The sequence below is a fragment of the Aedes albopictus genome, chromosome 2 (genome assembly GCF_035046485.1).
Source record: "Aedes albopictus strain Foshan chromosome 2, AalbF5, whole genome shotgun sequence".
Taxonomy (NCBI): Eukaryota; Metazoa; Arthropoda; class Insecta; order Diptera; family Culicidae; genus Aedes; species Aedes albopictus.
This window is the reverse complement of record NC_085137.1, coordinates 482,044,115-482,332,472: the sequence shown is the minus strand read 5'-3', so window position 1 is coordinate 482,332,472 and position 288,358 is coordinate 482,044,115. Positions and strand designations below refer to the sequence as shown.

At 40.1% G+C, this 288,358-nt stretch overlaps 9 protein-coding genes across 14 annotated transcripts; 4 read left to right on the top strand and 5 right to left on the bottom strand.

The window, feature by feature from the left end:
• Positions 1-44,820: 44,820 nt before the first annotated feature.
• Positions 44,821-46,652, bottom strand: LOC109429055 (nuclear receptor coactivator 5). Its single transcript, XM_019704891.3, has 2 exons — positions 45,981-46,652; positions 44,821-45,919 (listed from the first exon to the last, which is right to left on the bottom strand). The coding sequence occupies exons 1-2, from the start codon at positions 46,481-46,483 to the stop codon at positions 45,052-45,054; spliced, it is 1,371 nt and encodes a 456-aa protein (XP_019560436.2). The 5' UTR covers positions 46,484-46,652; the 3' UTR covers positions 44,821-45,051.
• Positions 46,653-49,544: 2,892 nt separating this feature from the next.
• LOC109429053 (DNA methyltransferase 1-associated protein 1) lies at positions 49,545-51,097 on the top strand. The gene is made up of 2 exons (XM_019704890.3): positions 49,545-49,772; positions 49,830-51,097. The coding sequence occupies exons 1-2, from the start codon at positions 49,675-49,677 to the stop codon at positions 51,028-51,030; spliced, it is 1,299 nt and encodes a 432-aa protein (XP_019560435.3). The 5' UTR covers positions 49,545-49,674; the 3' UTR covers positions 51,031-51,097.
• Positions 51,098-51,179: 82 nt separating this feature from the next.
• LOC109399223 (lectin subunit alpha) lies at positions 51,180-53,092 on the top strand. The gene is made up of 2 exons (XM_019671657.3): positions 51,180-51,481; positions 51,544-53,092. Exons 1-2 carry the CDS (start codon positions 51,377-51,379, stop codon positions 51,925-51,927), a joined length of 489 nt encoding a protein of 162 aa, XP_019527202.3. The 5' UTR covers positions 51,180-51,376; the 3' UTR covers positions 51,928-53,092.
• A 16,902-nt stretch (positions 53,093-69,994) lies between these two features.
• On the top strand, positions 69,995-198,218 carry LOC109399235 (chaoptin). 4 transcript variants are annotated; one of them, XM_019671671.3, is made up of 5 exons: positions 69,995-70,231; positions 70,666-71,121; positions 195,361-197,212; positions 197,274-197,368; positions 197,608-198,218. In XM_019671671.3, the coding sequence occupies exons 2-5, from the start codon at positions 70,928-70,930 to the stop codon at positions 198,182-198,184; spliced, it is 2,718 nt and encodes a 905-aa protein (XP_019527216.3). In that variant the 5' UTR covers positions 69,995-70,231; positions 70,666-70,927; the 3' UTR covers positions 198,185-198,218. The 4 variants fall into 4 exon arrangements, with proteins under 4 accessions (XP_019527216.3, XP_062710112.1, XP_062710113.1 ...); XM_062854128.1 differs by having other exon boundaries at positions 69,995-71,121; XM_062854129.1 differs by lacking the exons at positions 69,995-70,231; positions 70,666-71,121 and adding an exon at positions 167,167-167,207.
• Positions 128,701-136,544, top strand: LOC109429050 (GDNF-inducible zinc finger protein 1-like). The gene is made up of 2 exons (XM_019704885.3): positions 128,701-136,001; positions 136,059-136,544. Exons 1-2 carry the CDS (start codon positions 135,645-135,647, stop codon positions 136,536-136,538), a joined length of 837 nt encoding a protein of 278 aa, XP_019560430.3. The 5' UTR covers positions 128,701-135,644; the 3' UTR covers positions 136,539-136,544.
• Positions 166,427-177,511, bottom strand: LOC109429051 (lysozyme c-1). 2 transcript variants are annotated; one of them, XM_019704886.3, is made up of 3 exons: positions 177,197-177,511; positions 166,796-167,119; positions 166,427-166,728 (listed from the first exon to the last, which is right to left on the bottom strand). In XM_019704886.3, exons 2-3 carry the CDS (start codon positions 167,094-167,096, stop codon positions 166,589-166,591), a joined length of 441 nt encoding a protein of 146 aa, XP_019560431.3. In that variant the 5' UTR covers positions 167,097-167,119; positions 177,197-177,511; the 3' UTR covers positions 166,427-166,588. The 2 variants fall into 2 exon arrangements, with proteins under 2 accessions (XP_019560431.3, XP_029726541.2); XM_029870681.2 differs by lacking the exon at positions 177,197-177,511 and adding an exon at positions 176,859-177,175.
• LOC109427478 (uncharacterized) lies at positions 172,099-176,850 on the bottom strand. Of its 2 annotated transcripts, none has more exons than XM_062854131.1 (2): positions 172,630-176,850; positions 172,099-172,563 (listed from the first exon to the last, which is right to left on the bottom strand). In XM_062854131.1, the coding sequence occupies exon 1, from the start codon at positions 175,068-175,070 to the stop codon at positions 174,378-174,380; it is 693 nt and encodes a 230-aa protein (XP_062710115.1). In that variant the 5' UTR covers positions 175,071-176,850; the 3' UTR covers positions 172,099-172,563; positions 172,630-174,377. The 2 variants fall into 2 exon arrangements, with proteins under 2 accessions (XP_062710115.1, XP_062710116.1); XM_062854132.1 differs by having other exon boundaries at positions 172,099-172,754; positions 172,814-176,850.
• Positions 188,093-189,089, bottom strand: LOC109399239 (lysozyme c-1). Its single transcript, XM_019671677.3, has 4 exons — positions 188,811-189,089; positions 188,658-188,746; positions 188,526-188,589; positions 188,093-188,370 (listed from the first exon to the last, which is right to left on the bottom strand). Exons 1-4 carry the CDS (start codon positions 188,944-188,946, stop codon positions 188,231-188,233), a joined length of 429 nt encoding a protein of 142 aa, XP_019527222.3. The 5' UTR covers positions 188,947-189,089; the 3' UTR covers positions 188,093-188,230.
• Positions 198,219-211,563: 13,345 nt separating the features above from the next.
• LOC109429048 (uncharacterized) lies at positions 211,564-261,753 on the bottom strand. The gene is made up of 3 exons (XM_019704883.3): positions 260,728-261,753; positions 212,073-212,418; positions 211,564-211,984 (listed from the first exon to the last, which is right to left on the bottom strand). The coding sequence occupies exons 2-3, from the start codon at positions 212,407-212,409 to the stop codon at positions 211,731-211,733; spliced, it is 591 nt and encodes a 196-aa protein (XP_019560428.3). The 5' UTR covers positions 212,410-212,418; positions 260,728-261,753; the 3' UTR covers positions 211,564-211,730.
• Between the last annotated feature and the right edge of the window lie 26,605 nt (positions 261,754-288,358).

Below are 288,358 nucleotides of genomic sequence, written 5' to 3'. Positions count from 1 at the left end.
CATTCTATCAGAAGCCATTCATTGTGTCCTCTTAGGATCCTATTATGAACTATGTCCGGGATTCCTTTCTCCATGACTTCCTTCGGGGATTCCTCCTGGAATTGCTTTACTGATGCCTCTGAGGATTTCTTCATTGATTTCCCCCAAGTTTCCTTTGAAGATTCCTCCAGAAATTCATTCGGTGATTCTTTCAAGAGGTTCTAGTAGGTATTTCTTCATTGAATTTCCCAGGAACTCCTTCGCCGGTTCCTTCCGGGATTTCATCATTGATTTCCTCTTGACTTTTTCTAGGGATTTCTCTCGGATTTCCTTCCGCAATTCTTCCATCAGGATCCAGGATTATGCCTGGGTTTTCTGCCGGAATTCGGTCTGGAATTTCGTCCGGGATTCTTTAAGGAATTCCTTCCCGAATTTCTTTATTAATACCTCTCGGAAATTCGTCATTTATTTTCCAGGTTATTTTACGGATTACTCTATTAAGGGATTCTTTCCAGGAATCTTCCGGGGATTGCTTTAGTAATTTCTGCTGGGATGCATTCTGATATTCCTTCATTAGTTTCTACTGGAATTCCTTTAAGGATTTTCCCGGGATCCGGAATGTTTTCAGGTATTCCTTCTGAAATTCAAATATTTCTTCCGGTATTTCCTAATTATTTTTCATATGACTCATTTGGGGATCTCTCCCGGGACATATTTAAAAATGCCTACCACGTTTCTATCAAATATTCTATCAGAGATTTCCTCACTGATTTCTCCCGAGATTCTTCTGTGGTTTTTGGCATTTTTTCCGGGATTCCTTTAGGGGTTCTTTCCAGAGTTCATTCATTTATCTTTATTGGGTTTCCTTTAGCGCTTTTTATTAAGATTCTATCAGGGATTTCTCCAAGATTCTGTCAAGGGTTCCTCCAGGAATTTAAACTAGTATTCCGTTAGCAATTCCTTCATCGATTCCTTACGGGTTTCCCCCAAGGATTCCTTTGGGGATATTTCCCAAAATCCCATCAAGAATTCCTCCTGGAAATTCTTTGGGGGTTTCTTCCAGGATTCCTTCCGTATCTCTTTCACGGATTGCCATAGCTGGATCAGAGATTCTTTCAGGATTTTTCCTGAGATGTTTCCCAAAATTCTTTAGGTATTTCTCCAGAGCGCTATTCAGAGATTCCTTCAGGGACTCCTTTCGAGGTGTTTTAATTTCATCATAGTTTTTCCCAGGTGTTATTTTGCATATCCCTGCCGAGATTCATTCAGAGTTTCTCCAAGAATTCAAGGATTCCTTTCTTCTGGAATATTTTAATTGATTCCTCACTGGGTTTCGTTTGGCATTCTTTCAGATATTCCTTCTAGGGATTCATGTGGAGATTCCTCCTACATCCTTTCAGGGATTCCTTCCGAAATTTATCACGGATTCTTCCTAGGTTTTCTTTAGGAATTCCCAGATTCATTTAATTATTCCGAGGTGATTATTTGGTAGTGTAAACAGCCATGTAACCATGGATGGGAAAATATGCTACAAGAAGCAGGAAAATGTCATAAATATATTTAAAAATGCATAGTAATTTACAGATTCTCCATTAAGAAAATATCCTGGACCAATCCAGCCTAGATATGCCGTTTGGCCGAAAACGGAATGATGTATTCGTGTGACTATGCCACTGTAATGTATATCAGTATAAATCGAAAGAACGCTATAATTTAAAGAAGGAAAATTTTCTGACAAAAGAAGAAACAAATAGCGTATGAATAAAAGAAGACTCGGATACTTTTTCAAAACGACGTATAATACACGCAAATCCTATGTCCTACGTCGTTTTGAAAAAGTATCCGAGAAGAATATATTTCAGGTGATCAATTTGGCAGGTAGAATGTTACCCAGATATTGTCCTCACCGCTGAATTGATTTAATCATAATTCGGCCAAACGGCATTCGGCCAAACGACCCTTTCGGCCAGATGGCGTTCGGCCAAATGGCGTTCAGCCAAATGGTCGGACATCATCACTTTAATACTGACTACTAGTGGATATATTTATACAAGAATTGCATTTTCCAGTACTGGTTGACAGTGCTTTCATTTAACCTGAGGCATGCATTGAATTACAAAACTTTGGCTTGTGCTATACTTTGAGTCTAGTGAAGATCGATCTCGTGCATTGTGCATAAATCGATACATAAATTTACGGCAAGGCGTCACAGAAACTCTGTCTATTTTCAATTATGTGAATATAAGTTACATGATATTATGAGGTGAGGTATGTGAAAATTTCTATTAAAACCTTCATTCAGTATTCAACCTGTTATTTATTCAACAGTAAGTATCTGCTAGAAACTCGCATTACCAGAACATAGACATGGCAAACAACCAATCTAATGACCTTGCATTTTCGGCTACCTCGCTTTTTTCCGGTTCCTGCTGCAAGGATTCGTCATCACAACCACAACAGTGGGGAAAACAGACTGCACAAGTACACAGGTTTTCTTCCTGATGGGGAGCTGCGTGAATACTAACAACGGCGAATACAAGGCCAATCAGAACCACCATCATCAGCCGGCTCAAAACGAGGACCGTGAATTTCATGACGATTTTCAGTATAGAAAAAGCAGAGACTATTTTGAACAACAACTGGCAAAGCAATGATCCAATTGCAGACCATAAATTCACACATTTACTTAACATATGTTCCGGTCATTTCACAAACCGGCGTAAATTAGTTTTTATAATTATGGTACACACAATATCTGCGTTTAGTCGCATACACAGAACCACGAGCTGGTATGGAAAATAGTCGTTGAAATCTACAATCATGTTTGGCTTACATTTTTATATACGGCATTACAACAGGGTGTAGGCATATTTTGTCAAAAACTTGAAATTTTCTACAATTAATAGGGCTACAATTCATTTAAAAAAAATGTGGGGTCGATAAAAATAATATGATACATCTTATTGATTATCACTTTTTCCAGAGCTGGTTGTTAGTGCTTTATGAACCTGAGCCAAATTGACGAGTGGGTAGTATCTTGGTTTTGATTACACAAATTTGGTTTAAGCTAAACTTCACAAACACTGTGAGATAGAGTTTCGTGCATTGTAGTTGTGTTTCATTTCATGACACAACATCGCAGAAACTCATGGACATGGATTAAAAGTAGCATGTAGCTTCCTAATGAAACCTTTATTCAGTATGCCATTTGAAAGTCAGTATATGATGGGGAACCACATTACCAAAAGGGCAAGGTCAATAAAAAGAACCAATCAAATGTCCTCGCATTTTCGGCAGTTTCACTTTTCTCTGGTTGCTGCTGCAGGGAATCGTCATCGCAACAACACTGGGAAAAACAGTACACTGGGCAAGTACACAGGCATTCTTCCGGTAGAGATGCGTGAATACCAACAGCGGTGACTAGAACGCCAATCACAACCACCATCAAAGTGAGGGTAGAGAATTTCATGACAGTTTTCAGTTTTAAATTTACACTCAGAGACTCTGAACGGTCCTAAACAAAGACGGTATTAAACGACAACTGGCACAATAGAGATCTAACTGGTATACATGTACGAAACATGTTCCAGTTATTTCACAAGCCAGTGCAAATCCCTTTTTATTATTATGGTGCTTACAATATCAGCGTTTATATGCTAGTGCCGAATCATGGACAGGTATGGAAAGCAGTCGTGGAAACCTAAAAAATCGTTTATGACAGATATTGTCACTCACAGCTTTACATACCAAAAGAAGGGAGGTTTATTTGAAAATTTCTGCTAACTGTAGTCCTACGTCAACAAATTTTGGGGCAGTATTTACTTGATCGACAACTTGATATGTTATCTGCTTTAGTTGAAGCACATACATAAATCCACCCTATTTTAACAGCTAATAATAAATCACCGTGTAATTCAAACGACTATTACCATTTTTTTCATATAATAAATTGTGAGGTAGTTCTTCATAGAGTAATTGTAATGCTAAATATTTCAAATGAGTTGAATATCAGATTTTTTTAATAGGGTAATTTGCCAATTGTTGCACGGCTAAAAACTCGCCTATTGTTGCACACTCTATCCTTTTCTTATGAGGTGTGCAACAATTGGCGATTTACCCTACTTAGGTACAAAGTTTAATATTTCACACCTGTTCGTAACTATTTATGGCTTCCCAATCAGTACGTTCGTGTACTGTGGAACAACATCTTTCATCAGTTCCCATCTAACAGCGACACACGTGAGAGATATTATCAATCAATACATTCAGCTAAGACTGGCGATGAGGCTTCCCATTCCAACACTACTCACAATAGTTATGATTCCACTTATGTTCATCGTACTGTTAGCACAAGCCGCCCCGCAGGCTGGATGCCAAAGTGTGTGCATTCCCCAGTGTTGTTGCTGCAATAGCGCTGATGAAAATAATCCAGAATCAGAAGAAGCTAGTGTCCGATTTTTGAGCTGGTTGTTCGGCTCTTCTCGGCGTCGTAGAAGATACTACGAATCATACGAGTATGATTCGTGGTGGTGATGGAGCCATAAAATTAACCTTTCAGAACGCACGCCATCAAGGAACCGAAACTGCACCGCGCTCGCGCTGTATACAACGAGCGAGGTTTTTTGGGAGTGTTGTTTTTTTTTTACAACGGTGCGCGTCCTGAAGGGTTAAGTAAGACCAAAGAAGATAATTTTATGTGAATAAAGTAGTGTTGCAATAATATCAAGTACATCAACTTTTGCAAGTGATTATTTATGTTATGTATTTTGTACAGAATCTTCACGGAGACGAGACTCCGTCAATTGTATGCCACAAAGCTCGGCAAGCAACTTTCTCCAAACCTCAAAAACGTCCTACAATTGCCGAGAACACTGTCGACCTAGTCTATGATCCTTGTTTGTTATGATCCACATAATCTTGTTCCACCAAATAAAACTTTAAGTTGGCTATTTTTAAGCAAACGAAAATTGAGATAAATACTGTTCCGTTTAAAATTTCAAGTACGTGTTTGCATCTTATGGCTACGTATCTGCCGACCTAAACTGTAAGGTCGTCTTCAGTGTCTCGTACTTGACAGATTCTGCATAAAGTTTTCAGTTATATTCATAATGCATGCGGTTTTTCTTTCCAAAAATTAAAAAAAAAATCATTACCAATTTCCAGTAATAAAATAATAAACTGTCGCTTTGGAGTTACGGTCGCCATGTAAGGTGTGCAGTGCATTCACCACCATAATTACTGTTCCTTTCAATTCCACTAAGAATTTGCATCCTTCGACAGATATGTATTTTGACCTCAACTGTGAGGTCGTCTTCAGTGTCTCGTACCAGCCGAGTCAAGTAGGAGACACTGAAGACGATCTTACAGTTGAGGTCAAAAAACGTATCTATCAAAAGATGCAAATTCTTAATGGAATTGAAAGGAACAGTACTTAACCCGGTGTTCTGTTTACTTATATTTTCATGTTATATTGCGTGAAAGAAATTATATGTATGCAGATAATTTTACAAAACGAGGATGACGAAATTTTATTCGCAAAAGTTTGTTTTTGAATCGAGTTTAGCATTATTTTGGAAATAGTTTAGGAATTATGCCGTCCATTATGAATTCCTTTGGGCTTTTTTCGACAAATTCTTTTAAAATTCATTTGGGCAATGCTCTGGTAACGGATTTTTTTAAGGAATTGATTTGGTTCCTATGTAAATTGCCTTAACGGTTGCTTTTGGAAATTCCTTCAGTAATTTATTTTGGAATTTCTTTGTCAATTGCTTTGTGAGTTACTTCAGTAATGCCGTTGACATTTGTTCGACAATTTTTAATTTTTTTTTTAATTCTTGGAGAAATTTTTTTCTGAAGGCTCTCTCGAACTCCTTTCCTTAATTTGTTTGATAATTTTGTAATTCAGAATTTCTTCATTCGTATTTTATTGCGCATACATTTATTCGTCCGGAATCCGTTAGGGATTCCTTAGAATAATTCTTTGGAAATTTCTTCGGCATTTTTTTGAGAATTCGTTCAGCAATCCCTTTGTTAATTCTTTTAAAACTTATTCAGAAATTCGTTTGGGAATACCGTTGGCAATTTTTTAGGAAATCCTCAGTAAATCCTTCAAAAAAATTAGAATAAAAAATAGAAATAAAGCTTTTTCCGCAATTCCTCTGGAAATCCCTTCGGCCTTTTTTCAATGGAAATTTTTCAGACAACTCCTTCGGAAATTCATAAGTTTACAATTGGAACATCTGAGGGAATTTGAATTAGAGAAGAAATTTATAAAGGAATTTAAAAAACATTCACAACATTTAAAAAGAATGGCGAAAATAAAATTTCCTGTGTTTTTTTAATTTTTTTTTTTTGAAATTGTTTGTCAGTTATAAGGAAACAAAAAGGTAGATTTTTTTTAATTTATGAAATTCATTGAGATGTTGGTGAAATTCTTCAGAAATTTATGATGGCATGAAATGATAAAGTCTTGAAGAAACATGTTATGGGAATTTGTATCTTGTTGACATTATTGAAAACAAAATCCTGAAAAAAGTGTAAATTTGAAAAATATTATACAAGGAATTTCTTCCAATGATACGCTTCAAATATTCAAAATTCTATCGATCAATATTTTGAAAACATTTACTACAACAAAAACTTCTAAACTATTATTTAAAACTTTCTCTGTGATTTATATAGATCCAATTCAAACTAGATAGTTAAAACTAGTTTCCATAAGAGATTTCCTAAAATTGCCTGATTGACCTCAGATTTTCCTGATAATTTTTTCAAAGAAGTTCCCGAAAAGAATCTCAAAGAAACTTGCTGAAGCCATCCCCGAAAGAATTTACAAAACATTGCACCGTTGAAAGAAAATGCTTTGACATCCATGTTCACAACAGAAACATGTGCTCGATCCATGTGCTGTCGTGCACATGGATGTCAAAGCATTTTGAACAGTGTAATTTCCACATGACTTGGTCAGCTAAAGCAAAATCAAGAAATTGACATTGCGGAAAAAAAAATTAAAAAAAAATACCGAACGAATTTCCGTTGATGTTCCCAAATTTGGGTTAAGTAACAACCGAAGAAATTTTCAAAAAAATGGCCTGGGAAATTTGCAAAGGCATTGTTGATGAAAATCCTAAATAATTGATTTACATTAACAAGTAACTACCAAACGAATTGTCTCAGGAATTCCTAAAAGCATTGCTAGAGAATCCTCAGAGGAGTTACAGAAGAAATTTATGAGGGATTTTTTTACGTAATTGTCAAAAGATTCCTAAAATTAATTGCCAGAAAGAAATTCACAAAATTATTACAGAAAACATGCCGGAAAAGTTGCTGAGGAAACTCCAGAAGGATTTCCGAAGAAATTTCCAAAAAGAAAATTGCAAAGTAATTTCCAGAGACATTGCCGAATCATTTACTTGGCATTACCCAAAGAACGAACGCTGGCACGAACTTACCAAATTGTTGGCGACTAAATTTATGACTTCCATAAGCAAAAAAATAAACTCATACTATCGCGGATTCCTGATTCATGCCAAAATTCTTGAAGTCTTCCCGTGATTATTTTCTGTAGAAATGACTAGATGAGTTCCCGTATAAATTCATTGAGAAATTTCTGAAGGAATCCCTATTGCAAGCTCCAAAAAAAATCCTAGAGGCAATCCAAGAGGAATTCCAGAAAAATACCCTGGTGAAATTCCGATACAATTCCGTTCTGGTACATACGATTCCAGCTGAATTTCTGGAGAAGTCCACAAGAAGTTCATGAAAAAAAAGATCTGGAGAATATCTGGGAATTTCAGAAGAATTTCTAGCAAGAAATTCTAGAAGAATCTATGCAGGAATTGCTGAAGAAATCACAAGAGAAACTCCTTAGGCAATGCCAAGAAATATTCGTTTAGTACTAGTACGAGGAATTCCTGGATGAATCCGAAGAGAACCTCCTGGAAAAACATAGAAGAAACCCTATAGGGTAATCTATAGTAGAATAATTTTGGAGAAAACCTCAAGGGAAATTCTGGAGAAGTTGTTAAAATAACTTCAAAGTATCCTGTGTAATAGAGGTAATCACGTTCAAATGTATGCGTGCCGTTTTAGTAGATGTAGTTGTGAAACTGCGACGAAAATATGTGCACTCTTGCCCCGGACGTTAGTTTTATCATTATTTACCCGTTTTACCCAATTCGATTGGGTAATATTTGCATAAGCAATCTGAATAGCCTTTCAATCGGCGTGCACTTTTGTGTGAGGAAAAATTTGCGCTAGTGTTCGTGTGTTGAAATGTCACTTATCTCTATAGAACTTGAACGCTGGTTGTTTGTATTAGTGAATATCGTCTCCCTTTTCATGACAGCTGACAGAAGTTTTTAAACTGTTATTGGGCTATATTTTGATGATTACTTGTAAGGGCTTGCCATTTACCATTGCGTGAAATCTCCTCATATCGATCCGATTCATAATTTATTGCGAATCACGATCAAACCCTCTTCCTAATTCACACTTTTATAAACGCAATCTAAAAATATTCGTCACTTTTTAAGAAACTACGGAACGTGAAAGGTCACTTAAGGAAGTCGGATAACTAAGTAGCTTCTGATGGAGCTTTCTCAAAATAAATGCAAAAAAAAAACTTTTCAGATTCAGATAAATCAATTGAAATCATCCTATCCGGTTTGTTATTTGTGTAAGACACTAGTTAAAGTAGACACATTTTTTTGTTTTCCAAACAGCACCATAATGTTAAAAATACTCCATCAAAAATTAGTCTCCTCACCTTGAATGTCATGATTGATAGACATGCCTTGACATGCCTACTCAATTTACTCAACTTTTACAGCCACCAAAGAAAAAAACTTCCAGCACCCGGAACAAAAGAAAAACAACAAACTTCCTTACCCCTCCTGAATGAACGTCGACCTCGTTAAATTTTCCATAATTTATTTTTGTCACCTTCTATGCGCATCACTACGCCCAGAGAAGAAAAGCACTCCCCCATGTGACATAAACACAAAGACTTGCCATGAACTTGACAAAATTGAATCCGACGCCTCTTGTTTTCCGAGAGCAGTGTGCTACTTTAGAAAAGTAAATTGTAGCGAATTCTTTTAAAGAGTCCGGAGCAGCAGCGATGGAACTTTCACGCTGTTTGCATTCTTGGAATAAACGAAACCAAAAGTTGAATACGCAAATTCTTTCTCAAGAAGAAAAGACAAATGCTTATCCTAAGGAAGACGCAGAGAGTAACGATAATGGAAAGCTTCTACAACGATTGATTGCACCGAAATCCGTCTCTTGTGAGTTGTGATAATATTGAAGTTTGTGTTTGTCTTATAGTATATTATTCATCAATGTGCTAAAATGTAAATACAAACCGTAGAAGCGAAAAGATTGAATTGATCACATTGCACCGTAGTAAGTCAAGATAATTTCCATTCCAATTTGCGGCTACCAAAGCAAGCATTCGCTAAAGAATCATGTTGCAAACAAGAATTGTTGAACACAATAAGTTTTAAATTCGAATACAACAAAAGTAGACAAAAAAGAAGTGAAAAACAAAAAAATATGGTCCTCTACATTGCCTTATGATGCCTCGAATAATTTGATAGATAAATAAAACCGCGTTAAGTGTAGATAAGTAAACAAAACGAGGACGTAATCAAACATTGCGGATGCTACATTACAGCTTAATATTGCACCATTAAGACTTAAAGTTAAGCTAGAAGAAATAAAAAAAAATGAAACAACGTTCCAATCAAACAATGATACATCTTATGGTTTTGATTAGTGTTAGGAGTAAAAACTACCATACGCGCAAACATTATGTAGAAATAAATGTCAAATTACACACATAAAAGGAATCAAACAATGCAGTGAATGGAATACAAGTTTATAAAGCTAGATTTTATTAATACATATTGTTATTGCCTGATGAGATTTTATACCGTATAGTTTTGTTTTATAGCTTCAATGTTACGGTGTTTTCCAAAATTGTACAAAAATATGTGCTTTGTTTTGTTTCGCCATTTTGTATCTTATGAATCAGACAACTGAAGCGCTTTTTTACGAAATGTATTTTAGCCTAAATTTAAAAGAAAATGTAAAAACAGCATTACAGGAGCGATAGAGAACTATGGTTTACTTGAATGATAGACAACTGGGGAAAGGGATGCAATCACAAAGCAAGACAACCATGTGAATATAAATCTTTTGAAGTATTAAACACGAAAAAGAAAATAAGTACTGTTGTAATGATAATAAAAGTTTATAATGAAAACGTAACTTCCATTACAAACACACACAGACAAACATGCAAAGTAAGAATGGCAATCCAAAATTAAAACAACAGCAACACACAGAACAATGAAAATCTCACACCAGGTGGCAAACTGTTTCACAATAATTGAAGAGCATAAAGGCAGTCAGCGTAATGGCACGCAAACCTGACAGGCCAGCAGGACACAAAGCCTTCGTGCTACGTGTGAGGTTGTGAAAAAAAGAGGAAAAAGTAAATATGAAATCACGGTGAAACATCGAAACAACGCGACGATGGAACGAACGACATCTAACACAAAGTGTTGATGGTGATGAGAACGATATTCATACAGGTGACGCGTGTGTGCCATAGTAATAAAGTTATGACAAGGTTAAATAATTGAAACGAGCCGTGGTTTTCGTTGGACGTGAGTGACATATCACTGTCTTGAAATGGGATGATTGTTTGAGGAAGATCTAGATTTTAAAGATCTGAAGTATTTAATATCATCACTCTATCACTAATATATGTATCATAATATCATTACAATGATATCATCAGAGGAAATCGTATCACCAATAATATCTGTATTATCATCAATATTTTGCTACGGTTCAATGCCACCACTGTTGCAAATGTAAATTATCATCACTGATTTTCTACTATGTAGTGTAGATAAAATGATCCCTTTTATCACAACCACAATTCACTATAGACAACAGCACTATGATTGGTCATGACCGTCACATGATGGTGCCAAATATGACCCTTTCATTCGAATCGAGCATTCGCAAGCATCATCATGTCACTTGACGTGGAGCGCAGCGAGCTAGGTGGGTCGACCAAGTGGAGGACGATCTGCGGACCCTACGCAGAGTGCGGAACTGGAGACAAACAGCCATGGACCGAGTGGAATGGAGGCGGCTACTATGTACAGCGTACAGCAGAGGCCACCCCGGCCTTAGCCTGACCGGTAAGGTAAGTATCATGTCACTTCACAAGGATCAAGCATCAAGACGAAACTTCCATTATTCCATCCAGAGTTTTACGAGACTGTCTCTGTCAGCATCTCCCGATTCGATGGCATTGAGAATGGGCTTCTGCAAAAATCACGTTACTACTCGTATTGACATTGACGCATGTCAATACTGAATCTCATCTACCAATTGCTATCAGCACTTACTTGCACAATTTATTAAAGTTCACTAATTATCAACACATCCATTCCTTTTTCACAACTACACGATAGCTTTTAATTTTTTCAACTTTCATTTTGACGATCTAGCAATTTTTTACAGCTATTTCAGCAACTTCCTAATTTACAAACAAATTTCCCTAAATTTGCATTTGTAACCGCCCAGAGACCGCACTACGCACGACATTTCCCGCCTCCCCGAGGTGAAATTATTTTGCAACCACCCTCCAGGACGAAGGACAAAACAGTTAACATACAAATTCTCGAACGACGTCCTCGCCGTACCCTAAGTCGTACCGAACAGAAAAAAAATACTCAACGAAGCTGGTCGCCAACTCTACAGTAGTAATGTTTAACATTCAAATCGAATTGCAATCGTCGACACACATGCAATACTGGATAGGTATGGTCGAATGCAATAGTGGTTCGAAAGCGTTATAAATTACGGGTTGGACTGCGGTTGGAATGTTTTCTAATACACCCCATTTCTAGTAGGTAGAATCTATTTGCCCTTTACACCACATCTCTATATTGAATGGACATAGGACCTCTAGTGGAAGCAGGGTGCAATGAGGACTACCTCAAACCGAAGGAAATGCACCAGCCCAACAGCGTCAACGAATTAGCACCAGGCACGTAAAAGTGTATGCTCTCCATCCAGAATTCTTGTGCACTGTTAAAAATTTATGAAGATTTTCACATTATCCATTTCGAAGACGTTTGGTATACTATGAAAAGAATTCATAAAGGGAATCCTTGCATAATTTTTTTTTACCTGTATTAATGAGATTTTTAGCCCTAGGCTAGTTCGTCTCGGGACCCACACTTAACTTCCCTTCCGAAGGAAGAACTCACATTTTGCGAGTTTGTCGGGAGTGGGATTCGATCCCAGGTCCTCGGCGTGATATTCAAATGTTCTAACCCTCACACCAGGTCCGCTCCACTTGCATGAATTTAATTATGAACTCATACGAATATTTCAGCATAAAATTCCAGCGAAATTTCATGGAACAAATTTTGCGACCGCATTTTCGAATCGAAGAACTTTATGAAATTCAGTTTACCGATTCCATGAAGTTTTTTTCTGATAGGAATTCGAGAGAATCTCAGATTTTTTTCCACAATTCCATTGAAAAATTTTACAGGTACCCGCCAATAATTCATGCGTGTGATATAGCATACTATAGTATAGCATGAACACTTGCACAAATCGTGGATGGATTTGCAAAGAAGAGAATATTCATTGTCACTGCAGATTGCACTAACCGAGCAAAGGCGGATAACAAAATCATAACAATTTCTGTTACCTGGTTATCGTTTGATAATTGAGTTTGTTATCATTGAGGTTGAATTAAGAGCCAACATAACAAAAATTATAACTTAAATTTACTTCTCGAATACCAAAATAATAAGAAGTTAAGATATCATTGAGTTCAAGTTGATAACTAATTGTGTTATACAATATTTTGTTCAACATTACATTTAGTTATCAACATGAAAAAAATACAGCTGATTGATAACTGGTTTTGTTAACATTTAGTTATCATTCAGAGCTATTCTATCGACCAAAATAGTAAAAATCTACTTTACCGACGTCTTCAACAATTGAAAAACTATTGCGCCCAGGCAGGTCTCGAACCCTGATCGAGCGATTGTCGGTCGCCGCCGATAGCCCCTCAGTGAGAGTGAGATTAATTGAAGGCTATGCTTTCGTACTACAGTCGCATTGAAGGTGGAAAGAGGAATCTATTTTTAGATTCGAGGTTCATCAGACTCTCAGTTTTGGGAAAGCTTTGAAATAAGCGTTTGTAAACAGATAACATATTGTGTTATCATGTTATCGCGAGAGACCAAAATCAGCGATAACTAAATTTGTTATCATCTGGTAATCATTAATTTGAAAAGATGATAACAAAAATAACAATATGATAACACCGAAAATACAGTTTATCATCAAAGTGATATCACTTTGTTATTCGCCTTTGCTCGGGTACTGTCAACTACAGCATAGACACCCTTATCTCCACACACCAGGTCGAGTACTTTCAATAATTTATTTGATAAGTCCTATCAGCAACTTAGTGAGACATGGAACAGCTTCCGTTTCCGATGGTAGGATGGTACAAATAGCTAAAATTCAAAATATGTATGATACTTACTACTTTCAGTCTTGAGCACCCACGGTAATGCAGAGGGCCGAATTGAAAGCTCCATCCTGGGGATTGCCAGCCATCACCTCGACATGTGGCCAGGTCAAATTCCTGTCGACTTGCTGTATTTCGTTGTTGAGGCTGCGCCGTTATGAGCCTCTGGGTCGGCCTCTACTGCGATGTCCTTCCGGGTTCCAATCTAATGCTTGCTTGCATATTTCGTTCCCGCCCCTTCGTAGAGTGTGGCCGACCCAGCTCCACTTTCGCTCCCGAATTTCTGTCACTATCGGCTTTTGATAACATCGTCGATGGCGCTTAACGTTGGAATCCAATTGTGAGGCCACCATGCACGAATTATATACCACAGGCATCTATTGATTAAGACCTAAAACCGTTGAGTGTATAAGACCTCTATTCTACCCGAAATCTTCTAGTCCAGCTCCAGACGGGAATTGACGTCAAAACCCAGGCTGATGGTATTGGGTCTACTGCGCCCACCCCGCGCTCAAAGCCTCTTGTAGATTCCGGGTCTTAGGGCGTTCCAGTAACAGGAGAACTTTCGGATAGTCTAACTTCAATGGCCGGATTTACCTGTATACTTTTTATTGCTAACGGGTGCGTGGTGTGATGTATTCGTTACACGCGGCCCGTTGGTTAGAGGGCGTCCAATCCTGACTCGTAGTACGGTCCTCAACAATGGCCGCCAATGCAGCGTGAGTAGGCCGGGCTACAACACAGGCCTCCGAGGACGGAGGGGGAGACGGGCCGGTAAGGCACGACGATCGCAACTCGTGGTGGTGCTTTTCGCCGGGACTGGTTCGTTGTAAGCTGGTAATGACCGGCGGACTTCAACCGTACGAGTTCGGCAAGAACGAGCCGGAATGGTCATGGGCCGGAGCACGTGACTCCAACCAAGCCCGCACGTGGCCAGCGAATGCTGTATACCAGGGGTCCAAATGATCTTCTGAATCGATTTGGTCTTCCGATCCGATCGATCTGAACTCGGACGATCTAGTAGCAGCACTTCAACAGCTATCGTTACGAATCCAAATTGCAGTCACTACGGATGGTCTGCACACTCGAACTCGGATCACAACAATGAATAATGGGTCTTTTGGGCAGTCTTGTTCGATGACGATGGGTAAATCAACTACCCGCCGCTTCGCAATCGCGTCGTCATCCCACTCCCATTTTCCTTTGCTCCCTTTTGCTTCCGCCTCCCGATACTGACCAACTTCACGCCGCTCGATTACGCCACCCACCATCAAACGCAAAGTTCGAGGGTAAGTTGATATGCAGGAGTTTGAAACGACCGTTTCTAAACTTACAATAATGTCCCTACCAGTCCACATATCCATTGCGAGAATACAAACAATGTTACTTGTTAGTAACAAGTGTTCCCCACTGATACACACCAAGTTTCAATGGCGTATAGCACCATAGATTTCACGTTCGAGTTGAAAATTCGGATTTTGGTGCGTCGACTAATCTGGATGTTTTTTCATACATTTCTTAAACTCGCATAAGCAGCCCTCGCCTTCTTGATCCGTGCGCCTATGTCGATCTTGGTGCCGCCATCGCCCGCCATTTGGCTACCAAGATATTGAAAGCTTTCAACATTCTCCACTGATTGCCCAACCACCGTAAAGCTGGAAGGGTTGACCGTGTTTACATCGCACCAACCAGGATCTCGTCAATTACGATGAGGAACAGTAGCGGATAGGATAAATCGTTGCCTCACTCTAGCAACGACCCGGTTGAGATCGGACAAAACACCGTTGTGCAGTACTCTGCGCGAAAATGCCATGTATGTACTGTGCTTCAATTAGGCCGATGATTTTCGCAGGGACACCCTAGTGTCTGAGGGCTTTCCACATGTTTTCGTGATTGAGACGGTCGAAAGTTTTTTCGTAATCAATGAATACCAGGTAGCGAGACTCTTGGAATTCATTGATTTGCTCCAGAATTATACTGAGTGTGACTATATGGTCCACACAGGATCGATCGGCACGGAATCCTGCTTACTGCCGTCGGAGAGTTGCGTCAATCTATTCCTGTATCCGGTTAAGGATGACTTTGCAGAGTACTTTTTTTTTCTTTTTTTTTACAGCCAGGGTACCCTTTTTGGGCACCTTTACTAAGACGCCTTGCATCCAGTCGACCGGAAATGTCGTGGTGTCCCATATATTGCAGAATAATTGATGCAGTAGTTGTGCGGATACTACGGGGTCAGCTTTGAGCATCTCAGCTGATATGCGATCGACCCCTGGGGCCCTGTGTGATTTCATGCTACGGATGTCTCTATCTCCTGCACCGATGGAGCTTCGGTGTTGACACGGGTAATGCGTCGAACGTCGAACGGATCATGTTTAGGTGTTGATGGCGTGGCTGACACTGGAAAAATGTTTCCAAAGTGCTCGAATCAGCGTTTCAACTGGTTAGCCGGGTCAGTACAGACGTGTCTTTCACGGGCATCGTAGCATTCATCTTAGTCCCACTAAGGCGACGTGAGACATCGTAGAGGAGACGGATGTCGTCAGTGTTTGCGCCTTCGTCGGCTAGGGAACCCGCACACGCTCCGTCTACATGAGCGTTCTCAAGAGCCGAATAGCGCTGACGGGCTACGGCTTTGGCTCCTCGTGTTTTCGCTCGCTCTATCGTGACTTTGGCGTTCCTTCGCTCCTCTATATTCCTCCAGGTATCATCTGTGATCCACTGCATTCTCCGGGTGCGTAGCTCACCTAAATTATTCTCGCCGGTGGCGATGAAGGCGTTCTTGATGGTGCTCCATTGATATTCTACGCTTCCATCTTATGGAATATCCGCAGCACAGTTCTCTAGCATCTCGACGAAGGAATTTTTCACCGCAGCGTCTTCCAGTCGGCGTGCGTTGAACCGGCGCCCGATTTTCTCCTCCTGTCGATAAATCCTAGCAATGCGCAGTCGAGACCATACCCAAGTAACACACATGTTATATAAAAGTTACGACAGCGCAAGTTTTGGTTGTATAGAAGTTTATTTTACGTTATTTCAACACTATGCTAGAATTACGTAAAATAAACTTCTATACAACCAAAACTTGCGCTGTCGTAACTTTATTATAACATGTGTGTTGCTTGGGTATCGTCCCATGACATGCTCATAGTCCGAGTTGTCGGAACAAACCTTTGCGTTAAAGTCGCCCATGAGGATCTTGATATCACCTTTTGGAATCTTATCCACGACAGCATTCAGTTGGCTTTAAAAGTTCTCTTTGTCTTGCAATTTGGCAGCATCGGTTGGGACATAACATGGTAAGGTTTCGAACCCTTTCATTTGCGATTCTGCATCGGTTTTTGGGTTTCGGGAACAGTAGTTGACCTAAGGTCCCCTATCCACCATGGTGGGGCTGTCATCTTAGGTATAGCATCTGGAGTATTTCATACTCAGCCGCTGGATGCCAGAACAGACGCTGTTTGAGCCGCACCTCCTTGGTTAACAGACGCTCGGGACGTACTTCCTCAATCTAGCTGAAGTCAGAAGGACAACAGTGCACAGACTGCACTTCGATCAGCCTAGATAGCTGTGTAGTGTCGGTGGCGATTGTCTCAATTGGTTAAGAATAACACTACGGACCGCCTGTTCCGGTGGTAAGAATCCACCAACAGGTGACCCCTAATTCATGGTGTGATGCGGCTTTATGCTTACCGTGCCTAGGAATGAATGGCTAGGGGGGTCTAATAAAAACCTAACCGCTAACGGAGCCTGTGGAGTACCAGGGCGCCCTCCACAGTATGTAGCCCTTACTGCGCTAACCGGAGCAATGGTGCAGTGGACCTTGTGTTTCTCCGAGACAATCAGCTGCCCTTCTTTAGTCTCACTTGAGGCTAAATAAGGGCGGGATTATGAAGATGTTGTTAATTAGTTTAAAATTTTCACCTATATGGTTTCGCATTATGCGATTTACAGTGTATTCTGTGTATCCTCGCCTTTGGCGTTTTCCAATCGATACCGATTTGGTTTATTGTTGCTGTTCTTTGTTGTGCTGTTGTTGCGAAGAGTTTAATCTTGCCTAGTTTGGGTAGTGGCTACGGTTAGGATAGCTCAGATCAATCTTCAGCATAAAAGAACAGCAACGATCAATCTTTGCAGACTTATGCAAAATGGTACAGCCCAAGTGGCCTTGGTACAAGAACCTTACTTTTGTAAGGGAAATTTCTATCTAGGAAACCTTGTGAACCCGGTGTTTGCCACTTTCAGTAAGCACAACGCAATAGTTGCTACACTCATCTCTGAACTAACCACCAGAGATGTATGTGCTATCACAATTGATGTATCTGTTGGAAACCTCAACAGGAAATACGTCTATTGTTCTGTGTATTTACCGCATGATGAACCATCCCCTACGGATGCTTTCAAACAAGTCATCGCATACTGCACTTCAAAAGGCCTTCCGCTAATTGTTGGCAGTGATGCTAATGCTCACCATATCATCTGGGGCAGCTCAGACATTAACTTGAGAGGCTCCAGTTTGATGGAGTACTTAAGTAGTACAGATCTTGCATTACTTAATATAGGCAACCGCCCAACCTTCTTGGTATCTGCTAGAGAGGAAGTGTTAGATATAACGCTTTGCTCTAGCAGAATTAGTCACGAGCTGACCAATTGGCATGTGTCAGATGAAGAATCTTTATCTGACCATCGCTATATCTATTTTGAACATTTAAATGTTACTTCGCAAACATTGCGTTTCAGGAATCCTCGGTCAACAAACTGGGATCTTTATACTGATTTGGTTGCAGCCAAATTTCATGGATATTCACCATCCATTGACACTCCAAGTGATTTAGATGATGCCGTTGATACTACAACGACCTTCATCATGGAAGCTTTTGAAGAAGCATGCCCTCTACGGTCTGTGAAGATCACAAGAGGAACTCTGATCTGGCGAAACTCAGGAAACGATGTAGAAAGAGTTGGAACAGACGACGTTCGGCTGGTTCGGAGGCTTTCAGGTCGGCTCGTAAGGCCTACCAGAAAGCTCTCCGGTCTGCTGAACGATCTGGCTGGAAAAACCTTTGTACAAATGTTTCCAGCTTGAGTTAAGTCAGTCGGTTAAACAAAATCCTTGCGAAATCTAAGGATTTCCGGAATGCTTATTCAGCACACACTTCCCTGGATGTGTGTATATTACATCTTCGGATGATCCTGATGTCTTTTCTTGTAGTTATGATTCTTTAGCTTCGGCTCGGAGTATTGTAACTATAGAATCGATTGAGTGGGCTCTTAATAGCTTTGCTCCTTTCAAATCTCCTGGGGCAGATGGGATTTATCCTATTTTGCTTCAGAAGGGAATTGATTATTTCAAACATGTTTTGAAAAAACTACTTGTTTGCAGTTTTGCTACAGGGTATATTCCCAAATCCTGGAGGGATATTACTGTAAAGTTTATTCCGAAAGTGGGTCGTGCGTCGTATGAAGAAGCAAAGAGTTTCAGACCTATCAGTTTGACCTCTTTTCTTCTGAAATGCTTAGAACGCATTGTGGATCATCACATCCGTGATGTTCATCTGGCCAACGTGCCTCTTCATGTGAACCAACATGCCTACCAATCTAGTAAGTCCACTGTGACTCTTTTACACAAGGTTGTTTACGATATCGAGAAAGCATTCGCTCAAAAGCAATCTTGTTTGGGTGTTTTCTTAGATATCGAGGGTGCCTTTGACAACGTGCCTTTCGATGCCATATTGGAAGCCGCACGGAGTCATGGTATATCTCCAATGATTTCCAATTGGATTCACCAAATGCTCAAAAACCGATATCTCTTCTCGACATTGCGTCTAGCAGGGATTAGGAAATTGAGTGTTTGTGGATGCCCTCAAGGGGGAGTCTTATCACCGCTTTTGTGGAATCTCGTAGCAGATACGCTATTGAGGCAACTCAATAATAGCGGTTTTCCTACTTATGGTTTTGCCGACGACTACCTAACATTGTTAGTTGGTATGTGCATCAGCACCCTTTTCGACCTGATGCAAAACGCCCTTCAGGTAGTTGAGGGTTGGTGTCGCCAATATGACCTTTCGGTTAATCCGAGTAAAACATCTATTGTTCTTTTCTCGGAAAGGCGAAACCGTAATGGCGTTCGACCTTTGCGTCTCTTTGATTCTGAAATCGATGTGACTGAACAGGTAAAGTACGTTGGAGTCATTCTTGATTCCAAGCTTTTCTGGACACCTCACATTGAGTTCAGAATCAAGAAAGCTTGTATGGCCTTCGGGCAATGCCAGCGTACTTTTGGTACAACTTGGGGTCTAAAACCCAAGTATATCAAATGGATTTACACAACTGTGGTTCGGCCAATATTGGCTTATGGATGTCTTGTGTGGTGGCAAAAGGGTGAAGTGAGAACGGTCCAATCAAAATTAGGCCATCTCCAAAGGATGTGCTTAATGGCGATGTCTGGAGCGTTCTCTTCAACTCCCATGCCAGCGCTCGAAGTTCTCTTTGACGTTGCCCCACTACACATTCATCTCAAACAAGAACCACTTTCTTGCACTTACCGGTTACGGGTACTCGGTCTACTAGAGGAAACTCCTGTGAACCGCACATCAACACACACCTCGTTGTTTTCACTTTTGGTGAATTGGGACAAAATTGTCCTTGCTCCAAGTGATCTTACAATTGCTTGTAATTTTCCATATAGGGCATTTTCCACGAAATTCCCTTCCCGGGAAGAGTGGACATCTGGTTATCTGGAAAGAAGTATTTCAGACGGCATCGTATGTTACACTGATGGCTCCCTTCTCGAAGGTCGAGCAGGTGCTGGTGTTTATTCTCGTGAGCTAAGGCTGTATCAGTCTTACTCACTTGGTAGACACTGCACCGTTTTTCAGGCCGAAATCTTTGCTCTTATGTGCGGAGTGCAGTCAGCACTTCAGCAGCACGTAATGGGCAAAGTAATATACTTCTGTTCAGATAGCCAGGCTGCTATTAAAGCACTTGCTTCGGCCAACTCCAGGTCGAAGATAGCTATCGCTTGTCGAACTCAAATCGAGGATCTGAATTCAGCAAACGCTGTTCACCTTCTATGGGTACCTGGTCATTCTTCCATCGCTGGAAATGAGTTGGCTGATGAGTTAGCTCGCTCTGGAGCATCACATGACTTCATTGGCCCTGAGCCAGCTATTCTAATATCGAAGTGTTGGATTAAGCTTCAGACTCACACCTGGGCTGTCACTCAACACAGACAATATTGGAATAGTTTGGAGTCATGTCGTCAAACCAAATTGTATAGTGCTGAGCCATCTCTACGGGTGGCGAAGTATCTAACTAATCTGTCTAAGCAGAATTGCAGCATTCTGGTCAAAGCATTGACTGGCCACTGCCGACTCAGCTATCACATGGCGAATATTCAGCAAGCTGATTCATTTGCCTGTGATAGTTGTGAATCCGAGTATGGAACTTCGTATCATTTGATATGTAACTGTCCAGTTTTCGCGCAACTGCGTTTCCGAGTATTCGGTAAACACTTATTAAGTGAAACTGACTTCAGAAACCTGAATCTTCAGGATATTCTGTTGTTCATAACCCGCTGTGGTAAAGAGCTATAGGCTCTGTTTCGCTTTATGCGTTATTACAGTGCCCTTTTCAGGGCGCTCTTTGAACCCATTGTGGTACGTTTGTGCGTTAGTACCCTCTTCCAGGGTATTTTTCCTATTTCCCTACCTGTCCCTATCCCCATCCAAATCCTTTTTCCTTCCTTTTCCCTCAGGTAGATGATGAAATAGGCTGTTACTTTGGCGATGGCACAAATGTCCCAAATGGAGGATAACGTGCCTCTGGAGCCGGCCTTCTGATACCTTCTGATACCACTACCAGCTAAGCACACAACTCTTAGCTGGCGGTCTTCGTCATCGCTTGACCCGTGGAAGCATGAGGTAGGAACTTGTGAGGACCAGAGCTATGTTGGACGCTCTCTTTATCGACTCACCGTTTTGTAACCCATAGAAATCATGGCATTCTACTTATGTAGCGAACGTATGACTACTGCACCACGGGCTTCAACGATCTTGCGAGCTTGACATCAAAGAATTAATAAGTTGCTTAAGTATGTTATGGCAAAATAATAATTTCTTAAGCATCTCGTTGTAGGAACATTGAAAAAACTATCCGAATGATTCAAACTGAATCTGCAAAATTACACACCTTTTTCGAACAGTGTTCACTTTACTGAACCAGAACTTCACAACAGTTCAATTTCCATTTCATTTGAAGTTCAACCCCACCACATGCAGTGCATCGTTGACGATGTTGGTGGCGGCGGCGACAAGCAAGACGTGAAATATTTACACTAAATTTATTATTCATTCCATTTTCCTTTGCGGTCGGTGGGGTGATGGCGTGCCCCGATCACGCCCGCATGTCGAGTACTAGGTATAAAAAGTGCACGCTAGGTGGGGCAGAAAATTTGCTCAAAGTTTTCCAAATCCCTTTTTTGTCGAGCGCGAACGGTTCGGGTACAACAAGCCCCTTCCGGGAAGCGGCCACCAGCCAAACCCTCAATGCTGGGTGATGATAGAGTTGTAAAGTTAGAATTGCTCTGTCGCCACTTCCTGTGACTCTCGGGACGCGGTTCGCCTGCTGCAGACTGTTCCTTCCAAGGACTTTTGTCGAGTTTCGGTCGGTTGGCTTTGCTGGAGATAACGTGGTAAAGTTCTACAAACGCGCCTTCGAATTCGAGTTAGAAAATGCAGGTTTGCCGTGGAAAGGGACTTTTGGCAGTGCTACTGTTACTACAACAGTGTCTAACCAGCAGTAGAATGATGGCGAACGCATGGCCAGCGAGGAACGATTCAAGTGTGAACTTAATTCTATGGCCAGCGCAGTCCTCGACGAGAGACAGTGTTGATTTTGGAGCAAGTCCAGATAACAACGAAGTGCGGGCTCTGCCTATTGAAGCTATTGGCAAGGCGGTCGGAAACGGTATTTCGTACGTCGGTAACTTGTGGGATGCAGGCATGCAGCTGGGACTGGAGGTCGCGAGGCGGATTTTTACGGGGCTCCAAGTAGGATGAAAGTTTTGTGTTCAATGCGATTTAGATTTAAATGTTGTTCAGTAGTGTTATAAGTAAAAATAAAAATTAAGAACACACAAGGAAACAGATTAATGAGACTTAAGACTTAACTCAGAATATGCACTTCCAAGAATTCAACATCAACATTGTTAACAACTCAATCTCATCTGAAAAGACAGCATTACGGAGCAACCTTAGAATTATCTTACTTGAGTTGATAGTAGTGAGCACGCTGGCAAAGTCAGAGATTATACAGATTGGGCACCCGGTTATGGTTGTGATAGTGAAGAGTATTGCGGCTGCCTCGAATGGAAAAACGGAGCACTGATCACTTTCTGAGCAGTTCGCTGACATGTTAGCGCCGTTAGCGCATGGCAATAGAGTTGTCTCCTGCGTGAAACCGTTTCAGGATATACAGATCAACATGGAGAGGAGATCAGTAGGATCCCACCTTCTGGTTCCAAGCCAGTGAACCTGGTCAACCTGGCTAGATTGATCAGGGCTCTGTTCGCCTCCCTGAGCAGAAAGACCATTTGATTACCTATGCTACGGAAACGGCTAAACAGTCTCGAGGAAATCAAACAATATTATTTGAGTTTATCCAACGTTTCGACCACTTTTTTGGTCTTCTTCAGCGGTTAATCGCTATTATCGTTTTTCGTGAAATTTTCTGCATAGAACTGTCGTGGTTGTGCCTGAAAGAAGTGGAAGAATTAGTGACGAGTAATCAAAAATTAGCCACGAGAATCTCTAATTCACCACCTCGATGTACACAATAGTTTACCAAACCCCGACAGTTCTATGCAGAAAAATTTACGAAAAACGATAATAGCGATTAACCCCTGAAGAAGACTAAAAAAGTGGTCGAAACGTTGGGTAAAATCAAATAATATCGTTTGATTTTCTCGAGACTGCTTACCCGTATCCGAGGCATAACTATCCCAATCAGTCGAACCCTCCCAATCCTTTTGATTACCGGTTGTTTTTTCTAGCTATTCAATGACCTGATAGCGGAAAGGAAACACTCCAAGTTCTATGCAGGCCGCATCTGCAGGGATGGATGGGAGTAGCCCGGCGATTATCAGAATAGCTTGGTTGTATGTAGGGGCATGAGACTAACTGAGGCTTACCGATCGCTCAATCTGCTCAGCGGCTAGACCAAGACTCCCGGATCAACTAGCTCAGTAGCATGAGACCCCTCGAGCTGGGTCTCAGGGCCGGCATGCTACTGGGTAATTCGGACGGGTACGCGGATCAAGGTTTGCGGAAACTATGGAATTTCTTTGGTTATTGAAAAGTATATGTTTGGAGAAAAGAGTAAATTTTTTAAAAAGCTACTGTGTTGTCTATAGTGGTCTATTAGTTTATTGGGCTATGGAAGGTTGTGGTTCTTCATGGTTGTTGGGTACGTACCGGTGTGGTGATGTGCTGGCGAGCGCTCGCTGATGGCTGCTGACGGCGTCGGTTCAGATTACTGTGCAGTACAGCTAACTGGAATGGCGGATATGTCAGTCTTGGCTAGGCAAGTGAGATAGCGTCACCACTGTTGTAGGGCCACTTTCGTTACCTGGACTTGGCTACGGCATCTTCCTTCGTTGGCTAGATCGACGGACCACGGACGAAACCGTATTGGCCTCGTCGAGAAGGATCCCCCTTGGCGCTTGAAACTTACAGTCCTAGAAACTCTCACACGGCCGGCTGCGGTGTCCAGAGAGTTAGATCTTTGACGTTACGTCTTTAAACCGACCGTTAAACCTAGGCCGAATCGTGTGGACAGTAAGAAAGCGCTTCAGTGACGTACCAAAAGGTAGGTTAAACATAGATCCTGTTAATCAGTCATAAATTGAGAGCTGAGACTTAACTGGCTAATAGTCTAGATCTGGGAAATCGAACAACTACCGGAGGAGCGGAAGGAAGGGGTTATCTACTCCATCTACAAGAAAGTTGACAAGTTGCAGTATGAGAGCTTCCGAGCGATCACAATTCTGAATACCGTCTACAAAGTGCAATCCCAGATCAACTTCCGTCGTCTTTCACCCTAAAGTAAGTATGCGGCAACTTGTCAAGCCGGCTTCGTTGACGGTTGCTCGACAGCGGAACAGATCTTCATCGTGCGGTGAATCGTTATGGAAAGTCATCGACGAGAACGGCATCTCCGGGAAGCTCACTAGACTGATCCAAGCGACGATGGACGGTGTAAAAAACTACGTAAGGGTTTTAGGGGGATTTTGCAGCGTTCCATAGGTTTTCCAGGATGTCTCAGGGTGTTCCATCAGGTTTCAGTGGGTTTCAGGAGCGTTCCAGGGATTTCAAAAGAATTTCCAGAGCGTTTCTTGGGGTGTCAGGCAAGTTCCAAGGCATTTCATTGGGTTTGACGGGATTCCAGAAGCGTTGCAAGAGTTTCAAAGGCGTTCCAGTGGGTTTCATGAATGTTCCAAGAGGTTAAAAAAGACACGGACACGTTTAATGCTTCCAGTGAGCTATTTGCTCTTTGAAGGAAGCACGACACTAGACAACGGACTAGCATGCAACGCCCAGTGGCACAGCCGAAAACTTTTCCTGACAGCTGCGGCGGGAATCGAACCCGCGCTCCTTAGCACGATGCGACTAAAGGCTTGGTGACCTTAGCCGCACGACCACGAACCGCACGTTCAGGGGGTCCCTGGGATGTTCCGGGGAGGGGGATGTTCAGGGGCGTTCTTGGGTGCTTCAACGGGTTTCAGAGGGTTTCATGAGCGTGTCAGGGGTTTTCAGAGGTGTTGCGGTATCAGAAACGTTCACACAGTGGGAGGAGGATTCAGGAGCGTTCCAGCGGTTTTTATGGGGTTTCAAAGGTTTAACAGGGGGCAGATCCCTGATATAACTTGAAACTCTGAACAACTTTGAAACCTCTCTGAAAAACCGTGAAGCTGTCTTAAAAGCTCCCTAATTTTTCTGGAGACCCCTGAGTCCTTCTCAAACCCCTTGGAAATCTTTAAAACTTCTCTGAAACATTCCTGAACCCCCCTTAGAAGCTATAAAGAACCACCAAAAACCCCGAGAACCTCTCTTCTGCAACTCCAATGAAACTTGAAATTGAAAATCTGAATCGTTCAACAATTAGCGACAATCGATCAATATTGAGATAAGCCAGCTCAAATTCAAACACAAGTAATGACTGAATCTAAACCACAGACAAACAGACATAGTACTCAAACCTCAATCATCGCACGATTTAACGGACACTTTGAAAACACCTCTCAATTTAGGAGACTCAATCATGAACCGTCATTCATATTTTATGAACGAATGACCCCACGGGGTAGTCGTCATCTGCTAAATTGTTACATCGATCCGAGGGAAACAACACCTGCAAATTAATGCTTCAGATTGAGCATTATAGAGGGTGCTTGTGAGATGCCAAACGATGGTTCTGGAACAAATTTCTCTCAAGTATTATGGGCCCCTTCACATTGCTCGATATCAGGCAATGAGAAAGCGGATGCTTTGGCTAAGGCGGAGGTTCAAATTGATAGATGGCTACAGATGAACATCTAACAAGTATGGAAGAAACCATGGTTCACATACCTTCCGAATTTGGCTATCGGATAGCAATATCACGATAAACATCGTGAGGTCAGATCTGATTTGAATGAATCACTTCTGGCCCGAGGAAATTGTCAGAATCTTATGAGGTTTTTGGAGCGCATAGATATTAGAGTTTGATTGGAGAACATTTCTTAGTTTTCTTCTTCATTCCCTGGCTATTGTTGTTCCTCCTTTTATTTATCTTCTTCTTCCCGTTGTCTACCAATAAAATCTTTGTTTAGTTCCGTTACAGATCAGGATACTTTGTTCCATAAATGCTCATAGTAATAGTTCTTGGTTCTTTGTACAAATGATTTTGGTTACAGTATACCAATGTTGCGCTCGAACCTGCTAAATAAACAAATACCCAAGTAAAATATTTTTTGTAGCTTTTTCTATTTATTCAAATACCTCAGAAATTAAGTAATATTCTGCAATCACAGAGGTCACAGTATTGCAGGTAAGGAGTGCAAAAAACCAATTCCCTAATGCAATTACGTAAGAGCCCTTTTCCCTTCTGATAGCGGACAGAAACTCATGTGGTCGCCGAAGGTACGTATGTCAGTGTGTTCGGTATCCCATGTATCGTCCATCTTCAGAAACCTGCTTGTGTTTTTTGCCACCCATCTGACCGAAACAGAACCAGCCACGTGTGAATACGTGTCATCAACCACATACACAAAATAAAACAACTCAACTCGACTCGACCAAACACATAAAAACCGACCATCAAAAGCAGACGAAAACGAGCGCCAAGAAGGTATTAAGCTAGCAATCACATTTTTGCCACATATAGGTAACAGCAAATGTGATAAGGTCAACTCGGAACTAAACCATGTACGCCACATGCTGGGATGGTCAAGGGACTGGCAGCTGTGGGTCAGCCAGCGCAATACCAGCTGGTCGGTAGGTACAAGCTACTGGTCGTGTACGTGATATTATAAAGAAGGTACACTCGGTTACCTCTTACCGCTACCGTTATTTATATGTGGAGTAAGATATTTCATATGACATTCTGCGGCACGTGTGCGGAGCTGATCGCCATGATGTATGGTATCTGCAATGTTTTATTGTTTGTTTCGGTGGCGGTTGGAGAAATTGAGATCTCGGGTAGACTACCCAACCAGAAAGATTTGTTTTTCTGAAATAGAATTTGAGATCGTATGTTATAAATCTTAGGTATACTACAGTGATAGCCATTCGTTTAGCCAAGATCAAAAATGTTTCTAAAAAGTGTCAGGAAACTTATGCAAAAGATTTTATGATAAAACTTTTTTATCGTAGTGATAGTATATCTAGTACTGTTATATAAAAATGTGATACATCACACTTACATATGCACTGAAACAAAAACAATGGTAAAAATCCTTCAAATGTCATTTTTTGCCTAGACATTCGTTTAGCCGAGGTAAATTTAAAATTGGTTTTCCATATTTGCAATTTCGTGAGTATATTTCGAGGATATACCCCAAGGCATTTAGTTTACGACGTGCTAGCAAGATAATTGACCTTAAAAGTTTACTTATTTGTGAAATTCAGAGAAATATTATAAAAAATATGTCCCCGATTAGGAGAAGATGATAAACAAATTTATTAAAAAAAAAAAGATTTCTGTAAACACTCACACGTAAGCTAGATTAGCTGTTTTGAAAATACGGCACAGAATTATTGTTAGAAATGTTCAAATTATTGCATAAAATGTCATGAAAAAATCAAGTATTGGTTTTTGGTTGGTTAAACCTTAAAATGGGATTGATAAAAGCTAAAATAAATAGTTCTGTGTTGAAATAAAGACGTACCCTAATGCCTATGAAGTATACCTGTTTGATACTAGCAAAACTAAATGAGTTAGAAGACTACTAAGTTAAAGAACTGCAAGAAATGTCGGAATTTTTGTACTCTGTTTATTTAAAAGTGGATGCTCATACAAAAATGCAAGAAATGGTCAAACAATTGGCTTATTTCATTCAATCTGAAGAAAGATAAGGACTGTATCGGAAATTAACTATAAACATTCAAAATGCTCTATTTCGAAGCACGGTTGGTCTTTTTATTCCGGCTCTTCTATGAAATCTTCAGAATATAGTTAAGTTTAGAACAACTTGAAGAAATTTGGAAAATATTTAGTATTATTGAATATATGGTTCTATGAGTGTACCACACAAAATAACAATCTGTACAAACTGCATTTTTTTGAATTTTTTTTAACGTTTCAATCATTTGTAGCGAAAAAAAATTGTACGGGGAAAAATCTGAAAAATAATGATTATTACTAGCAGTCATGTACACATAACATATCACTTAAAACCGACTTTTAAAATTCTTATTTTGGATAGAAAAACCTCCAACATTAAAAGTACGGTCTATCCCAAAAAACACCTACTTTTTGGTCGAACTTTGACGCTCTGTTTTAAATATCTTCAGAGGTTGTAAAATTCCGTTCTCTGGTAAAGCTACCTCTTCAATAGATTTAAATACATACCCAATCGAAAAAAATGCCAATTTTCAACTTTATGTATTTTTTTATTTGCGTAATCGTCCTTTGAAGACGCTTAAAAAAATCGTTCCTCGAAAAATGGCCTTTTTTTTCATTTCTAAGAATTGCCCTAAACTGTGGAGGGATTTTTTCTTGATAAAAATAATTTTCCTATATCATGAGCATTCTGGAAAAGAATATATTTGCGCAAAAATGAGAGAAAAAAATGAATATTTTCCCACAGTTTTCGTAATTTTAAATTTTTAGGAGGTGTCCAAAATTTTAAAAACATATGTGCAATCTTTGAGATAAAAGTCCAAGTTAAATTATTATTTTTTGAAAATCAGAACTGCCATTCTTTATTTAAGAGATTTATATAGATTCTCCAAAAATAAAGTTACGTTTATTTCGAACAGAATATTTTTCAGGCAATTGTAAACGTTTATAGTTAATTTCCGATACAGTCCTTATTGTAAATAAGTCTTAGTTTTGAACCACATTCATTTTTAACATGATTTATTTGAAAAGAACGTCTAAATTATAAAACAAGTAGTTCATGCTAGAAATTTGAATACTTTCGGTGCCATTTCTCGAAGTGTGAGATGTCCAATGTATGTTATTTCAGCCGGAATACAGTCTAGAATATATTGGGAGCTATTAGAAGACGTAATAGTAGTGAAACCATCATATTTCATCAAAACAATACTTAAATACGTGTTGTTTTAATGGTTTGCGTTATTTTTTTCTGTTAAAAACATTGTTTTTTGTAAATTTTCAACCTGCACTCGTTCATGAAACTTTCATTAGATTCTTTTGAAACACTTCCGATAAAAAAACTACATCAAATCTCAATTTGTAAACATTTACAATATTATGACATATTTATATGAGATGCATGTAAAATTAATACGGCAACTCTTCCGAAAACGATCAAATCATTTCAGTGTATGTGGAAGTGTAATGTATCACATTTTTATAAAACAGTATTAGATATACTATCACTACGATAAAAAAGTTTTATCATAAAATCTTTTGGCCTCGGCTAAACGAATGTCTATCACTGTAGCTAACGTTTTTGATATTAAACTGCGTCAATCATAAAAGTTACTAGTTTTTCCAGGTAATTTAAAACAATCCGAGATATACTTAGAAATCACTTTATACATTGAAGTGCTGCTTAGTTTTTGATGAGAACTTTGAACAACTATGTATTGTCCAAATTGTCCAAGAGGGGAATTCGTGTACCATACTAGATTCAAATCACATAAAACGAGATAACTGTTCAAAATACTAGTCATGAATGTTGAAATGTAACTTCAATCGGTTCACACTTAATTTAAGCTGCCGAGGCCGGCAAAATGATTCGCCGAGAATCCAACAGCTGAGAGTTCGGTAAAAATCTCGGTAAAAGTTCAAATTGCCGACTAGTCTGCAAACTTGACAAAGATCAACTGTCAAACTTTGACGAGTGGTTCGGTAATGCATTACCGAGAACTTCGGTATAATTGTTTACCGAAATTCAGTAAATGTTTGTTATCTTTCATGCTTATTGATAAAACGAAATAATAATAAATAAATAAATAAATAAATAAAACGAAAATGATGATGAGGTTAACCATTTTAATCATGCTGGATTTTGTTCTATCGTTTCTTTAACTGTACATCAATGGTAAAACATAATATGTAGCACTTCCACGCACCCCCCCCCCGCCAAGTCACTTCTGCCTACTCCTCCTCCATGGATACGCCGGGCCAGCTGGATGTCCGTCGACATGATGGTGACGCGCTCGGCGTAGATCGCACACAGATGGTGTCCGCGAACAATCCATCAGGTTTCCTGCAGGGCAGTAACGGCGGCACTTTGGAAACGCATATCTGTCTTTCAAAAGCTGCACAATTTCACGCTCCAAGCGCTGGAACGGCAACTTGCGGAGGGAACAGCAACTCAGTGGACTTTTGTTAGCGACGGATTAAGAAAGGGATCCATTAATTAATTAATTAATTAATTTAATTGCTTTACTTACGAGAAAATCGCTGAATCAAAGAAGTGACTCGCTTCAAAGAATCCTTTTTTGGAGATGGCACCCGGCAACGTGCTTCGTTTTCATTTTTGACAGATGCGGTTTACCGAAACTCAGCAACATGATTAGATTGCCGATTGCTGTGGCAAAAAAGTTTGCCGAGATTCAGTAATGAACGTAAATTACTGAATTTCGTCATTTTTGACAAGTTATTTTTGGCGAACTGTCAAATTTTAACGACATTTCAGTTAAAATGTTCTTTACCGATTGAGTTCGTTATTCGTTTTTACCGAGATCAAATTTGGAGATTAAGTGTGTTCATTAAATGCAGAGAAATTACAAGTTGAAACTGACTGTCAGGCAGGCTTGTCCGCACTGAGTGCATGAAAATTCTGCTCTTTGGATTTACACCATCAAGTACATCATAAATTAGAAATCTTTTCAACTTATCAGATAGAAGGATGTTGAAATATTCTAAATGTCATTTCGAACTGTCAAAAAACCGCACCGCAGCGCCGCACGGGCCGTTCAAAGTGAAATTCACTGAAGTGTTTTCACACGGGTGAAAATCTCTTTGCGCGCTCCGTGTGGCTCTGCGGTACGGTTTTTTGACAGTTCGAAATGACATTTAGAATATTTCAACATCCTTCTAATCCAAAGAGCAGAATTTTCATGCGCTCAGTGCGGACAAGCCTGCTGTCAGGTAATCAATCGTTTTACTAGTAACTCTAAACTAAACATAAGGAAGATTCCACACATCTGATTTATATGCTCCTATGACAAATCCTCAACTGGCAAGAAAAACAACCTCGGATCCAAGAAGTTATGCCATAAGCGAGTTTTGTAAATTGATTCTTCTAAACTTGTTGGCATCAAGTTGAAGAGAAACCACATTTCTTTTCGGTTCCGTATCGTCCAATGTCGCATAGTGCTCCCGGAAAATAATTCAATTTCGATTGCATAATGTGTGGTGGTGGGTATACACATCCATTGCAATCGGTTCCGGTGTGGTTGGTCGGTCAGTGGTGGATAATGCGGTTGGACCAATTTTATGGTTCTTTCGAGTTGATTTATAGTTTTTCCCTACAGGACCGTGCATTCTCACATGGATGGATATATAGTTGCTCCGTGCTGGCTGGTTGGTTTGGAAGCGAAGAGTAGAAGGGATAAACGAGTATTCCAGGAAGCGCTAAGAGATTGGTGGAAAACTTTGCTATTTGATGAATATTTATGTAGTGAAAAGTTTGAACAGTCGGTAATGAATGACTGCACTGAGATGTTTTTGTTTTGGCATTCAATATTAAGGAATTGTAAGTGAAAATACGATTCCGTTCAATACCAACGATGTGTTTGCGAACCCTTAAACAACGTCTGTACGATACACTCCAAGTACGAGTAGATCAGCCTCTAAAAATAAAAAACTTTTGTGTGTGTTGAGTGGAAGTGCTTGATATGATCAAACGAAATATAACAGAAAACTATAATAGAAAAAATGTTGGGTGGATAGTGAGTGCGGAAAACAGTCCCGGCACAAGATTTGCGACTAGTTCTGGCTTAAGTGGACTAAGCACTAAGGAGTTCACACCGGTATCTTGCCGGACCAAACTGTTTGCGGATCTGGTTCTCGTTGTTGGTGGAACAGCGCGTTGGGTTCGTGGACGTGTAGAAAAGGTTATCTCTGGGAGTGAGTCAAGCGCCATTACGCACAGCATCAAGAGCTATCAGGAATACTCAGAAGACATCGTGGCGAGCGAAGAACCTGAAGTCGATCATGATGGTGGCTCCAAAGAGGAACCCTAGGATAGTCAAACTATTTCGCACCGTATCGTCAACTATAATTGCCAGGATACCTTTCTGAAGCGGGTGAACATCCATAAATTAGGTACTCCTAGCTTTTGTTGAGAGATACGACTTGATCAAGACATTCCATAAGACATTGACATAAGAGGTGCACCATAACTCCCCAATTCACACGCAATGAAACTATGGTCGATGGGAATTCGTGCGAGATTGGTATTTCCGCTCCAGCTCATCAGGACGAAGCTATTTGGCGTGAGCACCTCCTGTTCGGGACGTTCTAGCGGCACGAAGGTGAGTGGTCTATCATTGACACCTCCGAAAGAAACGTCAAAAGCCCTCCATCATCTAGTTTTTCACGATGTACTACATAGAACTTTAAAGGCTTCCCACGCCGAGCACACTTTCTACTTCCACACACCTCCCATGTGGGAAGCAGTGAGTGGGTTGAATTGCCACTCCGTTTTGGTATTGATGAAGGTACCAGCTTAACCTTTTGGAGCCGGATTTTTTCAAGCGTTATTATAGTTTTTTCTACTTATTTCTGTGGTTTTGGTGCTCAACAGCATAGAAAGGGTGAATTTGATGCAGAATATTTTTTCTGGATATACTAGGTCATCTAAACTGTTCATGAGTTCAGACTTTGAAGACGATTTTTTTATTGTATTAACGACCTTTCAACCCTAGGTCGGAAGCCACGATTTGTTTTCTAGCATGTCCAAAAAGCCTTCTGATTGTTCAATAGACAGTAACAGATCAGTCGCGATATCTTTGGTCATCAGAACTGTTCTTGAGTTTAGATAGATCTCAGTGGCGTAGCAAGGGGGGGGGGGGTGCGGGGGTGCGGTCCGCACCGGGCCCCCGAATTCAGGGGGCTTCCAAATCAGAGAAGGTTTGAATAAAGTTCTTTAAATAGTGAAAGATTGCTACAAGTATTGAACTTATTTATATACTTGCAGATTTGTTGATAGGTATGTCGAGGCCCCTTCGTGATTATCAAAAGATTTTGGAATGGGTACACAAATGACTAATTTGAAATCCTATTATTAACAATTATAAATATGGAAACTTTATTCATGTAATTTAGTTAGTTTAATTTTGATCAATTCCAAAGGACCAAACATAGCTGTTGGCTTAGCTTAACCCTTTGGAGCCGGAGGGGTCATATATGACCCCGGCGATGAAACCAAGCATAACAAACGTGTTCGACACCAGCGAGGTTGCGTCGACAGCGGCGAAAAAATTCGGCTCCAAAAGGTTAAGGTAGCAGCTGAAATTCAGGGGTCCCATTTATGAAAATTAAGATCTGAACACATGTCACGTCAAAACCGTAATAGCAATAGTTAGTCAATTATTTTTGCTCTCGTATAAAAAATAAGTGCAATCAACGAACTCCAACTATTGCATCAAGTATTTCTATCCAAGTATTCTTGAATGGTTTCTGCGGGAATTTCTTCAGGTAAGGTAAATACTTACATTGCCTTCAGGGATATCTTTTACGATTTATCAGGAGTTACTTCAAAAAATTTTAACAAAAATTCTTCTAAGATTACCTTAAAACTTTTTTCAGAGATTACTTCAAAAATTCTTTTAAGCATTGATTTAGGAATGCTTACAATGATTCCTTCAGGAACTCCTCCAAGCATTTCTGCAGGAACTTTTCAAGAAATCCTTGAGGAATTCTTGCAAGTTTTTTTTTTAATTTCTTCAACCATTTGTTCAGGAATACCTCTTCGGATTCCTTCATTAAATCCTACAAGGATTATGTCTTGAAGTCCTTCAAGGAATCCCTCAGATGAACCTTAAGGAATTTCTTCTAAGATTTCTTTAGAGATTTATCCAAGAAATAATCTTGCAGGAGTTCCTCATGGAAAATATTTTTAATGAATTTCGGAAATCATGCTTGGAGCCATACCTGAATGGATCATTGGAAAATTTTCTAAAGGAATTGTGGAGGAATTCTCGAAGGAATTCTTGTAGAAATGTTTGCAAGAATTTTTGGAGGAATTTCTAAAAAAAATCTTTGTAGAATCGTCTTCATGAATCCCAAGATGTATTCGGAAAGAACCATTGGGTTGATTTTGGAGGTATCTTTGATGACATTCTTGAAGGATTACTACAGTACTATGAAGCTAGTACTACAAGGAGTACATTGGGGATTTAGGTAAAGAAATCCTAAAAAAAAAATTGAAAACAAAGATATTTTTGGAAGAGCTAATGATTAAATGCATAAATTATTTCTCAAAGAATTCCCCTCAAAATCTTTGGAGCAAATCGAAAAATAATCTTTAAAAGAATACCTATATAGAAAGAAAATCTGAAGGAAAACTTTTAGAAATCCCTGAACGAATCTTTGTAATGTAGCTTGAAAAAAAATTCTTGAAGAAAAAGATTTAATCTTCACTGGACTTTCTTAAAGGCATTGCAAAAAGAAAATCTTGGAGAAATTTCTTTTAAAAATCATGAAGGAATTCCAAAAGGATTCTTCTGGAAAGTTGCTGAAGTGATTATGTGAGGTAGCCCCAAAAGAATCATTAGTGAAAATCTGTGAGATACTTTTTATGGAATTCTTGGGAATACATATAATTGAAGAAATTGCTTCAGAAACACATTGAGGAGTTTCCGAAGCAATCACTGATGCGCGCTGTAGCAACTTTCGCAGGAAATCTTGAAGGAATTTGTAAAGAAGCCCTAGAAGTAATTCCTAGATAAATCGTAAGAGATATCCAATAAAGAGTTCTTGGGGTTTCTCACTTGAAACAAATGCTTGATGAAATCGTAAGAAACATTTTTAGAAGTTTCGCGAAGTGAATCCGGACGAAACAGGTGTTATCGTTTGAAAAATATTTAAAGGTATCAATAGAAAAATTCCTAATGCAAACCTTGTAAGAATTCCTAAGTGATTCATTGAAAGAATATCAGTAGAATTTCCTGGAGGAATTTTTGTGAGATTTCTTGAAGGATGTTTTTTTTTTATTAGATTTTCTGAAGTATTTCTTCGTTTTTTTTTTTTATTTTTTCAGATGTAACTTTGGAAATCAGTGCAGCAATTAATTAAAGAATATCTAATCCTGAAATTACTCAAAAAAATTTCTTCGGAAATTCCTTTGGGAATTCCCAGAGCATTTTTTCTGATTTCATTCTGCATTATTTTTAGAAATTTTTTGTGGCAATTCCTTTATAACTTGATGATTTTGTGGCTATATCGGTCTCTTTCTACTCATAGTATAAGGGAGTAGAGATCAAAGTGGATAATGAAATGATAGATATGATAGAATTCGCTAGGTAGCGAACAAGTGTGAAAATTTTATAGAAGGTAAAATTAGGCAAGTAGGCCATGTATTGAACGAATACATCGAATGCGTGAAACTTCTGCCGTGCGACCTGTGCTTTTAAACAGATCGGCTTGGTTGGTAGTTCATACCACCTTACCAAGACTGGCAAAAGTTTCAGGCACCCGACTGCCTATGTATTGTTCTGTTTTCATCACAAATTCTATCGATCGGTAGCTTTTTCGGAATTCGCACTCCGTTCATAGGGGTATGCCTATATCGCGGCGTGTTCTTCCTATTAGCTTTTTTTCGATCTTATAGGATAGAACACTTTTCTTTTTAAGCCTGGTAACTCTTTTGAAATTTCTCGGCAATAATATTCGAAATTGATTTTGATTATTATTTTTGAAAATCATTACTTTTCGAAATTCTTTGGGCAATTGCTTTGAAAATTTATCAAGAAACTTCTACGGGGTTTTACCGGCATTCCCTTTGCTGAGTGTTGAATTAGCATCTAAGTTAAAATACACATAAATAAAAACAAAAAAAAAATTCCCTTTGCTTATATATTTAAAAATTACTTTTGTTTGTCTTTCAATAGTTCCTTAAGAAATTCATTCGACAGGTACTTTGAAAATTCCTTAGTCAAATCGTTTGTAGATTTAAGAGGCAATATTTTGAAAACATCTCCGGTAATTCCTCAGAAATTCCTCTGAGTTTTTTTTTAAATTACTTTTGGAATTCCGTATATTATGCAGTTTCCGTCTGGTTTTGCAGTTCTATGAGATACACTCTTGTTAATTTAAAAAAAAATCCAAGAATTTGAAACGGAATGGCCGAAGAAAATCTCAAAGGAATTACCTAAGGAAGTTACAAAAAATAAGGTGATTACCAAAGATGTTCACAAACAATTTCCTAAAAAAAATCACAAAGCCAATCCCAAAAAATGTTTTTTTTTATTTCTTGAAAAAAAATCTTATATTTTTTTTAAATTTCTAAGAAGGAGTTCCTGAATCCTTGAATACATAATTGGAGGATTTTTTTAAGCATTTCTAAAAAAACACTCAAATACTCTGCAGGAATGCCTATAGAATTTTTTAGAGGAATTTCTGTAAAACTCTTCGAAAAAAATCTTGCAGAAGCAATTATACAAATACATGGAGAAATCTTTGCATAAATGAATTCCCAAAAGTTATCTTGTACAAAATCATTTGTAAAATACTTAGGGAAATCAGTTTAACACTTCAGGACGCGCGCCGTTGTAAAAAGGTACAACTATGTCAAAAACCTCGCTCGTCGTATACAGCGCGAGCCCGTTGTATTTTTAGGCTCAAACAGGCACGCGTCCTGAAAGTTTAAGAATGAATGAATAAAATCAATTTAGGAAATTCTTAGAGAATACTTTAATAAATTTTGAACGAATGTTTGGAGAAATCGCAAGAGCATTTATTGGATGAACTACTAAAGAAATCTTCAGAAAAAATCCTGAAAAAAGATTGGGAGGAATTTCTAAAGGCCTCTTTGAAGGAATTCCTTTAAAATTTTGACAAAAACGATGGAAGAATTCCTAAAGTGAGCCCTGGAAAAATCTCAAAAGTAACCCTCGGTTGAATCCCTAGAAAATTTATTAAATAAATTAAACAAGGAATGCTTTATTCGATTGATGAAACCTTTGCATTAGTTTCTTACAAGATCCTTGAAGGAATTCTGAAAGAATCTTTTGATAATTGAGGGGCCCAGAATCAAAGAGGTGTAAGTGACCATTCTGACGATTTTGAGTTGAGCATACCAAAACAATTTTCCGGTTTCAAGCTTTCAGCAACTTTTTAAGATTATTTTTACGATGATTATAAAAATAACAATAAATTGTAGAAAATTGGGTCGATTTTGAAACTCCATACATTTTGTATGAGATGAAAAATTGGTGAAAAACTTTAAACCTCATTTACTTGAAAGTGGGTTTTTGTCACTTACTCTTCTTTGCTTTTAACCCGCTCAATTTTCAAGAGTTTTTTTTTGGAAAAATATTTAAGAAATTCTTGGAAAAAATCCCGCAGGAATTCTTGAAGCGATTCCTGAAGAATTACCTAATCATCGGTGCCATAATCGCTTTTTTTTCGAATAGGATTAATTTGGGATTGTAAGATTACTAAAAGCATGTTGACCCTACCAGGAATTCTCAGAGATTTTTTAAACAATTTTTTCGGAGAAATTTTTAGAGGAATGATTAATAAAACCTGAAATTCTTGACTGAGATGCTTGATGGAAACTAAGAATGATTTTTTAGAAGAGTTCCAGAGAAATGCCAGCAAAAATTCGTGAAGGAATCCTTGGGAAATGTCCTAGAGTTGATGGATAGTAAAATAACTCCTACAGGTTCCTCTGACAATTTTGTTAGAGGAACTTATGTAGGAAACCTTGGAGGTAAACAATATTATCCAATGGATTCTTTGGCGCTGTCAATAAACTACGTAGACTCATTTTTGGTCATCTCAGACCCTCCCTCTCCCCTCGTAGACTTTTGTCCATACAAATTTTGCCAAACCCCCCCACCCCCCATCTACGTAGTTTATGTACAGGCCCTTTGCAAATTTCCTGTACGAATTCTAGAATGAACTTCTTAGTAAAACCTTAGAGAAACTCCTTACAGAATCCTAGCAGATTTTTTTTTTAGAAAAAAAAAACGCTGCAGTATTTTTTTAAGGAATCATTGGAGGAAATTCTGAAGGAATCCTTGGAAAAAATATATCCTTAAGGACAAGGTATTTGGAGTACATAGCTCCAATGTTCTCGAGCACAAATCTAGAGAACCGTCAAACGTATCTGGATGAAATTGTAACTTGATTACTTGATCCTTGCTTTCGCACAGTAAACATTGAGTTACATTTTAAGCCGGATTCGTTTAGGTACCAGGAAACTTCAAATACTTTTGTCGTAACGAAAGATGGTCCTAAAATCACATCTACACGCTACCACAATAGTAACCAGAATGATCCTCGATTTCATTCGAACTCACGCTTCCCTTCTTTTTCACTGACTCGGTTCCGATCGGAGCTAGCTTTTCCGAGCCACCCAGCTATCGTCCCCGTTCCGGCATAGAGTTCGGCTTGATGTTCTATCTCGCTCATGGTCGCGCTTCAGACGGGTTGCAGCAAACCTTCGTTAAGTTTAGCTGTTTTATGCCGTCTCCACGCTGATTCGCAAAGGGATGTCCAAAATAGCGTGTATTTTACTTTTTTCGATACACACATAAGTAAATTCAACAAATTGATTTAATATGCTAACTATACCCACTACAACTTTGTCCTTAAAAGAATGCCAAGCATGCTTGAGGAGATGCCAAGACAAAATCTCGGAGAAATCTCTGAAAGAGTTATGTGAGGTAATAATTGAAAGCCTTGAATAATCTGTGGAGGAATACTTAACTTCTGTGGAAAAATCATCAAAGGAATTTTGCAGGATCTCCTGAATAAATCATGGAGGAATGTTTGAAGAAATTTTAGAAGGACTTCTTTTTATCTGGAGGAATTCAAATGTAATTTCTTGGTAGTAGTTTTGCTTCTAAAAGAATCGTTGTAGATTTTTTGTGGTATTTTTTTCTGGAATTTCTCAAGAGTTCTTTGGATTCTCAGAGATATTATTGATAGAATCCCTGGTGGACTTCCTGAACAAATGTTTCGAGAAACACTCGATGAAGCTTGCTCAAGAATCTTTTGAAGTACTCCGAAGTACTTTTAAAAACATCCTCAGAGACAACACTGTAGGAATTCCTGTAGGAATGGTTAGAGAAATACTTAATGACATTCATGCATTAATCAATTAAAATATTCATGAAGACAAATTATTCTTCAAGAAAGATTTTTATAAAGAAAACGGTAAAGTAATTTCTACTTAATTCCTGAAGGATTGACGCAATTCTTAAAAAAAATGTTAAAACAAAAAAATTCGACATAATTCTTCGGGATGTATCCTTGCAGAAATCCCCGAAGAAATACATAAAGGAATACAGAAAATATGTTTTTACCTTTCGTCAGTTAGTTGACCACTACTGCCAGTATCACGCTAATACTGAGTACGAAAATCGCGATTTTTTCAACGTGTTGTACAAAATATAACAGCGCGATCACTCGAGAGTTAAATGTATAGAATTATCATTGTAAAATATGTACATCTGTAATTTTCATGTGGGCCCTCAAATTTGCTCCCGCACCGGGCCCCCAAATTCCTAGCTACGCCACTGACAGATCTTAAAGTCGACGCGTGTAACGGTAACTTCTTCCATCTTCACCCAACTTTTTGTTATTGTAAATAGTAGCTCTATCTTTCCTCTTTTCAACAGCAATTCGTTTTGCCAAGGAATGCCAAGGAATTGGCATCCCTATCCCACCAATGCAATGTTTTCGTAGCCAGCATAACAGCGGCTCAAGCGTAGGGCTCAAGCTGACAACCTATCTTTCAACACAGCAGCATAATTTTAATGCGGGGTAAGAAAACAAGAAGAGCATGACAGTCCCCTGGTTATATCGGTTTAAATGAGTTACCATTTGACCAAAATCGAGGGGTCTGCAAATATTGTTATGGCTCTAACAAACGGGGGGTCCATCAATTTGAGTAACCAAATGCATTTTCCTTACTTTTTAGCGAGGACTCTCAGAAAATCGACACTTTAAACATTTTTGAAGACAAGGTGTAAATATTGGGCCGGTCTCAGCGAGAGTTACCCACATGCATTCAACGATGAATTTGAATTTCATTTAATTTCCGCGATCCTTCCACCAGAGGCACTAGTTTTCGAGCGCTTTGACATTTGCAAGTGAACACGTTGCTGAATGATGAAAACGAAAATCATAGGTGATTTTTGTAGTAGTGTGCGTGTTAGACAAATGTCAAATCTCTGAAGTTAGATAGCTATAGTGTCTTCAGCAAATTTAATGGTCATCACACAAGGAACATATTGGCCGAAGACACCATAGTGATTTGACTTCAGCATTTTAGGCTACATAATTTTTTGTCTTGGTGCATTTTTATTGTCAAAATTCAACCTATCTGTAACTTTTGTATCAATAGTTATCACTGAACTTTTTCAATAGTTTTTGAAAATTGAAATGTTTTGTAGTTCGTCACAGAAAAATGAAAACAATCGGTTGAGACATAACTGAGATATGGCAATCCAAAGTTGACTAGTTTGTATGGGAAAACGGCTTTGGTGCATTTTTATTGTCCGATACTGTATATGATATGTGAAATCAATATCGTGAAAACCAAACACAACTAATCTGGATTAAATATTCACAAATATTTAATGAACAAAATACTGAAATTAATGGGCACAGATAAAAATACGTATACTAGTTTGCAGTGCTGTCATAGAGTGAATATGATTCAAAATATACACAACCACAGATTAATGAATTCCGGTACATCCGAAACAAAACCAAAAATTCCATCTGCATCCCCAGGATGATTTGTAACGGCACATGATAGTACACATAGTGAAACACAAGATTTAGGTCTATATACACTTATCACTTCCAGTAATCTTAAAACTATTCGTACTATTCGTCAACCTCCTCATTGAACACTGGTATTCACTACAGGATCCCCCGAAACAGTTTCCAATTCAGCAAACCGGCCACGCGTAAACTCATCGAAACGAATATTCGACCCAAGACCCCAAGACCTTTCAAAACTCTCTTCTTTCATTCCAATACTTGATATTCGGGTGGCGTAGGGCCAACCGGATCATCAGCCGAATCACAAAAAATATTACGAAAAAAATGCTGTCAAGAGCAAAAACACTACTACTCGCAGCCACTGCTTACTTCGATCGTCTCTATTTTTGAAAATATTTTCTAATGTAAGCAAAAATGTTTTGAAGTAAGCTAGTAAAGTTGGCTAATAATCAGATTATGGCAAAAACGAAATTTTCTGGACAAAAGCTTATTTTGTTCTGTTCATTTCTTGTAAGAAAATGCTGAAAATTCTCACTGTCGACTAATTTGATGATATTTTTCAATTCATTCGTTATGAAGTATCTTTTATCAAGTATACAAATTGAATGAACTTTATGTTAACGGGTTATGAAGGGGTGCTCATCTTGCTCCGTCCTACCCTACTTGTTCTAACGCGACTGCTGGGAGAGGTTCACAAAACCCTGAAATCAACAAGGACATTCTAATAGAAAATCATGAAGAAATTGTGGTGTAAATCTACGCTAAATCCCTGAAGAAATGTTTGACTTACTTTTCAATAGAATTTCCTATTAAATTTATAGAACATGTTCAGTGGAAAACCCGGACAAACGTTTAACCAATTTTTACATAAATTTATTCTGAAATTTTCTCAAGGAATCTCTGGCTTTTATCAGGAGTTCGCCATGTATTCAGCCTTATTTCAGTAAGCTAATTTCTTAATTAAAAAAACTGAATCAAAATAATCTGCCTTTAATTCATGCTAGCCTTCCACAATAAAAAAAAACTTTCAACAGTTTCGGTGTTCTCCGATTTGAGTAAGTATTAAGCTGCCTGCCTAAGTAAAATCAAACTCAAGAGCTCCATAAATACTTCTAAATTTCTAAAAAAAATCCTTTAATTCTTTCAAGGGTTCTAAAGAAAACCATTCAAAAGGTTTTCAAAAACTCAAAAACAGAAAAAAAAAACAAATTACGGGGGATTTTGTTCACTCTGCAGCTTATAGAGTTCCTCTAGAATTCAGTCGAAGATTTTTTTCAGGATTTCCGGTATTTTTTCTAAAGTAATAGCACAAGAAAAGTTTCGGAGGCAAAATTTAATTTTTTTTTTTTGAATAGCTGGACAAGTAATTGCAGTCTGTCTAATCACAACATATCACATACATCTTGCCAGTAGACAGTCGTTTGAAGTTCTTATGATAAAAATCAAATCAAGAGAAGTTTCTTGTACTTTTCTTTTTTTGCTTCACATTTTTTTGTGAAGTGAAATTTTGTGGGAGCTCCTGAAATGTGGGGGCCCGTGGCCCTGGCCCCCTCTTAAATTCGGCACTGCATCTATCCGAAATACGTTAGACCAATTGGGTAATTAGACCGAAAGAGTTTGTAGTCAGGCCTATTTGTAGGTTTGTAGGGCCATTTGAATGTTTTGATTATGATATGAGAGATGTGGTATAGGAAAAAAACAGTCTACTTTCAATAGAAGGAAAAATCTCCGATGAGATCGAAATGTGACAGAGAAATTCAGAGACGCATTGTGGTAGGAAATCCGCAGAACTCTACAATCGAACAAAGTTCGCAGTCACACCAAGTTACCCGAGCAAAGTCCAACAACAAAGCTACAGCAAATCAAAAACATGATTTTTATTCAGCAACAAATTGATCACATTTTGATATCAGTTTATCTTTAGGGGTATTAGGGGAATAATGGACACCCGGGGCGAAATGGACACACCTGTTTTTGCCGAAACTGTTGACTTTTATGCAAAACTTTTAATGCATAAGCGTAAAGGAACAAATCATTGTTCTATTTTTCAATTTTTCATTTATATTCATTCAAATGAAATTGAATTATTTTTTTTATATGGTGGATTTCTTATAATTTTGAAGCAGCAGCAAATAAGGTATAACGAGTGTTTGAGTGTGTCCACCATAAAACAAATGAATTGTTAGCTTATCTATATGTATATGCAGATTTAGCAATGGATGAAGTATTATTTTTTTGATCAAAATAGCAATTTCAATGTTGTTGTCGATTCGGGGTGAAATGAACACTGGCAATTACGAATGAATGTACGCGCATTGCATACTGTTAGGCGTTTTAGTGAGTTTGGAAAAAACAAGCCTAAGATTTATTTAATTAACTTTGATGTTATGTAAACTCGTCTAAAATGGAGTATTATATCTGTGATATTGATCTCCGTAGGCAAATTACTTAACTGGTCGATGTTATCAAAGATACAGCATAAAATATGCAGGGGTGTCCATTATGTCCCGATGGGTGTCCATTTCGCCCCGTACCTTTCCTGCCAGTCCCAAAAAACACACGGTTTACAATTCATTATTTCTTCACAATAATGACATTCTACCTGCTGTAAATGATTGAAATACGTAGGAAACAAGTTAAAGTTGCAAGCCAACTGATAATATGTTAAGTTTTTGTCTGTTATACAGGCCTAACATACTCATTTGCTTAGGGTGTCCATTATGCTCCTAATCCGCCTACTTAATTTGATATCAAATTTAGTTTTCGGTTTGCTATTATTTTAAATTAATGTAAATAATAAGTGTAGGAATAGTTTTAAATCTTTTAGCAAACTATGTAAAGTAATTCTAGAGATATGTCATATAGTGCAATTAAAGTATTGCATTTATGATTTGCCATCAACCGAAAAACGCTACATTCAAGGATTTTTCATTTTTCTTGAGCTGATAACAAAAACAGTTATCAATTTGGTATCATCGATAGCAGGAATTGTTTGCAATTTGCTGTCACAGAAACATTTTTCTACTCTCATTTTTGATGTTTTAACCGTTAAAACGACCATAACGACAACAACCTGCCATATCACAACATCAAAATTAGTTTTCAATTTGCTATCAGACTTTGCTCGGGTAACCAAGTACTGAAAGCTCCTGATTAGACCGGCAGTCTTCTATGGGCACGAAGCATGAACTATATGTACGTGCAAAGGACCAGATTACCAGATGCTGCGTACGATCTACGGCGGAGTACAAATGGAAGACGGGACTTGGAAAAGGCGAATGAACCACGAGCTGCATCAGCTGTTGAGAGAACCAAACATCTTCCACACCGCGGAAATCAGGAGGCTACGGTGGACGGGTCACGTCATCAGGATGTCGGATAGCAACCCGATAAAAAATAGTTATCGAGAGAAATCCGACCGGAATAAAAAGACCTGATGCGCAGCGAGCTAAGACCTTTCGCAGAGAGCGTGACTAGAGACGTACAGCCTTGGACCGAGTCGAATGAAGACGATTTCTACGTACAGCAGAAGACACACAAGCTTTTGTCTGACCGGTAAGGTAAATCTGGCAATATTTCTCAAAACTTGAAGCAAGTATCATTACCAAACATTCTGTCTCTCAATACTTGTTCATTTAGTTTATTTTTCCATCATCTTAAAGACCTATGGATTCATACATTTAAAACTACAATTACTCCAGTACACGCAGGCAGCTGGATCCTCCTCCGGCTGAGAATGATTGAGTTGCGAACCAACCAAATCGGGTTCATAGTTCACAATTAAGAAAAGACTTACCTTGCCTTCAATCGTCATCTTCATCATCGTCATCGTGGATTGGATCTCAAAATTTGAGGCTTCCTCCCAGACCGGATAGTAGCAGAGAATCCAGCGCTTTCTGGACCTTGGGATCGTGCAGGAGTTTGGGTGCCGCGTTGGCAATCGGGGCGCTGCTGCCAGTGGCGGGTCCGGAAGGTGCCGGTTTACTGGCCGAGGAACTTCCGCCGGAAGCCGCAGCAGCCGCAATGGTCATATTTCCAAATGATGAGAATCCACCCGGACGGGGGGAATCCTTTTCCGGTTCGGGAAGCATTTTCTTCGGTGGAACTATCGAAGGCTTGTTCAAAATGTCCATAATCTTTTTCTGTAGCTCCTTCTCGCTTTCCGCCTTGGATTTGGCCGCAAGTAGACTACTGGCCGAAATGGAATCAGTGTCCTCGCCCAGTTCGAACTTGATCTGCATCTCCTTTCGCTCTGTTAGATATTTGATCAACCGCTCGTACTGGAGAACGGTCAACTGTCGATTGTTGGCCAACAGGTTGAGCATGTTCTGAATCGCCTCCGGGTGATTATCACGCAGTGAATGCTTGTTGTACATCATGTGAGGATTACCGGGACCACCGGCCATGGACGACCTGAATTGTGCTGCCTTTTCCTGATCGCTGCGCACTTTGTCCTGGAAGTCCTTGCAGATGAACATCAACGCATCCTCTGAAGGCATATTCCGATGTTCCGCCGGAACTCCGTACAATACGTTCACCGTGATGCTGTTCCGTTCCATGTTTTCCGGTGTAATTAGGATTGCGTAGTAGCTACCCCGAGAGGCAATGTTCGACAGTACTTTCCCAATCGGAACGTCGTCATTCGGGAAAAGAAGATCAACGGACAATCCGTTGCGCTTTAGTCGTGCTTCAATGTTTTCGGCGTACGTCCTGAAATAATTATAACATTTATCAAAAGTATTTGGAAGTCACACGAAATCCTTCTGCTCACGTCAAATCCCGGGACACGACGATAATCTCGCAATCGTTACGATCCGGCTGGTTTACCGGAGGTGCTTGCATTCCACCGCCCATCATCGGATCCGAATAGCCTCCCATGGGGTACATATTGCTGTAGATACTCCTCTGCGGGTGGTATCCTTCGGCGTACCGGTTCCCATCGATTGGTGATCGATCCCTACCCGGCACTGTCCCCTGTGCACCCGGCGGTCCCCCACCAGTCCGCTGCAGCAATCCCTTCTTTGCGCGGTTATCGTTCGCAATTTTCACCGTCAGTTTGCGGCCATTGTGCAGCGTACCGTGTAAACCCTCGATCGCTTTGCGGGCACCTTCCTCCGAAGGAAACTGAACGAATCCATAACCCCGCAGTAGGTTCAAATCCTGGTACGGTTCGTAGTCCTTGAACAGCTCGTCCATGTCCTGGAGGGTCGCCTGCTCTCCAAGGCCGCCAATGTACACACGAGAGTTTACCGGTTCCGGCACGGAAAGTTCCATCGCTAGATAGGGTTATTTAACGCACTGAATCACCAACAATATAAGGAAATAAATACGGTTAACTTTAAAGTTTTGTTTCAATAGTTTTGTTGTAAAAATTGCAGAAAGAACACCGCCATCCGCTTGATAACTTTTTTTGATGCCTATTTTGACGTTTCACCTCAGCGCTTTCGTGTTCGGCCGTAGCCAAGCGTTTATTACGTACACGCTAACCTGAAACTACCCATCGCCTGGGTCGATTCTACCCGGATTTTCATGTTGTTAGCAGTTGTCAGAATCCGGGTAATCCGAAAACCCAGATTGGTTGAATCTGGGTAAAGATCTGGGTAATCGGCACTTTGTCACTTTCCGGCTTGATAATATGGCAGCGATCAGGCGAACGCAGGCAATTATGGATGTTTCCACGGAAAATATGAGGATAAATGACGGGAAAACAGTGAAATTCTTCCAGGGAACTGTTTTCCTGCTCAGGAAAGTGAAAAGCACATGGGAATTAGGAGCTTTTTGTCAAAAATCTAAATTGGAAATAAATTAACAAAATCAAGGTCCCGGAGGAGCTGGGTACCGGTTACCCAGATTTTGCAACCAACATCGGTAACCCAGATTTGAGTAAAGGTGCCTTTACTCAGATTAGAGTAACTGCAGTTTTGCTCAATCTGGGTCGCTTTGACACTAATCTGGGTAACCGAGGGTTAGCGTGTAACGCATCGAGGCGGGTTTGGTACGATTGGCATAGAGGGCGTTAGGCATAACGACATAAAAATCCAAATTGGTATACATTAGAGTGATTAGAAGGCCCCCCTGATTTTGGGAGAGTGGCGTCAATGTCAAAATTAGAGCAGCGATCATCTGTCAAATCCATACAAATTCCTGTTCCAAACGAGCAGGAGACCAGTCAAAATTGGAACATGACACCACTCTCCCTTCCAATCACTCTACTATACATCTGTTGGTATAATATTTTTCTTTCTGACGCTTCTATCCATGCCAAATCCATGTAGTTGAAAATTGGTAGTTTTGACAGTTCGAAAGTTATTTTTAATTTGTAATGATTTGGCTGTGGGCTTTATTTTGTTCTAAAATAACTACCCGTCTGTCAAATTTCAAATGGGCCAACTTCGTACCGTCTTACCCCTCTGGTTCGACACGTTTTAATACGACACTTTTTAATTCGTACCCCGCTTATACGACACATGTCGAATTAAAAAGTGTTTAAATGTCACAGCGATGTACACTGTAAATGCAAAACAGTTTGATATTGCGCTTATACTCGCACCCGCAGCCACTCCTCTTGCAGCCGCAAGTTTCGGAAGTTCTGAGTTGGTGCTATTCAACACCCAAACCGCCTGGAGGCCAACCGGAATGAACTAAGGATGGCAACAATCGTAGAAAGAACGAGCTTTTCATTCGCGCTACTGCAATATTTGATAAAATTATGTTTCATAACAAATCCGGAAATCAAAACAAAAACAAAAATAGAGTTGCCAAATTTCAATGAGCATGGTGGTGTAGGGTGACCAGTTTGTCGAATTAAAAGTTTACCCCGGTTATACGACAACAGTCGGTGTCGTATTAGCGGGGTAATACGGTAGTCATTTTTTTACCCATTTGATGGGACATGACATGAGTGTCAAATTTTAACTGAATAAAAGCAAATAACAGACAAATAATATAATAAACCATCACCATACACGGATCTTAATGTAGACCGCATACTAATCGAACTGTATCCCGATTCCCAAACAAGTGGTTCATCGCTTATGATTGATTCAAATAAGGGTTCATTCAAATATTACGTAACGCAAAATTTGACAATTTCGGACCCACTCCTTCCCCCACGTAACAACTTTTGTATGGGAATTTATGAAATTTTGTATGAAGCGCAACACTGCGCTAGACCCTTTCCCTCCTCGTAATATTACTTATACATAATGCAAAATTTGACAGTTTTAGACCTCCTCTCTCCCCCACGTAACAACTTTTGTGTGAGAAATTTTAAACTTTCGTATGAAGCGTAATACCACAGACAAACAGACGTAACACTTCGAACATTTTTCGATTCAAATCATAGTCACGGAAACATATTCGCCCAATGCTAAAATGACTAAGTTTGGCCAACCATCAACTAGGTGGCGGTAGTGAGCAAACGTCAAACTCGAACAAAAACGATGTGAGCGCCACAGGTGGGTAGTTGGCCAACTATCAAATTTTGAAAAAGATCGTTAAATCGAAGTACGATGGGAATTATCAGAGTGTTACGTCTGTTTGTCTGTGGTAATACAGTGCTAGCAGGCCTCTGACACGGCCTATATCAATGCATTGGAATCATGGTAGGATGTCCTGGGCGCTAGTAAATAGCGTCCACTGTCAAATGCGAAAACACCAACAATTTTTTGTCTAACGTTTATTTTGGTTTGTTGATCAGTTTTTGAAATCATTTTTTTCACCTCTTATGATCACAAAACACTTCAAACTCGCTTTAATATTTTTGTACGGTAAGAGGAGCATGCGATTAGTTGAATAAAGCAACCCAACAAACACGCATTGTGAATGTGATTTCGTGTGTGGCCCACAACATCAAACAAAAGCTGCGTTTGTTGATTACACGCTCGTTTCAATTTGCACGAATGTGAGTATAAGGCAGTTAGATGTTGGCTACGATAAATTTCATTGATGCCAGGGGCCTGAGTGCTAGACCCCCTCCCATCACCCCTCCCACACCCCTTTATGTTACGTAATATTTGACCAAACCCTTATGCGGGTGGTTCTGGCTAAAATATATAACTTTTTAACTTTTTAATATATACATATATTACACTGCATTGTTTAGATTTTGTATGCGATTTTGACGTTTCTTGTCCTTGTTGTTTACAAAATTGCTGTAAGAGTGAAAAAGAAGGAGAGATTTTCATGCAGTTCCCTAGACTATAAACATGTTAAAATTTACAAGCGTGCATGTGCAGCAAACGTTAGTAACCACCAACTAACGTTTCTCGCACTTCTTTATCGAAGCGTTCGTCAATGTTTATAAACTTTCAACTACTGTCTAAGTTAGATTTACATCCAAAAACTGGTGGTGCATTGCAAAAATAATTTGGGTTTTTTTTTCAATAGTTTTCCTGCAAAAACGAGTTAAATGTGAGAAAACTTGAGTGAAATAGTTAGATTATAGTTCCATCTGCATCGCCCCAATGGCCGATGTTCGCGATATCCTCGACCTGGAACGCCCGGCCACGCCGGAGCTGACCAAGGAATCGCTACTGGCGAAGAACAAGAAAATTTATGAAAAGTAAGTTTGAATGTTTTTTTAAATGCTGGAATTTTGCTGAATCTAGTGTATTTTCAGAAAGCTCGCCGTAAAACGCCCCGAGGGCATGCACCGGGAGGTGTTTGCCCTGCTGTACAATGACAACAAAGATGCGCCGCCGCTGCTGCCCACCGACACCGGAACCGGTTACAAACAAACCAAAGCCCGACTGGGTATGAAAAAGGTTCGCCGCTGGCAGTGGGCTCCGTTTTCGAATCCGGCCCGGTCGGATGGAGCGGTATTTCATCACTGGAAGCGTTGCTCGGATGAGCCGAAGGAGTATCCCTTTGCCAAGTTTAACAAGCAGTTGGAGATTCCCAGCTACAATATGACTGAGTACAACACGCACCTGAAGACAAATCCGACAAAGTGGTCGAAGCCCCAGACGGACCACTTGTTTGATCTGGCCAAACGGTTTGATGTGAGGTTCATTATCATGGCAGATAGATGGGACCGAGCGAATTACGGCAGTAAAACGGTAGAAGATCTGAAGGAACGGTATTACGAGGTGATTGGCCTTTTGAACAAGGTTCGAGGAACACCGGAAAAGAAGATTTACGTGTTTGATGCGGAACACGAGCGCAGGAGAAAGGAGCAGCTAAAGAAGCTGTTCGATCGTAACGCGAAGCAGATCGAGGAAGAACAGTCGCTTCTGAATGAGCTGAAGAAGATCGAAGCTCGCAAGAAGGAACGCGAGCGAAAGACGCAGGACTTGCAAAAGTTAATTTCCCAAGCGGATCAACAGCAGGCAGAACTTCAGCAACAGCATGCCACCAGTTCCCATAAGAAACACGACAAGAAGCTCAAAAAGAAGATCCAACAACAGCCGCGTCCTTCGAAGGTTGATTCAGTCGTCAATGCCGTTGAATCCGCCGGAATCAAGTTCACGGATCTGCGAGGAACTGGCGTTTCCCTCCGCTCTCAAAAGATGAAACTCCCGGCCAACGTGGGTCAAAAGAAGGCCAAAGCCCTGGAGCAGGCCCTGCAAGAGTTCAAAGTGGATCCCAGTCCGCCGCCGATCGAGGAAATATGTGTCGCCTTCAATGAGCTCCGATCGGACATGGTTCTGCTGTGTGAGCTGAGGACGGCACTGGCCACCTGCAACTTTGAGTTGGAGAGTCTGAAGCACCAGTACGAGGCTCTGTGTCCGGGAAAAACCCTGAATATTCCGGCTGCGTTGGTGAGTCCTCCGCTGGACGATTCTGGGACGGGTGAGCTCGATGTGTCTGGATTAGTTTAAGGTAAGCCTATGGAAGTTTTCTTTACATGCTTAAAAAATAAGTCGACTGCTTGTATGTGTCAAAGAATGTGTGTTTTTAATCATTCTAGAATTGGAAGAAATGCACAAGCACATAATAATATAATCATTTCATTTCATATGGATCCTTAAATTTCGAGGAAAAATATTTTATGGGGAGGGAAGATTAGAAAATTAATACGACGTAGTCTGTCCCCTACATTTGGATAATTTGCATGGAATGTGCTATGCTGTTATCATCATACTTCAATGATTACGCCCCTTTCTTGGTGAAGCGCTTATAGCAGACGGCAGAAAATATCCGCATTTTGTAGTCAGTTTTGTTACGATGAAGAGGACGGTGTTAATATTGATTGCCTCTGTGGCTGTGTTATGCTTCGCCCAACAAATCAAGTGCAGATCACCGACCCGCTTTTTAATTCCAGTCTTCAAGGTAGATTTTGTCGATTTTAAAACTGTGATTTTTGTGACAAATTTTCAAATTTACTAAACTAGGCAAACTGGTTCAAAGCCACCGAGTACTGTTTCTCGCTGGGGATGCAACTGGCCATTACAAATTCGAAAGAAGACCACGATCGAATTGTAGAAGCAGTAAAATCTTCACCGATCTACAACGCAAACAGCACGATTGTGTGGTTGGGCGGAAGCGATCTTGGCGAAGAGGGAGCCTTCTATTGGCATTCGACGGGCGTGCGTTTGGCCTACGCTTACTGGGGACCAAATCAGCCCGATAATTGGCAGAACCAGGAGGACTGTATGTCGCTAGTATATGTTACATCGATTAACTGGTTGTGGATCGCCAATGATGGCAATTGCGAAGGGCTGCACTATTTCGTGTGTGAAAACGTTGAATGGATCCACAATATTGGTGTTTTCTGAAGATTCGTTAATTCTAGGTATTAAAAGCATCCCAGGTCAAATTTAAATAAAATAGCAATGTCAAAGCACTCTAGGCTTTGACGTGTATGTCAAGTAACAATAAATGTTTCACAGAAGTTTCAAGATCTTGTACATCAGTTTATAACGTATAGCCTTCTTTCCAGGAGGTAATTCCGTCAGAACCTGTTGTGGGGGTTCGTCCAAATCTTGAATAGCAAACCAATTTTGAGGATTGGCAAGCTTAAAGCTAGAAAGGAGTTTTATTAGCATAATATTTTAAAGTTATTCAAGCGACTTACAAATTTTGGTGATACAACTGATCGGAAAGGTATCCTATGACGACAACAGGTATGAGCTTTGATTCACTACAAACTTAAATTATAATCTTTATAAACTGCATGTATGAATAATTTGATGTTTTACTCACGGCTTAGCTTTACTAGATCAATCTAATTCACGTTATTCTTATTGATTGTGGATCGAATCGCTAGGTCCTATAAGAAACATTTAGTTTAAGGTTAAACAAATCAAAAGAATTCATTGAAAACTTCGTTTACCTTTTTAGTATTAAGAATATCAGATTTGATCACTAGATTGTAAGAACTTCGCCTTCGATATGTAGTGCGAATAATATAGTCTTAATTTCAATAGTTTTAAGCCTAATCTAGATAAATTCTGTAGTTTAATAATCAATTTCAACGTTCGCTAATAATTGCATGCTAGGATAAGTTTGTGGAACAATTCACCTCGTCACTGTTTTGACAAATCATCTCATTCCTCTTTCCTTCAGTTTGCGCTGTACCCGGAGCTGCGGTCATTGTATACGATGAAGCAATCGAAAACTGTGATGTCCACAGTATTAATCGTCCACAGTTGAACTGTTGCAGGGGGGTGACGTGACAAGAACCTATGTGCAATTCTGATGCAACGCTAGAAATTCACGTTACATCGCCTCAATCCAAAGCTGGTCTGGCGTTCCTGTTGATTGAAAGTCTCAGTGTTACTCTTTGGATCGTCGTCATCAACAGTTTCATTGTCATCATCATCGTGGTCGAACTGTTCGGGGAAATACGGTACAGCAGGTGAACTTAAGCAAACAAAAACAGAATACTTTCCTACCGCTGCGCGTCGACTTGTAAGTTGCGGTAAGAGCGCTAGAGCAGATACTAAGCAGTGATGCCACATACACAGATTTACCTAGAATTACACAGATTTTTTTCCCATTTTCGCCTACAGATATCTGTGATCACAGATCAAAGATTTTTAAGATAAAAAAGATTTTTAAGATTTTTAAAACAATGACAATGACTTTCGTGAAAAAAAGCTTTATTATAATTTTCAGGTACTCAAATTTAAATAATAGAAATTAAATCTTCTAGTTAGATGGCCTAGGCCAAGCCTCAGGCGCATTGTTTTCGACGTTCTTGTGGTTTCTGATGATCTTCAGATGCAACCTGGGAGTGTTTTGGTCGCCGTTATTCTAAGAATATATTTTTTCGTTTTTTTTTAACAAATTGTTCAAAAATATTCGATTTTGGAGACAAATTGTTCAAAAATATTCGATTTTGGAGACGTTAACCTATCACAGATTTTTACTGAGATTTTCTGAAATTTCCTACAGATGAAAAAGATTTTTTTGACCAAAATCACAGATGAAAACCGAAAAAAATGTGGCAACACTGATACTAAGTTGTTCGTTGTCAATCTGGACTCTATTGAATATTGATTTGATTCGCTGTGTCTTCGCTGGGTTGTGCATTTTCTGGAGCTCCGGATGAACTACCGGACTGTACATTTTTGTCGATGATCACATACCAATTGTAGAGTTCCTTGAATTCTACAATGTTTGGTTGCTTCTTCAACAGATTCACTGGTCGTCCTACATCCAAGATCACGACGTCTTGCTTTTTCAACTAACATGCAGTTCATCTGCTCAGCCCCTTTTTTGCTCTGTTGTGTAGGGGCTACTATTTTGATGAACAATGCTCCTCCGCATTCTTGAATTGATGTAGTTCCATTATCCATGAGTGGTTTCGCATGAGCCGGAGACAAATACGGCAGAAAAGAAAATGAAGAGTAGTGTTTCCAAAACTCAAGAATCAAGTAATCTGAATTACCAGGTTCGATTACTTGGGAACCAAAAAAAAATCAATGTCGACTTAATCTACGCAGACTCTCGGTATTCACCATTTTCTCGGACATTCAATTCAGTTCACATATCAATCCCCTAATTATTCACGCACGCGATCCTTACTAATTCTATGTATTCACACAATTACACACTAAGCTCAAATATACGATACTATACACGCCTAAAACTGTTTCTCGCTTATTCCGGAATCAAATCTTGTGCTGCAATTAACATTACCATTAGCATTAGCATTAAGCGAGTCGCACAAATTCGTAGGTGGTACAGTCCTAGACCGCTGTTATGAGGGTTGCCTCCTTCCCGTCCGAACCAAAACACAAAGATTTGGGACTAATCTCTGACTCTTAGACAAGACTGACGCAATCCTTCAATGGTCGAGCACTGTCCTGGCCACGTCCTTGCGACTGCTGAGGAATGGGAAAGGATGGTTAGTTTTGGACACCTATGAAAAATGTAGACAGCTCTCCGATCTCTCAGGCCTAGGTGTCACGGGAATTTGGGTGTTGTTAGTGGAAGGGTAAACTCCAAAAGATACGCTTGGTTAACGTTCAGGCACACCATTGTTAGACTGCTTCGAATCAGTTGTCTGCCCAACTCATCCTGGTTTCCTCGTCATCTTGTTGGCATTTGGTTGAATTACTAGATTCTTCGGTTGATAATCTGAAATATAAAATAATATTAACATCTTACGTCAAATAAGCTCAAGGATGGAAGAAAATCACTTCTAACGATAAATGATACACGATACGAACAATCAAAGATAGCCGTTGCTCTTGGGGTAGCATGATGCGATCCCCTCGCACTGTGCTCGTATCACAGAGCAATCAAAGCATCTGAGTTATACGCTCGCCACAGTTACATATTTTTAAAATATTATTTATATCGTACGATACATATACTTGAATCCTGCTGAAATAAAATGTTAATTAGCAGTACATTGCAACACAAATACTACAAAACACAAGGAAAAGAGCATCAAACTTTGATCTTGGAATATTAAAAAATACGGTAAATATCAAGATCAAAATTTGATTTGGTAGATCTTACACCGCAACGCACCATTCTAAGGTGATCTACCCACGTTACGGGGTGGAATCAAATCTTATACTGCAATTATTGCTAAATTCCTTCCTTTCTCATCTTCTAATTCATATGATGTTGCTCCTCTTCTAGCTATTATTTTACAGGGAATATAGACCAAGGTAAGTTTGCGGTAGCAATTATTATTGTGCTTTAAGACGTCCATCCAGTTGAATACATAGGACCCCCAGCAGAGTAAACAGAACAACGGATTAGGAATCTGTCCTCGGATTGCTGCCCAGTGAGAGCAGTGGAATACACACATTACAAGAAAAACTAATAGCATTCTTAAGCAATTATGCTCTGGGTGGTAGGAACTGTGTCTAATTAATCAGGATTTTCCATTGTTTAGAGAAATCAGTACTTTTTCTAGGAATATCTGTGTTTTATTCATCACCGTTCGCCCTTGCTTTTCACGAAAGTTTTCATACCATCCCCCGTGAAATTCTGTCAGATTTTTAATCATGGCTTGCTACATTTAAGCTAGTCCCAAGCCAAAACAAACTTGCCAGCTGTCGTTCACTTTTCCAATATGGCGGATTGTACAATATGGCAGATTGGATTACCTTCCTTATACTTACCTTGATATAGACACTAGGGCCAAGTTTAGCTGAATAGTGTTCAGCTAGTAGAATAATAGAAATACACTAGAACTCCAATGTCGCTGTAATCACTTTTACTATTTAATTGTATTGATGACTTTAATTGCAATACTTGATTATTTTAACGTGTCCATCTTGAAGAGGATCTTTTGTTTTGGTAAACAAAATTTATTTGACACTTCTAGTACCGCTACTGACGCTTTAAGATCGTGGCAAACTAGATGTTGGACACACGAACAGTCGCGACATTGAACTTCTGTGGCTAGTTATTTTAATGTTCAGCTGCACTTGAAATTTTAAAGTTCTTTTTATAAACTTTTTTAAAATATATTGAAGGTGGTAACCCTTTGTACTTGCTATCATAGTTCTTCTTGTACGTTTCGAATCGTTTTTTTGTTTTTTGTCTTCGAAAACAGAAACCCAAAGCATCTCTCCTGCGTTGGATAAACTCATCAGTTGATGGATCAGAAATGTACATATGTTGCAGATAATCCCTTCCATCAACTATCGATTCATATCCATGTAACATGAAAACGGAGTGAATCCCGTAGACGAATGGTGTTATTAATGGCAAACTCAATTTGTGGTATTTGAGAGTTCCAGATACGAACTTTCCACCTTTTGACCCTTTGATCTTTTGATCCTTTGACCTTTTGACCTTCGACCTTTCGTCCTTTCGACCTTATGACCTTCGACCTTTTGTTATAGAACCGGAAATGGGTTCTATAACAAAAGGTCGATGGTAAAATGATCGAAAGGACGAAAGGTCGAAGGTCAAAGGGTCAAAAGGTCGAAAGTTCGAATGAAAAAGAAAATGTTCGATAATAAAGTTAAAATCTTTTTATCGTTTTCTTTCTTACTTGATGTTATCATTGCAACTTGATCTGAATCTTTTAGTGTTCTTTTAGCACTTCCACAGTTATTAAATGAAGGCCTTTCTTTGTCTGCAATTGTGTTAACCTTCCGTAGCTCGCATGGTTGGCCACCACCGCGGTTGGCGCACCACGCTAATGCTGAGTACAAAGTGCGAGATTTTTCCAACGTGTTGTACAGAATACAACTGCGCGTTCGCTCGAGGATTAACTTGTATATTGTATAACAAGCACAATGTTACACTATACCCAAGAATTCGACAAAATTGCTCGTCCGGAACGGGAATCGAGCCCAAGCCCAAACTAAGAGCTTTGTACAGTAGTTTCCCTGGTATTAGTTTATTGTAGAACATATCATCCTTTTGAACAACGGCAGTTCTTTGGACTAACATTCACGGCTATAGGCGTGATTACCATTACTGTTTCCTATATAATTTTGCCTTCTTTTAACATAGGCTGTTCTTTCTAGTAATGCTTTTTGTCAATTTTTGGCGTACCTACAAATAATATAAATGTTAATAATATTTTGCTGCTTTTAAAAATAGGTCGTTATTTTGTTCTATACTCCCAACTAACATTTTCAGCGCTATAAGCTTCAGTAGTTTGCTTTCTGTTGTGTAACGTCCGAATTGAAGTAGTTAACGTTGTATAAAAAGGTAGCTAGTCAAATATAAATCATAAGCTGATACAATGCTTCAAAACAAGCTCCACACAACTACCAAACTCGGTTATCAGAAATCAACCACTTGTCACTGGGGCTGCCTTTACTGCACTCTATTCCAACTCCAGGAGATTACACTTTAACCCATCTCCGGAAGATGTGCAAATCGTATAAGAGTTCCAACCAATGCAACAGCTGCTTTTATACAATACGTTTTGTAATGTTGCCAAATACACACACACAACCGCAGCGCTTCGTAGCTGTTTAAAGAACATTCTTTCAGCTAGAAGCTATGACGAAGAACCTGCTGGTGCAACCATACAGCTTGTTCAATGTAAACATTATTACGGTTGCCGTTTCACTAGCTTTTGCAGCTAGATGAAGTTGGGTAAGGTTTCTTGTGACACGATTATGAAGCCTTGTCTGGAGTAAAACAAAACGGGCTATTTTTTATACTATTTATATATAGCAGTGTGGCAGCGAGGACATCATCGGGACCAGTGGATACGAAGATCGGGAGTTCAATTCCAAATAGCGGCAAGTACTTTAATTATTCAATTTAAAAAGTGATTTCCACATGTAAGCCGACGGTGTTTGCTACTTTTCTGTGATGCTTCAAGACTTAAAAAAAAACAATACCAACAGCTGATTTAATTTGCCATAAGAATTTTCGGTAGAGGTTCGATTGCCACCCAGATTTTTTAGAGTGCAAACAAAAATGAGTTTGTGCATTTATTCATAAATAACCATTTCCATTATCATATGCGTTGATACCTCGTCTTATTTTCTCGGCCTTAACCCATAAAAGATGTGGACAACTTTTTTTGCATAGTTATACTTATAGCTTTTGACCCAGTGGGTGGATTTTCAAAACCAAAACCCCTAGACATAGATGATGAGTTCAACAATTTATCATATAACTTAAAGCTGTTCTAGATCATCCAAACCATTCTGAAGCTGAAATATACGGTTTTCATTTGTAATGACATATCAATAAAAGTCGGGGGATACAAATTTCCAGTACATCAGCAATATTTTTTTTATATTTATGTTTTTTTTTTTATATTTATGGTTAAGGCCTTCAGATCTACACTCGTAACGAAGCATCGGCTACACGTCAAACTTACTATAACGCGTTTTGGAAGTGATACTTGAATGTATATCTTAGAAGCTTCCCGGATCATCCAATCTATTCTGAAAATGTGATATATGGTTGACATAGTTTCTTTTTTCTGTAAATGTTGCAACTTAGGATTAGAAACAATTAAAAGAATCTTGTAGATCCTGTCTAAAGTATCTTAGACTGCACGCAAAAAAATCCGTTCTGATAAACGTGAACAAACAAATATACACCGTGAACTGGAACTAGTTCCAGCTGTCAATATGGGCGTTCTAGAGAACGTGACATCTAGTTCACGGTGTACGTTTCTTATTGTTGTTATGGTTGCTATGCATAGTTCCCGTTGCCGTGACTGAAAGTGCACGTATATCGGAACGGATTTTTTTGCGTGTGTATTATGACAAAATGTCTGCCTATACCACTGGAATAATCTGAAAAGTGGGATGTACTGTTGTTAATGATCAGTCATTCTCCTATATGATGGGCCAAAAAGGGGTGCGCGGACCCGCAAGCAGAGATACTTGCGTGAAACCCGCGTCAGGGGATAAGCATCTCCTCTCTGAAGAAAGTTCTCACGAACAACTACAAAATAAAGTTCAACGTTTGCATATTAAAAAAAAAACAAACCTTGTTTTGTCTGGACGATGGTGCCACATTGAAAGCAAAATCTTTTTCCGTGTATGGACAATTTGCTGCTGGTTTATACTTTTTTCGCTTTGCATCCTGTCTTCCTTCAGGATTTATTTCAGTAACAGGTAAATTATTACAACATCAAACGTCATGTTGCATGTCAACATGCGCTCGTAAACTTCGAGTACCTTTGTGCAGGATACTCCACCGTACGGGGTCGGATCACAACGTCCGAGGCCATACTGTCCCGGTCGTTAAGTCTCGTTTATATTTTTACGAAAAAAAAAACCATCATAGAGGAGAATGCCTGATCACTAACAACAGTACATCCCGCTTTTCAGATTATTCCAGCGGTATAGGTAGACACTTTGCTACAATACAGTCTAAGATAGTTTAGACATGATTTACAAGTTTTTTTTAATTGTTTCTAATCCTAAGTTGCAACATTTACAGAAAAAAAAAACTATGTCAACCATATGTCACATTTTCAAAATAGTTTGGATGATCCGGGAAGCTTCTAAGATGTACATTTTTTTTTGGTTTTTTTTTTATCTGTATTAACGAGATTATTAGCCCTAGGCTAGTTCATCTCGGGACCCACGTTTTACTTCCCTTCCGAAGGAAGAACTCACATTTTTGTGAGTTTGTCGGGAGTGGGATTCGATCCCAGGTCCTCGGCGTGATAGTCAAGTGTTCTAGATGTACATTCAAGTATCACTTCCAAAACGCGTTATAATAAGTTTGACGTGTACCCCATGCTTGGTTACGAATGTAGATCTGGAGGCCTTAATCATAAATATAAAATAACCATAAATATAAAAAAATATTGCTGATGTACTGGAAATTTGTCTCCCCCGACATGTATTATATGTTTGAATCAAATGAGATAAATGCTGCTATTAGTGCACTTTTATTGATGGGGCTGTCCATAAACCACGTGGTCATTGGGGGGGGTTCGGCCAATGACCATTTTGTATGGACAAATAAAAAAATTTGTATGGACTGATGACCACGCGGGGGGGGGGGGGGGGTTGAAAAGTCCCAAAAAAATGACCACGTGGTTTATGGACAGCCCCTATGTCATTACAAATGAAAACCGTATTGCAGCTTCAGAATGGTTTAGATGATCTAGAACAGCTTTAAATTATATGATAAATTGTTGAACTCATCATCTATGCCTACTAAAACACACTACACTAAGTTTAGAACGTGCAGGATGCTTTGTTACGAGTATAGATCTGAAGGCCTTAACCACATAATACTGAGAGGTGACCTCAGATATCCCTGATGATCTGGAAACTTCTCTCCCATGGCTTGCACTAAGGGCCGATTTCTTCACCCTGGCTTAAGCGTTAAACCAGGTTTAACTATATGGGTAAGCCTGGCTTACCGGTTAAGCCGAGGTGAAGAAATCGACCCTAAGTGTATAAATCAAATAGGCAAAATCTTATGTTTGTGCACTTCTGTTGGTACATTATTTCAAATTCAAACCATATATCTAGACTTCAGAATAGTTCGAATGATCCAGGATGCCTCTATGATGTGTATACAAGTATCATATGATTCAACTGATCTTCTATGACTACCAAAACGAACTATACTAAATTTGAAATGCAACGGATGCGTTATTACCGGTGTAGATATAAAGGCCTTAACTCCAGAATGTTTTGGATGGCCTGAGGTATCGCCATTGATGTGCAGTTAGTCTTTCATACTCTGATTTACATGTATGGATCTAATGAAATCAGTTGTGACATGCATACATTAGTTTGATATACTGTTACTGTTACTGTTACTGTTGATATACTGTTATCACAACTTCAGAGCTTTTTTAAGTTGCCTAGAACATCACCAGGTCATGACTACCATCATTTAATGTTTTAAAATGTATAATTCAAATTCAAGTGATTTAAAAAGTAAACATAATTATCTGTATTCAGTAGACAGAGTTCAAAACTTCTGGACGTTTTGGATAACCTGGAGATCTATGTAACAGCTGTATAAGGACATAGCTCATTTCTATCTAACAGTTACAACCCAAACAAGGAGTTTTGGGCAATTTTCACTAAAATATATCACATTTGCATAGAAATATTACCCGAAATTGAGCGAATAACAAGTGGTATACACTACAATGGCAGCTATATCTCCAAAACGTTCTAGCATAACATAATATCCATATATGCATATGATAGCACAACTAATCCCCTTGATAAAAACATTTTGGTTTTGAAAATCCACCCACTGGGTCAAAAGCTATAAGTATAACTATGCAAAAAAGTTGTCCACATTTTTTAAGGGTTAAAAGAGCAAAACGAGTGTGGTACATCAATTGTGTCTGATACTGTATAAAATCCCATGCATCAACCCATCTTAGTCTGTTGCTGCTCTTGTTAACCGGCGCTGCCAGACGTCGCGACGTTCCACTAACGCCGGAACGTGCTCGTTCGCGGCTTGGTAATGCGCGGAGAGTAGGTACGTATCCAACTCTCAATATTCTCATATGGAAGTCAACGTCCACGGCAGAGTAAGCATGGCAAGCTGTTGGAAGTTGAGTTGAGTCGTTTTGTCCAACCTGTGTTGTGTCATTCGAGCGGAGGCGGTTTGCTGTAACGTAAGCGTATAAAGGAGTATGTTGCTTTGAGGGGTTATAGCATTTTCGAGGTAAAAGCCTAGCACGAAATCGTTCTCTCTGAACGCAAAATTTATACTTATTTACTTACTAACAATTTGGATGGAAGAATGGCCAAGGAAAAGAGGATATGGCAACCTCTCTGTATCGGTCCATAATCAAAATCTGGCAAACCAAACAGCTTCCGAAAAAGTGAAAAAAAAGCGGTTATTTGCTCCATCCACAAGAAATGAAGAAATGTGACCTTATGAAATGTGACCCCTTCTGAGCGACTTCCTTCAAAGTGCAATCTCAGACCATCTTTCATTGTTTGTCGTCTAAAGCGAATGAGTTCATGGGAAGCTATAAAACCGGCTTCATCGACGGCCGGGTCTACAACATACTAGATCTTCGCCGTGCGGTGAATGCTCCAGGCTTCAGTAATGCCAGCAATACCTGGTCCAATCGCATCACATGTTCATCAACTCTTAGCCGGCTTACGACAGTATCGACTGTTCAGAACTTTAGAAAATTGCGATGAGCCGAGCTCCACAGCCGGGGTACGATATTCCAGTGGCGTAGCTAGGAATTTGGGGGCCCGGTGCGGAAGCAAATTGGTAGGCCCCCATGAAAATTACATAATATGTACATATTTTACAATGATAAATCAATACATTTAACTGTCGAATAATCTCACTGTTATGTTTTGTACAAAACTTTGAAAAAATCTTGCCTTTTGTACTCAGTATTCTAGTGATGCTGGCAGTGATGGCCAACGGAAGGTTAAAAATTATCTATCTTATCTTATTTTCTGTTTTCCTTTATGATTTTTTTCGGGAGCGCGAGATTTTTTTATAAGAATTATGCTGAAAATGTTTTAACAATTTATCTAGATGTTGCACCAAATAATCATTTATAAACGCTTTCAAAGATTGCTTTACTTTTTTATTTAAGAAATTTTTCTTGAAGAAAAAGCACTCCTTCAGGAATGATATTATTATAATTAGCCTTATTAATGAGGCTTTCAGTCCCTTGGCTGATTCACCTCAGACATGCAGGAATGTTTTCAAAATACTACAGAGTAATTCAAAAGATTCTTGCAAAGGCTTCATCGAGTATTTCTCGAAATATTAGTTCAAGAATATATCAATTATGTTCTGAGGATTCATCTTGAAGATCATCTAAAGAATTCTTTCAAAATTCCAGAAAAAAAATACTACAAAAAATCATCAATGATTCATTTAGAACCAGATGTTTTTCCAGAGGAAGAGAAGCCCTTCTAGGGTTTCTTTAAACATTCTTCCGTTTCTTTCAGAGAATCCTCTTAATATTCCTTTGGTGATTTTCTATAGATTCTTCAAGTATTTCTCAAATTTTCCCTCAAATAACTCTTTTAGATATTTCTCCAATAATTAAACTTGGAATTTCCTCAAGCATTCATCACTAATCTTAGTGTCCTTTTAAAGATTTCTTAAGAATTACTTCCTAAGATTACTTCAGAAATCCCACCAAAAATTCCCTTTTCCAAAAAAATCTTCAAGGATTCTTCAAGAAGTTTCTCTAAGGTTTTACTAAGAATTCATCATAGGATTTCTCCATTAATTAAACACAATCTGCAAGGATTCCTACTGAAGAAATTGAAATAATTAAATTAAAATAATCAAATTAAATTTTTAGATGGATTTCTGTAGGAATTCTTTCGAAAAATCCTTCTGGTCTTCCTCTAACGAATTTTTCAACATCCATCAACTCTAGGAGTTTTCTCAAGAGTTTCTTCAGGAATTTTTGCTAGTATTCCTCTGGTCACTTTTCAAAAAAAATCTATTTCTCCAGAATTTATGATTGATTCCTCCAGAATTATTACGTTATTTTTTATATAATCCGTGCTCACTTCTAACAAATATACAAAAATAAGAAACAGAACAAAAACGCTTCATTCCATTGTTTTGAGTGGGATAAAAATGGCAGCGTAAATGGCTAAATAGTAAAGAAACAGATATCCTATCTTATCAAAACAAATAACTTCTCCAGAAGTCTCTCCAAGGATTTAGGAAATGTTCTAAGGTTATTCAAAATTCTAAAGGATTTCCTTTAAGGCAGCCTTTAGAAATTGCTCCCAAAATTCCTTCAGGATTTTATCCAGACATTTCTTTAGTAATTCTCTTGCGATTTGCCCGAAGATTCGTTCAGATTTTATTCAAGTATTCTCTTAGAGTTTCTTCAATTGATTTCATTCATTCATTCCTAAACTGATTTTTCCAGGTATTTTACAAATAATTTTGTACAAGAAATCTTTTGGGGTCTTTTTATGCAAGGATTTCTTCATGTATTTATTTAATTACTAATGCAAGGGTTTTCCGGAGATTCTTACACAAATTCCTCCAAGAAATTCCATAGGAATTCCTCCAGGGGATGCATTGAGTGTTTTTGCTAGATTTTTTTTTAGAAATTCCTCTTATAAGCCCATTTAAGGATTCATAAATTCCTCCAATGAATACTTTAGAAACTCAAAAAAAAAAGGATTCTTTCAATTCTCACAGAAATTCCTCCTAGAAATTCAATAGAAATTTCTTCATACATTTTTAGGAAATTGTTTGTGATCTCTTCTGGTAATCATCTTATTTTTTTGGAAATTCTTTTGGTAATTCTCTTGAGATTTTTCTCGGTCGTTCCGTTGTAAATTCGTGGATTTATTTTAATTTGCAAAGATGTATCTCATAGAACATCAAAAGTAATAACAGACGGAATTTAATAAAGAATTATCAGAAGAAATTTACAGAGGAATTACCAAAGAAGCTTTTAAAAGTTGCCACTTAAATTTACAAACGAATCGACTAATTATTTTTCAAAGTACCTGTATGTGTCTCTGACAGGTTTTGGGCCGCTGAATCCGAATCTAGGCTCAGATTTGTTTCAGGACGCCACAATTTTAAGCTATACCTCAATTTATAGGGCAAAATATGCGATTTTGGGCTTTTTTGACTGCAAGCCGTTAAGCATGGAAATATTTTTTTTAAGCAATTAAAAGGTAAAATGGTCAATTGACATCTAAATTTACGACTCACGCAAAATATTTCGTTTTATCAAATCGAATTTGAAAGATTTAAGCATTTTATGTTAACATGTAAACTTGCATGCAATTTTTGGAGGGTGGTTTGTATCGTACCTAACATAATCGCGGCCCAAAATCTGTCAGAGACACATTAGTTTGCTCTTGAGACAGACCAAAAGTTAATTTTTGTTACGCTGTGCTATTGAAAGAATTACAATAGTAATTGTCAGGTATATGAGCAAAGGGACTGCTGGTAGAACTTTTAGAGAAATTGCTGAATCCCGTAATAAATTTCCAAACCCAAAGAATTTCAAAAAGTTCTGTCAAAGATATTTTCAAAAATAATGACCTAATTCAACTTTGAATATTATTGCCGAGAAATTCCAAAACAGTTATGCCGAAATAGTTTTCAAAAACATTTGCAGAGAAAATTCCAAGAATACTCTTATACGAACTTTCGGATCAAATCCAATCAAAGCATTTCTCAAGAATTTGCCGAAAAAAAACCGCCAAAAGATATTTGAAAGTTTTTTTAGGTAACTCACAGAAAACTCGCCGAATAAATTACCAAAAAAAATGCCAAATGAATTACCCAATCAATTCCCATAGAGATTGGCATAGAAGTTTCCAGAAAAGTGTTAAAGTTATTCCGAAAGTTATTACCAGAGGTTTTCTCAAACGAATTGTCAAAAAAAAAGTCAGTGAAAAGTTGCAGACGGAATTCCCAACAAAATTTTCGTAGAAATAGAAATCTAAAGAAGTTCGTAGAATAAAAATCAGAAGCCATTTTTGTAACATTTCTGAGAATTAGTTGAAGAAGTTTCCAAAGGAAATGCCTTACAATTAATCAAATATATCGTCAAAGGAAATTTTCAGAGCAAGAGCCGAATGGATTTTCAAATTAATGTTTAACGATATTCCTTAACGAATCTGTACACGGGTTTCCGAATTAATTACTGAAAAAGATAAAAAAAAATCCGAAGAAATACTTCAAAAATTGTAATAAATGATGTAAAAATTCTCACAGAAATTGCTCCAAGAGATTCTACTGGAATTCCTCAATGAATCCTTTAGGAATTCTTCCAAGGTTTTTATCAGCTTTTTTTCTGTTGATACCTTTAACGGTTTCTTTAGCGATTACACCAGTTTCGTCCGGATTTCTTTCACGGAACTTCTAACGAAATGTTTCTAACGATTTCATCAATATTTTTTTCTCAAGTGCGGAGCTCCAAGAACTCTTTCTTGGAAATCTTTTACGATTCATCTGGGAAATATTTCAAGGACTTCTTTACAAATTCCTCGAAGATTTTCTGCGAAAGTTGCAACAGCGATTCCTTAGGAAACTTCTTCAATTCCTTGAAGGATTTTCTTCAGTATTATGTAATCCCAAGAACTCTATAAAGAGTTTCTTAAAGATATCCACAAACGATTCCCACATGTTTTCTTCAGCATTTTTTCAGAGGAATACTTTGGAGTTCCTTCAAGATTTTTTTTAGAAACTTCTTCAAGAGTTCTTTTTGCACTGCCCCATACGATTTTTCTTGGAAGTCCTTTCAAGGATTTCTTAAGAATTTGTTCAAGCATTTCTTTAGTAATCATACCTGCAGGGATTTCCTCATAATTTCCTCTAATAATTTCTGTAGGCAATGTTTTTAAGTCCTTTTTCACAATTCGTTCAAAAATCTTTTAAGAAACTCCAGTAAAAATTTAATCTTTTCAACAAGGATTTTGTTTTTCAAGTTACGTATAAAGATTCGTTCATGGATTTCTCGAAGTTTTTCTTCAGATAACCCTACAAGGATGGACACATTCATCCCTAAAGAATTCCTGCACAAATTTCCTCAGGGGGTCTTACAGAAATTCACCCAAGGCCTCCTGCGGAAATTCTTTTGAAGATTGTTTTTTATTAGCACCAAAGAATTTGGAATACTTTGGGGTTTCCGTCATTGATTTCTTGAGAAATTATCTAGGCATTTCATAATTAGTTCTTCCAAATATCCCTTTGCTTACAGATTTTTTTCAGGAATCCTTTAAGTAATTACTCATAGTACTCCTAGTACTTGTAGTACTACTTCATAGTACTGTAGTAATCCTTCCAGAACATCATCAAATATACCTCCAAAATCAACCCAATGATTCTTTCCTAACATCTTAGAATTCATCTAGGCGATTCTTAAAGATTTTTATTAGAAATTTCTTCAAGAGTTTCTTCGGGAATACATTCATTCAAATTTCTTTGGAAAATCTTCCAAGGATCCATTCGGGTATTGCTTCGAAAATCTCAGAAAATCATCAAATATATTTTCCATGAGGAACTGCTGCAAGATTCCTTCTTGAAGAAATCTCTAAAATCATTCTTAGAGAAATTCCTTGAGGTCCATCTGAAGGATTTCTTGAAGATTTTCATGATATAATCCTTGAATGGCTTTATGAACGGTTCCGAAATGGTATTTTTGAACGACTGCTTGAAGAAATTCTTACAAAAAAATCTCAAAGGAATTCCTGAAGGATTTCTTGATAATTGTTTGAAGAAATTCTTGAAGAAATGTCAGGAGGAGTTCCTGAAGCAATCATTGTAAGTATTCGTAAACCAATGCTTAGAAAGTTTTCTTAAGCAATCCCTGGAAAAAGTTCTGAAGTAAATCATAGAGGAATTTTTGTAGAAGTCTTTGAAGTAACTGCCTGATAAATCGAAAAATATATTCTTGCCCGAAGGAATTCCCGCAGAAACCCTTCAAGAACGTAACATGCGTTCAGTTCTTAATTTTGATAAATGGGGCCCCTGAATTTCAGCTGCTATCTTATGCTAAATCAACACCTATGTTTGGTTCTGTGGTTAGGATATCAGGGACATTTTCATAATGCTCATGAATTATACTTCCATATCGGTACTGAATATCGTAAAATTCAATTTTGATTTCGAACACATTTTTTATTGTATTTTGGGGCTCATGCAGGTGCAAAGAGTAGTAATCAAATTAATATAAGCAAAACTATCGAAACTACATGAATAAAGTGTGTACATTTATAATTGTTAATAATAGAACATCAAAATAGCCATCTGTGTTCCCCATTCCAAAATCTCTTGATAATCACGAAGAGGCCCCTACATACCTATCAGCAGATCGACAAGTATTTAACTTATACTTATATGTAGGAATCTTTCGCTAATCACAGAACTTCATTCAAACTGGGCCCCCGAATTCAGGGGGCCTCCAAATCAGGGAAGGTTTATAACACTAGACCTGCCCTGATTTGGAGGCCCCCTAGATTCGGGGGCCCGGTGCGGACCGCACCCTCCGCCCCCCCCCCCCCCCCCCCTTGCTACGCCACTGCGATATTCACAAGATCTGGTGAATTTGTTTGCTTTGCATTTGAAGCGGTAGCAAAACTAAACAGTTGACACGAAGGGATTCGTCTAAAAAGTAGGAAGTAACCTCTGAAGTAGTATACTTTCAGGATGATAATCTACTTCCAATCTCTGTCGTAGATGTGGTTTATTGAGTAGTTTGGTTCGTTCAGTCACGGAGTAGTAAGTATACGAATTGTTCGGCTCTCTATGCCCATACCTCTTATTTCTAATTACATGACTGCAACGGTCATGTCTTAACAGCGTGGTAAAAATCTATACACGCTGCTGTCGGTTGGGGACAACGATCATGGTGCACCTAACTTCATATTCTACCCTGTTATCCAAGTCGACCAATCCCACGTAAAATACAAACGAATGCGATCTCTCCTCTATTCCTACCGCCCATCTGATCTGGTCGACGGTCGTATGGCGCACTAGCGTGTCGCGCGCGCCGTCGTCTTCGGTTTACGCTTTTCCATGCCTGCTAGGCGTAAACGTAAGGGGCCGTCCATATACCACGTGGACAGAAAATTCATGGTTTTTGACCCCCTCCCCCCTCCCCGTGGACAAGCGTGGACTTTTCATTGACCCCTACCCCCCTCCCCCAATATCCACGTGGACATCCGAAAAAAAAGATTTTTTTTTCATATTTCCAAAATAAATGGAAAAAGTGATTTTGAAAAGTTTTGTTTTTAAAAATTGTTTTTTTTTCTTCGTAAACAATGTCTTAAACATTGAAAACTTTATAAAATACAAATATTCTATAGCTTCACATAGAATACAAACAAGTAGGTAGCACAAAATAGGTACCTACAAGTTTTCAACATTGTTTTTAATTCAGCTTCATGTTTGTGAGAGTGTAGGTTCGATTCTTGCTCCATTTGGTGAAAATTTTCGTCAAACGGAAAATTCTTCACTGGATGTTTTTTTTTTGTAATGCCCATCGTCTAAGGTTAGCGATTGTTCAATGTTTAGTCTGTACAGCCTCTGGTTGAAGACGATGTTTTTAGAATGTTTGTTCAATCTATGATTGTCTGATTGTTTCGTTGAGATAAGTTAATTTTAAATCCTAGATTTTTGTTGAGATAAGATTATATTTCTTAGATTCTTACAAAAAATTCCTACAATGTATTTTGAAACTTTGAAGTAGTTTAAAAATTTGATATGAAACATCGAAAAATCCATAAAGAACTTCAATGAAAATTTTCTGACTGAAACATCAACATTTGCATGGTGTACACTCCATTTTAAATCTCCACAATATTTCTCGATGAAGAAAACTAAGTAAATAAAAATTCTGATAATTTAAAACAAATTCTGGAACTCGATTTGAAAATGTCGTATGTGCTTTCATCGATAGTAGAAATATGGATGATATTTCGGTGGCTGTTAATGATAAAACGGAAAGCCTATTTTGTAAGGAATCGGTTGTATGTATTGATTTTGTAAAATTTCAACAATTTCCGCTATAAGAAGCGAATCCAACTGATCGAATATTATATCGACAAAAGCACATACGACCTATTCAAATCGAGTTCCAGAATTAGTCTGTGCATCAATACCATGATTTTTTCCTTGAAGAAGTAACTTACAACTAAAATACAATGTATAATAAAATAAAATGTATGAAAGAACTGTTGAAGAGAATCTCATCAATAATGCGACATATTTAGTTTCGTTTGTAGATTCTTGTTTCCTAATTTATATGTCAATGTTGTCCACGTGGACATTTGACGAACCCCCACCCCCCTCTCCGTGGACAAGCGTGGACTTTTCGCTAACCCCCTCCCCCCTCCAAGCTGTCCACGTGGTATATGGACGGCCCCTAATTCCTCCGTGTAAGCTCAAACGCAGCGCCAGCGTTCAACCTTCCTACAACATCGACGCGACGACGGTGTTTGAATAAGCAGGAGCGGAAATTCAACCTTTTGGATGTCGTCGTCGTCGCCGGTGTGTGGCGTCGCGATGTCGTTGTTGGTCGTGGTTTGAACCATCCACTACACACAGTACGGTCGGTCAGTCGTTTGCGTACCGCCGTTCGATCGCGATCATTGCATTTTGAACTTCTCTTGGCGTGGTGAGGGGTCCTCAGTGGTTCAGTCGCCCGCACGCGGCGCGATTTGTTATCAAACATCAACGTAGAAATTTACGCGTGGGGTGGATGTGTGGATGTCGGTGAGTGAGGGTCCGGTTTGCGCGCGTTCGGGTCCAGTCCGCGAAGGTGTTAACGACGTGACGCGGAAAAGTGCGATATATGGAACGTGATGTGAGAGGAACGACTCGCGGCAGCAGAAAGCAGTAGCAGCGCGCATATGTGCATATGGAAGCCGCGTCCGTTGTTGTTGGACCGTTAATGGGTTCAACAAATGACACCGTCATCAGAATTCATGTTTCGGGTTGTGGTGGATGCACAATGAAAGGGTTCGCCGGAATTGAGGCGTAGGCGCACGTTGATGAGGACAACTTTCCAAAGTGCGATGGAATTGTTACGAGCATAATGTTGTGTGCGCTGTGGCGATTGTTTCGAGTGATATGCTAATGTTCAGGCATTTGGGTTGAATCTGATGGACTTCGCTTGTTTTTGAATCATTAATCCAATTTCGTTGCAGTCATTTCAAAACCTGTGTCAACGGAATGTGTTGAACGCATGACTGATTTCGATAGCAATCATAAAGCAAGAAAGCAGCAATTTATGAGGAAATGCCCTTTGTGCCAGTATACTAATAAGTGATGCGCTTCGTGCAACCGACATAATGCGTGGGTGAGATCGCTCAAAAAGAAGTGCAAGCGAAGTGCGTTGAATTACGGTTTGGAAATTCGAAGTGTATTATTGGTTCGTCATCTCGTGGTGGTGGGTGGAGGCGTTGATTGATGATTGCCTTCCCCGAAGAAGGAAACATGAGTATCGGTGGATACCGGCCGCAGCACCGTGGACGGAACCGGTTCCCATGTAGGAGACCACCTCAGCGCCTTATGGCGTCGTCGTCATCTTCGGCACAATCATCTGTTGGAGTTGAGAGGAGACGAACCGCTAGTGTCATCGCCAGTATGGGGCATCAATCAAGGTAATTATTGCACGTTGTTTGCGTCGTTTGTTGGCGCTTTGCGCTATATGATGTGGGCGTATGGAAAAAGAAAACGACAAATAGGGAGTGTACTATTTACATAAATGAGGACTACAATACGGCTTTGTTCAAATTATAATAATTTCGTTGTTGTTTTTCTTTCAGTTTTTGTGTCTAGTATTTTAAACTAGACTTAAGATTTGCAGAGCAAAACTAGTATAATGAAACTTGCACTTTTATGCTGCTCTGTTCTTCTAGGGATTCATCCAAGTCCATTTACATCTTCCTTACTTCTTCTCCTAAGATATCTGGAGATATCCAGTAAATTTTCCAATAATTCCTCCATGAATTTATGCTTGAATCCATATCTTTTTTCATACATTAATTCATTCTTTAACGTACTTCAACAATTTCTCTAACAAAACTTAAAGATTTTTTCTGAACATTCGCTAGAAGTTTATTCAAATATTTACACAGAAATTCCGATTAGGTTTTCCACTCGAATTATGGAAGATTTCCAACGTCGACTTATTTTTTAGCTCTTCCAAATATTCATCATTTATATCCTTAGATTATAGTTGGAGAGAGTTTTAGCAAGATTTTTCCGCAGGAGAATTTTTATTACGATTTTTACATGTAATTTTGAATTCTATCAGAAAATGTTTTCAAGAATTTAAAAAATTAAATAGAAATATTATTTTTTGGATTTCTGTTCGTATCCCTCTAAAAATACACGAAGGATATCTTCGGGATATCCTGAGAAGCTTATTTCAAGCATTTCTCAAAGTATAACGTAAAGAATTACTACAATGATTCTTATAGGTAATTTTTCGATGATTCTGCGAAGAATTTCTCAGAAGTTTTTTGTACATGTTCCATGAACGCTTTATTTTAGTAGTTTTCTGGAACTCTTTTGATTTCTTAGAGAATATCTTTAAGAATTTCTACGAGGATTTGAAGGATTCATTCAGGAATTATTTCAGGAACCAGCTATGAATTCTTTCAAGAATCAATTAACAAACACCGCTTTAAAAACCTTCAAGCACTTCTCAAAGATTTGAAGATTTTTTTTTTCAAGGAATACAATATTCATAGATTTGTTAAGGAATGGCCCCAGGGATTCTTGCAACTATTCATCAAGGATTTTCTTTGTAAATTCTTCAAAGTTTTTTTCAGAGGTTTCGGATTATTTGTCCGAACGCCATTTGGCCGGAAAAAAATCATTTGGCCGAAAAATGAATGATGTACTCAAATGATCAGTTTCAGCACCAGCTTATCCCTCAATGGTAAACCTAGAAAGAATAGCCTATGATCAAAAGAAAGAAATGTTTCTGATGATCATAGTGGCAGCAAGAATTTCTCCTCTGAATTCTTTTGATAATAATTTGGTTAAATTGCATTCGGTTGAACGACGAAATGGCAGAAAACATTTTCCGAAGGTTTTCCCAGGCATTCTTCAGTGGGTTTCCCCAAAAAGTTCTCTAATATTATCATTAGCTAATGATTCCGCTTGGCATTGCTTTGATGATTTCTTCTCCAGGGGTGCTTTCAAGAATTCCACCTGCGAACCTTCCCGAGAATTTGAGAATTTCCCCAGGAATATCTCCGAGGATTCTTCTAGAGATCTCTTTGAGGATGTCTCCAGGAATTTCTTCAGGGATCCCTCCAGAAATATTTTTGAGAATTAGGGATACCTTGTACAAATTCATCAATATATTGTACTTGTGAGTTTTACGGGAGTTCATCAATGCATGCATGGAAGGTTTATTCATATTTTATCCTGGTTATATACGAGCATGTGAAAAAACCAGTTGTTCTATATTAGTTTTATGTAGTAGTTTTTTTTTACTTTGCGCCTTCGGCATTCCATAAAACTATCATATAACATCTACTATAAACATCTTCAGTTAAAGACTTGCAAGTATAGTCATGAATTGGTTTTATCACTTATTATATACCATTTCAATAAAACTTACATTTGCGGTTGTTGTCGAAGAGATTTTTTGTAAACAAATACATATACAAAACTGTGAGACAATTGTTAAAAGCAACAAAAGATTTCGTGGCTGTAATATAGACCAAGAAATGCTGTGATAAAACCGTTAGTTCTATCCTGAGCTCAGTTATGACCACCTTAGGAGGGATAGGGGAGAAAATATCAGGAACACAGAGTTTTATCAGAAAAATATGTCGCCTATCCGGGATAATTTATGTAAATATAGAAAAATCATTACTCAATTTTATGATTTTACATGCACCTGAGGATCAAACTTAAAGATTCAACACGTTTCCGTCATTTTATTTTCAGAAAATATACACAATATCTTTGCAGTACCAAATTCCACCGAGTAAATTAAATGCATTTAACTTCCAAATGGTCGGCGTTAAGTCAGAGGGGACCAAGTAACAAAATTGACGAAAATTAGATTTTTAAGGCATTTGATTAAGAATTACTTTGGCTACTTGGAACATGCACCCGATTTCCTTAATGCTACAATTAACGAGAGTTATAGCACAATTTTCTTTTGATTGAACTGCGAAAATCGATAATGATGTGCAGTCAGAGTGGACCAAATGCTTGATATCAAGAAAATTGAAAAAATATGTATTGGTTAAAATCCAATAATCAAAATAGTTTATCATCAAAATATAATACGTTTCCAAATCGAATGATTCTCTGACATATTTTCTGATGATTATTGATCAAGAAAGCACGTGAAAACCCATTTTATTATGGTCATTATCGTATTTTACAGATTATCGTGTTGAAGCATATTGTGGCATTTCGCGTGCAGACAGAATGGACCATGTGTCTCTAAGAAAAATAGTTGAAATTACCTTATTCTTCGTAATCCTATCCAAATCAAAATATGTTTGTTTAGTAGCTGTTGGGCATCATATTGAAATGTACCATTACCCGTTTCATGAAGAAATTGATTTTACCGGTTATTTAAGAATCGTGTACTTGGTTCACTCTGTCTGAACGAATTATCCTTTGAATAAATTATTATAAACTGTGTAACTACAATATTTCAAAAACGTACCGAACTATGGAAATACGTTCAAAAGTTGTTGGCTATTAAATGTTCAAGTTAAGAATTCTTTAACAGTTCAATAATTGACTACTATTCGTGATATTGAACTGTTGTACTTGGTCCACTCGAACTGTAGTTGGTTGTAGATTTTCCAAAAATCGTCCAGTCAGCGTGGACTAAGTACAATTAATTACTTAGCAATTTCTCGGTTTCAAGCTTTATTTTAAGTTTTTTCGCGAACAATACAGAGCGATGCTTTGACGAATAGTCATTAAGATTTATGGCAAAAAAATCAAGAACATTTGTTGAAAATCTCAAAACTTATAGAGTTGCAAACTTTGCAGTCGTTTTTCTAGAGATTGGATAAAAGACACATGGTCCTCTCTGACTTAACGCCGACCAAATAATGCACAGTTTGTATGGCACACTTAGTTTTTGTCATTATCACAGTTACATTCACCACAAATTTCCCGTGGCATGTCACCTAACACGCATTAAATAGAAAAACAAATCTGAATTCCAGATCGACATTTTTCCAATTGATGGCTGGATTAACAATCAAGCATAATTTATTCTGACGAACGAGCATTGATAGTGAAAAATAAGCAAAACAAACATCTGACAAGTCAGAAGGTTGTATCGGGGATACGATAAAACTCTGATACAACCCGACATCCTAAGCCGGTTCGCATACGAAGTCCTGTAGATCATAATAAGACTGGGCCAACTAGCCAGAACGTGGGCCATATCAGGCATATAAAAGCTCAAGAGGCCTTTCAAGTCGGCATCAATGGTTAGGGTTTTTGAATCGCTAAAAAACATCAATAAAATCAAAATTGTTACTTGGGGATGCATTTGGTGCGTGCTGAATCTGCTTAGACCTGCAGCGTAGTAGACCCGACTTCGAATTTGACGACTCACATTGTTGTAAGCAAGGATCCGAGGTAGACGAATTCCTCCACCGCTTCAAAGATATCCCCGTCTATTGTGACATTACTACCTATACGGATCCGGTCGTGTTAGACTGCAGCTATAAGCATGTCCTTGTCGTCCGCGAAAATCATAATCCGGATGTTGAGCCCGGTTCATCGCATTACACGTTCCAGAACGATGTTTAAATGTAGGCATGAAATTGCGTCACCTTGTCGCAGTCCTCGGTGAGATTCAAATGAACTGGATAGTTCACCCGAAACGCTTACGCAGTTTTGCACACTGTCCATCGTTGCTTTAATCAGTTTAGTTCGCTTCCTAGGAAATCCGTTTTTGTCCATGTTTGTGGCTCCGTAAACACATTGAAAATTCCTCCGGATGATTTTTGGAAATACAAGTCAAATCAAGATGGAATCTGGATGACCATGCTAGAGAAACAAGTGGAGGGCTCCAAGAGCTAGCAGATATTTCCAGCAAGCCGACGATTCCGATAAGTTGCTGCAAATTCCATGTGGACACTGATTCTTCCGGATTCCTACCAATTCTTTCCAGTATTCTTCCTTGTGCAAAATGACTATTCAACGTTTGCACCTTTGTTCGGCAGTTGTAAACAATGAATGGCATACACGGACCTGTCAACTGAAAAGGCCTATTCTGGCCGATTTCTCCTAGATTTTTTTACGGAGATCCTACAAAATTTCTTCGCAGAATTTCTTCCAGAGATTTCCCGGTATTTTTCTCAGAGTCCCTCGTAGGATTTGTCCCAGAGGTGCTCCTGCGTTTTGCCGAAAGACATTTGCATTTTCACAGGAGATCTTCAGGGGTTTTTCCCAAAGTAGCTACAGAAGTTATTCCTAGGATTTCTACTAGAGCTCCTCCAAGAATTTCTTAAGGAGCTTTTAACGAATTTTCTTCAGAAGTTCCTCCCAGGGTTTCTACCAATGTTCCATCAAGCATTTAACTAAAGTTTTTCCTTGGATTTCTACAGGAGCTTCGGCTTGGATCTTTCCTAATGGGGGGAATTTCTTTTAAAGTTTTACTAAAGGAGTTTCTCCAGTGATTTCTCACAGAAGATTGCTTTCGGTATTGGTACCAGAATATCTCTCAGTTTTTTCTTGAATTTACTCTGTATATTCCTGGACTTTACCGTGATTTTTTCCAGAGATTTTTCCAGGTTTTTCTCGTTAAGTGTTTACCGGATTTCTTGCAGTGATCCAACCGATGTTATTGTTTACAGATTTTCTACAAAGCTCTTCTCGGAATCCCTACTAGAAGAGTTTTTCTTCGACATGTTTCCTGCGATAACTTACGAAACAAAGGAATCAAGTTGAAATCTAGCTAGAAACTCGGATGAAATAACGGGCAAATTCCCCCGAGGAAAACACTGCAAGAACTTCTACAAAAATCTCCAAAAAATCCCGTGAGAAACAATTGAGAGCGATAGTGGGAATGTCACCAAGAGAAACTTTGAATAGTTTTTAAAACGATCTTCACCGGCATCTAGCACGGAACTCTGGAATCATATCAGAAAAACATCTGAAAAAAAAGTAACAGGCCTAGCTGAATATTTTTTTCTTAAGCTAAAGTTTGCTTAAGAGAGGTTTGTTCCACCCTTGTATAGCGAAAATGTTTGTTGGGAATCTGGGTGGTACCCGGAGAGATCCTGTGAAAAACTCCTGTGGAAATCACAGGAAAACCTCAGACATCCAAAAGAAACACCGAACACGCGTCAATAAAGTGATGTTATAAGGGTACCATTAAAATCACATTGGTCACACCACTAAAATCATAATCACACTGCTCGATGAATTCTGCTACGACGATAGCTAGCGAAGTTTATTCTCATATCTTCATAGCAGCTTATTAAGAAGCAATGAGATTTACTTTTATCAAATGGAAGTTATGTTTTTTTTTTTCTGGCAATCATTAACCTTCACGTCCCGACCACCGACAACTCATTTTCAAAATGCTGGTATTTCGTCGATTTTCATCTGATTTTTTTAGTCGCCCTCAATCGATCATAAATTGGTGCTAGTTTCTGACTCAAGTGGCCATGCAATATCTGGAACCATTCCGGAGATATTCCGGATTGTGCTGAGGTCAGGAAGTTGCCAAAATTATTAATAGTGATTATTTCGTGTGTTATTGTGTTTGAGCCATCGATTTTGAGCGAAATTTTTGTTGCGAACAGTGAAACACAACTGTGATAACCAGATTTTCATAAGTTGACCCATCCGGATTCCCGTCACAGGTTCTGCGGGGCCTCTTCGGGGACACTTCTGATTTTTAACCTAAACATGCCGTGCGACATATCAATCTTCATGATTTGGATGAGTGAGTCAAAAACGATAGACTGAAGTCTGTATCAACTTATATAGCCATCCTGGGACATCTAGCACAGGTTTCACGGGGGTATCTTTTCTGGTTTACAACCAAAAACATGCCGTGCGTATCAATCTTGATGCTATCAATATAATGTGGCAGAAAAAAAATGACTGAAGTATGTATGGTTCCGGATATTACATGGCCACTTGAGTGTAATAAACTTGCACCAATTTATGATCGATTGAAGGCAACTTAAAAAAAAATCGGATGAAAATTGACGAAATACCAGCATTTTGAAAATGAGTTGGCGGGGTCGGGTACGTGAAGGTTAATGCCTGATGCCTTATGTCGCATCAGGCTTTAACCTTCACGTACCCGACCCCGCCAACTCATTTACAAAATGCTGGCATTTCGTCCATTTTCATCCGATTTTTTTATCATTAAATAGCAAAATATGTGTTATTGTCGAAGATGATTTTTATGTTTCTTATGAATAACAGAAATCAACAAGTAGAAGCACCCTCTGTACAATAGTTTTATGCCGGCTTTACATTTTTTTATCATCCCTGCTGCTGGGGAAAATTAAGTCACTGCGTCTAATAAGCAGGCTGAACTTTTGTGTTTAGTGCAGCATTATGTATGAATCTAGATATTCTCCAAACAAGAATCACAGAGAACAGACATCCAAGCTAGAACAAATTTTAACTCGAAAGCTGTGTGTGTAAGAACTCAAATATGTTTAGTGTTGACAACACTAGCGCCGGCATACAGCAAGTTGCCACAATCAGTGGTGAGTATCTAGATAAGTTTTAGATTCACCACTGACAACGGCATTGGAACTTTGCGATAGCAGCGCCGCCACGGAATTGCCACTTCTGTTGCCACTTCAAATGACCGTTAAATTCCTTACACAGTTTTGGAACTGGACTTGGATGCCTGTTCTCTGTGCTTCCAGTGAGCTATTCGCTCTTTGAAATTGAAATAACGCACTAGCATGCAACGTTCAGTGGCACAGCCGAAAACTTTTTCTGGCAGCTGCGGTGGGAATCGAACCCGCGCTACTCAGCATGATGTGGCTAAATACTTGGTGACCCAGCCGCACGACCACGAAGCCGTACTGTATTGATTTCAAAAAGCTTCGATTCGCCGTTTCATGGAATAAAATCCAACTTTGCAGAACCATAACCACACATAATTGCGCCAAGAAACTCCTTCACTATTTCGCCTATGAGGAATTCCACGGAGTCATGTCAGTCGATCCTGAGCGACCATTTCAAAAATATCTGAAACTTTGCACAGTTTTTCAATTTCATATAAATCGCCATTTTTTGATATTAAACCTTCATATTTACTCACGACTAACTTTTCAAAAGGGTGTATGCGAAAATAGTTCTAAAATATTCTAAAAGCTGTACAGCAAAAACGGATTGTTCGATTGTTATAAATTTTTCAGCAAAGTTAGATAACTAAATGATGATTCCTTAGAAAATATACACTGTAAAAAATTTCTTTTTCTACTTTGAAAAAATATGATATTTGTCACAAAAACTCAAATATCTCAAAACCCTATCTTTTTACCAACTTCAATTTTTTAGGGGAAACGGCCCATTATATCAGCTATCTACCATAAAATTTTGGTGATGGTAAACTGATAAACAAAAAAGTTATGACATTTCAAACATTTCACAATTTTTACATTTAGTAACAAAACAAATTTTTTTCTGTGTAAATTATTTCGAGAATTATATTTTGATGCTGATTTTATTGTAAAGGCTACCGCCTGAATTAAACAAGTTGTTTTCATGATACTTTAGTTTGATTATTCGTAATTACTATAGTATCTATTTGAAACTTAGACGCGATCCAGTGTTGTGATCAAAAATATTGAGATTGTCATACTTTTTATTGTACGTGACTGGTGAAAAAATCCCTTGATAGTGTTGAAAAGCTGTTGATTATAAGAAAAATGGAATTGAATTTATTTTTAAGACAAAAGCTGTATAATAAAAGTTTTTTTATACGCGTATACGTCTAGTTTATCCGCAAAAAAAATCCCTCTTACACACTTATTTCTGAATTGCCTGTTCGGTACTTTTTTGACGAGATTATAACAGCAGTACGATCTCGGTAGTTTCGGTAATCGATTTTACTGAGGCTCAGTAAAACAACTGTCAAAATCGTATGGAAAAGGTAAACAATGCATTTTGCTGAACGAGTTCGGTGCTCAGCAGTTTTAATCTCGTCAAAAAATTACCGAACTCGGTAATCAAAATTAAGTGTGTAGAGAACAGACTTTATGATCGGAAGAATGCGAGTAACTTCAACAACAACAAATGCATAAGAGGTACATACCACAGACAAACAGACGAAACGCCTAGAACAATTTTAGTGAAAATTCATCGCCCAGTTCACACTATCACCACCTGGTGGAAATGTTTCACGAAACACTGCGTTGTGCAATATCGTCATCAGAAGGCGCTAGTGTGAAACGTCAAACGCAAAGAAAAACGATGGGCGCTCTTCTTGTTATGAAAGCCACAACCAAGATTCAAAATGATCGTTGAAGGCGTGGTCAATGAAAATTTCGCCAGTGTTACGTTTGTTTGTCTGTATACATACCTGACAATGCTCACGAAAAAAACAAAAAAATACTACCGCTATGAATATTAAAAATTGTATAGTATTTTTTTTCTTCAGCCACCAACACCAAACAAGTAAGTTAAAATTAATAAGTGATTTTGTTTATTATAATCTAACGAACAAGATGAACAGTCGCTTTCTCAAAGGTCTTCAACTCAACGCTCTCTTGTAGACCGTTTGATGAAAAAAAATGTTCAAAAGAGTTACGAAATCTCACCGAAAGCACCATAGATAAACTGAAAGAGACTGGTTATGCCCAAATGTCCACATTGTGTACAAAATTACGCATTTGCACGTCCTGCCGTCTAGAATTTGACAAACGAGCCATCTGTATATCATCGGTAAAGCAGGGCGCAGGAAGTTCGAAAACGACAACAACTGAGAAATTGCCATCAGCGACATCTGTTTAAACAATTTAATTACGCCCCTTTTCAAAAATGCCCTGTAATATTCTTCAACATCTATACCCATTTCAATATTTTTAACGTTGCAAAACACGCTTTCAACATTCATCTTGAAGAAGAGGGAAAACACTTGTCCTCAAATGTAACAGCAAATTAATGAATAAACGACTAATGCGCGGAGGGCGTGATAAAATCGGAACATTACGGTACATAGTATATTATATTATATGTATATATAATATATAATAAAAACAACTTGTTTTACTCACGCAAGGCCATTAACAATAAAATCAGCATCAAACTTCAATTTCCGGCCGAAATAATTTACACTAAAAAAAATTATTACTAAATGTGAAAATTGTGAAATGTTTGAATTGTCATAACTTTTTTGTTTATTTTCATGGTAGATTGCTAATACAATGGACCGTTTTCTCTAAAAAATTACGTTGGTAAAAAGATAGGGTTTTGAGATATTTGAGTTTTTGTGACAAAAATGATATTTTTTAATGTTAAAAAAGATTTTTTTCACAGTGTATATTTTCTTAGGAATCGCCATTTAGTTATCTAACTTTGCTGAACAATAAAATCAGCATCAAATCGCGATTCCCGGCCGAAATAATTTACACAGAAAAAATTTTTTTACTAAATGTAAAAATTGTGAAATTTTTGAAATGTTATAACTTTTTTGTTTATTAGTTTACCATCACCAAATTTTTATGGTAGATTGCTAATACAATGGACCGTTTTCCCTAAAAAATTCAAGTTGGTAAAAAGATAGGGTTTTGAGATATTTGAGTTTTTGTGACAAAAATGATGTTTTTCAATGATAAAATAGATTTTTTTTCACAGTGTATATTTTCTTAGAAATCACCATTTAGCTATCTAACTTTGCTGAAAAATTCATAACAATCGAACAATCCGTTTTTGCTGTGCATATTTTTGAATATTTTTGAACCATTTTCACATACACCCTTTTGAAAAGTTAGTTGTGGCTCTAAATAAAAATTTGATATCGAAAAATGGCGATTTAGATGGAACTGAAAAACTGTGCAAAGTTTCAGTTCAATAGAAAATCATGAATTAAAAATTTTCCTTAATTTTGATGCTGTTGCTTGGAATCGCTCCTATAAGAAGCGCGTTTTTAATCCAGCACCAATGGCACATCCACATCGGTCGGCGATCATGACCGAAAAGCGACAGTTTCGAGTTGATCCGTGCCGAGTCATCGATTTAAAATGCAAATCTTCACATGCACAATTTTCACCTCGTGTTACTTTTCTCTTCTTACCGTAGCCGCAGCCATGATCCGCGATCTCTTTGAACGGTGGATTTGCGCAGGCGGACGGACGCTGCACAGCACAGGGCGAATTGCGCCGAACAATGGGGTTGATTAATTCCAACTTTTCCCTGGATTGGATTGCATTGCAACTCACATCCAGGTCAACGGCAATGCACTTGGAGGAGGATTGGGTAACGACGATGACGACGACGACGTCGACTACAGGACCAATCCCGGTGGAGTGATCTCTTTTCAATCACACGAATGTCCACGTCCTCCACATTGCCATGTCGTGTCTCCGGCGGGAACGAGGTTTTGCTGTATGCGCCCACAGGCCGCGACTTCCCGACATCTGCATCGATCGAGCTTGGCGTGGCTGGCAGCTTTAGTTTACACACGTGTGTGGGATTCACCGTCGCGTCGAGGCACACAAGGATTAAGGCAATTTATATGGACCAATCTAATAACAATAGGATTGAAATTTACAATTACGATCAGCGGCGCGCGCTTTCGTGTGGGAGGCGATATGTAATGCACCAGGGTCTGTGCTCGAGATGATGATCACTTTTCTTACAGGGAATTTAGACGAGCTCTCTTGGAGCCTGCCATATGTGAGACAATGTAATTTCAGATTAGCCCTTAAAAGATGTGGACAACTTTTTTGCATAGTTATACTTATAGCTTTTGACCCAGTGGGTGGATTTTCAAAACCAAAATGTTTTTATCAAGGGGATTAGTTGTGCTATCATATGCATATATGGAGATTATGTTTTGCTAGAACATTTTGGAGATATAGCTGCAAATGTAGTGTACACCACTTGTTATTCGCTCGATTTCGGGTAATATTTCTATGCAAATGTGATATATGTTAGTGAAAATTGCCCAAAACTCCTTGTTTGGGTTGTAGCTGTTAGATAGCAATGAGTTATGTACTTATACAGCTGTTACATAGATCTCCAGGTTATTCAAAACGTCCAGAAGATTTGGACTCTGTCTACTGAATTCAAATAGTTATGTTTACTTTTTAAATCACTTGAACTTGAAGAATTACATTCAAATATACATTTTAAAATATGAAATGATAGTAGTCATGACCTGGTGATGTTCTATGCAATTTATAAAAGCTCTGAAGTTGTGATTGTAAGGCCTTTACCTGTATTAGTATATCAAACTAATGTATGCATGTCAGAACTAATTTCATTAGATCCACACATGTAAATCAGAGTATGAAAGACTAACTGCACATCAATGGCGATACCTTAGGCTATCCAAGTCATTCTGGAGTTAAGGCCTTTATATCTACACCCGTAATAACGCATCGGATGCATTTCAAACTTAGTATAGTGCGTTTTGGTAGTCATAGAAGATCAGTTGAATCATATGATACTTGTATACACATCATAGAGGCATCCTGGATCATCCGAACTATTCTGAAGTTGAGAAATATGGTTTGAATTGTAAATGGTGTATCAACGGAAGTGAACAAACATAAGGTTTTGTCCATTTGATTTATACACATAGTGCAAGCCATGGGAGAGAAGTTTCCAGATCATCAGGGATATCTGAGGTCACCTTTCAGTATTATGTGGTTAAGGCCTTCAGATCTATACTCGTAACAAAGCATCCTGCACGTTCAAAACTTGGTGTAATGTGTTTTAGTAGACTTAGATGATGAGTTCAACAATATATGATATAACTTTAAGCTGTTCTGGATCATCCAAACCATTCTGAAGTTGAAATATACGGTTTTCATTTGTAATGATATATCAATAAAAATGCACTAATAGCAGCATGTATCTCATATGATTCAAACATATAATACAAGTCGGGGGAGACAAATTTCCAGTACATCAGTAATGTTTTTTTTTTATATTTATGTTTTTTTTTATATATATATTTATGGTTAAGGCCTCCAGATCTACACTCGTAACAAAGCATCGGCTACACGTCTAACTCACTATAACGCGTTTTGGAAGTGATACTTGAATGTACATCTTAGAAACTTTCAGGATCATCCAAACTATTCTGAAAATGTGACATATGGTTTACATAGTTTTTTTTTTTCTGTAAATGTTGCAACCTAAGATTAGAAACAATTTAAAAAAAATCTTGTAGATCCTGTCTAAACTATCTTAGACTATATTTTAGCAAAGTGTCTGCATATACCACTGGAATAATCTGAAAAGCGGGATGTACTGTTGTTAGTGATCAGTCATTTTCCTATATGATGGGCCAAAAAGGGTTGCGCGGACCCGCAAGCAGAGATGCTTGCGTGAAACCCGCGTCAGGGAGTAAGCATCTCCTCCCTGAAAAAAAGTTCTTACGAAGAACTACAAAATAAAGTTCAACGTTTGCATATAAAAAAAAACAAACCTTGTTTTGTCTGGACGATGGTGTCACATTGGAATCAAAATAATTTTCCGTGTATGGACAATTCGCAGCTGGTTTATACTTTTTTCGCTTTGCATCCTGTCTTCCTTCAGGATTTATTTCAGTAACAGGTAAATTATTTTAACATCACATAAGTCTCGAACGATTTACCACTTCTTTAGTGACTAACATTGCGCATGTCATGTGCATGTTGCGCTCGTAAACTTCGAGTACCTTTGTGCAGGACACTCCACCGTACGGGGTCGGATCACAACGTCCGAGGCCATACTGTCCCGGTCGTTAAATCGCGTTTATTTTTGCGAAATAACCCATCATAGAGGAGAATGACTGATCACTAACAACAGTACATCCCGCTTTTCAGATTATGCTAGTGGTATATGCAGACACTTTGCTATGATACAGTCTAAGATAGTTTAGACAGAATCTACAAGATTTTTTTTCAATTGTTTCAAATCCTAAGTTGCAACAATTATAGAACAAAAAAAAATTTTACCATATGTCACATTTTCAGAATAGTTTGGATGAGCCTGGAAGCTTCTAAGGTGTACATTGAAGTATCACTTCCAAAACGTGTTATAGTGAGTTTGACGTGTAGCCGATGCTTCGTTACGAGTGTAGATCAGGAGGCATTAACCATAAATATATATAAAAAAAAAAAACATAAATATAAAAAACATTACTGATGTACTGGAAATTTGTCTCCCCCGACTTGTATTATATGTTTGAATCAAATGAGATACATGCTGCTATTAGTGCATTTTTATTGATATGTCATTACAAATGAAAACCGTATATTTCAGCTTCAGAATGGTTTGGATGATCTAGAACACCTTAAGTTATATCATATATTGTTGAACTCATCATCTAAGTCTACTAAAACACACTACACCAAGTTTTGAACGTGCAGGATGCTTTGTTACGAGTATAGATCTGAAGGCCTTAACCACATAATACTGAAAGGTGACCTCAGATATCCCTGATGATCTGGAAACTTCTCTCCCATGGCTTGCACTATGTGTAAAAATCAAATGGACAAAACCTTATGTTTGATCACTTCCGTTGATACACCATTTCAAATTCAAACCATATTTCTCAACTTCAGAATAGTTCGGATGATCCAGGATGCCTCTATGATGTGTATACAAGTATCATATGATTCAACTGATCTTCTATGACTACCAAAACGCACTATACTAAGTTTGAAATGCATCCGATGCGTTATTACGGGTGTAGATATAAAGGCCTTAACTCCAGAATGATTTGGATAGCCTAAGGTATCGCCATTGATGTGCAGTTAGTCTTTCATACTCTGATTTACATGTATGGATCTAATGAAATTAGTTCTGACATGCATACATTAGTTTGATATACTAATACAGGTAAAGGCCTTACAATCACAACTTCAGAGCTTTTTCAAGTTGCCTAGAACATCGCCAGGTCATGACTACTATCATTTCATGTTTTAAAATGTATATTTGAATGTAATTTTTCATGTTCAAGTGATTTAAAAAGTAAACATAACTATTTGTATTCAGTAGACAGAGTTCAAATCTTCTGGACGTTTTGGATAACCTGGAGATCTATGTAACAGCTGTATAAGTACATAACTCATTGCTATCTAACAGCTACAACCCAAACAAGGAGTTTTGGGCAATTTTCACTAACATATATCACATTTGCATAGAAATATTACCCGAAATCGAGCAAATAACAAGTGGTGTACACTACATTTGCAGCTATGTCTCCAAAATGTTCTAGCATAACATAATCTCCATATATGCATATGATAGCACAACTAATCCCCTTGATAAAAACATTTTGGTTTTGAAAATTCACCCACTGGGTGAAAAGCTATAAGTATAACTATGCAAAAAAGTTGTCCACATCTTTTAAGGGTTAGTCTGAATCGGTTTGGTCTAGAAAGATTATCACTCCAAAAGCGTCGATTCCGAATATCGGAATTGTCCGTTTCTGAATGCCTGTTGGTTTCTTAGGGTGGGTCGTTGTGGTAAAAAAAACGCATCAATTTCATGCCAATAGTTAAAGTTAGGTAGAAGTTGAAATTATTGAGAATCAAAGCAGTTGGAGAAAGCTTATTTGTAATTTGAATTTAGTAACGATAACCGTTTAGATTTTACTTGCACATGCACATCAGATTAAAGAAACTAGGAGGGTATCCTTAAATGATGTAGCTTCGTGTCAAATACATTACTTCTAATACTTACTTCGTCATTTATGGACGACTTAAGGCGCTGTTCATAAACTACATAGACTCATTTTTGGTTATCTCAAGGCCAAGTTTTCAATACTAAATAAATTAAATAAGTCAAAAAGTTATCCCTCCTAAATTTATCGGAGGTGCTTACGAACCCAGATGGAATAAAGACAATAACACGCAGCTTTGTAACAAAAAAATATTGATGAAGATGACCTACCCTATTTCACATTCACGTAAAGAGGTAGGAAGCTTCCTACAATATTCAATTTCTATCATTCCCTTTTATGCTTCCATGATCATATTCTTCCGATGACGACGACGACGACGATCGTTGGTGTTATTGTGTGTAAATATGATCACCTACGAAGACGAACGATAGTCTCCGTGACTTCCTCCCGACATCTCCAGCCAGTCTACGACTCCGAACCGCAAGAGAATGTTTATCTTTTGCTCTTCTTTGGGTCCGTCCGTCCTCCTCCACATGCTGTATGACCCCACGGTTCGTTGTCGATGTCGACGGTGATGTTCCCTATGGGCATCCAACAGCAGCGCAGCAATAATGGGGACGGAAGGGCGGACGGGGAACGGACAGAGTCAGTGCATGCTCGGGTGCATGTTTCTCTCAATGGTTGTGGAAATAAATAATAACAAAAACAAATATTAAATATCCACGCCAAAGACGCCGTGATGGGTCCATCATGCATACACACGATGGCTACCGAGTGGCCAACAATTACGGGCTCGTGTAAGCCCTCAGGAAATGTCACCCTCGGAGATGGATAAATGGAAATGTCTAGCGCGAAAGAAAAAAAAAGGCTGAATAATATGTACGCTTGACTAACCGGAGGCCGCTGCTTTCGTAACTCTATTCGATAGAAGTTGTGTTTGTGGAACAAATAGTGGCCTGTACTCTGTACTTTAGGAGCTTTTTTCATTGATCCTCAGTACACTTTATTACTTAGAAGGGATTGCACCTATACCTGTCAGAAGGCTTATACCATCCCTTCATCTACCAGCTTGTTGGATTGCCTCATATGCTTAATCAGACTAGAGCATGAGCATGAGCATTAATTTTCCCAATTGAAGAAGAACGTGCCCTTGGATCCGACCTACTGATGAGAATTAGATGACCGCACAATTCGTAGTTGCTTTACGTGATTGACCGGAGCAATCGAAATTATATTTTAGAGTGTATTCGACTCCACTAAACTATTTTATCACGATAGTATGGTTTCAGGAAAAAAAAATTATATTAAATGTAGCGATTCAATACAAAATACACAATATCTTCTGGAAAGTGACGAAAACATCATTTTTTCAATGATTTAAAAAAAACATTGTGAAATATACAAACCAGTTCTAAATACTAACTAAAAATATAAAAGTTTCGATTTACCAGGAAACAAAAATGCTCAAACTATACCCCGTCTGAAGGCGGGGTTGGAGGGTTAATACTTTTGTTTTATTCTGATCCGCATAGATACAAAATCTATAATAAGTGAAAGAGAATATAGCTGCCAGATAACATCATGGTTTAATAGAGATATTGATTTGATTGATTTATCTTTATTTGAGAGACTTTCAGCCCTTGGCTGGTTCGTCTCTTTCTTGGGAATAATAGAGATATCTATATGTTCAAAAATCCTATTTCTTTCTGTATCTCTATTTTATTATTGTTCTCTGTTGAAATTATTCAGATATTACTCATAAACTACGTAACTTTGCTGAAGGAGTGTTATGCTTCGCATAAAATTTCAAATTTTTTTATATAAAATATTTTTTAAATGGATCCGGGCAGAAATTTTTGGAGGAATTCCGGAGGGATTACCTACAGGAATTCTGGAAGAATCCTGAGCAGTGTTTGGCAGCCAAAGTGATAAGTGAACCACTCACATTCTTCCCTTTTGTTGGTTCTGTTTCAATTGGCTTCTTTAGCGATGTTGAGATAATTCCATATTCTGAATCTGCATGCCAAACTGAGCCGAAATCCAAATTTTCATGCATTTTGGTGCCCGGGAACCTATTTTAAAATCAGTTTGAAGTTTGTATGGGAGCGATTTGCCGAATCACCCCTCGTCGCATTTTGTTCTGGGCGGAGCTGTCAAGCAGTTGCCCAGCTGTCAAAAGGTGATTTAAAAAAATCTCTTTGAAATTGATTTTAGGTACTAAAATGAAGTTCTAACAATCTGAAAAAAAATCATAGTGGTTCAGAAAAAGGTGCTCTTTCGTATAAAATAAAAAAAATACCTTTTTCTAAATTTAAAATCCCAATTACTAAGCATGCCTACGCTCTCTCGTCGAGTCGCATGATTCACGAAGAAATACAAAAAAGATACTTCAATTCGTGTTGACGGTGGCTCTCTGAGAGTATTATGACAATAAAATATTCTTGTCGAATGCATTACTTATTCATCAGCGTCGCCGATCTCTCTTGATTGCGCTCTCGTATTGAGCCGGGCGAGATAATGAATAGCACACTTCGGGAAGCGTTTCCGAGCACGTCTCTTCACGATGTGTTATACTCGTCGAGTGTAGCACAAGCTGAGTATAGACCACTCAGTGACTCGCGATGAAATTCCAAACTGTGATCCTGAGAGAAATACCAGCAATAATCCCGTCATTTATACCTTAAAGAATTCCCATTGGATTCTCTGAAAATATCTTGACAGAATTCTTCGAAAGAATACCAGGAATCCGTGTAGTAATTTCAATAGGAATGCCGTCTAGAATTCCTGAAAGTATCCATTCAGGATTTTCCAAAGCAATCCCAGCAGAAATCCCTGAAGTTATTCCCGGAGCAGTGGCGTCTCGTAACGTCACTTTTTACCTGTTCAACTACCCTAAAACTTGAAATTGCGGAGAGTTCAGGTTCTAAATCTAATTGAAAATGGATGGAAATGGCTATTCTCTTCATTCTCTACAAGTTACATGCTAACTTGTTGAGAAAATACAAGAATTTACATTTGTTGAACAGGTAGATTTGAGGTTAGGGAATCGCCACTCCGGAGGAATCCCGTAGTGAATACCTGATGGAAACTGAGCTGAGCAGGAATTCCTGAAAGAATCACAGAAGAAATCTCTGAAAAACTTGGAAAGATTTTTTAAAGAAATCCCATCAGTAGTTCAGGCACAAATACCTAAAACGTCGAAAATTGCCAGAAAAAAAATTCGTCAGAAATCTATATTCTTGCATATTCCTTTTCCAGGAGGAATTCCTTAAGGAATCACAGCAGGAATCTTCGAAGGAATTCCTGCACGAACCTCTGAAGGAATGCCAAAGGGGGCGTCCATTAAGTACGTCACGCTTAGAGGGGGGAGGGGGGGGGGTTTGTGAAAGTGTGACTATTAGGTATAGGAAAAACCCGTACGAAGGGGGGGAGAGGGGTTGAAAATTCTAAATTTTAGCGTGACGTACTTAATGGATGCTCCCAAATAGAATACCTAAAAGAATGCTTTCAGGATTTTATTGAGTAATCTCTGCGCAAATCTCTAAAGAGATAGATCCCGGAAGGGTTCCTGGTAAGATTCTCGAGAGGGGCCGTCCATATACCACGTGGACAGCTAGGAGGGGGGAGGGGGTTAGCGAAAAGTCCACGCTTTTCCACGAAGAGGGGGGTGGGGGTTCGTGAAATGTCCACGTGGACAACATTGACATATAAAATAGGAAACAAGAATCAACAATAACGAAACAAATGATGTCGCATTAGTGATAAGATTCTCTTCAACAGTCTTTCGTACATTTTATTCTATTATACATTGTCTTTTAGTTGTAAGTTACTTCTACAAGGGAAAAAAACCATGGTATTGATTCACAGACTAATTTGTTTTGAACTATCAGAATTTCTAATTACTTAGTTTTCTTCATCGAGGAATATTCTGCAGATTTAAAATGAAGTGTAAGCAATGCAAATGTTTCAGTCAGAAAATTTTCATTGAAGTTCTGTATGGATTTTTCGAAGTTTCATATCAAATTTCAGTTTCAAAATACATGTAGGGAATTGCAGGCTTATCTCCAAAAATTATTTTTTTGTAGGTTCCTTTAAAATTTAAAATGATTCTAATGGATATTGAAGTCTAAACCTCAGTAATACAATTTAATTGCTGTAATTCTTGTTTTTTTTGTAAGAATCTAAGAAATAGAATCTTATCTGAACAAAAATCTAAGATTTAAAAGTACCTTATCTCAACAAAACAATCAGACAATCATAGATTGAACAAACATTCTGAAGAACACCGTCTTCAATCAGAGGCTGTACAGACTAAACATTGAACACTCGCTAACATTAGGCTATGGACATGACACGAAATACACCCAATGAAGAATTTTTCATTTGACGAAAAATTTTCACCAACTGGCGCATAATCGAACCCACACTCTCACAAACATTAAGCTGAATTAAAAACAGTGTTGAAAACTTGTAGGTACCTATTTTGTGCTACTTGTTTATATTCTATGTAAAGCTATAGAATATTTGTATTTCAGAAAGTTTTCAATTATATTTAAGACATTGCTTATGAAGAAAAAAAAACAATATTAAAAAACTTTTCAAAATCACTTTTTCCATTTATTTTAGAAATATGAAAAAAACTTTTTTTCGGATGTACACGTGGACATTGAGGGAGGGCGGTAGGGGTCAATGAAAAGCCCACGCTTGTCCACGGGGAGGGGGTCAAAAACCATGAGTTTTCTGTCCACGTGGTATATGGACGGCCCCAGATGAATGCCTAAAGAAATCACGAAAAGAATTTGTGAAGGTATCTCGAGGAAATTTCATCTCATCGTATACCATCTCATTTCTTCACCCTATTCTCTACCCTAACCGTCTTCCCTGCCCTCTAACCCAACCCTCTATCCTACGTTCTGTCTGAATCCTCAATCCTATCGTCTGCCCTTCTCTCTACACTAGCCCTCTACGTGACCCTATATCCCATCCTCTATCCTACATAACCCTTCACATTACACTATCATCCATCCTACCCAGCCTGTACCTTAACCTCCTACCAGTGGCGTAGCCAGAAATTGTCTCTGGGAGGGGTTTTCAACAGTTAATGATACCTTTTTTGATTTGACACTTACATTTTGTAAATAGTAATGAGCAATAGTATTAAAGAGAGACACGAACACGTTTAGTACTTCCAGTGAGCTATTCGCTCTTTCAAGGAAGCACGACACTAGACAACGGACTAGCATGCAACGCCCAATGGCACAGCCGAAAACTTTTCCTGACAGCTGCGGCGGGAATCGAACCCGCGCTCCTAGCACGATGCGACTAATTGCTTGGTGACACTAGCCGCACAACCACGAAGCCACACAATTTGTAGTGCAATAATAGCGGCGCAGCCGAAAAAAAATTTCGTCTCTAAGCGCTTTATACTGAAAATTTGTTCCACAAATTTTGGCTCTGGGGGGGGGGGATGCTTAACCCTAACCGCCCCCCCCCGTGGCTACGCCAGTGGATTTCACAAAAGTAATGATAAGACTCCCCCTTGGGGGCATCCACGAACACTCAATTTCCTAATCCCTGCTAGACGCAATGGCGAGAAGAGATATCGGTTTTTAAGCATTTGATGAGTCCAATTGGAAATCATTGGAGATATACCATGACTCCGTGCGGCTTCCAATATGGCATCGAAAGGCACAATGTCAAAGGCACCCTCGATATCTAAAAAAAAACTCCCAAACAAGATTGCTTTTGAGCGAATGCTTTCTCGATATCGTAAACAACCTTGTGTTAAAGAGTCACCGTGAACTTACCAGATTGGTAGGCATGTTGGTTCACATGAAGAGGCATGTTGGCCAGATGAACATCACGGATGTGATGATCCACAATGCGTTCTAAGCATTTTAGAAGAAAAGAGGCCAAACTGATAGGTTCTAAACTCTTTGCTTCTTCATACGACGCACGACCCATTTTGGAGATAAACTTTGGAAAGTGATATCCCGCCAAGATTTGGGAATATACCCTGTAGCAAAACTGCAAACAAGTAGTTTTTTCAAAACATGTTTGAAATAATCAAATCCATCCTGACTCGTAAAGAGCCATTCGCTCGTAATATCTTTACAATCTTTTTAAGTCCTATACCAACAGTCACATCCAAGTGTTTTGAAACAATGATTAGCAAATAGTGACGAGTACCCTCTATATCGTTAGAGTAGTGTCAATTTTTCGCGTAAATAAGACATTAAGATTCTACCGCATTGGCAAGAAATGCTAATTGCATTGCGCTCTTGCAACACACAAACGTAATACAGTCAAGTGGTCGTGAGTCGTGAGTTTAATGAAAAAAATTGACCATTGGCTGCGTAAATTAAAATAGTTTAGCTTGAGTTCACGATAGCCTTTGAAAACAAACGTTTGAATTTTAATCTAGACAACGATCCTTATAATACTTCAGCCGTAAAACATCGTATTCAGAGAGCTTCACTGTAGTCAGTATTTGTCATCTGAGTCCACTCATAATGCTGATTCAATTTTCCAACGCTTCTGGCCAGCCAAAGGCAGGCAGCCATCATCATCATCAGAGCTAAGTGGCAAACTGCAGCCAGCAGTAAAAGTTGATGATGCAAAAGTAATAAAATCCGATCCAAAGAAAACCGAGCCTCAGCTGAAACAGCTAAGTACCGCGTAAACGACGATGTATCACCTTTCAAATTTGATTCATACTGCTGAAATGGCGCGCCACAGGCGGCTAAGGTGGGCGATTTGCTGGGAATTATTGTAACAAACCGCGTGGCCGTTGTCGTCGTCGATAGGGACTCGACGGAAACGAGCTTTCCAAACGTCGTCGCGTCGTCCCACACACTTTCCTTCGTCGTTGCCATCAAAGTCGCGCGCACGGGCTCGCTGTGTTGAGCGGGTTATTGTTGGCGAGTTCAAGGCACAATTTCACAACCCAAAATCCTCAGGCGCCATGTGACTGTGAGGAAACAGAAACATTCCGATTGGAAACGACCCATGTGTGATTCAGTAGGAGCAACTGGGTAGACTCGGCCCTATGGTTTTGTGGTGCTTTCAATTTTCATTGAATTTTGAAAAGACTGTCTCTGCTAGATTTGGCCACGTGATGCCAATCATTGGCAAACAACGCTCGATTTTGTTCTCCGGTGAGCTAGTTCCATATTACTTATTACATATAACATATATCTGTAAATGATATATGTACGTACATATATGTATACATAATCGAATAATATTGTTTATATCTTAACTCAAGATTTGTTGAAAGGTTCGACAAGAGTCGGTTCATATTCCAAAGTCTCTTCATTTTCCGCATCTTTATTTTTTCGACATTTTCCACATTTACAAATATAGTTGTTCCTCTGGGTTTCGTCTTCTACCCGTGACAGTCGTGGACTAGATATAGAGGTGATCGCGACCTCAAGAAGGATCATAACATTTAAGTAGGGACAATACTATCAAATGCTACAAACTTTGTTGAAAAATAAAATGGGATCATTACAATTCAGTCACCTCTAGTGACATATATATTTTCAACGTGTTTTTAATTTACATTATTCCGTATGGAATAAAGAGATCTTTCCTTTTCTATCGCCACTTATGCCACCCACTGAGGCGGAGATAATTGCATGAATAAGCGAGGGAACTTGTAAAATCCATTCGCAGTTTAGTTCAGGTATCTACGTGGTTGAAGTCTCGGAGGGATACTTCAAACTAGGACGCGTGCTCTGTGACTGCTGCCCCATGTGTGGGCGTTCCAGAATACCTACTTCGAAGTGCCTGTACTTTTTGTTTTGAATCCTATTACCGGCTGTCAGTCTATATCTACATCGAATAAAATCATCGCACACCAGGCAAGCTATTCGAAAGCTCTAAAACACCGAGGGCGACGAGTGAGTCTACCGCTGCTGGCTGCCATGGCTGTGTTGTGATGGAATAAAAATGATCATGTCGAAATCGACGAGGTGCGTAGGCAGATGACCTGACATGCAAACTCGTCGACGACGAGCCTAATGTGGGTAGTCCTGTCCTGGGTACAGATGTGGCGTGAATTTGTTAAACCATATAGGAGAGCTTCGACTGACTTCGGCGGCAATAATGGCGCAGTGCTTTATATCGACCAAAGGTCAACGTTGTCGAACGCCCACGGATAAAAACGCGGGTCCGAAAAAACAAAATTCAACAAAAGCCAGCACCAAAAAGCAATGGCACTTCTGTCAGTCGGTGACTGTTTGATGTGTGTCATATGATGGTGGATGACGGCTAGTGCCGTGCCGAAACCTGTCCTCTTGATGGCGACGGGGCAATGTGCATGTCATTGTACCTGCTGGTAACGTTTTGTTGTAGATGCTGTGATTGTTTATTTATAATATTCAGTTAGATATTTATTGTGAATGACTTATCACGGATGCAGATTGTGTCAATGTCTAAAACTAAGAGACATGTTAGTATGTATAACAAAGCTTTTAACTTTATTGTTGAAGAATTCGCCGACAGTCTATCTCACAATAATTTCAGCAACGAATTAGACGAAAAGCGTTGTAATAAAGATGAATAATATTCACAAGATTACATGTTTTCCGATTGTCCCGATAAGGGAAGCGAAACAAGTATTGGAAAGAAGGGGAAATTTGCCATATTTACTAAGTACTTCCCCAGAATATGCATTGGAAATCTTTTTTTTTTTAATATTCATAAATCCAATCAGATACCAAAGAGGTGGGTCCACGGGTTATAAGGGGGTCGACTCACTAAAACCTCATTCTCTCTCTCCCTTACCTTCGCGTTACGCCCGTTAGGGATGACTTCGAGAAGGGGGTGGACTGTAAGTGAGAATTATCTATTGGTAAGCGTTCTACCATCTATCGCCTTGAGGTGTACTCTCTCCCCTGGAAGATTGGGTCCAACGTCCTGTTTAGTACTATATACCCGTTGGACTCAAGCTCTCGGATGGGGAGGAGGGCAAACTTAGTTTGCTGAGTGCAAGTGCGATTCGGGAGACCGTGGAAGTAACAGAATGTCACCTGTCCGTCCCCGGATCACCTTGACATTGCGGTGTCATATGCACAGTTTTGGGTTCCGTCTAGATAATCGCTGGATAGATCGTCGGTGTTACCCTCCACAGGAAAAGCTCGAAAAATCCGAGCTCATCAAAGCGTGAGATCAGCCATCCTCGATAACAGTCGAGGACCTTCGGCTGTAGTCGTCTATTCATCCAAGTTCCACCCTATATTAAATCGCCAGATGGTAACTGGTGCGTGTACCCATCATCGACCCTGCAATCCGGGCTAGGGCTCAGACCCGGGCTTCAGAAGGTCACAACAAAATGGATTCTGTACCGTTCCTACTGTAGGTTATTTTTGTCGCCTACGTTCGCGACATCCACGTTCAACCTAGCCATAGCTTCGAGTAGAGCCCAGCTGTTGAAGTCTCCACCGATGTCCACGGGACTCAATTCCACTAGAGCGCTTGTTAGCGAGTCTAGCATAGACGAGAACTGGTTTATCGGCCACCTGTGAGAGCATAACAACTGCAGTACATAGTACACTCCATTGATCTTCGCTATTGTGAAGCCCTCCTTTGACGTGGAGATTATTTCCTGAGTCGGAAAACGTCCGGTTGTACAGAACGCTGCTAGCTCGGCCTTTTCCGCTATCCAGTTCCCAATATCGGGAGAGACACGGTATGAGTCCGATAGTAGGACGATATCTGTGACTCCGAGACTGACTACCACAGCAACTGTTGTGCGACTTCACAGTTATTCTGGTTTAGCTGTGTAACCTGCATTATCATCGATTGGTTCGACCTCTTCGCATGCCTGGACATTTAGACCCGCCTGCTGTGTGACCCTTGTTCGCCGTGCAAATCAACCATGTTGGTGCCGAGTTGCACTCCCTGGCGATGCGGCCTTCTACTTCGCAGAGTTTACTCCTGTCGAAGCCTTTACACGCCCACGATTTGTGCCCTTGCTCGAAGCTCTTGAAGCACGCTTCTGGTGGTTCGTAGATGCTGAGCGGGCACACTGACCAGCCTACTCTGATCACTGCAGTCGCCTTGTTCACCTCCCCCTGAGCTTGATCGTGGCGATCTGCGTGCCTGCCGGACCACTTAGTGCATCTAGGTACCTTGCACTGCTGCTTAAATGCGACTGCGAACCCCTCTGCGTCATGTGCAGGTTTTTCGCCCAATACCTCCTGACCTAATGCCTTATCGGAGGTGTCTTACTTGGCCGCCTGCTTCTTTAGTACTAGCATCATCTCTCCAGTCCGACCAGGACCAGGAGTTCGTACTCCTTCTTGACCAAAGCTAGCGATTTGGGGAGCTTCTGCAGAACTTGTTGCTGGTTATTGCTGATGTTAGTCCGTCCGCTCGTGAAGCCGTTCAGCTCGTCCAGCTGTTTGGCAACTATCAATATCTTTGGTAGCCGGCTCCTGTTGCAGTTCAGTTCCCACGTGAGGTCTGCGCCAGTCATTTGCGTTTCCTAGGTCGGTACTGCGCCGCCTTCCGTTTCTCCTGTTGAACCTCCTACTGCCTGCTCGCTGGTGGGTACACCAGCCCCTCGTAGTGGCGATCTCGCAAGTTCTCCTCCTACAGTTATTGCTGTTGGATCCCCTTTAGAGCCACTATGCCTCACTGCCATTGAAGTAGTCGCTAATGATCCTGGTGGTTATCTATACAAGCAGAGAGGCCACCAGTGCACTATGGGCCGGCTCCATAAAAACAGGTGGCCAAAAATATTTTCGCGTCAATTTCATAATGTCTTGCTCCTTTTCGTAGGGTTTATGCCTGAAAAATATGAAAAACATGTTGAACAGGTTGTTTTAACACAGCAGTTTCAACAGCATGAAATTATAAGGGCATTGCATACTTTTAGGCGTTTAAGGATTTCTGTTCCTATTTACAAAATGTATTCCAGTTTGTTAAAACACGCTTCGCTAAGAGATCCAAGATCAGATTTAGGCTGCACTATGATTGATCTACCGAGAAAAGTGGCCAAATGTTTCCTCAGAGGTATTTATTGGTCAATACGGTGATTTTTTATAGCGATATTTCAATCATCGCTGACAACTTAACTGGAATTGCAGAATAGCAGCTAGTAGCATCCAAATTTGATTTCAATGTCTCCCAGGGATCCTAAAGAAAGACATAGAAGTAGTCCCGAAGCGAAACTTTGCGAAACTTTTTTTGTATGGAACGGTCTCTATGGAGAAAATTTATTTTATTTTTTTTTTGATTTTTTAAATGTGGTACCATTTTATAGTTTTACAATCATCATTTATACGTCCGAAACGTCATTTGGAAGGTTTATAAACAAGCTTTTAGAAACTACTTTAAAAGTATGACATTTTTCATTTAAGCCAGAGATATGTAAAGTTGAACAATTCATTCGTTTTACTAAAAAATGGCAATGGTCTCATTCTGCTACCAATATCTCGATAAGTATAGGGATTAGCAAACTGATATTCTAGAGTTTACTGATCCAAGTGGTCTACTTTCAACTACCGAAGCTAAATCTCAAATTAAATAAAGTCAATTTTCGATTTTTGGCCACCTGAATCCCCTTAGTGCAGTGGGTTGGCACAGGCCCTTATGGGGACTGCTCAGAGCCGGATCAGCGATAAGCAGGTGTTCATCTGAACCTACTTCCACCTAGTTATTTATTTATTTATTTGGTATTCAAATGCATGATTATCTTTTTTAATGTTACAATGTGGTTCTTTCTCTAGAGTTCACGTATTTTCTCACAACTATAGAGGAGACTGAGGAGACTTGATCCCTGGGGAGACTTGTTCCCCCCATATTTTCTCGGAATCAAAAACAGTTTTCTTTTAGCATATTTTTCCAAAACTACATCTTGACAGACGACAATGTTTTGGTTACAATTAATTTTGATTGTCCATTGCATTATTTTTTAATGGCTGATGGTTTGTTTTCAGTCCTTCAGAAATCTTTTGGGCGATTCCGAAAAATCTCAATAACTTTGTAAAAATTGAACCAAATCGTGTCAAAATTTTACAGCACATAGTGTAAATAAAATACTATCAAACGTATTTATTCAAATAAGCCTGTTATATAAATATTTTAATTATTGCAGCTTGGTATATACAACAGTGACATGGGGAGACTTGATCCCTCGAGGATTACACACACATTATACATGTGAAAAATAAAATTCTATTTGGAAGCCACTATTTACTCGGAATTCTAGTATATTCATTGATAAAATTTGTCAGATAATTATTATTTTATTACACACCATAAAAAGAGGGATCAAGGCTCCTCATTTTCAAAAAAACAGCATTACCTTAACAATTTAAGGAAATCTTATAATTTCAAATTCACCATATTCATCAGAAATACAAGAAAACTTGAAAGGAAAATGAATAGGAAGCATCTGAAGTTATTTTCCCTTTAAATTAACCATGTGCTCAAAAGGGGATCAATTGTGGCCCTTTTTGAAAAATACATCATGCTTCCATAAAAACACAGTTTTGAAAACTTTAACAATAATTTGAAGTGCTTCTGTTGTGTATAAACTTGCAATAGATGTTTACCTTCCATTCTGTACGAAAAACGAATCAAGTCTCTCCAGTCTCCCCTAATCTCTTTTGCTAATCATACCCAATCACCGCAGATTCTGCAGAAGATCCTTCTTGAATTGTGATGTGGAATTAAGTTCTTCCAAATAAGTTGGCAAACTGTTCCAGCTAACAACACTCCTAACAAAAAACGATTGGCTATAATAATGCTGCGGAACTCTGAAGCTTTTCGTCCGTGTTCCTGGTAGTGGCACGAGCTTTCCCAAGAGATAAGCGGGCGAAGAAGTTTTGATTATTCTAAACAGAGTCACACACGATCTGTTTTTTTTTTTTAAATATGAAGGAACAACCTATTAAGTATTTTTGCAATTTGAAACGTGAGCATAGCACGAAAGACTATATACAAACGAACACAAGCATTTAAACAGAGCTTATCGACTGATCCCGGATCACAGAAAATCGTGGACCGTGTTGATAAAAACGGAACATACATGTACCCAAACTGCATGGGTTTCTATCGATTATCGAAATCCGATGGTCATTATCTTGGATTTCAGAATGGTCGCGAACATTGATTCTCGAAATCTACTCTTCGAGCCCGTTCCGAAAATACCCATATTGCATGGGTTTCTATCGGTTTTCAAAATTCGATGTCCGCCATCTTGGATTTCAAAATGGCGGCAACGGATATCGATTTTTGGCTTCCACTATTCAAGCCCGTTCCGAAAATACCCATATTGCACAGGTTTCTATCAATTTACCAAAATTCGATGGCCGCCAATCTGGATTTCAAAATGGCGGCGGATGTCTATTTTCAACTTCTACTCTTTGAGCCCGTTTCGAGAATACTCATATTGCATGGGTTTCTATCGATTTTCAAAATTCGATTGCCGTCATCTTGGATTTCTAAATGGCGATGAACATCGATTTTCGACATCTACTCTTCACGCCCATTTCGAAAATACTCATATTACATGGATTTCTATCGATTTGAAAAAAAAACCCGATGACCGCCATCTTGGATTTCAAAATGGCGGCGGATGTCGATTTTCGACATCTACTCGTGGAGGCCGTTCCGAAAATATCCTAATTGCATTGGTTTCTATCAATTTTCAAAATTCTAATGGTTGCCATATTGGATTTCAAAATGGTGGCGAACATCGGTTTTCGACATCAATTTTTCAAACCCGTTACGAAAATACCCATATTGCATGGGTTTCTATCGATTTTCACAATCCGATGGCCGCCATCTTGGATTTCAAAATGGCGGCGGATGTCGATTTTCAACTTCTACTCGTCGAGCCCGTTCCTAAATTCCCATTGTATTGCATGAATTTCTATCGATTTTGAAAATGCGATAGCCGCCATCTTGGATTTTAAAATGGCAGCGAGCATCGGTTTTCGACATCTACTCTTCAAGCCCGTTTCAAAAATACCGTTCTTCTACTCTTCGGGGCCGTTCCAAAAATACCCATATTGCATGGATTTCTATTAATTTTAAAAATCCGATGGCCGCCATCTTGGATTTCAAAATGTCGATTTTCGGCTTCTACTCTTCGGGGCCGTTCCAAAAATACCCATATTGCATGGGTTTCAATCAATTTTCATAATCCGATGGCCGCCATCTTGGATTTTAAAATGGCGACGAACATCGATTTTTTGTATCCGAAAGATACAATATTTGATTAAATCTCAAATTTCTTTTGAAGTTATTAATTTTATTATTTTTTCCCACTATGCGGAAATTTTATGTTCTGATTTTGCTATCAATGATAGGATAGATAGAGATAATGATGGATTTTTTCTGATAGTATCTTTTTTGCTAAAGATAGATGATAGAGATAGATCATGTCTATCTTTGATAGGGAAAATGCTGATAGTATCTTGGTTCTATCAGCTGATAGAGATAATTATTTTATCATCTATCCATCAGTTTTTAAAAATTGATAGTATCTCTATCCCTGCCTCTACTGATAGTATCAGTTGATACTATCAAAAGATACAGTGATAATGATAATTGATAGAGATAATTTTGGTGCTGATCCGGTCATTGCATTAGAGTAGACAAAATCACCATATATAAAGTGACTTAGTTCCAGAGTCATAATGCTCGGTCATCTCAGGGTGCCAAAGGTGGTATGTCCATGGTCCATGCTATGGTTCGCTTAGAAAGATTCCTCGGCTCCCACCTGACTCGCAGAAGAGGGATTCGTCCTGTCCCTGCTGCCTCAAGGTATGCAATGATGCCAACACACTAATTGCTGATGCTCACGGAAGAAATTTGGTTTGTACCTATCAGCTAACAAGTGATTTTCAAATCATCATTATATGAAATGCATAAATTTGAATGCATAACCCATATACATATTACAAAACTCCATAAGCATCCATAGTGATGTTACCGCATGGTTGTTCCCAACGGAAATACTGTACACTGATTTCAATTTTGCAATTCGCTTGCAGTATCGACTGCCTGTCATTTTTTCAATTCAATAGCTTTTCGTGCTGCGCCGCGACAACGAACATCTGATCGCTGGATCTGATATGTCTGTGGGCGGTCTCGCGATTTACAATCCGAAAAAAAAGGTAGCAATGCACGCCACCACCGCACCGCCGTCGTCGAGCACAATCGCCACAGCCAGCAGCGGAGAGACCAGTTCTGAATCTGAAATAAATTGAGGCCGTGCGGAGCGAGCGATTTGCCACTGCCGCCGCGGCGTGGTCAACATGGTACCTGTCGCCCACGTCGAATACAGAGCGCGCGTCAATGTCGCCATCAGCGCAGCCAGCCCAGCCACATTCAGCTGGTTCATCGATGACGAGATTCGAATTGGTTGATAGTATGGTGTGGGTTGTGCGCTTGGTGGCTCGAGAATCTGGTCGTCACCTACCGTGTGTGTGGTGTCGTGCTGAACGAGAATGTTAATTTGACGACCAGAAACGATCTGGATCGAAAAAGTAAATAATTTCTAAACGGCATCATACCTACCTACTAGCGATCGTCGCGTTTGCCATTCACTTGAAACGCTCGTGGGAAGAAGTTATGATCGAATCGAGTGGCGGACCTTGGTTTGCCGTCGTAATTTGATTAGAATTTTGGACCTGTTTGACGATGATGGTAAGTCGGTATGAATGATGTATGTGGAGTGTGGACGCGTTCTAGTTTAACTGCGTGACAAACAAACTAATCAGAAAGCTTACAGTTTTATACAGTATGAAACTGTCTGGATTTGGCAATAAATCATATTTCACCCGCTTACAATAATTCATTTAGGCGAATGCTTATCTTTCCGAGACCTTACATCGGGTACGAGGGGAGGGATAAAAAAAAAATAAGGAATAAACAAATAAAAAAAACTAATAAAACATGAAAAATTATACCCATTATTGAAAAAAATAGAATTTTGATATTTTAACTTGAAAACATTTTTTGGCGGTGTCATAAAACAAATTAAAAATTTGCAACGGAATTGAATTCCCTCCTTTCGTATGTGATTCGGCACGGGTCCTAAATCTCTATTCAACAAAACTTAAGTTGGAAGATCATTGCGTAATTTATGGGCCACATTTAAAGTTCAATTTGTCATCATCATCAACATCATCATGGCACACGCGTTTTGATGAATCTGCAACAACGAACAGTGATGGTACAGGTTCCAAGTGAAGTGAGATATCACAAAACGACCGGCCATAATGCCGATAGATCGTATTTCACCCGAGGCATACTTGACAGCGATAAATAAAAAGTTGTACCGTTTAATCCTTTCATAGATCCAGCAGACAGCTACAGTTACTTAAGCCAAAAGCAAGCAATGTGAGATGGCTCTGGTCACACCTAGGAGAAGCCGCAAATGTTGCGTTCATCAGCGAAACAATGCCACTTTTTGATTGCTAGTGTGACTAGGGGCTGTCCATTAATTACGTAAGGGTTTATAGGGGGAGGGGGGGTTGGATAAATCTTACGCGCCATACAAAAATATTTGGCTTTTCATACAAAAAATCTTACAAGGGGGGGAGGGGGTATCGAAAAATCGCAAAAAATCCCTTACGTAATTAATGGACAGCCCCCTATACGCAAATTTTAAATTGTGATTAGGGAGTTGATACCTGTTTTGTACGCTACCTTCAGGGGGTCATCCATAAAACGCGTGGTCACTTAGGGGTGAAAGGGGAGAGGTTACCGAGTGCCGGATTTAGGCTTCGCGGGGCTTTTAACCCTATAAAAAAGGTTCCAAAATCATTTTTTATAGGTATGACCACATTGACCGCAACAATGACATATCGATTAAAACGTTAGGCGACCTCCTATTTTCCCATACATTCTCACGCACGCATCTGATCGTACGATAACGGGGTCTGCAGCAAAATGTATGGGAGAATAGGAGGTCGCCTAACGTCTTCATCGATATATTATTGTTGCGGTCAACGCACACCTAAATTTTTGAATGTTTTGGAAAGCTTAGACTCTCAGGTTTCTAATGATGAGTTCGGATTTGAAATCGGTGGTTGCGAACACAGCGAAAATCGCATTTTAATGATAACATTCAAAATGGCGACCAAATCAAAGATGGCTGCCAAAAATTTTGTATATGTTACAACATTAAATTTTGAGATATTATGCGATAAATTAGGTGCAATTTGATGAAAAATCGTCATTTTTGCCCTTGCCAAGCGAGGGGTCCATCAATTTAACCCAACCAAAGTGGTTTTTATCCTTTTTTATCATACATTACATATATTTATTTGTTCAACATCACATTTAAGACAAGACATAATCAAGAATAGTACGCCACAATACTCGGTTTGTGGCTGCTGTTCTCCATCCTCGGTCGCGCCCAATGCTCGCCAGGTCACGCCCACCTGGTCCGCCCATCGTGCTCTCTGTGCTCCACGCTTTCTTGTGCCAACCGGGTCAGTTGCAAACACCAGCTTTGCAGAGTTGTTGTACGGCATTCTTGCCACATGCCCTGCCCACCGTATCCTTCCGGCTTTGGCCACCTTCTGGATGCTGGGTTCGCTGTAAAGTGCAGCGAGCTCGTGGTTCATCCTTCTCCGCCACACACCGTTCTCCTGCACACCGCCGAAGATCGTCCTTAGCACGCGTCGCTCGAAAACTCCGAGTGCTTGCAGGTCCTCCTCGAGCATGGTCCATGTCTCGTGCCCGTAGAGGACCACCGGTCTTATTAGCGTTTTGTATATGGTGCATTTGGTGCGTGGGTGAATCTTTTTCGACCGCAGTATCTTCTGGAGCCCGAAGTAGGCCCGACTTCCGCTGATGATGCGCCTCCGAATTTCACGGCTCACGTTGTTGTCAGCCGTCAGTAAGGATCCGAGGTAGACGAACTCCTCCACCACCTCGAAAGTATCCGCGTCTATCGTAACATTACTAACCAGACGGATCCGGTCGTGTTCGGTTCCGCTTACCAGCACGTACTTTGTTTTTGAGGCATTCACCACCAGTCCGACCTTTGCTGCTTCGTGTTTCAGGAGGGTGTACAGCTCTGCCACCGTTCCAAATGTTCTTGCAATAACATCGTCCGCAAAGCACACAAATTGACCGGATTTTGTGAAAATCGTTCCCCGGCTGTTGAGCCCAGCTCGTCGCATCACACCATCCAGAGCCATGTTGAATAGTAGGCTGGAGAGTCCATCACCTTGTCGCAGTCCCCGGCGAGATTCGAATGAACTGGATAGTTCACCCGAAACCCTTACGCAGTTTTGCACACCGTCCGTCGTTGCTTTAATCAGTCTAGTCAGCTTCCCAGGAAAGCCGTTTTCGTCCATGATTCTCCATAGCTCTGCGCGGTCGATACTGTCGTATGACGCTTTGAAGTCGATGAACAGGTGATGCGTTGGGACCTGGTATTCACGGCATTTCTGGAGGATTTGCCGTACGGTAAAGATCTGGTCCGTTGTGGACCGGCCATCGATGAAGCTGGCTTGATAACTTCCCACGAACTCATTCGTTTTAGGCGATAGACGACGGAAGATGATCTGGGATAGTACTTTGTAGGCAGCATTCAAAATAGTGATCGTCCTGAAGTTCTCACATTCCAAATGGTTGCTTTTCTTGTGAATGGGGCAGATTACCCCTTCCTTCCACTCCTCCGGTAGCTGTTCGGTTTCCAAGATCCTGACTATCAGCCGATGCAGACAGGTGGCCAACTTTTCTGGGCCCATCTTGATGAGTTCAGCTGCGATACCATCCTTACCAGCTGCTTTGTTGGTTTTGAGCTAGTGAATGGCATCCTTAACTTCCCTCAGCGTGGGAGTTGGTTCATTTCCGTCCTCTGCTGCACTGGCGTCGTCGTTTCCTCCATCGCCGTGGGCTCCCGTGCCTACGTTCTCCACGCAGTTCAGGTGCTGATCGAAGTGCTGCTTCCACCTTTCGATCACCTCACGTCCGTCCGTCAAAAGGCCTCCGTCTTTATCCCTGCATACTTCGGCTCGCGGCACGAAGCCGTTGCGGGATGCGTTAAGCTTCTGATAGAACTTCCGTGTTTCTTGGGAACGGCACAGCAGTTCCATTTCTTTACACTCCGCTTCTTCCAGGCGGCTCTTTTTCTCCCGAAAGAGGTGGGTCTGCTGTTTCCGCTTCTGTTTGTAACGCTCCACGTTCTGTCGGGTTCCTTGCTGCAGCAGTACCGCCCTCGCTGCGTTCTTCTCCGCCAAAACTGTTCTGCCCTCTTCGTCGAACCATTCGTTCCGTCGATTCCGTTCCACGTATCCGATGGTGCTCTCGGCTGCGTCGTTGATGGCTGCTTTCACTGTACTCCAGCTGTCCTCTAGAGGGGCCTCATCGAGCTCGCCCTCGTCTGGCAACGCGGCCTCGAGATTCTGCGCGTATGCTGAGGCGACATCCGGTTGTTTCAGTCGCTCTAGGTTGTACCGGGGCGGTCGCCGGTACCGTACATTGTTGATGACGGAGAGTTTTGGGCGCAGTTTGACCATCACCAGATAGTGGTCGGAGTCGATGTTGGCGCCACGATAGGTCCTGACGTCGATAATGTCAGAGAAGTGCCGTCCGTCAATCAGAACGTGGTCGATTTGAGATTCCGTCTGCTGTGGTGATCTCCGGGTGTAACGATAAGGCAGGCTGTGTTGGAAAAAGGTGCTACGTATGGCCATATTTTTGGAGGCGGCCGTTTTCGTTCGTCTGCTGGTGGGCGCTAAACTTACCAATCGTCGGTCTGAATTCCTCCTCCTGGCATACTTGAGCGTTTCAATCTTCTATGATGATCTTGACGTCATGGCTTGGGCAGCGATCGTACTCGGGTAAATGCGTCCTTGTCATCATCAGTACTTCCGGAGTGTGGGATGTACACGTTTATTATGCTGAAGTTGAAGAATCGGCCTTTGATCCTCAACCTGTACATTCTTTCGTCGATCGGCCACCAACCGATCACGCGTCTCTGCATATCACCCATCACGATGAAAGCTGTTCCCAGCTGGCGTGTGTTGCCGCATCTCTGGTAGATGGTATGATTACCTCTAAACGTTTGCACCATGGATCCTGTCCAACACACCTCCTGCAGCGCTACGATGCCGAACCCGCGGTCCTTCAGTAGATCGGCGAGTATGCGGGTGCTCCCAATGAAGTTGAGAAAGCGGGAGTTCCACGTACCGAGTTTCCAATCGCAAGTCCTTTTTGTTCGCTGGGGTCGTTGCCGTTGGTCTCGGTTCGTTTTATTCTGTTGCTGATTTTCCGTTACAATGGTTTTTTACGGCTGGCTCGTAGGGCCTGACACCAACCCCCTACTTTCCGGAGGACCATAGTGCAAAGTTGAGCTTAGAGTCCTTCCCTGACACTCGGACGTAGATCAGCCACCCCTAACATGGGGATCAGACGCTGCGCTGTTGTGAGCCGCTCCTCCTGGAGAACAGACGCTCAGGTTTGCCGAAGCAAACCCCCCGTTCCCTGTCAGCCTACGACCAAAGTTCCCACCGGGGTTGGTTACCCGATCTTCCCTAAGGTTGCTCATAGTTTCCGGCCGGTACCGCGAGGAGGTAGGGATAGGAGTTGCTGGGCAGAGGCTAGTGGATCACAATGGGATCTGAATTGCGCAGCATACCCAGCCTTTACCGTGCCTTTTTTATGATATTCTAGCGAATAAGCAAGAAAAAATTGAAATCCCTGAGTTTATGTAAATGGCGGCCTGGTTTCAGCGAGAATTACTCAAATGTGATAATTGTATATGTTTCCATTAATTTTATTGGGAAGCTTTGTTCTGAGAACTTGTAGAAAACAAGTATATCTTGATGATTACCCTGGGCTTGTTAGGGGAATATCTGTAAGTAAAAAGAAAATCGCGTTAAGTACTGTTCCTTTGAATTCCACTAAGAATTTGCATTCTTTGACAGATACGTATTTCGACCTCAACTGTAAGGTCGTCTTCAGTGTCTTGTACTTGACGGAGTCGAGTCAAGTACAAGACACTGAAGACGACCTTACAGTTGAGGTCGAAATACGTATCTGTCAAAGGATGCAAATTCTTAGTGGAATTCAAAGGAACAGTACTTAACGCGATTTTCTTTTTACTTAAGTATATCTTTCAATTTCTGCCGATAGAATTGATTTTTGACCAGTTTTCTGCCTACGATCGCATAATTGTCCCATATGAATAGGAAACCCAGCAAATATGGGACTGATATGCGATCATAGGCAGTTTTAGTGTAAATAGTTATGATTTTTTGAAGTTCGAAAATAGTCAAAAAACACAAATCTGATTTGACGCACCTCTTAATTTCAATGGATTTGGCTGAAATTTTGACCAGCTCCTTCTTTTAGGATGCTAATCAAAATATGCGGGTGGACTTGAGAATCAGTCAACATTTTTGGAAAAGTGAACAGGCCTCTATAATGTATACTTTTGCCGCTTTAATTCAACATTCTAATAAATCCGTTTACCAATTTATGATCGTACATTAGTTTTTATCTCATATCTACCTATACAGTTGTTTCAAAAACTTTAAAAAATATACGGAATCCTATTGTTTTACCCAGTATTCTAGATGTAGAATGGGTTTGAAGCATCTGGCGAAGCTTTGTGTTGCAAAACCATCTATTTTATTAAATTTTAGAGAATCTGTTGTATCTATGAAGTTTTCTTTAGAGTAGAGGTAGATGTAGATGGTCAAAACATATAGCCTTTGCAGCACACTTAGTGTATGAGAAAGACAAAACAATATAAGCGAAACATTTGACTATCCAGTTCAATTTGTCTATCCCTTGTATAGTAAACTAATTGGTATACTGACACTGTCGTAGATCATCGATCATTCATTCTCCTTCGTTTTCAAAAAAAAAATAACCCAATTTATTTAAAAATGGTCATCGATACCGTAGTAAAACGGACGCATGACAAAACTACACAGACCCAACCCAGAACCATTTCGCGGTGCACGTAAACGTAATTATTCATGATCCACCGCCAACGAACGCCGGCACTTCCTCGCACATGGCTGGCAGGTACCTATACGCATCGGCCGCGACGATCAATGGTATAGCCAAAGTACCACCGAATGACCGAATGTAAATTAGCCAACCATGAATGGCATCGTCGTGATGGATACCAAAATAAAACAACAATTGAAATGACTTTGACGAAAATTGTGCACGGCAAAAAAACAAGCAACGGCTTTCCGGACGGACGGACATCGGACTCGGAACGGAAAAGGGTTATAGCACTTGACCAAAAGTAAAAAAACGATTTCGGATGGGTCACACTGCCAATAAGACAATGCAGCCGGCGCGGCGTTGGTGGAGTCGGGTGGATGTAATAAAACAAAATATGTTTATAAGTTCATGTTGATCCGTCACCGTTCTGGGCGAAACAAAAAAAAAAACGGAAATCGTTCTTCTTTTGACTGTGACTCGTCATTCCCGGTTGCGTTGTGGGTCCCGATCATATGGCTTGTACCTACATGGACACGATGTCCCGTTGATGATTGTTTTTTGTTGATTTTTTAAGGAGCTGAAATAATTTTACGAAACCGGAAAGACGAGGAGAAACTGAAATACAACTGCTGCTTATGTATGCGCACTTCCTCGAAAAGAATGACGATTGTTTTAAATTTATTTCTATAGACGGGAAATGAGGTAATTTATAGATAAAAGATGACACTCTGAAACAAGAAAAAGTTCAACTGATTAAGTACTTGGTCATATTAATTGTAGAGTTTCTCTACCAATGTAATTGCAATATGGTGTTTTTCAAGAATCTATCCTAGAGTTTTCTTCTTTGCAATGTCATAATCGATCTCCTTTCCATATAATATGCTTGCTTGGGCATGGGCATGGGCATGGCCTCTTGTCCGGAACATAGCCAAGTGGTTCCACAAAGAAAGGTCATCCTTGTAATGATCACCAACGAGCTGGCACTGAAAATTCATGAAGTTTGATAGGTCGCACGCTAGGGTTTGGCTCAGGTCGGTAGTTGGTCACTTCCCTGGGGGCGTGGGATCTGTAACATGGCCAGGTGATTCCCAGGGAATCCATGAAGGCTTCCGGATATTGTCGAAACATTTTACCGAGTTTTTGTAGGATAAATACCCTAGAAATAATGCGGAAATCATCAAGCTGATGATAAATTCTAGAGTTCTCTGGTCCAAGATAATCTATTACCCCAACGGAATCCGGAATATCTGGCCAATCCAATCCATATTTGGACCATCAAAACTAGGGAAAAATCCCGATCCAACCGTTCCAAGAGAATCAAGATTTGACTAAGATAGAGCAAATTGAAGGTAAAAATGATATGCCAAAAAGCAAGTTAGTACAGCAAAGGTTAAGATAAACTTGATTTGCTCAATTTGTTATGTAAATTCTGGAATGTTGATTACGCTCTTTTCTATTTGAACTATGTAGGTAATTAAAGACCTAAATGTCCAGATCCCAAGTTCAGCCAATGCTTGAGTTAACGTTGTAGAAGATCATATGAACAAAACGACGCGCAACAGAGCTCTGATCTACCACTGCACTCTATTGCCTGGCCTTTTGCTAGGTACGATCATTGTCTGCAAGAATTGCGTTCCTCGTTTGTCACATGTCTTGCAAATAAAAGTAGGTGTCCCATTTGCGGAGGAGAAATCGGAACTGTCGTCTCTCAGTTCAGTCTCATGCCACCTACCACTTCCATAAAGCGTGGCACGCCATGCCATCGCATCAGCCAGCTTATAGCCACTCATATATTTATTATGGCCGTTTTATTATCCCCTCTCCTGGATAGACAGACAGCGTGTTGGTGTCCGACAATAAAACTGAACCAAGGAATATTCCCGGATCAGTCGGAGCAAACGACCGCGACGGCGAAGTAGACCTACGAAATGATGAATGCGACGACAAAAGCTACAATGTTGTTGGCTTCTCTATGGGGTGGCTAAGGTTCGAGAGAGAAATGTGTGAGGTTTATTATGCCCCCCGATCCAACTATTTTGCAGTTATCTCATCAGCTCGGACGGGGTGACAACTTTACGATTGAGTTGTATCGATAACGGCCTTTCGTTGCGCATAGGTTTTATGGACTTTTAGCTGGTCATCCCGGCACACACGGTTGCAGAGTTGACTTAGTAGATGAACGTATCTATATGAAAGGGTGCCCCTTCTCAGATTTATTAATCACATTTTGATGAGTCGCCAAAGATAAACCAAAGATAAAACTTGAATCGCTGGTCGTGTATAATCAGTGAAATTTGTTTCACTGTATCATCCTGGAGCAAATAAATAATTTCCAGGAGTATCTCTACCTGGTGTTCATTGATTACGAAAAAGTTTTGGCCGTCTCAATCATGGAAACATGTGGGAAGCCCTCAGGCGCAAGGGTGTCCCTGAGAAAACCATCGGCCTCATTGAAGCACAGTACAGGGCATTTTCGTGCAGAGTACTGCACAACGGTGTTTGCCCGATCTCATCCGGGTCGTTGCTGGAGTGAGGCAAGGATGTTTACTATCACCACTACTGTTCCTCATCATAATCGACGGGATCCTGGTAGGTGCAATTGACCGTGAACCATATCATGGACTACTGTGGCAGCCCATTACCATGGAGCACCTAAATGACTTCGAATTGGCTGATGACGTTGCTTTCCTAGCTCAACGGCGTTCTGATATGCAAAGCAAGCTCGATGATCTTGCCAATCCCTCCTCAGCGGCAGGTCTTACCATCAACGTCAGCAAGAGCAAGTCGTTGGATGTAAACACGGTCACCCCTTCCAGATTTACGGTAGCTGGGCAATCAGTGGAGAATGTTGAAAGCTTCCAATATCTTGGTAGCCAAATGGCGGCCGATGGCGAGGGCTGCTTTTGCGAGATTAAGAAACGTATGAAAAAACAACCAGATTAGTCAACGCACCAAAATCCGAATTCTCAACTCGAACGTGAAATCTGTGCTGCTACACGCAAATGAAACCTGGTGTGTATCAGTGGAGAACACTCAACGGCTGCAGGTCTTCATCAATAGATGCCTGCGGTATATAATTTGTGCATGGTGACCTCACAATTGGATCTCCAACGTGCAGCTTCATCGTCGATGTCATCAAAAGCCGATAGCGACAGAAATTCGAAAGTGGAGGTGGGTCGGTCACGCTCTACGCAGGAGCGGAAACTAAATCTTAGATTGGAACCCAGCAGTACTTCGCAGCAGAGGCAGACCTAGAGGCTCATGGCGGTGCAGCCAGGAGGACATCACTTATTCTCAAAATACTTCCATACAACTTTAGCATACATTTTCGATCAATAACAGCGCCGGCCAAGTTTTTACAATAAGTTTGAAATGGAAAGGAATGATAGGACATGATGGCAGTTGCTACAAGTGACCGACAATATCCACAACCTTCACTGGTAGGGATATTTTAGATAGCAAGATGGGAGTGGAAACAGTGTTTAATGTGGAACATGATATACAGGGGATACTCAAAATAACTAGGACAGGCAAAATTTACACTTTTCAAAAAATGTTCAACTAGCTGTAACTTTTTGAAAAGGGCATCATGTTCTCAAATTTTGACTGTAAGTTCATCAACTAGTTGTGTATCAGTGGTCCAATTTTGGAAAAGATCGGGCTATTCTACACGAAGTTAGAAAGATTCTAGAAAAGGGTATAATTATCCGATAGCCAACTTTGAGCTGTTATATCTCCGGATTCAACAAACCGAGTGCAATATAATTTTGATCTACACGGGATCGATCTGTGTAATCCCAGAAGGAGCTTTTGAAGGAAACCCAGAACGAACATCTGGAGGAATTGATACAAAACTGCTGGAGGAATTTCTCTAAAAAAAATGAGGAATGGAGAGGGAAAGCCGGAAGGCTTTCCCTAGATAATCCCGGAAGGAGATCCTTATAATTGCGGAATAAGTTCTATGAAAAGATTTTCCTGGATGAAAACAAGGAAAAAATCCTAAAATTTTTAAAACTTCTTAAGCGATCTCGAACAGAATTTCTGGAGGAATCCCGATAAGAATTAATGGAAGAATCCCAGAAGTAACTTCGGGGGGTATCCGCGAAGGAACTCCTAAGAGAATTCCCGAAAGAGCTTCTGGAGGAATCCAAGGAAAAAAATCCTTTAAAATCACTGAAGAAACTTTTGAAGAATTCTCAGAAGGAACTGCTGAAGGAGTTCTCAAAAAAGATTATTTTGAATATTGGCATTGATTAAAGTTTGTTCACAATATTTTTTTTTCTTAAATATAGAACTAATAATCTTTCCATTTGAGAAAAACCCTAATTAACCCACCTAGCGGTGATGGCGCCTTTCTCGTGCCTTCGAAACCCCATTTCAATAAAACTCAATTGAAATGTTGATGTATATCGCACTTTCATACAATTAACAGATATCCATTTCATGATATTAGAAATCATATCGTTTATCTGGCTTTTAATGTTTGAGCCTCAAACTCTTAAGAAAAAGATTATATCTTGAATTTGAAGCCGCTATTTAGGATTTAAGATTGCCATCTTGGATGTTCTGGTCGCCATGTTTGGCGTCCAGGCATCTTCCCTACGAAAAATATACTTCATTAAACAGCCGCCATCTTGAATCTGGAGCCGCCATCTTAGATTTCGGACAACCATCTTGGATATTCTAGTCGCCTATTTTTGGAATCCAGACATCATCCCCATACCAAATATACCTATAATGCATTGTTTCAGGCCCTAAAACTCCATTAAACAGCCACCATCTTAAATTTGGAGCCGCCATCTTAAATTTTTGATCGTTATCTTGGATATTCTGGTCGGCCTTTTTGGACTCCGGACATCTTCCTCATTCCAAATATACTCATAATTGCATGGTTTTAGAGCCTAGAACTTGACAGAACAGCCGATAGAGTCTAAATCTCCACCAAACAGCCGCCATCTTGGATTTTAGATCGCCATCTTGTACATTCTGGTCGCCATTTTTTGACTCCGGACATCTTCCCCATGCTAAATATACCCATATTGCATGGTTTTAGAGCCTTAAACTTTTTTAAACAGACGCTATTTTGAATTTGAAGCCACCATCTTGGATTTTAGACCGCCATCTTGGATATTCTAGTCGCCATTTTAGGAGTCCAGACATCTTCCCCATATCAAATATTCCCATATAGTATGCTTTATAAGCCTAAATCTCCATTAAACAGCCGCCATCTTGAATTTCGAGCCGCCACCTAGAACATTTGGCTGCCATATTGAATATTGGGCCGACATCGTGGAGCTTCTGGTCTCCAGTCTTGATTTCCGCACAAAACTCGTCAACCATGCTAAAGGTTACAAAAATCGCCGCAGTTTGATGTTTGATGATGGGGCTAGTTCAGTTTTATATACGGCCAGTTCTACCGGTGCTGGTCCGGATCCCTGAAATGGCCATAACTCCGGAACGCCTTGGCCGAACTGGACCATTTTTGATAGCAAACAATTCAAGCTATAATCCGAAAAATCGGCCAATGGGAAGTGCCTTAAGAGTGAGTGAGCTTATTTTGCGCACATACATACATACCTACACACATACATACATAATCTCAACTCGTCGAACTGTGTTGATTGGTATATGCGACTTGATCCTCCCAGCCTTTTTTTTCGAAAAATCGTTTTTTGAGTGAACGTATAGTTTTTTAGAATACTAAGTGTACGAGAAAGGCCAAACATTACTTCCGAGCTTTTTTGCTTTAGTTATCTAACCAAACCAATAGATCCCAAGATCTTTTTTGGTAGCAAATTTAATAATCTTTCAAATGCGATAAGTTAGAACATTTTCAAGTTATAGCCAGTTTGAGGCAAGAAAAATCAAAAACATGTAAAGTTCAATTACTACGTAACGGTTGAGATTTGACCATATGCGTAAAACTTTTTTTTCACCAATCTGAACCTGTTTGCTTGCTTACGTTCATAAGGTTATCGAAAAATCCGAGCTTAACTGTGTCGCATACATTGGTTCAGTTCAATTTTATATTTGGCCGCTTTCGGAGGGACACCTGGTTACGGCACTACCGGCTGTCCCTAATGTGGTCCTAACCTATTTTTTTATAACCAGTCATCAGGTTATCAGAAAAGCCGTTATTTGTTGTATCGCATGCATGGGTTTGGTACTCTTTTATATTTGACCACATCCGTCGAGACCCTCGGAACCGGTTCCGGACAACTACCGGTTCAGATATGGTCTGATACTGTTTTCCTGCTAACCGTTCATCAGGTTATCGAAAATGCCGCTGTTTGATGTGTCGCATGGATGAGTTTGGTACTCTTTTATATTTGGCCACTTCCGGTGGGACATCCTGAACCGGTTCCGGAACACTACCGGTTCAGATATGGTCTGATTCTGTTTTCCTGCTTACCGTTCGTAAGATTATCGAAAATGCCTCTGTTTCATGTGTCGCATGCATCGGTTTGGTACTCGTTTATATTTGGCTACATCCGGCGGAACATCCGGAACCGGTTCCGGAGCACTACTGGTTCGGATATGGTCTGATACTGTTTTCCTGCTTTCCGTTCATCAGGTTATCGGAAATGCCGCTGTTTGATGTGTCGCATGCATTGGTTTGGTTCACTTTTATATTTGGCCATTTCCGGCGAGACACCCGGAACTGGTTCCAGAATACAACCGGCTGTCTCTAATGTGGTCCTAACCTATTTATTTGATAATCAGTCATGAGGTTATCAGAAAAGCCGTTATTTGTTGTATCGCATGCATTGATTTGGTACTCTTCTATATTTGGCCACATCCGTCGGGACATCCGGAACCGGTTCCGGAACACTACCGGTTCAGATGTGGTCTGATTCCGGTTACCTGCTAACCGTTCATCGGAATATCGAAAAAGCCGCTGTTTGATGTGTCGCATGCATGAGTTATGTTCAATTTGATATTTGGCCACTTCCGACGGGACACCCAGAACCGGTTCCGGAACACTACCGGTTCAGATATGGTCTGATACTGTTTTCTTGCTTACCGTTCATCAGATAATCGTAAATGCCGTGGTTTGATGGGCCGCACGCATAGGTTTGGTGCATTTTCATGTCTGGCCCCTTCCAGGGATACCGGTTCCGGAACACCTAAATGGCCATTACTCCGGAACCATTTTCAATAGGAAACAATGGGACCAGATTCCGCGTCGAATGAGCCGTCGATCGTTAAAATCGGTTGATATTTACTATCTAAAAGTGAGGTGACCTTTTTTTGTACACATACACGCTTGTATGGAAAAAATAAATCCTCGCTCCAGTCGACTTTTTAGATCCCATTTAGGTCCCATATGAACTGTACAAAATTTCAGCGCAATCGGTGAAACTATAATTTAGCGCAAGCGGTTCAAAGTTTTCATACGATTTACTATGGGAAAAGTTACACATTTATTACCGATTAGTGATCCAACGAACGGCTTTTTGCTTTATTTTATCAGCAGCACTGCTGCTGCCGTTGTTGCATGGGGTGGCGGGAGGCATCACCACCCCCAGAAACAGCAGCAGCCAAGCAGCAGCTACAGTGCTGCTAATAAAACAAAACAAAAAGCCGTTCGTTGGATCACTAATCGGTAATAAATCAATAACTTTTGCCACAAGCATCCAATCGTTTTGCGGTCTTCGAAGGAAAGTTTCATAAATGATTTTTCTACAGGAAGCACTGATTGATTTGAATTAAGGGGACAAAGGGCGACCTCTGGGATTTTTTATCTGAAAGTGTAACTTTTCCCATAGTAAATCCTATGAAAACTTTGAACCGCTTGCGCTAAATTATAGTTTCACCGATTGCGCTGAAATTTTGCACAGTTCATATGGGACCTAAATGGTATCGAAAAAGTCGTACACACATACACACACAGACATCATCTCAACTCGTCTAGCTGAGTCGATTGGTATATGAAACTGGCCCCTCTGGGGGCTCTATCGAAATTTCATTTTTGGAGTGAACATATAGCCTTTCGGTACACCTTGGTGTACGAGAAAGGCAAAAAATATTGCAAATCGGTTTATTGGTTCAAAAATTTTGATATTTTTAAAACATAAATACTGGATTCGAAAAAAAATGAGACACAAAGAATAATGTATAACTTTTGATTGCGTGCAAAAAAATAGCAGAATTTTTTACCAGGAATAGTACGTTATGTGTAGCTAATACCATGAAAATTTCATCAAAATCGGTTAAGTGTTGGCGGAGATATCGTCGAAACAAGAGACTTACCATTTGAGAATCTTGGGCCAAACAATCACTTTAAAAATTATCACAATTTTTACCTAAAACTGTAGAGCCAAAAATACTGAACCGATTTCAATGAAAATTTTTCTGTACAAAAAGTATGTACAGGGGATGGCCAAAATGTTTGGGATAGGCAACTTTTTTTTCTCTCACAAAAAAGTTCAACATGCTATAACTTTTCGTAGAGCGCATCAAAAAATCTCAAATTTTGACTGTTTGTCAACATATTATATGTGCATCATCGGTACAAATTTGGGCTCGATTGATTAATATTTCGCAAAGTTAGAACCGTTTGGGTAAAACACTATTTTTTGGACAACTCATTTTTGAGCTGTCATATCTCGGAAACCAGTGAACCGAATTGAATGAAATTTTGAACGTACACAAACAATATGTAAATGCTTCACCAACTATTAAAACATTGGTACTTTATAAACGTTGAAAAAAGTTATCATGGATTGACACTTTTTGGATTTTTCTCGAAAAAATGTAATTTTTTTACATCAATGTAAATAAATTTTAATGTTGATATCCAAAGATTTTCCGCTTCTGTTCTCAAATTATCTCTAATCGGATATATTAGAGCCTATTTAGATTGAAGGAAGAACACATTTAATAATTTTTGTGTGGTATTGTAAATTTTACATATTTTCTTCTATATGGGTAAAAATTTCATCCCGGTATAACTTAATTCGCCTTGAGAAAATGTTACATTTTATAACGTCGTATTAAGTATCAATATATTGTTGATTAACGTTAAAAAATTCATTCAATTCGGTTCACTGGTTTCCGAGATATAACAGTTCAAAAAATAGTTGTCTAAAAAATAGTGTTTTACCCGAACGGTTCTAACTTTGCGAAAAATCAATCAATCGAGCCCAAATTTGTACCAATGATGCACACATAATAGGTTGACAAACAGTCAAAATTTGAGATTTTTTTGATGCACTCTATGAAAAGTTACAGCATGTTTATTTTTTTTGTGAGTGAAAAAAAGTTGCCTATCCCAAACATTTTGGCCATCCCCTGTATGTAGATGTATTGTGTCAAAATTTCATTCAATTTTATTTGACCTTAAAAAAGTTATAGCCATATATGTAGCACTATGTCACAATAAGCAGATGTGGTTTTTGGTATAGTGACATTCAAACTGCTCAAACTTTCAATATGTTCAATCAAAATGGCTGAAATTTTCACTGAGAACAGATTAACACAACGATTTTACACTGTCAAAGTATCAAAAAAAATCGGGACAGTGTTGCCAATACTACAGTCAAAACAATGCACTCTGATTTTAAAATGATGATGATATTGTTCTACCATCTATTGTAGCAAGGCAGCTGCCTATAGCACTGGAATAATCTGAAAAGCGGTTTGATCAAGATTGTGCTGTTGTTAGTGATCAAGATTGTGCTGTTGTTAGTCATTCTCCTGTATGAAGGGCCAAGAAGGGTTGTGCGGACCCGCAAGCAGAGACACTTGCGCGAAACCCGCGTCAGGGGAAAGGAATCTCCTTCCAGAAGAGAGTTCTCACGAACAACTGCAAAATCAAGCCCTCGATTGACAGAATACTCCCAATAGATGGGGTCGAAGAGCCCGCCCTCAATCCACGAAATGTTAACAACAAGGAGGAGGCAGTTCCAAGCTCCTGTCCAAATCGTTTCAATCGGGTGCCCTGATGGTCCCTCCCTTTCCCAATATATGATGAGATATGTAAATGTAATGTATGTCAGTGTGTGTTGTCTATGTTTTGTTCAGAGCGTTAATGATTAATCATAAATTTAATCATAATTAATGATTAATGATTAAGATTAATCAAAAATCATTAATCATAATCACTAAAAAAATTTATTTAATCATTAATCATTAATCTTAATCACACTGATTTCGCAATTTAATCATTAATCAGTAATCTTAATCATAAGGAAAAAGAATTAACCAATCATTAATCATTCATTACCAAAAATGATTCACCATATAAAATATATGATCCAACTTAAATTGGTTCAAATGCTGTTCTAAGTGTGATTCTTTTTTCAAAAATCTCCCAGACAAAGAAACTTATACTTTTGAAACTTCAAAAATATTGTAAACAGCACAAAACCTTTTAATCATTTCCAGTTTTTATGATTGATTAATCATGATTAATCATGATTTTTAATCAATGAGCCGTTTTTAATCAATAATCATAATCAATAATCACAGATAAAACCAATTTTAATCATTAATCATAATCTTTAATCATCCTAAAAATCAAATTAATCATTAATCATAATCAATAATCACCGAAATTAGAAATTTAATCATCAATGATTAATCATGATTAAAAATTTTGTTAATCATGACCCGACTAGATGGACATTACAAAATTATAACAAGCTGTGTTATTTTGTTACAATAAATTTTTATAACAAGGGTTGTTATAAAACATGTACCATTAGCAGTTAAAATAACAAAAATTCTAACAAATTTCCCACTGAAAATAACAAAAATGTAATAACTTGTGTTATGATCATAACAAAAATATTACAAAGCTTGTTCCATGAAATATGATAGAATTTAACAAAATTATAACAAATTGTGTTATAATTCCTTTGACACCTATTAGGGTAAAAAATAATTTTTATACTCATTTTTTGGGTAAATATTTTTAAGTGTGTCATTCTATTTTTAGAAAAAGGAAGTAACATAAAAAAAAAGTTTCAAGAACGTTATAAAATTTTCGGATCCGAACGGGATTTGAACCAAGACGCCTTCCATCGGTAGAAATCTGGCGCCTCTACCAATGAGGCCATCACGGCTCTTGGAGAGGGTATGGTAATAGAAGCTTTACTGGTTCTATATATTGCAAGTTTCGTCATTCAAATCCTTGTATGTCAGACGTACACGCGAGGGGTAGTATGACGTCACATTGGACTTGTTGACACATAAAAGACTTGATTTGTCGTGAGAGATTTTGTTTTAATCGATCACAATTATATCATATGCAGATATGACAACAACTTTAGATATAATTTAGTTATGTTCAAAATTTTATTTTATTTTAAGCAGTGAAATTAAATCCATCACATTAGCGGTCATCCATTAAGTATATTGTCACGTTTGGAGGAGGTAGGGAGGGTTGAAAACTTCCAATTTTAGCGTTGCGTACTTAATCCTTCAGGACGCGCGCCGGTGGAAAAAGTACAACACCAGAAAACCTCGCTCGTCGTATACGGTGCAGTTTCAGGATCAAACTGGCGCGAGTAAATGGTTAATGGATATGGATGGATGCTCCCTAAGGTCGAAGTAAAATAGGCAGAATAAACAAATTCCATGATTATTTGGCACAAAGCCAATTGGTTTCCTTACCATTTTTTCTCTAATATGAATGGTTTCCGAGTTACAGTTTTTCAAGAACATTCATGTCAAAACATGAATACTTCTCAAAAGTTACTCTAGAAACCAAACGATCTTTTCTCACGCCTCAACATTTATACAATTGTTATGCTGAATACGTTAGCTAAGTTTCGCCCGAAACTGAGATATTGAAGTTTTGTCGTATACCGATTTCGCGCAGATTCGCTATATAGTGGTTTCACTTTTACACGACTTTCTCTACGCGGCTTTCCCACAGTTTTGAAGTTACGCGTAGTTCATTAGAGAAGATTTTTCTTTCCTGTTAGCCTTTCTTCCGCCGGTCCTTCAATTTCTACTAAAGAACGCTCTTTTCTCTCGAGTGGCCAATATTACAAAAATTATCAAACTTGTTTGCGTCAATACAAAAAATCTAGCAAATTTTGAAATTATTTTGTTACAAAAATCATAACAAATATTTAAATAAATCTGTTACGAATTTATGTTATAGGCAATTATTTTAATACGCATAACAAATTTTGTTACATACCTGTTTGAATAAATAATACAAGTTTTGTTCTAGTTTTGTTTCTTAAATAATAACAAATTTTGTTACAATTTTGTTATGGTCATTGAAATATGAAAATCCTTACAACAAAATTATATCAAATTATGTTATTTCTAACAACGGTTGTTATAATTTTGTTAGTATCTTGTTAGGTGCTTCTGGTCGGGGAACGCTCTGGTTTTGTTATACATTTGTTTGAAAAACAATCATAATCATGATTAATAAGCATTTGTAAACAAAGCATTTACCTGATTACTCCTGAAATAAAATGTAGATTAGTAACAAAACATTAAAAAAGCACATCAAATCTCCATCCTGGAATGTCTGCTCATCACTGATCGGCCAATTTAGGCATGAAAACATTAACAAAATCGAACTTTGATGGTGGTGGTAGATCTTACGCCGCAACGCACCATTCTAAGGTGATCTACCCACGTTACGGGGCTTGCACACTGATTTTAAAATGTTAAAAAGTGCCCAAAATTTGACAACCCCCTTTTTTTTGTTTGAATTGTTGAAGAAAAAGTACTGAATCGATTATAATGAAATTTTCACCACTTATTATGACTTACTTGAAGAACTTACAATCAAATTTTCAGAAGTTTTGATGAGCTAACAACCAAGTTATAGCCTAAACAATTTTTAAAATGGAAGCCCAAAATTTCCAAAATCACATTTTATTTGCGCCAATACTGAACCGATTTTGATGAAATTTTTAGGGCATTAGGGGCATAATGGACACCCGGGGCGAGATGGACACCCCTGTTCTTGCCGAAACTGTTAAGTTTTATGTTAAACTTTTAATGCATAAGTGTAAAGGAATAAGTCATGGTTCTATTTTTCAAAAGTACCATTTATTTTACTACAAAATAACCAAAATATCATTGAAAATGAAATATGTTTTTCATATGGAGAAATTCTTATAATTTCGAAGCAGCATCAAATAAGATATTACGAGTGTTTAACGGTGTCCACCATAAAAACAAGTGAATTGTTACCTTATCGACATGTATACGAAGATTTAGCAATGGATGAAGTGTTTTATTTTTGACCAGAATTTACTTAAAATAGCTATTTTAATGTTGTAGCCGATTCGGGGCGAAATGAACACTGGCAATTACGAATGGATGTACGCACATTGCATACTGTTAGGCGTTTTAGAGAGTTTGGAAAAATCAATCCGGTTATTTTAGCCAAAAGTTTATTTAATTAACTTCGATGTTAAGTAAACTCGTCTAAGTTGGAGTATTATATCTGTTGTATTGATCTCCGTAGGCAAGTTACTTAACTGGTCGATGTAATCAAATAATTAGCATAAAATGTGCAGGGGTGTCCATTATGCCCCGATGGGTGTCCATTTCGCCCCGTACTTTTCCTGCCAGCTCTGAAAAACACACGGTTTACAATACATTATTTCTTCACAATAAAGACATTCTACCTGCTGTAAATGACTGAAAGACGTAGGAAACAAGTGAAAGTTCTCAGATAACTGATAATATGATAAGTTTTACTCTGTTATACAGGCCTAACGTACTAATTTGCTTAGGGTGTCCATTATGCCCCTAATACCCCTAACATGCTATTCCTGGTTAAAAAATCAGCTATTTTTGTGAACGCAATCAAAAGTTATACATTATTTTGAGTGTCTCATTTTTTTCGAGTCCAGTCTTTTTGTTTGAGTTTTGAAAAATCTTTATTTTTTGGACCGCTCTATCCTATAACTGGTCCACCTAATGGCGAAACCTAAAAATATACGGGTCTAATTATTTTTGGTATATATCATTTCTACCGAATTTGAGCAATATCGGAGTACTTTTATTTTCGAGTCTATTTCTTTTTTGTTCATGGTGTGGCTGCAATAATATAACAAAAACCGAATTAGAATGGGTACTACACATAGATTTTTACACCGGTGCGCAAGCGTGTAATTGTCATCAAGAACGTCTCCCACAGATGAACAAAATAAGCTTTAAATTGAATACCCAAAAAAAGTACCAGTACAAATAGACAGTTCAAAAGGTTCATCAAATAGACATACCACTCCATGCCATGCAACCAAAAGTCGTTCCCCTAAAAAATATGCTCACCAACCAACCAACGACGGTAGTGAAGTTGAGTTCAAACATTTCAATCGGAGCGTTAAACTGCCTTCCATTGTTTATCTAAAACGCAATCGTAAATGTGAGTACACAGCGAGCATCCGGACCAGGAACAAATGGTGAAAAAAAAAAGCATTGACCAAATTGCTAAACTACGAAAACTCATCACCGAATGGACTCCACGCCCTATGCGAAATTGATTCCGGACGATTGGCTCCCCGTGGCTCCGAGTGTGGACTGCGGATTTCCGACGGATTGTTTTTACGAGTACAGTCAGGTCTTTTTTTACGCGGTTTTGATTTACGCGGCCGCGTAAATGAAAACTCCATACAAAAAAAAATTTCATCGTCTTATTTTTGCATGATTCGTCGAGAAATGGTGAGACTTTTTTTACGCGGTTTTTCGAATTTTGAACTGAGTTTTTTTTTACGCGGTACGTATCCCCCGCGTAAAAAAAAACCTGACTGTAGTGTGATACTGAATCGTGGGATTGCCATTGCAAGGGTACCCTACTCTCGCACAAAGTACACGCGGTCATTGCGCGGTCGCCGTTTTTATGCACGATCGCTGAGCAGAAGCCACACTGACAGTCCACCAGCCAGCGATGATCACCCTTTTACGATCAACGAATTTGTTTGTCCGGGGCTGATGATGGCGGAAAACGAATTTGAATAAGTTTTTTCTTCGGTCTGTTCGCTCCCACACAGTCGAGAAGTTACGAGAACTGAGAAACGTTCTGTTTGAACAGCTTTTCACCTCGCAGCAAATGCAGCGAAGAACCTGGTGTGCGTGGCGTGGAACGAACATGAGCAGGAGAGTCTGCTGATGGTTCTCTGTTTTTAGTTTTGTCCAGTCAGTTTGTTATACGGGGACAACGACGGCAACGGCTGTCCAAACAAAAATGCTCATTTCCGTACAGATTCATATCGCTTCACGAGTGCTTCCGCGCCGCCGCTCTTAGCTAACAGACGAATGTAGAAGGATCTCATTCAGTAGATGTCGATCTTCAAAAGCGACGGTCGAGAAAGAGAAAAATGAATAGGTAGATGGGACTGTTTGATTGGATTTACAGAGGATGCATTATGTCGTGCTACGTGTGGAACCTCACACGTTGACACAGATGTTGCGTGGACAACGTCAATTAAGTGGTGTTAATTCAAATTAGCTGGTTTGAGCAGGTTTGAGCATACAAAATGATGTAAAAGTAGGTGAAGGAATAATTAATGCAATCATGCTTCCGAACATTGACAAATACACAAAACTTCATGAGTGTAGTCACACTAGTACTTAGCGACCTACTACTATTCGCACGGTGTGCCAAAAACCGTTATTATCAAATAAAAATGTCCACCAATTTGGCACCCGTCATTCGAAAGATATACTATCCAAGTATCTACTCTGAAAATTTGAAAATCTTTCATCGAGAGAAATTGAAGTTTTTGTCATTTGAGCATATTGCGTTATTTCTATAGGATTTTCTTATATGAGTAAATTTGCACATATCGTAGTTCTACGGCCATTTATAATTTCAACCCAAATAAACATTAGTTTTTCAAATACTATCCAACGTGTATTTAGGCAAAGTTTCTGCAAATTTGACAACATTTTGTTAAATTCCTTCCTTTGAGATTCCTCTCAAGTTAAAGTTATTTGAATAATTTACTCTATTTCCCTAAATTTTACTTATAATCGCTATAATCCAATTATTTCCATGCGACTATCAAACCCGCATATGTCATCAGAGCAAAAATGTTATCCTTTTGTATTTAATATGCGTGATTTTTGATCCAATTTGCGATAAGTTGCAATCATTCTATTGATGGGTTTGATAATCACAATGGTATGGGAGCTTAAGACGTTTGTAAAATAAATTTAAAAAGTGTATCTTTCGAGTATCTTCTTACGAGCTGGATCTGAGCTATGCAACGACTGAAATTTCATCAATGATAAGAAATCCTTGCGTACGTTTATATACGAACGATTTTGTGTAGGTATAAATAAGTGATTTTTTATAAAGTCTAATAGATTTATTATGTGTTATTATTGTGATATATTATGTGTTATTAAATTGTACTTGAAATGCTATGTAAATGCATGGTTTCTAATGATCGGAAGTTTAAAAGAAGTATTATATTCCGTTTACTGAACAAAAAGATAACTTTGAATTAGATACAAGAAGCACAATAGCTAATCATTTTGAAGTATAGGAAAATTAATATAAATTGTTTATGCAATTTTCAACCTAAATGTCAAACACAGGATTGTATGTATTGTTCCATATGTATTAGTCCGGGACACGGTTATATAGGAAAAAAATGGTAAAACTCTCATTCCTGTATACTTTTTGAATGCCATTTTGCCCTCATATCAACTGTGCAAAATTTCAGCTCAATCAAAGAATCTATATTTTAGCGCCCATCTTTTTTAAATGTTCATACTATTTAGAATTAGAAGAATTTTCTTCTTCAAAGAAAATCGCCCCTTGATCCCTAAAAATGAATGATGTGATCTCTGAAAAAAACTTCACGAGAATTCAGACCTCAGAAAACCGCAAAGCGATGTAATGTTCGTTAAAAAAACCTAAAGCCTTACCCAATCAATAATATGACGATATATAATTATTTATTGTTAATCCTTACATGTTAAACGGCGTTGCCATGCTATTCGGTTTTCAGTCAATATCTTTTTCCACATGCCTTAGATCGAATTGCGGTGTTGGGAGGGTTGATTTCTCGTCAAATTTCCAACAGAAATCACTCATCAATCTCATTTTTAGGGATTAAGGAGCCATCTGTGGCGATTTTTCTTTGAAAAGTCGATTTTTCCCATAATGGCGCTAAAATATAGTTTCTCCGATTCTGCTGAAATTTTTCACAGTTTATATGGGGCCAAAATGGAACTCAAAAAGTGTGCAGGAGTGAAATGTCTATTTCTACCCATGCTAATATATATTGTTGTTGTTAAAATTTCAAACACCTCATGGCAGTTGTTTAAGGGTGTATATATGATAATCTCATATTCTCACTTAATTTTGGATAAATTGGAGTTGATACCCAATACCATAAGCTATAACTCCAATTATCTGATGAAATATTTTTCTTTATTTTTAAAAAAGATCGGTTATCTATGTTAAAGACACATTTTTACTCTTTTATAATAGACTAGAAAATATTTGAAACATGTGTTAGATTTTCTTCCTAACACTTTTTCAAATTATTTTATAAATGTCTTAAACTCTTAAGCCAGCGTGACTATCAAACCCAACAATATAATGGTTTAAAATTTATCGCATATATGCCCAACAATCACGTATGTTCAATACAAATTGCTAAAAAAAAATGTTTTGATGACGTATACGGGTTTGAAACTTGTATGTAAGTAACTGAATTATAGGTAGCATATTAGGGAAATATCAGAGTAAACTATTCAAATTACTGTAACTGATTCCTCTAACAAAATGTTGTCAAATTTTCAGAAACTATGCTTCGATATCATACATGTAGATAAGTATTTGAAAAACTAATGTACATATATTTGTTGAAATCATAAATAGCCATAGAACCACGATATGTGCATATTTACTCATATATGTAAATTCTATAGAAATAACGCAATATGCTCAAATGACAAAAACTTCAATTTCCCTCGATGAAAGATTTCCAAATTTTCAGAGTAGAAACTAGGATAGTATATCTTTCGAATGACGGGTGCCAAATTGGTGGACATTTTTATTTGATAATAACGGTTTTTGGCACACCGTGATTCAAATCGGCTACAGACCCCTGCATTTCCTTAACCCATAATGTTACTGCCGAGCTGCAATAAGCTTGCCCATAATAACCAACTGAGTAGTTGATCGTCTGTGCAACCGACCAGCTCTGCTTGTTACGGCACAGCCTGCAGCCCACCTAAACTCTCGGGCTCTACTCACAAAAAGCAAACTAAAGGTTGTTTGTTGTTGTCGCGTACTGCAGCCAATTCAAACGTTGCTGTGAGGTCATACACGCAAAGAGGTATTTCTCTACCACTAGGGACCGGGAAACCGCCAATCGAAATGACATTAGCCTATTGATTGCCGAGGGTAAAAAAAAGTCTGAATGATTCGTTCGATTAGTCGTTCGATTACATTGCACACATACCGCTTAATCGCCTCGAATGGAGTTAGTAGTACAATGTCACCTCTATTACCGGTACCTACCAGTTTTTCTACTTCTGGCGCCCTCGCACACCTAACGTCGATATGTGGCAAACCAACGGACGCCCACGCTCGGTAACAACCCGTACCCAACAACGGGTCAGGTTCGATTAGCCGTTTCATCAGAGTGTGGCTGTTGGGATTGTCACTCGACTGCACGATGATTGAGAGACCCTATTTTTTACCGAAATCTTTGGACTTAAGTGTTGGCTAGCAGTGCTCGAGCTACTTTGCTTCAGGTTTTTTTTTTGATATATGATTAGGTCGGGGTGTTTCACAGTAAGGCGTATGATATGCTGATTTATCGACCGTATTCTATTAATAACTTGATGATTTTGTGGCTATATCGGTCTCTTTCTACTCATAGTATAAGGGAGTAGAGATCAAAGTGGACATTTCATTATCCACTTTGATCTCTACTCCCTTATACTATGAGTAGAAAGAGACCGATATAGCCACAAAATCATCAAGTTAGTAAGGCGTATGTATGTTTATACGGTAAATATTAGACTTATGGGAGGATCAGTTGAACGAACTGAATTTAAATTTTGTGGATGTTTTCGAAATTAGACGTGTGCGCCGAAGTAGATTTTACCGGCGGCGGCGTTTATAGTAATATGAGGCAGCGCCCCATATACGAGTACTCCCTCAAGAAAATTTAAAAAGACACTACACCGTTTTCAACCATACTTACCTTACCGGTCAGGCTAAGGCCGGGGTGGCCTCTGCTGTACATAGTAGCCGCCTCCACTCCACTCGGTCCATGGCTGTTTGTCTCCAGTTCCGCACTCTGCGTAGGGTCCGCAGATCGTCCTCCACTTGGTCGACCCACCTAGCTCGCTGCGCTCCACGTCTTCTTGTACCGGTCGGATGGCTCTCGAGAACCATTTTAATCGGGTTGCTATCCGACATCCTGATGACGTGACCCGCCCACCGCAGCCTCCCGATATTCGCGGTGTGGACGATGGTTAGTTCTCTCAGCAACTGATGCAGCTCGTGGTTAATTCGTCTTCTCCAAGTCCCGTCTTCCATCTTCACTCCGCCGTAGATGATACGCAATACCTTCCGTTCGAAAACTCCAAGGGCGCGTTGGTCCTCTGCACGTGGAGCCCATGCTTCGTGCCCGTAGAGGACTACCGGTCTAATAAGCGTTTTGTAGATAGTTAATTTCGTTTGATGGTGAACTTTGTTCGATCGTAGAGTTCTGCGGAGTCCAAAGTAAGCTCCATTTCCTTCCACAAAGCGTCTCTGAATTTCTCTGCTCTCCAGGGGTTTTCAACGGGGAATCGGTTAAGGATCATTTCTTGTAGTTTACAAGGCGGTCCGGAGAGTTTCAGAAGTGTTCCAGGGTGTTTCAGGAAGTCCCAGGGATGTTCCCGTGGTTTTTCAGGTGGTTCCAGAAGCGTTCCAGGGGTTTTAAAGGGTTTCCAAGGGCGTTTTCGAGGGGGCTCCAGGGATGTTCCAGGAGAGTTTCAGGGGGTTTCAGGGGTGTTCCATGTGGTATCAAACTCGTTCCAGGGTATTATAACATTTCATCATAAGAAGGATCCAATAATGTACTATTACCAGATGAACAATGAAAGTCTCCAACGTGTCTACAACTTTTTTTCTGTTCGGGGCATCGTCATAACCACTGCGACTAATATTTGATCTATTATGGTATATGGTAAAGTGCATGTCGTATTCTTTATCTCAATTGAGAAGTTATTAAGTATTCGGCTTTTTTACAGTAATAATTTTCAACGTAATCGCAAGGAAGGATTCTGATTAATAGGTTCCGATTTAAGGGTCCCCCAAACTAAGGCGATTATCGCCCGCGACAGTGATTTTTCAGGCGAAGGTTCATCGAAGCCGAACCTTGCACATTCAACAGCACAATTGGGAAAGATTGAAGCAATCAATCGTTGAAAATTTCAGCGCAAAACGTTGTTCGGTTTTTCCTATATGAGGGGGTTAGAGGCAGAGGGGTGTAAGTGACCAAAAATTCAAAATTGAGATAAATGTGATTCTACGAGATCAGCTTTGCTTGTTGCCAAAGACCCGTAATTTTTAAAAATGTTTGAGTATGTTTAAACATTGATTGAAAATATGACACTTAACCGTTGAGGAGATTTGCTTGGAGGCAGAGGGGTGTAAGTAATTGAATCAAACTTTATTATTATTTAATGTACATCTATGATCTCGTTGAATATGGTTTTAATCATGCCTTAGGTCATGGACCCATGACGCACTTGGCGAATGTGTTCTTAAAAATGTTGAAATCGCATTGAATCTGTTGTTCCAATATCACTGCTCAACATTGTTTCAATCAATTTAAATTCACAAGTTAATAATGGCAGTAATGGTATTCTACTAGTTCGAATCTTACTGAGAGGAGAAGTAACCTTTTCGTCATTTGCCCTTCTCAATATCCATTTCTCACTCACGCCAGTATTTGCGAAGTCTAGCTTTTGGAATAAGGTAAAACTTTCACTCGACTGGCTTAGCCGCAAACATCGATAGTAAATTAATTGACTGATATTTTTGGTATACTTTCTCACACGACAAAGTGACAATACCACCTTCTTTTCGTTGCACATAGTGAGTACGAATGACGATAATGTACCAATTAAGATTACAACACTGTATTTTATTCACAATTGTTCATTCCAAAATTTAGGATTTTATGACGATCGTGAAGATCAGAATTTGGTTATCAATTTGATTACCAAAATTGTGTACAGTCTCACAAATTCAAGCGGTGCTTTGCTAACTAGCCGACGTTGCGGCTGTGTTTGGCAGTCTTCTTCTAGGCAAAATTAGGCCTATTTCTCCTAAAAGAAGGCTGCCAAACACGGATGAAACGAAGGGCAGTTAACAAATTACCGTTTGAAATCGTGAGACGTCCAAACTCCAAATTTTAGTATATACTCGTTGGAAACCACTGTCAGGGACGAGTTTACATACGCAGTATTACACTAAAAGTGCATCATTACATCGTATACGGTGTCATTGAGGCTCTGTTTTAGAATCCGTATGATACATAATATGATATTGAATCGTATTGTTGGCGATTTCCATAAATAGGAAGGATAAAACATGTATTAGTAGCGCTCGCCTGTCTATTCATACTTTTAATAATGAGTTTCTGTCTGTCTGCATTACCCTTATAGATTCGGAAATATCTGAAACAATCGGCGTGAGCATTTACATGCCAGTTTGTTTTTTTTTAGCCGGGGAAGATTCTAAACAACTTGACAAATTAACTGGCAATACACATAACGGGGAACTTCTCTATGGAGCTGTATGCCAAAAACCCGCCCAGCCGGTTTTCTATAATTTTTCTTTTTTATATATCAAGTTGAAATGTATTTTTATTTACATTTCAAAATAAAATAAACTTACATTTTTGAAAATACTATGATGATTAAATTGTATACTATAGGTCCTTACTGATGTAACAATGATCCGACAAAATGGTCACTAAGGATTTATGTTTGTGTATTTTAAAAAATGTTGCGCGCAAGACGCATCACGATAGCGCAGTGTTCGTTCAGGGAGCCTGAGTCATAATTACCCCAACAGGGTTAAATTAAGGGCTTTTTCTTAATTTGTCAATACTTCATCTAATTTTTGAATTCAGAAAAATTATAATGCTTCCACACAGTGCTGGGAAAAATCGCGAAGTTCATTCTGCGGAGTCAAAGCTATTCAAATCACAGCTACCCATGGTTTTGAATGCAAAACCGTTCGCTACGGTAGTCTAGCTTGTTGAATTTCATTTGAAACCCAATGTTGCTACGGTAGTTTGCTACAGTAGATCGCTCTCGCTGTTGTATCAGGTTCTAATGGGATTCTCTAGATGGGTCGTATTCAGGGACAAGTTTGGAGACAAGGCTTCGGGATAATTTGGTATCAGGCTGGGTACCCGAGCAAAGTCCAACAACAAAATTAAAGCAAATCAAAAACATGATTTGTATTCAGCAACAAATTGATATCACATTTTGATATCATTTTATCTTTACTTAATTTGATTTCAAATTTTGCTTTCGGTTTGCTGTCATTTTGAATTAATGTAAATATTTAGTGTTACAATAGTTTTTAAATATTTAAGTAAACTATGTGAAGGGATATATCATTAGTGCAATTGTATTATTGCATTTAGGATTTGATATCAACCGAAAAACTCTACATTTAACTATTTTTAATTTTTCTTGCGCTGATAACAAAAACAGTTATCAGTTTGCTATCATCGATAGCAGGAATGGTTTTTAATTTGCTGTCACAGGAACATTTTTCTGCTCTCATTTTTGATGTTTTAACCGTTAAAACGGCCAAAACGACATCAACCTGAGTTATCAAAATTTGCAATATCATAACATCAAAACTAGTTTTCAATTTGCTATCAGACTTTGCTCGGGTAGACCTTCGCTGGATGTATAGGTCGGGCTCCTTGGTGAGATGAGCGGAGGAATGTTCCCTTGACTGATTGATAGCGAGCGTTTTCGCTGGCAAATCGGACGGAAAATCAGAGCAGACCTCTTGAGAAACGGCACTGGACGTGTGTGTGTGTCGAACTTTCAGCTTGAAACCAGCATATTTGTAGCTTCTGAAGGAATCGAAAATAAAGCTAACTATTTTGTTGAATAAGTAAGAACAACAGGACATCTTGTTATGATCTGATTCAGATTATTTTATTCCGATGCACGTAGCCTTTCTGAAGAACGGTACGCAGTTAGGCGTGGGGTTTTCACGCCACCGCCGATGCTTCCTGGAACGGCATCATACATCATAACCAAAAACTGGATGCACCAGCGTTCCACCATGCATACAATATACTATATTCTTGAGAACTTGGGGAGCCACAAGCCGATTTGCGTCGATTTTACACTTTTACATCGGAAAAAACTCCCACTTGAGAGGTGGAACGAGACAGCCTGTTCCTGCTGAATCACGAATGAGGCATTCGAGGACCAAGAGTAAAGTTGTTACGGGAGGGTCTCTGCTAAAAGGCATAGTCGGGCTTTCGGGAACGCGTCCACGGGAAGTATGGTGCATTGGATATGATGGTCGATCATCCTAAAGAAGGGCACCAGGCGGCAGTACGACAAATGAATTTCAATGAAACTCATTTGGAGCTCCCGTGTTGCAGCTGCTACTGTAGGGCACTGCATGAAGTTATCTCCTTCTCTTTCACTCTTACAGAAATTTTGTAAATAACAAGGCCAAGAAACGTCAAAATCCCATATAAAATCAAAACAATGCAGTGCCCTGTAGCAGTTTATTGGATCGCCTACTATACTAGTTCAAAAAAAATTCTCCCGGATATGAAGAGCCAGCGATACAATCATCAAATTCAAGCAAACTACTGTTACCATTCCCATCACTGCTTCCACATCATGGTTGCTTGCGTTATTCATTTAACACGATATTAAACATGTTAGGGACAATTTTATTCATAGTAATATTTGAGTCTACATGTAGAGTATATGGCCTATTGATCTATCTACCCACGCTACGGGCTCCATCAAAGATCGAGCATCTTTTGAACCCCCTCAACCATTCATCCATCAGTACAGGTCGCCTGACGGTAACACCTTGGATTAGGATTACCTGTTTGGTGGACTACCTATTTTCATGGATAATACTCCCAAAACAATCAAATTTGTGATTTATAAGTCGGGTCACACAAATGGTTGCCTTAGATTGGTTTCGATTTTTTTATGCTAAAAAAAATACTCCCAATTTGGCTAAACGAATGTCTAGGCAAATTTTCTATTTTTTCTCTTTATGTATTACTAGCTGTCCCGGCAAACGTCGTACTGCCTGCCTACTGTGTTTTTGACGTACAGCTCCATAGGGACGTCCCCCGCAAAGTCATCTGTATGGGAGCCCTCCGTTTCAGAGGTCCCGCACCAAGCTAAAAACCTTCCCCGGCCCCAAAAATACTCACATGCAAAATTTCACAGCGATCGGTCCAGTAGTTTTCGAATCCATAACGGTCAGACAGACAGACAGACTGGAATTCATTTATATATATACTAGCTGTCCCGGCAAACGTCGTACTGCCTGCCTACTGTGTTTTTTGACATGCAGCTCCATAGGGACGTACCCGGCGAAGTCTTTTGTATGGGAGCCCCCCGTTCCAGAGACCGGAGAGGTCTGACACCAAGCTAAGAACCTTCCCCGGTCCCCAAAATACTCACATACAAAATTTCACACCGATCGGTTCAGTAGTTTTCGAATCCATAGCGGTCAGACAGACAGACAGACAGACAGACAGACAGACAGACAGACAGAAATTCATTTTTATATATATATATATATAGATATATAGATATAGATATAGATATATAGATATAGATGTAGATATAGAAGATAGATGTACACTAGGCCTGTCCAACTTTCCAAAAATGTTCTCTAATTCTCAAGTCCACCCCCATATTTTGATTGGCATCCTAAAAGAAGTAACTGGTCAAAATATCAGCCAAATCCATTAAAATTAAGAGGTGCATCAACTCAATTTTGTGTTTTTCGACTATTTTTGAACTTCAAAAAATCATAACTACACTAAAACATGTCAAAACTTAATTCTTTCGGCAGAAATTGAAAGCTATACTTGTTTGCTACAACTTCTTCGAACAACGTGTGCGAATAAAATTGAAGGAAACATGTGTAATTATCACATTTGTAATCAGAAAAACCTTAAAAAGTTGATTTTTTGATAGATTTTGTTCTGGAACACCCTAATATACGTAATAAGTTTGATATTTTAAAACGGCATCATATTCTCTTATGTTTTTGGGTTATTTGCTTCTTTGACACCAATACTGTAGGAGTTGAGCAAAAAATATTAAAATTCGGGAAAGCCAAAAGTGGCCTAAAAACTAGCTTTTTGGAGCCAATCACGCTGTGGCGCGAAATTGTACTGAACGTAGTAGCTTTGCTTCCTTGTAGTTTGCCTTGGCTACCCCCTACCACGGGTGATAACAAACAAGCGTGATGACAGCTGTTGGTTATCATATCAGTGCTGACGCGATGCCACTTTTTGCGCGCCAAAGCGTGATTGCACCCGAAAAGCTAGTTTTTAGGTTACATTTGGCTTTCACGAATGTTAGTAATTTTTGCTCAACTCCTACAGCATTGGTGTCAAAGAAGCAAATAACTAAAAAACATTGGAGAATATGATGCCGTTTTGAAAAATCCAACTTATTACGTATATTAGGGTGTTCCAGAACGAAATCTATTAAAAAATCAACTTTTAAAGGTTTTTCTGATTACAAATGTGATAATTACACATGTTTCCTTCAATTTTATTCGCACACGTTGTTCGAAGAAGTTGTAGCAAACAAGTATAGCTTTCAATTTCTACCGAAAGAATTAAGTTTTGACATGTTTTAGTGTAGTTATGAGTTTTTGAAGTTTAAAAATAGTCGAAAAACACAAAATTGATTTGATGCACCTCTTAATTTTAATGGATTTGGCTGAAATTTTGACCAGTTACTTCTTTTAGGATGCCAATCAAAATATGGGGGTGGACTTGAGGATCAGAGAACATTTTTGAAAAGCTGGACAGGCCTAATGTACACTGTACAGCCATAACGAATCATTCTTTCATTCCACTGTTTTAAACCTTTACTCTTTAAACCAAAAAAGATCAAAAAAATATTAGGTACAGCTGTTCAATAATTTTAAGAAATAGGGTTTGTCTACCACTACTGTATACTCCTCAAGTTTGTATATATTTGTAGTTTATAGAAACATCGTTTGTTCTCACGAAGGGCTCTAATTTTTCTTAAGGACAAACGTCTTGAAATCCCGCTTTAAGAGTGCATGAGAACTTAAACCGCACAAATCTCAAGAAGCAAGCTTCAAACAACAGTGCAGTTTATTATTCTGCTCTTGCTTACTTGTAATAAGCTTAAAATAAGAAGATCAAATGCGCTGATTTTGTTTACGAAGAGATTTGTGCCCTCGAAATCAAGAGTAGGTGCCAAAGTCGGCCATTGTGGCGGCCATCTTGGGATTCTAACAAGTCTGTCCTTAACCGTTATGTGTCCGACAAACTTTTTGCTTTTTTCTACACCGTGTATTTTAAATGGGTGCTGGATACCCGGGTACCCTGTCGGCCTCATAAGGGTTAAAGCACGTAATTAGTCGTATAGAATTAACCAAAGACCGCAAAGGGATCAGACCCTTGTGAAAATATTCTTTTATACTATTTGTTTTTGGATGAAAGTGGGAGTACCCTGCTTATCAGATAGAGCAGCCTCCTTTTTTTGAGAAACCAGCCTTCTTTTCGAAGAGATATGTATCCAAATCTAGATGTCCAGACGTCTGCATTCGGATTCGAAATTTGTATCCCACGTACATTTCATGAAAAAAAACGAGATTTTTTTATCCTTAACCCTTTATAAGGCAGTGGCAACTATATTGCCACCTACTGTTTGTATTTATATCTGTGTTGTAACAATTTATTTCGAACTTTTTTTTGGTTTACGCAAAATAGGGATTACCAACAACGCCTGGTATTTTTTTGATGCTAAACAAAGCTTTCACAACAATTTGGGAGCCATTTGTATTCTCAAAAATGGCTAAATTTGACCGCGTGAATAAAATAAGCTCAAACTTATTGAAATTTTTTAGATTCGGTAAATATTTTAAGAAATAATCAAATTATGAGCTAAACAACACAGTTCACATTATGGGTTAAGCCATAATCCACTCTAAAATCTCTTTTCCGGCTTTTTGTCGAAGTCAAAAGAAGAAAAGTATCCTAAACGGGCAGTGGCAACTATATTGCCACCTAGATTTTTGAGAGTTTCTTTCAAACAAAAATTGTTTTGCACATGTAATCATGTATATAATCATCTCCATGATAGTATGCATTGACAACTCTTCTAGTTTTCTCGGCCTTATAAAGGGTTGAATCATACGCCATTTCAAAAGCTGCCAAGCAAATGATAACCTGGATCTATCACTTGTATTGCTCTCATCTCTACTCCAACTCAGTAGATCCCAATTGTTCAAACGATGTGGTTCATTGTTCGGCGTGTTGTTCATCCGAAGCGCGTGCTCATTGTTTTGTTGAAATTCAAACCGCCGCAAGTAGAAGCACCGTCGTGTATTCAATTGTGAAACAAATCGCCTGCTACTGCAAAATGGCAACTCCAATGGCCACGGGAAAGATTCCTGCGGAGGAATACTGCCGCTGTTGTCTGACCGAGGCAACCGATCTGCTCTTCGATGTGTTTGCCATTTTGGAGGAATCCAAGGGCCCAATCAGCGAGCTGATTGCCACGCTTTGCGGAATAATCGTAAGTGTGGGGAGAGCGTTTGTTGTTTTGAACATGTGATGTGAAGGTTGTTTTCAGATTTCAGAGAAGGACGATGCGTCGAAGAACATTTGCGGGGACTGCTTGAGAGAGCTGGTTAACACGTTTCGGTTCCGCGAACGCTGCCTCGGTTCGAATCGGATTCTGAAGGTGAAATCCACGGGTGACGGTGCTGAGGCGCCTGCGGTCGTGAAACATGAACTGGAATCGGAAAAGAAAGTGCAGGATAAGGCTACGCAAAATGCGCTTCCGAGGGCAGAGAAGGAGTGCCAGACGGAGAAAGTTTCTAACAAAGATAGCACACAGAAAAAGGCTTTCGGTTGTCTTGAGTGTCGGAGCTCGTTCACTGACAAACCGGAGCTGTTGGACCACATTCGTATCCATCGGTGTCCGTTTCAGTGTAACGTTTGTTTTAGGAGATTCAAACTTTCTGGGGACCTTATGCTACACATGGGATCGCACCACGGCAGTGATGCTTATGGCAGAGCAATTCTGACGGTGAACTATCGAGGACGATAGTTTTGGTATAATTCGTTCAGCAATATCTAGTTTTAAAACTTGTTTTTACCAACTGAATTAACAACTACTCATTTTATAAATAAACATCGATAATAAACTTTTAATGATTTACAAAGATCATATCTATTCGGAGCAGACACATTCCAAGATCTGGTTTGACTTGTCCCACTACTGTCTGTCCGCGACCGTGTCGAATCGAATTCTCGCCGGAGCTTAATTCTCTATTATCTCATCTCCTTCCTAATCCACCATTCTCCGACGCTTTGTACCTTTATGCTTTGCTTTGAATCGGCGGGAGTCGGGAGTTTTTGTCACTTTTCATTTGGACATTTGAAAATATGTTGTTGGTATATATGTATGTTTGTGAGGAAGAATGACGACTATCTGACATGCTTGCGCCACTACTGTCCAAGTCTTTCGTTGTTGTATCTACGAGCTACACGAGACATTGAAAAGAGGAGAAGCGTGATTAATTGGAACCGTGAATTTTCCTGTTTAGTAGCAACCTTTGTCGCGTACCGCTGTGAGATGTTGGTGCCGTCGCGGGAGCGCTGCGGTGTTGCCTTGGCGTAGCAAGGTGGGGCTGGCATAGAAATTTTCCACGAGATAGATTTAAAATTGATAACTTAAAATAATAACCAAAATAACTAAATTCACCAAAGTTGACATATTTTGCATACCATGGCATATAATCAGAAAATTTGTTTGTGCTAATCAGACATTTGTAAGGTTTTTCCGTAATGGCAGCTGTTCTGGTGATCCTCGATACTTTGGAGCCGGAGGTATCAGGGGGCCGGCTGAAGAGACACGTTTTCCTCCATTTGGGACATTTGTGCCAAAATAATAGTCTATTTCATCATCTACCTGAGGGAAAAGGAAGGAAAAAGGATAAGGATGGGGATAAGGACAGGTAGGAAAATAGGAAAAGTACCCTGGAAGAGGATACTAACGCATAAGCGTACCACAATGGGTTCAAACAGCGCCCTGAAAAGGGCACTGTAATAACGCATAAAGCGAAAGAGAGCCTATAGCTCTTTACCAAAGCGGGTTAAGAACAACAGAATATGTATCCTGAATATTAAGGTCTCTGAAGTCAGTTTCACTTAATAAGTGTTTACCGAATACTCGGAAACGCAGTTGCGCAAAAACTGGACAGTTACATACCAAATGATACGAAGTTCCATAATCGGTTTCACAGCTATCACATGCAAATGAATCAGCTTGCTGAATATTCGCTCAATATATTGGAGATGGATCAGTACAATACAATTTGGTTTGACGACATGATTCCAAGCTATTCCAGTATTGTCTGTGTTGAGTAGCAGCCCAGGTGTGAATCTGAAGCTTTACCCAGCACTTCGATATCGGAATAGCTGGCTCAGGGCCAATGAAGTCATGTGATGCTCCAGTGCGAGCTAACTCATCAGCCAATTCATTTCCAGCGATGGAAGAGTGGCCAGGCACCCATACAAGGTGAACAGCGTTTACTGAATTCAGCTCCTCGATTTGAGTTCGACAAGCGATAACAATCTTCGACCTGGAGCTAGCCAAAGCAAGTGCTTTTATAGCAGCCTGGCTATCTGAACAGAAGTATATTACTTTGTCCATTACGTGCTGCTGAAGTGCTGATTGCACTCCACAAATAAGAGCAAAGATTTCGGCCTGAAAAGCGGTGCAGTGTCTACCAAGTGAGTAAGACTGATACAGCCTTAGCTCACGAGAATAAACACCAGCATCTGCTCGACCTTCGAGAAGGGAGCCAACAGTGTAACATACGATGCCGTCTGAAATACTTCTCTCCAGAAAACCAGATGTCCACTCTTCCCGGGAAGGGACATTCGTGGAAAATGTCCTATTATTTCCTATAATTTCAAGCAATTGTAAGATCACTTGGAGCAAGGACAACTTTGTCCCAATTCACCAAAAGTAGAAACAACGAGGTGTGTGTTGATCTGCGCTGCACAGGAGTTTCCACTAGTAAACCGAGTACCCATAGACGGTAAGTGCAAAAAAGTGCTTCTTGTTTGAGATAAATGTGTAGTGGGGCAACGTCAAAGAGAACTTCGAGCGCTGCCGTAGGAGTCGAAGAGAACGCTCCAGACATCGCCATTAAGCACATCCTTTGGATTGCTAATTTTGATTGGACCGTTCTCACTTCGCCCTTTTGCCACCACACAAGACATCCATAAGCCAATATTGGACGAACAACAGTTGTGTAAATCCATTTGATATACTTGGGTTTAAGACCCCAAGTTGTACCAAAGGTTCGCCGGCATTGCCCGAAGGCCATACAAGCTTTTTTGATTCTGAACTCAACATGAGGTGTCCATGAAAGCTTGGAATCAAGAATGACTCCAACATACTTTACCTGTTCAGTTACATGGATTTCACAATCAAAGAGACGTAAAGGTCGAACACCATTACGGTTTCGCTTTTCCGTGAAAAGAACAATAGATGTTTTACTCGGATTAACCGAAAGGCTATATTGGCGACACCAACCCTCAACTACCTGAAGAGCATTTTGCATCAGTTCGAAAAGGGTGCTGATGCACAAACCGACTAACAATGTTAGGTAGTCGCCGGCAAAACCATAAGTAGGAAAACCGCTATTATTGAGTTACCTCAATAGCGTATCTGCTACGAGATTCCGCAAAAGTGGTGATAAGACTTCCCCTTGGGGGCATCCACAAACACTCCATTTCCTAATCGCCGCTTGACGCAATGTCGAGATGAGATGTCGGTTTTTGAGCATTTGGTGAATCCAATTGGAAATCATTGGAGATATACCATAACCGCCTGCGGCTTCCAATATGGCATCGAAAGACACGTTGTCAAAGGCACCCTCGATATCTAAGAAAACACCCAAGTAGGATTGCTTTTGAGCGAATGCCTTCTCGATATCGTTAACAACTTTGTGTAAAAGAGTTGCAGTGGACTTTCCAGATTGGTAAGCATATTGGTTCACATGAAGAGGCACATTGGCCAGATAAACATCACGGATGTGATGTTCGACAATGCGTTCTAAGCATTTCAGAAGAAAAGATTCCAAACTGATAGGTCTGAAGCTCTTTGCTTCTTCATACGACGCACAACCCACTTTCGGAATAAACTTTACAGCAATATCCCACCAGGATTTGAGAATATACCCTGTAGCAAAACTGCAAACAAGTAGTTATTTCAAAACATGTTTGAAATGATCAAATCCCTTCTGAAGCAAAATAAGATAAATCCCATCTGCCCCAGTAGATTTGAAAGGAGCAAAGCTATTGACACATTCCACGCACTTCTACGCCAAGGGTGTGAAATTTCAAAGTGATTGTTTTGCCCCAAGCTTTCCGGCATATGAAAAAGGGTAGATTCAGTCTTAGGAAAACCATTTGTTTTACTTAAAATTTGACTGGTAACGCATTTAAATAGCTAGGTGAAGTAATAGCATTTTATGTAAGAAAAATAAAATTTTTCATTGATAAGTTTCCAATATGCCTGCTTGTATATGAAAGTTCAAAAACATTATACCTATTTTTTGTAAATGTAGTATAATAATGTATATTTTATACACCCAAAGGCAACTTTTCATGAAAATGGGTCTAGATATGTTTTAAGTACTTTTTGCAATAGCCGCAATTTAATGGTGTCCCGTTACGAAAATAGCACATTTGTTGTAATAACTAATTTATAACGAACTTTGGAAAAATGATTTTCAGGATTCTCTTAGTACTTGTGGAGACCTTTCTTCCAACATATGGGTTACCTTGATCGGCGCTTTATCTTAGGGGTTACAATGGGTACGTAGACATGGTGTCCCGTTACGAAAATTTTAAAGACATTCATAAGTGGATAAATAAGTTTGGTTTGATCAAATATTTAACCAAAAAACTGTAATAATGATGAAATGATATTGTAGGTGGTATATATTTACATTATCCTTCTTGGTGTAACGGCCCTACTGGAACAAAGCCCGCTTCTCAGCTCTACGCAAACTACGTAAAGAAATGGCAGGTATTCTGATGGATCAGTATAACAAGTAATATTTTATTAAGTTTTGTTGTGCCAGCATACTCTTTGAATGCTATAACCTTTTCAACATGTCATATGAATTACCACCATGATGTATAAAAAGGCTTATAGAATCACACAACGTTCAAAACATGAAAATCCCGAAGTGATGGTTGGCATTCCTTTTTTACCCCATTAATCACCGTATAATTTACTTTTATGACGACAATCATATTTTGAAACTTATATTCTTATTGAAAATTTAAAAAAAAATGTAAAATGCATCACGAAAATGGCATTGCATTACTTTTTGTGACTACATAAATTAGTAACCAATGAATAAAAGTCTAGCGACCTCCCTCTTGTCGTTTTGGTTGTCAACCTTTTTTTCTTCTCGAAATCCGTTTGTTTGTATTGTTAGTTACTGGTTGTCGTTAGCTAAATATCAACGGAAGGCCCCCATAATCCTATCGCTTCCAAAATTAAGCATTGTTTTCTCTAACCTCGACCGCTAGTTTAACGGTTCCCCAAAACTAACATAGTATAAAAGACTAACATAGTATTAAAATGTAAAATTTATTTCAAATAAAATGGGTTCTTCGGCTTTTCGGGCCCGTATGAAGTTGATCACCAATATCAACTTCTTTTCCCGATCAGCCTAGATAGCTGTGTAGTGTCGGTAGCGGTTAGTTCAACTGGCTAAGAATAGCACTACGGACCGCCTGTTCCAGTGGTAGGAATCCACTAATCAGGTGACCCCTAATTCATGGTGTTATGCGGCTTTATGCTTACCGTGCCTAGGAATGAATGGCTAGGGGGGTCTAATAAAAACCTAACCGCAAACGGAGCCTGTGGAGTACCAGGGCACCCTCCACAGTATTTGCCCTTACTGTGCTAACCGGAGCAATAGCGCGGTGGACCTTGTGTTTCTCCGAGACAATCAGCTGCCCTTCTTCAATCTCATACTTGAGGCTGAATAAGGGCGGGATTATGAAGATGTTATTAATTAGTTTAGATTTTCACCTATATGGTTTCGCATTATGCGTTTTACACAGTGTATTCTGTGCATCCTCGCCTTTGGCGCACTCAATTCGATACCGATCTGGCTTTATTGTTGCTGTTCTTTTTTGTGCTGTGATTGTTAAGAGTTTAATCTTGCCTAGTTTGGGTAGTGGCTACGGTTAGGATAGCTCAGATCAATCTTCAGCACAAAAGAACAGCAACGATCAATCTTTGTAGACTTATGCAAAATGGTACAGCCCAAGTGGCGTTAGTCCAAGAACCTTACTTTCGTAAGGGGAATTTCTATTTAGGAAACCTTGTGAATCCGGTGTTTGCTACTTTCAGTAAAAATGAAATGGCAAACTCACGTGTCATGCCTCGAGCATGTGTGCTTGTCAACAACGCAATCGTTGCTACACTCATCTCTGATCTAACTACCAGAGATGTATGTGCTATCACAATAGATGTATCTGTTGGAAACCTCAACAGGAAATACGTTTATTGTTCGGTTTATTTACCGCATGATGAACCATCCCCTACGGATGCTTTCAAACAAGTCATTGCATACTGCACTTCAAAAGGCCTTCCGCTAATTGTTGGTAGTGATGCTAATGCTCACCATATAATCTGGGGCAGCTCAGACATCAATTTGAGAGGCTCCAGTTTGATGGAATACTTAAGTAGTACAGATCTTGGATTACTTAACATAGGCAACCGCCCAACCTTCATGGTATCTGGTAGAGAGGAAGTGTTAGACATAACGCTTTGCTCTAGCAGAATTAGTCATGAGCTGACCAATTGGCATGTGTCAGATGAAGAATCTTTATCTGACCATCGTTACATCTTGTTTGAACATGTGAATATTACTTCGCAAACTTTGCGTTTCAGGAATCCCCGGTCAACCAACTGGGATCTCTTTACCGATCTGGTTGCAGCCAAATTTCATGGATACTCACCATCAATTGACACTCCAAGTGATTTAGATGATGCCGTTGATACTACAACGGCCTTCATCATGGAAGCTTTTGAAGAAGCCTGCCCTCTGCGGTCTGTGAAGACCACAAGAGGAACCCCTTGGTGGAACTCCGATCTGGCGAAGCTCAGGAAACAATGTAGAAAGAGTTGGAACAGACGACGTTCTGCTGGATCGGAGGCTTTCAGGTCGGCTCGCAAGGCCTACCAGAAAGCTCTTCGGTCTGCTGAACGATCCGGCTGGAAAAACCTTTGTACAAATGTTTCCAGTCTGAGTGAAGCCAGTCGATTGAACAAAATCCTTGCAAAATCTAAGGATTTTCAAGTGAACGAACTTCGTTTGCCAAATGGTGATTTCACTTCCTCTGATGAGGAAGTTTTAGAATGTTTATTCAGTACACACTTCCCCGGATGTGTGGATATTACATCTTCGGATGAACCTGATGTCTTTTCTTGTAGTTATGATTCTTTAGCTTCGGCTCGGAGTATCATAACTTTAGAATCGATTGAATGGGCACTTAATAGCTTTGCTCCTTTCAAATCTCCTGGGGCAGATGGGATTTATCCTATTTTGCTTCAGAAGGGATTTGATCATTTCAAACATGTTTTGAAACAACTACTTGTTTGCAGTTTTGCTACAGGGTATATTCCCAAATCCTGGCGGGATATTACTGTGAAGTTTATTCCAAAAGTGGGTCGCGCGTCGTATGAAGAAGCAAAGAGCTTCAGACCTATCAGTTTGACCTCTTTTCTTCTGAAATGCTTAGAACGCATTGTGGATCATCACATCCGTGATGTTTATCTGGCCAATGTGCCTCTTCATGTGAACCAACATGCTTACCAATCTGGAAAGTCCACTGTGACTCTTTTACACAAAGTTGTTTACGATATCGAGAAGGCATTCGCTCAAAAGCAATCCTGCTTGGGTGTTTTCTTAGATATCGAGGGTGCCTTTGACAACGTGCCTTTCGATGCCATATTGGAAGCCGCACGGGGTCATGGTATATCTCCAATGATTTCCAATTGGATTCACCAAATGCTCAAAAACCGACATCTCTTCTCGACATTGCGTCAAGCGGCGATTAGGAAATTGAGTGTTTGTGGATGCCCCCAAGGGGGAGTCTTATCACCACTTTTATGGAATCTCGTAGCAGATACGCTATTGAGGCAACTCAATAATAGCGGTTTTCCTACTTATGGTTTTGCCGACGACTACCTAACATTGTTAGTCGGTATGTGCATCAGCACCCTTTTCGACCTGATGCAAAACGCTCTTCAGGTAGTTGAGGGTTGGTGTCGCCAATATGGCCTTTCGGTAAATCCGAGTAAAACATCTATTGTTCTTTTCACGGAAAAGCGAAACCGTAATGGTGTACGAACTTTACGTCTCTTTGATTCTGAAATCAATGTGACTGAACAGGTAAAGTACGTTGGAGTCATTCTTGATTCCAAGCTTTCCTGGACACCTCATGTTGAGTTAAGAATCAAGAAAGCTTGTATGGCCTTCGGGCAATGCCGGCGAACCTTTGGTACAACTTGGGGTCTAAAACCCAAGTATATCAAATGGATCTACACAACTGTTGTTCGGCCAATATTGGCCTATGGATGTCTTGTGTGGTGGCAAAAGGGCGAAGTGAGAACGGTCCAATCAAAGTTAGGCCATCTCCAAAGGATGTGCTTAATAGCGATGTCTGGAGCGTTCTCTTCAACTCCCACGGCAGCGCTCGAAGTTCTCTTTGACGTTGTCCCACTACACATTCATCTCAAACAAGAAGCACTTTCTTGCACTTACCGTCTATGGGTACTCGGTTTACTAGAGGAAACTCCTGTGAACCGCAGTTCAACACACACCTCGTTGTTTCCATTTTTGGTGAATTGGGACAAAGTTGTCCTTGCTCCAAGTGATCTTACAATTGCTTGTAATTTTCCATATAGGACATTTTCCACGAAATTCCCTTCCCGGGAAGAGTGGACATCTGGTTATCTGGAGAGAAGTATTTCAGACGGCATCGTATGTTACACTGATGGCTCCCTTCTAGAAGGTCGAGCAGGTGCTGGTGTTTATTCTCGTGAGCTAAGGCTGTATCAGTCTTATTCACTTGGCAGACACTGCACCGTTTTTCAGGCCGAAATCTTTGCTCTTATGTGCGGAGTGCAATCAGCACTTCAGCAGCACGTAATGGGCAAAGTAATATACTTCTGTTCAGATAGCCAGGCTGCTATTAAAGCACTTGCTTCGGCCAACTCCAGGTCGAAGATAGTTATCGCTTGTCGAACTCAAATCGAGGAGCTGAATTCAGCAAACGCTGTTCACCTTGTATGGGTACCTGGCCATTCTTCCATCGCTGGAAATGAATTGGCTGATGAGTTAGCTCGCACTGGAGCATCACATGACTTCATTGGCCCTGAGCCAGCTATTCCGGTATCCAAGTGTTGGGTGAAGCTTCAGATTGACACCTGGGCTGCCACTCAGCACAAACAATACTGGAATAGTTTGGAGTCATGTCGTCAAACAAAATTGTATTGTACTGAGCCATCTCTAGGGGTGGCAAAGTATCTAACAAATCTGTCAAAGCAGAATTGCAGCATGCTGGTCAAAGCATTGACTGGCCACTGCCGACTCAGTTATCACATGGCGAATATTCAGCAAGCTGATTCATTTGCATGTGATAGCTGTGAATCCGATTATGGAACTTCGTATCATTTAATATGTAACTGTCCAGCTTTTGCGCAATTGCGTTTCCGAGTACTCGGGAAACACTTATTAAGTGAAACTGACTTCAGAAACCTGAATCTTCAGGACGTTCTGTTGTTCTTGACCCGCTGTGGTAAAGCGCTATAGGCTCTCTTTACGCTTTATGCATTATCACAGTGCCCTTTTCAGGGCGCTGTTCGAACCCATTGTGGCACGCTTATGCGTTATTACAGTGTCCTTTTCAGGACGCTATGTGAACCCATTGTGGTACGCTTTTGCGAGTATGACGATCCTATTCCCTTACCTGTCCTTTCCCATCTCCTATCCTTTTTCCTTCCCTTCTCCGTCAGGTAAATGATGAATAGGCTCGTGTTCATGGCGATGGCACAAATTTCCCAAATGGAGGAGAACGTGCCTCTAGAGCCGACCTACTGATACCTGATACCTGGTTGTCGTTAGCTAAATATCAACGGAAGGCCCCCATAATCCTATCGCTTCCAAAATTAAGCATTGTTTTCTCTAACCTCGACCGCTAGTTTAACGGTTCCCCAAAACTAACATAGTATAAAAGACTAACATAGTATTAAAATGTAAAATTTATTTCAAATAAAATGGGTTCTTCGGCTTTTCGGGCCCGTATGAAGTTGATCACCAATATCAACTTCTTTTCCCGATCAGCCTAGATAGCTGTGTAGTGTCGGTAGCGGTTAGTTCAACTGGCTAAGAATAGCACTACGGACCGCCTGTTCCAGTGGTAGGAATCCACTAATCAGGTGACCCCTAATTCATGGTGTTATGCGGCTTTATGCTTACCGTGCCTAGGAATGAATGGCTAGGGGGGTCTAATAAAAACCTAACCGCAAACGGAGCCTGTGGAGTACCAGGGCACCCTCCACAGTATTTGCCCTTACTGTGCTAACCGGAGCAATAGCGCGGTGGACCTTGTGTTTCTCCGAGACAATCAGCTGCCCTTCTTCAATCTCATACTTGAGGCTGAATAAGGGCGGGATTATGAAGATGTTATTAATTAGTTTAGATTTTCACCTATATGGTTTCGCATTATGCGTTTTACACAGTGTATTCTGTGCATCCTCGCCTTTGGCGCACTCAATTCGATACCGATCTGGCTTTATTGTTGCTGTTCTTTTTTGTGCTGTGATTGTTAAGAGTTTAATCTTGCCTAGTTTGGGTAGTGGCTACGGTTAGGATAGCTCAGATCAATCTTCAGCACAAAAGAACAGCAACGATCAATCTTTGTAGACTTATGCAAAATGGTACAGCCCAAGTGGCGTTAGTCCAAGAACCTTACTTTCGTAAGGGGAATTTCTATTTAGGAAACCTTGTGAATCCGGTGTTTGCTACTTTCAGTAAAAATGAAATGGCAAACTCACGTGTCATGCCTCGAGCATGTGTGCTTGTCAACAACGCAATCGTTGCTACACTCATCTCTGATCTAACTACCAGAGATGTATGTGCTATCACAATAGATGTATCTGTTGGAAACCTCAACAGGAAATACGTTTATTGTTCGGTTTATTTACCGCATGATGAACCATCCCCTACGGATGCTTTCAAACAAGTCATTGCATACTGCACTTCAAAAGGCCTTCCGCTAATTGTTGGTAGTGATGCTAATGCTCACCATATAATCTGGGGCAGCTCAGACATCAATTTGAGAGGCTCCAGTTTGATGGAATACTTAAGTAGTACAGATCTTGGATTACTTAACATAGGCAACCGCCCAACCTTCATGGTATCTGGTAGAGAGGAAGTGTTAGACATAACGCTTTGCTCTAGCAGAATTAGTCATGAGCTGACCAATTGGCATGTGTCAGATGAAGAATCTTTATCTGACCATCGTTACATCTTGTTTGAACATGTGAATATTACTTCGCAAACTTTGCGTTTCAGGAATCCCCGGTCAACCAACTGGGATCTCTTTACCGATCTGGTTGCAGCCAAATTTCATGGATACTCACCATCAATTGACACTCCAAGTGATTTAGATGATGCCGTTGATACTACAACGGCCTTCATCATGGAAGCTTTTGAAGAAGCCTGCCCTCTGCGGTCTGTGAAGACCACAAGAGGAACCCCTTGGTGGAACTCCGATCTGGCGAAGCTCAGGAAACAATGTAGAAAGAGTTGGAACAGACGACGTTCTGCTGGATCGGAGGCTTTCAGGTCGGCTCGCAAGGCCTACCAGAAAGCTCTTCGGTCTGCTGAACGATCCGGCTGGAAAAACCTTTGTACAAATGTTTCCAGTCTGAGTGAAGCCAGTCGATTGAACAAAATCCTTGCAAAATCTAAGGATTTTCAAGTGAACGAACTTCGTTTGCCAAATGGTGATTTCACTTCCTCTGATGAGGAAGTTTTAGAATGTTTATTCAGTACACACTTCCCCGGATGTGTGGATATTACATCTTCGGATGAACCTGATGTCTTTTCTTGTAGTTATGATTCTTTAGCTTCGGCTCGGAGTATCATAACTTTAGAATCGATTGAATGGGCACTTAATAGCTTTGCTCCTTTCAAATCTCCTGGGGCAGATGGGATTTATCCTATTTTGCTTCAGAAGGGATTTGATCATTTCAAACATGTTTTGAAACAACTACTTGTTTGCAGTTTTGCTACAGGGTATATTCCCAAATCCTGGCGGGATATTACTGTGAAGTTTATTCCAAAAGTGGGTCGCGCGTCGTATGAAGAAGCAAAGAGCTTCAGACCTATCAGTTTGACCTCTTTTCTTCTGAAATGCTTAGAACGCATTGTGGATCATCACATCCGTGATGTTTATCTGGCCAATGTGCCTCTTCATGTGAACCAACATGCTTACCAATCTGGAAAGTCCACTGTGACTCTTTTACACAAAGTTGTTTACGATATCGAGAAGGCATTCGCTCAAAAGCAATCCTGCTTGGGTGTTTTCTTAGATATCGAGGGTGCCTTTGACAACGTGCCTTTCGATGCCATATTGGAAGCCGCACGGGGTCATGGTATATCTCCAATGATTTCCAATTGGATTCACCAAATGCTCAAAAACCGACATCTCTTCTCGACATTGCGTCAAGCGGCGATTAGGAAATTGAGTGTTTGTGGATGCCCCCAAGGGGGAGTCTTATCACCACTTTTATGGAATCTCGTAGCAGATACGCTATTGAGGCAACTCAATAATAGCGGTTTTCCTACTTATGGTTTTGCCGACGACTACCTAACATTGTTAGTCGGTATGTGCATCAGCACCCTTTTCAACCTGATGCAAAACGCTCTTCAGGTAGTTGAGGGTTGGTGTCGCCAATATGGCCTTTCGGTAAATCCGAGTAAAACATCTATTGTTCTTTTCACGGAAAAGCGAAACCGTAATGGTGTACGAACTTTACGTCTCTTTGATTCTGAAATCAATGTGACTGAACAGGTAAAGTACGTTGGAGTCATTCTTGATTCCAAGCTTTCCTGGACACCTCATGTTGAGTTAAGAATCAAGAAAGCTTGTATGGCCTTCGGGCAATGCCGGCGAACCTTTGGTACAACTTGGGGTCTAAAACCCAAGTATATCAAATGGATCTACACAACTGTTGTTCGGCCAATATTGGCCTATGGATGTCTTGTGTGGTGGCAAAAGGGCGAAGTGAGAACGGTCCAATCAAAGTTAGGCCATCTCCAAAGGATGTGCTTAATAGCGATGTCTGGAGCGTTCTCTTCAACTCCCACGGCAGCGCTCGAAGTTCTCTTTGACGTTGTCCCACTACACATTCATCTCAAACAAGAAGCACTTTCTTGCACTTACCGTCTATGGGTACTCGGTTTACTAGAGGAAACTCCTGTGAACCGCAGTTCAACACACACCTCGTTGTTTCCATTTTTGGTGAATTGGGACAAAGTTGTCCTTGCTCCAAGTGATCTTACAATTGCTTGTAATTTTCCATATAGGACATTTTCCACGAAATTCCCTTCCCGGGAAGAGTGGACATCTGGTTATCTGGAGAGAAGTATTTCAGACGGCATCGTATGTTACACTGATGGCTCCCTTCTAGAAGGTCGAGCAGGTGCTGGTGTTTATTCTCGTGAGCTAAGGCTGTATCAGTCTTATTCACTTGGCAGACACTGCACCGTTTTTCAGGCCGAAATCTTTGCTCTTATGTGCGGAGTGCAATCAGCACTTCAGCAGCACGTAATGGGCAAAGTAATATACTTCTGTTCAGATAGCCAGGCTGCTATTAAAGCACTTGCTTCGGCCAACTCCAGGTCGAAGATAGTTATCGCTTGTCGAACTCAAATCGAGGAGCTGAATTCAGCAAACGCTGTTCACCTTGTATGGGTACCTGGCCATTCTTCCATCGCTGGAAATGAATTGGCTGATGAGTTAGCTCGCACTGGAGCATCACATGACTTCATTGGCCCTGAGCCAGCTATTCCGGTATCCAAGTGTTGGGTGAAGCTTCAGATTGACACCTGGGCTGCCACTCAGCACAAACAATACTGGAATAGTTTGGAGTCATGTCGTCAAACAAAATTGTATTGTACTGAGCCATCTCTAGGGGTGGCAAAGTATCTAACAAATCTGTCAAAGCAGAATTGCAGCATGCTGGTCAAAGCATTGACTGGCCACTGCCGACTCAGTTATCACATGGCGAATATTCAGCAAGCTGATTCATTTGCATGTGATAGCTGTGAATCCGATTATGGAACTTCGTATCATTTAATATGTAACTGTCCAGCTTTTGCGCAATTGCGTTTCCGAGTACTCGGGAAACACTTATTAAGTGAAACTGACTTCAGAAACCTGAATCTTCAGGACGTTCTGTTGTTCTTGACCCGCTGTGGTAAAGCGCTATAGGCTCTCTTTACGCTTTATGCATTATCACAGTGCCCTTTTCAGGGCGCTGTTCGAACCCATTGTGGCACGCTTATGCGTTATTACAGTGTCCTTTTCAGGACGCTATGTGAACCCATTGTGGTACGCTTTTGCGAGTATGACGATCCTATTCCCTTACCTGTCCTTTCCCATCTCCTATCCTTTTTCCTTCCCTTCTCCGTCAGGTAAATGATGAATAGGCTCGTGTTCATGGCGATGGCACAAATTTCCCAAATGGAGGAGAACGTGCCTCTAGAGCCGACCTACTGATACCTGATACCTGGTTGTCGTTAGCTAAATATCAACGGAAGGCCCCCATAATCCTATCGCTTCCAAAATTAAGCATTGTTTTCTCTAACCTCGACCGCTAGTTTAACGGTTCCCCAAAACTAACATAGTATAAAAGACTAACATAGTATTAAAATGTAAAATTTATTTCAAATAAAATGGGTTCCTTTATTCCCAAGGCGCATGAGCCTTCTAATAAATGTTTAAAGCAACATGCGACATGTGCTTGAAAAGACTGTGTTGGAAGAATGTACTATAGATATCATTAAATCCACAGAGAACAGACGTTTAGGCTCGAACAAAAATACGTCGGAATCGTGTGTAAATGATTTACGTGTACCACAACGCCACCAGCGGAGACTGCCCCACTTATAGTGTCGATTTGACCCCACGATGGCAGTGTTTAGCGTTAAAATACACTAGCTCGCAAAGCGACACGAGCGCCAAACGGCCAAAAACGGCAAGCATTGGAAACAAAAATGACAACACAACCATGTAAGTGATGGGTCCTAGCGCCACGCAACGGGAGCATAACCACATACTCTGATATGACCGTTACAAAGTTTTACACAAGGCAGAAAGCAAAGATAGACGTCTGTTCCCTGTGTTAAATCTTCTTCGGATCATTATAATGTAAAATGTGGAAAAACCGCGAAGATAGATACGTCGCACAACCATAGTTTTGGAGATACCTACAATTAAACTTCACGTACCCGACCCCCGATAACTCATTTTCAAAATACTGGCATTTCGTCAATTTTCATCCGATTTTTTTAAGTCGCTCTCGATCGATCATAAATTGGTGCTTATATATTACACTCAAGTGGCCATGTATTATCCGGAACCATTTCGGTGATATTCCGGGTTGTACTGTGGTCAGGGGGTGGGGAAGGGATTTGTTTTGCCAAATGGCTAAAAGTGATTATTTCGTGTGTGTTATTGTGTTTTAGAGGCCCCCGCGGAACCTGCTCCAGGTGTTACGGAGCCGCTATATTAGTTGATACATACTTAAGTCATTTTTTTCTATCCCATTCTTTCGAAATCATGAAGATTTACACGTCGCTCAGCATGTTTTGGTTACCAACTAGAAATGTCCCCGATGACATCCCTGTGGAACCTGTGCTACATGTTCCGGGGTGGCCAAATTAGTTGATACATACTTCAGTCTATCGTTTCTGACTCAGTCATTCGAAATCATGAAGATTGATATGTCGCACGGCATGTTTAGGTTGAAAACCAGAAGTGTTCCCAATGAGGCCCCGCGGAACCTGTCACGGCGATTCGGATGAGCCAACTTATTCCAATCCGGTTACAGCTTCTGTGTTTCACTGTTCGCAACAAAAATTTCACTGAAAATCGATTGTTCAAACACAACAACACTCGAAATAATCACTTCTAGCCATTTTGACAACCCCCTGACCCCTGCACAATCCGGAATATCGTCGGAATGGTTCCGAATATTGCACGGCCACTTGAGTATAATAAACTTGCACCAATTTATGATCAATTGATGGCGACTTCAAAAAAATCGGATGAAAATTGACGAATTGCCAGCATTTTGAAAATGAGTTGTCGGGAATCGGGTACGTGAAACCTCGAAACAGGTTCCATAGGGCCCATTCCTATGGCCACCATAGGGCCAGAGCGGGTTTGAAGGCCTATTTGTGTCCAGTCGGATAGCTACCATCTGTCTGAAAAACATTGCCGAAGACACCAACATTCTATCTAGCAAAGCATTTGATCTACAACTAGATGTCTTTAGCCGTAACGGGACACCATTAGCAAAACACTGTTTCCACGCGAGCGTAACGCTGCGCTCCCAAAACTAAATCAAGAATATTTCAGAAACTATACATTTCTCAGTAAAACTCACTTCGGCAATCTTGTTCACATCAATCCAAAGAAGAAATGTCTAGAAGACTCTATTATTCAAAACCTCATAACAGAGCTGATATACGCATTTCAGATTGAAAATTTTAAAAAGAAGATTTCTGCGATGGTGTCCCGTTACGAAATGTAACATGTTATATTATGTAAATTGGAGCCAAAACCTCATAGAACAAGTATTGCATCAGGAAGTACATCTAATAAGCTTGTTATAAAACCTGTTAAACCATATGGTCATGAACATTTCATTCGATTGCAGACGTCATTTGTTCACGAAAGTTAGTTCCTCGCGGTGTCCCGTTACGCTGGAATGTGTCTATTAAGTGCCTATTCAATCGATTCAAAAGTTATGATACTCCGAGCCGAAGCTAAAGAATCATAACTACAAGAACAGACATCAGGTTCATCCGAAGATGTAATATCCACACATCCGGGGAAGTGTGTACTGAATAAACATTCCAGAACTTCCTCATCAGAGGAAGTGAAGTAACCATTTGGAAAACGAAGTTCGTTCACTTGAAAATCCTTAGATTTTGCAAGGATTTCGTTCAATCGATTGGCTTCATTCAGACTGGAAACGTTTGTACAAAGGTTTTTCCAGCCGGATCGTTCAGCAGATCGCAGAGCTTTCTGGTAGGCCTTGCGAGCCGACCTGAAAGCCTCCGATACAGCCGAATGTCGTCTGTTACAACTTTTTCTACATTGTTTCCTGAGCTTCGCCAGATCAGAGTTCCACCAGGGGGTTCCTCTTGTGGTCTTCACAGACCGCAGAGGGCAAGCTTCTTCAAAAGCTTTCAAGCTTTCATGTAGTACCAACGGCATTTAAGTGTAGAGTTAGCTATAAGTTAAAATACACATTAATAAAAACAAAAAAAAAAAAAACAACGGCATCATCTAAATCACTTGGAGTGTCAATTGATGGTGAGGATCCATGAAATTTGGCTGCAATCAAATCGGTAAAGAGATCCCAGTTTTTCGACCGAGGGTTCCTGAAACGCAAAGTTTGCGAAGTAACATTCACATGTTCAAACAAGATGTAGCGATGGTCAGATAAAGATTCTTCATCTGACACATGCCAATTGGTCAGCTCGTGACTAATTCTACTAGAGCAAAGCGTTATGTCTAACACTTCATCTCTACCAGATATCATGAAGGTTGGGCGGTTGCCTATGTTAAGTAATCCAAGATCTGTACTGCTTAAGTATTCCATCAAACTGGAGCCTCTGAAATTGATATCTGAGCTGCCACAGATTATATGGTGAGCATTAGCATCACTACCAACAATTAGCGGAAGGCCTTTTGAAGTGCAGTATGCAATGACTTGCTTGAAAGGATCCGTAGGGGATGGTTAATCATGCGGTAAATAAACCGAACAATAAACGTATTTCCTGTTAAGGTTTCCAACAGTTACATCGATTGTGATAGCACATACATCTCCAGTAGTTAGTTCAGAGATGAGTGTAGCAACGATTGTGTTGTTGACAAGCATACATGCTCGAGGAGCCATTGCATTTTTACTGAAAGAAGCAAGCACCGGATTCACAAGGTTTCCTAGATAAAAATTCCCCTTACGAAAGTAAGGTTCTTGACGCCACTTGGGCTGTACCATTTTGCATAAGTCTACAAAGATTGATCGTTGCTGTTCTTTTGTGCTGAAGATTGATCTGAGCTATCCTAACCGTAGCCACTACCCAAACTAGGCAAGATTAAACTCTCAACAATCACAGCACAAAAAAGAACAGCAACGATAAAGCCAAATCGGTATCGATTTGAGTGCGCCAAAGGCGAGGATGCACAGAATACACTGTGTAAAACGCATAATGCGAAACCATATAGGTGAACATTTAAACTAATTAATAACATCTTCATAATCCCGCCCTTATTCAGCCTCAAGTATGAGATTGAAGAAGGATAGCTGATTGTCTCGGAGAAACACAAGGTCCACCGCGCTATTGCTCCGGTTAGCACAGTGAGGGCAAATACTGTGGAGGTTGCCCTGGAACTCCACAGGCTCCGTTTGCGATTAGGTTTTTATAAGACCCCCCTAACCATTCATTCCTAGGCACGGTAAGCGTAAAGCCGCATAACACCTTGAATTAGGGGTCACCTGATTAGTGGACAGGCGGTCCGTAGTGCTATTCTTAGCCAGTTGAACTAATCGCTATCGACACTACACAGCTATCTAGGCTCATCGGGAAAAGAAGTTAATATTGGTAATTAACTTCATACGGGCTCGAAAAGCCGTAAGACTTTAGGATGTAAACTTAAGAATAGTTTGGATGACCTAAGATATCCCGGATGATCTGATATTGTCTTTTGAATTTTCAGAAAACTTACTGGACATAATAAAATACAAATCGTAGTTTTTTATAATGTGAGAAGTTACTGTTACATCCGTAGTCTTTAGGATCTGAAGTCAAGAACAGATTGGATGACGTAGGATATCCCGACTGATTTGATATTGTCTATTAAACTTTCAGAAGACTTATTGAACATGAAAGATTATAAATCGTAGCTTTGTATGATGAAAGAAGTTATCGTTACACCCGTAGACTTCAGGATCTGAATTCAAGGACAGTTTGGATACCCTAGGATATACAGAAAAAATATTCTGCATCATATTCTACCGTTTCTATGCTGTTGAGCATCGAAAACACAGAAATACATAGAAAAAAACTCTATAATAACGCTTGGAAAAATTCAAAGGGTTGAGCTTTAGACGGTCAATTGTGTTCGTGAACATGTCGGAAATTCATGTATTTAATTGAATGTTTCTTTGGGTTCTCAAAACAAGTTTCTATGCAATTTAGTTTCCCAAACGAAAAAAATATGGAAATAATACTGCGGCACCCCTAGATAAACTCCTAACGACACCACTGTGCCTTTGGGTTCGAATAATGTCTACAACTTCGTAGTAGGTTTTTCTTTTCGGGAGCCGTAGCGCACTGTGGGTCGGAGGCGACAATTTATCATTCTACTAATGAAACAAAGAATTATGAATGGGCATTTCTCACCTTTGGGGGTCTTACTACGTAGAAAGTTTGCCCAGACCGTTGTAAAGTTCCAACCCAGCCGCAGGTCCTCGAGTTAACCACAATGATTAAGCGTAAAACTTAATCAAACAAACAGTTGATGAACGGACATAAATAAATATAGCAAACGGTGACACCTGGATGGCAACGGCGAAGCAGCCAGCCAGCGTATCATCGATAAATATCCATAATAATCGCCATAATGGACCTGGGACATTCCGGCGCGAGACACCCACGCGACCAACGACGTCGTATCTAAAGCTAATGCGCATCGATTTATTCAATCAGCTATATCGACGGACGACGCCTGGTTGTTACCTGGTTTCCAAACCGCCAAAGTGAAAATATCCGCTCCCAACCTGGTGTTGCAGTACAGCACAGTGTAAGACAACCCGCCCGCCAACTATTCAAATTAATCCATAAGTTATCGCTAATTTATGTCGATTAAGGTCGACGGGGCAGCCTTCTCAGTTTTCATACAGCTATTCTCAATTTAACAACGCTATTGAACAGTTAAGTTAGCACGCCGAAAAAGTGTCTACCGTCGTCGTCGTCGTCGTCGTCGTCTAGCACAACTTTTACTATCGGATTCAAGTTTCCAAAGCGGCTAATGTGAATGGTGGTTAGTTTGCGCATATGCGTGGGTTGGTTGGGTTTGGTTATTCGTTCCACCAAACGACGGCGCATAATTGATATTTTGACAAATGCTTGTGGGGATTTGCATAGAATTTATGGTGCTTGGCTAGATTGTAGAGTTAGGAAGCTTTTTTACTATATTATGGGAGTGTTATGTGATACATAACAGTTTCTTTATATTCTTTTTCTTGACATTACATACCAGTTGCCATGTAGTGTTTCTATCATACATATTTTTCAGTCAATAATCACGATTCATGAATGAATCGACACAACTACCTACTTTTCTGTGGATCCCTCCCACCTGTAATCAAATTCGTATGCTAATTCATTCGCTGTTTCAAACTTGTAAATCCAACAGCTGGAAATTAATTGCTCTCTAGACGACGTGATGGTGGAGCAATTAAATCAGTTCAAAGCTTGACATAGGGTAACGGTCGAATTTTGGACCCCTAGAGGACATTAGTTTGAATTTAAGCTAAAATCAAACAGATTCAGAGAGTGTTACACATAATGATGATGTTGGTATGACCGTAAAAGCCGCCACTGTCCGTCAAAAATACCCACAAGGTCATTTCTGGCCGAAAATTTGATGAAAATAACTGATTTTTGAAGCATCAGTTTTCACTATTTTGGACACCCCAATTTATTTTGGACCCCCTAAAGTATATATTTTGGACACCCGGTGTTTAAACCAACTTGAAACTATTTTCGAAGAATCTGCCACTTGGATATGCTCGACCACATCCTAATTACTCGATTGACAAAGGCTGATTAGACGAACTTTGCAAATTTAATGCGCTAGAATGATAAAAGTTTTTGTTTACATCTGCAAGTTTCCCCGGCACCATTTTCTCTTTTCGTAAACATGCCGCGACACTCGCACGGATGACGAGATTAATAAAAATAATTTAAAGGCAAATAATGATATTTCCAGTGAGCAAATGATTGCTGCTCGTGCAGAAAAATCTAATTTAACGAATGATTCTAAAAATTGTCGTCATCTCTTCATTACATCTGTGAAAATTATGAAAATACGACCCAGGGGGTCCAAAATATATGGGGGTCCAAATTATATTGGTTACCCTATACGTCAGGTCGTCAGGTATACCAGCCCGTGCATGCCGTTTTACAAAATGCGATATGTTGGTAAACAGAGCGTTACCCAGTAATTAGTTCGTCCGGATGTTTGCTCATTCGCCGAGTAGGTACGACCGACATCCAGCGTTCTCTGGCGTAGAATCGAACAATCCCACATAGAGTTCTTCTACGACGTGTAGGTATGAGCGGAGATAACATTGTTTGATTATTGTTGTATGTAGTACACAAGGCGGCAAGAATGCCGGAAGATTCGTATTTGTGCGTTTTTTTATCAGTGTAGAGATGTGTCTACACTGGTTGGTGGTTTGAATAACAATGATTATTTATTTAGGAGCAACGTCATACTCAGAATAACAGATTGCTACGATCCTACATCTCTCCCTTGTTTTATACTCGCAATGATCCTACTACGTCCTGGAATAGTTCGTATATCCTTTTGTATATCCAATCCACTCATGGTTATGCAAGTCACTTGAATATGATATCCTAAGATCCGATGCTAACGCTAGATAAGATATCCGTCATGAACCCTGGTAGGATGTTGGCGTCAATATAACACAGACAGGTACGCTGATCGTCCACTAGTAGGACCACTACGCCATCGTGGTGCGGAAATCATATCTTAGGAGATTTGATCTGAAAGAAGAGGCACGTGAGTTATTGTTATGAACATAAGAGTGAAATTAAGAAAGAGTTCTTTTGTTGATACTATAATTCCACCTGGTTGCTTCGAAGCTTGTTTTCTCCATTTCTTAAATCATTTTCTAATCACGTGCGCCTTGATAGCTAAAGCCTCTTCATTGCTTTCACTTATTGCTTCATTTTTTTCTTCATGATATTTGAACTCTAAAATATATAACAATTACTTTGATTAACTACATTACAATGAACCTGGATCTTTTACTGGGAAATTCTCAATATCGCTTATAAGCCAAGCAATAGTGTGCTATCAATTCCATTTCAGGGTTGATCTTTGAGCAAGCCTTTGAGAATTTTCCTGAGGTTCATCTTTGTAGCATTGCCCTGCAAGAGTTGCCTGGGTTCCGCTCTTATCAGAGGATCGCCTCTAGACTTTTCTATATAGCTTGAGGATCGCCTCCAAGTTATACCTGAGAATCGCCTCCAGGGTTTATTTTTAACAAGAGGATCGCCTCTAGGTTACACCTGAGAATCGCCTTCAGGATTTTCACAACCAGAGGATCGCCTCTGATTGTACCTAAGGATCGCCTCTAGGATTTTTATAACCAGAGGATCGCCTCTAGGTTACACCTGAGAATCGCCTTCAGGATTTTCACAACCAGAGGATCGCCTCTGATTGTACCTAAGGATCGCCTCTAGGATTTTGTCATAACCAGAGGATCGCCTCTAGGTTACACCTGAGGATCGCCTCCAGGTGGTTCAACATTCTATCATTCTAATTCCAGGCTCTGCCATAATCTAATTGATCGCCTTAGTTTCTTAGACTTCTCCTTGCAACCCGAGGATCACTAACGGATACCAACCATATAGGTATTTAAAGGTTATATCAATATTTTTTCTATCCTCTTCTTTGATATTCTATTTCCAATATCAAATTTACTAGATTTATGAATCAGACTACTATCCTTCTTGAAATGTTCGTTACTGTCGATCCCAAGAATGACCTGTCTCACAATAACTGAGGGCCATTACGATGTTATCCGATCGTTAATGAGAGCCATCCTGGTTCTATATTAGATATCCGTAAATATATAGAAATAAGTAAACTGCACCTGTACATCCCTTAGCACATCCTCCACATCCACATCTGCATCCTCTGTTATGTGTTATCAGTGGCACATAGCGTGCGTATTTTTTTTTTTATTATATGAACACTGTCACAGATGCTAATCAAGAACTTTGTCTTTAAAAAAATATCTATTTCATTCATCATAGAAGAACACTGGCCGGGAATTAGATATCACGTACCTGAAGGTTTTAAAAACCGTAATCCTAGCTCTATACTGAAAATAACTGTATTTCACTTCCATAAGTTCCAAATCCTGAACTATTGATTTTTTTTAGTTTTTACGATTTTAACCGAAACCTAATTCTTATACAGAATGAAATGTTTTGTAATATAATAGCAGATTGAAAATCCACTCTGCCAGTTAGACATTTCCCAAAGACAATAATTTAGTTTGTTTGTGAATGAACTAGGATAGTTATCTTACTGATTTTTTTTCTTCTGTAATGCCTCATCACGGACGAAAAATAAAAGATTTCAATGACTTACCGTCTGAATATGGAGATGATATAAACGTTATCCCTTTGGCTATTTCAAGTACCGTCATCTGATAATTGCATATTGATATGATCGTATTCAGTCGACCTTTAGCTGAAGATCATTGAATGGTCTATCCGGCCCTTATTTCATGTTCGTTCAGCAAACATCTTCAGAATGTTCCGTCGTACAATACTTCTTTGGTGTCCAGGCTGTTCAATCCGAGCTCGTATTCTTGTTTCCTCTCCTCCTGGCTTCCTTCATTCTCCTTGTGATCTGGTCAAAGGTTTCCGGAATATTTAATCCTTTCGATTGAGCGTTGTTGTGTTACGCATTTTACTCCTCGTCGCCAAATGTAGAGATGTGTCTACACTGGTTGGTGGTTTGAATAACAATGATTATTTATTTAGGAGCAACGTCATACTCAGAATAACAGATTGCTACGATCCTACAATCAGTATGATTCATTTCCGAAAAATAGCACTCTCTAATAGATGTAGTGAGTTGCGTCATTACCAGTAGTGGGACAGATTCTCAGTTACCTCAAAGAAACAAAATGTTCTCGAGTAACGTTCAGGTAAACCACAAAACCGTGACAGTTGCGTATAGAAGATAAGGCGAGCGTATTCTGTTAGAAAGACACGTTGCACTCTGTCGAAGCGTGGCTGGTGTCAGTTTCACTCAGGTTAGAGTTTCGTTGATTTTTATTTCCTAAAAATGGTCATAAAAAGCAAAAGCGTAACCGTGTTTGCTTACTGATGCTGTCGATCGTTCGACACGTCTCACAAATTTGTTTTAGAGACGGAAAAGGTGCTTGTGTTTTTTTTACTTAGTGCCGCAGAGCTACAGAGCCACAGCTATAAATACGTGGATATTCAGCAGTGGTGGACACATTTCCGTTAATCCGTTAATCGTTAATAAATGGCGTTAAATATTTTTTAACGATTGAAGTTTCAATTATTTTGGCTCAAAATGCGTAACATATACGCATATTGCCTCCACTTTGACATATTTTACGGCATCTTATACGATTACTTGTTGACTGGGGGACGAACAGCAAAACAATTTTTTATTTTAATTTCAGAACGAATACCCAGGCAATCATGAAGCATTTAAAGTGGCATTTACTTAGCATTACATACGCCTTTACATCAGGTAAAAAAATGCTTATTTGCCGTACATGCGTTATTAATGCTACTTAAATGCAGGTTTTGATCTTGCACCGAGTTTTCGAACCCTTGTCACGGAAAAGGCTGGGTATGCTGCGTAATTCAGATCCCATTGTGATCCACTAGCCTCTGCCCAGCAACTCCTATCCCTACCTCCTCGTGGTACCGGCCGGAAACTATGAGCAACCATAGGGAAGATCTGGTAACCAACCCCGGTGGGAACTTTGGTCGTAGGCTGACAGGGAACGGGAGGCAAACCTGAGCGTCTGTTCTCCAGGAGGAGCGGCTCACAACAGTGTCTGATCCCCATGTTAGGGGTGGCTGATCTACGTTCGAGTGCCAGGGAAGGACTCTAAGCTCAACTGTGCACTATGGTCCTCCGGAAAGTAGGGGGTTGGTGTCAGGCCCTACGAGCCAGCCGTAAAAAAACCATTGTAACGGAAAATCAGCAACAGAATAATACGAACCGAGACCAACGGCAACGACCCCAGCGAACAAAAAGGACTTGCGATTAGAAACTCGGCACGTGGAATTGCCAATCTCTCAAGTCCATTGGGAGCACCCGCATACTCGCCGATCTACTGAAGGACCGCGGGTTCGGCATCGTAGCGCTGCAGGAGGTGTGTTGGACAGGATCCATGGTGCGAACGTTTAGAGGTAATCATACCATCTACCAAAGCTGCAGGAAACACACGCGAGCTGGGAACAGCTTTCATCGTGATGGGTGATATGCAGAGGCGCGTGATCGATTGGTGACCGATCGACGAAAGAATGTGCAGGTTGAGGATCAAGGGCCGATTCTTCAACTTCAGCATAATAAACGTGCACAGCCCACACTCCGGAAGCACTGACGCATTTTACGCGCAGCTCGAACACGAGTACGATCGCTGCCCAAGCCACGACGTCAAGATCATCATAGGAGATTTAAACGCTCAGGTAGGTCAGGAGGAGGAATTCAGAGCAACGATTGGAAAGTTCAGCGCCCACCAGCAGACGAACTAAAATTACTACTCATTGATTTCGCCGCCTCCAAAAACATGGCCATACGTAGCACCATTTTCCAACACAGTCTCCCTTATCGTTACACCTGGAGATCACCACGTTCTGATTGACAGACGGCACTTCTCCGACATTATCGACGTCAGGACCTATCGTGGCGCCAACATAGACTCCGATCACTATCTGGTGATGGTCAAACTGCACCCAAAACTTTCCGTCATCAATAATGTACGGTACCGCGTACCGGTGACCGCCACGGTACAACCTAGAGCGACTGAAGCAACCGGATGTCGCCTCAGCATACGCGCAGAATCTCGAGGACGCGTTTCCAGACGGAGGCGAGCTCGATGATGTCCCTCTAGAGGACTACTGGAGTACAGTGAATGCAGCCATCAACGACGCAACCGAGAGCATCATCGGGTACGTGAAACGGAATCGACGGAACGAATGGTTCGACGAAGAATGCAGAACGGTTTTGGAGGAGAAGAACGCAGCGCGGGCTGTAATGCTGCAGCAAGGGGCCCGACAGAACGTGAAACGTTACAAACAGAAGCGGAAACAGCAGACCCGCCTCTTCCGGGAGAAAAAGCGCCGCCTGGAAGAAGCGGAATACGAGGCAATGGAACTGCTGTGCCGTTCACAAGAAACACGTAAGTTCTACCAGAAGCTCAACGCATCCCGCAATGGCTATGTGCCGCAAGCCGAAATCTGCAGGGATAAGGACGGGAGCCTCCTGACGGACGGCCGTGAGGTGATCGAAATGTGGAAGCAGTTCTTCGATCAGCACCTGAATGGCGTGGAGAACGTAGGCACGGGAGACCACGTCAACGGAGGAAACGACGACGTCAGTGCAGCAGAGGACGGAAATGGACCAACTCCCACGCTGTTGGAAGTTAAGGATACCATTCATCAGCTCAAAACCCACAAAGCAGCTGGTAAGGATGGTATTGCAGCTGAACTCATCAAGATGGGCCCAGAAAAGTTGGCCACCTTTCTGCACCGGCTGATAATCAGGATCTTGGAAACCGAACAGCTACCGGAGGAGTGGAAGGAAGAGGTAATCTGTCCCATTTACTAGAAAGGCGACCATTTAGTATGTGACAACTTCAAAGCGATCACTATTTTGAATGCTGCCTTACAAAGTGCTATCCCAGATCATCTTCCGGCGTCTGTCACCTAAAACGAATGAGTTCGTGGGAAGTTATCAGGCCGGCTTAATCGACAGCCGGTCGACAACGGACCAGATCTTCACCGTACGGCAAATCCTCCAGAAATGCCGTGAATACCAGGTCTCAACGCATCAATTGTTCATCAACTTCAAAGCGGCATACGATAGTATCGACCGCGCAGAGCTATGGAGAATCATGGACGAAAACGGCTTTCCTGCGAAGCAGACCAGACTTCAAAGAATAAGAATATCAAGAATGCCCACTCCGCTGATGATCGTGGGGACACTATCACAAAGCTATCTGCGGATGAAAGTTCAACTTTCATGCGGTAGTGTGCGTTACTGATTGTATGCGGATACCAAAACAAACGCACACCACCTTCTCTTATGACAAATCACGAACACTGTTACATAGAGCTTCCACCTTGAAACGCTTAGAGAGCGCCACTTGTCTTGTTGCCTGACGTTAACATAGAAAAAGAAAAGAGAGGGTATTCTTTCTATTATTATTCTTTGCTAGACTTTTTGAAGCAACGATGAACGGTGTGCAAAACTGCGTAAAGGTTTCGGGTGAACTATCCAGTTGATTCGAATCTCGCCGGGGACTGCGACAACGTGATGAACTCTCATGCCTACACTTCAACATCGCTCTGGAAGGTGTGACGCTACGAGCCGGGCTCAACAACCGGGGAACGATTTTCACAAAATTCGGTCATTTCCGACATGGACATTATCGCCAGAATATTTGGAACGGTGGCAGAGCTGGCACCTGCCTGAAACGCGAAGCAGCAAAGTTCGGACTGGTGGTGAATGCCTCAAAAACAAAGTACATGCTGGTAGGCGGAACCGAATCTGTCTGGGTAGTAATGTTACGATAGACGGGGATACCCTCGAGGTGATGGAGGAATTCGTCTACCACGGATCCTTATTGACCGGCTGACAACAACGTGAGCCGTGAAATTCGAAGGGGCATCATCTGCAGAAGTCGGGCCTACTACGGGTTCCAGAAGAAGCTGCAGTCTAAAAAGATTCACCTACGCACCAAATTTACCATGTACAAAACACTAATAACACCGGTGGTCCTCTACGGACACGAGACATGGACCATGCTCGAGGAGGACCTGTAAGCACTCGCAGTTTTCGAGCGACGCGTTCTAAGGACGATCTTAGGCGGTGTGCAGGAGAACGGTGTGTGTCGGAGAAGGATGAACCACGGGCTCGCTGCGCTTTACGGCGAACCCAGCATCCAGAAGGTGGCCTAAGCCGGCAGGGCATGTTGCAAGAATGCCGGACAACAACCCTGCAAAGTTGGTGTTTACTAACCATCCGGTTGGTACAAGAAGGCGTGGAGCGCAGAGAGCACGATGGGCGGACCAGGTGGAGCGTGATCTGGCGAGTGTAGGGCGTGACCGAGGTTGAAGAGCTGCAGCTGAAAATCGAGTATTATGGCGGCAAATTGTTGATTCAGTATTATCATGAATTTGATGTTAACTAAATAAATGAAAAAATGAATATATGCGACGATAATGAACCTAAAAAGTGATGGGAAACCGAACAATGTTTTAACAAGACACAACATTCAAATCTTGAAACAAATCTAAGTTTATATTTACCATTATTTTTACTCAGTTATCATGTAAATTTACATTTGGGGCTGTCCATATAGCAGGTGGTCAACTAAGAGGGGGCAGGGGGTTTGAGAGAAGTCCACGCTCGTCCATGGATATGGGTGTAGGGTCTTTCAAATGCCCACGTGGGCAGCATTGATTTATGAATTTAAAAAGCAGACTTTACGTAATCTTTTTAAAATTTCTCTGGTCTAATTTCTAGAACAAAATATTAAAAAAAATCCGAATACTTGGAAGCTTTGTTTTAAAGAGTTACGAAGTGGAGCGTAGACCATAACAGATCTATATGAATTTCTAGATGATTCATTGCAATTTTCTTAATTACGTCGATGTTATAAAATATATATGGCGATTCTCAAAACTTTCTTACTTCGACAAGATATCTCAACAATCTATCTCAACTAAAAATCAGCATTTCAATAACAACCAATGTAAACAAGAATATTTTTAATTTAAATATTAAAAAATTATATTTAAGAAATTGTTCACAAAAAAACAAATCTTTTTTGAAAAAAAAACACCGAAATTATTTTCTGCTTTTTGTTTCAAAAATTAAGAGAGGGGGTACAAAATCAGCATTTTTCTGTTCACGTGGTATATGGACGGCCCCTTTCTTCAATAATGTACGTTAAATGACACTGTAGTCTACACGTTTCGTTCAAACTGTATAGAAGTAAGCCTACATTGTAGTCCTTATTGTAGTTTCTCTAGCACCTCCAGCTTCACTATTTCTTTTTTTTTCAATGGAAGTAAGTAGGATCTATTCGCTATGGAAAAGTTTTTGACTTTCTTGGTTATTGACCCAAGTAACTACAAAGTCTTATATTAACATTTATTGTACCCTTTGTTAAAATAAATCAGAAATTTTATCAGCCCATACACTCAGGCAAATAAACCTAAGATTATCATAAGGTCTAACTTATGAAATGGCCTTTAAACAATTCATAACGGCTAGAACGATTTTCATAAGGTCGGTCTATGACGCAGAATCGGCTCACAGTTTGGCTTTTATACACATTTAGCAACACGATATTCTCAAGCGTCGATAGCCGCGTGGGTTGGGCACGAGCTCAGTGATCTCGTCGTTCATGGATCGATTCCAGTCTGCATCATTTTGTAATTTTTTGTTCTTTTCATAAGTTTATCTTATGTAATTAGGTCATAAGAAGCATGTTTAATTTTCATAAGGTATTCTTATGGCATCCATACTTTACAGTTATGGCTAAATTTCATAAGGTATTTTGATGATTTTCGGTAGTTTACTTCGCTGAGTGTACATAAACCAAAAGTTAAATAGTATTCTGTGTACTTTCTGTTCGGACTGATTTCTTTAGAAGCAGGACCACAGAGTTGTAGTATCGGGGCAACTTTAACTGCAATGTATTTTTATAATTGAGTCACAATTTTAGGGCATTAACAATAGTATTTACTTACAAAATCTCAGTTCGTCTCTTCTCACAGATTCCTCTCGTAGCAAGTAGTTTTAGGTTAAGTTTTATATTGTAGGCTGGAAGAGCACATTGCATGATTAATTTTAACTTGTTTTGTTTGGTATTTTATAGTTTTACTTACTTGATTGTCAACGCTACATAAGGTTTTTGATTTAGATTTAATTTAACTATTTATTTCAATGAATTCAATAAATTCAATATGCGTGTAATACCTGTGAACATTTTAGAAAACTGTTACTTATCGGTTACTATCCCTTATCGATGCAAACCTTACTACTGAGCCGGGTTAAGAATTCTAACTTTCCCGTTAATGATTTACACGTAAATTCAGGGTGAAATATTAAATTCTACGATTTCACCAAACTTTTAACATTCGTTCAGTCACAAGTTTGTTTACGGATTTTAGTCCCATCATTATTCGTCATCGTATACCTGTCAGCTGTCAGCCCGGAGGAGCAAGTCCATTGTGGAAAAATACAATGGGGCAGTCTGGCTGAGAAGACTAGGGTTGCTCGCCGTCACACGGCGTCACACGGTTCACCCCAATACACTGCAATGACTCTCTCGCTGCTGGTGCGGTTCGATTCAATGGCGGTCGACCATTGATGGTCGACAACGAGTGTAGCAGCAGTCGTTCGTTCGCTCATTCAAGCACATGGGGTCCAATTTTGGATTGCGGTGGGCTGCCGCAAAAGGAGAGACTTGTACGGGCGGAATTCTGCACAGGCGAGGAGCCGTTTCTTTCCATCACATTTGAAACGACCAGCTGATGGTTTTGATTGCAAGGTTGATTAAGTAGTCTTGAACATTTATTCTCCTGGTTTGAAAGGTACCCTCTTGCTGGGAGTGAAAAGTTTTGTTTGGAAAACCTTGACGTATCACAATATGGTTAGCACCCGTCCGTGTCGTTGAGCATAACTTTTTTTTTCTCAAATGTAACAGTTGGAAATGTTCGGCAGCTCCTTGCCCTTGCACTTTTTCACCCAAATGGGCCAACCATTGAATCCTAGCCGACTTTGGATGATTTTGACGCACTCGATGTCGTTGGTGATGTTGTCGTCCAGGAAATCTACAATTAAAATATTCAAATATTTTAATCCCGTTTAGTTTGTTATACTTCACATAAGACCTCCTACCTTCACACTTCATATTACAAACGCCCCCCTTCCGTCCCGATCGGCACCACTGCTTGCTGTTGATTTGGAAGATTCCATAGCTGGCAGTCAAGTTCGGAAGCTGCGTCAATTTGGTGGTATCCAGCCCACTTTCGGCGTTGGCCAGGCATATCCAGTTGCCGTGGAATGTTCGGGAAATCCCGCTCTTACCCAGTTCCTTGGCTAGGTCACACTTTTTGAAAATTTTGGCTTCACTCGAGGTGGCAAGCAGCACCAGCAGCAGGCTCGCGATGTACAAGAACTTCTGGTTTCGTGGGATCATTTTGTTTGATTTATGTATGAATTCTGAAGAAAAGAAAAAAAGAATTATTAATGATTTTTTTTATTTGTCTCATTTCAGGTACGATATGGGGATTGAAGGAATCGAAACAAGGTAAGCATTATGAAGCGCGTTGGATTTGTAGTAATGAGCTGAATTTTTGTATGATGAGAATTTAAATTCTCCATTTCTGTAAGTAGTTGGTGCAAAAAGCGTGGGTATATGATTACTTGCGTAATTTTATGCTGTTTGAGCAAAAATTCGAGTAACTGGGTTGTTGAAGAGGCAAGAAATGCATTAAATTAGGCAAGAAATCATAATACCCACGATGTTTGCACCATTTCATTGCAGAAACGGAGGCTTTTCCTCCTCCCCATACACAAATTCAGCTCATTACACCAAACATTCGAAGTTCAACTTCATATTTTCCTTCTTGGCGTAACGTCCCAACTGGATAAAGTTTGCTTCTCAGTTTAGTATTTCATGAGTAGTTCGTTCTACAGTTATAAGTACCTTCTATGCCTAATTCGCATTACGAAAAGTTCGTGGGCCGACTGGGAATCGAACCCGTTAGCTTTAGAAGACCTTGCTGAATACTCGTCCAATTACCGCATCAGCTTTATTGTCCCTTTATGTGTATCAATAGTATATACAGTGTATCAAACAATTGTCCGTACAGCAATTTTTTGGTCAAAATAATTTTTCATTCAAATGTTCATAACTTTTTTATACGTCAATCAAAATCGCTGAAATTTTGACCAATCATGAATCATATATAAAGCTCCATTGGTAAAATTTTGAGCGAGATCGAATAAGTTTTCTGAAAGTTATAGAACTTATAGAAAAACTAATAAGATTTTTGGACACATTTTCAAAACATTACATCTCAGTATGTACTCGATGAAACTTTTTCAATTTTTTGTGTGTTACAGCTGATACCAAGATACTTAGAAGGTTTTCATATGCAGCTACTATTGAGGTTTTATATTCACTATCAAAAATATTAAAAATGTGCTTATGTAGTTGACAATGTTTAAAAATTTACCTTATTTTGCACATTTATTCTGCCAAACGTTTTCCACCAATAAAAGTGCATAAACTGAACAAAAAATTCATAGGACCTACTCTTCATATGTAGTTTAGTAGGTTCTGTATAAAGTTATTACATTAAGAGAGTTTAAAAACGTTGAAAACACTTGGCACTTTTATTGATCAAAATATTATAAATTTCCTAATTACACTCTGAACATATACAGATTTTTTCATATTTTTTGTAGTGAATATAAAACCTCAAACGAAGCTGCATATGAAAGTCTTAGGTATAAGATGTATCACAAAAAAATGGAAAAAGTTTCATCAAGTACATATTGAGATATAATGCTTTAAAAATGTGTTCAAAAATCTTATAAGTTTTACTAAAAGTTCTATTATTTTCACAAAACTTATTCGATCTCGCTCAAAATTTTACCAATGGAGCGTCAATATATGGTTTATGACTGATCAAAATTTGAGCGTATTTGATTGACGTATAAAAATGTTATGATCATTTGAATGAAAATTTATTTTGACCAAAAAATTGCTGTACGGACAATTGTTTGATACACTGTAAGAGATCCATACTGTTAGCTAAGGAAAAATAAAGTAGCAATTCCGGCAGAATCCCCAAATATGGTCAGCAAATTTCTGGTTAACCTTACGAAGAATGTTTAGGACAACTCCTAACATAATTTCTAGTGAAACCCCCGGCCTTTTTTTTGGGAAACTCTCTGTTAGTGGCTGTTCAGGCTGATTGTGAAGAGAAATCCTTTGAATAGATTGATGTACAGAAAAATAATTGGAGAAATTTGTATAGATATTCGTGATACGATGTCTAGTGAAATTTCTGGAAATATTTTTAACATATCGGGTGTTTCAGAAAGTATGGCTTCGTAGCCGTGCGGTTAGTGTGACCGAGCACTTAGTCGCATCGTGCTGGGGAGCGTGGGTTCGATTCCCGCTTCAGCTGTCAGAAAAAGTTTTCGGCTGTGCCACTGGGCGTTGCATGCTAGTCCTTTGTTATAGTGTCATGCTTCCTTCAAAAAGCATTATAGCTCACTGGAAGCATTAAACGTGTCCTTGTCTTTTAAAAAATACATTTAGGGTTTTTAACCCCATTCCCGGCACTACAACAACAACAACGAAACGACCGTTTTTGTCCACTTCTTCCATTTGAATCAGATACCTTATTGGGTGAACTTGTTGTTAACAGTGATTGTTGTGAAGATTTTCTGCCGGAAAGTTGATTTTGAACGAGTTTACTGCACCAAGCCCAGCATCAATTCTCGGCACCAGTACCGAACTTCCAGCAAAATCAAATGGGAAATCACTTCGGCACCCATCTTTGTTGTTTTGTTGTTTTGAGCACGCATGTGGCTTCAGAGTGAACGTGTAGCTTATTGACTGTGGATCTCTTTGCGGAAATGTTGCGGGAGGTGATTACCTACGAAAATGCGTTTGGAAAATATGCGGCAAGTAATATTTTGATTTGTTTTGATGTGATGTGCCGGGAATTGACGCGGGTGCCAAAGTAGTTTGAAACCCTATATATTTGCACCTCCACCACGTTTATTTTGCTGCATCACCATTTTATTTTCACTCTTATCCTTAAACGCAGTGAGTCATTTGAAAGAAACTCTTAGAGTTCTACAAAGACACTAAATTGCCATTATATATATCTCTAAATATTTTGTAGAAAGTTTATATTTTCCTCAACTTTTTAGGACGCGCGCCGCACAGTGGAGCACTGGTACATCAAAACTGATCAAAATTATTTTGACGTATTTTTGCACCCCAAATACAACCTAAATTAGTAATGAAACGTATTCTATACTTTTCAATGAAATTTATAACAATAAATTCACCTAGCAGTGAGAAACAACCAATCTACCCGACTTCAACAAGATTTTTTTTTAATAATTATACCACCATTCCATAGAAAATTGATATAGCGTGTTTCCGAGCATCGTGATACTTGGTGGTTTTGTAGTTTATCGAAAAAAATTAGACCCGTATTTTTTTATTCCATCATTAGGGTGACCAATCTTATTATTGTAAAAATCAAAATTTTTCGAAACTAAAATGTTTCAACAAATCACAGCTTTTGAACCAGTTGACCGATTTTAAACTTCTTGTTGAATTCTAGTTTTCAGCAAAAATACGGGCCAAATAGTGTTTTTGTGCAAATAATATCATATTATAATATAATTATCACGATTTTTTCAAAGTGTTGCAACTTTTGAAATCGGAAACATTCGGAAGGTTTTCTTTCTGCATTTGAAAGAGGAACAATAGTTTTATCATACACTAAAAGCAGATTTCCCGGAAACAGCCGGAAAATCAACTTATTTCATTTTAAATGGGTTCCATCAAATATTTTTTTTTTTTCAATATTTTCATATATTGTATGTAAACTGAACGTCAATTTATTTGGGTTTCAAATTAACAGAATAACAACATTAATCTTGTTAAACAAACTGCATCGTTGAATTGATTGACTATCAATTTTATTCACTTTGTACGGTCAAAACTTGCACACGCTGTGAGTTATATCAAAGAAAACGGCTAACATTCAGCTTCACTAAACCTCTTCTGATAAGCATAAACAAAACATTTGGACACTGCTTAGCTGTCAAACGATTACACAATAACTACACCCAAAATACTATTCACCTTAGGTTTACGTGAAAGCATACATAGATTTTTTCCACAGTACTTTTCACGTAAAATTTATTTGGGGGTCCGGTTATGCAAAGCCAGCCAGATCCCAGTCCATTGTAAACAGTTGTCAGATAATATGTACATGAGTTTCCAGTTTATTATAAATAGCTATCAGATTATCATTACATGAAATTCGAATTAATAACATCCCAAGTAACCACTAAGCCGTAAAAATTGGCACCAAGTTGGTTCTATATCCACATGAAGAGCAATGTTAACAGAGCTCATTAGAACTACATCCTATAAAAGATCTGCTTAAAAGCCAATTTTGGCGAAATATTCGGCTGATATACGGCCAGATTCAATCTGCGTACCGAGTCTCTGGTGAAAGAGTTGTCAAAAATGGATCAAGAAAAAAGAAAAAAAAGTTATTTACTTTCTCTATTTTCTTCTCCGTATGTTTTCCATCAAAGTCTACTTTTCTTCGATTTTTACGGCCTGATTCAGATTCGATTTGATGTCCTCGGGGTTGTTAGTCTTAAGTGGATGTCGTCACGTTTCCCATCTGCTCCATCGATGCACCAAGATATCGGTTTGCTCAGCACCGTATTTAAGTAAAAGAAGGCAACAAGTTGGGACAGCATTGATGTTCCGATCCGAATGTTCCGGTTGATCCGATGTTCGGATCTGAAATCGGGCACAATGTGGCCGCATTGGAAATGTATAAAATGGTTTTATGGAGGGTGGAAAGAGATCTGAAGGAGATGCAGCTAGGGAAGTTTGGGAGGTTGACAAGGTTCCGTAACAAGAGGAATCAAAATGGGGCCCATCGATTAGTTTTGGTGTTCGTCTGTAGGAAAAACGATTGAAACTCCACAGGTAAACATCCGATGTATTTATAGCATAATCGAGGAAGCAGCCATACATTTTCTGTTTCAATTTAATGCTTCAAGTGTCCGACGACAAGCTTCCACCGCCCTATTGATTGTACGAAATTTCCGAGGAGATTTTATTGTCTTACTTCGGTTCAGTTTTGTTTTGCTTGAAATCAGCTTTGATTGATATAAAACGTCATGCACACCAAGCCTTTTAACCCTTTTAAGGACAAGGTATTTGGAGTACATTGCTCAAGATTTCTAGAGCATCGTTTTTTAGAACCGTTGAATAGATTTGGATGAAAATGCATCGCGCTAATTGTTCAGTGGTTGTCAATAGCGTGATGCATTTTAATCCAAATCCGTTCAACGGTTCTAAAAAACGGTGCTCTAGAAATTTTGAGCAATGTACTCCAAATACCTTGTCCTTAACAACACTGTCAGGCTTCTTATTCGGCTGATAGACACTGGGTTTACAAGCACTATAGCATAGCGTTATATACTAATATACGGCTTATTTCAGTGCTTACTATTTATAATGCCTGAAAGCATTTGAAAATTTCCTACTGAGCCTATTGACACGAAAAAGCTGCTGTATGACCTTTAGACCGCTTACGCCAGTGCTTAGTGGTTACTTGGGATTGGATTTCTGACATCAGTTATCATCATATGTATAATATTCTGTTGTTCACTTCATCCGGATTGACACACTTGCTAAATAAATAAAAGCATTCCGATTTATTGATCATTTTATGAATAAAAAACAAAATATATAAACACATTCTCATTCTCATTACAAAGGCTTCTCGTTTTTTTTTTTAGTAACAAACCGGATGCCACCGCTTCCGATGGCATTTGGAGCGCACTTCTGTTGAGCAGCATTGTGCATTCTGTGTTTTCTGCAAACAGAAATAATGAAAATTTAATTTATTTGAAAACCAAATATTTTACGCACGAGAACTTACGTTTCGTTCTCTCCGCGAGCTGATTGATACGTGAAAAAAGAATCTCCGTACCCGTTCGCTCCAAGTACCTACTCCCAAATCCTGCAGGAACAGCGCCAACAGCTCATTAAGCCCTATGTCGCACTCTGGAATAATTGGTGTAATTGGTTTAAAAGTACATTTACGATTTATTTCGATTACTTACGTTTGAAAATCTCCAAAATTTGCGAAAACTGTCCAGTTCCGCAAGGATGTCCGGCGCCATGTTGAGTTTTGGTATTTTTTCACACAGGAAGGTCACTTAAAATCGATATGTCACCCAACACTGAAGTTCTACGTGACCAATCACGTAGCATGTATATGACAAAATGTGACTCGAATGGGAATATCACGTAGAGATTACGAATGAATTAGAGGCTTTTATAAGAATCCGATAAACTAGGAATATGGAAGGCAAATTCCAATTCAAGTGATAAATCACGTACATCTAACGGGAATATTTTTTTGCGTGTACACTTGGCAAAAACACAACGGAAAACCCAATTACTTCATTTTGAGTTTTTCCACTTATGATCAGGTTTTGATATGATTTACTCCAATGTGCGCCGTGGTAAAAAGTAAATCATCAAAAAATAACCTCGCTCGTCGAATATAACGAGAGGGCGGTGCAGTCTTAGCATCAACCAGGCGCGCGTCCTGAACGGTTTTATCCAAAAATGTGGTATAGAAACCTTATAATTTGTGGAGATCTGTAGTACAGTTCATTCATTTATTTAGTATTACATCAAATTCAAGATAAAACTGAATCAACAATATTTCTCCATAATACACTGTTCGTGGCTACCGTTCTCCATCCTCGATCACGCCCGATGCTCGCCAAGTCACGCTCCACCTGCTCCGCCTATCGTGCTCTCTGGGCTCCACGCCTTCTTGTGTCAACCGGATCGGTCGCGAACACCAACTTTGAAGGGTTGGCATTCTTGCAGCATGTCCTGCCCATCGTATCCTTCCGGCTTTGGCCACCTTCTGGATGCTGGGTTTGCCGTAATATACAGCGAGCTCGTGGTTCATCCTTCTCCGCCAGACACCGTTCTCCTGCACACCGCTGAAGATCGTCCTTAGCACGCGTCGCTCGAAAACTCTGAGTTCTTTCAAGTCCTCCTCGAGCATGGTCCATGTCTTGTGTCCGTAGAGGACCACCGGTCTTATCAGCGTCTTATACATGGTGCACTTGGTGCGTGGGTGAATCTTTTTAGACCGCAGCTTCTTCTGGAGCCCGTAGTAGGCCCGACTTTCGCTGATGATGCGCTTCGAATTTCACGACTGACGTTGTTGTCAGCCGTCAGTAAGGATCCGTGGTAGACGAGGTAGACGAATTCCTCCACCACCTCGAAGGTATCGTAACATAGCACTTTGTAGGCAGCATTCAAAATAGTGATCGCCCTGAAGTTCTCACATTCCAAATGGTCGCCTTTCTTGTGAATGGGGCAGATTACCCCTTCTTTCCACTCCTCCGGTAACTGTTCGGTTTCCCAGATCCTGACTATCAGCCGGTGCAGACAGGTGGCCAACTTTTCTGGGCCCATCTTGATGAGTTTGGCTGCGATACCATCCTTACCAGCTGCTTTGTCAGTTTTGAGCTAGTAAATGGCATCCTTAACTTTCTTCAACAGCGTGGAAGTTGGTTCCTTTCCGTCCACTGCTGCCCTGGTTTCGTCGTTTCCTCCATTGCCGTGGTATCCAGACAGTGCCTACGTTCTCCACGCCATTTATGTAGGTGCTGATCGAAGTGCTGCTTCCACCTTTCGACTACCTCCGTCCTTATCCCTGCACAGTTCGGCTTGCGGCACGAAGCCATTGCGGGATGCGTTGAGCTTCTGGTAGAACTTACGTGTTTCTTGAGAACGGCACAGCAGTTCAATTTCTTTGCACTCTGCTTCTTCCAGGTGGCGCTTTTTCTCCCGAAAGAGCTGTCTCCGCTTCTGTTTGTAACGTTCCACGTTCTGTTGAGTCCCTTGCTGCAGCATTACCGATGACGCTGCGTTCTTCTCCTCCAAAACCGTTCTGCACTCTTCGTCGAACCATTCTCGGCTGCGTCGTTGATGGCTGCGTTCACTGTACTCCAGCAGTCCTCTAGAGGGGCCTCGCCAGTACCGTACATTGTTGATGACGGAGAATTTTGGGCGCAGTTTGACCATCACCAGATAGTGGTCGGAGTCGATGTTGGCGCCACGATAGGTCCTGACGTCGATAATGTCGGAGAAGTGCCGTCCGTCAATCAGAACGTAGTCGATTTGAGATTCCGTCTGCTGTGGTGATCTCCAGGTGTAACGATAAGCCTTGGAAAAAGGTGCTACATATGGCCATATTTTTGGAGGCGGCGAAATCAATGAGTCGTAGGCCGTTTTCGTTCGTCTGCTGGTGGGCGCTGAACTTACCAATCGTCGGTCTGAATTCCTCATCCTGGCCTACCTGAGCGTTTAAATCTCCTATGATGATCTTGACGTCGTGGCTTGGTCGTGGATCGTACTCGCGTTCGAGCTGCACGTAAAATGCGTCCTTGTCATCATCAGTGCTTCCGGAGTGTGGGCTGTGCACGTTTATTATGCTTAAGAATTAATTAATTATTAAGAATCGGCCCTTGATCCTCAATCTGCACATTCTTTCGTCTATCGGCTACCAATCACGATGAAAGCTGTTCTCAGCTCGCGTATGTTGCCGCAGCTTTTTTAAATTGTATGATTACCTCTAAACGTTCGCACCATGGATCCTGTCCAACACACTTCCTGCAGCGCTACGATGCCGAACCTGCGGCGAGTATGTGGGTGCTTCCAATTAAGTTGAAAGATCGGCAGTTCCACGTACCGAGTTTCCAATTGCAAGTCCTTTTTGTTTCCAGGGGTCGTTGCCGTTGGTCTGGGTTCGTATTATTCTGTTGCTGATTTTTTGTTACAATAGTTTTTTACGGCTGGATCGTAGGTCCTGACACCAACCCCCTACTTTCCGTAGTGAACAGTTGAGCTTAGAATCCTTCCCTGACACTCGGACGTAGATCAGCCGCCCCTAACATGGGGATCAGACGCTGTTGTGAGCCGCTCCTCCTGGAGAACAGAAGCTCAGGTTTGCCAAAACAAACAAACCCCCCCCCCCTTCCCTGTCAGCCTACGACCAAAGTTCCCACCGGGGTTGGTTACCCGATCTTCCCTAAGGTTGCTCATGGATTCCGGCCGGTACCACGAGGAGTTGCTGGGCAGAGGCTAGTGGATCACAATGGGATCTGAATTGCGCATCATACCCAGTCTTTACCGAGCCTAGTCATTAATGTGTCGTAGACAAAGTACATGATGGCAAAGGGCTCCAGGGAGGAATCACCGCGCCCGCCACCCCGAATTTCTATCGACGGTGATGTAATCGAGGCGGTTGAAGAATTCGTGTACTTGGGCTCACTTGTGGCCGCTGACAACGACACCAGCAGAGAAATTCATAGACGCATTGTGGCAGGAAATCGAGCTTACTTTGGACTCCGGTGGACTCTACGATCGAACAAAGTTCGCCGTCACACGAAGTTAACTATCTACAAAACGCTTATTAGACCGGTAGTCCTCTATGGGCTCTATGGACTCTACGCAGAGGACCAACGTGCACTTAGAGTTTTCGAACGGAAGGTGTTGCGTACCATCTACGGCGGAGTAAAGATGGAAGATGAGCCTTCGAGAAGGCAAATGAACCACGAACTGCGTCACCTGATGAGAGAACCAACCATCGTCCACACCCCGAAAATCGGGAGGCTGCGTTGGGCGGGTCACACCATCAGGATGTCGGATAGTTATCCGATCAAAATGGTTCTCGAAAGCCATCCGATCGGTTCAAGAAGACATGGTGGGCAGCGAGCTAGGTGGGTCGATCTTGTGGAGGACGATTTGCCGGTCTTCGCAAAATTCGGAACTGGAGACGCACAGCCATGGATCAAGTCGAATGGAGACGACTCCTACGTTCAGCAGAGGACACTCAGGCCTTATTCTGATCGTTAAAGGTAAGTAAGCATGAATAGTCAATTTGGAGAAAAAAGTCTAAGAAATATTCATTACAAAATGTTCTTGGACCGGAAATGGAACCCAGTTACTCGCACTACAATCTTGTTGAATACCCCCATTGGCTGGGATTTTCAGGTATCATCCTGTATTTGTTTTGTTTGCAATTCTCTCGTCCACACGATTGCGAACTCCCATCCCATACATTTGGTGGTTCACCTTGAAAGCACATGATGACGGGATTTGTTTTCGCAAAAACAACAAAAACCATTTGAACACGGCAAACGATAACGCCATTTTTTCGGTCACACAGTGTTTGTGGGGTGACGTTTAAACCTGGATTCACTTCGAAAGCTGCAAACACAATCTTTTGGACTTTGTCCACGCCTGAACCTTATTTTGAGCGCGTTGCCACCCTGTTCGAATTTGCATTTGAATCGAACCGACTAATTTCCATTTCCAATTAGGTGCGCTGGGATTTCCACTTATTCTGTCACGTTGTCACTGTTGTCAGGTAGTTCACCACAGTTCAACTCACTCTCCGATCGATTACCCACCTAAAAAACTTTCCAGAGAAAGCTACACGGCCGGCGCGTTCTACTCTCTTCGTTAATTACGTCTTCTGAATCGAGATCTACAATTGTCGTTGATATTTATTCGAAATGTTGTTCCGAAGAAAGGGTCTCTGCTTCCTATCAGTGACCGGATTCAACTATATGTTTGCCGATGACACTATTAGAGCGATCCACTAGAGCACTACTAATTACAGCGACGATAGGCGCTAGGCGCATCAACAACCGTCCACAAATGATCGCTGCTTGTCCGAACGAAAGTGAACATGATAATGGCTTTACGCGACGCCGCCGCCGCCGGACGATGTAATCGACTACCACCAATGTGGAACTATACTTCAGCTCTCTGGAGCGAGTTGTGTTCTCTCACCGAATTCTGTATACCGTAGTCCGAGGCAGTTTTGATAAAGGCATTAAAGGTGTTTTTTACAGAATCCGTTACATAGATCCCATTGAAATGATAAGTTGCTCTCTAAATTATGGACAACTCTTTTCTGAGTTTGCTAGTCAATCTACCACCAGCGCACGGTACTGCCATCATCTGCGCGTTTTAATCATTCAGACGCGAAAAGCAAAAACGTGTCCGGCGCCACACACAGCAAGCAGCCTGGGGCGACAGCATGGTGACGCGAGTAACCCGGCGTCTCCACTAAACAAAATTTCGCTGCCCACATTTTACTGCCAGAAAGAGAAAACGTGCCAGAATTGTTCAACAACGATGTTTTCCCTGTAAACAAGGGAAAAACATTTCTATCAGGACACATCTGCCCGGAAAAATGTCAAGATATGTCTATCTAGTGGAGACGTAGGGTAACGATGTGATTCGCATGCGCAATTAGTTTGCGATGGCACGTTCGGAACTTCGGGAGATTCCCGCGAGATCCGTCCATACACACGCGTATGTGAGAATTTTGGTGGTGTGTGCTGGATCGTTGCGATACTCACCGGAGACAACAGAGTCGTCGGTCGTGGTCGTGATGGATGAGTGAGTTGCGGCGACGAGTGATAATGGATGATGTGTGGGAGAATGTTATTCTCGAGTGGACCGGGTTGATCATATGGGATGTCCGGTTATCGTAGTCTGATGTGTTTGCTGTTTGGATGGTAGTTGAGGGTGTTTGCTTGATGTAAGATCATTTCGATGTCGTTGCTCCATTATTGATTATTGATTGTTTGTGAGACATGAATTTGTATTGTTATTTATTTAAGCAAACTGTTAATATACTACTTGATTGGTATAATGAAACAAAACGTCGGTGAGTTGCTTTCTATTTGCAAAATGCAGCTACAAAAAAAAAACCGAATGAAGTTGCCGGCATTAAGGAAAATAACAAGTCATGATCAACAGCAAATACATGTCTTTAAGTTGAAGACATTTGAATGTCTGCGATGTGTTTTATTTATTAAAACATTTTGAACACATTTAAAATTATATGAGATTTTTTAATGACTGTATTCCATTTATCTGATTGAATCTAGGATTATTTAAGAACTTCGACCGACAATTTGTCAGGAGATTTTGTCTCAAATACTTACATTACAGGATCTTCACATTGAATGTTCATTAGGAATTTCCCAAGAGTTTTAGAATTTTCTAGTCCAATTCAACGCACAGTGAGCCAGGACCTAGATTTACGAATAAAGATGCATTCAGTGCCTTCAAAGGACTTTTTAGACAAATATGGTCTTCAACAAAGTTTTTCCTAATGATAATGCTCGCTTTCCAATGTACAAATTAGGGTGGTCCATATTTTCGAAGAAATTGGAAACCAAACTTTTTTGTTTAATGATTCCCACACTTGTCGGAGCAATCGCCCCTTTGAAGCTGTTGAAAAATATTTTCGCCCCCTAAGTTTGAATTTTTTGAAATAAGATTCGGAATTTTGGAATTACATTAAAATCTACAAATTCTGTCTATTTTATAAGTTCCTGGAACAAAACCTTCTTATTTACTCTGTATGTTTTTATTTTTTTTTGAAAATGTTTAGACGTATCAATAAATTTTATTAGATTTTTAATAAAAATGTAATGTGACTTTTAAATACAATTATTTTCAAATATCGATGAAGAAAAATTCATAGTAGGGTTTAAGGATTCAGCTTTGTAAGACGTCTTAGTTTTCTCACAGAAATTCCAAAAGTTTGAAGAAAATTGAAACTTAACCGAAAATTAGAAGATTCCGTAATAAATTTAAATAAACTAAACAAAAACTTTCAAGTAGTTTGACAAATTTCAGTAATTTTACTTAATATGCAGACGTAATGTCATTTTGGATATCAACTTCGAAGAACAATATATTTGTAAAATCAAAGAAAAATTAAAGGAATAGAAATCTGAAATAAAATCTTTAATATCCAAATTTTGTTTAATATTCTGTCAGAAAATCTTAGATTACAGGAGTCTTGAAATACTTTCAGAGCTTTCCAATATCTTGAAATATATGAAAGCTTTATGAACGCGTTTTGAATTCACACTTGAGACAAATCAAGAACAGATAAGTTTCGTATTTCTTGAAACATGTAAAATGTATCAAATCATATTGTTGCAAACATGCAATCATCAACAAGTATAGTTTCTTTAATTACTTCTTTTTTTTAAATACCAAATAACAAAAAGTAGGGTAGAAGCTTCAGTTTTGGCCAGTCCGGAGTTTTGGCCATAGTGCGGTATTGAGCCTGTTGCGATCTAAATCGGCGTAAATTTATTTTTTATTAGTAGATCCTAATACAATATGATGATTACAACTGTGAAAACCACACATTTTGATTAAAAACTTGATGAAAAAAATATATTTCCTTAAAAAATCTGCTCCCATATATCTATTTTGGCCAGGGTGCTTCTAACTTGGCCACTCCCATAAGAAATACACGTGATTGGCCAAAATAGAAACCAAACTTAAGAATATGGCCAAAACTGCGGCAGTGCTTCTATTTTGGCCAGTGCCACTTTTAATACAAAAATCAAGTATTGACATGATTTCTGCATTTTTCCTTCAAAATATAGATTGAAACCTTTCTTTTGACGCATTGGTTGTTTTCATAGGATTATTGGTTATTTTTATAAAAATGATTTCCCTTAGACTGGCCAAAACCGGTGCCCGCACCCTATGAGATGTTTACTTTTTACATATATGCTAAAATTCTAAATATATATTCGAGTATTAAGTATATTAAGTAGATTTATTATTTCAAATCAGAGATTTTTTATAGTTCGTAATTTTCAACTGTGACCTTTTCAAATTATTCACAACTAAAGAATAAATTGCTGTGTTAAAAAATGAATTGTATTTCAGAAAAGAGCTGAGGGGCTTTCTTGTTGATGACTTAGAAAAAGCACATAATCAAATAATCAATATTTCCCCAAAAATAGTTGCACTTGAGTTGAGATTTGATTTTCAAAATGAATATTTCTGAAAATTAATAAAACCCCTTGAAAGGGAAACTTCTTCTATTTCTTGGTAACAGTGTTCTTTTCGTCATGGGGTAATATATTAAGCCTATTGAATCCCAAATTGACATCACAATTTTCCCAATCGAGCTGAATTATTCGACCAAGTTTCAGACAATTCTAATGACAAAACACTCTCTTGACAAAGAGACCAAAACTGTCAAAAAATAACCGAAATCACTCTAAATAAAATTATTATATTTTATTTAAGACACTTTATCAAATTAGCTGGCATTCTTGTCCAAGATCTAAATAAAAAGGTTTGTGGAAAATCGCCCCCTTGGTGGATTTTTCGCCCCCCAATTTCTAAGTTTTAAACTTTCGCCCCCTTTGATGTCATTTTCGCCCCCAATAGGGCGATTTCGCCCACTTTGGGAATCATTGATATACATTGTTCGACAATGTTGTAGATCTTGAGCAATCTTGAGTACGTTTGCTGCAGACAGGTTTTAGGTTGCTTTAAAATTGTCCGATCTCGAGATATTTTTCTGGATGAGCTTAGGGTGGTTCAAGAAAAACAGGTTTTCTTTTTGTCGTTGTAACTTTTTCAGATTCAGTTTCCCATCAAAGTCGCCCAAGCAATATTCACTCACAGAGCATTCAAAAACGCGAGCGTGTGGTTAAATAGCTATGAGCATTTTTCTCCAAAAATCTTAGTTTGAATAAACTTGAGCGATATTACGGGTTGGGGCAAAGATAAAAACTATCTTTTTCCAGCATTCAAAAGATCAAATATTGTAATTGAAAATTGAACATGTCGAAAAAATAGAGAGCTGTTATTTCTTTACTCAAGAAAAAAATAGTTGAAAAGTGGCTATTTTTTTTTTCTAGAAAATCGTCCATATCTTTTGAACGGAATTACGTTGCAACATTCTCCGCGCACGAAAATGTGCAAAAATGCTCTAAAAGTAGTTCTTTAGCACGAATTTCTCGAGTTTCGACAGAGGTTTTACCAAGTTTTCTGTCAAAATTCCTTCTGGTGTTAAATTAGGGGTTGGTGTATCCATTTTTCAGAAGCAACTAAGTAAAAAAAACTGTTATTATTCAAAATATTTCAAGAATTCCTTGAGGATTTCCTTCGAAAATTCTGCCGAAGTTCAGCTAGGCATTCTTCCTATCTTTCTTTAATTGCTCCAGCAGTTGCTGTATCAATTTCTACATTAATCCCTGAAGTAGACCACCTATTTTGTACAAGCTTCATATGTGCTGGCAGTAAAGTATGACCCTTTATATCCCGTGCTCCCAAAATTATTTCTTCAACGATATCAAAACCGTTATAAGATTCTTTTTAGTTATTGTCCATCTCGGGACCACGGCTTTTCTTCATCCCCGAAGTAAGAACCCACGTTTTGTGAATATGTTGGGAGTGGGATGCGATCCAAAATCCCAGGGTCCGACAAACTTATTCATATCGGAGAAACTTCTAGATGATACTTTTGAAGGAATTTCCAAACCAACTCCTGAGGAAATTTATGATTGAACTCATTCAGGAACTCCTGAATGAACTAAAAAAACTTAAAAGCAATCCTGCAGCAATGCATGATACAGGGTGTCTACTGCCTGAAAAAACCTGGAAAACCGGGAACCTTCAGGGAATTTTATTTAACATGGAAAATCCTAGAATACTCAGGGAATATAAAAAGTAGTGAACTACTATTAAAAAGAAAAGTTCGTGGAAGTTATAGAATCGGAAGATAAAATCCATATAAAAATTCCGCTACAATGGTTTTTTTCCAGAAATTCCGGCAGGGTTTGTTTTGGTACTTGATCAGAAATATCTCCTTGGAATGCCTCCCAGGATATCTTACAAAATTACAAAAACACGAGAAAGAGAAGGATGGAAAGGGGTGCCACGGCACCCCTTTGCATCCTGCTCTTTCTCGTGTTTATCAAGGAGGATGAGTGAGAAAAAAAAGCTAGATTCGCCAATGGTCCTGGGATGTTTTTCTGAGTTTTTCTGAATCTACCCTTGTTCTAAGATTTGTTCCGGAGTGCCTTCTGTGATTTCTATAGGAGATATTGCTGATATTTCTAATTGAATTCTTCCCGTGATTTCTTTCAGAGCCAGATTGTTCCTCGTAGTTGTACCGGATTTCTTGCTGTGATCCACCTGAGATTATTTCTTCTACAGATTTTCTGTACTTTGTTCCCAGAACTCTTCCCAGAATCTTTATTGCAAATTGTCCCGAGATTCTGGATTCAGGGATAATTCCACGGGGTTTCCTCAGAATGTCTCTAAGTAACTTATTCCAGTAATTAACGAAATCCTTATGAGAAATTAACGGACAAATATTTGAAGGAATCTAAGTGAAATCTTGCGAGAAACTCCGACAAGTCTTACTGAAGAAATCTCGACGGGAACTTCAGAAAAAAAAAACCTGAGAAAAAATGAGACATCTCGGATAAAAGTTCTAAGTAATCCCAAGAGGAAATATTAAGGACATCCATAGAGGAACTCTGAAAACTTCATGGAATCCTAGGAGCAGCTACGGGTGAAATTTGGTGAGGAAATCAAAGAGAAATGTCGTAAAACTAACGGTAAAAAATCCGAGATTGACTGTTGGGAAGCTATCCCGGAAAACCACTAAGTGACATTCGTGAAGGACCTTTGAATACCTTTGGAACTTCAGGAGGATTTCCAGCGACAAACTCTGTAAGCATATAGCAAAACCTCTGGAACAAATATCGGGAGGTACTCCAACAGATAACTCGTGAAAAACTTCTGCGGAAATCCAGGAAGGAACTCTGGTAGAAATCTCAGGAACAGCTCTCAGAAATCTTGAAAGATGTTTACTTATTTTTTGGGGATATTCTCGTATAGTTTTTGAAGAGTATATAATTTTTAGAAAATTTGGGTTTTTTTTTTCTCGCTGAGACCGTCCCACTATTTACACCATGTCTTCAAAAAAGTATAAGGTAGCGATTTTCTGAAAGTCCTCCCCAAAAAAGTAAGGAAAATGCATTTGGTTAATGAAATTGGTGGACCCCCCGATAGTTAGAGCCACAAGCATTTTGGTGAACCCCTCGATTTTGGTCAATTGTTGGCTCATTTAAACCGTTATAACTCGAAAGTTTCGCCAGAAACCACTTAAAAACTATAGGTTGTTGGAAAGAGAAAAGATAGAGGTACTCTTTGCAGTTATAAAAAGTTTGGTCGGCCATATTGATTTCGGCCGCCATCTTGAATGTATGTACCAAAACATTTTTTTCACCATGTTGGCAACCACCGATTTTCAAAATTTTTACGTCAATCGAAAGCTGGGACATTTTTACACAACATATCAAAAATTTAGAGATGTATCTTTTTCCTATCAAAAGTTATCTGCACTTTTGTAAATCATGACACGTTTTCTCCATACATTTCCATGCGCACCGGCAATGACACGCAACAGCATCAAAGTTGGCGCCTGCTTGTATACACAAACGCACCTGCAGCAAAATTAGGGCAAATCGGAGGTTCGTTCTCATTTTTAACTGTTTCTCAACGATGCGGGCATTGTTTTTTGAACGTTTTTGGTGTTTTGAAAAGCTGAAACTTTCAACTTTTCATTAGTGGATTCAGATTTAGAATAAATGTTCATAAACACTGTGAAATAACGCTGCATTTATGTAAACAATCGGCACCTGACCCAGTGCGCAAAAATGGCATGATTCACAAAAGTGCAGATAACTTTTGATAGGAAAAAGATACATCCCTTAATTTTTTGATATGTTTTGTAAAAATGTCCCCGCTTTCGATTGACGTAAAAATTTTGAAAATCGGTGGTTGCCAACATGGTGAAAAAACAGTTTTGGTATAAAAATCCAAGATGGCGGCCAAAATCAATATGGCCGACCCAACTTTTTATAACTGTAAATAGTAGCCCTATCTTCTCTCTTTTTAACAACCTATAGTTTTTAGGTGGTTTCTGGCGAAACTTTCGAGTTATAACGGTTTAAATGAACCAACAATTGATAAAAATCGAGGGGTCCGCCAAAATGCTTGTGGCTCTAACTAATGGGGGGTCCACCAATTTCATTAACCAAATGCATTTTCCTTACTTTATTGGGGAGGACTTTCAGAAAATCGCCACCTTAAACATTTTTGAAGACATGGTGTAAATAGTGGGACGGTCTCAGCGAGAGTTACCCACTTTCAAAATTTTCCCCTGGAAAACTCATGGTAGTTTATTTTGAGTTATGAGTATACACCCTGCACAGATAAAAATAATGAGATTTACACGTCATGTAAACTTCATTTTAGTCATGTAAACTTAGTGTTATGATGGTTTACATGATATATCATGTAAATTTGTGTTATATGTCATGTAAACACTCAGAGTCATGCTGAATTACATGACATATAAAGGAAGTTTACATGATATTTTATGACTTTTACATGATATGTCATGTAAACTTCTGTGACATCCTACGCTCTGCACTATATGTCACAGAATTTTACACTCTTTTTTCGATCTGTGTGACTCTTGATAGAATATCTAAAATGATTCATGCAAGAATTTCCAATATGATTCCTAAAAAAACTCCTGGAGGAATTGCTAGAGGAAATCCTGAAGGACTACCAATGAATACCTTGAACACTCGAAATACTTGAAATAATTTGTAAAGGAACTCCTCAAAGAGCTCGTACAGTAATGTTTACTTTGCTTCTGAAAGAATGTTTGGCGGAATATTCGACATTTTTCAAAAAAAAAAAAGAAAATTTTGAAAAATAAATGGTTTTTACAAAACTGAGGAACATTCTCCACGAGGAATAAATTCAGAAGATATCATATCTTTCTCTGCATGTGTATGAAAACAGGTTTTTTAAATATTGATCCGTTATTTAAACCTAGTCGTGCATTGGAGTCATTATGACCCCGAAACATGCACTACATCAGCGGGATGAGCATCAGCTAATGCAAATCAAATCAATAAAATTAAAAACCAAAAAAATAGAAAAAGTTTCAAAGGGTTAACCGCGCGCGCGCTGTTGCAAAAAGTATAACACTACCAAAAAAAACTCGCTCTTTATACACAGCGCGAGCGCGGTGTAGTATCGGTTGCTTGATGATGCGCGTCCTGAAAGATTAAAAGTATTCTTGACACACTTAAAAACAATCGTGGAGGAAAAAAATCCAATGTGGGACAGAGCCTAAATGTAAGTGTAGAATTAGCACAACCTAAAATACACGTAAATAAAAACAAAAAAGAGCCAAAATGTATAATAGAATAGTCCCAGGGGATTTCACGAGGATGCCAAGAGGTCTCAGAGGCGTTTTAAAGAGATCTCAGGGGGAACCAATGGCAAAAATTTATCAAATGGAAGATTACGTACATCTGGAACCAACCTACTGATATCAAAAGGGGTCAGGAGGTTCTAAGGGAGCTGAGGGGCACTCCAATGGGTCTCAGACGTTTCCAAAGGAGTTCCAGAGGTTGTTTAAGGGGGTCCCAGGGGGTTTCAATGCCACCATGGCTTTCTGGAACCTTCCTGGAATACCTCTGAAGCTCTATGTTATCCCCTTTTTTCGAGCTCTCTGGGAACATTCTAGAAACGCCCTTGGCTCCGACTCAAATGCCCAATAGAAAAACTGATGCTGCTACCCTACCCGCGTTCATGTGCTACGTCTTGGTAGAGTTGATCGTCAAGCCTATCCTCGCTGTCTCGCTCTACAGAGGGGCAAAAGCTTCCTCCACTGTGCCCTGCCCTACGATCGATGCCGATGAGATCAATATCGTCCGCAAAGCCGAGGAGCATGTGCGACCGTGTGATGATAGTGCCATTCCTCTGCACGCCAGACCTCCTAATCGCTCTTTCGAGAGCAATATTGAACAGCAAATTTGAAAGAGCATCATCTTGCATCAATCCATCTAAGGTCACAATCGAGGTAGCCATTTCGTCTGCGATGGATTGATTTTAGTTTCGCTGGAAAAAAATGTTCTGGCTATATCTGCTGAAGCTTATTTCTTTTCACTGAATCGTAAGCTGTTTGAAAATCGAAAAACAGATGGTGAGTGTACAAGATATATTCCAGAAAGTTATCTAAGATCATCCGTAGGTTAAACATTTGATCCGTCGTTGATCGGCCCCCACAAAACCCAGCCAGGTATTCGCCGACGATGGACTTCTCAAGAGGTCTCACTCTGTTGACTTCAAAGGTGCCTCAGGTGAAATTCCAGGAAAAAACCTTCGAGAAACTCCTGAATTTCCGGGAGAAATCCATGAAGGAACCACGGGGCAAGCTCTGTAAAAATAATTGGAAGAGATTCCTGAAAAAATCTCGGGAATAGACTTGATGTAAGTTCTGGATGAATTTAATGTGGAGCCTCGTGGCCGTACCGTTAGCGTCACCAAGCGTATAAACGTATCATGCTATGGGATGCGGGTTCGATACCCGCTCCGAGTGATGAAACTTTTCGCAAGAAATGCTTCTTCCTCGTATCCACTGGTGCTCGTAGTGTGAGTCGTGTCCATTGTCTACTGTTTGGTTTCGTTCAGTCTGTACAGCCTTTGGTTGAAGACGATGTCCGTGTCTTTTAAATACTGGAAAAAAATCTTGAAGGTATAATACATTTTATAAATCTCAAAGAAACCCTTTCTAGGAATCCAGGAAGAAAGCCCCGAAAGAATATTGAAAAGTATGCCTGTAAGCACTTGAAGAGTAATGGGAGGCATACCAGCTAGAATCCTAGAGAAGATCTCTGAAGGCGTCCTAAGAAATTCCGGAGAAAACCTTAAGGAATTCCGAAATAGCTTCTTGACACAATCCAGAAACGAATCTTTTGAAAAAACGTAGAGGAACACTGGAAGTCGTCGATAGAATTCATGTAAGAACCTTGATGGAGTCTAAACAGAAATCTCTAGAAGAATATCGGAAGTGTAGGAATCACGGGAAGAATACCGGAAATGTAAGAATTTGTTTTTCCAATATTTTTCATTTATTGATTTTTTTTTTTGAATACTTTGTTTTGAAGACTTTTATACGTAGAATATAATCCATTTTTTTATTTTATAGGAAAAATAGCTCCTATATTTTCATCAATCAATACTTTATTGTTTCGCAGCGGCGAATAATCCAGACAGAAGGTTAAAATCTCTTCAATAAAAAATACCTTATTTTAACAGTTTGATTCTATACTTCAAACAAAAAAACATTTGATTATATACTTAAAACAAACACCATTTTTGCCATTCTGAGAGATTAATTGTCAAAAGATTTTTATCCAACTTGATGTGCACAGAATTACATTCCTCTTGAGCTACTCTATACCTTCTACCATTTTTCCTTATATCAGAGTTTCGACTTAAATTCATAATATGTCAATTTAATTTAATAAAGTTTTGTAGTTTTTTTGTTTCTTTTCTAGAAGGACACCACGTAGTATCGAATTCAAAGATGCATAAACTATTACCAAAATGAAGATTGTGATACGATCAAATGAGACCTAATGCTCTATAACATTGTATATTTTATATTTCAACTTTATTAATTTCATCCATCGATCAGCTGAGCAATATCCGTCCCGTCCCAAACATTTGCATTCAACCACCCGCAGTTTTCAAGTAGCCCCACTTGCCTTCGACCGGTCTCAGTTCCAACACATGGAGATGTCCGGCAGGGGTTTCTGTTTGCACTTGTTGACCCATCCCTTCCAGTAGGAGAAACCTTGATCCTTGTGTATCTGCTTGGCACACTCAATGTCATCGCTAATATCATCGGTCAGGAATGCTGCGCGCCATAAAGGGGGAGGGGGAAGAAATAAAGAAACAATAATTAATCACACTAATGTTATGCTGTTCTCGGAAATGATCAGCAGGTGATCGTAGAACTCTACGGCACCTCCTAATGGGGTCCTCAAAATTATGCACTCAGACGGGACTCACCTTCGCAGTTTTTGTTGCACTTGCCACCTTTGCGTCCCGCGCGACACCAATCTTTGCTGTTGATCTGCAATCGAAAAGGATTACCACTGTGTTAGGGTGGAATGAAGATTTGAGATTAAATCATGGCCTTACCTGAAAGATCCCATAGCTGCTAGTTTGATTGTCCAAAGTAACCTTCTTCGAAGTATCGGCGCCACTTTCGGCATTCACCATGCAGATCCCTTGGAAACGATTAATAAACAATTGTCGAGAGGTTACATTTGCAATGTCTCAAAATATACTTACAGTTTGAAATCAGTGACCTAGAAATTTGATAACTGTCCAAAAGCTTTGCCAAAGCACACTTCTGGAAAACTTTCGCATTGATGGGACACAAACAAACCACAATCAGCAAACAACTTATGGCAGCTAGACGCCTCATCTCTATTGTGGTAACCTCCTTGCAGCGGGGAGCAATTCCTCAGACTGATTGGCTGTTGGATTTTATTATCGCGATAATTGGGTAGCTAGAGCCAGCAACTGAAACGTCACAGAGAAGCAGTGATTAACGACTTCCAAAGTGCAGAGACGACGCCACACCACCCGGATTGTTTGCATATGAGTGTGGCGGCGAATGCCGATTACGACACGGTTCACCCCGTTGACCCTGTTCTGTCCGAGCGGGCCGTGCCGTGAGATTCGTAACACAACGATGCCACTAAGAATTGATTGCCTCTAAGTTGATGTTGTTGTTCGAGGGAATTCCAACTTTTGATAAGGCGTTTTCGTGGAACACTATCACTACTGGTTGGGAAAGAAAGTTTGCATCGTTGCATCTTGCAATACTTAGGTTATTTTTACCTCTTTGACGCAGTACTTACTTATCGCCTTTTTATAATGTTCCACTTTTGAAAGCAGTATAATCTAAAATTTCGCAATAGTTACAGTCGTTATACGCTCCTCCCGCAACCTGGTTCGTTCTAGACTAAACTGAGCGAGGCGTGTTTTGGAGCGCATCGTTCAATCACGATCTTGAATGCCATTGATGTGGTGAGCAGAGTCTTCGCTTCCCGGTTCCCCCTAACACGAACACGCAAACCAGCTTCGGAGCTGCCTCGATCTCGAGTGTAGCCAATAAAAGCCAATCAAGAATCTTTACTTGAGATGTGTGGATCAAATATAATAAATTGGTATTGTTTTGGAGATATTTCGGTAACCAGGAATAGATTATGCATCATAGTAGAGGTAGCTAGGGTCCGGTCGTAGGAAGGGAAAGATCCCAAGTAACAATTCAGAACCACTAATAAGCATGTCATTTTAACAAGTGTTCTATAAAAGCGCCGACAGTTGAATAAGAGTATGTGTTGAAAAAAGCGTCGAATAAATATTTCATTTAGCGAAAACAGCACTTTTGTTCATCATATTTTTGTTAATTGAACAACTAATCGATTAGAAGCTTAAAGAAAGCTGTTTAGGAATTTCCATCAATAGCCTAATTGTGTTGTAATAATGTACGAAGACAAGCTGTTTTCGACGCATAAGATGCCGTTATTTCACATATTATTCACAGTGGAACAAGTAGCTTAAACATAGTTGAAGAATACTGGCTTAAACGTTTTGTTCAGCTGCTGATTAGCAGCGCAATAATATCACTGAATTGCCATTGTTCGCCAAGTTCACAATCGTAAACATGGTTGTTGATTAGGAGCCTAATAAGAGCATCTGCGGCTGCATATTATTTGACAACAAATAAGGGTCTTGCAGCAGCTCTAAGTCATTAAATCACACTTCAAAAAAATGACTCACCTTTCACACTACACTGACCAACGGCAGCGAAATTACCAAGCTTGAAAACAGCAGCTGGCTCCGAGGCTGGCTCCTCTAACTAACAGCAGCGTCGAGAAGTTTTCTCCCTGATGGTTCCTTCATCGTAACACGGTTTTTTTTATTCTTCAATCACTTAGCTTAATTTACAGCTCTTTTGTCCACTAGGGCACCGCGTGAGCGATTCCAATTGGAAGTTGTACTTGCAATTTGTACAGCGCCTAAATTTATTCTATTCTAATTCTACTATATCCAACTGATTGCCGTTGCGCTGCTTTCACTTTCTATCCTATCATGGTAGAATGATGAGCACGAGGAAGCTGATGTGTGGCTGTTGGTTGTTCTTGTTTCCAGTCCGATTGTGGGTCCATTATGAGTTGCCGTTCGCCGATGTCCAAGTATCCGGGTCCATTTGAGCCATTGGCTCAGAAGAGGGTCAGTGTCAGCTGCTCTCAGGGGGAAAGAGCAACTGACGAAAGTGCCGGGACTGGGATCGAACCCATGACCATCTGCTTATGAAGCACTTGCGTGCGCAGCCTTTTCTTTTTTCTCGCTCGTTCATTTTGTTGAACGCAAGAAAGAGCGAGATAAAAGAGGGTGCAGAGTGCCTTCTCTATTATCTTTTTCCTTCACGTGTTTGTTTAAAAGAGTGAGTGAGAAAAAAGAAAAAAGCTGCGCACGCTAGAGTTATGAAGCAAACGTGTAGCCACTACGCCACGGGCCCCGGCATCGTAACACGGGTTAAATCTTTCATTTTCGACCGAGTTCAGGATCCACTGTTTGTCAGAAGATTCGCAAGACAAGGTGACATGTTTTTCCTTAGTACACGAAATCGATGTTCCGAAAACTCAGCATATGAGAAATTAAAATATGTTTGAAAAGTCACTAAATTTGCAAAACATCACCGCACCGCAGCTAAGTGACCACCCAAGACACAGAGATAGCTGAATAACAGTTTCTTAAGCTGAAGTTTGCTTAAGACCTGTTTGTTCAACTGTTATATAGCTAAAATGTTTGTTGGGCATGCAGCTACTAATCAGCTCCAGTAGCGCTGCTGATGATCAAAGCTTACTTAAAACTTTATTTTCATGAATAAACGTTGCGGACATGATTATTCTAACATTGATAAGCTTCAATGTTGATGTAAACAATTAGTCGAATAACAAAACTTATTTTTTTGGCAGCGTTTGTTCAACCAAAGGTTGAAATGGTTGCCACATTTTGATTGTATTGGAATTATTGTCGTAGAATGCTCGTTATTATGAACCCTGCAGCTAATTCGCTATAATTGTTTCTAAGATCTTTATTATACGATTCCCAAGTAACCAAAAGTTTCGCTTTCCATGACAAAATCCACTTTCAAGTTCCGCGAAGTTCGGATAAAGTTCCAAATGGAACTTTCTGGTTGCTTAAGAGGCTAACGATGAGCCTTGCTGGAACTTCGGTCACAAGTTCCGGCAAGGCTCATTGTTAGCTTCTTAAGCAGCCAGAAAGTTCCATTCGGAACTTCATCTGAACTTCGCGGAACTTTAAAGCTGCTTAAGATGCTACTCGGAACTTTGGCGGAACTTTCAAGTTCATAGAAGTTCAGTTCAGTAGCATTGTGTTTCAATGAAGATTAAATTTATTTCTTTTACAGAAAACGACTGTTTAGGCATACACGAATAAAAGACAAATATGAATTTATCAAATCAATGAATACTAGGGTTGATCAAAAAAAAAATTGCCGCCTATCGGATTCGCTGCGTGAGAACCCTATGCTCTACAACTGTACTACAGCTGCGATTGAGTTGACAGCAGGCAAAGTCTGACTTGAATCGATTTTCTGTCGGCAGCTAGTTTTGCACATTTGTACAGTAGTGAAGTTAGCCTGACTTTGTCAAGTGTCTTCAGCAGCATAGCGATAAGTCGGCAAGCTATCACGCAGAAGGATCCAGTTCAAATCTGTATAGCAGCGACATATGTGAAAATATAATTTTCAGAAGCAATTTCCAGACGTGAATCACAAACCGTCCAACAAGGTTGTGATTCTGAAGAACACATTTTTGTTTCTGCATGAATTTTGTCAACGTTCTGTCAGAAGCTGCTTAGAAGGCTATCCAGCGTGCTTATGTGAACTTTCAAGTTCCAAAATTACTTAAATATGAAGCTGCTTAGAAGGCTAATGAGCAACCTCGAACAAGCCGCTTAGCTTATAAAGTACCCTTGTTGTGAACTTTTGGTTACTTGGGTTATACAAAAAGACATCATACAACTAGGTTTAATAAACGTTGAGGAAAAGTTTCTGATATATTTGTAAATAGTAAAAGGTTCGAACATTGAACATCAGCTGTAAAACGATGGCACGATCATTGAATAAATATAACATTCACAATGTTTATAGAACGGCTGTTGTTGAACAAGTTCTCCATTTCTAACAAGCTTACAAGAGTTGACCAACAGTTTTCTCTCAACTAAACCAAAAATAGTTCGACATGTGGCTTAACAACGCTGCTTTGAGAAACATTTCTTAAACTGATAATTGTTTCTTGGGCAGTTGTCAGGGTCAGAAAAATCATGAAAATTTTGCGACAAAAGAAATACGCTATTCTACTAAAATCGGTGATTTTAAGACCCTAAAGAGCCAAAAATGTTCTCGGAATCGCGGTATCTCTTTTCGTTTCAGAGTTATTGACGAAAAACTACTTAAACATTTTGACAATTTTTTTAGATTCCCAAAGAAAACCTGACATATTTGTCCGATAACTCAAAAACGACCCCAGCATCATCCAAGGCTCTCCGTCGACTGATGACTGGAACACATAATTCAGTTCAGCATACATTGTGCTGTCGTAGGTTTAAAGCTTTGTTCATTATAGAAGAGATCAAACCTGACAATGATAGATTATAACCAGTTTTTATTTTGGCCACCAAGTCCAACATTGACCTAACAGTTATCACATGTGGGTCCAACTGTGATCCAACTTTTGGAGATTTATTCCACTGCTTCACATAGATTTAGTTAGGGGGGTTTCAGAGGTGTTTCAAAGCGTTTCATCGCGTTCCAGAGTGGCGCAGGGCGTTTTTGAAGGTTTCAGAGGGCTTTAAAAGGTCTTCACAGCCACTGAGACGAGCTTCGCGGGGATTTCAGGAGGGTTTTAGCGACATTTCAGGGCGTCTCCATCGGGTAAACGGAAGAGGTTTCATAAAGTTTTACGAAGGACTTGATAAGCTATCTGGCGAACTTCAGGGGTGTTTCAGGACGTTTAAGCATGTTATAAGTGAAGTTTGTGGTCTTCACTGGCCCTCAGGTGTGTATCAGGAGGGTTTCAGAGGTGCTTCAATTCATTTCGTCATTTCAGGCCGTTTCAGAAGGGCTTCAAGACGTTTCGATCTGGTTACGCTTGTAGATACAAGGACTTATATTCTAGGGAGATTCTCAAACACACATTGAACTCACCAGTGGACAGCACATATGTAATTTGGTTGTACATGGAGCGTCCATAAATGACGTTACGCTTTAAGGGGGAGGGGGAAGGGGGTAGGTTCAGCAAAGTGTGACGACCCCTACAAAAGTTTCAGAGATCCCACACAAAAAGTGTGACATAGGAGGGATGGGGTTGAAAATGACCAATTTTTGCGTGACGTAATTTATGGATGCTCATAAACGAGAAAGAGTAAGATGAAAGAGGAGACAAGCTGCTTTCTCCTTCTCGTGTATGTTTAGGAGAGTGAGTAAGAAAAAAGAGAATGCTGGCTCCGCCAATGTAGAGATGTAAATGTCGACCGGATACCACTCCCTATCCTTCCCTATGGAAGTTCTGAAAAATCCCGCCGTCAACCGCGTCCGTTGGTCCGTGACGGCGGAATTAGCCGGTACTTCCCAACGTAGCGGGAGGATCATTCAGCATGCAGAGCTGAAGTTCTACCCTAAACTGCAGGGTGTTGTGACTGCTGTGTCCTTCTATGTTTCCTCTCTAATCTCTTACACTTTTCTCCAACCTTTAATTTCCCTGTTCACAAGCATAGTGGGCAGTGCTGAAAAATTCATTTCGTCATATCTAAATTCAATCACCTACAGCTCATTTTGGAGGCTGAACCTGAGAATATGGTATATGAAAAACTTGTGCGGCTAGACCAATTCTGCTAGAAAGTCACGGAAAAACCGATATTTTTCGAATATTTAAGGTAAATGTCACGGGCTTCCTTTGAAAAATGCCAAATGATATTCACGGTGAATATCATTTAGCATTTTACAAAGGTGGTCCGTGACATTTACCTTAAATATTCGAAAAATATCAGTTTTTCCGTGACTTTCTAGCAGAATTGGTCTAGCCGCACAAGTTTTTCATATACCATATTCTCAGGTTCAGCTTCTAAAATTAGCTGTAGGCGATTGAATTTAGAAATGACGAAATGAAATTTTCAACACTGATAGTGGGTTTGAATGTTCTCCTATGGAGTTTTATGTCACAGGTGTCATTCTCTCAATAAGGTCACTATCCTTCAGGTTTGGTCAGTGACCAAGTCATTCGCGTTTCTTCCAAATCATCGTGTCCGTCAACACGTCCATCTTGAGGACCCGTATCGCCACCCCTTTCACGCTACCAACATGATCACGGTTTCCATCTGGTGGTGGTTTTTGGAAGCAACGAAGGTCGATAGACTCCTGAACTATGGATTAATAGTAACTGATGGAGAAAAACGCACGACACTTACGGGCTTACGGACACTAATTAATTTATGTGTTGAAAATGCTTTGACATCCATGTGCACAACAGAAACCTGTGCTCGATGAACAAATTGAGATTTGAAATATGAAAAGAAATCCACGTACTCCAGTGAGACTCGAACTCACGACTTCCAATTCGCTTGACGGACGCTTCTATTCCTTCAAGCTACGGAGTCACTCGACTATCTCCGTCGCTCAGCACTTGCATCTTAAATGTGTTAGTGCTGGTAATTTTCTATTTTAGGACAAAATGACGCCTGTCACATCATGCATTGTAGACAACTGAAAGATTATAACCTTTATTTTTCTTTCGTATTTCAGATTTCACATCATCTCGTGTCTAGTCCTGTTACACACAATCGCCTCTTGCTGCGGAGCTGAATTCATGACAGCGGGAATCGCCGGCGGAGGCCTCCGAACGTCGGTCAACACTCCTCAGAAGGGCCAAAGCATCCTCCCTGCATTCCCTAGCACCGAGTCAACCGTACTTAGGATAGTTCCAACCGATATTGTAGTCATCAGTAACACCAACACTAGTGATAGTAGCATAAGCAGTAGCAGTAGCACATCTAACAACCAAAGAACCACAAAACCCGACACGATTAACCAAGATAGCGCCAAGGAAGCTTTCGGAGTCACGTGGAGTACGCTGAAGTATGTTAACAAAGGGGAACTGGGTAAGAAACGATTCGACAAGAAGGTCGCTCAGATTACCCCGGCCGTAGATTTGGGAGACTGGCAATGTCCGAATATCACACAGAACGCCAATTTGGAATGTGGATGCGATATGCCTCATACGTTGCGATGCCGTGGAGATCTACACGGGCTGGAGTTGATCGCCGAAGGTCTGAGATCGTCTCGTTATTCGGTGTCACTGTTGGATTGCACTTTGAAGAACGTGACGGTGATAAATGACGCGAATATTTTTGAAGGCGTTTCGCTACAAGGCCTCGTGATTTCGTCGGGTGAGATCAAGCGGGTGAATCGTCAAGCATTTGCTGGGATTAAGAATTCTTTACAGGCATTAGGGTTACCAAATAACGCATTGACTAGTGTACCAATGCAGGCGTTGGCTGCGTTGCCTCAGCTAGATCGATTGGATCTATCCAACAACAAGATCAAATCAATTCAAAGTACGGATTTCATTTCGGTTTCGAAACTATCATACTTGGAACTGAGCGATAATCAGGTTTCATTGATCGCCCCGAAAAGCTTCCTTCCCATTCGCAATCTGATCCACCTCAAGCTCAACGGAAATCGACTTGGAGAAACGCCGGAAACCATGAAGTCCCTGGAGTCGTGCCTTAACCTCAGAGAGCTGGATCTACGATCGAACACTATTCGAGGACCACTGAAAAACACCACTCTTCCGATCATCAAAGGCCTTGAAATCCTAAATCTGGATAAAAACTCCATCACCAGCATACAAAATGGGGCGCTGGAAGGTCTAGCCTATCTTCAGATGCTCTCCGTCCGCCACAATCAAATAGATGTCCTACAGGACCACGCCTTTTCCGGACTTGCATCGCTCCAGGTCTTGGATCTAGGCCACAACGGGATCGTAGCCATATCTGGGTCATCCCTAAAACATCTCCCACGTCTGATCGTTCTCGATCTTACGCACAATTTCCTCCGAGCGCTAACCGCAGACATCGTTGCTCCGTTACCGTCACTCAAGGAACTTCGTCTCGATGGGAACGATATCTCGATCATTGCGCAGAACGCCCTGTACAATGCGTCCTCGCTGCATAGCCTCTCCTTGGAGAACAACCCACTTGCGTGCGATTGTTCAATGAAACCATTTGTTGAATGGTTGTCCACGTCGAGGATCGCTTCACAGGACGTGTTGGGTGCGGTCTGTGCCACACCTCCCCATTTGGAAGGGGCTTCCTTGCTGCAGGTTTCGACTGATTCGATGAACTGCAATGGAAACGGTGAGAACAAGGAAAAGGCCGACGAGAGTACGTTCAAGACCATCGAGGTAATGCTCAAGCTGAAGAACAATATGTCTTACATAAGGGAAATCAGTCCGGATGTTCAACTGAAGGGGATTAATTTCACCGATGAGAGCGATGTTCTGCTATATTGGAGGATGCAAACGGATGAGTATTCTTGCCGGTTCGTGTACGTGTTCCATGATGATGATCCAGAGAATATTCTGTACAATTCAGAGGTTAGTAGAATATTTGCAGAGTGGTTTGGATGTGATTAAAATACTTGTTTTATGATTTTAGGTGTCTTGCAATCATTTACCAGAAACGGCTAACGCTACAGACTACATTTTCCTGACCAAACTGATAGGGGCGTACGATCTTCAGAGTGAGCTCAGGTGATTATCATATTGATCCTAATATTCTATCGAGTATAACAGTTATACAGTTACAGTTACTGGATTCGTTATACTCTTAGTCAAAACCAACTTGCAAAAAAAAAAATCCAAAAAAACTGAGTACAATTCGCCATTGAAATCCTTCAAGGATTTCTACGAACATCCTGAGCGTATTCTGACTAATTGATTTGAAACTTACTTACATCGTCTAACTTTATCCTTCTTTGATTCATTCAAAGCTACAAGTTCTGCCTGATCATGAAGGAAGACATCTCGAAAGATGAATACCTCGGGGCCTGCCAAGTGACTGTACTTCCACCGCCTTTCCTGAACCGATCGAAAGCGAAATCCATCAAAAAGGAACTTTTCCCGGGCAGTTCGGTTCCCAGCACCAGCGAAAGTGACATCTCCGATATGAACCGCATCGCGGAAAGTGATCGTCGAAATGACAAAGACGAAACCGATACAGTGGAGGACGGTGGAGCCGGAGAATCCGACTCCTACTACGACGAGCTACTGATGACGCGGATGGCTGATGATCCCGATCTGGCGATTAACCGGATGCGCCTGGAAGAGGATGCTGCTGCTCGGATGCCCTCGGTTGCAGTCAGCAGGATAGTGTTGGAGGGTTTGGGAGCGTTCATCGTGGTGACCAGTTTGATGGCATTCATTTGGGGCTTTATAAGGCTTAAAAGTGGACGGAGTAATATGCCGTCGATGAGCACCTGCTACACGGTGGACGATCGAAGGGGTCCACTGCATGAGGTTGAGAGCAGGAGTAGGTATTTCAAACTGCAAGCCACGACGAGTTTATGATGAGAAATGAATGCATGAGTAGAATGATTGTGTATATAGTGTTACCGAACGGTAACTTGTTTTTGTTTGGTGTGCGGAATTAGGGAATAATATTATAAAGCTAGAAAACGTTCAATTTAAATGAAGCAATCGTGGCTATGGCGATGGGTCGCGTACACGAATGATAAGTGGGTGGTGAATTTCGATATTGGAGTGAAGGTGGCATCGATGGGGACCGGACACAGTGAGAATCACCCACTCTCCCGATGGGAGAATGAGGATGAAAAGGGGCCTGCGCGAGATCACTGTGGCCAGCGGGATCAGTCGTCTACCGATTATCAGACCACAAAGGTGTATAGCAGTTCGAAAAGACATACCCACGTGTGGGATAAAAGTTTGCCAAAAGTGATTAAGTGTCGGCCAAGCCGATAGTATTCGAGTGTTGTGAGCCTATCATTGCTTTCGTCCGCTCCAAGAAAGCCTGTTACCTCTCCGGAAGGCCCGTTCGAACCGCCGTGAAGCCAGAACGCTCGCTGGGCCGTCTCTAGGTCCGGCGACACCATTCTCAATCCCGATTCGCCGCAGGAAGGTCTGCTTCGCCGCCGGAAGGCCCGGCTTGCCACCGGAGGGCCAGTTTTGTCACCGTAAGGCCCGAATCTCCCTCGGAGGGCTCGGTTATCACCGGCAGGGCAGCAGCGTCACTTGGAAGCCCCTTTGTCACCCGAAGACCGGCCATTTTGCCGAGAGAATCGTTCTGCCGCCGGAGGTCCCGCTACGCCATCCAAAACTCCGTTGTGCCACACGTTTATCTGGTTCATCGCCCGCTCCATAAGGTCCGCTATCCAGCCGGTGGGCCGGTATCTCCGCCGAACGTCCCGCCTCGCCGTCGCGCACGCCTTGCGCTACGCCGCGGGGGCACCAGCTGTCCCGCCACGTGACCGCAACTGGACCGAACTTCGTTTGAATCCCCCGGTCCGCTGGACCCTCGTGCCCGCCGCTCGCAGAGACGGCCGTCGCTCCACGCTGTCCAGTGCACCATCACCAACCCGCCACCGGTGCAACCCTCCTACACCAGCCGGTGAGCCACAGAGACCGACCCGTTGTGTGCCATTCCGCCAAGCCGCTGAATAAACGTCTATCAGGTAACTACTTTTGTATATTAGGTCCGCCACACCGAAAGCTCCCCCTTCTCATACGCCCTGGGACCCGGGAGTCGAAAGAGGCCTTGAGTGCCCACCCCGGAAGCGGCCGCTGGCTCTAGACCAGCCGCTTGGGGCTTTGGCCCGTCCCCGTCTGGGACGGCGCAAGAAACTCCCGGGGTCAAATATAGTTTCACTGGCGCCCAACGTTTAAAAAAAACCATTAGTGGTTCCTAGGAGGGAAAAATTTTCTGCACAGAAAATTTTTCCTCACAAGCGTTGGGGGGGTTTTCAAGAAGTAGCTTTCTTTCAAATCCACTCTGGTCACTCGAGAAACGAAAACACTTTGTTTTTTTTTCCAATGCGCTCTGGTGAAGCTCAAAACAAAGCGAATTTTTGTGAAAAACAACGCGAGTAGTCATACAATTTAGTCACTTTCACTAGCAAGATACGATAGATCATTGTCCAACATTTTTGAGTCCGTGGGAGTTTGAAGCCGTAGATTATTTTCGTTCGATTTGGTTGATTGAGTCATTCACTTCACACACTTGTCGTTTATCCACGCAGTTTACCGATAAAATGCCGCCGCGCGTTTCCGTATCAGGTCCGGACTTCAGCGTCCTTTATCGTGGTATGCGGGTAGACCACCTGTCTCCCGGGGAGCTCGATTACGAGCTGTTTCTTCGTAATGTCGTAATCGCGGATGACGAATCGCGGTGTAAGCGCCGGAGGAGATTGAAACAAATCCTCAAAGATGAACGAGAAGGTCATGAATTTATTATTCATTACGATCAAGACCCAGAAGTTGATCTTGATGCTTGCAAACACCTTTTCAGAAACATGGAGCAGAATCTTTCACAACCTTTGACTACACAAGCGAAAAATGTTTTCCAAGCCCGATTGTTACACTTGGGTCATCGCCTCGCCGTCATTAAAAATCATTCGACCGGTGAGCTACGCTTACAAGCCGGCGAAGCATTTCGAAGTGTTCTCGACCTCTTTTCAGAGCATTTTTGGTCAGATGATGTATTTTTTGCAACATCTGACCCAGATACCGACGATGGGTCTGGCCTCTTGGATGAAGCAGCTGGTGGAACTGTAGACCCACCTTCATCCGCTTCAGGAACAAGCAGGCCTACAGGGGCGATTCCTAAACAAACCGAACAGGTCAAATACGTGACTGAGGAGAAATTCAACCAAGCCATGACAGATATTGGTAGCTTGTTCAAGGCTTTGTCCACACAGATCAGTGGTCTCAAAGAGGAAATCAAGAAATCCGGTACCCCAACCGTGTCTCCGAAGCTCAACAGTACGAATCCGTTTGTTGAGCCGCCGGAACAATCAGAGGTAGCTCCTTCAGCTCCTAGAGTGAATTGGGCCGACCTTGAGAGTGGTGCAAGACCAGCCGCGGTACCTGATCCACCATTTAAGCGAAGTGCTACTTTTCCGGAATCGACTTTGGTGGGTGCAGAAGCTCTAAATAGTTCTTTTCAACGACGGCTCGACGATCTTTCGTTCACGTCTACGGTTGGCGAGAACCTTCCAAGCCAAACCGAGCCGACTAGAGCAGCTCCTATCATTCAGTTTGTTCCACAACCGTACCCGGTAGCGGCACAACGGAGAGTAACGCCAGTTTCCCAGTGGAAAATCAAAAGATATTCGGGAAACGATCAAGGGTTGGGACTTAACGACTTCCTGTCACACGTCCAACAACTTGCCATATCCGAACATGCGTCTGCCGATGATTTGTTTGACTCGGCGATCCACTTGTTCGATGGTGCAGCTCTGAGCTGGTACACCGCGTGCAGAAGCAGGAATTCCCTGCACGGGTGGGATCATTTGGTTCTGGAACTGAAGAACGAATTCAGACATCCGGATCTGGATTCGGTACTGCGTACGAAAATTTACCAAACCCGACAACAAAAGGGTGAATCGTTCCAGCAATACTATTTGCAGGTCGAGAAACTCTTTCAGGCCATGAACCAGATAATGCCAGAGAGTGAGAAGGTCGAAGTCCTTAAAACGAACCTTCGGTACGATTGTCGTAAAGCTCTGGTCGGCCGAAATGTCAGAACCCTAAAAGATCTCGTAAACATTGGCAAAGAACTAGATGCCACTGATTTTTCTGCTTTCTCAAAGGTGTTTGGACCGCCCAAGAGAGAAGCGTGTGTCATTACCTCGGGGAACAGTGGGCCACCGGGGTCGAGAACCTTTTACTCTCGAAATAACCCTTCGCAGCCGGGAAAAGTGCCGAATCTCCCTGCAAAACCCCTTAAGGCGGGGATGAACAGCACTAAAGGTACCTCTTTCAGACCATCGCACCAGAAGATGGAACCAAAACCGTCAGAAAAGGAGACGAAGTCCACTTCTTCAAAAGCACCACTGCCAGGTCCAAGTCAACCTAGCGCTCTTTTGAAAATGGTTGCCAACTATTCGCCTCCTGAAGAAGGCGAATGCTTTAATTGTGGGGAAGAGCACGATCTCTCGGATTGTCCGATTCCTCGAAGGGTGTTTTGCGACGCGTGTGCCTTTAAAGGCTTTACTCGCAAAAACTGTCCGTTTTGTCTAAAAAACCAAATGAGGAAGTCCTAAAGCCGCTGGAACTTCCTCAAGCGCAGGATGAGGTCGACTTTTTAGACTGGTTGTCCGAACTGGGTCGTTTCTACGAAACTTGTGAGGATGAAACAGTCGAGGAAACGACTTCACCTCAAATCCACAAAATTACCCTTCATAATTTCCAAGATGATCGACCCCACGTTAACATTAAGATTTTTGACGTCGAAGTAACAGCTCTCTTAGACTGTGGGAGCAATTTAACTTTTATTAACCAGTCGTTGTTCGATAAATTTCGGCGGATTCAGGTTAAAGAACCAGAGGATCCAGTCCAACTACAAACTGCGGATGGATCTCAGCTGCAAATTCTGGGCGAGGTGCTCATGCCATTCACCTTTAATGGAAAGACCCGAGTGTTGTCGACCTTAGTTGCACCCGAGCTGACCAAAGAATGTATCTGCGGCATGGATTTCTGGCGAGTCTTTGGGATCTATCCCGCTGTTGCTTCCATTACTAATCTTTCATCCGAGCAAACTCCTAAGGCCGAACCTAAAGTAAGTCTCAATGCTGAACAGCTAAAGACTTTAGAGCAAACTAAAGAGCTCTTCAAAGTAGCCACAGGAGAAGCCTTGGACACTACCCATCTGTGTGAACACACAATCGTACTAAAGGAAGAGTTCAAGGACTCGAAACCTGTACGGTTGTACCCCTATCCGATAGCTCCGAAAATCCAAGAGGGATTGTTCGTTGAGCTGGATAGACTGCTTGAACGAGGGATCATAGAGGAATCCAATTCCGACTGGTCTCTCAACATCGTTCCCATTCGGAAACCATCTGGGGCAATTCGTCTCTGTTTGGACGCTCGCAAGCTCAACGAGCGAACCGTACGTGACGCTTATCCCCTTCCGCACCCTGGACGAATACTAAGCCGCCTTCCCCGAGCGCGATATCTGTCGACTATCGATCTCTCGGAGGCGTTCCTACAAATTCCTCTCGCGCGAAAATCGCGCAAGTATTGTTCGTTCAGTGTGCAAGGGAAGGGGATGTTCCAGTTCACCCGCCTACCATTTGGGTTAGTCAACAGCCCGGCTACGTTGGCCCGGTTGATGAACAGGGTACTAGGCCAGGGTGTACTGGAACCGAATGTCTTTGTCTACTTGGACGATATCGTCATTGTGACAGAGACATTCGAAGAACACGTACGGTTGCTCAAAGAGGTTGCGAGGCGTCTAAGGGAGGCAAATCTATCCATCAAGTTGGAGAAATCTCATTTCTGCCTGGAGGAAATCCCATTCCTCGGCTACATCCTGTCTTCCCAAGGGTTGCGGGTCAATCCGGAGAAGATCAGGCCAATAGTCGAGTACGAACGACCAACGTCCATAACTAAACTCCGTCGGTTTTTAGGTATGTCCAACTATTATCGGAGATTCATCGACGATTATAGTCGGACTACCGCTGCTCTTTCAGAGCTTCTTAAAACAAATTCAAAAGCTCTGAAATGGACCCCCGAAGCCGAGGAGGCTTTCCAGAGCATAAAGGAAAAATTGATAAGTGCTCCAATATTGACTAGTCCCAATTTCGAGCATGAGTTTATTGTTCACACTGATGCTAGTGATGTCGCCGTTGCGGGCGTACTCACCCAGAAGGTCGACGGCCAAGAGCGAGTTGTGGAGTATTTCTCCAAAAAGCTCACTACACCGGAACGTTCATACCATGCCACCGAGAAAGAGGGCCTAGCAGCCCTCCTCTCCATAGAACATTTCAGGGGTTACTTGGAGGGTAGTCATTTTGTTCTCATTACCGATTCGTCTGCTTTGACGTTCATAATGAGGTCAAAATGGCGAACGTCCTCCCGCCTAAGTCGGTGGAGTTTGGCTCTCCAGACTTACGATATGACCATCGTTCATCGCCGTGGTAGGGACAATGTGGTTCCCGACGCCTTGTCGAGGAGTGTGATGGCCATATCCAAAGATTCCGACTCTGCATGGTACAATGCGCTCAGAAGGCAGGTTGAGGAGTCACCCGAAGAATACCCTGATTTCCGTATTCAAAATGGGCAACTCATGAAATACGTATTCAACGATGATCTTGCCGATCATCGTTTTGATTGGAAAATTGTCCCTAGTCCGGACGTACGCAAACAAGTAATTAAATCTAATCACGACCATATGTTGCACATCGGAGTTGACAAAACTATCGGGAAAATTCGTCAGCGCTTTTTCTGGCCGAACATGTTCCGAGATGTCCGAGAATACATCCGGAAGTGCACCGAATGCAAGCAAATTAAACCCCCGAACTCCTCAACTACGCCTCTAATGGGAGATATGCGGGAGGCCTGTAGGCCCTGGCAAATAATCGCCCTCGACTTTATTGGGCCCCTTCCAAGAACCACCAGTGGTAAACAACACATCCTCGTCACGATGGATCTGTTTAGTAAATGGGTTCAGCTTCATGCTTTCCCCAAAATATCATCAAAAACTTTGAGTTCGGTACTGGTAGATCACTGGTTTTACCGGAATTCAGTGCCAGCCATTGTTCTCACAGATAACGCGACAACATTTACATCTCGAGAATTTCGCGAGTTGATGAAGCGATTCGAGATTCAGCAGTGGTTCACTTCGCGGTATCATTCGCAAGCAAACCCTGTGGAACGCGTGAATCGCGTCATTAACACCGCCATCCGTTCCTACGCCCGAGACAATCAAAGGACGTGGGACTCACGCTTGTCAGAGATTGAGGTAGTCATCAACTCTACTATCCACGCATCTACGGGTTACACACCGTTTCGCGTAGCCAAGGGGGAAGAAGTTACGCTCAAAGGAAGTGAACATTCACGCTTTGAAAGCGAGGAAGAATCCACCCTGTGCGAGAGGGTGGCACGCGTGAGAGAACAAAATCCTCAGCTATACGCACTGGTGCATAAACAGCTGCAAAAAGCACACAACATTTCTTCCAAAACGTACAATCTTCGTACACGTAGACCCGCCAAGCCTTTCGCGGTTGGGGATACAGTTTATAAAAAGAACACGAAATTGTCTAACGCAAATGAGTTCTATAATGCAAAACTCGGTGCCCAGTATTTACCTTGCACGGTGATTGCTCGACACGGGTCATCGTCCTACGAGCTAGAGGACAGCCAAGGCCGTAATATCGGTGTATGGCCCGCCAATCTTTTGAAAGCTAGACAATAAATACCACACGATGCCGCTGTGTAGAACGAACCGGCGGGAATAAGCGTTCCCAGTCTCTGAGCTTAATTGCTGAAAAGTTAAAATCAACTAAAATCAATTCACGACCTTCTCGGGCTCACTTAGTATTTTAATCTTACCTTCGATCCGTTACCACTAATTCTCCGATTTTAGCTTTCCGCGGGGCGAATCGCGACGAAATACCGGTAGTAAGGAATTTACGTAGGATTTACAGCACTGTGAACCGACCCGATAGCCGAGGAGACGTCCTCCTATCGCGTGAAACAATTTAAAACTCGCGCGCGTACGCGTTGCTCTGCACGTTACCAGAGCCGAATTATCACTACGGTCCGGACCTACACTGATCGATCTCCAGACGCATCGATCGTACAGTTCGTCTAGTCGGCAACTGTTATACGGTCAGTATGACTAGTATAATTGAATAGAATTCGTGTACCTAAGGCACGATTAATTGTTATTTTCTATGTACTTCGTGAGTAATAAAACTCTTTGTGAGTCCTGGTACTCCGTTGTGATCAATACACAATAGCTTTTGATTTTGTAGTTTTTATTTGAATTTGGTGACTTCGTCAGTATCGTTTCGTCTATCGTGCGCGTAAGTCCTGTCTCGCGTGACAGTCGGTAGCGTTTTTTTTTGTTGATCTACGATGGACCCGCAATCGAATCGGGGATATGAAAGAGTGTGAAGAACGGATAGAAATGATAGGACCAAGTATTTGGCGCCTCCCTGAAGTATTCAGGAGTGTTTGGAGATTGAACACGGTCTCTCTAGTCGAAGGTTTTGACATTCTGGTCCCTCGACACTCGCGATGGTTATCGCAAGGATTAAAATTTGTTCAAGTGTTATCCAGAGATTTGGCATGTAGAGTACAAGTGTTGTGTTTTCGTTTCTAGAGCTAAAAGTTTTGTTGCTTGCTTTGTGTAGTTAATAGTTGAATCAAAAAAATATTTATTGTCATTAATTAGTTTTTTGCTACCCTGACCAGAGGGGGATGTTACCGAACGGTAACTTGTTTTTGTTTGGTGTGCGGAATTAGGGAATAATATTATAAAGCTAGAAAACGTTCAATTTAAATGAAGCAATCGTGGCTATGGCGATGGGTCGCGTACACGAATGATAAGTGGGTGGTGAATTTCGATATTGGAGTGAAGGTGGCATCGATGGGGACCGGACACAGTGAGAATCACCCACTCTCCCGATGGGAGAATGAGGATGAAAAGGGGCCTGCGCGAGATCACTGTGGCCAGCGGGATCAGTCGTCTACCGATTATCAGACCACAAAGGTGTATAGCAGTTCGAAAAGACATACCCACGTGTGGGATAAAAGTTTGCCAAAAGTGATTAAGTGTCGGCCAAGCCGATAGTATTCGAGTGTTGTGAGCCTATCATTGCTTTCGTCCGCTCCAAGAAAGCCTGTTACCTCTCCGGAAGGCCCGTTCGAACCGCCGTGAAGCCAGAACGCTCGCTGGGCCGTCTCTAGGTCCGGCGACACCATTCTCAATCCCGATTCGCCGCAGGAAGGTCTGCTTCGCCGCCGGAAGGCCCGGCTTGCCACCGGAGGGCCAGTTTTGTCACCGTAAGGCCCGAATCTCCCTCGGAGGGCTCGGTTATCACCGGCAGGGCAGCAGCGTCACTTGGAAGCCCCTTTGTCACCCGAAGACCGGCCATTTTGCCGAGAGAATCGTTCTGCCGCCGGAGGTCCCGCTACGCCATCCAAAACTCCGTTGTGCCACACGTTTATCTGGTTCATCGCCCGCTCCATAAGGTCCGCTATCCAGCCGGTGGGCCGGTATCTCCGCCGAACGTCCCGCCTCGCCGTCGCGCACGCCTTGCGCTACGCCGCGGGGGCACCAGCTGTCCCGCCACGTGACCGCAACTGGACCGAACTTCGTTTGAATCCCCCGGTCCGCTGGACCCTCGTGCCCGCCGCTCGCAGAGACGGCCGTCGCTCCACGCTGTCCAGTGCACCATCACCAACCCGCCACCGGTGCAACCCTCCTACACCAGCCGGTGAGCCACAGAGACCGACCCGTTGTGTGCCATTCCGCCAAGCCGCTGAATAAACGTCTATCAGGTAACTACTTTTGTATATTAGGTCCGCCACACCGAAAGCTCCCCCTTCTCATACGCCCTGGGACCCGGGAGTCGAAAGAGGCCTTGAGTGCCCACCCCGGAAGCGGCCGCTGGCTCTAGACCAGCCGCTTGGGGCTTTGGCCCGTCCCCGTCTGGGACGGCGCAAGAAACTCCCGGGGTCAAATATAGTTTCAATAGTTACGAGTTTTTAAATTAACATTCCTAACTTGAAGATAGGGTCTAAGAATTATTCGAAAAAGTATTGTTTTTTGAAGATTGTTCTATATATAATTTGGGAAATGTAAACCCTGTGTGTAGATATTGGTATTCTAACGGAGAGATGATGTATATTTATGTAACAAGTTGAAAAACTATTAAAAACTTAGGTAAGACGAAATGATCTGTGAAAATTAACTAATTGTTACTTACTACCATAGAGTAAACGCATGATTTCAAAGTACACTTAACGTGCCATTATTGAAGAGGTTTCATTTTTGTAAATAAAGAATAATCCATTATTTTTTGCTTTGATTCATTTTTCCTTCAATATCACAATTTTCTTGAGGTGTATTCTTTTTTTCTAAGAAGTTCCTTCAGTGATTTCTCAAGAAATTCCTAGTGAGGTTCCTCTATAAACTTCTGCAAGGACTCATACAACTCTTCTGGTATTACCACTCAAAATTCTTTCATTGGAATCTCCAGCAATTCCTGCTGTAATTTATTCGTGGATTTATCCAAAAATGTAGTATTCCTGCTGGAAAACCTCTTGAGATTAATTTAGACATTTCTGGCAGAAACCCCTCCCCATGATTTTTCTGGATTTTCTATGAAATACCTACAGGAAATCCTCCAAGAATTCCGGAAGGACTCTCTAGAGTTATAATTGGTGATATTCCTGCTGAAATTCCCTTTTCCCGAAGAAATTCTAGTAGGATTTCCTGAAGGAATCCCAGCAGTAATTACTGGAATACAAAGAGAAATTCCTAGAAGAATCCTTGAAGAAATTCCTAAAGGCCTCAGAACAGAAATTCTTGAAAGAAGAGCTTCCACAGGACTTTCTTGAGGATTGCTCGTAGAACTTTTCTAGTACAGGTCGGAATCGATATCCGGAGTCAGGTTCTGCAGCTTGCCAAACATATATCTGGTGAACGGAATGATGTATAAAGCTGAAATTTTGACATTTTATCAAGTCAACCTTGTACAGTCATCAGTCAAAATTACAGCTTTTCAGGGTGTCCCGTTACTCAGATATATGCCAAGGAAGCTTCAAAACCCCACTCCGGATAATCGAGTCCGAGTAACATTCGGAGGAGCGTCACCTGGCGTCCCTAGAAATATTCCAAGAGGAATTGCTGGAGTTTTTTTGAGAAATTCCTTGGAATGCCTGATGGGTTTCTGCAAACAAATTCTGCTGATATTCTTCCATGGATTTCTCCAAGGATTCCTCCAGAGATTCCCTGATGGATTTCATCAAGGAATTCCTCTTTCCAGAAATTCCTGCTAGGATTTCTCCAAGCATTCTTGCTGAGATTCCTCAAGCTTTTCCAGTTGGTATTTTAGCAGTTATTGCTGTTCAAAAATTCCTGGACGATTTCTAGCAGAAATCGCTTGAGGAATGCCTGGAGATATCCCAATAGCATTCCAGGAGAAATTCCGAAATCTGAAGAGGATTTCCAGTAAGAATACCAAAAGAAATTCCTAAAATGTTCTTCCAATGAATTCTGAAAGAATCCCGGGGAAAAAACTCTGGCTCAATTGCTGGTGGAATCCATAGAGAAGTTATAACAGGGATTGCTGGATGCATATCATCAAGAATAATTTGAAAAATCCCCGAAATAAGTTCTAAGGGCAAACCCAGAGGAATTCTTTAAAATAATCCAAAAGGACTTCCTGGAGGAATTCTTGGACAAATTTCTGGAGGAACCACATAAGGATTATGATGATTGACCTGGGCTTGTTAGGGGAATATCTGTAAATAAAAAGAAAATCACGTTAAGTACTGTTCCTTTGAATTCTACTAAGAATTTGCATCCTTTGACAGATACGTATTTCGACCTCAACTGTAAGGTCGTCTTCAGTGTCTTGTACTTGACTCGACAACTTGACTGAGTCGAGTCAAGTACAAGACATTGAAGACGACCTTACAGTTGAGGTCGAAATACGTATCTGTCAAAGGATGCAAATTCTTAGTGGAATTCAAAGGAACAGTACTTAACGCGATTTTCTTTTTATTCACATAAGGATTGTTGGAAGGAAACCCAGTAGGCATTCTTGGGGAATTTCCAAGAGGAATTTGTAGAGATTTATTGTTTTGGAAAATCCCTCTAGAAATCACAGAACGAGCTTCTGCAAGAACCTAGAGGAGTTCCAGAATGAACTCTTGGAGAACTCCGCGGAGAAATGCTAAAAAGAATTTTTGAAGGAGTTCATGCAGAAAATCTTTGGAAAAAATCCTGTTTGAATTAATCCACAAATGCCTAAAATGAAATTCTTGCTGAGATAGCTCCAGAGGGTTTTCCTAGTATTCCCATACAAATTTATCCAAGGATTGCTACAGAGATTCTTCTAAGATTTCTTCAGGAATTCTTGCTGGGAGTTCTACAGTAATTGCTTTTAGGTGTCCGCTAAGAATTCTTGGAGGAATCTCAAAAGGAATTACCTGAGTATTCTTAGACCCATCTCCGCTAGAATTCCAAGTGGATTACCAGCTGAAATACTAGGTAAATTCTAAAAAAAAACTGAAGGAATCATTGTAGAATTTCTTGAAATCCATCACATTTTCAAGAAATATTTGAAGGAATCATAGCAGGATTTTTTTATGCCCTTCATAAAAAGAGGGAATGCTACTCAGAACCAATATTGAGCATAATAATATTTAATAATGACGGATCGAATCCTACTCCCTACAAACTCGCAAAATGTGAGTTCTTCCTTCGGAAGAAAAGCAAAGCGTGGGTCCCGAGATGAACTAGCCTAGGGCTAAAAATCTCGTTAATACAGATAAAAATATAATAATGACGGAATCGACTATAACGGCGGCCAGGAGGTGTTTATAAAGAATAGCAAAGGTTACAGAGGCGTTTCAGGGGGTCTCAAGGGGTTTAAGTGGGGTACCAAGAGATCTCAGGGGGATTTTCGGGAGTCTGAGGGGGTTTTCGAAATCATTGCAGAAAGTTTCAGAGGACCGGTGTTGTAGGCGCTATAAGTACGTTTCCGGGGGTTTCCGAAGGTCTCACGTGCGTTACATGGGGTCCGAGTCGGTCTTAAAGGGGTTTCGGAGGCATTTCAGGAAGTCTCAGAGCATTTGAGACTGGTTTCAGAGGCGTTGTTGTGGACGCATTTTTGGGAGATTAGGTGAATCTCAGATGCGTTACATAGGGTCCGAAGGGATTCCGAAGGCATTCCAGGAAGTCTGAGCATTTTAGGAGGGAGTCAAAGTTTTTGGAGGTTTCGGCGGGTCTCAGGTGCTTTACATGGGGTCCGGGGGGGTTTAAGGGGGATTTTGAAGCCATTTCAGAAAGTTTCAAAGCATTTTCGGTGGGATTCAGGGGCCTTAGGAAGGAGTATTCGAAGGTTTCGGAGCCTCTCAGGTCTGTTACATTGGGTCCGAGGGGGTTTAAGGGGATTTTGAAGGCGTTTTAGGAAGTTACAGAGCAAAATGCGAGATTCAGAGGAGTTACGGAAGAGCTTTCGGGGGTTTTGGACCGTCTTAGGTGCGTAGCATGGGGTCCGAGGGGTTTTCAGAGGGATCTTGGCGATATTTCAGGAAGTTTCAGAGTATTTTTAGAGACCCTATCACAACAATTTTTTAAATGCCCCTGGAATACCCTTTGATTAAAAGGTTGCTTGATTGATTTGTCTTTATTAAAGAGACTTTCAGCCCTTGGCTGCTTTGTCTCTCAAAGATTTAAAAGTGTTCTTGAAAGCCCCTGATACGACCCAGACCTAAAATGCCTTGAAATGCCTCTGAAACGTTCGTAATTCTATTGAAACGCACTTGAAATCATCATAATCAATTTGAAATGCCTCTAAACCCCTTAGGACGCCTTTATTAGAGTCCATAAACCTTCTGAAGCACATCTGAAACCCCCTTAACGCCCCTGAAATGCTATCAAACGCCCCTAAAATCTCTAAGAGCGGCCTTGAAATATTGCTGAAACATCCTGAAACTCTCTTAAGCCCCCTAGTCCAATAAGTTAAGTAAGCCCCCTATAAGCCCCCTATAAGAATGAAATGAATTCCACTTTGTACAAATTTTCAAGTCTTCCTTCTCCTCAGTCCTCACTACTGTAAATCTTGCATACAACTGTCAGCTTACAAGTTGGCATACAAGTTTCCATACTGCTGCTCATCATGAACTACACCTGTTCGTTCATCGAACGGCTACGCTTATGATATTCACAACGAACTGAATACAGACCCAAATCACATCATGAATCAATTAATTTATTGCACTGTAGTCAACTATTTACTCATAAAAAAAAACTTCTATCATTACAACAAAATTAAGTGAATGTATCATCCCTAGAAATAAAACAAAGTTTAATCTACCACACAGAAGCTCAGCTTGCAGTCGTAGATCATAGGACTAGTTAGGTGTTCGTCACTGTTGAGATAGTTTTGACCCGACCGGTCCCATTTTGGCCAACCATGCCGGGAACGGATGCCGGCGCAACCCCCGCACTGCCCCCACTTTCCGCTGCACTGCTGCTGGTGTTACCTTCCGTATGTGTCGCCGGTGCTGAGGGTGGAGGAACTACCATCTCCGGGACGAACGTTTCCACCTTGGGGTAATGCGCCGGTAGCCGTATCACCTCGTCGTACGATGGTGGTGGTTCCAGTGGAGCTGTGTGGTTGAAAAAGCCGTTGAATTAATTACTGAGGTTTGGTGACAGTAGTGTGACACGCACGAAAACGCGTGCGGAGCAACTTACGGATATTACTGCCCGGGTAGACACTGCCGTCGTCGCCGATGAAGGCAGCATTGGAGTGGGTGACGACGGTGCCGGTGCCGGATCGATGCGTTTGACCGCAGCCCACCTCACCCGTCGAGCCCAGACAGTCATAGACCGTGCCGTACGGGGCCCGGTGATGATGATGGTGCTGAATCGACATGATGTCGTACAGGTTGGACCCAATCTGAACCACGTGCACCGGTTGGGCGGCTTCCTGAAGCTCGGCGAGGCGTTTCGCGCGAGCTTTTTTGCATTTCAGTATGATGATTAGCAGGGCCCACGCGAGGACTAGTATCAGGTAGAGGAATATGATCATTGTGTGGCTCTGCAATAGAATAGGGAGGAGAAATAAAGTCATGGAATTAACATTGAAAGCGATTTATCAAAATTTAATGTTATTGATAGTGAACTTGTCCAGTCATTGGCATCGAAACGCAAAGAAAAATTTCATTTTCCGGTTTGCTCATTTAGGTTATTATATTCACAAAATGAAGATTATGCACCTACACATATAAATAAAATAAAGCTATTAATGGAAATGGGGTACTTCAAACTAAGTGAAAATATGTTTCAAAGTTTATCAAGTTGATAATATCAACCATAAATAAAGATTGATTTTTATCATTGTTCAAAACTGAAAGCATCAAAAACAAATTGCGTTTGGGGCTGTTCATAATCCACGTGGACCAAATTTTGACCATCTCAGACTCCCCCCTCCCCCTCGTAGACTTTTGCTCATACCAAAATTTTGAAATTTGTTTGGAGCGTATACTTTGGCTAGAAACCGGTAACCTGATGAACAGTAAGCAGGAAAGCATTCTCAGACCATATCGGAAGCGATCCAGATATCCCGCCGGAGGTGGCAAACCCGAGCAGAAAAAAAAAACAAATGAATAACATATCAAGGTATTTATCTTAAATACTACCATACCTTCCCAAGTAACCACAAGCATTATATCATTGCACGAATTAGACTGACTATCAACCTTTGCAATGCGAAATGCAGTAACTCCACACTTGTCATGCAATGATCCTTTAGATTGGCATTATCAATGTAATGATGCATTACATTTTTCTTCACATTCGGGTGTATTAAAAGCTGATATACGATAGTTCAATAATTCAACACTGCAAAAACTGAATAAATGCAATGTACAAACTAGCAAAGGTTGCTCTAACCATACAATTATAAAAGCTTGACTCTAATGGTAAACAAATGAAATCAAGAAGAGTGAACAACTTTACTCTAGCGGTCACTTCTGGTTTGACTCCCGACCAACTTAATCCCCGTTTGAACCACCGATCGAAGGTTTTTTTTAGAAAAACCTTTTTAAAGATTACCTTTTCTCTTGCCATGCCAATTCACATGCCAATAATGATGGAAACCTCAATTAGCATGTGAGCAGTGTGCGAAGGGTGTTTTAATTTTCTTATATTGATTAAATATCTTCTAAAATGCATTATGTATTTATCAGTGATTTATCAGAATGTGATTACAGGGTTTCTATTACATATGACATAGTCGTTTTGCCCTCTACTGCAATGATTGAGACCGAAGAACTTTCCTTTTAGTTAATGAAATATCTGTTGTTTTTACTGCAGCAGAAACGGTCCAAGGTGCCAGCGCGTATGGAACTCATCTAGCGGTCATAAACAAATCTGGTTCGACTCCCGACCCGGCGACAAAAAATAATGGTTAAAACATCCATGTGTGGGGGCATTAGTACCGTCGATAATGAAGCGGTGCTAAAAATAGATTTTTGTTTTGGTTTTTCGTGTTGCACGTATTTAGCATGTGTAAATGCATATGTACAGCACATGCATTTATGTTACTTTAGCAATGGCTGTCAACGTGCGGCAATATGTGGCATTAATTTGATTTTAGTGGGGCCCTTTTCGACTTTAATATTGCTTCAATGAGGTATTTAAAGTAATGGAGCATTATATGCACAATTTTAAATATAAATATATAGCAAAATTGATGCACTTATATACGGCTTCGTGGTTACTTGGGTTGATATGCCATTTATTAGGTGGTAATAAAATAACAAAAACGAATACCAAAATTTTGTATAAATAACACCTAGGAAATAACAAGTCTTGTTATTTCAATAATGAATGCATACCTAAAATTTCAAGTGCTGTATTTGTTATCCAAAACTTATTGAATAACAAACTAATAGCATTTATTGTTATTAAATGTTTCATTTGTTCGATGACTTCATGATGTAATAGCAAATCCTGTTCTTCGGTTATTTTCATTGATAAACCAACAAATACCGCATCAATACCAAACTCTGCTCAAATACCTCTAACTGTTATTGTGATGTTCTCATAACATTTCGTAGAATACCGCAGCAATAACAATTTTAGGTATTAGAGCACATGTTGCTCTTTGCATGATATTTGCAAGGTATGCCCTTTTGCTCGGGCAGGGACAATCGGTAAGAGGTAAAATGTGAACCGAAAGTGGTAAAATGTGAAGTTCGACAATGATTGCTGTCAAATTATCTGCGTAAACTTTTAATTGGATAAAGTAACTCTATTTTGATTTTGTTTAGATTGTATGATTTGTTTTTGAACGCAAATCTTACAGATATTGTGGTGGTACGAATTGATAGCTTGTTCCTTTTACGATTGTTGGCTTCCGAAGTTCACTGCGGTTGATCACAAAACGGATCAGGTTTTGGAAAGCAGCTGCACGAGGAGCCGCTGCGGGTGTGAGTAACACCACAATATCGGATCATTCGTATTTACAGTATATTACACTGTGACATTTGATATTTTTTTTAATTCGAAAAATGTCGAATGAGCGGGTACAAATTTAAAATTGTCGTAATAAAGAGTGATGAATACGCGGGGTTTGACAGTACATCAAATAGCAGCTTTTGTAATAATTTCTTCTTCTTTAAGACTTGACGTTCGCATTGGAACTTGGCCTGCCTCTCTACAACTTAGTGTTCTTTATAGCACTTCCACAGTTATTAATTGATGGGGTTTCTTTGCCTGCCATTACATGAATTTGTATATTGTGAGGCAAGTTTAATGATACACTATGCCCAGGAAGTCCAGGTCAACTGGAGACCCTTTTTTGATAACACGATGATGGATTCGTAAGAACATAGCTTCAGACCATATTTTAGATAACCGGTAGAGTTCCGAAACCAGTTCTGGGAGTCCCACTGGAAGTGGTCAAATGTAAAAGTGATCTGTAGGAAACCTAATGAACGTTAGCAATGAAATAGTCTCAGACTATATTTGGTAGACCCGGTGGTGCTCCGGAACCTTTTCCAGTACCGCATCGAAAGTAAGCAAATTTACCATGCGACACATCACATCACGGCTTTTTAAATAACCTGAGGAACGGTTAACTAGAAAATAGGCTCATACCACATTAGAGACTACCGGTAGGATTGCACAACCAGTGTTTGGTGCTTCGCCGGAACTACGAAAATAAATAAAATCAATGCATGCGATGAATATGTGTCAGAGAACAAAATTTTGACAAATTAAACCCACATACAAACAGACGTCTCACTATACTCACTACGTTCTTGTTTTCAACGGTCAATCAAATATAACCTAGAATGTGCAGAAAAAAAACTTTATCGAAGACCGCAAAGTGATCTGTGATTGTGTAAATAGTTATATCTTAGCTTGTTAGTATCGTGTTGATATTGATCAGCCCCCAGTGTTAGTGAAGGTGCTGAGAAATCTGATATTATTCAGCTCTGCTTATACGTTGAACATAACGTCGGACTATGTGCCATCAATAGGTTTTAAGTCATTTCAATGATGGCTTTGATAAAATGCTTACTTTTCTTAAAAAATATCAGGATTCAGGAACACTTTGACTTACGTCGACGGAAAGATCGTGAGAACATATACGACGAGAAAGGCACTATCACCACTAGGTGGATTAATTTGGGTTTTTTTGTTTTATGATGGTTCAAGAAGCCTCTTATAGTCTATTTAACTAAAAGATGTTACTTCAGAATGATTTTCCATGGCCTATAAAATTGTTGTTCGACGACATTAACAGTTGATTTATTGAATAACATTTTTTTGTTCTCCCGCCAAAAAAAAGTAGTTTTGGGCAAAGAATTTTGGGGTGACCCCAATCTTTTGATGTTCTTTTTATTACTTATTTTAGTTTGTTCAGTTCCAAATTTAAAATAGAGTTATTATCATAAGAAAGTAGTTCAGTGCAAGACAAAGAGCGGGACCTACTTATTTCATTTCTTCGCGTATCTGTTTATAAGTAGAGACACTGGAACTTTACTATTTCCCATGTAAGCCGCGAAATTATCGAAATTGAGTTTGACTTTGGCCATACCCCCCTCCCCTTCCTCCATCGGAGTGTACGTAGTTTATGGACAGTCCCTATTGATAATATTTGTATAGTTAATTTTTCCTTCTTTAAACACTGGCTGATCTTCCGAGTCACATTGTTTTGAAGATTTTTCTCATTACAGCTGCTAACAACATCATCAGAGATTTTCCCTTCTTTGAAATATATGCTATTCATTTGAGAAATACAGTCATAGTAATGTTGGCATTGATTATTGCATAGCATGAGATTGTAATTGCGGTCAAACAGTCGTAAAACTTTCCGACTCAGAACATAGTTACGAAAGCATGTTTCCCCAAAATGACTTAGCTTGGCACACCACGAACTAGGGGATGGTAGTGTGTGTTGGAGTGGTCTTAAGCTTCATTCCTTTAGGCTGGTGCCGTTTGAAAACTAGTCGAATCACTATTTCAGCCTTATGTCCTTTCAGCCTTTTGATGCATTCAGCCTTTTGTACGTAACCCTTATTTACGATTATGTAGGTATCCTCAAAATAATTGCTTTTTCAATCTCGGCAAATTTGTTACTTTTTCGATGAATGTAAATTATTTTTTTGACATGCAAAACTTAAGTTCTCTGCAAAACATGGGAACGCACAATTTAAGAAATTTTGCCGTCAATTTCAATTAACTCTATTTTAGATATTTTTTCCCGTTATTTGGTTCAGAGCCGTTCACGAACGTTTTCTTTGATTTTCTATTTTTTATTCGTTCCACAATTCCAGATAAAGACAATTCATGTCTGAATTGGCGTCTGGAAGCACAGAAGGACGTATTGGTGAGCTCGTTCCGCGCTATTACTAATCGTAGAAATAAGATAGACTACTGGGTGAGTCGATAAGGAGAGCGTCCTCCTCCGCTAGATTGAGGAGGTACGTCTCGAGCGTCTGTTCACTCAAACAGCGTATGTTCTGGCATCCAGCGACTGAGTATGAAATGCTCATCCACTGGAAACTATGTCTAAGGTGACAGTCCCACCACAGTGGATAGGGGACCTTAGACCAACAACCTACTGTTTTAGAAACCCTAAAAACCTTTACAGTAACCGAAAATGAATGATTACGAACTGATTCTACGGCAACGACTCTTAGCGCGAAACAACGGACAAGAATTGGAACTTGGAATGTATTAACCCTAACCCAGCAGGGTAAACTGGCACAACAACCCAATGAGACATGCCGGATGAAGCTTGAGATCCTATGACTGAGCGAAGTCCGTTAGCCGAACTTTGGAGAACACAGATTGGCGTGGGGTCAAATTCCTATTAATGAAAGGATAATTGTAGCCAGATTCATAACACTGGTTCGAAACCTTAATATGATCCAACGTTACGCGCCAACCGATGATGTCGAATTGCAAGATAAAGAGAACTTTACAGTCAACTGAATGCTGTCGTGTACATGATTCCGAAAGGTGATATCAAGATTCTCATGGGCGACTTTAACGCGAAGGTTGGTCCCGACAACTCGGACTATGAGCACGTCATGAGACGCCATGGTCTCGGAGAAATAATGTGGTAATAATGATTGGGAGATCGCTCTTTCCACATTGACCAGAGCACAAAGTGACATGGGTTTCCCGTGGTGGCGTCACGGAAAATCAAATCGACCACATCTGCATCAGCCGAAAATGGAGACGGAGCCTTCTTGATGTGCGGAACAAACGTAGCGCCGACTTTGCATCCGACCATCAATTTTTAATCGGCGAGATCCGGCAGCGCATTGCTAGGATTCATCAACAGGAGGATAAAATCGGGCGCCGGTTCAACATACGCCGACTGGAAGACACTGCGGTGAAAAGGTCCTTCGTCGAGGAGCTAGAGAACCATGCTGTGGATATTCCAGAAGGTGGAAGCGTTGAAGATCAATGGAGCACCATCAAGAACGTCTTCATCGCCACCGGCGAGAATAATTTGGGTGATATACGCACCCGGAGAAAGCAGTGGATCATAGATGATACCTGGTGTATAGAGCCGCGATAGAGCGAGCGAAAACACGAGGAGCCAAAGCCGTAGCTGGTCAGCTCTATTCGTCTCTCGAGAAGGAAGTGAAACGCTCATGTAGACGGAACAAAAGAGCGTGGGCGGACTGCCTAGCCGGCGAAGGCGAGCAAGTCGCAAACACCGGCGACATCCGTCTCCTCTACGATGTTTCACGTCGCCCTAGTGGAACTGAGATGAATGCTACGATGCCCGTGATAGACACGTCTGAACAGTTACTGACCGACCCAGCTGACCAGTTGAAACGCTGGGTCATCCTGAGCGATTGCCTGCCATCGCCTTAATCTATGGCAACGGCAAGGTCAAATTTATGTCGACTTCCTTTATTTTTGTGTTGAGGCTGCGCCGCCATGAGCCTCTGGATCTGCTTCTGCTGCGATGTCCTGCTGGGTTCCAGTCTAACGCTTGTTTGCAGATTTCGTTTTCGCCCCTGCGTTTGTGGCCGACCCACCACCACTTTCGCTCCAGAATTTCTGGCGCTATCGGCTTTTGATGACATCGACGATGGAGCTTCACGATGGAGATCCAATTGTGAAGTCACCATGCACGAATTATATGCCACAGGTATCTATTGCAGCCGTTGAGTATTCACCGCTGATACACACCAGGTTTCACTGGTGTATAGCAGCACAGATTTATTTATTTATTTATTTATTTCGTCAACCGTTTGTAGACTACATACATACATAATTTGTTCTATATTCTATTGTATCGTACAGAGTTGAAATATTGTTTTAACTTTACGCGAGACATGGTCAAGTCGATAGATTCGTAATGCTTATTGTAAATTAACATCATTCTATTGATTGGGCTGAATTTCGCATAATTTGTACGATGATGACTGACCGCAAATATGTTTCGATTTCTTAATTGTCGAGTCGGAGTATAAAAATTTAAACAGAATAGCAGATTTCTGCAATCTACACGTTGCGAAACAATGTCATTTACAAATGTTATCATAGCATATTCACGACGTTCCTTTAAAGTTTGTATGTTTATTAGCATACAACGTGATTCATAAGAAGGAAGTGGAAAAGTTGTCCATCTCAGTTTACGTAGAGCAAATAGCAAAAATTTCTTCTGCACCGATTCTATGCGTTCTTCATGAGTTTTCATAAATGGGGACCAAACAATACTACAATATTCAAGAATCGATCTCACATAAGAAATGTACAATGTTTTGATAGTGTATGGATCGTTAAAGTTGATACTAAATCGCTTTATGAACCCCAGCATGTTGGTAGCTTTATGAATTATTGTATTGTAATGATCGATAAAACTCATTTTAGTATCTAAGATCACACCTAAGTCTCTAACTCTTTCACATCGTTCAACGATTTGATCCCCTAAGGTCACACTAGTTATATGCTGGTCCCTTTTTCTACTAAAGGTGATAGAATTACATTTTTTAACGTTTAACAGAAGCAAACTTTTATTACACCATATGTAGAACAAACGTATTTCGTTTAGATATATACTAGTGTCTTCTTCACTTTACGTTCGAATTGAAAATTTGGATTTTGGTGCGTCAACTAATCTGATTATTTTTCCATACATTCTTAAACTCGCAAAAGCAGTCCTTTTTTTTCCTTCTAAACCATAGGGGGATAATCTGCTCAACAGACCCTAACAGAAGGTTAGGGTACCCAAGTAACAATTTTAATTTTATCAAAGTTTTTTAGCGATTCAAAAATCCTAAACATAAAACCATTGATGCCGACTTGAAAATGCTCTCGAGTTCTTGTATGCCTCAATAAGCCCACGTTCTGGCTAGTTGGCCCAGTCTTATTAGGGTCTACAGGACTTCGTATGCAAACTGGCTTAGGATTTCGGGTTGTATCATAGTTTTATCAATCTTCTAAATAAAACCATCTTCTGACTTGTCAAATAATTGTTTTGATTATTTTTCACTCTCAATGTTCGATCGTCAGAAAAAAATATGCTTGGTTGTTTATCCAGCCATCAATTGGAAAGATGCAGATATGGAATTCAGATTTGTTTTCCTATTTAATACGTGTCAGGAGACATGCCACGGAAAATGTGTGGTGAATATGACTGTGATAATGACAAAAACTAAGTGCGCCACACAAACTATGCATAATTTGGAAGTTAGATGCATTTAATTTACTCGGTGGAATTGGGTGCAAAAAAGGTTTTTTCAATACAGCGGAGTTTAAAAGACATTATGTAATTTTTCTGACAAAATAAAATGACGGAAACGTGTTGTATGGTTTAATTTGACTTAAGCTGTACGTTAAATCATAAAATTGAGTAGAAATTTTTCTGTATTTACATGAATTATCCCGGCTAGGCGACATATTTTTCTGATAAAACTCTGTGTTCCTGATGATTCCTCCAATAGGGCTAACCCTCCTGAGGTAGTCATAACTGAGCTCATGATAGAACTAGCGGTTTTACCACAGCATTTTTTTGGTTTATGTTACGGTCACGAAATCTTTTGTTGGTTTTATGCATTGCCTCACAGCTTTGTGTATTTGTTTACAAAAAAAACCTCTCCGACAACAACCGCAAATGCAAGTTTTATTGAAATGGTGTATAATAAGTGATAAAACCAATTCATGTCTACTTGCAAGTCTTTAACTAAAGATGTTTATAGCAGAAGTTATATGATAGTTTTATGGAACGCAAAAGGTTCAAAGTAAAAAAATACCACATAAAACTAGTTTAGAACAACTAGCCTTCTGACATGCTCGTATAAAACCAGGATAAAACATGAATAAACCTTCAAGGCATGCTGATTGTTACTTGGGTAGTGTAGGTCTGAGGCCGTCTTCTACAACAAAAGTAAAAGCCAGGACTACTCTCTCCTCGTACCCACTAAACCATTCCTATGGTCGCCAAACCCTACGTCTCTCCGGAACCACCAAGAAGGTATTGCTTCAGAGAGGGGCTAGTGCACATCGCACCCACAAGGTTAGCTGCCGTAGCCTAGCAGCAACGAACATCGATGACGCGCTTTGGAGAGTCCATCACGGTAGCATGCTGGCGCTTAGCCAGTTTCCCGAGTGGTCCTCGCCACTCCCTTTGTCCTCGGAAGGCGGGCAGGGTCAACCCCGCCCGCGCCCTACTGCTGAGCGGACATCAAGAACTGATGCCCACATGCAACCCGATCTGACCTGCCCGCAAAGGAAGGGTATCACTACCCTTCAGGCCCTATCAGATGCATCCGTAGGTTGCAGACAGCAGGGTCTCACCTACCCCGACCCTTGCCGGGGACCCCTTTCCAACCGCGGGCTCACAACCCAGTAGACTGACGCCACGACAGCACCACTACCGGGACTTCCTCTCCGCGGCCACATAATCGCTGTAAGGGTCGATCTCGACCGCAGGGCACCGGTATGACCTACGAAGCCGACTCCGAACCCCTGGACCACCTCTTGTACTGCAGCTGGACTAGCCACTCTCCGAGTCCACGCGCCACCTCCTCTGTAGCTCCCAGACGATAGGGGTGATAGCCGTTGAAACGGCGTTCCAGCCAAACTCATCCCTACACATCCTCTGGACCAAGTTGTCCGGGTATGTGTCCTCCCCGCATGTGGCAAGCATGCGGACACGCATTGTGCGAAAACGCGGGCACACGAACAAAACGTGTTCCGCCGTTTCCTCTAAACCATTGCACACTGGGAATTCGGGAGAATCCGCATGCCCGAAACGGTGTAGATACTGTCGGAAGCATCCATGACCTGTAAGGACCTGTGTCAGGTGGAATGTAACTTCCCCATGGCGCCTGGTAATCCAACTATCTACCCTCGGTATCAACCTATGGGTCCACCTTCCTTTGGTGGAACTGTCCCACGCGCGCTGCCATTTGACCATAGAGGCCATCCTGACAGTCCTGCGTATGCCTCTTGTGCCGCGCATTCCGAAGCACTCCATGTCCTCACTGATAAGAATGCTGATAGGCACCATACCAGTAATGACGCAGAGAGCGTCGTGTGACACGGTACGGTACGCGCTCGCAACCCTCAGGCACATAAGCCTGTAAGCACTTCCGACCCACCTCCGTGTCGTAGACTAGTACACGATTCTGAAAGTAACTTCCGAGAATCTTGTACAGGTACTCCGGTATCCCCAGACGCAAGAGCGCATCGGCAATAGCAGACCAGCTGGCGCTATTAAACGCATTCCTAACATCCAGAGTCACTACTGCGCAAAAGCGAATTCCCCTCCTCTTAGGCTCGAGTGCTCTCTCGGCGGTTTTTGTAACCGACAAGATAGCGTCTACGGTGGACTTCCCCTTCCGTAAGCCGTACTGGTTACTCGAAAGACCATTTTCGCCCTCGGTGAACCTCAACATTCTATTGAGGATGATCTTTTCGAGCACCTTCCCCGCCGTGTCAATCAAACATATTGGTCTATATGCCGACGGGTCTCCGGGTGGTTTCCCCGCTTTTGGCAATAGTACCAGGCTCTGCCTCTTCCAAGATTCTGGGAAAACTCCCTCGTCCAGGCATTTCTGCATAGCAGACCTGAACATCTCGGGAGCCTCTGCAATAGCTACATTTAAGGCCAGGTTCGGAACTCCGTCCGGACCTGGGGCCTTACCTACGCTAAGGGACTTAGCTATCCCCGCAAGTTCCACATCGGTGACCCTCTCCTCATCGCCAGCCCCAGTCTCCGGCTGTCCTACGAAAGGAGGCCAAGGACTAGGATCATGACGCGGAAAAAGTCCTCCAATGATCCCCTCCAACATCTCTGGAGATTGCTCTGTAGGAGCCATCACACCTCTCGTCTTGGCCATAACGACCCTGTAGGCGTCACCCCACGGGTTCGTATTGGCACTCTGACAGAGACCTTCAAAGCAGGCCTTTTTGCTTGCTCTTATCTCGGTCTTGAGCGCGGCTTTTGCAGCGGCGAACACCAGCAGCCCTCGCCTACTTGATCCGTGCACCTATGCCGATCTTGGTGCCGCCATCGGCTGCCATTTGGCTACCAAGATATTGGAAGCTGTCAACATTCTCCACTGATTGCCCAGCTACCGTAGAGCTGGAAGGGTTGACCGTGTTTACATCCAACGATTTGGTTTTGTTGACGTTGATAGTAAGACCTGCCACTGAGGAACGATTGCCGTGATCATCAAGCTTGCTCTGCATATCAGAGCATCGTTGAGCTGGGAGAACAACGTCATCAGCCAATTTGAACTCATTTAGGTATCAGGTACCAGTAGGTCGGCTCAAGAGGCACGTTCTCCTCTATTTGGAAAATTTGTGCCATCGCCATGAACACGAGCCTATTCATCATTTACCAGAGGGAGAAGAAAAGGTGCTCCATGGTAATGGACTGCCACAGTAGGCCGTGTCGATTTTTGCGAAATTGCGAATACACAATCCCGAATAGTCACAAATGGTTGCAAATGGACCCAAATGAAGCCCTGCAAAATTTAAAAAATCTAAAAAATCGGTAAGCTAGTCCGCAATCGACTTGAAGTTTTATATGGGAATTCTAATTTTTCAGTATGAGGAAATCCAACTTTTCAAACTTTTGAAGAAAAAGGCATTTTAAAGCAACTTTAAAAATCCGCTCCCCCCCTGAAGATTTAGTGCATATATTAGTGAACATTTTGTTAGAAGACAACTTTTTAGTTGCACTTCAGATAAGGGCGTTATTAAATTTCGAAACAACGGACATTTTATTCGCATGATTTCTAACTTCTTTAATTGGCATCACTGCACGTTTTTCGTGTTGAAGAGGGTGGTAACAGCCATCTGCGGCGTCACCACCCGCTGCTGGATGGAGACGCAAGTACCTTATAAATATGGGATAGTTGGGATTGTAAATATTATTGCGATATTACTTTATAAACTCTTGGTATCTTCGGCAAAGTTGTTAGCATGGTCAAGAGCTGTCCAGTGATGAACTAAATCATTGGCAAATCCATCGCTAGGCGGCGCTAGTGTGTATACAAACTGCATGCAACGTATATGCGTGTATCTCAAAAACGTGATAATTTAAGTGTGTGGTGTCTTCGACAAAGTTGTTGGCTGGGTCACGGGCTATCCAGTGACGAACCAAGTAAGTAGGAATTCAACCGATAGGTGGCGCTAGTGTGCATACAAACTGGATGCAAAAGTACAAACATATATGTCTGTATCTCAATAACGTGATAATTTAAGTAGTTGGTGTCTTCGACAAATTTGTTGCCTGGGCCACGGACTATGCAGTGACGAACGCAATACAGTCTAGACTCCTACTACACGGTTGGTTCGGACGTGCAGTAGGAATCCGTGTTGTAGGAATCCCAGAGCTTGTGGGATTTCGCCTAATTGGGGGTGTGAGCGAATATCTCAGGAGTATTACAAGATAGCACCATACTTTCTTTGGCAAAATTGTAGTACTAGAATAGATCTACCACACAATGCGAACTAACATCCAATTAGTTGGCAATTTGGCCGATAGAGGCGCTATGTAGAAGTAGTTGCATATGTTCACTCGCCAGTAGAAGCATTCATAAGTTATCACATGCGATATCTCAAGATCTACTTGATTTGGAACAATTCTGTCTTCGGCAAAGTTGTTCAGTAGGTCAAGAACAATCTGGTGATTCACCAATTAGTTGGTGATTACGCCGCTAGGTGGCGCTAGCTGTCAAGCGAAGTTTCAAACTTCTCTAGCTCGCGATCCAGAGCAGATAGAAAAGGGTCGTCTTCGACAAAGTTCTTCTAGAAGTCAAGAGCTATCTAATGATTCAACAATAAGTTTGTGATTTCGCCGCTAGGTGGCACTAGTTGTCAAGTAAAGTTTCACACTTCTCTATCTCGGGATCCAGAGCAGATAGAAAAGTACCGTCTTCGGCAAAGTTCTTCAGCAAGTCAAGAGCTATCTAATGAATTAACATTTAGTTTGTGATTTCGCCGCTAGGTGACGCTAGTTGTCAAGTAAAATTTTAAACTTCTCTGGCTCGCGATCCAGAGCAGATAGAAGAGGGCCGTCTTCGGCAAAGTTCTTCAGGAAGTCAAGAACAATCTAGTGATTCAACAATAAGTTGAGGATTTCGCCGCTAGGTGGCACTCGTTGTCAAGTCAAACTTCAAACTCCGCTATCTCGGGATCCAAAGCAGATAGAAAAGATTCATCTTCGGCAAAGTTTTTCAGCAAGTCAAGAGTTATCTGATGATTAAACATTTAGTTGGTGATTTCGCCGCTAGGTGGCGCTAGTTGTCAAGTATAGTTTCAAACTTCTCTAGCTCGTGATCCAGAGCAGATAGAAGAGTGTCGTCTTCGGCAAAGTTCTTCAGGAAGTCAAGCGCTATCTAGTGAATTGACTATTATTTTGTGATTTCACCGCCAGGAGGCGCTAGTTGTCAAGTAAAATTTTAAACTTCTCTGTCTCGGGAACCGGAGTAGATAGAAAAGTGTCGTCTTCGGCAAAGTTCTTCAGGAAGTTAAGAGCATTCTGGCGATAAAAAAATAAATTGGTGATTTTGCTGCTAAGTGGTGCTAGTTGGCAAAGTTTTAAACGTTTCCATCTCGGAATCCATAGCAGATAGAAAAGTGTTATCTTTGGCAAATCTCTTCAGAAAGTATAGACCATAGAACAACCTGGTGATTCAATAATTAGTAGGTAGTTTGCCGCTGCGTGGCAGTATTTGGCTAATAGAATTTTGAACATCTATCTTGGATCCAGACCAGGGTTGACAATCGTCGTTCTCTTCACCGCCACGCAAAGAAAACAAAATAAGTCATATTCTCCCGACAGAACAATATTGATGAGTAGCATTTTCATTGCCAGAAAAGGGTTCCACGATGAACCCGAGGATGAACCTCCATGATAAATAGTCGGCCACCAACATTTTTGTCATCCTTTTTGTTCCTTGTAAACGAGCGGCGACCGGCCATGGAAACGCCACCAGGAAGTAGCATGTATGAGTTTTTTAGCGTGTATGATAATGTTGCACCGCAATAGTTCAGTTGGTTAATAGTAATCTCAAGTAGCACGCTTTACGAGTACGACAGAGCAGTTTCTGGTTAAACAGAAGTCAGATTTTGTTAGAAGCAAGTCAAGTCACAGCGCAACAAAAACCTGCACTGCTATAACTTTTATGTGACAAGTGTGTTACTTGGGAAGGATTGACAATTCAGAGGTCCGATGTTTGATCCCACATGCAAACTTTTTTGTATATTGAAATTCATATTTGTGTGTTACTGTGCGACAACATAGGCTCCGCTCACAGACAAACACCCAAGCAACACATTTGGACATTAATAAGTTCCTGTAATTTGTTTGCAACTATATTGAAAGTTATGCCATTTGAACCAATCGTCTTATTAACGACTAAATTACAACCAAAAAAGAGGTGGAGCCAATATAAAACATCCATTCGTGATATAAACTGCATTAATGCATTCGAACCAAGATACAACTTATAGTCGACTTCAAAAAATATGACTGATTCGACAACTAGTCAGCTAGTCACCACATTCGTCACAGCCAGTTATTATGCATCAACAGTTTCGTGCATGTAATTAATAAATTGTGTGCATGAATATACCGCAAATAAGGCTGACCGAGAACGTCAATTTGAGTGCCGTTCCAGATTTTGTTACTAGTAGGTAGGGTAGCACACGTGCTACCAGGACAAAAGACCTCGGCAAGCTTGGCAGAGCAACGGCTTGTCGTGTGAGGCCGGGTTCTACAACAACCTCTTTTCCTGGCTAGCGCGATCTGGAGCACCTCTCTGGTCTCAAGGTCGGCTGGAGTAGAATCTAGTCGGCTAATCAGACCTCGGATATGTGAGTGTAAGGGAAAAGCTGGTGAATTACAATTTCAAGATTTATTACCCTAGCAATTACAGAGCTGTGTGGATGATTGTGTGTGTGTGTGTGGGTTGTGCACTTCTTAAATAAATACCTATGGGGCCGGCCGGGAACTGCTGGAGAATTGGCGGGAGCGCTTGGTGGTTACTGGTCTCGATCTGCGAGTTGGACCAGCGACAACTACGGTTGCCTGGCGTAGAGGGGTTACGGCAGAACTCAATGACGTCCGAAACTCGGTGTAATTCGCGGTGTGGGACACAATGAGGTTATGTCCACTGCCCTATTCGTTCTGGAGCTTCACGGTGGCGGGACTCTCAGCAAGCCCTACGGTATGTCGCGTCGGCCAAGCTCTGCGGGCCACCTCAGCACGTCCGGGAACTCCGGGAAGCCGGTTGTATCCGTAACACCGGACAAAATCGGATTCCGAGTTAAAACTAACGGGTCCTAGTTCGGAAAAATGCCACCTTAGCTTTCTAAAAATACTGTATCCTTTCACTTAGGTTTTCCATACCTGATTCTCACAAAGCGTGTTCAAAAAGGGTTTACAAACTACTCACTAAATTCAGTACTCAAAAAACTTTTGGACTTTATATCTTCATCGACTTTTCAACGTCTTTTTCGAATGAGGTTCTTTCGAGAAATAGGCTGACTCATTCCTTTAACGCTGCCTCATCCCTCTATCTTTCAATAGCCATCTTCTCCTTTTCGCTTTTCCCTTTTAATTCTCCTTTTCCACTGAACTATAGTTATTGGTGTTTTTATTGTAGTGTGGTGAATATGTATGAATACGTGTAGGGGTATTTTTATGGCATTAGGCTAATTTAAATTTTTGAATAAATAACACGGAGACATGCAATATATATATTTTTTTTTCAAATAGAATAAACAAATTAACACAAATACACAGACTTACTGTTACAAACGGTAACACTACCACATACTCCGTCTAGAAAATAAACTTTATCAAAGATAAAGTTTATTTTCATTTAAACTTTACCTACAAATTAGGCCCAGGTATGGGACAACACCTTTCATGTTTACCGACTATTCTGAAAGTAGCATTCTGAACGCGAAATTCAACAAAATAGTGAACTCGTTCCTGAAACTCGAACAAGTACCATTTTACGCGTTTCCACCCTACTGCTTTTGAGGGTGTATTGTTCTTTAACTGCAAGAAATTCAACCTATACCTTTCTCGGTTTCGCTTACTGATAGAGCATCTCTCAAGCTACACAATAGCCATTTGCTTCTCAAACAGCTTCGTGTGGATCGCAGTGCTAAGTGTTGTTGTGGAATTGCGGGCAAAAATTTAGAAATTTAGTGGTCTATTGCGGACGAAAATCTACCAAATATGCTTCCTAATCGAGTGCGGAGCTAAACCGGTTCAAATTGCTACTTTGCGCATTGAATATGTCTGCATTTAGCAGTTTTAATCACCTTAATCAGTTTGACAATTTCAATGAGCACGCTACTCTTTTAGATGGCAATGGCGGTAGTTGGGAATTATTGGGGGGGGGGGCTATGGAAAAAACATCTACACAAACACCTAACACGCAAGCCTGAGACTCTACCTAACATTTCTCTCTCTACACTTTGTTTACTTTTAGCGATCGATCGACAATTTTACAAACATACGAAGGACAGACAATGTACCGAAACGAATCATCTGCTTATCGAGGACAACAGAAATATGACGAGTGATAATCTATGATACATATTGACAAAACAGACCCGACTACACCTATGACCCAGACATGGACTATTCAACCTATTCAGAATCTGCGACTCCTGGCTTAAGATCTGCAGCGGAGAAGATACCAACGATCTTCCCCTGATCATCAGCCAACTCGTAGGAGTTTGTACCTCTACGCGAGACTACGGTACAAGGCACGTAAGTGGGTCCTAATTTTGCGTTGTACGAATCCGCGGCGGATGACTGAGTGAAGTTTCTACGATAGACTTGCTGACCGACTTGGTACACCGGCGACGGTTTATTGTACCGAAGATTATAATTTCGACGACTGTGTTCATGTGCCTTTTCGAGATTTCGACGAACAATTTCCGCGAGCTTGCTATCGACCGCTTGCTTTTGCTCAATTCGTGCTTCGGGTGACAAATCTCTCGCGTCTACCTCTCGGATGTGTTGGTCACCAGACGAGACTATTTCGTGACCAAAAACAATTCTATATGGTGTGAAACCGGTTGATGAGTGTAGAGTATTGTTTATCACATGCTCCACCTCTGATATTCGCGTGTCCCACAACCTCTGGTCCGTTTTCACGTATGTTCTCATACAGGCATTGATACTACGGTTAAGCCTTTCCACAGGATTGGCTTGACTGTGGTGTCGAGCATTCGTCCAGTGTTTCACCTGGTACCGCTCAAGAAAACCTTTGAATTCATGGCTGACGAAGCTAGAGGCGTTGTCCGAAATAAGGATTTCGGGAACCGAAAATCGTCGGAACCACTGTTCCTCAAGAATTTTGATTGTCAGACTGGTTGAAATTTTTCGAACGGGTACTAACACAGTCCACTTCGAATACAAATCGAGAAGAACTAAGAGGTGTGCATTGCCAGATCGACTTCTGGGCAATGATTGAATGAAATCAATGGACAAAATCTGAAATGGTTTGGTGACTAGTCTAGGTTTCCCCATTTCTGGGTGCTGCGAAACATTGGCCGGTTTCGTTTCCTTGCATAGCCGACATTGCTGGACATGTTTCTGGACAGACGCAGACATTTTCGGCCAGAAATATAATTTTCTTACCCGGTCTAAAGTTTTCTCGAACCCAACGTGTAATGCATCGTCGTGCTCTTGTTTCAAAACTTGGCCACGCAAATCTAGGGGTACACACAATTTCCATTGGTGGGTGTAGTCTAAAACATCGGTTTTAGTTGGCATGAGTTTAAAGAGCTTCCCGTCTTCGATTTTGTAATCGAGATTGTCCTCAGGGGACTCTCTTACTTTGGTCACTAGATCCGAGTACCAGGGATCTCCTGAGTCCTCGATCTCGATGCTCTCGACAGCTCTTGATAGCGCATCGGGAATGATGTTGTCTTTTCCTCGGCGATGCTTTATTTCGAGATCGTAGCTTTGCAGCTCGATGCTCCATCGGCTTAACCGTGATGAGGTACGCCACTTTCCGCGCATGATGTAGGTGAGAGCCGATGCATCAGTCACCACAACGAAGTGAGTCCCTTCGATGTAGGGTCTGAACTTTTGGATAGCGGATAGAACAGCTAGTCCCTCTTTCTCCGAAGCTGCGTACGCCTGCTGCGCGGGCGTGAGCTTCTGTGAAAAGTATGCGACGATCTTTTCTCCTTCAGCATACTGCTGCGTCAGTATTGCCGCTATCGCAGTATCGCTCGCGTCGCTCTGAATTTGAAATGGTCGAGAGAAATCAGGGTTGCATAGAACTGGAGCAGCTATCAGACATTCTTTAATAGCAACGAATGATTTTTCTGCTTGCTCGTTCCATACGATGGTCTTTGGCTTTTTACGCAGCAAATTGGTGAGTGGCGCAGTGATCTCACTGAAATTGCTAATAAAACGGCGGTAATAATTCGCCATCCCCAAGTAGCGTCGAAGGGCGCGAATGGAGGTGGGCCGCTCGTAATTAACGATCGCCTCTATGCGTTCGGGATTGGGTTTTAAGCCATCAGGGGTAAGTAAATAGCCAAGATAAGGGAGTTCGTTGAGGCAAAACTTGGATTTTTCTAAGTTGACCGACAAGTTCGCGTTCTTGAGACGACGTGCCACTTCTCGTAAACTTTTGAGATGACCCTCGAAAGTTTCGCTTACGATAACGACGTCATCCAAGTAAACGAATACTTCCGGCTCAAGTTCTCCGTACCCTAGTACTTCGTCCATCAGCCTGGAGAGGGTCGCAGGACTATTGATGAGACCGAAGGGTAATCGGGTAAACTGATACAGTCCCCTACCCAGCACCGAGAAAGCCGTATATTTCCGTGATTTGGGTTCGAGTGATATTTGCAGAAAAGCTTTCGTGAGATCGATTGTCGACAAATACCTACACTTTCCCAAACGACTCAATATACGGTCCTGGTGGGGTAGTGGGTACGCATCGCGCTGTGTACGCTCGTTCAAACGACGAGCATCCAGACATAGCCTTACCTCACCGTTAGGTTTCACGACTGGTACCGTACTAAGTGACCAATCGCTGTGACTTCGTTCAACTACCTGTTGAGAAATGAGTTTGTCCAGTTCGGTATTAATTTTTGATTGCATTTGGGGAGACGTGGGATACGGGTTTATGCGTATGGGTGGCGAGTTCTGAAACTCATCTTTGAACTCGATTTGGTGAGTTATTAGAGGTGTTGTGTCGAGATACTCTCCCTCTACTGCAACTTTGAACATCTTTTTAACCTTCTCGAGATCATTGATCTGCTGATCGGTTAAAATGAGTTCGGTCTCGGGCTTCTCAATCTCGTCTACTTCCACAGTCGTCTGGACCGTGGGACGAATATTGAAAGCTCTCCAAAAATCTCCCGCTCCTAAAATCAATCGTCGGTTAATTTTGGTGCCACGATCATGGGAATAATTTTGACTTGGTTGTCGAAGTATACAGGTAAATCTACACAGCCAATAACTGGGATGCTATTGCCTGCTGCATTTACTAGTGTGGTAGTCGAGGGTTTGATCGTGATTCTGAGAGACTGTAAAAGTTTTTCTGCTCCTCTGCCTAACACAGAACGTTCCGCGCCGCTGTCGAGTAGGCCAATAATTTCCCTTCCCAGTATTTGGATTTTTACGAAAGGCCGTGCATCTCCATCGTTGTAAATGAAGAGCTCGTTCAACTCTGGTGATTCATACGAATCGGTTTCGGCGAAAGGTATTAAGCCATTTTCTCGCAAGCTTTGCAAAACATCTGCATCGGAGGGATTTTCCTGAAGACATTCAGCTTGCCCTCTCAAGCTGAATTCTCCGCGTTTTTTGAGCAGACTGGGCAGGCACTGGTGAACACATTGCAGAAACCACAAACTCGGCAGAACTTTTGTAGCCTCTCTTTGCATTCGCTGTAGTGGTGCCCTGATTGACGGCAATTGTAGCACACGCCAATGGGCGGTCGTTTATACTGATCGGGTGAAATTTTCAGTGGTTCTCTAGTCGGTTCGACCTGTACCGCGGAAGGATTTTGCTTCTGCCGATCCTCCTTAGCAGGTTCTGGTTGACGCGACTTCTCAGACTCACTTTTATTTAGTTTGTTGGTGGTGAATTTGGAATTTTGAAATACTCTAGTCGAAGTGTGCCCTGAAGATGACTCCTTTTTGGATCGATCTTTGGATCCAGAAATTTCGTTCACCTGAGGGTTTCGTGACTTGTGGGTGTCAGAAGATTTCTGGTACAAATACCAGTTATTTTCGTCTACCGTACGACCAAAACGTTTGAGCTTGGACAAACTACGAATGTTTGCACCAGTCATCGCATTTTTATATTCATGTCGCATATTCCGCCAAATAATGTCGAATTTGCGACGCTCAGAAATGGGCTTTGTCATGGAATGGAAAAGCTTCTGCATTTCGTGAAAATATTCCACAAATCTCTCACCTCGACCTTGGCGACGGTTTGTCGCTTGGATTTCCAGTTGGAAGTCCAGGTCTGGAGGCAAAAATTCTCTTTTTAGCTCTCGTTTCAACTGGGACCAATTCCTAAAATCTCGGTTCTCGTAACCGTCGAGAAACCAATCTCTAGCTCTACCCGAAAACAGGTGTATTGCAGATCGGAAAAGCTCTCTGTCACTCACGTCCTCGGCACGAGCTCTCATTTTTATCTCCTTGAGAAACTCGGAAAGCTTCCTACCCTCATCTCTACCATCGTATTTCAACCTCCATTCGGAGATTGGGACTCTTCTCGTCGACCTTGACCTTCCCCTCTTTGCTTTCCTTCTACGGTGTCGTCGGTGATCAGAAGAGCTCTCGGTGCTCGACTTCGATGATGACCTACTACTACTGTTACTCGTCGTGGATTTGGAACTCTCACTCTCGGAGACTGAATCGGTACTTTCGTACTTCCTCCTACCCTTCCTCTCTGTCGCACGCTTGTGGCTGGACTTAGTTCTTGGAGCATGAGATGATCGTGATCGCGATTTATTAGTTTTACTACGCGGCGGTTCCACGCTGACGACGGAGCTCTCCGTAGAGGAGCTCACCTTCTCGCTAACTAATTCCTTCCGAACTGAACTTGATCTATCTGACTCGAATCTTACTTTTTCAGGATTACGCTGTTCCACTGAAGCTACAGAAGCAGACGGCAACGGATCACCGGAAGATTTCTTCGCAACTGCATCGCTCTTCAGGTTTTTATTCAAGCTAGCTAACAATTTCTCAAGTCTAACTTTATTCTGAAGGTGCTGTTCTGCCTCCTTCATTTTCAGTTGTTCTCGTTCTATTTCTTTCTGACGACGTCTCTGATCCATTTCGGAAGTCTGCACTACAAAATCTTTGAAAGCTTTCAACAGATTTGGCAGATCATCCACCTGTCCGTTCTCATAATTTGTTAATTGTCCTAATATTTCTTCCGTACGTCTGACGGACGAGTGCAACTCCTTCTCTTTCTCCGCAATTAAAAAATTCCTACGTTCGTTACTCTGAGCCTCGTCGGGCTCAACCGGAGCGATCGATTGATTCAGATCCTCGATCTCGGTCCTAACATCTTCTAACGCCTTCGTGAGTTGCACCTCGACATCTTCTCCCTCGCTCACCGATATTAAATCCGCGAAATGTTGCTTGCAAATGTGATTCACCTCTTTTTCTAGTCTCGCTATCTCTGCTACGAACTTGTGAGAGTCCGACGCTGAGTGTAATCGTGAGATTCGCACTCTGTAATGCACTAATCGCGTGTACAATTTTTCCCTATTTCTAGTATCCAATTTGGGACTTTCTAGCAGGCTACCGATCGTAATCAACTTGGAGAAAATCACTCGAAGTTCATCGGGTGTGGTCGACGACGTACCACCGCCTAACCAGACTGGATTATTCGACGCTCTCTCCTTCCTCAACTGGTCCTTCAACTTACGACGCTTTATGCTCTCGTGCTCATTCAAATTGTACGAAATTTTACGAATGAAAAGCTCATACTCTACTTCATCTATGCTCAAATGGGACACGTCCATTCTATGGAACTGTGTACTGAGATCCATTTCGAGCTATCATAACCGATCAATAAAAAAAATGAAAATTTGTTATTCTAAGCCACCGCACTCGCGGGATAATATCGCAATCACTGATACTGAGTAGCGTTCAATCAGTAAGCAAAATTTGTTCCTAGTAACTCATCGAATCAAGACCCGTTTCTAAATACTCAAATCGCACAGCACTTGTTCAAACTTCGTTCACTCGTTCATTCATTCACCAAATAACTGCTCGAATGCTCTCTTCAGAAAACGTACGCGCACTAGTAAGCCGCTTCTGAGAGGATCCGTTATATCAGAAGTATGGGATTAGTTACCGTGTACTGCTGTAAATTTGTTAAATTTGTCTCTCCTACTCTCCGTGTGAAAAAAAAATAATGCCAATTATTTTTTTGAGATCTGATTAGCTTTTCGATTGATTTAATTGGGCGCCATTTGTTACTAGTAGGTAGGGTAGCACACGTGCTACCAGAACAAAAGACCTCGGCAAGCTTGGCAGAGCAACGGCTTGTCGTGTGAGGCCGGGTTCTACAACAACCTCTTTTCCTGGCTAGCGCGATCTGGAGCACCTCTCTGGTCTCAAGGTCGGCTGGAGTAGAATCTAGTCGGCTAATCAGACCTCGGATATGTGAGTGTAAGGGAAAAGCTGGTGAATTACAATTTCAAGATTTATTACCCTAGCAATTACAGAGCTGTGTGGATGATTGTGTGTGTGTGTGTGGGTTGTGCACTTCTTAAATAAATACCTATGGGGCCGGCCGGGAACTGCTGGAGAATTGGCGGGAGCGCTTGGTGGTTACTGGTCTCGATCTGCGAGTTGGACCAGCGACAACTACGGTTGCCTGGCGTAGAGGGGTTACGGCAGAACTCAATGACGTCCGAAACTCGGTGTAATTCGCGGTGTGGGACACAATGAGGTTATGTCCACTGCCCTATTCGTTCTGGAGCTTCACGGTGGCGGGACTCTCAGCAAGCCCTACGGTATGTCGCGTCGGCCAAGCTCTGCGGGCCACCTCAGCACGTCCGGGAACTCCGGGAAGCCGGTTGTATCCGTAACACCGGACAAAATCGGATTCCGAGTTAAAACTAACGGGTCCTAGTTCGGAAAAATGCCACCTTAGCTTTCTAAAAATACTGTATCCTTTCACTTAGGTTTTCCATACCTGATTCTCACAAAGCGTGTTCAAAAAGGGTTTACAAACTACTCACTAAATTCAGTACTCAAAAAACTTTTGGACTTTATATCTTCATCGACTTTTCAACGTCTTTTTCGAATGAGGTTCTTTCGAGAAATAGGCTGACTCATTCCTTTAACGCTGCCTCATCCCTCTATCTTTCAATAGCCATCTTCTCCTTTTCGCTTTTCCCTTTTAATTCTCCTTTTCCACTGAACTATAGTTATTGGTGTTTTTATTGTAGTGTGGTGAATATGTATGAATACGTGTAGGGGTATTTTTATGGCATTAGGCTAATTTAAATTTTTGAATAAATAACACGGAGACATGCAATATATATATTTTTTTTTCAAATAGAATAAACAAATTAACACAAATACACAGACTTACTGTTACAAACGGTAACAATTTATCGGTGAATTACGCATTTACCTCCAACTAAAAATATACTCAAGAGTAGGTAAATTCAACCCAAGACCCCCTTCATTCAACCCAAATTTGGGTAAATCTACATTTACTCAAAATTGGCTTATTGGCCTCAAGGACCCCCATTGGATAGACACATCTCTGTTTATTTAGACAATATCTGTGGGGGAGAGAGGAGTTAGTTTTGGGTAACTAATCAATTTGATGTACTCATTTTAGGGTAGAATCGACCCAAAATAAGGGTAGTTTGAATTTTCCGTGTAGGACATAAATAACCAAAAAAGCAGACACTTGGACGTATACTTCCTACTTGCTACTTGAGATTACTATTAACCAACTGAACTATTGCGGTGCAACATTATCATACACGCTAAAAAACTCATACATGCTACTTCCTGGTGGCGTTTCCATGGCCGGTCGCCGCTCGTTTACAAGGAACAAAAAGGATGACAAAAATGTTGGTGGTGGACTATTTATCATGGAGGTTCATCCTCGGGTTCATCGTGGAACCCTTTTCTAGCAATGAAAATGCTACTCATCAATATTGTTCTGTCGGGAGAATATGACTTATTTTGTTTTCTTTGCGTGGCGGTGAAGAGAACGACGATTGTCAACCCTGGTCTGGATCCAAGATAGATGTTCAAAATTCTATTAGCCAAATACTGCCACGCAGCGGCAAACTACCTACTAATTATTGAATCACCAGGTTGTTCTATGGTCTATACTTTCTGAAGAGATTTGCCAAAGATAACACTTTTCTATCTGCTATGGATTCCGAGATGGAAACGTTTAAAACTTTGCCAACTAGCACCACTTAGCAGCAAAATCACCAATTTATTTTTTTATCGCCAGAATGCTCTTAACTTCCTGAAGAACTTTGCCGAAGACGACACTTTTCTATCTACTCCGGTTCCCGAGACAGAGAAGTTTAAAATTTTACTTGACAACTAGCGCCTCCTGGCGGTGAAATCACAAAATAATAGTCAATTCACTAGATAGCGCTTGACTTCCTGAAGAACTTTGCCGAAGACGACACTCTTCTATCTGCTCTGGATCACGAGCTAGAGAAGTTTGAAACTATACTTGACAACTAGCGCCACCTAGCGGCGAAATCACCAACTAAATGTTTAATCATCAGATAACTCTTGACTTGCTGAAAAACTTTGCCGAAGATGAATCTTTTCTATCTGCTTTGGATCCCGAGATAGCGGAGTTTGAAGTTTGACTTGACAACGAGTGCCACCTAGCGGCGAAATCCTCAACTTATTGTTGAATCACTAGATTGTTCTTGACTTCCTGAAGAACTTTGCCGAAGACGGCCCTCTTCTATCTGCTCTGGATCGCGAGCCAGAGAAGTTTAAAATTTTACTTGACAACTAGCGTCACCTAGCGGCGAAATCACAAACTAAATGTTAATTCATTAGATAGCTCTTGACTTGCTGAAGAACTTTGCCGAAGACGGTACTTTTCTATCTGCTCTGGATCCCGAGATAGAGAAGTGTGAAACTTTACTTGACAACTAGTGCCACCTAGCGGCGAAATCACAAACTTATTGTTGAATCATTAGATAGCTCTTGACTTCTAGAAGAACTTTGTCGAAGACGACCCTTTTCTATCTGCTCTGGATCGCGAGCTAGAGAAGTTTGAAACTTCGCTTGACAGCTAGCGCCACCTAGCGGCGTAATCACCAACTAATTGGTGAATCACCAGATTGTTCTTGACCTACTGAACAACTTTGCCGAAGACAGAATTGTTCCAAATCAAGTAGATCTTGAGATATCGCATGTGATAACTTATGAATGCTTCTACTGGCGAGTGAACATATGCAACTACTTCTACATAGCGCCTCTATCGGCCAAATTGCCAACTAATTGGATGTTAGTTCGCATTGTGTGGTAGATCTATTCTAGTACTACAATTTTGCCAAAGAAAGTATGGTGCTATCTTGTAATACTCCTGAGATATTCGCTCACACCCCCAATTAGGCGAAATCCCACAAGCTCTGGGATTCCTACAACACGGATTCCTACTGCACGTCCGAACCAACCGTGTAGTTAGGAGTCTAGACTGTATTGCGTTCGTCACTGCATAGTCCGTGGCCCAGGCAACAAATTTGTCGAAGACACCACCTACTTAAATTATCACGTTATTGAGATACAGACATATATGTTTGTACTTTTGCATCCAGTTTGTATGCACACTAGCGCCACCTATCGGTTGAATTCCTACTTACTTGGTTCGTCACTGGATAGCCCGTGACCCAGCCAACAACTTTGTCGAAGACACCACACACTTAAATTATCACGTTTTTGAGATACACGCATATACGTTGCATGCAGTTTGTATACACACTAGCGCCGCCTAGCGATGGATTTGCCAATGATTTAGTTCATCACTGGACAGCTCTTGACCATGCTAACAACTTTGCCGAAGATACCAAGAGTTTATAAAGTAATATCGCAATAATATTTACAATCCCAACTATCCCATATTTATAAGGTACTTGCGTCTCCATCCAGCAGCGGGTGGTAACGCCGCAGATGGCTGTTACCACCCTCTTCAACACGAAAAACGTGCAGTGATGCCAATTAAAGAAGTTAGAAATCATGCGAATAAAATGTCCGTTGTTTCGAAATTTAATAACGCCCTTATCTGAAGTGCAACTAAAAAGTTGTCTTCTAACAAAATGTTCACTAATATATGCACTAAATCTTCAGGGGGGGAGCGGATTTTTAGAGTTGCTTTAAAATGCCTTTTTCTTCAAAAGTTTGAAAAGTTGGATTTCCCCATACTGAAAAATTAGAATTCCCATATAAAACTTCAAGTCGATTGCGGACTAGCTTACCGATTTTTTAGATTTTTTAAATTTTGCAGGGCTTCATTTGGGTCCATTTGCAACCATTTGTGACTATTCGGGATTGTGTATTCGCAATTTTGCAAAAATCGACACGGCCTACTGCCACAGCAATCCACGAATTGGTTCACGATCAATTACACCTACCAAGATCTCGTCGATTACGATGAGAAACAGTAGCGGTGATAGGATACATCCTTGCCTCACTCCAGCAACGACCCGGATGGGATCGGACAAAACACCGTTGTACAGTACTCTGCACGAAAATGCCCTGTACTGTGCTTCAATGAGGCCGATGATTTTCTCAGGGAGACCATTGCGCCTTAGAGCCTCCCAAATGCATCCGTGATTGAGACGGTCGAAAGTTTTTTTCATAATCAATGAACACCAGGTAGAGAGACTCTTGTAATTCTTTGCTATGCTCCAGAATGATGCGGAGCGGAATAATATGGTCCACACAGGATCATCAGGCAAGGAATCCTGCTTGCTGCCGCCGGAGAGTTGCGTCAATCTTCTCCTGTATCCGGTTAAGGATCACTTTGCAGAGGACTTTGAGAAAGATACACAGTAATATGATGCCCCGTCAATAATCGCATACAGTCAGGTAACCCTTTTTGGATACCTTTATTAGGACGCCTTGCATCCAGTCGGCCGGACATGTCGCGGTTTCCCATATGTTGCCGAATAATTGATGCAGTAGTTGTGCGGATACTACGGGGTCAGCTTTGAGCATCTCAGCTGAAATGCGATCGACCCCTGGGACCCTGTTCGATTTCATGCTACGGATGGCTGTTTCTATCTCCTGCATTGATGGAGTTTCGGTGTTGACACGGGTAATGCATCGAACCCTTGGCGTATCATGCTGGGGTGTTGATGGCGTGGCCGACACTTGAAAAAGATTTTCATTCATTTCGGCCCTCTGCACTATCATGGGTGCACAGGACTGAAATTATTTATTTATTATTAAGCTTCGAAGTTGTTCAATATTGTCCTGTTAAGAGCTTGTGTGTAAAATAGCCCTACCGTTAAAAGGAAACCCCAAATTGCACTTCTTATCACATAATTTACTGTAACCTTCGCGACTCTTTACATGCCTGCAATCTCAATCGTACGTCAGAACCACCTCACACGACCGGACATGCACTTTAAAAAATCCAAAATACATAAATTAGCATGCTTCAGATTCTGCAACACCTCCCTTCCAAAAAACTACCGGCTTGGAAAAATGCGCCAAGGTCAACCGAAAATGAAACAATCGGGCTCCTATTCCCGAACCGCGTGTGCCTGGTAGGTAGCATGCATTTTCCACCTCATGCTAGATCCGTTTGTTAGTTCTATGCAAATGTGCAGCCGTGATTTGCATAAAAGAATAGCTCGCTTTCGCCACCACCAAGGCACTAACTGACCGACTGACTGATGTTCTGGTCTGGTCAGTTGCAGTCGCAGCGAACCAAACCGAACAACCCAAAGCCAACGTGGACCACCCCGGGCAGAGGATGAAAACATTAGCAACCGAGCGGCAAACAAATCATCTGCAATCATACCGTCCTACCTAGTCGGTTATAAACAGGGCCGATCGAATCCTTTCGGAGGCAACGGTGGTATCCGGTTGCAACTGGAAAATTTCCACTTGCTAGAGCTGGAAGAAATGGTCAGCTGTTTGTGGAACGACAATGGCGTATCGGTGGAGGTTTCGAGGCATGCGGGATGGACAACGGGGGAAAGTGTGACCTTTGGTTAGTGGAGTGGTAACGCATACCAGCACACATACAGTGATTCCTCCATTTGGGAGGACTGATGACCGCATTATTGGAGGAGTGAGGAGTCGCACAAGAATCAAGGATACTTATGGATGTTCATGGTGAATTCATTGTAAATTCATGGTGAATATCAATTGGTATTTAACCCTTAAAGGCGCACGACAATAAAAAACTGATTTAAAAAATAAATTAATAATTAATAATAAAAGTGAAGGTCAATTATTTTGGAGCGTTTTTAGGTATGTTGTTTTAAAACAACATTGCGCATTTAAGGGTTAAGGAAGTCCGTGACATTTACCTTAAATATTAAAAAAGAGCGGTTTTTCCGTGACTTTTTTGTAGAACTGATCTAGCTACACAAATTTTTCATATATACCATATTCTCTGGTTCAGCTTCTAAAATGAGCTATACAGGGTGTTAGGTTCCTGAGTGCAAAAAGGTGATAGAGGATCATAAATGGTGAAAAAAATGTTCTACGCATATGGTCAAATCTAAACCGTTACGTAGTTATTGAAGTTCCCATGTTTTTGACTCTTATTGCCTCAACTAGCTATAACTTGAAAATGATCAAACTTATCGTAGTTTTTTAACCCTTATTTGAAAGATTATTGAATTTTCTATCAAATGGCATCTTTGAATAGATTGGTTTAGTTAAATAACTAAGTTTTCTAGAGCAAATAGCTTAAAAGTAGTGTGTTTCAATTGGTTTTTGTCAATTATGTTTAAAAAAAAGCGTAATATGTAATTTAAAAATTCTATCTTAGGCAAAGTTGTAGCCCCAATTTCACTCTACAATTCGTTCTTTGATATCAAACTTCTATCTCTTATCGTTTTCTTGCGATTTGGATTTGAACATCGCATTTTTTCATAAATTTTCAACTGTCAAAGTAAGCACTCTTTTGCGGCACAGTGAACATTTAAATCGAAATTTCAAGAAAACGATAAGAGCTAGAAGTTTGATATCAAAAAACGAATTGTAGAGTGTGAGATATAAGATGTACTGAATAATGCTGTGATAAAGAGAATGATCACAGCAGGCGATATAGCGCATTTGAATGTGCGAACTGTCAAGCAGACAATGTTAGCATCCCTGCTTGCGTAGCAACAACGCCAGGCGTCACCCAACCGCGTTCACTCTGGCCACTTGCGAACAAACGTCAGCCTGGGTAAGTTGTGTGTGCTGCACGTGAGGGGTGATTCCTTTCCAGAGAAATCCTAAACTCCACATTGGCGAATTCCTGCCAGTTTTTCGTTCAATCGCGAAAAAAAAATCGAACCAATTTATTATTTTTCTGGGAGGAATCGCTCTTCAATTTGCATGCGAAAGTGAGAAAATAACAACACAAAAAAAAGTGAAAAATGTGGTGTGATATTCATCGTGGGCTCCGGATGGTGCATGCTTCCGGATGATTTTTTGTGCTTGGACAATTATTGAGGAAGAAATAAAACACGAGCAAAATAAACCAGCAGCAGTAACTGGTAAGGAAAAGCTATAGTGATTCTGTTATTTTGTGCTTACAGCGTGTTGTTTGCCGTGGGGGAAAACCTCCGGCAATGTCCGCTGCCGAAAAGCAAGGTTAGAAAGATCCTGTTGTTTTGCATCGTGCAAATGTCGGATCGGAAGCTTACAGCAGCTTACAGCGTGTTGCTTGCCGTGGAGGGACAGTCCCGGCAATGTCCGCTGACGAAAAGCTAGGTTAGCAAGATCGCGTTGTTTTCTTTCGTGCAAATGTCGGATCTGAAGCTTACAGCATGTTATTTGTCGTGCAGGAAGAATCCCGACAATGTCCGCTGACGAAAAGCTAGGCTAAAAAGATCCTGTTGTTTTGCATCGTGCAAATGTCGGATCGGAAGCTTACAGCGTGTTGCTTGCCGTGGAGGGACAGTCCCGGCAATGTCCGCTGACGAAAAGCTAGGTTAGCAAGATCGCGTTGTTTTCTTTCGTGCAAATGTCGGATCTGAAGCTTACAGCATGTTGTTTGTCGTGCAGGAAGAATCCCGACAATGTCCGCTGCCGAAAAGCTAGGCTAAAAAGATCCTGTTGTTTTGCATCGTGCAAATGTCGGATCGGAAGCTTACAGCGTGTTGCTTGCCGTGGAGGGACAGTCCCGGCAATGTCCGCTGACGAAAAGCTAGGTTAGCAAGATCGCGTTGTTTTCTTTCGTGCAAATGTCGGATCTGAAGCTTACAGCATGTTGTTTGTCGTGCAGGAAGAATCCCGACAATGTCCGCTGCCGAAAAGCTAGGCTAAAAAGATCCTGTTGTTTTGCATCGTGCAAATGTCGGATCGGAAGCTTACAGCGTGTTGCTTGCCGTGGAGGGACAGTCCCGGCAATGTCCGCTGACGAAAAGCTAGGTTAGCAAGATCGCGTTGTTTTCTTTCGTGCAAATGTCGAATCTGAAGCTTACATCGTGTTGTTTGTCGTGGCCGATAAATCTTAGCAATGTACGGAAAAAAATATTAGAAAAATCCCGTAGTTTTGATTCGTGCAAATGTGGGATCGAATGGTTACAATATATCGTTTATCAAAAGGTGTCGTCAATGTCGGCTAGCCAAAAGAAGGATTATGTTGATGCAGTTTGTTTTCTGTGGCTAGTGTTTCAATGAATGACAATGCTTTATTCTTTTTATCTATAGATAGATGTATAGATTATATATGATGTATTTTATCAGATATCTCGAATTTAAACGACGGAGAAATGGGGTGAATTCGGGTATAAGATTGAATAAAGACTCAAAGAGCAAGATTTTTTTTTCAGAATCACCAAAGCGGTAATTTTCTTAAATATTACAAGTATAGAGGCTTGCATTACAAACAAAACTTCAACAAAATCACATATGATTATTAAGCATTGCCCTCAAAACTATTTTGAGAGCAAGGACGGCTGTATCGAGCGACCCCGAACAAGAGAAAAAAGGGAGAGATAATGATGACGTCACTGTGGAAGCTACCATTGCTCGTCGGAAAACATTATTCCTACAATTATGTTCTAAAATGTTCGATCTTTTTGGAAAACAAAGTAGCAGCAGCATAGTCAGAATGGTACCTCACAATGAAAACTGTATTCGGCAGCCATGGAAGCAGCTGCAACGTATGTGACGATGTAATATAACAGTTAATTATGTTGAATGGTTGTAAGTAAATACTCCAAATTGAGATACGGAAATTCAATTTTATATTAAAAATGTGTAAAACTTCTTTAGAGTAGAACAAGGATGTGAGATATAAGATGTACTGAATAATGCTGTGATAAAGAGAATGATCACAGCAGGCGATATAGCGCATTTGAATGTGATGCGAACTGTCAAGCAGACAATGTTAGCATCCCTGCTTGCGTAGCAACAACTCCAGGCGTCACCCAACCGCGTTCACTCTGGCCACTTGCGAACCAACGTCAGCCTGGGTAAGTTGTGTGTGCTACACGTGAGGGGTGATTCCTTTCCAGAGAAATCCTAAACTCCACATAGAGTGGAACAGGGGGCACAATTTTGTTGAAGATTTTTTAAAATTTATTACGCATGTTTCAAAAATAATTGACAAAAGCAAAAATAAAACACACTATTTTTGAGCTATTTGCTCTTTAAAACTTAGTTATTTAATTAACAATCGAATCAAAGGAGTCATTTGATAGAAAATTCAATAATCTTTCGAATAAGGGTAAAAAAAACTGCGATAAGTTTGACCATTTTAAAGTTATAACTAGTTGAGGCAATAATAATCAAAAACATGGAAAGTTCAAAAACTACGTAACGGTTGAGATTTGACCATATGAGGCGGTAAACGCACGGGTATTCAGCATGGCCATGCTGAGGGTGACGGGTTCGATTCCCGGTCGGTCCAGGATCTTTTCGTAAAGGAAATTTCCTTGACTTCCTTGGGCATAGAGTATCTTCGTGCCTGCCACACGATATACGCATGCAAAATGGTCATTGGCAGAGGAAGCTCTCAGTTAATAACTGTGTAAGTGCTCATAGAACACTAAGCTGAAAAGCAGGCATTGTCCCAATGAGGACGTTACGCCAAGAAGAGAGAGAGAGTGTAGAACAATTTATTTCACCTTTAATGGTCCTCTGTCACCCTTTAAAATGTTTGCACTCACGAACCTAACACCCTGTATATGGTTGAATTTACATATGTCAAAACGACATTTTCAGCATTGGTTGTATCAGTGCGAACTGCCGCAACGATGCCTCTTATATGGAAGAGTTACTGTATGCCGAGTCCGATTGGAAATGTTGTGGTCTGTATCGTGCGGTAGCAAAGAAAACGCAGAACTGTAAAGAACGCGTTTGCTATTCATAGTTGACTTACCGAGGTGATACTTTCGAGTTATGGCACATACAATAAGGACACGTGTGAGAGTAGTCCTACCGCATAACGATAAATTTTAAAATCATTGATCCATCCTAGCAATGAAAAGAAAGGCAGTTGAAATTATAAAAATCCTGATTAATCCACCTAGTCACCACTAGAGTGCCTTTCTCGTCAAATTTGTATTCGTGTTCTTCCCGTCGATGTAAGCCAAAGGTCATATTCGTGAGACCTGAGTTAGCAGAGTAATAAATGTAGCCGTCATTGAATTTTGATAGGTGAAAATGGCACATACTGTGGATTTAGTACCACATTTTAGTCGAAAAACGTCATCTTAAGTAATTCAAAATCTTGCGATCATATCAGCATGCATAGGTTTGATTCACTTCTATAAAGGTGAACTTAATCAAATGTATGCATGTCCTTTTTGTGGATGTGGTTGTGAAACTTAGAGTGGAACGTTTTACCCATTTCAATTTTGTAATATTTTAATATGCAATCTGAATATCCTGAACTTCTGGTGGAACAAATGGAACTGGTCCCGGAAATGTGTTTTTGGTGTATTGTTGTTCTTGTTGAACATTTAACAGTTTATCAGAAAAGCCGCGAATTTATGTTTTGCATGCATGGGAAGGTGGTTCAAAAAATGGTTCACTCCGCTTATTCGATTCAAAACCACATTATATGCCTTCTCCCAAAATTTGAGCTCATTTGGTTGAAAAAAAAACCTAAAAAAGTGACCTAGAGGGTTGCTTTACCCTTGGTACTCCTAGGTCACTCTATCAGCTACAACTTCACCGAAGACCGCATTCAAATCGGACGCTTTTTTAATTAGCTTCCGATTTTTATGCAACTGGAGAAACTTCAACAGTGATCCTTCAGCTTTGCAGCAGACGACATTGCTGCATATGGTACCAAAGATCTTAAAAGATAGCACACGGAAATAATGGCTACTATGTTCCACTTCCAAATGTAGTGATGCCCATTGAATAGTTTAACTATCATGAGTGAAGATTTTGATTAGGGGAAAGAGGGGCATAACGCCCCGCCTAAGCATGTGTGGTAATAAACCTCAAATTATACTGTTTTTAAGGGTGTATTTTGCCTTGGAGAGTAGTTCATTCCCTTATCTAAGAGACTTGAACTTTTGGCCAGCGTGCCCACAAAATTTCCCATTCAAATAAACAATTCCAAAAAGTGTAACCTTTTAGATGCCGGAAAACTGTAGGAGGCAAAACGTCTTTTTGGATGAGACAAAACGCCCGCTGGCATTTTCCGTTTTGACTTGTTGTGAAATACCAAGGGGCTCCATCAAATTCATCCAAGCAGCAAATGAAGAAGTTGGAGGTGCGTAGTAGTTGATTCCAAATATTCAGCGCGCAATGTCTCAATTTTTGTACACTGCAATTTAGGGAATATTTCCAAATGTAGAAAATCGTCGTTTTTCGTGCCTTTCTTTCGACAATATCAGTCGTTCTTGGGCTTAACCTGCTCAGTTCTAGTTCTAGTTTGCTTGCATCTAACGAAAACTTCCACAATATGATAAAATCGCGTGAAGGCGTTTTGCCCCCGGGGGGCGTTATGCCCACAATTCCCCTGTGGATAAAAATCTGTAGCTAATTAACCCTCGAGCAGTCGTTTCTTTGACTATTTGCAACGACGCCACGCTCACGCTATGTACCAAAAGCGTGTATTTTTCATGGTGCGTGTACTCAGTACACGACGCGACCGCTCCCGGGTTAATGATGCACAAGATTTGAATGCAGCTGTCAGCAAAATTGTAGCTGATAGTGTAACCCAGCAGTACCAATAGTCAACAAGCCTTCAAGGGCACTTAGGAAAACGCTTCCATTGTCTTGTTATTCCGAGCTGGCTTCTATAGCGATGTTGAGACACTTCCATCCCTAACTGACAATTGCAAGTCACAAACAAGCAAGCTTGCTGAATTGTTGCTTAATAATGGTAATGATAGCTGAACTGTTTAAATAATTTTTCAATTGAGAAAATAGGCAATGTTCGACTTTTCTCATCGGTATCAACAATGATAAATTAAAACACTTGAAAAGTTTAACAAGAAATTTATTCGACAAGCATTTATTCCTTAACAAAAGAGTTTAAAAAAACATTTGTCTGCACCTTATTAAGTTGATACATCATGTATGATAAGCATATGCTCCTGAACAATGTGCTTTTCACTTGTCAAATAAACGCCTTCAGCCCGTAATAGTTTGACTCGGAACTTTGTTCGGTTTATGGGATAAATCATGGCTAAAACTGTTTAGACAACCAAGTTATTAAAGAACCAAAATTTTAAACCAATCACATAAAATAAAACAGAATAGAATTGGATTGTTTAGTGAATAAAATATTGCTATTTTCTATAGCCTAATCGAAAGAGCTCATTTTTCTGAGTATAACGTGTTTTTATTGGATTCCAATACCTTTGTTTTGATGGTTAAATCAACAAAACAGTTTTAATTTTCGTGGATAGAATGACAGTTCAATCGATAAAGTGACAGTTCGACCCGAACAAAAAAATTTCCCCATACAAACTTTAAATGAGTTTTAAAAATAGTTCCCGGACTCCAAAAATTATGAAATTTTGGATTTCGACTAATTTTTGGGCGGAGAATCCGATTATGAAATAATCCTGATACCCCTAAAGAACCCAATTATGTAGTTTAGCATTGAGTGCCAAGAGACGTAATCAACGTAAACATTGATTGATTGATTTGTCTTTATTAAAGAGACTTTCAAAGTAAACATGCGGCATTTATTTATTATTATTAGTCTGTAACAAGATATCTTGTACCTTGATTATTATATTTTTTATCTTCCGCAGCAGTTCTATTGTACGAAACGCTTGGATCGATGCATTTGACATTTCAGTGCTGTCGTGGTTACTGAATATTGTTCCCACAGTCACCTAGATAACCAAACAGCATTCATAAATCGACACATTCCAAGTATCCCTAAACATCCTTATGCACTATTTATTGAACATAATATCAAGATTCCATGACAAAAGCATAAATAAAAAAATGCTTAACGGATCTTCGACTGAGCATGAGTAGATTACCTGAACAGATGCTGTGAATGCACCATGTCCAAGACCATACCGCACCACATATTGTCATACATTTTTAAAGATCGATATTTAATAATAAAAATAAAAACATATTCATATCGAAATTAGTTCGACTGGAAACAATACCTTCAATAAGGACCAACAATTTTTGGCCGCATTCGATACAAGTTTGCTCACCGTGCGATAAAATTACTGACAGCGAAATCAGAATGGAAAACACAGGCCCCTGACAATGCATTGGAATCATGGTAGACAGGATGTCCTGGGCGCTAATAAATAGCGCCCACTGTCAAATGCGAAAACATCAACAATATTTTGTTTAACGTTTATTTTGGTTTGTTGATCAGTTTTTGGAATCATTTTTTCCACCTCTTATGATCACAAAACACTTCAAACTCGCATTAATACTAATGTACGGTAAGAGGAGCATGCGATTATTTGAATAAAGCAACCCAACAAACACGCATTGTGAATGTGATTTCGTGTGTGGCTCACAACATCAAACAAAAGGTGCGTTTGTTGATTGCACGCTCGTTTCAATTTGCACGAATATGAGTATAAGGCAGTTAGATGTTGGCTACGATAAATTTCATTCATGCCAGGGGCCTGGGAAAACACGTGTTTTGGGCTGAACAGCTGTTGAAGTATAAGGCGTTGTTCAGTTGATTACCACGTGCTGTGCTAATTCACCACTGCTGAACACAAGTTCAGGAGTGATCATTATTGTGTCATGGGAAGATTATATTTTGCATTGGGTGCTGCATCTCAGATGGCGCAGATAGGAAGGCATGCGGCTGGCAATCGACAGGTCTCGAATTCTAATCGGGATTTAGGTAATTTTATATGTAATTCCTATTTTATAATAGGTGTTCTCAACATGAGAGCAAATAATTACTCTGGTGAGAGTTCAACATTTTTGCATATTTTCCAAAGCTTAATAACAACTTTCTTGTACATTTGTAAAACGCTTTGAACAAAAAAAAAATAAGTTGGTGCAAAACATGATGCTTTATAACTTCTCCAAATTTGTGTGAACAAAACCCGAACATAGGTTGTACGTGAAAATAATGCAAATGTTATTCAACATTATGCTGAATTAATTCGTCATAATGGTGCCTGTGATTGTTGGTTGGGTCTGCATGCCAAACTGAGCCGAAATCCAAATTTTCATTAATTTTGGTGCCCGGGAACCTACATACGCAAATAAAACCGTTCCGATATTCGGGAACAAATAATCATGAAAAGCGAAACCAATGACCTGTTCAAATTTGTGATTGATATCTAGTTAACGTGATTAGAACATCCAGTTTCCGTGATCAACTATCTTAAATAGTATAACACAAATCATGTCTGCTCTACAGAACTACCCGTTCCGTAACGCTTCCCAAAAAGAAGAACTTTATTCACGATATTGAGGTATCCAAAAACCACATTCGTGATTTCGTTCCTGTTTGCGTGAACTCCAATCGTGCTCGCTGTCATTATTAGTAACGCACGCGCAAAAACAAACATCCAGCCGGTAGTCACCTTCCACATAGTCGTTTCACTTACACCAAATCCGTTTGTTTTGCCAAATTATGGATATTCAAATACGTAATAATATAATAAATAAAAACCCCTTCATTCAGCAATCAAGTGAGCAATTGTAATTGTTGTCAAAATAATATAGTTTTTGTGAATGTTTTGGAGCTGCTTAACTGTGTTCTGGTAGGCCGGCGCTCTTCAAACTACAGCAGCAAGTACAGACCGGGATATTCGTTATTAATTCGTTCTCATCATCGTATGGCGATAGTTTATTATTAAATACATGAGATTTAGTGATCAGCGTCCTTACAATCGTCACGTTTTTGATTGTGGTATGTGCAAGTGTAAGTATGGTGTAAATTGCTACAGCAGGATCCACAAAAATGCCGCAAATTACATCTTCAACGAAAACCAGACCGTGATGTAAGTTCCTACGTCCATGATCAAAATCACGATTACCGGAACATAACCATGAACAAAGTTCTCGCTTCTGTCAACACAGTTCTCATTTCACGAACAAACCGATGCTTGCAGGAACAAAAATCACGTTAGCTCGATTTTTGCTTAGCGAGAGTGCTTCATTCCGCAGGCGTTACGCATACTTTGCGGAGTACAGTTCCTGATAGGGGAATTAACATATTTTGGACACAGCAACGAGCCAATATTTTTTGGACACTTACGGCAAAACAAATGGAAGTGTCCAAAATATATTGGCGTAACGCTGTGTCCAAAATACGTTGGTTCCCCTAGTTCTTGGTGCCGTGATTTTGATTCATGGTGTATATTTGTAAACGTTGTTCCAGCTTGTTCACGAGTTCGTGACTGGAGTTTGACGTTTTCTGGAACGGTTTTATTTGCGTGCATATTTATAGATCAATTTGAATTTTGTATGGGAGCGATTTGTCGAATCACTTCTCGACGCATTTTGTATTGGGCGCAACAGTTGCCCCAGCTGTCAAAAGGTGATTTCAAAAAATCTCTTTGAAATTAATGTTAGAAACCAAAATAAAGTTATAAAAATCTGAAAAAAAATCATACTGGCTCAGAAAAAAATGCTCTTTCGTATAAAATCTAAAAATCAATAAATTTTTCAAAATATAATAACCCAATTCAGGTGCTCATCGAAGTGCTACTTCCACTTTTCAATTACCTCACGTCAGTTCGTAAAAAGGTTCCCGTCCTTATCGCTGCATATTTCGGCTCGTGGCACTAGGAGGATTCTGATTTGCGCTCGATGATGACATCTTTATATATTCTTTATATATTCTCCTTAATAGCTCTACGTCCGCACTGGGACTTGGCCTGCCTCGCTTCAACTTAGTGTTCTTAGGGTACTTTCACAGTTATTAATTGAAGGGTTTTCCCAAGAAACAATTCAAAACCATTAATAAGCATGCGCGTTGATCAAATGTTCTACAAAAGCGCCGACAGTTGAACAAGAGTATACACTACCCGTCATAAGTACGGACTCACAAAAAGTATTGCAACAATATTGCATCACCCTGACTCACCTCGATATCTCCAAAACCACAGGACTTACAAAGATGCTGTCTTCAGGAAAGTTATTCAGAAGATCAAAAACAACACCTTTTCAGAAGGCGGCATTTTTGTAGGTGTTCTGGTTTAAGAGATATCGAGGTGAGTCAGGGTGATGCAATATTGTTGCAATACTTTTTGTGAGTCCGTACTTATGGCGGGTAGTGTATGTCGAACAAAGTTGCGAATAAATGTTTCAAGCACTGCACGTTTGTTAACCATATTTCTGCACATTGAATAATTAATCGAACAGAAGTTTAAAGAAAGTTGTTTAGGTATTCACTTCATCTGCCTAATAGTGCTTTAATAATGACAGAAAACAAGCTGCTTCCGACGCATTAGATGCCGTTATTCCACATATGATTTACAATGGAACAAGTAGTTTATTCAAAGTTTAACAACTTTTGCTTGATCATTTTATTCAACAACAATAATATAGCTTAACAACAAGATGTAACCAGGATTCTTTAAAACATATACAGTCGACTCTCCACATGTCGATGTTCTACATCTCGATATCTGTCCCTATCTCGATATTTTGGTCGGTCCTTTGAATCTGCATACATTTTACCTTTCTACATGTCGATATCTTCTTATCTCGATATCTCTCTATCTCGATGCGATCTCGTTCATTTTTATTCTAGATTTTCTCTCCATATGTCGATATGCCCGTTTTTACAGGTTGCTAGATCTCGTTTCTTAGGTGCAAAACATTCTGCGGAGGTGAAGTGACATCTGTTTGTTGACGGTTTTTCCTAGTTACGGACGATTTTTCAATCTAGTGTGCATTACAAATTGGTTCTTGAATTCGATCTCTCCCTATCTCGATGGTCCCTTCAATATCGAGATGTAGAGAGTCAACTGTATTACGCTTTTATTCAATCAATATTGATTAACAGTGGAACTGTGTTACTTAATTATAGTTGTTCGCCATGCTCCCATTTGTAAACACGATTGCTGATTAGCAATCTAAGAAGAGCGTCTGGGGCTACCAGCTTCAACACCAAACAAATATGTAGCACCAGATCAAAATATTACACTTTCAAAATCATTCCAACAGAAACACCGAAAAATGACGAGTAGAATACCCACTTTGGTGCTACCGGTCAAACCGGGATCAGCTTCCGAATAATCCAATTGCATGGCTGCTTGGAGATATGCACCAGCGGCACACATTTTTTCCTTCCGATACAAAACAGGAGCGGAGAAAAGAAAACTATATTCACCTGTTTAGGCGTACAAACAAAAAAATGTTTAAAGGGTTACCAAACTTACAACACAACACCGTGAATGACTGATGGACTGACAAATATATCAGCATACAGCCTTATGATTAAACGTTGCGGTTACAATTATCAAACATTGATCAGCTTCAATGTTTATGAGGACAATTTGTTGAATAAAATACTTAAGCAAAGTTTAAACAACATATGAGATTGAGGATGACCGAATGCAGACGACTGTCAATCAGAAGGTCCCGAGTTCAAGTCTTTCCACCGATTTGATTTGTTCCATTAAAATAATGATGATGTAGGTACAAGATCAGAAAGAGATATTTCAGATTAAATACAAATGCAGAAATATGGAAAGTAAAATTATGTTTGCCATTTTATTGTTACAATGATATTGAAGAAACGTTTAAGAAATTTTTCTAAAGCAGTTAGAAAATCATATCTATTAATAGAAATGAAATCCGTATGAGATACGTCATAACACCACCATGTTTTGATTGTAAATATTATGATGGAATAAATTTCGAAGGAAGCTTGTTATTACGCACTTTGCTGCTAATGCACAAAAATGGCTTCTTAAGCCATTCTTAAACGATTAAACAAATAGCGTCAAATAACGATGTTTAATAAACGTTGAAGAAAAGTTTATGATATTTGTGTAAATAGCTGATGGTTCAAATGTTGAACAAGGGTTTAACAACTAATGTACGATCATTGAATAAACATTCATTTCATCGTGCTTATAGTACTGTTGATGTTGAATAGATTCTCATCATTGGGCGAACAAGAGTTGAAGAATAGTTTTATTTCAAAATTATTCAAATATAATACGACTAGCAGCTTAATAACGTTGGTGTTAGAAACATTTCTTCAAGCAAAAATTGTTTCTAGTGTTCTTTGCCTGCCATTGCATGAATAAATTTGTATATTGTGAGGCAAGTACAATGATACTCTATGCCCAGGGAGTCGGTACGGGAATCGAACCCGCCGTCTCCGGGTTGGTCATCCATAGCCTTACCACTTGGCTAACTGGAGACCTCGATGATGACAACAGTCTGAATATAAAAATACATATATGTAATGTAGGGCGAAATTTAACACTCTTACTCTACCGTTTCTTGTCAAACTATCATCGAACAAAGAAAGGATTTTTGTAATCGAAAGGTGGCAAGAAAGTCACTGGATGACATTGCATTTTTTTTTGCTAATAATGACTAGCACATTACACACAATCAAAATGCTTTGATAATTATGCACGTGTAGGATATTCAAATTCTTCTCACTGTATCCTGTGAGCCCGTACATCGTACAATCTATCAATCGATACACCCAGACCGAGGAGCTTTAGAAACATAAATTATTCCTTATAAAGCCCCCCGATCGATATACGGAAACGAACAATCAACCCAACCACTTCATCAGAGACGAATATAGGTCCGGCACTGAATGCGTAATTTCTCTATACCCATCGATCGCCAGGTTCGAAGACCTCATTAAAAGTATGGTTGGGAGTCTTTTCCTATAGGTTTAAATGTTTACATAACTTTTTGACAAAGAAGGGCTTCAACAACAGGAGTTGTAATAGACTATAGCTCATGAATGGTAATTTATGCCGAGAATATAGTAACAACTCACTTACGCAACAATAATGGGCACAGTCACAATCAGATGTGGAAGCAGAAAAAGATCCTTCCCTTCGGTGCCATATACCAGAGGTAGGATATAGAATAATTACCCAAAATGATTTGACGCCGGTAAACGATGGCGACCTTTTTTTTGGATGTGACACACCTTCTGTTGTCAGCTGATTATTATTTCAACGATGGATTCTCTTTTATAACACTTTTTCCATTAGGGGTCGTAAAAGTAGCCATCACGGCAGATGCTGATTGGACCATGGTTTTTATGGGGTATATTGCATATATGTACAGTACACAAATTTAATTAAAAACTCAAGAAAAAGTATAGGAGCAGACCTGGTGTGATGGTTAAAACGCATGTCTTTAACGCCGATGACCTGGGATTGAATCCCACTCCCGACAAACTCACAAAATGTGAGTTTTCCATAGGAAGGGAAGTAAAGCGTGGGTCCCGAGATGAACTAGCCAAGGGCTAAAAATCTCGTTAATACAGATAAAAAAAAAGAAAAAGTATTCAGCAAGCTTTGACGACACCTTGCAAACGGAATATTCAATGGATTTTAGTCATCCATGTACCTAACATGATCATTTCGAAGAACATATGGTAGCTCCGGCAGCTTTCTAGTCTTCGTCATGGGTTTTATGTTGAACTCAAAACTGGTGTTCTTGTTCCGACGTTTCGAACCCTCTAAGCAGAATACCTTCTTCGAATAAGTGTAATCAGTTTTGTACCTCTTAATTCCACCCTGTTATGCTTATCCTTTGACAAATACGCGTATTTCGACTACCACTTGTAAGCTTTCTCAGTGTCAGTTATACACTTAGTGAATAACTGTCAATGATCAGTGGATAACTGACAGCCAAAACACTCTACGACCACACGACAAAATTTCAAGAATCTTGGCCGATAAAACCCCTTCATGACATGACGTAGATAACTGTCCAGAATACCAAAATCACCTCATGTCAACGTAATAACTTGAAGCATTTGAAGGCAAACGTGTGTACATTTGTTGAATTACCACTTATTTTGGTGAGATTCAAACCCATGACTTCGTATCGTAAGTACGGCGCTTTGATCAACTAAGTCACACAACAAGTTATGATCTGCGGAATAGAAAGTCGAACTGGATTCGAAGTGGCCTTAATTCTGGTTCTTGACAGTACAGGGGGTGGCCAAAATGTTTGGGATAGGCAACTTTTTTTCTCTCACAAAAAAGTTCAACATGCTGTAAGTTTTCATAGAGTGCATAAAAAAATCTCAAATTTTGACTGTTTATAAACCTATCGTATGTGCATCATTAGTACAAATTTGAGCTCAATTGGTTAATCTTTCACAAAGCTAGAACCGTTCTCGTAAAACACTATTCTTAAGACAAAACATTTTTGAACTGTCATATCTTGGAAACCAGTGAACCGAATTGAATGAAACTTTGAACGTTTAATAACAATATGCACGTACGAGTTGATTTATGATAATAAATTTCCTTTAAATTATAAAATGTACATGGTATTGAAAGTTTTTCACTAATGTCGTGCGGGGTGTTATTGGGCCAAAGTGGGGGGACATTGGGCCACTATTCCGCACGTTTAGAATACGACGTGAATGCTTATTGTGTGCTACACTACAAAAATACATAGTTCTAAAATACTTTGAATCCACCGTCGGATTCTCTGATTTATATTGAATCCGTGGGATCGATGGACCAATGTTACTCTCTTGGCCCAATGTCACCCCAAACGACGGTATTTTGCGTTATAAATTTTGAACTGAAAGTATTAAAATACTGCCGCGGTAGTAAAAAGTTTGGGAACCTCTGCATGATTTCATAATTAATATTTATAAACTGCTTCAAAATTGTGCAAAAACTTTCATAAGCTCCGAAATTCTATTAAAATCCAAAGAAAAAAAATGGCAATTGGAACTCTGGATCGTAGAATCTCAATTTCGATCCGTCGTTTGGAACGGAGCGCAACATGTGGCCACGGAAAATAAAGGTTGCTCAGGCTTGCCTTAGGGCAGTGGCGTAGCCACGGGGGGGGGAGGGGGGTTTAGGGTTAAAGCCCCCCCCCCCCCCAGAGCTAATGTTTGTGGAAGAAATTTTCAGTATAAAGCACTTTGCGACGAGAAAATTTTTCGGCTGCGCCGCTATTTTGAAACCACGAATACAATTGCTCATTACTGTTCACAAAAAGTAAGTATCAAATCAAAAAAGGTATCATTGACCGTTGAAAACCCCTCCCCGAAACAACTTCTGGCTACGCCACTGCCTTAGGGCATACCCGTTTTTGGTTCTGACTGTGATGGAGTGTAACTTGGAAATGGCCTTTCCATTCTTGACATTTGACCGCAGAAATCCAATCCACAGAACACACTGGACGAAGAAACTATGATGATTGGTAAAACCAAATTTATTCTAATTAATTCCCAAGTAACCATGACGCTGCATATAGAGCATTAATTTCGCTTTATAGTGTATTATATGACATGCGATGTAAAGTTGTTTTGTCATATAGGTACCATTAAAGTAGGTTTAAAGTCGAAAGTGGCGCTACTATTGTTGATTTAAAGCAAGCTTTACTGTGGTGATTGCTAAAGCATATAAAATGCTTGTACCATATAGCTAATGCAATGAAATAGTATGGAATGTATACTTAAGGCATCATGTCAACAAAAGAAAAAAAAGTATTTTTTCCTTTTGCTGTCTATTTTTATCTTCTCATACCTGTTCCGATACTCTCACTCTGATGTTTTTTTATTCTAATTCGGGAATTGAACCTAGACTGCTGAAACTGGACTGCGATGAAACTCGGACGTGCTAACGCTGTGCTACGACTACCGTGTATTTTGCACCAGGAAAAATGTGCAACATAAAGTAACGTATACTTAGCTCGTGCTTTATTGATTTGTGTTTTCAGCTGCTCTAAAAAGTTGGGCTAGGGTCTGAATGCCATCAGTTATCTTACTCTCCCAAATTCATTCGAAAACAAGCGATTGCAGAACCAATTGATTCCACAAACGAAGATAATATAAAGATATAAAATAGTATGTGTTGATGCTGCTCTTATTGTTTTCATACGTGCACACTTCTACCATTTATTTTATGAAATCGGGACACTATATGTTAAATAAGGAAACCATTACCTCAACCCCACATAATTTTTGTTCCCTCAGCATCTGATTGTCTTAATGTCCCAACCAGATTTTTTTTTTCGAGCTCATGTTTTTCTGCTTACAACTATGAAAGCATTAGTAAAGGCATATATAAAGTAATAAATCCTTGCATTATTGATTGCCATAAAGCTTTAAACATGGTAATGCAATGAAACATTAAACAACGTCCCTATAGAACTATACCGAGCTGTCAAAATCCCATAATGCTTCAATGCTTTCATAATGTAGATTAAACGCTCTATTACTTGACAGGTGTAGAATAAAAGTTATCTCGCATTAGCTAAACTATAATACGATTGAATTAATGTTATGATATAATGCTTGTGGTTACTTGGGTTATGTAAACAACAAGAAAATAAATGGACAACCTCTTTTAGAGTCCCTGAGAAAGGTCCCAAATATGATCGAAACGTCGGACAAGACTAAATAGCAGTATTTTAATTTAGTCAATACCGTAAACCGGGGTCAAATTGGTCAACGGGGTGAAATTGATAATTTGGGTACTACATTGTAATTGTATACCAGGAACTTCTAAGCGTCGTAATGATCACAAACTTCTTACCTCATTTAGTCCATAGATGTCTAGAGATGAGTTCAGACTATTATTTGTATAGAAAAAAGTTAGTTTTGCCTTATTTTTTTTAGGAATTTGTAATGTATTTCTCACTTAGCTGAAATCATTGCTTCTAAACAATCGATTGCCACTTTGACTTCCCGTATTTTTTTGTATTAACATTTATGTGGAGCCTTGGTTGGAAAGTTAAGAAGCTATTCTGAATATAAATAAGTTAAAAAAAAGTTCTTTTTTGACGAAAAAGTCATTTATTGTAATAAAAATTATTTATTGCAAAGGAAATTGCCTACCTTTAGGCGTTAAGGTGGGAATTTCTAAATTTAATTTTGCATTTCAAGTGTCAAATTCACTAGTTGTAAGAGTTTTGACGCGTTATTCGGGTTCAGAAGAGCAAAATTAAGTGGATAAGGATTTTTATCTTTTTAACTGATCGATTTCGCCCCAAAGTGGCATACTCAATTTTTTGATTTTTGGATTAATTTAACTAAATGTTTAAACTTGTTGAACAAAATTCTGTCACATGGTTTGATGGAGATCTACTGGGTACTGATTTTACAGAAATTCTTTTGGCAATATTTGAATTGTCACTAATGTTATCCGCAAAAGTTGTTTTAAAGTGATCAATTTGACCCCGGATTACGGTACTGGAAAGGCCATTTTCATGTTATGGTATACCTACACATATTTTATCGAGAAACAAGGATTCTTGCTCGTATTTCCCCGGGAATCGCTGCTCGAATTCTTTCAAGAATTTCTCCAGAATTTCTTCCTGGGATTGCTCCAGGAATTAATTCTGGGATTTTTTTCGTAGATTACTCCTCTAGGAGATTGCTTTCAGCCCTCAACAAAATGCAGCACCTCATAAGAAATTATCGCTAAAGCTTTCAAAAGTTACATCATATTGTGTATCATATTCTGATTTTTCGACCGTATTATATTTATAACTTAATCATTTTATGGCTATATCGGACTTTTTCTACTCAGAGTATAAAAGAGTAGAGATCAAAGTGGATAATGAAATGATAGATATGATAATATTCGCTAGGTTGCGAACAAATATGAATTTTTTCATAAAAGGTGAAATTAGGCAAATTAGGACATGTGTTGAACGAATACATCGAATGCGTGATACTTCTGCCGTACGACATGTGCTTTTAAACAGATCGGCTTGGTTGGTAGTTCATACCACCTTACCAAAACTGGCAAAAGTTTCAGGATCCGACTGCCTATGTATTGTTCTGTTTTCATCACAAGTTCTATCGATCGGTAGCTTTTTCGGAATTCCCACTCTTCATAGGGGTATGCCTATATCGCAGCGTGTTCTTCCTATTAGCTTTTAGTATGCGGTGTTTGCTAAATTTAGGCTATAACGAAGAACAAGCAGACGAAGTTCTGCTAGAAGAAGCTAAAGAACAATGCTTATACTAAAGCATACACTCTCTGATAAATTGTAACATGGATCACAATCATTTTTTGTTTAGCAGTTGATAAAAAAGAAACAAAATAAGGTGCCGATTTTGTCATGTGCCTACTTTATTTTGTCAGCCCAAAGTGCAAAAAAAAATCCCAAATGGCTGACAAAACCAGGTCATTACTGTGTGTATTGAAATAAAAAGTATCATGTTAAAAGTGACATGTAGGGTAAATCGGGGTAATTTGCCAACCCTAAACAAGAGTCGATTAAGGATGCAGAAAACAACGTTGAATTTCTCGCATATCCTACGGCCAGAATGATTCTGATAATAATACACTAGTTGCATAAAAATATCATAGTCCAATCGTGTTTATATGCCAAAAAATGATTTTTGAAAAAAGTGTTGTTTTTGCGTCGATTTTGAACCATCGGGGCAATATGGGCGCTCTATTTTCCATGAAAAATTTATATTGCCTAACGTAATTGAAACTTTGTTTCCTTCGCTTGATATTGAATCATATAGTATCAACTTGAAGTATATGGAAAACAAACTAATTTGAAAGTCATCTAAGGTATTTAAACAAGAGAAGTCTTATGTGGGGTTTTTGTTCAGCCCTCGTCGGGGTAATTTGGCCAACAATTTTAAATTTAATTTTTCTAATTTTCTATGGGATTAGATTACTTCATTCTAATGTTTCAATCACTCCAATTATTATTATTATTATTTATTAAAGACACTTTACCACGTTTGGTAGTGGCATTCGTGTCTGAATCACTCCAATATCAAACCAGTATTAGAGCTGTAAGGTGAATTTGCAAAAAAAAAAAATACTAGATTTTAGGTGATTTCCAAGTGATGCTCAAATTACCCCATTGGCCAAATTACCCCTACTACCCCTAATCGTGTCTTGTCTATTGCGCTATCATGGGATTTCATATAATTAAATAGATCTGTAATGTCATGGTTTAAAAGCAACATCTCGAATAGCATTATGACGTTTATTTAGTTTCCAGTAGATGATAGGGGAGCAAAACTACTAAAGGTTTGGAAAAACAGAAGATCCAAAAGGTCAATGCAGGACACATTTTTACAAACAACAGCACTGACACTATTCCCAAATACCACAGTCACTCGCATTTATTCGAAATTTCTTTTCGAAAACGAAGGTTTGAAGCGTAATTTATTTTGTTACTGATTTCATACCTACTTCGTCAGACACGTTGGTCGCATCTGTGATAACACAAGTTTCTAATCAATTTGAGATTTATTCGTTTGTATTTCAAAAGGATGATGCAAATGTCAGTATAGATTGAAAGAGAGTACCTATTCCGTAAAGCATTTTTCACTGTATTGTATGTATTAAAGGCACTTTAACATTAGGGTGTCTCAAGAATGCACGAAGATTTGTTTTTTTTTTCAATATATTTTGATCACTGTCTTTTCCAGAAAACCATATATTATCACAAAACCTTTTCACTATCATCTCGTTACTAACCCATTCATATTACGACAGAACCATGCATACTTGAAAATCTGTTTTCAAGTGCTTCCAGAGCACTAACATAACAGTCATAATTATATCAGCATTTTGCGACAAAAATAATCTTCAACACACTTAAAGCTGTCGTTGTCATTAGAGTAACTTACCAATTTCGTCCACTGCTCTCATGTATAATGCATCCCCATCAAGTCAAGCGACGATAAGCGATGCTCGAGAAGTGTGTAAGTGTACCTAGCAATAGTGTACACCGAAATAGCTCCCTCTCTCTATTGTCGTCCGGTGTCTGCTGTTGGACTGGGTGATAATGATGAATAAATGACGTCACTTTTCCAACTTGGTCTTCTGCGACTCGTCAAACTGTTTGATAACTTTATGTAGGTAGCGGACAGCTGCTGTACTTGCGTCGTTCTTCTGTACGGGTTCAAATCGTGCTTGATTGCATCAAAAAGCAATTATTAAGGACAGTTTTTCTTCATTAAAATTACAACACAACCACCAATGCTTCACCAGTTCACATTTCGATCCACCGATTGACCCACTTGGACAACGCAATTCGAAACCACCGCTGGCTTGTAAAACCCCATCAGCACTTCCAGATAAACCACATTTCCGGCTTGCGTGTTTCCATTTGTCTGACTGCGTGATGTAGTGGACACCGTGGCGGGTCCTGCATCGAACCCGTAATAAATCGCATCGTTGCACTTATCATCGAAGCATGCCTAGAAGTCCTTGAGCCTTCTAACTCACTCGCCCCAACGGGAGCAACACAGCAACCATCGACGTCGATATGACAAACTTTTCAAAACTGTCACCGCACACTTTGACGGTCGTCAGTTAGACAAAGATGTATCCGATGGCGACGGTTTGGCAAACAATAGAAAACAGGGACACACGCGACGAGCTTTCTGCCAGAAGCAAACAATGCACACGTTATAGAGCCAAGCTCACCCCGCTCAGTGTTCTCCCGCGGATTCCGTGTACCGCGCTGATGGCCACACGACAGTAAACAACAAGTGTCCGTCCACCATCAGCTAGCAGGGCTTTCAACGACCGTCCGAACTGCTACCTCTCCCGTAGTGTAGCACGTGAGTGCGCAATTGAATTCAGGAAGTAGAGGAGAAGGCACGTCTCTATCGAAGAATGTCTCGTTCAAGACTGGATGGGATGGGATTGTGGCCGGTGGTTACGGAAAAAAAAATCTATACCATATACAGAGAGAGAACGCGCGCGCGTTTCCATTTGTGTACCCATTCTCCGAAGAGTCTTGGACAGTGTTTCTCAATCTACCTACACTGCGACTGCGATCACAGTTGAAACTTGAATATTGAAAAAAAAACAGCAACAGCCCTTTTCTCAACCGAATATTACCAGATTTTGAACCCCAACTCGCATAACCCCTTAACCCTTCAGCGGGCGCTGTTGTAAAAAGTACAACACTACCAAAAAACCTCGCTTTTCGTATACAGCGCGAGCGCAGTGCAGTTTCGGTTGCTTGATGGCGCGCGTCCTGGAAGGGTAAGGTGCCATTAGACTGTTTGTCGTCATTATGCCAAATATTTGCCATTGAAGTTCGACATTTATCTCAGGTTGCTATGATTCACCACAGACAAACAGACGTCTCACTCTACTCACTTCCCATCGTTTCCCTTTTTAACGGATTACTCAAATATTGCATAGTTCGCAAATTGCACGCTCATTAATGATTAAGCTTAACAATTGTGCTCGCATCGTTTTTGCTCCTGTTTGACGTTTGCTCACTACCGCCATCTACTCAGTGGTTTTGCGTACCACTAGCATTGGGCGATTATGTGCCCCGTAACGTGGGTAGATCACCTTAGAATGGTGCGTTGCGGCGTAAGATCTACCTATCACCACATCAAATTTCGATCTTGTTAATGTTTTCATGCCTAAAGTGGCCGATCAGTGGTGAGCAGACATTCCAGGATCGAGATTTGATGTTTTTTTTTTCAATGTTTTGTTGCTAATCCACATTTTATTTCAGGAGTAATCAGGTAAATTTTTGCATATTTTATAAATGCTTATTAATCATGATTATGATTGTTTTTCAAACAAATGTATAACAAAACATACACAACACACACTGACATACATTACATATACATATCTCATCATATATTGGGAAAGGGAGGGACCATCAGGGCACCCGATTGAAACGATTTGGACAGGAGCTTGGAACTGCCTCCTCCTTGTTGTTAACATTTCGTGGATTGAGGGCGGGCTCTTCGACCCCATCTATTGAGAGTATTCTGTCAATCGAGGGCTTGATTTTGCAGTTGTTCGTGAGAACTTTCTTCTGGAAGGAGATTCTTTTCCCCTGACGCGGGTTTCGCGCAAGTGTCTCTGCTTGCGGGTCCGCACAACCCTTTTTGGCCCTTCATACAGGAGAATGATTGACCACTAACAACAGCACAATCTTGATCAAATCGCTTTTCAGATTATTCCAGTGCTATAGGCAGCTGCCTTGCTACAATAGATGGTAGAACAATATCATCACTAGCATTGGGCGATTATGTTTGCGTGACGATGATTTTTATCGAATTTGTTGGGCTTGTTTCAAATATTTGTCACGTTTAATGGGACCATTAGTTTTGAAAATATAATATCTTATAGTCTATATTATAGTCTCTAACTTATCTTGGACTGCTGGATGGAGTAATACCGGTGGGTCGCCGGGTCTGGTCGGATAAAAACAATGACCAAGTACGTTCTGCTCTCCCAAGCCTTCTCATAAGCAAAATATTTCAATGGAAGTTTGCATCAGGAAGTTAAATCAGTAACAAATTTTGAAAACGACGTATAATCAATGCTACACCATTCATTATACGTCGTTTTCAAAATTTGTTACTGAAATGATTGTTGAAGTTGGCTTCGGGTCGAAGTATTGAGTTTCCAAGATTCCGAGACACTCAAAACTTCTGAACTATCGAAGTTTGCGCTCACTTGTATCATTTTCAAAAGATTTGAAATATGATATATGGTACGCTTATTGAATTCAAACGTCATTACAATCATCATGAACACCTAGAACCTTTTTACCAGTCTTTATAAAATTCTCGGATATCTCGATATATTGTCAGAATATGTCCTTACAGAACATGGGTGTTAGAATTATTACTCTATTTTCTATTGTATTCCTCGCTCTCTTCTCGAATTGATACTTTAAATAGTCGACAATCTTTGTATATTCAACGAGATAGCAGAAATCTTGACGACCTGACTGAAGTCAGGGCTTGACCGTAGATGGGCAACAATTAGAATTATTTGAAAATTCATGTCAGCTACAGAAACGAATATTACACCAAACCGGATGAAGTTAGTTTCTCAACATGATTCCTTAGTATCTGGGATGTCGAAAATATCGAAATATCCAGGTGAGTATAATAAAACAAATCTGCCATCTATCCATTGATCGGTGTGTACGATCTTGCTATTCAAAATAAATATAGGGCAGCAGTAGCAGCAATGAATTGGGAAGCAGCTCCAGCGCACGATGTACTGATTCTGTAAACAGAAACGAGGGAAACGAGTTAAAGCAGATTATGGTCGAACATGTGGTTTTCCGGCGAAGCTGATAAGACTGATTCATGCGATGGCGGATTAAGCGTGGAAATTTGAAATTTGAAAGATATACTTGTTTGCTCCGAACAACGTATCCCAATGAAATTATAGGAAACCTATGTAAATAATTATGTATGTATCACATTTGTAATCAGAAAAACCTTAAAAAGTTGATTTTTCAATAGATTTTGTTCTGAAACACCCTAATGTACGTAGGGGTAGGCGGGGCAGAATGGACACCCTCAATAATGTCATACATTCGAATTCTTATGCACTTTCAATGCAGGGAGTATATACTCCATTTATCTGCAATTTGACCGTGACCGGAGATACTTCGTCACCTCACGCGAGATCTACGTCGATATGTGGAATTTATTTCAGTATTCCTTGCCTTCGTCGCTACTTATCCGGTAGATTGTGCAACATTCTAACAGCAGGATTTATAAAAAGCCAAGATAAAAAAGATTTTAGAAACGATCAGACATTGAAGAAATTGATTGATGTACTCATTGATTTAGAGATAAATGGATTAGAAGTGCAGTAGAATGGTAATGTATGTAGGTAGCCACCATCTTAGCTTGAGTCTTGCTCTGCATGCAGTTCCACTTGTGCAGTAGAATGGTAATATACATAAAATCAAAATTAGTTTTGTTATCGGATTCATTGTTGGAGATAATTTGGGAGTTAAAGGAGTTTTAGACTGGGTCGAGTGCTTTCGAGCAAATCATTTCTGCAGAGTTTGTAAACGGACTTGTACACGAACCGAATCAGATTGCATAGAACATCCTATTTTTTTCAGAACCGAAGAAAATTACGAAACACCCAAGTAACCATGACGCTGCATATAGAGCATTAATTTCGCTTTATAGTGTATTATATGACATGCGATGTAAAGTTGTTTTGTCATATAGGTACCATTAAAGTAGGTTTAAAGTCGAAAGTGGCGCTACTATTGTTGATTTAAAGCAAGCTTTACTGTGGTGATTGATAAAGCATATAAAATGCTTGTACCATATAGCTAATGCAATGAAATAGTATGGAATGTATACTTAAGGCATCATGTCAACAAAAGAAAAAAAAGTATTTTTTCCTTTTGCTGTCTATTTTTATCTTCTCATACCTGTTCCGATACTCTCACTCTGATGTTTTTTTTATTCTAATTCGGGAATTGAACCTAGACTGCTGAAACTGGACTGCGATGAAACTCGGACGTGCTAACGCTGTGCTACGACTACCGTGTATTTTGCACCAGGAAAAATGTGCAACATAAAGTAACGTATACTTAGCTCGTGCTTTATTGATTTGTGTTTTCAGCTGCTCTAAAAAGTTGGGCTAGGGTCTGAATGCCATCAGTTATCTTACTCTCCCAAATTCATTCGAAAACAAGCGATTGCAGAACCAATTGATTCCACAAACGAAGATAATATAAAGATATAAACTAGTATGTGTTGATGCTGCTCTTATTGTTTTCATACGTGCACACTTCTACCATTTATTTTATGAAATCGGGACACTATATGTTAAATAAGGAAACCATTACCTCAACCCCACATAATTTTTGTTCCCTCAGCATCTGATTGTCTTAATGTCCCAACCAGATTTTTTTTCGAGCTCATGTTTTTCTGTTTACAACTATGAAAGCATTAGTAAAGGCATATATAAAGTAATAAATCCTTGCATTATTGATTGCCATAAAGCTTTAAACATGGTAATGCAATGAAACATTAAACAACGTCCCTATAGAACTATACCGAGCTGTCAAAATCCCATAATGCTTCAATGCTTTCATAATGTAGATTAAACGCTCTATTACTTGACAGGTGTAGAAAAAAAGTTATCTCGCATTAGCTAAACTATAATACGATTGAATTAATGTTATGATATAATGCTTGTGGTTACTTGGGCAGATATAGCGCTAAATGACGTATCTCGGACAGGTTTGAAAAGAAGAAGTATATTCAACAGTATTCCATCTTTTCATGTAGTTAATAATTCTTATTTCGATATTATGCATGATGTGAGGGTGTCGCCCCTTATGATTTACAGCATTCGTATACATGAAAATATATGTAACTCTACCTGATCTGAACCATAGAAAAAATTATTTGTTTATTGAAACTTGAATTCAGATAACATCCTAGATGACTTCAGAGATAATAGTTTAAAAAATAAGCAAATCAAAATGACAGCTAGTGAGATTAAACAGTTTATTACTTTTCTGCCTCTAATAAAAGGCAGTTCCGTAAAACGACGAAGTCTGGCTCTTTTTTGCAGTCTTGGAAAAATTTTGCACATTGTTCTTTTGAATATTGGGTTTCTCTTTAATGTTTAGACTACTGTGATAATTTGAGAATCCACTGAATCATCATTTCCCAGCGAAATTTCACATTAATCAAACTTATTTTGTTTACCTGTCGTGCATCCGACGCCCCTGTCCTGAACTCAACCGAACTTGTGTATGCTAGCCGCTGCGAAGTCGTGTGCGAAATTCGACTGTGATGATAATGAATTTCGGCCGAGTCTAAATGGGTGCAAATGTCGCAATAGTATTTCACACGAAATGGTTAAAGAACTCCGATTGTAAATCGAATACCATTACAAGCAATACATAAACTTATTCAATGACACATTGAAACTTAAATTTCACAATTTGACACATTATCCCACGGCGATTTTGAAAGGCGGACCGCTAAGCCCAAGGAACAATTCAAAGTCATTAATAAGCATGCAAGTCGAACTATTGCCGATTTATAACATTCGCAGCTGAACAAAACCAAATGCTTAAAAATAAGCTGAAATGATGCTATTTACATTGTAAATAAGCCAAAATGTAACATTTGGCACGTATGTGAACAGCAATTTAATTATAAGCTTAACAATCGTAAACAATTTTTGTTTGTTCGATTTGCCCTTACTAGCTTTAATATAAGCTGAAAAAGAACTTTTTTCTACACTTTAATAAGCTTATGTTCCACAGTCTAAGATAACTGATTATTGTGGTCTACATAAGTTGAACAAATGCTTTCGATGTTTAATACTTCAGCTATTGTGGGAATGTTCAATAATGGTTTAACAGTAAGCTATATAAACGAGTTTATGATTTATTTGTTCAATTATCACTTTTCGATTGAACAACAGGTCAAAGTGATTATAATAGAACAGTACTGGAACGTTTCTCATTATTAAATATGTATTGATGTTTGTTGCACACCAATGCAAAATATTCGAAATATTCGAAATATTTTCTAATTTTCGTAGCAATTTCAAAATTGTCGTTATTTTTTAATAGATATTTACGTACAACCTTCCAAAAATATGAATATTGATCTTTCACAGCATTGCGAAGATATTACACTCTCAGTAAGCAACTTACCAATTCCAGGATGGCGTAGTCGGCAAGGCATGCGACGGGTGTTTGGAGATCATGAGTTCCCAAGTTGAGAAATTTTTAGAAGAGCTTGTGTGTTATAAATGCGTTGAGATGCGACAAATAAACATGATTGGACTATAACTGCACCTCGCACTTCAATTTGTTTTTTTTTTTGCAAAAGGTTTTAATAGCTGAATACAAGTTTAATGAGGCTGATAACTTCCGACTGTAAAGCCTGTACGGCGCTTGCAGAAAAGGTAGCTGAATAACTTCTCCACTTTTGTTTGAACAACGCCTGATTACAAGCTGTGATAAAATAATGTTAAACTAATCAAGTGTGGAATAAAAATGTCATTGCAATGTTGGTTAAATGAGTGAATGTTCCTTGGGAGGTCACATTGGGCGATGCGTTATGAGTCCAAACACAAAGAGTCAAAACAATACAGAAAGATCAACCAAAACCGTAAAAATTTATGTAGTTCGCTCTCTGTAAAGGCCAATCTAAAATTTGCTCATCACGTACTAAACAAATCCTTTATTTCTCCTGAAATTGATTTATCTGTAGGAACGTGTAAAAAGTCAAAATTTACGAATAAACATGAAACCTTTATCAATTTCAAAGCTTGTGCATTACGGGAAGATAATGTAACGTTTTTAACATGTTTGAAAAAAATGGTGCAATTTACAGTAAAGGTACTGTATTTTATTTGCATTCTGGTGTAATTCTCAATGTTTACCAACTCGAAGAAATGTTTATCAATGAAAGACAGGAACTGCTATTGCTTTGTAATGTCTATAAGGCCATTCATTTTAACAATCATTTACAGTCGTATAAAATCGAGAAAAGAGATTCATACAACGTTTTACGCATTACTGATTTAAAGTCTAAACCAATCAACATACATGGACCAATGTTTCGTCCAGCGGTTGATAGGCCCCACGTTGTGTATTTTCCTCCCGGAGGATAAGGAGAAGACGAATAACTTCGAACTACTTCTACTAATCACGTTTTATTGCGCACCACAGAGAGGCAGTGCTCCTGCTCTGTGGTGGTTCTATTGCTTCTATTAACCGTTATGTGTCCGACATTTTTTTTGCTTTTTTCTTCACCGTGTATTTTAAATGGGTGCTGGGTACCCGGGTACCCTGTCGGCCACATAAGGGTTAATATCTGTAACTTTTGTATCAATAGTTATCACCGAACTTTTTCAATAGTTTTTGAGAATTGAAATGTTTTGTAGTTCGTCACAGAAAAATGAAAACAATCGGTTGAGAGATAACTGAGATATGTCAATCTAAAGTTGCCTATTTTGTATGGGAAAACGCCTTTGGTGCATTTTTATTGTCCGATACTGTATATGTGATGTGCCTTAATTGCAGTCACCTTACTACGGCACCAAACTCCTTCCTATGAGCCAGACATGGGCAAAACACCAAACCGTGCCGCACCGGTGGCGTGTTTGCCCGTAAACACACCACCGTGTGTGTTCATATCACCACCTTCGTTCAGCTTCTACTGATGAACACGCAGTGCGACTGGCGAAACACTCGTGTCGGTGTTATATAGCGCATTTAGTTCACCACTGGACTATCGCACTAGTTTTCACGAGTGCGAAAACGCTAATAAAAGTGCGCGATTGCATCATATCAACTCGGTGTCTTCAGAGCACTTGTTCTCCATAGATTGAAGAAATAGTGCGCCGAAGACATCAACCTGATTTGATGCAATCGCGCACTTTTATTTACGCTTTCGCACTTATAATGTCGCAGTTCGCAGTCCAGTAGTGAACTAAATGCGGTATAATAACTCGAGCCTCAGTTTCGGCTCCGTGTTTCAGTTTTGGTTGGGCACGGAGGTCGAGTGTTTCCGATTGTGTGAAACACCAAAGCAGTGAGCTCGGCCACAGTGCGTGGTAGCTTGGCTGCATCAGAGCCACCGAGTACACTCAGCGAAGTAAACTACCGAAATTCATCGAAATACCTTATGAAATTTAGCCATAACTGTAAAGTATGGGATGCCATAATAATACCTTATGAAAATTGAACATGCTTATTATGACCTAATTACATAAGATAAACTTATGAAAAGAGCAGAAAAATCACAAAATGATGCAGACTGGAATCGATCCATGAACGTCGAGATCACTGAGCTCGTGCCCAACCCACGCGGCTATCGACGCTTGAGAATATCGTGTTGCTAGATGTGTATAAAAGCCAAACTGGGAGTCGATTCTGCGTTATAGACCGACCTTATGAAAATCGTTCTAGTCATTATGAATTGTTTAAAGGCCATTTCATAAGTTAGACCTTATGATTATCTTAGGTTTATTTGCCTGAGTGTAAGAAGGGACGAGAAAGACACAAAAGGAGCCGCCAAGTACTTCACTCTCGTCGTCGACCAACAGCATTTGCAACTGGTGCTGGAGAATGAACGGCACCGAGCGCTTGAACTCGCACGAGTGTTTTGCATAATCGGAAACACTCGGGCTCCGTGTTACCCGAAGCGTCAAACACCGTGCCAGTGATGCCACATACACAGATTTACCTAGAATTACACAGATTTTTTCCGATTTTCGCCTACAGATATCTGTGATCACAGATCAAAGATTTTTGCAATTAAAAAGATTTTTAAGATTTTTAAAACAATGACAATGACTTTCGTGAAAAAAGCTTTATTATAATTTTCAGGTAGGTACTAAAATTTAAATAATAGAAATTAAATCTTCTAGTTGGATGGCCTAGGCCAAGCCTCAGGCGCATTGTTTTCGACGTTCTTGTGGTTTCTGATGATCTTCAGATGCAACCTGGGAGTGTTTTGGTCGACGTTATTCTAAGAACTTTTTTTTCGTTATTTTTAAACAAAGTGTTCAAAAATATTCGATTTTGGAGACATTAACCTATCACAGATTTTTACTAAGATTTTCTGAAATTTCCTACAGATGAAAAAGATTTTTTTGACCAAAATCACAGATGAAAACCGAAAAAAATGTGGCAACACTGCACCGTGCCCAGTGCCTGAGCACCGCCACCGACACCGGTGTTGAGCCAGACACGGTGCGTGTTCGTTCTGTAACACGGAGAGCTAGGTGGTTGTTTGGCACCCACGGTGGTGTGTTTGAGCATCGACTCCTCGTGCAGTGCAGTGTTTGGACATGTCTGCTATGAGCTGATTGGTGCCGTAGTGAGAAGATTAGAATTATGGCTTATTACGTACATTATTAGGTTGTTCCAGAATAGAATCTGTCAAAAAACCAATTTTTTAAGATTTTTCTGATCACAAATGTAATAATTACATATGTTTCCTTTAATTTTATTGGGATACGTTGTTCGGAGAACTTGTAGCAAACAAATATATCTTTCAATTTATGCCAAAAGCATAAGTTATTGGTAAGGTTTTTTTGAGGTTCGAAAATAGTCGAAAAAAAAATTTGATGCTCATCTTAATTTCAATGGATTTGGCTGAAATTTTGACCAGCTACTTCTTTTAGGATGGCAATCAACAAATGCGGGTGGACTTGAGAATCTGAGAACATTTTTGAAAAAGTGGACAGACCTAATGTCTATGCTCCGGCCAACGACAAAACCGGTGACGTGAAGGATTCGTTTTACGAATGCTTTGACAAAACCTATGAAGAATGCCCAAAACATGACGCAAAGATAGGCACCGGTAACGCCAACGCATAGGTCACAAGAGAGGATTTTTTCCGTCCAATCATCGGTGCCGAGAGGCTTCACTCTGTCACAAACGATAACTGCCTGAGATTGACCACCTTTGCTACTACCAGGGGGATGGCCATTAGTAGCTCCTAATTTGCACGCAAGTATATCCGCAAGCAAACCTGGAGGCACTCAAAGATGGCCGAAACTTCTCGGACGTCATTGATTTTAGACCTCTTTGGAGTCCCAACATCGGCTTCGATCGAGTTACCTCGTAGTTAGTGAGATGCGAGCTCGGTTATCAATCATGTCGGACGCTAAGAACCAGCGATCGATGCGTATCAACATCCAGCGTTTTTTAGTTGACGGTACGCTGGCTGACTATCATTAAAAACTGGATAGATGAGATCAATGAAAGCGATAAGCTCAATACTCTGTGGGAGTCTATCCACGGAGAGACGAGTACGGTTGCGCGGGAGGGTATGGACACTTCTCAAAGACGACCTAGGAACAGGTGATTCGACGACGAGTGCTACACGCAGAAAAATAAATTGTAAACACAATTAAATTCTAGTTCAAATCAACCGATTTTTCAGTTTACTATAGCGACAAACTGATTTCTAGTTTAAACTGAACTGTTCCATTTGTTTGATAATACAACTATTTTCATTTGTCGAAATTTTTGACAGTTTGTTAAAATAAACAGAGATATGGTTTTTTAAACATGAAATAATTGATTGATTCAAACGACAGCACTTTTGCCACTAACAAACCCGGAATGTGATTGTTTTGTGACGGCAGCAACTGCGGCAGCTCGGAAATCTATTTTTAGATCGTCGGTAAGCGGATGGCGAGGAGAACGACTAGAAAAAGACAAAAAAGGCGAAACCGATCAACTTTTTGTCGATGCTGTCGTGAGTACCTGCGCGTTATCCATCACGGCCAAAGCTGCACTTGGAAGTTGGCGTGATGGATTTGCTGCACCTTCTTCGCTGTGGCGATGTTGGGGTAAGCATTTTATAGATGTGTGAGTGCTTTCGGACCATGTTTTTGGTTTTTATTTTGTTAAAACAAATGAAATTTTTGACATTATATGAAATGATGGTAATCGGTTGTTTTTATCAATAAACTCTGAATGAAACAATTAAATACAACTTTGGAATAATTAAATTCTCAGTTTGAAAATCAACCATGCGTTTTATTGTTTTAAACAAGCGCCATTTTTCTGCGTGTAGAGAGTAACGGACGAGAAGAATGCAAACAAACTTTGGCCGAATGCTGGTGTCGGGAACCTGGCAGAGCAGAGAGCGATATGAGGAAACAAGAGCAGCCAAAGAACTAATCCACCGCAAAAAGAAAAAAGACCATCAGAAAAATGTGATTGCTCAGACCCAAAAAAGCATATAGAAGAATGATATGCGGAAGTTTTACGAAACTGTCAATGTCGTGCGAAGAAAAACACCACCATCTTCCGTCATGTGAAACGACCGTGATGGAAACTTGCTGACAGATAAAACATAAAACAGTGGTGGCTGCCAGGTGGAGAGAGCACTTCGAAGAATTGCTGAACGGTGGAACGTAAGAGCGACAGACAGAATCGGCGACGACGGCCAGGTCGTGGAACCTCTACTAAAGCTAGAGGAGTTCAAGACAGCCATTAGATGGTTGAAGAACAACAAGGCTGCTGGGAAGGACGACTCCTGGTCGAGTTTCTCAAGCACAGTAGTGAGCAGCTGTATCAACTCTTACACCGTATTCTATTGAAGATATGGCAAGAGAAAGAACTGTTTGCTAGTTGGTTGGATGGTGTCATTTACCCTCTATACAAGAAAAGACATTGCATTGGCTGCAGCGGGCAATTTCAGAGGAATAGCACTTGTCAATTATGCCTACCTTATTTTGTCCGGTATTCTGTTTAACCCTCTAATACCCAAATTTTTGATTTTGATCTAAATATCATTTTTCGTCATCTAAAATCGATTTAAACATGTTTTGGAAGATGATTCTTTTTAATTCTCGATTTCGTGAATTTCAGTTTTTGATTTTTCTAATTTTTATTTTTGAACATCCCCACACTTTTATATTTTTCCTGGAAGCTAATTTGGGGAACGGATTTTTTAAGACGAAAACATTTCGACATTTTATGATTATTGTTAAAATATTATTATTTTAATTTTTTTCCACAGAAAATTTTATTTTCCATGTAATTTTAAGGAAAATAATTTTAGAGTGTATTCGATTCCCTTAAACTATTAAACAAGGATAGAATGATTTGGGAAAACATTAAAATATGTTAATTGTAGCGATTCAATACAAAATAAACAATGACTTCTAAAAGGTGATTAAAACATCAATTTTTCAATGATTTTAAAAAAATGTAAATACGCTTTAAAATACACCAAAAACCATTTTGAGATATACAGAACAGTCCTAAATATCAGCCAAAAATATAAAAAATTTGATTTTCCACAAAACAAAAATTACAAAAATGCTCAAACTATACCCCGTCTAAAGGCGGGATTGGGTATTAGAGGGTTAACAGACTGAGGCCAATTAAGGAGTCCTTCGTCAGCGAATATCAGGCGAGTTTTCGTTAGGACCAATCCACGATGGACCAGTTCCAGTGAAGAGAAACGAGTTATGGCAAATTATGATCGAACAAGGTTTTACGGCGAAGTTTATTAGACTGATCCGTGCTACGTTTGACGGATCGAAACTTTCGTAACTTTGGACGGACGGAAGCAGGGCGATGCTCTTTCGAACTTACTGTTCATCATAGCACTGGAAGGAGCGATATGGAGAGCTGGTGTGCAAAGGACCAGAACCATTGTCATGCAGCCGCACATGCTCCTGCGTTTTGTAGACGATATCGACATTATTGGGATCGATCGTTGGGCCGTGGAATAGCCGTTCATAAATTTTAAGAGGGAGACTGCAAGGATTGGGCCTATGATTAACACCACAAAGAACAAGTACACGATTGCTGGTGGTCAACGTCGATCCGGTCGTAGTAGTGGTGACGAAGTGGTCCAAAGTGGAAAAAAGTTTGATGTTGTGGACGATTTTTTTTATCTTAGTACTCTAATGACGTGCGATAATGATAGCACCCACGAGGTGAGAAGAAGGGTTGTGGCTGCGAAACGGGCCTTTTCCGGTCAGCGAAACCAGTACCAAGTACACAGACAAACAGACGTCTCACTCCACCCATCGTTTGCTTTTTTAACGGACTATTCAAATATTGTGTAGTTCGCAAATCTCTCGCCCATGGCGCTCGCATCGTTTTGCTCCTGTTTGATGTTTGCTCACTGCCGCCATCTACTCAGCGGGTTTGCGAAACACAGCGTAATTAGCATTGGGCGATTATACATTTGTGACGATGATTTTTATAGCACTTTGTTCAAAGTGATACGTCTGTTTGGCCGCGGGTGGGTTGAGCACATATAACGTATGCCGGAGGAACGTCAAGCTTAAACCATATTCAACAGAGAACTAGAAAGGGACCGTCGGCTTCGCGGAAGGCCATGCACACGTTGGCATTGTGCAGTTGTGGAGGACCACAGGACTTACGTTTCAGGGTGACTGGAAGCGATTGACCCAGGACCGAAACCAATGGAAACGAATGCTTCATTCGGCGTTGTTGTTCGCCGCTACGAGTTGTAGCCTATCAAGTATCAGGTCAAGTATGTATTATCTAGATATGGGTAAATAAAAATGGAATGGTGTTTGTATGTCACGAATAGGCTCGGGAACGGGCCAACGGATTTACACCATTCTTTCAGTGTTTCATTCGTGTAGGGCTCCGACGTGTTCGTACGAAAAAATAATTGGGAAAATCGACCGGGAACGCACCGAAAACGAGAAAGTTTGGAATTCCATTTTGCGGGGCATTTTTCAAACGAACTGCATGTCAAAAAACACTGTAGGCAGGCAGAACGACGTTTGCCGGGACAGCTAGTCATAAATAAATTAGATATAGGAAACATAAATGTATGTATGCTAAAAATATCACTGCTTAATTTTTGATTGATATGAAGGGCTGTCCAATCTGAAACTTGAGAACTACTAATCATATCAATACCCACAGTCGCTGAGTCCTATAGATTCGCTCATTGGAGCGGAAGATCGACAGTGGTAGGCAACAGTAGAGTGGAAAAAAGTAACCAACTAGGAGACAAGCTCGTCAGGAAAAAAAACTACTGGTGAGAAAAATGTATGCTCACGCTCAAGTGGAATGCATTTTAATTGCAAGTCCGGTGAATGTTGCATTTATCGAACGTATGCTGTGTACACAGGCATGCGTTTATCACCTGGTAGTTATACTGACTACTAGTAACAGCTTCTGCCTACTACAACATGTTAATTGATACTTGTTAAGGGAGTCCTCAGCTACTATCTGAGCTTCTACTAAAACGTAGTGTAACTTGGTTATGATTGGATGGAAAGTAGAAATCTCCAATAAGTCAGATGTCTCACGTTCAATTTGTTGTCAAACATTTGTCCAAAATGAACGATCCTTTTACAATATTGAGGAGTGGGTGTAGCAGGTTTTCTGTTGTATGATATATTTTTTATGTTTACTGTTGGGAAATTCAAAATATTACGATCTTTTTAGGAACTATGTTAGAAATTAAAAGAGATTATCGATTTGTGTGATTATCAATTTTGATATTGATTTACATGGTTCTCAATATCATCACAGCCATTTGAATTCCTTTTGATCATTTTTAATGTTCATACCGTATTGAACTAATCGTTGCTTCAAAATAATAACTAATAACTAATGAAAAATTAGAGCAATAACACATAATGAGCAGCGATTGAATCCCTGTTCTGTCGTTCTAATTGCTGCGTACAACTCATTACGTATTCATGGATAAAACAGCAGAGTGCAAAATGGGAGTAGCTTTCACGATGAAACCAACCTACAGCAAACCTTCGTGCATTTTATCGACCCCTCCGGTATACGAGATGTTTCAACTGGAGACCACCAACTGGGCCAACTGACCAAGAGTATGGGGGATTGGTACAAAAATGTCTCACCTATAGTCCATCCATACGGTGTTGGTGGGTGACCACAACACAACAATCGATGGAAACGCGTTCTTTTTTGTTTAGAGGTACGCTTTCGTCCGTCCGAATGAGAGTAATTCATTGGTTTGTGGGGACAGGACTTTGGTGTGGGTGAACGAGGAACTTTTTTAGGATTAGAAGTTATGAGCCTGATTGGAGCCTAATGCTATGTATGGCTATGAGAGTCATTATCTTAGTTGAAAATTTAACTACATAATGACAAATGCTACCGAATTGGAAATCCGTCTTCTATTAAAATGGGTTTTATTATAGATTAATAGCTATTCAATATACTGTTACTGTTCTCGGTTATCATATTTTATTCCTAAATTGAAAGAAAAAAAACATTATACTATAAATAGCACTAGAGCGTCTAAAATTAACCATCTTTTGTCGCCATCCGAAGTTAAATCGTATTTCTTGCATGTGTACCTAAGCCAGATGGTTCTGATTACGACCCCAAACAAAGAATTGGCATAGGTACTTTGCCCTACTTTGTCGAACGAGATACCATCAGCAAACACACAAATGTTGATCACTGTTGACATGTAAATAATAAACCCATAGTGTACTTGAACTTGGAGACTTGTGAAAAAAAAAATACGAAGATAATTCCGTTTGAGATAAGAAAAGAACCGCGCACTTCATTTACTGAATGAGATGGATTGAAAAATAATAACAAGGTAAGCAATTAAGATTACCTGGAGTAGCATAGGGAAGTTTTATACCAATCCATACATGTCCAACACCCATTCCTTATAGGCGAATGATAAACAGATTGTTAATCACAGCGTAGAAGCGTTGCTGAATTTTGTTTTAATGAGTTTAAAATTTCACTTTAAAGAATGTGCCCTGTATCGTTAATTGGTTTGCTAATATAGACTGTTTCAGAAATTATAAATACACTTTGTGTATTAAATTAAATGAACTGTTATAATGATTTTTATCAACTTCTTTCAGAGTATAGCATATTGTACACCATATTTTTATATTTGCTTTCAATTGTCTTGATATTTTCAAGAACAGTCGAGTTCTCTAACAAATAACTTAATTTTTCAAATTTGCATTTGCACAAAGGTGTTTTTTAATGATTTCAACATTACTTATCACTAAATACCAAAAATTATCTAAATTATTATCACTTTCGCTTTCTCAACAAGTTGTCTAAGGAAAGCCTTGATCAAAATTTTGGAAAAATCGATAAAGACATTTCCACAACATTTTTTCTGAGATCAAATTTCTTATTTTTTAGGGTTTTCTACGGAACATAAGAACTACCACACAGTTTCTAAGCTTTCCTGAACGCATTTAATCTAAACAAACTTATTTTTTCAACTCATTCGATCCTTCAGATGGCAAAGCTTGTCATACCATAAAAACGAATGCAGTAAGCAGTAATTAAGACATTCGTTTGCTTAACGTTTGTTGCTACTGGTGTTGTTGAGAAATTTGAAACAAAAAAAAATTGTATTGAGAAGGCCCGTAATAGTGGTTCTTGATCAAATATTCCAGTAAAAATTACACTTACTGATCGAGAAATATCTCTTATTATCAATACAGCAATTTTTAATGTGTTTGGAAATTTAATATTTCATCTGTGAGATTTTTTTCTTCTCTACTATGCTACATTTTTTGACCACTTTGTGCAACTTCAAATTTTAATCATCTAGATTACAGAACCCTATTTATTAACTTTTACCACAAACATCAACAAAATTGGTATATTTGCTTCGTTAGCATATTTACTATAAAGAGCTAGAAGAAACTTTTTTGGATATTGCGCTCAAATTGAAATGGCAGTTAATCGTTAGTGTATTTATAATTTCTGAAACAGTCTATATTTTCAGCTCAATAAAGTTAATCCATCGAACCCCTGGGGTTGGATTATATCTTCCAGGAAGCTTTGATTTCAGGCATGTAGTCGATGTGCTTTGCAGTAATAATTGGAATAGCTGAATGTATAATCAATGGCAAACAATTCTGTAAAAATCAGATCTTCAAGTCATCTGATATAGTTATACTGATCATGCTACTGCATAGTATATCGAACATTTGTCGAAGTCATTTATGTGCCGGGAAAATATAATTCCAAGTTGGTGAGAATATTACAAACTGAGGGAGGGTAATAGGCCCAGTCAGACCCCTGAATGGGCAATGTGGGTTAGTGTATGGGAATGCCATTGAAGGTTTGTAATATTCTCCGAGGCTTTCGAAATCCAACAGGGCGCGTCCCCGGGTTGCGGATAGGGGGAAAAGGGAGATTTATCGCATTTGTACTGTAGTCAGCCAATGTGATATTATCTCCTATGGTGTTGTAGTGCGAATGAATGATCTCATTCTATGAGAATTCGAACCTTGTAATGTATTGTTTATTAACTCCAATTTTCTAAGCTTGACAAGGTTTTGAAGACAAACATGTGATGAGAGAATTATCTAATAGGAAAGTCACATCAGCAAAGCTTTTACATATGCAAATGCTATCCATGGGGTCATGTCTAGCATTTAATATGTATGGCAATGACTGATTCTTACCTAGCAGGGGTACTACAAGACCACGCGGACAATTCGATTAAAGGCTTAATTGAGGATAATATATTTTCCAGAACTGAAAGGACATTTTTTCCGGGATGACTGGCGAGTCGGAGAGGGTAGAAGTTTCCGTTTGTTATAATTGACAAAACAAACAATCGGGCGCTTTTTCTTTCTTCGACTTGCTTGGTATTTTGTGGATTATTGTTTTTTGGTTTTGGAAGCTATGCGATTCACTATTGAGCCTTAAAACCATTTTGCATCTGAATAGCATTGATATTGTCAAGTCTGTACCAACACCCTAATCCCACACCAAAATACCCTTTTCCTATCCCATGGCGTTTATGTGGTCAGCAAAGACTATTCAGCCATTACCCCTCCTTATCATCGGCTTTGGACTGACTTGCGCTCTCATTGCCCCACCAAATGCTGCAAAATGAAAATGAAATGAAATAAAGTTAATCCATCGAACCATTTTTATTAGGTTTTTTTTATATTTATCAAGAGTAAGAATCATTGTATCCTCTGAATAAGGAGGATCGATCCCAGTTCAACATTGCATCGGAGCATCAAACGCACAAATCTCAAGAAGCAATTTTCTAACATCAGTGTTATTTTTATTTTGTTCTTGCTCTCTTGCTATAAGCTTATAGCTTAAATAATAAAGTACAGTGCGCTGATTGTTTGTGAGATTTGTGCGCTTAAAATCATGAGTAGGTGTAATCTGGTGTAATAGTCGGAGCTGCAAAATGGTGAGTTGACAACCCGGAGCGTCCAACATAGCTCTGGTCCTCACAAGTTCCTACCTCATGCTTCCAAGGGTCAAGCGATGACAAAGACCGCCAGCTAAGAGTTGTGTGCTTAGCTGGTAGTGCATCCCGGGCATTGTTATCCTTCTGACTTCAGCTAGATTGAGGAGGTACGTCCCGAGCGTCTGTTCACCAAGGAGGCTCAAACAGTGTCTGTTCTGGTATCCAGCGGCTGAGTAAGAAATACTGCATCATGCCCAGCTAAATCCAAAGTGGTAGACCCATCAGTGTGGCGTCCCAGTGTTAGTTGGAACCAGAGATGCCAGATATACAGATTTTTCTGTATAATACAGATTTTTGACCCTCTATACAGACAAGATACAGAGTACAGAAAAATACAGATTTTTGTAATATGATACAGATTTCCACAGAATTGAAGTTTTTTCAATAAATTTAATGAAAACTTTATAAATTGCTGCTTAAGCTTTGAGGAATCTATAAAAATTTGTGGATTTTCGCACATGTTTAAAAAAATAATACCAGAAAAAAATAAAAACCCTAAAAAGTAGTACATTTTTATTAGTTTCTATTGAAATCTAAGACTCTCGGTGTCTGCTATACCCTCAAATATAGCGATACATAAAAATCTGTATTGAAACAGATTTTTGATAGAACTGGCACGATGGCCTCCGGCGAGACAGGAGTGTTGGCGTATGTGCAATAAGCCACCCGTAAAAATCCCCATTACGAATAACATAGGAGAAATTACGACTCGATCCAATCGGCAAAGGCCCACATGACGAAAACATGGATTACGATTGGAAACTTGGAATATGGATTTTCAAGTAGTTGAATTACATCCCCCAACATCGACATCATGGCGCTGCAGGAACTATGTTGGACTGGACAGAAAGTGTGGAAAAGCGGGCATCGAGAGGCTACCTTCTACCAAAGCTGTGGTACCACCAACGTGTGATGAATACCTGAAAGGCAACGTTGCAAGCACCGAAGATGGCGTAGTAACAGATCCAGGAGTACGTGCAGAAAATGGAAGACTTCCGGCCCTTGACCTCCAAGAGATTGAAAAGGAAGTTGGTCGATTGAAAAACAACAAAGCTGCTGGAGCAGATATCAACTACCAAGCCAGCTTCTAGAATACGGTGGAGAAGCACTGTTGAGGGCCCTACATTAGGTCATTACCAAGTATTACGGGAGGAATGGACGGAAGGTATCGTGTGTGTCATTGACCTGAACAAGCTGTACACACGCCAGCGAGCAATTATGTCTCATAATATACTCACAGCTGCAAAAGTGGAGTACATCAAGCTGGAAGCGCAGAGAGAATTAGGAGAGGAGAGGACAAGATCGAGCGATACGTCGAGAAGGAGTTCTGTTGTGCTGGATGCATCGAACGCAAGTGAGAGTCGTGATTCGACTGCACCCACTGCTCCAGGACCAACAGCGGATATACAACGACAGCAACTACGAGACGAACTAGCGCTCCACATGACCACAGCAGTCACGCAGTTCCGTAGGACAGACCCCATGTCCCGGTTAACAAGTACCGTAAGCATCCTAAACCAGGATATTTTGCCACAGTACTTGGAGGACGTACAGAACCTTTGAGGATCTGCAGTTTACGGTGTATCAGCTGCGGTGGCTATTGTCAGGACGCTGGGATTGCGGACGCGCCCGCAAGGAGATGGTGAAGGTCGCACACGCCCCAGCACACAAAAACCCGCGCGGATGCGACGTTTGAAGAACCGGATCGCTACATTGCGGACCAAGATTGGTCGATTAACACAGTACAAGCAGGGGAATCGATCAACGAAGCTAGTTCGTTATGTTGCTGATTTTGTGAAGCCCGCAGAACTCCGAGATCTCACAGAAGTAAACATTACGGAGATCCTTGGGTCGAACGATTAGGTTCTCTTGCAAAACGATTGCGGCGCTATGGAGAATGTTCGAAATGGAAAGAACAAAACCGGATGTTCAACATTAACAACTGCTGCAGCCGAAACGACAAGCCTGATTATGGACAAGGCCTTCCGGAGATTGGCGACGTAACTCAGTTCTGGGCCAATCTATGGGAAACCCCTGTCCAGCACCTTGACCACTAACCGCCCAGGATATACGTGAGTCTACCCGGTATATCAGAAATTAGGCTGCACCTGGACCCGATTTCGTGCACAATTTTTGGTATAAAAACAACATGGTGCTAGAAGACACCACGCAGCTACCAGAGTGCATTACCAGGGGTATCACTTATCTTCTGCCGAAGGACCAAAGCATAGCTGATCCAGCAAAGTAAAGACCAATAACGTGCCTTTCGAGTCTGTACAAAGTGCTGTCGTCGGTTATAGCGAGGAGGATACAAGCTCACTGCGATGCCAACAACGTGATAACCGGGGAACAAAAAGGGTGTCGCAAAAAAAAACGCAAGGCTGCAAAGACCAGGTCATCGTAGCACTATGGGGCGGCTCCATACAAACAGGTGGCCAAAAATATTTTCCCGTCAATTTTTTAATGTATTGCCTTAAATATATGAAAAACATGTAGAATAGGTTGTTTCAACACGACAGTTTCAAATAGCATGAAATAACAAGAGCATTGCATACTTTTAGGCGTTTAAGGATTGCTGTTCCCATATACCAAATGGATTCCAATTCGTAAAAACACGCTTCGCTAAAAGATCCAAGACCAGATTTAGACTTCACTATGATTGATCTACAGAGAAAAGTGGCCATGACGACATAATGTTTCCTCAGAGGTATTTAATGGCCAATAAAGTGATTTTATATTGCTGTTTCTCAATCATCGCCGACAACTTGCAGAATAGCAGCTAGTAGCAGCCAAATTTGATTTCAATGCCTCCCAGGGATCCTAAACAAAGACATAGAAGTAGTCCCGAAGCGAAACTTTGCGAAACTTTTTTTGTATGGAACGGTTTGTATGGGGAAAATTTGATATTTTAATGCTGCATCATTTAATAGTTTTACAATCAACATTTCTACGTCTGATACGTCATTCGAAAGGTTTATAGGCAAGCTTTTAGAAACTTATTTAAAAGTTTACCATTGTTCATTTATGCCGAAGATATGCGAAGTTGAACATTTCACTCATTTTACCAAAAATTGACAATGGTCTCATTCTGCTGTCAGTATCTCGATAAGTAGGGTGGGGCGGGGCAAGATGGGCCGCATAAGGATGGATCTCCATAACTTCGTAAATACAAATCGGATTGGTTTACATTCGTCCGCTACTCTTTAATACACTAGTTAGCTATGCTAAAAGTCGATAAAAAGTTCATTAAATACAAAATATGATGTTAAACAAGCAGTTTTAAAAAGTGATCGATTTTGTGCCGTGAAAAAAGTGCGGGGCAAGATGGGTCACCTTTTAAGTAATTAACATTTTCTCAACGAAAAACGTCAAAATATAAGATTTGTTCCGCATTCAAATATGCTCCATATCCATACTGAGTAAACAAGAGCTACTAGTAAACATTTTATAAATTTATTTGGAATATAAAAAACTTTACGATTTGAGTGGCCCTGAGGCGACTTGAAAATCGATGTTTTTACTAAAAAATTATCATAATTTTATTTTATAATTTTGAGCGTTTATTCCGCTTGATTGAAGTCATTTATGAGATAGTCTTGTAATAAAAAATAAATAACTTTTGAATGCTCCAAAAATACGTTCGAAATTGAAGGTGACCCATCTTGCCCCGCGGCCGTTTATATGGAGAATATATGGAATGTATCGCATAAGAAAAATGGCAAAAAAACATTTTATTTTGTATTTCCAATGAGAGTGAATAATTTTTCAATCAATGCCCCAAACTTTTGTATATTCATGCTGGTCATCTAACAAAATTATTAACATAATCAAAACATGAGTAATGCGCCCAAAAATGGCACTGACCCATCTTGCCCCGCGACCCATCTTGCCCCGCCCCACCCTATAGGGATTAGCGAAATAATATTCTAGGGTTTACCGGTTCAAGTGGTCTTCTTTCAACTACCGAACCTAAATCTGAAATTGAATAAGGTCAATTTTCGATTTTTGGCCACCTGAATCCCCTTAGTGCGTAGATGCAGTCATTGTGGGTCAAGCCACCGAAAAGCAGAGGAACCTGAGCATGGCTTACATCGACTACAAGAAGGCGTACGACTTAGTACTGCACTCGTACCTTCTTAAGGTACTGCAATTGTACAATAGGCCGTCCCTTATTTTGCAAAATTTAGAAATGTTATAAGTTCGTTAGTGAAAAATGATCGTTTTAGCTAAAAAATGATCGTGTCAAAATTTGAAGTCCGTATCTCAAGGCTAAGTGGTCCCTCAAAGGGCCTGAAGTTGTCAAAAATTGTATGGGACCAAAAAAACATGATTTTTTTTTCGACAAAAAAATACGCTATTCTACTAAATCGGTGATTTTGGGACCCTAAAGGGCCAAAAATGTGCTTAAATTTGCGATATCTCTACTCGTTTTTGAGTTATTGAACAAAATAGGATAAGTTTCCTTCGGAATCTAAAAAAATGGTCAAAAAATGCTGATTTCTCAGTTGTTTTTTGTCAATATCTTGGAAACGAGTAGAGATATCGCAAATCTAAGCACATTTTTGGCCCTTTAGGGTCCTAAAATCACCGGTTTTAGTGGAATAGCGTATTTGTTTTGTAGAAGAAACTTTCATGTTTTTTTGGTCCTATACAATTTTTGACAACTTTAAGCCCCTTGAGGGACCACTTAGCCTTGAGATACGGACTTCAAATTTTGACACGGTCATTTTTTAGCTAAAACGATCATTTTCCACTAACGAACTTATAACATTTCTAAAATTTGCAAAATAAGGGACGGCCTATTGTACAAGGAAGATGAGAACGTCATCAGGTTGATGCAACACGCGATGTGGCCGGAGCACGTCCAGAACTCTCAGCATCAGGAGGGGGATACACGGTGTGTTGAAACACGATTATTATCGCACTTTCATGAACCTAAAATATTTTTTCGTTATAAGTTAGCCTTAGCTGTGTAGATTAAGATACTGGTGATTAAAAAATCTTTCATCGGAGAAAATGAAAATAAATTCGATTTTAGTATTTTACCACCTTTCTCATATAATATGGTGTATGTATTACGCAAATCTGATGAACCTAAACTACGCTACAAAAAGTTCCCTTTCTAATAATAAATTTGAAACTATTTAGAGAGAAACGAATGCAAAAGTCTTTACAACGAGTTTAAATTTGTTTGGCGTTCGTTTCATGTGTCCAGCCCACTGCAGTCTGCCGAAAGTCATAAATCATAAAACTCTACATTCCTTCCATTCACATAAGTATTTGTAATGGTGGTAAACAAATACTTCCCATTAGTGCGACTCATACATTTGAAGAAGCACCGCACACCTGTGACTTATACCATTTGCAGCACATATTCTTCATGTGCTAATTTGCCTGAAATGGCGGGTATTAGTTGCACATACTTTGCATGTCAAACCACATCCACATGGTTATTTGCCAAAAAGTATGAGTCGACTATACTGAGCGTGTGTGACTTATTTGTAAAAGTTCTGCCGCTGATCTGTTAAGGACTTTTGTCCATACAAAATCTTAAAATTTTCAAAGACTGTGAATTTTATTCAGTGAATAGTCTCACCGGAGTTATCTCTTTGTTACTAATAAAATGATACCTTTAGGATTAAGTGGGCTGTTGAGTCTCAAATACTAAAATAATACATAAGATTGGCGTTGTCATATTATGTTAATGTATTCAAAAATGATTATTCAATATTTGGTTTAAAATCATGATAAGCAATTTGAATGTCATATCAATATGTTTCAAACAATCATTTGTTCAAGGAAAATTATACAAATTTTATTGAAATCTTTTTCAAAACCTCACAAGTTTTTATTAAGAATTTATCCTACCGAGTGCAACGTATGTCAATGACATTTTATAGTATAAGCCTAAAATATATTGGAAACAAATAAATTTGCAAGTAACCTGATGAATTTCAATAATAGTAGTCTCGTGCAGTGATTGGTTTCTATGTTCGTCTGGGTTATCTGTAGTTTTTTTTTTATAAAACACTTTGGTCTTGATAAAAACTTCATGCATTTTAATGGTTTCAATGTTATTATTGCATAAAATAAAGTTTCTTTTTCCCAAGTAAAATTCCTTCTTTTTTGCAAAGTGAGTTTGATAACAGATTCAGTGTGGGGAGAAATGTCACTTGTTCTTGAAGAGCGTGATAAAAACGAAATAAAAAAGGAATAGTGATTAAAACGACTAGTCAGACAACTGAAAAACCACTGCACTGTACTTAAAAAGTGGAAACTATCCTTAGAGTTGAATAACAAAAGTAACCAGTATACTCGATACCTTCCAACCATCTTCCATGTATTATAACTATTAAGCAATCAAAATATATCAATATCATCCAATGGTTCCGAAATGAAGCCCAGAAGAACTAATAACAGTTTTTAAAAAGTTGTATTGAAACCTCAAATTGCGTCAATTTTACCTCACTTTGTGCATCACTGTTTGTTGTTTTTTTTTATACTTTCTGACATTTCCAAAACATTGATGTCACCTACATTTTCAATTTTAATTTTATTTGTAAATTTAGTTATTTTTTTCTCAGCATAAACAACAATGTAACATGAACATATCTAAAACTAAGTAAAAAGAAAATTGAGTTAAGTACTGTTTCTTTTAATTCCACTAAGATTTTGCAATCTTTTGCAGATACGTAGTTCGACCTCAACTGTTAGGTCATCTTCAATGTCTAGTACTTAAACTGATTTTCTTTTTACGTACATTTATTCCACTAACACGCCCAGGTTCATCATCATCATATTTAAAACTGTTTCAACCAAACATTGATTGATTTCATTGTAAAAAAATGATTACATATGCTTAATTTAAAGTACGTGTATCAAGTGCGTGTGCCGAAAGAGTAATTAAAAGCTATTCTCTAAGGGCTGATTTCTTCACCTGGGATTAACCGGTAAACCATGTGTCGAACATGCGAATAAAAGTACTCATGGGATGAATTTTTACTTGTCAGTAAAGCATCGAGCCCTGCAAAATCAGAGCACAATATACTTAATAGTTCTTATAATATTCGAAGAGCTATCAGTATTTCTGCTAAACTTGCTCAAAATAACTGAATTGGACAGTTTACATGAATTAAAACAATTGCGTTATTAAGTCACCATATTTAATTAATGATCTATGATTTTCGGTAGACTGCAGTGGGCTGGACACATGAAACGAACGCCAAACAAATTTAAACTCGTTGTAAAGATTTTTGCAATCGTTTCTCTCTAAATAGTTACAAATTTATTATTAGAAAGGGGACTTTTTGTAGCGTAGTTTAGGTTCATCAGATTTGCGTAATACACCATATTATATGAGAAAAGTGGTAAAATACTAAAATCGAATTTATTTTCATTTTCCCCGATGAAAGATTTTTTAACCTCCAAAACCTTAATCTACACAGCTAAGGCTGACTTATAACGAAAAAATATTTAAGGTTCATGAAAGTGCGATAATAATCGTGTTTCAACACACCGTGGGATATTTCAAGGCGATACCTTTAGCCCGCTATGGTTCTGCCTTACGATGAACCCCTTCAGCAGAGCACTCAACCAATGCACAGTAGAAAAAATAGGTATAAAACGCTAATAAATTCATATCACTGCTCAGAGTGGATGAATTCGAATAAATTTTTGACACAAACTGTAAAAATCTAGTTTCAGATGAGGAGGGTGTCATTCGCCACACGATGCTGGAAAACAGTGTATTTAGCTCGTTTTACTCCACTCCCTCATTTTTGCACATCTTTTTGAGAAAATCCTCATCCATTCCCGACTGGTGTGCAAAATAAATGACTTATGTAACTCGTATTTCTGTAAAAAGCTCCATAGTATCGGCAATTTGACACAGGGTTGGTCCTGCTCTTATTGATTGCGTTCCACTCCGGGTGGAGATGCATGTGAAATTTTAAAGAAATAGGGGATACCCAAGTAACATTTTTAGCTTTATAATGCTCTATAAGCGTTTCTATGAACCAATTTAATAAAACTGCTAATAAAACTAACTATTCCACCATAACCTTCTGACAACCGCTATAAGAACGCCTTCCGACCAAGTGGACCACACTTATAGGAGTTTTCAAAGCTGCATTGAAAGCAGCAATAATTCCACAATAAAACCAGCATGTTGTTTATTTTTAGCTCGAACAACTTTGACAGCTAGTATTTTTTCGCACTGGTGAGAAAAGGAAAACAATACCGTAGGCATAGCATTCATCATGGATGCTGAGTACATCGTTTATCACCAAGTAAATTTTCATAAATGTTAGTGACTCAGTTACGGTTTGTGTAGGAGAGTAATATGTACGGAATCAGTTTTAGTGTGAATAAGGGGTTTTTAGACGCAGAAAATAAGTGCGCCTTGCTAACATTTGAATTTTTGACAAAAAAAAATCAGATTCGAGGAAAAAGTGAAGTGGCCAATTTTCCTCCCACACTTCCGAAAACTACTTTCACGATTGTTTCTGTACTTTTGATACAAGCATGTACTATTTTATGAAATTCATCGAAATGTGCTGGAAAACACTTCCTAATTGCAAGATGGCAGCCGCCAGCTCCACAGAAAAAGGTGTCAGCAAAAATCTAGTTTCTCTTCGTCATAAACTCAATAAGTGGAGTTGGTAATGTAAAGTTTAGAGCCAGACTTTCGGAGATAGCTTGGAAATACTAAGAGGGTTGTTTCTAGTTAGCTCGTCAGACGTAGACATCTTGCCCCGCCCC

What these genes read in the sequence shown, in the direction of transcription:
- LOC109427478 (XM_062854131.1), bottom strand. Translation starts at nt 175,070, where the DNA reads ATGAGGAATTCAGACCGACGATTGGTAAGTTCAGCGCCCACCAGCAGA.
- LOC109429051 (XM_029870681.2), bottom strand. Translation starts at nt 176,910, where the DNA reads ATGGTTTTTGTTGTTTTTGCGAAAACAAATCCCGTCATCATGTGCTTT. An exon ending in CGTCATCATGTGCTTTCAAG is followed by an intron (nt 167,120 to 176,858) that starts GTGAACCACCAA and finishes TCTTTTCTTCAG; the next exon opens with AATTCATACATAAATCAAAC. An exon ending in TTGTAATATGAAGTGTGAAG is followed by an intron (nt 166,729 to 166,795) that starts GTAGGAGGTCTT and finishes TTTTAATTGTAG; the next exon opens with ATTTCCTGGACGACAACATC.
- LOC109429050 (XM_019704885.3), top strand. Translation starts at nt 135,645, where the DNA reads ATGATAACCTGGATCTATCACTTGTATTGCTCTCATCTCTACTCCAAC. An exon ending in CCACGCTTTGCGGAATAATC is followed by an intron (nt 136,002 to 136,058) that starts GTAAGTGTGGGG and finishes GGTTGTTTTCAG; the next exon opens with ATTTCAGAGAAGGACGATGC.
- LOC109429055 (XM_019704891.3), bottom strand. Translation starts at nt 46,483, where the DNA reads ATGGAACTTTCCGTGCCGGAACCGGTAAACTCTCGTGTGTACATTGGC. An exon ending in GTCGTGTCCCGGGATTTGAC is followed by an intron (nt 45,920 to 45,980) that starts GTGAGCAGAAGG and finishes TAATTATTTCAG; the next exon opens with GACGTACGCCGAAAACATTG.
- LOC109399223 (XM_019671657.3), top strand. Translation starts at nt 51,377, where the DNA reads ATGAAGAGGACGGTGTTAATATTGATTGCCTCTGTGGCTGTGTTATGC. An exon ending in TTTTAATTCCAGTCTTCAAG is followed by an intron (nt 51,482 to 51,543) that starts GTAGATTTTGTC and finishes TTACTAAACTAG; the next exon opens with GCAAACTGGTTCAAAGCCAC.
- LOC109399235 (XM_019671671.3), top strand. Translation starts at nt 70,928, where the DNA reads ATGATTGCCTTCCCCGAAGAAGGAAACATGAGTATCGGTGGATACCGG. An exon ending in ATATTCTGTACAATTCAGAG is followed by an intron (nt 197,213 to 197,273) that starts GTTAGTAGAATA and finishes TTATGATTTTAG; the next exon opens with GTGTCTTGCAATCATTTACC. An exon ending in GATCTTCAGAGTGAGCTCAG is followed by an intron (nt 197,369 to 197,607) that starts GTGATTATCATA and finishes ATTCATTCAAAG; the next exon opens with CTACAAGTTCTGCCTGATCA.
- LOC109429053 (XM_019704890.3), top strand. Translation starts at nt 49,675, where the DNA reads ATGGCCGATGTTCGCGATATCCTCGACCTGGAACGCCCGGCCACGCCG. An exon ending in AACAAGAAAATTTATGAAAA is followed by an intron (nt 49,773 to 49,829) that starts GTAAGTTTGAAT and finishes GTGTATTTTCAG; the next exon opens with AAAGCTCGCCGTAAAACGCC.
- LOC109399239 (XM_019671677.3), bottom strand. Translation starts at nt 188,946, where the DNA reads ATGAGGCGTCTAGCTGCCATAAGTTGTTTGCTGATTGTGGTTTGTTTG. An exon ending in TAGGTCACTGATTTCAAACT is followed by an intron (nt 188,747 to 188,810) that starts GTAAGTATATTT and finishes ATCGTTTCCAAG; the next exon opens with GGATCTGCATGGTGAATGCC. An exon ending in GTGCAACAAAAACTGCGAAG is followed by an intron (nt 188,371 to 188,525) that starts GTGAGTCCCGTC and finishes TATGGCGCGCAG; the next exon opens with CATTCCTGACCGATGATATT.
- LOC109429048 (XM_019704883.3), bottom strand. Translation starts at nt 212,409, where the DNA reads ATGATCATATTCCTCTACCTGATACTAGTCCTCGCGTGGGCCCTGCTA. An exon ending in CTACCCGGGCAGTAATATCC is followed by an intron (nt 211,985 to 212,072) that starts GTAAGTTGCTCC and finishes TCAACCACACAG; the next exon opens with CTCCACTGGAACCACCACCA.